We start from the raw sequence: 242,768 nt of genomic DNA, 5'->3' as shown, positions 1-242,768 counted from the left end.
ATTTATTGTAAACACATTGCACCAAACACTTGTTTGATGGATTTAATAGAGGAAATAAAGAATGTTTGTCTGTCTATACGATATATTTGGCGGATATTGGTTTTTCAACATTTAAAAGTTGATTTGAATAGTACATTTAGTAAGACGCTAATTCATTATATCATTATAAATATATGCATGGCAAAAAGCAATGTCCTTGGTTTAGTAAAATAAATGCTTTACGTTAAAAAAGAAATTGAATTCACAAACAAACATGGTACGTTTACAGTATACAATTCTCTTTATCTAGTCTCATGAATTGAACTCTATTACAAATTTTTAATCCAGAGTCCATTGATAGTTAATTATTAAACATATATTGCCAGAAAATTGCAATTTTAAAAAACTAGAATTACAAATTTGTAAATGTTTTTAATGTATACATCTTATATGAATATATCTATACTACTATATTAAAATAATAGTTCCGTATTTTGGGTCTTTAATACCGATAAATCGGAGGAGGAGTGTCTTTTGTTTTATATATATTTAACATCATTGGTACTTGAATATTGCCAATTTGTTTTTAGTTTTTCTCAATCAAGCATAGCTTATTATTAATCAACGAAAATTCCTCAAAAAATTCCGGAAATCATTTGCGTTATTTGGATTTTACAATCGTGCGCATGCACATTACATTCATGCTAAATCACGGCAGGCTCTTTAATTTATGTTTCCACAATATCACATTTGCATGAATAATCTTAGAAACGATTATACAAATTTTCATGGGAAATTTGCTGTATATTCTGATCATCCTAGAAAATACAGGAGATAACTCTAACACAGTGCATTTACTATGAAAAATCCAGAGAGTTCCGAAGTCGATATAGTGTGTTAATTCTAAGCGAAAAAAAAGTGGGTGAAAAAGTGTTGGATTCTTCAATAATATGAATTCAAGTTTTAGATGAAATGAATTTCCAGCCTCTAAACGGTTTGTTATGAACAATTTGACTGTTATTTACAATGCAACTTCATTCATTTTCTCCAAAATGGGGTGGGTTCAGAACACGAAATGTTACTCGAAAAGAAGGTGATTGACCCCCCCCCCCCCCCATTAATTGGTGATTATTTGCATAGGTATACATTAAGCAACACATTCTATGGTAGTTTATGGCAGATGCTCGGGACTGGAGCGTGATGCTGGACCCGTGAAAATGTGAAGAAAGGGAAATTTTTCAGAAAATTTTGAGACCGTCCCTAGCTATTCTATATAGTGCTATATGTAAGTTGTACTTGTTTTATTCTGAAATGTTTAAAAATTCTCAAGAGTCGGGACCATGTGTCTCGTGCATGCAAACCAATTTTAGCAAATTTAAAAATCGACTGAATAATTAGATCAAATATATGAGCAGTATCTGCCTCACATTTCCTCGATCAAGAAAACTATCCCCTGCCACCTTCAAGGTGGCAGGGGATAGTTTCGAACGAAAGACCCGGTCAAAATTTTGAAATAAAGGGAGAACCTGAGGTTTTGCTGGTTATTTGAGGGGTATAAATTGCTAGAATATTTACTGCATTCATTTTGTGGATAGAGGAGCTAATGTCAATTTTATTGATGTATGACACTTTAATACTGGTAGCACTTTTCATCAGATATGGAATGAACATGCGAAACTGTGGCCAAAATGTTCACTTTCGGTTTTGTGCTTGAAAAGTGGGGTGGGTTCAGAACACGAAATGTTACTCGAAAAGAAGGTGATTGACCCCCCATTAATTGGTGATTATTTGCATAGGTATACATTAAGCAACACATTCTATGGTAGTTTATGGCAGTTGCTCGGGACTGAAGCGTGGTGCTCGACCCGTGAAAATGTGAAAAAAGGGAAATTTTTCAGAAAATTTTGAGACCGTCCCTAGCTATTCTATATAGTGCTATATGTAAGTTGTACTTGTTTTATTCTGTATTGCTTAAAAATTCTCTCAAGAGTCGGGACCATGTGTCCCGTGCATGCAAACCAATTTTAGCAAATTTAAAAATCGACTGAATAATTTAAATATATGAGCAGTATCTGCCTCACATTTCCTCGACCAAAAAACTATCCCCTGCCACCAATACATTATCTTTTCTTATTATCAATAAAACGTCATTTAATCAGCGATTCATATTTTTCAAATTTTAACTTTTTTTACCTGAGGATAGATAGCTTCATATAAATGACTCAATATTAATTGACAACTAAATTAAGGTATGTCTTTTTTTTTATTCGTTGAACAAAGGTTCTAGACAAAGATGAAGACTGTCTCTGAGTCTTTTAAGGTGAAACAAAATTTCCTGCAAATCCATAGCCATCATTAATCCTATGACCGTACACAATGAGTCCAAACGGTACCTGATCTGTGGTCCTTAGGGTATAGACACCTTCTTTGACTGGAATTGTTTGAACGTCAAATGATTTCCCCGAAGAAATAACCGACCGTTGATATACTGCATTAAATTGACCAACAGGAATTTGGTTGATAAGAAGATTGTTTGACGATCCAGTTGGAATAATGACACAAAGGTAATTGTCTCTGTATTGGTCGGGTACTACAATTTTGTAGTAGTCAAGATACTGATGAACCCCTGGGATAACTGTCATGTAGGGATCATTGGAGGAGGAACCCATAGCATATCCTGTCACCATAACAGTACGATTTGATTTCACGATTGTAACCTCATTCGTTGTAACTTTAATATTCTTGTATTCCTTCTCAGTCAGGTGCAACATGGATATTGTGTTGGTTCCAATAGTAGTGTTTACCTTACTATCAAACGGACTCAACACTTGTATAAGGGTTCCCGAATTATTGTAAAATGGTGGGATAATGTATTCGTTATCAAACTGGTCAATCGGTGGTAACTGTGATACTGCGTGACTACACATTGAATAAGAAGAGTCCAGACATTCATTTCCAGAAAAAACTGCAACAGGTTTATTAGATTTAATGTAAGTTCCAGTTAGGTCACTCCCGTGACGTACTTGGCAGGTTTCTAATTCTCCAAAACTCTTGTTATAAACGCCTCCTGACCAAAACACTACTCCATCTATAGTTATAGGTTTGTTGTCCTTGATTCTAAATGTAATACTCAATTGAGTATTGTTGTGTAAAATCCCAATGGCAAATTGACTTGCATGATATGGTCCTACATTAATTCCATCAACTGCTGAAACAAGATATTCAGTCGATAATTTGTGTGTAGGAATAACCAAGGTTCCGTCATTTGAAAATGGGTCATATGAGTCAAACGATGTTACACCGGATACATCTGTAGTCCTTATTATGACCGTTTTGTATTCAGTAAGTGACTCGTGGCAGGCCATATCGAATGGAAAGGTAATGCTTGCAGATGAATTAAATAAAAGGTTCCTGTCTATTATAACCTTCATAGTTTGGTTTAGTTTAGGAGAACTCGTTACGTGCAGATATGAAATGTCGGCTGTAGTAATGTCTACTAACAAAGACCCATTTGCGCTCTCGTGGTTTTGCATAAACAAAACAAGAAACTCCTTTCCAAGACAACCTAGGAAAATGTAACAGTAAATTTATATTTAAAGTTATATTGTTTAATAACAAACTGCACATTTCGTTGGCCTATGAGTAATGAAAGGAGAACAGACTAATATTTGATTCACAAAATGTGCATTTATATAATTATTATCTACCTCTGGGTAGTGGAGCTGCAGTTGTCGTTTTCACAGTGGTAGAAGGGGTTGTTGATAAATGTGGCACGGCATCACCTTCTCGATATCAAATGTTTGGAATAAATATAAATTTTTAAAATATTTAAAAGTAAAAACCGATGAATTTAAAACCGAAAGCGCTCAAAATATACACTTAACGTATCGCCAACAAACATACATGTACAAAAAATCTACAGGGATTAATCCAAATGCCCTCTTGGGACAAGGTAAAAAACAAACATAATGAAAGGAAGAAAAAAATACATAAAGCTTTACACAACATAAAAAAAACTAATGATACTAACAGTTGGCATTGCATAAATCCGACGAACAGCACTGGAAACAATGTTCAGCATTTCTCTTTCCAAAAATGTCAGTATGTGCTCTACAAGACTTTGGAAAAACCAAACATTTTGTTTGGAGTTAAAAGAATCGAAATGTTTTAGCAAGAACGACTAATATGATCCAACTGGTTTTTTTCTTCAATACACAGCAAGCCTTGTATGATCAAAATTATGTAATAAAAAAGAAAATATTTTCTTATTGGAAAGTCTTATATTCATTTTAAATAAATAATGTTTTTTTATTAAGTCTGTTTTTAGACATAAAGACGTTATCTGTCTATATAACAATTTGACTTGTAACAGGTTATAAAGAATTTATTAATTAGCAAATTATTAAAGTCATCAGATATGAATTTAAATTTATGTTGACCGAGTCGTCATTCCCAATTTATAGAACCCATTAACATACAGTGTTATACAAATGCAAATGCGATATATGAAAGTTTTCCTTTCCAAACTTTTCTTACATGTTTCCTTATACAGCCTGATGAGTAGATAATATCACCAAACTCCTCTTCTTTCTGGATGTAACATTCCTAATAATAACAACATAGAGTGAATTCGGGTTATTATAAAACTAGTTTTAAATAGTTGACCATTAAATCATAATTTATGATTCTGATAGCAAAATCATTACCTGTGATTTGTCGCAAACCTCGATCTTATCACAAAGTGTTGGATTAGAAACTTGTGGACAGTTAAAACAAACCGGTCCACGGGGGGATGGATAACCTTTGTAAAATGAAAAAAAAAACAACAACAACAAATCATTACTTGTGGATTTTGTTCTGTTTTTTGCCAATACTTATCTTAATGTTTAAGCAAGCGGATACAATGACCTGGAAGGAACACCAGAGCATCATATTTGAACTCCAAGCATTTCTTGTTATAGTTTCATTTAGAAATAAAGTGCATTATTTTGTTAAAAGCATCACGTGTGGTCTTTGTTCTGTTATACTTACATTGTCTTTGCCAGTGAAAGTGTATTGATTTTTTACTATATAACCCATAACTTCAAATTGGGGCGCCAGCGGGGTGTTCTTATTTATATTTAAATATTATTTGTACAATGGCTTAAAACTATGTAAATGTAGGTAAAAAGGAATCATTCTTTGAGTATTATGTGGTGATAATTTCGATTGGGGCGAAATCAAATCTATCATAAAGCCCTTCGGGCTTTATTGGATTTGATCACGCCCCGACCAAAATTCGATTGGGGCGAAATCAAATCTATCATAAAGCCCTTCGGGCTTTATTGGATTTGATCACGGCCCGACCAAAATTATTCCATCATAATGCTCATAGAATGATTCGATATTCCTAATGTAGTCTATCTTATTGTTGGAGTGTACTTTTAAAATAAAAGCTGATTGGAAAGATACTTTGACTCTCTTATACATAATACTTACATGGCGATTGAAAACAGACATAGGTCGGGGTCGGGACTTAGAATAAAGCTTCGCATATAAAATTACCTTGAAATAATTATCATATTTCATAAAAGGAATGTTAATTATTTCAATCACTGGGGGGTAGGGTAGGGATAGATAAAACTAACAAGAATTTGTTCATGTTAAAAAACAAGTTGTGTGAAAAGCAGGGTTTTGGTCTGCTTTAGTCCATGTTATTGTTGGAGTAAATTTTGAAAATAAAATTAATTGAAGCTAATTGGATAGAAACTTTGACTTTCCTATAGATAATGCATACATGGCAATTGAAAACAGGTAAATGTCGGGACTTTAAAAAAAGAGCTTTGCATATAAAACTACATCGATAAAATTATGATCTTCAAAGGAATGGTAATTATTTCAATCATTGGGGGAGGGGGATATAAAATAATTAGAATTTGTTCAGCTGTATGTAAAAAAATGATATCTCTTATGCAATCAGTTTGCTTACCTATCTGCCCGCAGCCTTTCTGGTTACAGAGATCAGAAGAGCAGCACTCCAAACATATAGTTCGTTGATCAACGGCCTGTTGTAGTTGGTGACTATCACTAACATTAATTTGTCTCGGATGGCATTTCTAAATAAATAAAACCTTGATCGTGAATTAAGTGTTATGACTTTTTTTTATAAATTCAAACTATAATACAAGCAGAAGAAACGAATACAGATTGCGTTGTTAAAACTGCAAAAAAAAAGATTAATTAAAAGATTTAATGAATAAAAACGTTAAGAAACATTGAAGAGTTATAGAACATATTACAAATATAGTCAATAACCACCTCAATGCTTAGACATCCAGTGTCAAACACAACAAGTCCGTTCTTTGACAAATGGCTCTTCGTGATGCATACCTAAATAGAAGACAAAAAAACTAACTTTTTCTCTCGGAATTGGTATATAATTAAGATAAATAAATCAGAATGTGAATATAATGTCAAAGTACATTTCTATTGTCTTCCAAAAAGATCATTTTCTCAAAGTGTTTAATGGAATAAACATTTTCAGGGCAATTATTTTCTAAAATTGCAAGTTTTCCATTGTCTTTGCCAGTATCATAAAGATACTTTAATTAACAAAATCAAACACCGCAATTATTTTAGATGCTGAAGGTACAACAGAAGCATTTATCGCATAAGATAATATTAAGCTATACATGCAAGTTTATTAAAGATTTTTTTTTATATAAAGAAGAAGAGGTACAAATCTAGAAGTTTTTTTAAAACAAATATAGAATGATCAAAATGATTGAAATCACAATAAAATAATTTTTTAAATAATTTCTTCATTTGTTTTCTCATTTCTGTATAATCCTGAGGTATGAGGAAAAATATATGTCAAATCAATTATGACATTATAATGGATATAAAACAAACCATCTCAATCCCCGCCGACACAAACTTTTCTTTTGTCCGAGTTTTTATATCAAATTTATGCAATTTTCTTACAACGATTGGAGTTGAGGGCTGAGGTGATGTAATAGTTTTTTTTAGAGTTCCAAGCTAGATTTTTAGCTTATTTATGAACTACAAAATATCAAAGATATTCATTCCTGTACAAAAAAGGTCAATAGGTTCTATTTATGAAGTCATAGTGACCATTGAACGAGTCCATGGTTAGGCTGTTGGATGACCGTGCACATTAACCTCACTCGAACGTAAATATAAGTAATTAAAAACAATATTTAAAGGATAACTTGTAGATAAACTAAGTTAATACGTCATCAAACTATTTTGAGACTTTTATTCTAGTATATCCCAGGTTTTTGTTTTCATGGATAAGAATTTGCGCGTAACCTGTTAATTCAAAGTGCTGAGGTTTTATTTTACAACCAGTAGAATTGAACATTGGTTTTATAAAATAAGATAACAATTAACTCGCAAGAATGAATCTTTAATGAAAAGATATCAAACAATAGACCCATGCGCGGATCCAAAAAATTTTTCCAGGGGGGTCCGAAGGATAATTGTGTTTGCCAGGGGGGGTCCGAGGCATATTTTCGCGATAATTTTACTATGTAAATTTAATAAATTTTCATTTTCCAGGGGGGGTCGGGACCCCCCCCCCCCGACCCCCCCTCTAGATCCGCGCATGAGACCTATGTGCCAGATCGCTTACCTGAGCAACAATAGGCATGATAAAGCTTAATGGAGTCATGATACAAAATATCATGACAAAGTAGTATAATATATGTCGATCCCGTATAAATGAAAATTCATTTCACGTTTGATATCCTTATGTTTATTATCAAGTACCTTTCCTAACAGGATGATTTTATAGTTATATCACATGTTGAGCATTGCACTTATCGACAAGACCATAAACAAGTTTTTAGATATATGATATAAACCTATATCAAACTCTGGACCTCTTATGAGACCCAAGAAGTGACAAGGGGCCAAGGTCACAATTGAAAATAAATGAATAATCAACTATTTGTCAAAATGTTTGCATATAAGTTTAATCATGAATCATAACATTTCAAGCTTTTTGGTTAATAAAAATGTTTCCTTTGTAAAATTGGATCCCAATTCTACCGCTTTTCTACGCAAAGGTTTAAAGATTTTTCTTTTTTTATTATCCTATGTAAAATGTTGTCATTCCATTCGCTGTTACCCGATCATACCCTCGGGGATCATGGTTAAAATCGACTTTAATATACTTTACCTGAGAATGCTTCCATACAAGTTTCAGCTTTTCAGGATGATAAGTTTCTGAGAAGAAGAGTTTGAAAGGTTCACTCTATATTTCTATGTAAAACATCGATCCCCCCATTTTGGCCCATCCTACCCCCAGAATTAATGCTTTTCACAAATTTGAATTTACCTTACCTGTAAATGCTTCCATATAAGTTTGATCTTTCCTGGATGATTAGTTTCTGAGAAGAAGAGTACCAAAGATAAAGTCTATTTGTGCCTATGTAAAAATATGACCCCCATTGTGTCCCTACCCTACCCTTGGGGGTAATGATTTTTATAGCTTTAAATTGACACTACCTGAGGATGCTTCCACATAAGTTAAATTTTTTACGACACAATGGTTCTTGGAAAAAAGATTATTGACGATTCTCAAAAATGTTGAATAGTTTCCAAGTGTCTCTTTTGGAAAAAAAGCGTAGTTCTTCAGAAATTTCCTTAGAAATTTCAAAGCTTTGAATCCCCTAAGCACCCAAGGGTGCTTTGTGCCAAGATTGGTTGAAATTGGTCGAGTGGTTCAGGAGAAGATGTTGAAAATGTGAAAAGTTTATGGACAGACGGACAGAAGGACAAAACACAAAATGTGATAATAAAAGCTTTCTTGAGCTTTTAGCTAAGATGGACCAATGAAAATGTTATACTTATTTTTAATTATGCATATCATTATAAAAAGTTCTATGTTGCATTTGTTTAGAGAAAAATCATCAAATTCAATACGGAACGATGGAGTTGCCTATGCCCTTTCTATATTAGGCAGTCACAACACCTGTCATTATATATATATATATATATATATATATATATATATATATATATATATATATATATATATGATTGCATGGTATCATTACTTATTATCTTAGTATAATGTTCTTGACTTACCTCTCCTTCGCTGCATTTCATTACGTAGTGGCAATGTCTAGGGGAAACTCCGTCAGTGCATGACAAACAATAGAGCCCATCTTGAATAGGAATGAATTTAAGGATGGTTATCATATATCATGATAGAAATCATATCAGTTTGCTTATCCTTTAAAAAACGATCGTTAACTGGCCGAAATCAAGAGGAATTTGATGTCATGATACATACCTATTATCACACGTGGATCAACTCATAACAATTCTTTTTATGAAAATTGATTGTCAACGATTATTGACAAAATCATCGTGTATCATTTAATTTTTTTTGTTTTCCATTTTTACAATCACATATGATTTCATAACCAAGGTATAATATATATATACAAGAATTTTTTGGCATTCCCACTTTCACACTCTTTCTCTCCCTTTCATACTAAATTTTCTCTAGAGCAAACATAAAGGATATATATATTGCTTGGAGTACAGAATTATAAAATGAACTACTATGTTGTAACCATTGAATAATAGTTCACATAATAGTACATTATTAACATTAAAGCCAACTCTATTTGAAGTTTTTCTATAAATATACATTCTTAGATTATTCCATATAGGTAGTATTTCTGAACATGTCATAAATATGTGCTGAATTTTTTCCACATTTTCCTTACAAAAAGCACATACATCAGATGAAATAACGTTAATATCATAAATGTTGCCGGAAAACACATCCATCATTAGTTTGTTTATATGACAATACAAACCAAAAATTCAAGGAACGACTTGAAAAAAAAGTTCGCCATCACGTAAGCAGCTCAACATAGAATTCAATTGTGTCGAAGTCGATTTCCTTAATATCATTGACAGGTCCCTAGTGATATCCCACCACCTTTAGGAATTATGCTACAGATTTTCTTGCTGTTCTTACTTCTCAAAAAATTCGCATATATTTTTATCCGTTATAATAGCAAACTTTCGCATTGTATGTCCGTTGTTAACTTGTCTTGACTGATTACGTATTATGACGTCACTTTGTTTTGGAGTCGCAAAACTTATCCATATCGCCGTTTACTAATCAATGGATCACAAACGATTCAATCAAACAGGGGTAATATTATGTAGATATTAAAAAAAATATATTGACCTGTCAACATTTTTCTGCCGAACTAATTTCACAATTTTTGCTTATTAATAATATAAACTAGCTAGCTTTCACACTATTTATATGGTGGTATCAGTCACGAAGAGTATAAAAAAATTGACTCGGACTTGAACAATACCTTTGTTTTCTGGTCCAACAATTTATTGGTTACACTGTATAATATCTAAATCAACTGTCAACCAATGTCAGCCCTCTCGCATTCGGCCCTCGGGCTGATATTGCAATATCGGATTGATATGAATTGTACTGTTGCATTAAATATTCAATTAACCCAGGTGAAGAGCAGATGCAGTTTGCGTCTATCAATGCAAGCACACTTTTTAAATTTTTTTTTACGAAAATAAGAATGTCTGTAGCGTAATCCTAAGGACATATATATTTACATGCCCGAGAAATAACCAAAACCAAACTTAGAGGTAATTTAAAATTACTTGTGACATCATGAAAAAAAACTTACATGATCGAATGGTAAGGGTGAAAAGTATACACAACCCTATGGCAAAGAATTGAAAAATAAAGATTTTGAATGTATTACGCAATATTTTTTATCAGATGACCTTTAGATTATTCATCAATTTTATTTTTTGCACATCGAATTTGTTCAAATTTCTTCCTTACCAGAACAAATTGCCAAGCTGTACATGATTAGATCTAAGATGTATCTGTAGTGCATTCTTTTAAGTTCTTCTCTATCTATATATATAGTATGTAATAACGCCTACATGACAATTGAATGACGCATTTATTTTTCTTGGAAAATTGATAATCAGAGGACAATCCTTAGGTACATGGAACAAACTGATTGACATTTCGAATTGCAGTCTTTTTATACACAAAAAATATCATCTAAATCACATTTAAAAGGTACCTTGAAGAAGCTATTCATTTTCGAATTTAAACAATTGTCAAAATGCTGTTTTCTGTATTTTAGTAAATTTTTGAACTTTTTTGGTTATTTTAATAGATGTAATATGTTGTGACCAACTTATCAAACACAGTGATATATACATTATTTTAGTTGACAAAGTTTTATCTACATTTGCAAATATGCTTCTTTATATAAACTTATAGAATAGCAAAAACGTTCAATTCTGTGCACACATTTTTATGACGGTCACATTGATTATTGCACGCGTTTATCGCTTGACTGTTGCAATATTGTAGACATTAAAAACATTAAAAAGATGGTTATCAAATAAATCTGAAAATTGTCTTTTCAAACGTAAATCAAATCTTCTGATCAAATCTTCTGAAAAGCCCCCCGGGCTCTACAGGATTTGATCACCTGACGAACCAAGTTCATATTCCGGTGAACTTTTTAAATTGCTGTTTATTTCTTTATTGACTAATAAAATTACTATTTCGTGTTGAATAAAAAATATCTCTAATAATGTAACGCAGAGAAACAATATGCCAAAGCTCACAAAGAAGAGGCATCGCCTTTATGAGACCACCTTGATCATAAGACATGTTTATGAAAATCATAGTTTATGATCTATTATATCAAGATATAAGATATTATGGCGTGATTTGACACAATATCATAAAATATAATAGAATACAAATTATACAATATCAAAACCTACAACATATTTATGATACAACTCCATATTACATAAAACAAAACTGTATCATATCATGATGCATTCTTGTTTCATATAAAATATCATATTAATAGATAAAATAACATAATATGATATTATTTTATATGAAACAATAAGATATAATATAATATATGATACAATATGATATAATATCATATAATACAACATTATATCATAGAATATCATATCATACAATACGATTCGATATTATACAATTTTGTATCATAAAACATTGTATGATATGGTATTGTAATATACAATATCTTATAGTTTTTATTTCATTTACGATTTTGTCTATAGAAATGTGATTGTATTTTATGATATGGATTCATATGGTATGATATTGTATTATATGACATTATCATGTATCATATGATAAAAATAATTTATTGAGATTTAACATATATGTTGTATCACATTATATTGGATCAAATCATACAACACAATATCATATCACATGGTACAATATTATAAAAGAAATTATTATATGATATACTACCATATCACATCAAACAAGGTCATGTGATACAAATTATTTAATATGATACAATTTCATTAGAAACAACAATATCATATACTACAATATAAAATAATACAATTTCGTATGCTATTTAAGAAAATATGATTCAATATCCTATCATAAATTATTTAACAATGTCATATTACATGATACAATATCATATCATATGAAACAATACCATATCATATAAGTAAATACAATAGGAATAGGAATCACGATAATATATATCGTAAATCAACAATTACATTTATCAAGTGAGTGAGGAAGGACAAAGTTTTCTTAGCATCCTTATTGATGGAGCGCAGTCCTTGAATATGAGTGCCAGCCTTTTGTTTCAAAATCAATGTTGAATATACCATGAACGTCAGAACATTTTTTTCTGATATCATACATGTACTTAACTACTAAAATAATTTGCACCTGCTCCAGCATCAAAATTGAGATCAAGGTCTGTATCGAAAGTTATCTCTTTTAACACACCCATAGCTATATTAACTGCTTAAGTCTGACAATGTATGATCAAAATTAACTTCATTTCGTAACCAGCTCCAAGACCCTAACATAATTTGAGTTATTCTAAAATTCTAAACCTGCTTAAGCATCCAGAAAATCAAGATCACTTTCAGTATCTAAAGCTTTATCTCTGGTTCATTTACATAGTTAAATCAACTATGCAAGTTTGAATAAGTGCTAATTTTTAAATAAACATGTAACCAGCTCCAAAAGCCTTAACCTCTTCCGAAAATCCCAGATTCAGCATCTAAGCCTGAGAAATGTATCATTGTCACAAGACGCATCATGTATATATTTATTTTTTTAAAAATTGAACCAATAATAACTAAAATTTGTATATCAAAGGGCACCTGTTCGAAAAACTTTAACCTTTTCCAAAAGCCTTACCCTCATCCAGCATCCGAAACCTATGGTCCAGATTCAGCATCCAAGGTTGTGAAGTTCATCAGTATCAAAGGATGCACCAGCATGATGAACTTAGAATCAGTAATAACTTATAGTCATCAAAGGGCACCTGCTCCGAAAACTCGATCCATCATCCAAAACCTTTGACACAAGAACAGCATTTTATTCTGTCAAGTACATAAGTATCATATACACACCATCCAAGTATAGTAAAGATAGGACCATTAGTAACATCAAAGAACTCTAAAAACTTTAACCAACTCCAAAAAACTAAACCTTGTCCAGCATCCGAAAACTATGGCACACATTTAGCATCCAAAGTTGTTGTGTGCATCAGCATCACAAGATGAAGCATTGAGTTGGGTATAAATAGGGCCAGTAGTAGTAGCTTATAAATAGCCGTCAAAGGGCACCTACCCTAAAAACTTTAACTTACTCCGAAACATCTTAACTTCCTCAAGCATCTGAAATTCATGGTCCATATTACGCATCCAAGTCTTTCCTGTCCATAAGTAGGTTCAGATGCATCATCCATACAAGTGTGGTCGAGATGAGACAAGACGTAACTTAGATACAGAACCTGCAACAAAAACTTTAACCAGGTCCGGACGCCGACGCCGAGGGTATGTAGCATAAGCTCCACCGATTTTGTCTTGGTAAACTAGAAATGTGGTTGTATAATGTACAACATGTTTCAAATATATAATGTTTATTACAAATACTGTAAACGTCTAAAGGGGCATTAATTGCCATGTTTTTCGGCAAAATTCATTTTTCACCTTTTAAATTCAATAAGTCATGCATTTCTCATTCTCAACCAAAATTCCAGCGTCAGTCGTCGAATTATAAGTGATATACAGAGATCACAGCTCTTTGTTTAGTAAATACAGATTAAGTTATCTTTTTGTTTAGATTTTGAATTTCCCAGGGTTAGTCCTAAATCCATGTAACAAATGCAATGAACTATTTATTAATGTTCAAAACTAATCAGCAGATAGAAATTATCTTGAAAACGATTTTTTACGGTATCTTGTATCAATGTAAAAAAAATTACTCAGCACGAGCCTTGTTCACATACCAAAAAATATGGAGCAATGTATCTTAACACTACAAATGACCCTAAAATATTGGTTCATCTTTATAACTTCCTTATTTAAGTCTTGTAATCAATTATGACCATGCCCCCTTTATCAGAGAAAAAAATATTTCATTAAAAAAAAAACAATTTAAAATGCCTCATTTCATTTCTTAATTATCTTTTAAACAGTGCTGAATCTTCTATAATCTTGAACGTAAAATTGCGAATTCCAAATATATGAAAATGATAACACATTTTTAAATATTTTTTGCGGTAAACAAATCCACACTGACCCTTTCCCCGTAATCAGTTTTCCTGGAACGACTATTGTGTCATGTTCATTGTTTCAAGATAAGAAGGAGTTTATATGTAGGAATCAGAACTGTAATGTGACTTATTTTTGACATAGTCAGGTATTATGTAAAACAAACTAATTTAAATCAGCAGATAGTTGTAGTGTTGACCCCCAAAAACTTAAAAATATCATAATTTATCCCAACAAATAAAAACTCGTGGCTCAGATTTCAATACAGTCTTAACTTTCACGACCATCGAGTCCCAATAAAGGGATATATCACAGGATGAAATTCTGCCTACCAGCCATATTAACGCTATCTAGAGGCAAAAAGGTGACTGAATATCAAAAGACACTATTCTAGACCTTTTAAGTAAGCATTCATTTGAGCAGATATTCATTCTGTAGTATGAAGTACTATTATTCATTTCATACAGAACAACACGTTTGATCGTTTCTTTAATTGTTGCAAATTTATTAAAAAATAACTACTCTTGTAAGATGTAAATATATAGAGATTTATTGCAAATAACTTGAACATTCTGAATTTTGTTATAATCTTTAAATAACAAAGTGGTCTGTATTGCTGACAAAACCTGCAAAAACAAATACATGGAAATCTGGGCATTTTTATGTTAAGGAGGCTGGGGGATCAAAATATCATATAATACAATGCCATTAGATTTATTTGAAAATTCATATGTGATTTCTGAAGCTATGAACTACTATTTGATAAAAAAAAAATTCATATTTTTTATCATAAAATGTTATCATTTTCCATTATCTTTATATGGAGCTCTTCTTTTAAAGAGAATCAAATGAATATTGTCTAAAATGGCAGTCACCCCCAGCACCCTTAAGTTATCAATAATGTAAAGCGACGGAAAAAGAACACGTGTACAATCAATGGTAGATATCCGTGTCACATTATGTAGAAATTACTTTATAACTGCATTAATTTAATTCCATATCATATCTATATGCATCATGCATATATAAACACAGAAATAATTTTTTTAAAGACACAAAAACAGGATTTTAAGATTAAATAAAAGAATCAAATTTTAAAATTTGGCGGGAAAAGATGAATTCGAAAGGGTTTTTGAAGCTAAACAATGATTTTTTATCGCATATCATGGGTTAATTTTCACAAGTATTGTTATTAAATATGTAGTCTACATAGATATTTAATGATATATTTTATTTAATAAATATATATATACCAACAATAATAGTCATGCTTAGATCTATAAATAATGAAAAAAGATATAGATCTGACAAAAAAATATATATATGAAGAATACCGATTATATCAAATGTAAACAAAATATGTAAATGTAACGAACTGTTTAAAAAAAATCATTTTAAGGTGTAGAAATTCGAACACAAAATATTCAAACATATGTACTCTTGTCTGTCATGTTAAATAAAACAGGCAAAAAAACATAAGCATCAAAAAACAATGGATTTCATATTTCAGTTTACAATTCTCTTAAAAAAATTCAGAGTAATTCTTTATTTTGTCAACCGACCTTTAAAAAATATGCACTCAAATCATACAGAAAATTATCAATACTTACAAAGACTAAACTAGCTAAACAAACACATACGGATTTCGAACAAATTAAACATATTAAAGGAATGTACATGTATTAGAATCAAAGTGTAGCCGTACTAATAAAGACAATGTTTCTGCAAATGTTCAAATGTATTCTGCAAATGCTCAAATGTTTTCTACAAATGGTCAATTATTTTCTGCAAATGTTTAGATCTCACCCTGTATTACAATACTATGAATACAAAACATTTGAACGATTTATATTGCATTCACATTTTATTGTACCTACAGGATTATCGACATGCTCGTAAAAAATTGTTTAAATAAAAAATTAAAATTGGAATGAGAAACGTTATACACTGGAGTACATGTGCGAGGTGAATACCTGATACCATTAATTTTGAAATTCGCATGAATTAAAGAATATTCGGCCAACATTTTTATACACTCACATAAAAAGTAAAATCGTTCATTGTTTCCACCAAATTGTTTGGGGGAAAAGCATGCTTTTCTTATATATATGAATTTATATATATATATATATATATATATATATATATATATATATATATATATATATATATATATATATATATATATATATATATATATAAATTTACAGCGTATTTGTTCATTTTAATTGAATTTTCTTCAAATTAAATCGGAAAAGATATTTCCTTTAAAATCTATAAATCATCAAAAGAAGGTTCAAAATTAAAAAAAAAAATCGATCAATATTTATTCAAAAAGTAAATAGTATCAGATATTCTGGGACACCCTGTACTCTGTAAACAAGGAATATATTATTTATTGTGCTATCTAAATAAGTGAGAACCAAGCAACCTAAGGTCTTTTGTGATGCACAATATAATAATGGTATTATCAAAATGATGAATCATGGACATTTTAAATAAATGAACGGTAAATCAAAGTCTAAAAAAAATTAAATCGATTTTTGTTTAGATGAGGTAAGTAACAATTTTCTTAGAGGAAAATCTCATGTAGTGGATTATTTTTTTTATATAAAACATGTATTTGTTAGAGCTACTCATTATATAGCATATTTTTCTTTTGTGGATAATTTAAGATACAAAAAATATATTGTTTTGAACTAGTCCCAATACCTTATTCTTTTTCTCAATAACAAAAAATTCAAAATTATTATTCAATAACAATTGCATTAAAAGAAAGACAAAAAATGTTCAACAATAAATTACCAGACCAATCACAACCCATTATATATATAAACAACCACGACAGAATGTCATACATGTGTATTATGATTGTATATTCACTAGTATACACTAAAAGCCTGTATCAATCCGCAAAAATAATACAACCTGTTTACACATATATCATAATGCATTATTCCTAAGTCCATCATCGCTGTTACAGAACGTTAAAAAATCATTTCCATTGTTTAACCTTAATTATAATGAATCAATTTGAAAAATCATTTTAATAAATCAAAACGTAGTCTAAATTCAATGAGATATAAATAAACAAGTCACTAATTCAATTCGACGGACCATATCGATCAAAATGACTACGGACTATACTATATGCTATATGTATAATATACGCAGCTCATAAGCCTGCCCTTGTCTTTATATAACAATAGTATGTGTACATTTGAAGGAAGACATATCATAAAAGAGAAAGGAAAATAAAATAAAATAACCGGATATAGGAAAAAACAGTCAGCAATCAATACATTTAAAGTGCAGTAAGCGTGAACGAGATCTATTTGGACCTAAGCTGATGCTGCTGGACTAACAGTTACAAAAGTACTTTCAAAATAGTATCTTAAATGTGTCACAACTCTGAGATGAGCGATAAAGAAAAAAACAAACGAAGATCTGGACGAAAACATTACTCAATAAATCGTATAACCTGCCGACAATAACAAATAACATAGAAAGTGTCGCAGTTAGGGTTCGCAATGGGAGACAACTCATAAACAAAATGCGTATGAAATATATTCCTTCCAAACCTTAAAGTCTGCAGTCATACACGTGTTTAACAGAGACATTTGGAGTCTCGGTTATATTCGTCAATCTCTCCTTTCTGCAGTCGGCGGCCATTTTGTGCGAATGGTCGCTGCGTTTTGTCCATGCACTGCTCCATCCTTAACATCACCATGTCCAACAAACACTCCACGACCTTAGCAACGTTTTGACCAGTCGCGGCGCTCGTCTCAAAATATGGAAGCCTGCCAACAGAATTGTATGTACGAAAGATTATTCATTAATGTATCCTAAATTGACCTCTAACGAATTGTACAGACCAAAGATTATTCAATTCTGTTATTCTGTGTTATGTATCTTAAATAATTACATATTAATTAATAACTAATTTATTGCTATGTAAATAGATATTTTGTCCAGTACATGCGTTCATCTCAAAATACGGAAGTCTTGCAACAGCTTTGTACATTATAAAGAATATCCTTTTTGTTGTAACGTTTTAATGTTTAGGCTCTTATTACTTGTCAACGAATGCGACCGTATTTTATAAAAATTGGAGCCTGACAACTGAGGCATTTATCATCATCATTTATACCTGTGTTCTGTGTTTGGGTTGACCTGAAACTAATAATTTGACTCTACTAGTCAAAATATCAATATTCAGTGCTTGTATAAAATTACCTATATTCTGTTAGATAACAGCACTTGCCTTATATTACGGAAAACCGATAATACACATACATTCCAGTAATTATATATGTTTATGTATTGTAGCTAGATAAACCGGTAATTGATTAATTATAAACATATACATATTCTGTTTCGAAGTTGCGCTTGCAATACAATATAAAAGCATGCTACCAAAATCATTATTTCAACAAATCAATTTCTGTTTATACATGTATCAAGCTTTTTCATGCTTGCATTAACATTTTTACCTTTGTCACAATTACTTCAGCCTAAAACAGATCAATGAGCTTCATTGTTGTGTATATCTGTGATTTAGAACCAGAGTTTGATACATTTTCTGTACTTATTGCAAACAGAGAAAAATTTGCCAGATTTATTTGATAAAGAAAACAAAAATTATTTGAGCTTTTGGAATGATGAAGGATAATTGATGAATATTGGATGCATCGTATGAATTATTTGGACGACCCAGCCTACTTAAATAACTCAAGAAAAGTGTTTATTTCCTACCAATGTTTTGAAAATTCTCCAGAAATGTGTCAATTTCAAACCAGTATTTCTGACCGACATTAAAATAACTCAATGAAAACTGTCTGTTTCTGACCCATGTTTCATAACTCTCTATAAATGTCTAATTTTAGACTCATGTTGAATAACTGTGTCAATGTCTGACTGATTTTTCAAATTGACTCTTTCGAGATACATGTATTATGTCATTTGAATTTCCTGACCCATATTTGTAATAACTCTCTAGATCTTACTGACCCATGCTTTTAATAACCGTCTAGAACTTACTGTCCCGTGTTTTTAATAATCATCTAACATTTACTGACCCGTTCTTTTGATCCATGCTTTAAATAACTGTCTAGAACTTACTGTCCTATGCTTTTCATAACCGTCTAGAACTTACTGACCCGTGCTTTTTATAACCGTCTAGAACTTACTGACCCATGCTTTAGATCCATGCTTTTAATAACTCTAGGAAATACTGTCCTATGCTTTTCATAACTGTCTAGAACTTACTGTCCTATGCTTTTCATAACTGTCTAGAACTTACTGACCCATGTTTTTAATAACCGTCTTGAACTTACTGACCCATGCTTTTAATAACCGTCTAGAACTTACTGACCCATGCTTTTGATCCATGCTTTTAATAACTGTCTAGGATATACTGTCTTATGCTTTTAATAACCGTCTAGTACTTACTGACCCATGCTTTTAATAACCATCTAAAATCTACTGACCAATGCTTTTAATAACTACATGTATCTAAAATCTACTGACCCATGCTTTTAATAACCATCTAAAATCTACTGACCCATGCTTTTAATAACCATCTAAAATCTACTGACCCATGCTTTTAATAACTATCTAGAACGTCCTGACCAATGTTTATAATAACCGTCTAGAGCGTACTGACCCATGCTTTTCAGCCACATCCCTGGCCCGTTCTTCAGACACTTTTCTCTGGTCCTCTAGGTCTGCCTTGTTTCCACACAGAATGATGTCGGGATTTTCGCAGTACGCATGCGTCTGTAACTGGGTCAGCCAGTTTCTGATGTTGACAAAGGATTGCTCATTGGTCAGATCGAACAGTAGGATAAAGCCCATGGCATCACGGAAGAACGCTGTTGTGAGACTTCGAAATCTAAACATAATACAGTCACCATTATTTTGAATCTATGACGTGGAGCATCATGATGGATTTTTTTTAAATATATGCAGTATGTTTACATGTTTACGTATAGCAGAGTTATTTATGTACCCAAATGTGAAACATGAGTTATGTTTGATTTGCAGACAAATAAATGATTTTGTGGAATCCCCTCACCAACACATTACATCCTTTCTTAACAAATGATTTAAAAATGGCCATTTCATTAAATAATGTTCTCAAAAATTGGTTAAAAGGAGGCTCTCTATGATAAACTGTCGTCGCCATTAAAAAGATTTTAACATTTCGATATTCGTCGTCCTGATATTAATACAATTCTCATCATTAATGAATCATTTTATGGGCATCAGTATTGGTGGATTATAAAAAACATGGTACTTCAACGAACAATTGATTATGAGGATCAACTCAGTAACAAATTCCTCGAACATTGACACTCAATAAGTATTGATGAAGCCACAGTAGTAGTCCAGAGATGAATTTATTTTTTTAAAACTCGTCCTGAGTTACCTCTCTTGGCCCGCGGTGTCCCACAGCTGTAGGTGGATCCTGTGACTCCTCCCAACAACACCGTCTGCTCCAGGGACACGGTGAACCTACGGGTGTCAATCAAACCACGTCACTAAGTCAGAGAGAGAGAGAGAGAGAGAGGAGTGAGAGAAAGATAGAGAGAAGGAGAAAGAAAGTAAAGAGAGGTGGAAGTGAGAGAAAAAGAGAGAAAGAGAGAGAGGGAGAGAGAGAACATGATCAATATTTAACTTTCTAAAAACTTGGGTCAATAAATAAAGATCAAAGAGAGGAAGGAGTGAAATTCAGCTTATGAGAGAGTTTCGGATAGATATATTGTCCACATACAAATGTTTTAATAAAGCAACAGTACATTTATTTGTGTGCTTGCTATTAAAAGAATAAATTATGTTAATAACTGAAAAAATTGAGAATAAATACAACATAAATTATACACTACACACTACCCATGCAATGATAGCTATATTTTACATGCAAAATTAATCTTCTACAAGATACTCGGCATATATAGGTACCCAGAACGAGTGTATTAGCATATACAATTCTATTTAGATTTATAAAGTTTTGAACAGGGTCATCGCAGGGCTTATCTCGTGGTGAGCTAACCGAAGAAACGATTCATGAAAATAATTAAGGACTAAAGAATCATTCTTTGAGTATTATGAGGTGATAATTTCGGCCAGGGCGTGGTCAAATCCAATAAAGCCCGAAGGGATTTATGATATATTTGACAACGCTCCGACCGAAATTATCACCCAATACTATTCAAAGAATGATTCCTTATTACTTATATTTATATTATTTCCAATTTTTACACTCTAAAACACCTTTATTTCGAAATCACTATTATTTTTGTTGCACATGCTATGTATTATTACGCGGCGCAGCCAAAACTGTTTTTCGATTATGCTATAAGACACGCCCATTTTGTGTCACTCATGTTTTATGAAGTTATTGGAGTTTAAGGTTGGAAATTGATTCGTAATGTTTTCACAGACAAAGATAGTTGAAATGTAAATATTCCTACATATATGTTGTATTTTTAAATAAATATGAGATGAGAAAACATACGCCATTCTTTAATGACAGTGATATCATTAAGTATATAAACATTGTGTTAGTAACGCATGGTTTAGGAAAACATTGGGATACTTGCATGGACTGATTGGTCCGATTAGCGAGTGTTTTGCTGCTAGTATATAAATAGCCTCTACCAGATACTGCTAGAACGTGGAATTGCTATGCAAGATTATATATGTCACTGAAAAAGTACCAGTCTTTTTTCTCTGAAATCCACCCCCACCGTCGAAGCAAAACTAGCTTTGAATTCCTTGTCTATATACTGATGTAGGAAGCAGGTTTTGCCCACGGCTGAGTCACCTGTGTGAGAAAAAAGAGGTAAGGCAACATTCAGCATTAGCTAGTGACTTACTACCAAATTCATCTCCAGAAAATATTGATACTGAGTTTGCATAAGGATACCTTAAGATATATTTCTCTATTGTTCTGAAGAGAATATGGGTAATTTATAACAATATACACACAATAAAAAAAATTCGGCGAGATGGAAAGACCACTTTATTTGGAAATTAATAATAAAATATAATAAATAAAATATCGTCTTTGTTTTCATGTTAGTCATCTGATTTTATTTTTAATACTGTAAGTTGACAACTTGGCATGCCCATTTACCTTTAACTTATTTGTTTTTACAATGACTGCCTTTCTTTGTTACAAAATTATCTGAAAACTTACAAATCCGTAATTTACATTCATCAATACATGATGATTTAGAAAGTTGAATTTAACTGACATTGTTAAATAACGAAGTGCCTTCCAAGGTTATGGTTTCAGGAACAGCAAGTGTTTCGTGATATTTTCAAAGACTTGTCAGCAGTATTGGTAATATGTACATCACAATATACGCCGTTTTTGTAACCCAACTAAACACAAAGCCGTTATTCCTATTAGCCCCTTGGGGCCCCTGGCTGAACCTAATCAGAAAACAAATAACAAGTCTGTTTTTTTTAATAACAATCTTTGTCACGGACGCCTCGAAAACCTGTTACTCTCGCAATTTTATTTTCTAAATTGATTTATTGATTATTCATTGCATTTATATGAAGAAGTTGGCAGAGCTAGAGAGGAGATAAAAATTCCGATAGCTATGCTCTGCACTGGGAGGCATTGAATGGCGAGGTTTATCAAGCTCTGCACTGGGAGGCACTGAATGGCGAGGTTTATCTATGCTCTGCACTGGGAGGCACTGAATGGCGAGGTTTATCTATGCTCTGCACTGGGAGGCATTGAATGGCGAGGTTTATCTATGCTCTGCACTGGGAGGCATTGAATGGCGAGGTTTATCTATGCTCTGCACTGGGAGGCACTGAATGGCGAGGTTTATCTATGCTCTGCACTGGGAGGCACTGAATGGCGAGGTTTATCTATGCTCTGCACTGGGAGGCATTGAATGGCGAGGTTTATCTATGCTCTGCACTGGGAGGCATTGAATGGCGAGGTTTATCTATGCTCTGCACTGGGAGGCACTGAATGGCGAGGTTTATCTATGCTCTGCACTGGGAGGCACTGAATGGCGAGGTTTATCTATGCTCTGCACTGGGAGGCATTGAATGGCGAAGTTTATCTATGCTCTGCACTGGGAGGCATTGAATGGCGAGGTTTATCTATGCTCTGATCTGGGAGGCACTGAATGGCGAGGTTTATCTATGCTCAGCACTGGGAGGCACTGAATGGCGAGGTTTATCTATGCTTTGCACTGGGAGGCATTGAATGGCGAGGTTTATCTATGCTCTGCACTGGGAGGCATTGCATGGCGAGGTTTATCTATGCTCTGCACTGGGAGGCATTGAATGGCGAGGTTTATCTATCGAGATATCGTGCCTGTTACTAGAGACCATCAAACGTGTCATCTGCATCAACCAATTTCTAATGCCAATGCCCTTAACAACGGCAAATCCTAGGTTTCAAGTCGAAACAGTTGTTGCCATTCTAATGGTTACCTAGCTAGAGTCTGCACCATCTGGACTCCAACTACCGTACATGTATATAGTAACCCTGTCCTACAGATTATACGTTATCTTAAGAGAGATGAATGGTCGTGGCCATTTTTTATACTATGTAAACCTCCTTAAAAGAAGAGTTATGTATAAAAATATATGAAAACATGGATTTGTTTTCTTTTATATTTAACAGTTAATAGCTAAACATATCATTTTAAAGCAATATGAGCCGTATTTTAAAGGTTTTTTTTGGGGGGGGGGAGGGGTGCAAAAACCTGCTAGTATGATAACTCTGCATGTAAGTTTAACTTTTATGATAATTAAGAGTTTAACAAATCATTAATTTTTGCCAAAAGAAGGACTTCTAAGGAATATATAGCAAATAAATATTTGTACAGGACAACAATAATTCAATTGTGTTCCAATTAAGGCACGTTTCAATTACACATGTTTTGCCAAGAAATCAATTCCAGTTTTTAATGTATCTATGTGCTGATTATAGACTTGACAGTTGTATCATTTAGAGTATTTTAAAAGTGTTTTAATCTTTATTGGATTCGCAGTTTTGAGCGGCAAACTCTGTTAGATTATGAACGTTAACCATCAACGACAAAATTATGACCAAAGACTTAAATAAGGTAAACATGGTAAACGATCAATCCAATTTAATGGATAAAAAACATCATATAAGACTATGTATTGTTTTTCGGGTAACGCAAAAAGATACATTTCAAAATGTTATATAACTACGTATAAGATGCATAAAAAGACTTGAATGAAATAAAATGCATTCGATTTTGAGAATGCGATTGTAAAATTTACAACACTGGTTTTAGTACAACACATAACATGCTTGATACACTTAACTTGAGTATAAAGAGTTTTAAAATGAAGAGAATCCTCGCTCAAAAAATCGATCAATAAACAAAAACTTTGTAAAAATCGTTATATTTTATATACTCTTATTTTTTATTCAGATACTTCATTTAAAAAAAATCAACACAAAGACTTCATGTTTGGTCAGTGACTAACCAAAGTATGCTCAGTGCTAGGATAGGCAATGATTTTGGAAATCGGTGAAAATATTATTGAGATTTAGGAAATTTGCTTTAATCAGTTTCTATTAAAAACAAAGACAAAAATAAGACCTTTTATGATTCCGAACGGAATATCCAAGTATATGCCATCAATACATGTCAAAATTAGAACTATATGGAATGTAATAGACAGACAAAGCAAGGTGTTTTTTCTGATATTAAATTAAGCATCATTAACTTAAGTGCTTCAGCGACAGTTTGACCGATGAAATTCTTTGGATAAATATTCATGAAGTTCATTTTCCATTAGACTGTCAGTTTTTATGGACTGATGTGGAGCTGTAAGCGCGGACATAACTTCAGTTGGTCTTCACATTAAAAACTAGACATCCCACAATTTGAGTATTGCTAAAACATGATTTATGAATACAACTGAAAGTGTGACCCCAAAACCTTAGGCCTTTTTTCTACATTGTTTTATTTCTGTATATGTGTGTATGTATGTGTAATATATTTCAGATTCTGTTGGCAGTTTTCTTTTTTGTTTCAATTTTTATTTCTATTTAATTTTTTTTTAATTGAAATCAATAAATAAATAAAACCACCATAAAAATTAATATTGATACATTTCATTTTTTTCGTTCTGTTTTTTTTAATGACAGTTTGTTCGACCATATGTGTACACAAGTCTCGTATATGTCCACAAGCCTCCTACATGTACACAAGCCTATGATGCATTCAAAACCATGCAGCGACATGCACAATACATTGACGTCACAATAGAAACTGAGAGACAGGCCAAACAGATAATGACTGAAGCAGTTGAACATGTACAATAAAGTGGAACAACAGTACGAAAGTACTACAATAGTACTACATGTACCACAATAGTACCACAATAGTACTATAAAAGAAAGTATGAGTATTACCACCCGCTTCTCTCTGAAATCAATCCCTACAGTTGAGATAAACTTGGCGTGAAATTGTCTGTCTGTATATTGGTACAAAAAACTGGTCTTTCCCACGCCAGAATCACCTGAAAATTGCATATTCTATTCATAAAAAAAATATTCATTTCCACGCTAAGGTGTTGCGTCATATCAAATTTTTTTAGACTGATGAAAAAGTACCATTCCAAGCTTACTTTTACCAAATCAAAGCAAACAAGTAGAGGAATACATATATTAAATAATCAGAATTCAGGACACAGGCTCCAGATTTTGTGAAAGAGTTAAAAATAAATATAATCAACAATTCAATCTTTAAATAACATCAATAACGAATACATGTAATTTCATTTTACATGTATTGATAATACATGTAAAATGAAATTTAATACTCCAACAGAATAAGGATACAAAAAAGAACTTTAATTATAGTGGTTGAGTTTTCTATAGTAGAATTTTTATTAATTTTTCATTTAACTGGACTTTGTTTGTGCCCGACGAAAACCCTTCAAACATGCATCTCATTATTTATTTTATGATAAAAGTTCTAGATCTTTTTTTCTGCATCTATACAGCTTTGTTCCAAACTTCCATCCACATCTCCCATGATAAATTAGCATTATAAATGCATAATGCAATAAATATTGTACTAAGGGTTATATTCGCCCCAATTTTATTTTCAGCCCTTTCCCTCTCCTTGCAGCGGGCGAATTAAAGACTGGGCGAATTTCAATCTCTCAAATAATTCCTTTAGACAAAACTGCACATGGGCGAATTCAAGTAAGGATGAAGCTGTTTGCGAGTGTTGAAAGGCGAAAATTACACAATGGGGAAATAACCCAGTGTTAAATATTAGTCATCAAATGTTTCGGTTATATTAATTTCCGGATGACCTGGATCTTGATCACTAAAATCAGTTGTAGAGAACCAGTAAACCATGAAACAAAGTTAGTTTACAGTAATTGTTTACAACCCAGCAACAACAACAACAACTACAAAAATCAGGCATGTCTTCTAGACTGCTTGTAATATCAATGGTAAAGGAGCCATGATCATGGATTTAGATTTGTATGCTAGCAATGATGCTTCATTTTCTGGCCTTAGCTGGCAATTAACTGATAAAAGTGTGTCCTTGATTCTCTGTCCCTTCTCGTCACCATCACAAAGTCCTTTTGTTATTGATTCTTCATACACTGCTTTTCATTTCAGATTTAATGACATAAGGGAAACTCTGGGAGACTTCTTTTTCCTTCTTAAAAAAAAAGGCTTCACATCGAAGCCTTAGAGATTGGAAACACGGGAAATTGCTATAACCATGATCTTTAAATTTAAGAATTTATTACAAATGAGATTTTCTTTAGAAACTTATCAAAAATGCAAAAAAGAAAGCAATCTTAACAATTAAATTGTGTTGGAATTTTGAAGGAAATACTTCAAACCGTTTTAGAAAGCTACTTCTGATAATTATAAATGTAATTTTGTTATATATAAAACAATTTTTTAACAAATCTTACTTCTTGGGACTGAAAAGGGTATAGAAATAATTAACATGATTGACCTGAATATGCCCTGTATTCAAAAACAAATTGATAAGGTTTTTTTTAACTTCACATAGAATTCAATCTAAAGTTATTGTAGGAATATGATGAAATAACACCACAAGAGTTTATGTAATGCTAGGATTTTTATGAAGTTTCATTATATGAATTTATCTAATGCCAGAAATTCAATGAAATAACATTACACAAAATGAATTTAATGCTAAGAATCTGTTGAAATGTAACATTACAAAAATTAACCTAATGCTAAAATCTGATAAAAAAAATCACACAGAATTTATTGGCACTTGATGAACACATGAAATAACATCACACAGATTTTACCTAATACCAGAAACTTGATGAAATAAAACCACACAGATTTTACCTAATGCCAGGAACTTGAAGAAATAACATCACACAGATTTTACCTAATGTCAGAAGTTTGACAAAATAACATCACACAGAATTTACTTGATAAAATAACATCACAGAGATTTTACATAGTGCCATAGAAACTTGATGAAATAACATCATACAGAATTCAATCATTTCTAAGAATCTGATAAAGTCTTACACAAATTTCACCCTATGCTAAGAATTTCATGAAATAACATCACACAGAATCTACCTAATTCTATAAAACTTGATGAAATAACATCACACAGAATCTTAACCTAATCCTATAAAACTTGATGAAATAACATCACACAGAATCTACCTGATTCTATAAAACTTGATGAAATAACATCACACAGAATCTACCTGATTCTATAAAACTTGATGAAATAACATTACACAGAATCTTAACCTAATCCTATAAAACTTGATGAAATAACATCACACAATATTTACCTAGAGCCAGGAACTTGATGAGGTAGTCATAATCAGCAGATGCAGCAAGGTTGCCGTGGGAACCAAAGTGGGTCGGGGATCCATTGGGGGGCCCCACATCCTCCATGGTCAAATCGGAGTCTGAATAAAAACAAGAATGGGAAGTTTAATGACTGGAATCAGGACAACAATCCCTGAAACGTTCTACTTTCCCGTTTTTCTGTGCGTTCACTGTGTGCTCATAGCACATACACCATGCGTTCACATCTGCAATCTCGGCTCTGCTCCGTTTGCGCTCACCCTTCACTTTGCGCTCACTGTCCGTTCAGTGTTCATTTATCGTTCAATCAAATAATATGATATTAAGGCTGATAGCAATACAAACATGTAGTTTAGTTTTTCCTCTTAAGCAACCAAACGCAATGCAAGGATAACTACCGAGGCACTCCAAATAATTTTTTTTATCTTGCATTCACATATTGTTCACCATGCATTCACCGTTCACTATGCACTCTGCATTTGCTCATTGTTCACTGTTCATAAGTGCTCACACGATTTTGTTCAGAGTGTGCTCACTGTTCTCTCAGTCTGAGTGCGCTCAACATTCACTCACTGTTTAAGTGGGAAAGTAGAACGTTTCAGGGAGTGTATAATAGCTTTTAACTTTAACATGAATCTGAATATAATAATATTGATATAGGTTAACATGGTCACAGAATAATAGCATGGAGTTAATGGTTTAATATGAACCAACTGATTTCAGAAATCAATCATCTCTTGTATATGAAAGCAGGTTCAAAGGTCATGAAAAATGTAAGATGTTTGTCTATAGTCATGCAATATTTAATCAATTGTATTCTATCTCAGTAGTTTATATTGTTATACAATCCAACAAATTACCCCTCTAAAGGTGTAGGAATAATAATAAGTAAGCAAAAAAAGAAAAAGTGTCTTATTCTATTTTCAAAGCAAACTGTAATACATTTATGATTACTGTTAAAAGGTCCATTTAAAATTGTAAAAATTCTAAATCAATTTAAGTCCATGTGCTAAAAATCATGCTTGGAAATCAAGACCCAGGACTAAGTATTTTTACTGTAATAAGTCAAAAATAAGACTTTGTAACACGTTTGATTTATTGAGATCTCTAATTCTGAATTACCATCATGAACTATAAAATTTTAATATCACAAAATATAATTACTATGTAATAGCCTTAACACTGGATTTTATAAAGTACATCTGTCATCATTCTGAACCATTCATACTAAACAAAACAGAAACCTTCTATGAACTGTTAACTTAGTCAATTCAGCATACTGTAAAGCAGCTCTTATTTGCTACGTCTTAATATTTCGCAATTTACTGAAGATAAACTGGTTCACCACAACTAATTTTTACGATCAAGCATTGTCTACACCTGTGTCGTTATTTCAGCTATACAGCAGGGACTAGAATTGTGGTGAGAAATATTAGCGAAAATGAGTCTCTCACAAACCTCGCGAAAATTTCTCTCATGTGAATTGATGTTGGTTATACATTGCATTTTAGCCCATTATCCAGTTCTAACAGTGTGCATGCAAAAAGAGCTATATCCAAAACTTGAAAAGAATGGAAGGTGTCTACCTGACATACTGAGTCAGCCCAATGGACGCAAGTTCTGAATGAGAAATAATCAAAAGAAACTTGGTAGAATTTCATGGCATTCCCTAAGATCAATGAAATACCTATAACATTATATACCACAAACATTGAATAAAATGATGGCATTTGGCATTGATGATGATCAGTATACATTTCATTATTAGGGTGGAATAACACACCTCGAAATAGTCACTCAAATTAACTGTAAATTATTTGATTATGAAAGATATAATGATAATTAACTATACGTATGTCAAATAAGCAAAACATTTGCAAATTGGGGATAAAAAAAATGAATATTAAAAAAAATCAATTCAGTAAGTAACAAAAGCCCCTGCCAGATTCGAACTCAGTATGTATGGATCACCAGCCCGACACTTCATCCACTCGGCTATGAGGTAAGTTATATGTTACCATCGATAAAATCCTTTTAATAAAACAAAATGTCGTTTCGATCAGAGGTCAGCCATTTTATGACAATGTGTAATTCCATCTTAAGAAGTAACTTGATCGAAAGAGCAGGATCACTTTTCGTTGCCAGGCGCGTATCATAGGATCAGACAAGACATGAAGCGTTTGATCTGATGATCCGCGCCTGGCAACGAAACGTGATCCTGCTTTTTGGATCAAGTTACCAATATAATGATATTATAATATCTATTATATACCCTTGCATATTTAAAAGTTTTGATTGTAAAACTATCCTTTTAAAGTCAGCTGTGTAGGATATAATTATATAGCAAAACGAACTCTTTCAAATGTGCTAAAATAGGAACATTATTTTATGCATACTTCGTCATCAATGTCAGAGAGTGGTGACATGTAGTGGGAAACGCACGGTGTGGTGATCCAGAAAATTAGACCACACTTTGTTAAATTGACGATATCAAGAAGGGAAAATTGATGAGTGTACTGTGGAATCATTTAATTTCATGGGGGCCAATTTTCGTGGATTGTGGGTTTTTTGCTGATTCGAGGGGATGTAATTTCATGATTGCGTCACTTTTCAATTTCGATATGTTATAAACTAAATCTTTAATTAATAGTTTTCATTGAGGATGTGAATTCGTGGGCGAGGGCTACCCGACACGAATACCACAAAAATTGAGCCACCACGAATTCCAATGATTCCACAGTATTAAATAGGCTCATATATAATGACCCCACAATGTGGCCACACTACCATTATTAAGAACTACATTGTTCCAAAAGAATGACTGTATACATCATGTACATGGAACTACATTATATGTATTCGCCCCAATTCTATTTTTGCCCCTTTCGCCCTCATTGTAAGCGAATTGAACACTGGAAATTTTTTTAAAAAATTGGGAATTAAACTGGGTTATTTTAAGTAACAGTTTCCAATACAAACTGTGACTGGTTTTTATCATTCAAGAGGGGGGTGAAACCACTTGCAAGTGTTGAAGGACAAAACAAAAGCATGGGGAAAAAATAAAAGTCTACCCTTACCAAAATAAGTTGTTTGCGGCAAATTTGCAGCAAACTTGCCGCAAATTTTTGGCAAACTGATTAGTTTACCAGAAAACTTTAGAACTTGTTTGCCGATCTTTGCCAGTAGTAGCGAACTTCTGGTAAACCTCTTATATTTTGCCAGAAGTTTACCAGACACCCAAGTATGTTTGCAGCTTCTTCACCAGAAGTGGCAAACTTTTGGCAAACACCTAAAAATTTGCCAGAAGTTTATCACAAACATTTCTTTTTTCTCTGTTTTTTTTTTTTACTTCATGAGCTTGCCAAAGCTTTACCAGAAATAAGACTTATACAATTTCATACACATTCAGCACAAATTGAAGACTGTCAATTATAATGAATTGCTTTTATAATTTGTGTATATTTGTATAGAGAAAAAATAAATCTAATTAATATTTTCGGATTTAAGTTTTATTCTAAGATAGTATCGATAAAAATGTTTATTATTACGAAAATAAGATCAACTTTAATCGCATGATGCTTCATAATGAACCCCCCCCCCCCCCCCCCCCCCCGACCCCATGTATTACGTGAACACCAACCTGTCTGTTCTTTTGTTATGCTATATTCTTTTTTCCTACGTTCAAATATCAGTCAACTTGGATTTGAGTATCTAAACCGCTTGATGTTGAATCAGGTAGATTGAAGAGTTTTCCGTAACGTTATGCTGTTCAGTGTTTGTTTCTACTTTTACTTTTGTTTCAATGTTAAGCTACGCGCGCGCTGATTGGTCGATCAATAGCTAGCCGCCAATTTTCACATTCGATGCTGCCATGTTGTCTGTCATCACCGAGATGGTAAAATGAATGAAAATAAGGGAATAAGGCTGTGCACAAGGTAAAAGAAACATTGTCAATGGAGTGTTTACTTTTGGAAAATCTACGGCTAAACAGAGGACGAATATAAGTGAATGAATCAAGTCTCAACACCAAGGCCACTGCATGCACCATCTGCATGATCATGAGCACGTTTTTGAAAAAGTAAGTGAAGTAATGAAAACATATTCGTTGAATGGCAGTTTAAACAGTTATTGGAATATAAAACGAAAGACTGTGATCTATTATAAAGAGTTTAACAGTATAAGGTCGTCCCTATGACAATGCGGGGTGTCGATTCAAGCAAAACGCTCGTTATTGACATCGTTGTGATGCATGTCTTGCATGAACAAATAATTTAAATTTGAAATTTATTTAAACAACGCCAAATTTAGGATATTATCATTACATAGTGTATAAGTACATTTTATATGATTTACATTTTATTACTTAAATAAAAGAATTCATGTTCTACTCGCATAGTCAGAGTTAGAGTAGGCCTAGTGCAAATTTGTAGCTTTATATAATAGATTGAGTAAGTATAGGATAGGCTACCTTGTTTTTCTTAGAAACTGCTTAAAATCTGAAAACAATTGTGCTTATATGAAATCCATTTATCTTCCCAATAGGTGTCTGCCCTGGTGACTGGGTTACACAGACCTAAAGAAAACCATGCATGAACAACTAACTCACTGATTTTATGATCAAATGATGCAACCAAAAAAGAGTGAAGACAGAATTTGTGTAAGACTTAGTAGAAAAGCATATAAACAACAGTGCTGAAGTTTGACCATTCCATTGTGGGCATTATTGTGATATTCGGCTATTTGTGTGATATTGTTTATGTGTAAAAATTAAATCGGAGAGCACGTACAGGAGACTGTCATAAAAAAGACATCGAGAATGCCTTAAAGAATCCGTGATTAATTGTAACATGACCAGTGACCGTGCAGGGCTTAATTGTGAACTACCGGTAAAAAGTATCGACCTAATTTCCGAAAAATATACGGTACATGTAATTGAACTTCGCTCATTGTGAACTTTTGTACAAGTCCATCTGTGCATGCATGTTGTGATCAAACTGCATTCAAGTTTATCGATCTGCAGCAACAAATCATCACCTATAGGTTGAGTACTATTTGTCAAATTTCATTATGGTTTGTTCATCATTTTTGTGTTTATTTTTGAAATTTATAAAATGTGTAAAATTTACAGTTAATTACTTGTGTCCTTTATCTCTAATTTTGCTGCAACTGTTTAAGTTCAACAACATCTTTGTTAATTACCAGTAGAAGTTATTTATTAATTGATTGAAAAGCATAGTACATGTATTAGTAACTCATTATTAAATGATTATTAGTGTTTATAAATTGTTTTTCTTATGTTGTAATATCTTAAAGTTGCTATGTTTATCTGTAAGCTTGCGGCAAATTTACCGCAAACAGTTTGCCGGAAGCTAATTTGCATACGAATTCTGAACTTGCTGCAAATTTGCCGCAAATAGTTTGCCAGAAGCTAATTTGCATACGAATTCTGTACTTCCCGCAACTTTGCCGCAAACAGTTTCCCAGAAGCTAATTTGCATACGAATTCTGAACTTCCCGCAACTTTACCGCAAACAGTTTGCCAGAAGCTAATTTGCATACGAATTCTGAACTTCCCGCAAATTTGCGGCAACTGTTTGTCACAAATTTGCAGCAAACTCTCTGCAAATTTGCGGCAACTGTTTGCCAGAGGCCTTATATTTTGGTAAGGGTATGCATAATATAAATAGTGCCTGCTTGGGAGGGTAACAGTTGAATTGACACCCTTGAGAAAACCATAAATTGACCTCAAGAAAACTATTGTCAACCATTGCAAAGTGGAAGTTGACAATGGTTTTATACTATTTATTCTATTATTATACTGAATGTCTTAATTTTCAAGAAAACTTAACTGACTTCTTTAGAAATGATGGGAATTCTACGTTCAACTGTACCCGCATAATTTATGCACATGTAACAATTCGTTGTGTTATCCAATGCCAAGTGTGTTGCTTACTCTGATGGTAATAGTATATAGATAGTGTCTATTTGTGAGGATAACAGTTGAAATTGACACCCCTCAAAAACCATTGTCAATCGACGCGTAGCGGAGGTTGACAATGGTTTTTGAGGGGTGTCAATTTCAACTGTTATCCTCCAAAACAGGTACTATTTATTTTATTATACTGAATGTCTTAATTTTACAGATTTTTTTTACTGCTCTTATATAGAAATGACGTGAATTCCACGGCAAACTGTACGCGCATAATTAACGCGCATGTAACAATTCGTTGTGTTACCCGTTGCCAAGTGCGTTGTTAACGCTGAGGGTAATAAAACGGATTATCAACTGCGTCTAAACCAATCAGATTTCAGTATTTAACATGAAAGTATAATAAAACAGATTATCAAATGTGTCTAAACCAATCAGATTTCAGTATTTACAATGTAACATGAAAGTATGATTATTATAATAATATTAATTGACTTAATTCTTGAAATTGAAGACTAAGGAAATTAAAAACAATTTGACTGGGTTAAGTAAGAGTATCCAATTCAAACTGTGACTGGGTTAAATATTATATTATTCAAGAGTGGGTGAAACCACTTGCAAGTACTGGTTAGGACAAAAAAAAGCATGGGGCGAAAATTAGCCTGTAAACAGTAAGTCTAGGCATTAGTCATTGTCAATCAACAAACATTACAGGATGCCATTAAACTGTTCACAACCCCCCCCCCCCCCCCCCAATCATCCTCCCACTGACTCCAGCTCTTACAATCTGACATCCATCTTTTGATCTCCTCCTAATTCCCACATTGTACAATAACAATTGAATGCTTTGCCTAATGAAAGCCTGCCATTGCATCATTGATCGAAGTCTCAATGCATGCATTCAGGTAATAGATAATGGCCCCCAATGCATGGTAAATGGAAATTCCGCTAGTTTTCCATGCATAAATGTTGGGGTCCTCGCCCCAGTACTTACGTGGTTTCCTGGAGATTAATTTTCTAGCAGTTTCTGTATAGCTTGTTTGACCTGGGTAATTATTAGATAGTGACCAGGGGGTGAAATGGTATTGGTCACACACATTGTGGGGTTTAAGTTCTGCATTGCCATCAGGGGATCAGGCTTAAAACTGCTCTCTGGTGAAGAGTATCAATTGATGAATTTGTAGGGAAGGAATTATGACCTAATAGTTCTTTTTGATCCTACGTGCCACAACCATACAAAACAAAGATGTATTATCAGCAAGCAGAATTTTACAACGCTCACATATGGAAGACAGGAAACCGTAATTCTAACCATGAATAAATCAAAGAAACATATTTCTCAGATCTGATCGTTAATTTGACAATAATAAAGGATTATGACATTGATACCAAGATTCAGGGAAGGGAGATGTCAAGATGAAATTACTAATATATGTGAATGCAACTTTCCGTAGTTCAGATCGAGTAAGCTAATTATTTTCCAATTACAAATTTAGAATTTCCAAAATGAAAAGACTGAAGCATAATATAGTACAGATGTTACAAATTATAATAAATAATTTTTGTCATTTATAAACCCTATTACACATAGACATGACAATAGCATATATATATTAGTTCCCTTTTAAGGAGGCTTAGGGTGGTCAACATATTACCATCAAATCTACTTTATGTTTTAAGATATTATGTTTTAAGCTATAAACTTTCATTTTGTAAAGAAAAAAAATTCTTTTTATATATTTATCAAGCTTTAAAATGAGTATTTTCCTGTAACAGTTCTTCTTATTATGGAGATCAAATTAGTCTTAAGTTGGCCCCAACCATCAAGCCTTCTTAAGGTCAGATGCGACCTATCCTCCATTTTTTGTATTTTTCCTATCTCTACAATGTGAAGATTTCCACTAAGTATTTCTATAACTACATTTTCATGTTATATGACACTTTTTTGGGAATAAACATTTTTATATGTTAAATAAAAAAGGAATAATATATCAAGGAAAATTATATAAAATTGAGGAACATCTCATGTGTCCTTAAAGTTTCTTTTTTCTTGTTAGTCCAATACATATGTACTATCTATATGCACACTTTCTTGATGCAACATCTTCAATTACAAGTCACTAATATGAATAGTATGAAATAGAAGATGGAATGCAAACAATGTCATCCTGTTCATTTAACATCAATAATGGGGGGATGTGGGGGTGGGGTGGGGTGTGCCCCCTCAACTTCTAGTATTGAGCAATAATTGTTACAATAGATTTCTAATTAAATGAATTTAAGAAATTGATTTCCGTGAAAAATTGTACACAGTTTTGTATTCTCACAATTTAATATAAAAAAAAACATCATGCATTACCTATGCAGCCATGTGCAGTATTCAAACCAAGAGTTGAAGTATTAACTCACATAAAATTAACAGTCTACAGATATAATGAGGTTCAAGATTGTGTTTTGTAATTAAAGTCTGTCCCAAGTTATTGCTTCAATCACTTTTAGATGATTTTTAATAAAAATACACATACCTGTGAAAGAAGTATACAGTTGAATACGGCGAAATGGAAAATATCAAAGATATCTTCATTATAACAAATTATCCCTTTTCACTCATAAAAGTTTACAGAAACGAAAACAAATGTCTTATAGAGAATTATGAAGGGAAATGTTTACATCTTTTTTCCATTCAGAAGTACTCTGGATACCTCGTGCAATTTTTCAAAGCAATCATCCGGGCTTAATTATGGCTAATGCAACGCAAAATCCCCGTAGACTTTCTATTTAGGGATGTGTATTGAAACCTGCAGCGGTAAAGTGGGCGTTTCAAAACAGATAATCTGGACATTTTTCATATAAGTGGATGAACGTAGTTTAAGCACAAAGGCATTTATTATAAAATAATTATCAAAATATCAAGCAAAAAGTGGTGGAAGCAAAAACTCGGAGCTGAGAATAAAAAGAAGAAGCTAGGACTGGACTGAAAAGAGATAATTCTGTTTTCATTCATGATTAAGAAAAATCAAACATGTTTATCAATAACAGAAAAAATCTCATTTTTAAATGGCTGTTTATCTATCAAACAAACACTTGAACGATTGTCCATCTCTGGGGGACAAATAAGCATATAAAATAATAAATAAAACACAGGCATTTTATTGACATGGCCAGAAAACCTAATAATTTAAATCGGTTCATACCCTTCTCTGTTCTTTCCTTCATTTATTGGAACACTGCTGGTCGGGCGCAGCAATACAATCGCGGCCATAAATAAGGTCACATTTAGATATTAATAATGTAAGTAATCCTATAAATTAAAAGTAACAGAAGTCAAAATTCATTAAAATTTTATAATTGAAACTTAACCGATATTTTGTCATTGTGAAGCTATGCAGGATGTTTGAAATTGATTCGGCAAACCATTACAAAACATGGGGAAATCATTTAGGTTGGGAAAGAATCACTAGGGTGACAGAGCGCAATAAAGATTTTATCCTGCTCCTCATTTCTCTGATATGGGACTAATAATTTTATTAGTGCAGTCATAATTTGAGGTACCAATATAAATCTAAAACTTAATAGGAATTTAAAATGTATTTTTTTTAATTAATTTGAGGCAAAATATTTTTAAACAGGAGAATTCCTGCAATGAAATAAATGCAAACCATACATTTCATTAGACTAAGTGTAGAAAATGGGGGTTTTGAAAAAAAGGGATGCCATTATAATAAAACCTTTAAACTTACTTTCTCACTTTTGAATTTAGTAAATTTAAAATAAAAGAAAAGCAAGTCTCTAAAATAATGTAGACTATCTTTAATAAATCTAATGGTGATCCAGTGAATTGAGATGCTTCATGAATTTGGATGATTCAGGTATTTAGAAGGGTTCACTGTAAACAAGAGTAGTGGCTTATATTAGACTAATTCTTAGAACAAAACCCACTTCTTAATCCAGCTAACAGTCGCTAAATATTAAGTGATGTTTTTATTAAATTAATGGTTAGGAATTTCTCTACATTCACAGTGATGTCACATTAAGATTGACTGTGAGCTTAGAGAGCTGTAAATAGAGAGAGATTATGTTTGATTGGTGCAGAACGTTTGATCAGCCAATGAAAAAGTGGGAAATTAAAAAGGAGCTTGATTGCTTTGCTCCCCCAGTTCTCTTCTTAATCGCAAAAATCTGATTTAAATATGATCTAGCAATAACATAAAACACATATTGGTGTAAGCTGAATAGAGAAGTCTTGCTACAATTTGCTGCGCAGAAAATAAATGATTGTACAGCCTTATTACCATGCAAATGTAAAAAACAAAATGTTGTATGCAAATGTGCCCTAAATTGGTTCATTATTTTGATTAATTGATGCAGTTTCATGAGCAATTAATCCCAGTATGAGCATTTAATTGATTTTTCAATGGAGTTATATCAATAATGCCAATCTAGTGAGTTAGAACTAGGGATTAATAAATGATGAGTACTTATTCAACAGGCGAAGTGTCAGGTCATCACCATTTTTTCACTTAAATTAAGAGATTTCAATAAAAAGGTAGTCTCAAAACACTGATGTTATGTCATTTCTTTGTTCCGGTAGTCTTAAATTTTACCTGTGACAGTCCAAAATTAGTGAACTTCTAAATATCAGACCGTTACCAGTGGTTACAGTGCTGATATCCTTCAAAATTGGACTGTCTAGGTAATTCAACGATGAAATTCAATGGCGGTGTTTTAAGTTTTATATATGCCTTCTGACTGTATAAAAGAATATTAGACAGATCTTGGCCTTAACTGCTCTCAAAATTTTCTCTCTGATATTTTAAATACAGAACTATATTTTCAGCATATATCCATTACATTATATTTTATCTCAAATATATCTGATTAAGAAGCACTATACATGAGGGCTATGTTTCTCCCAAATACATTCAAACTTCATTATTTTGAACTAGATAAGACTTCTAGATATCCAAGTTTTTATGATATTCGAGGATAAAATGCTTAAAAAATAAGTGGTTGAGACTTTTGGGACTTACAAATCACTTTGACTTAACTATTGTATTCGAGATATCAGTGCTTGAGATATCAAAGTTCAACTGTATATAAGTATTTATGTTTGATTATTTTACTGCATATATAAAGTATATAAAATGAAGTCACAATGAATTTGGATCAATATTGTAAGTGAAGATTAACCTCAATGTATCTCTGAACCCTGACAATAAATAATGAATAGAAATCAAACTGCATTTTAGATTATAGGACACATTATTTTGTACTCAAGAAGCAAATGCTCTCTACATTAAGTTAAATACACAGATAAGTCACTGTTACCCCCCCCCCCCCCCCTTCCTAAAAAGGAAGGTCACCACTTTGTTGGAGTATTCTTGAACTTTGACCCATAACAATGACCATGACCTCAACCTCTGAAATGTAAATTGCATGGTTCAGAGGTCATGACTAAAGGTGCAGACAGACACATAAAGACAAAAGAATGGAAAGAAAGATACAGAGACAGACTAAAAACATCATAATTTCATATAGAAGAGTCATAAATATGAATGAAATTAATTTAACTACCCATGATATGAAAATCATAGTTTGCAGATTTAAACAAAAATGGAGAAAATAGTGAATTTACAAGTATATATGCCATCATAAATGAATCGTTCGACAAAAAATACCCTCAAAAATAGCCAAATTCTTAGAATATAATAAATGAAAAAAGTTGGCAGTAGGGAAGCAGAATGAACTCTATGGGATTTCAAACTGACATTTAACTGACAAAATGACACATTGACATGATGACATACTAACAGCGACAATAAGCCCTTTGATATGAGGACATATTGACAATTTCTGTGGTTTCGTCAATATTCATATAACACTAATTTTTTTTATGGGTTATGTTCAGTTCAGATCTTCAAACTTTAATTTTCATTGAAGTGCAGTTTCTACTACCATATTTAATTGATAGGATTACTGTCAAAAGATTTACATATCGGATCCTTGAAATTGTTATTCTAGATATTGATGCCCAGAAATATTGAGGAAACCAGTGTGACAGTTTTCTGATTTAATAACATACAGTACCTTAAGTCAGCTGTTTACTGTTTAATACATTCCAGTCATCACACAAAATAAAAGGAGAGATTTCTCAACAGCCTTTTTTTTTAGTCAATGTTTACCATTCATCACATATTGGTCCTTTAATGAACACTCACAGATTTGGAGTAAAATCACAGAAAACAACTAAGAGAGATGAGCAGCTTCTCCAGTCGAATGCAACCAAACTGCCCACTAGCTGCCCTTTATGAACACTCACAGATTTGGGGTAAAATTGCAAAGAAAGATAAAAGGAACAGGACAGCTTTTCGAGTCAAATGTTACCCAATCACACCATACCCCTTACGATCACTCACAGATTCAATGCCAGAAGCTGACACTCGGCTCACGGACATTAACACACAGTGTGCTGTTTTCCTGTGCTACAACCTATCAAGTCTCCTGTCACTTCTCTGCAGTGTAAAAATCAATTAAGCTCCTGTCTCATTTGTCGCCCGATCGCTTCACGGTGACAATACTGGGGGACTTACCCGTACAGAAATTGCTAACATCTTCTCATGTGATTCACACTTGAATCACATTTGAGATGTGTTAGATTTCTATGCAAATTTTTATTTTCACATGTGGTTATGTTAGCTCACACTTGAAAGAAATTTCAAACCTAAAATTCTCACGTGAGAATTTACTTCAAATGTGAGAATTAAAGCAATGTATAATTGTTACTCTGAATTCACTTTTTCACATGTGATCCTAACATTGAAATTTTGTCTTAGTTAATTGTTCAAGATTTGCTCCTTGCATGAAAAGGAGAAGTATAAAATTCACATGTGATTGTTTGTTTGATATTGGACTTAGAAAATGTTATTAAGCTGGAAATTTCTGGGATGTACGTGTAAGTCCAAAATTCACATGTGAGACTCAGCTGGTTAGAATATAAAAGAAAAACCCAAGAGAAGGAAGGTGGGGTGGTTATTTTTTTTCAAATATTGAAATATTTGTACTAAATTATCCTTTAAAAAAAGGTTTCATACTACCCAGTTCATTTTAAGTACATGTACCATATTTGGTCATTTTAGTATACAGCAAAGAGCCACATATATATAGCAATGAAAATCAGTATTTGATCTGCACAGTAAAAAAAATAAAATAATGAATTATGGCATTATGAATTTAATTACACAGCTCTACACTTGTTTTAAAACAGTTTTATATTGAACTATGATCATTATTTTAGTTTAACTTTTATATTGTTAATTTTTCATTTCTACATGCCACCTTATCATTTAATTAAGATAATCTTAAAATTGTACAATAGTTTTTTAAAACAAAAAACAAAACAAAAACAACAACTTTTCAAATCTGTTCATCACACACTGGTAGACACCAATTGGTAGCATCGCATTGATAAGGGGGGATTGTCCAGTCTCTAAAATCTGAGAGTCACAGCGGGAAGCCCAGCAGGAGCTACCTGTAGTGCGGGGCAGTCAGAGATCACTTTAGCCAGGCCATGCGGCCATGAAGTGAGGATCGCGCCATGTACAACATAACTAAAACAGGTCTTTTGTGGAAACAACTGTGAAAAAAACTCTGTCAAAATTTGGATATGGCATTTTCTCAAAAACTGGACTTTCTGCAACATTTTCATTCTGGATGCATGATGTGCAGGCCTGAGACATATGATCAAAAACCCTTAAGCTGATTGTACTGAAGGATTAATTGTTCATGAATAATTAAATAAAGGTAAGAAAATGTTTTGATAGTTAAATTCATATCATTTTGTTCATAACAGTATATAATAAATCTGTACTGTGTGCAGCCTCATGTTTCTGTACATGCAGCATGTATCTGTATCTATAAGAAAAGTCAGCAATAATAATGGCGCCCAATTTTTCATTCAAACATGGGGCATGCGCACACAACTTGACCTAATTCAGAGATTGAGATAAGATCAGTACTGGTAGGTGGTAGGACATGCAATTAGGGAATCATACAAACCATAGTGGAACAGAAATTATTATGAAGAAACAGATGAAACCAACGCTTGTATTTTATGAAGTTAGAAATAAGTAATATTAATTTATGGTAATAATCAAATTGCTATAAAATAATCATAATTATTATAGTGTTAATATACTGATATCGATATTTTGTCCAGTGATATTAATTGTGATTTGAGAATCTTTATCATGTTTATACTCAAGACTTCTTGACTTGAGAACACAGGTTATATATAAATCAATAAATTAGAACAATCAAGTACATGTACATGTATAATCATTTACTTCAGTCAATCTTTTGCAATATAATTTTAAATTTTGGGATATTTAATATATACCCCTGCATTATTTATGAGCTAAATATACCCCTCACTAATGAAGAGAACTAATATGAATTAATTGGTCTGCAAAGGAGAGGTCTGCATTTTATAAGTGTATAGATTTTTATATCATATATCCGTTAAAGTAATGATTTAGCATTTTTTTTCTGCCTGGCTAATTCAATACACTATAAGCATGCTAAGTAGTTTTATTTATATTGTTTGTATTTATTTTTAAAAGAATACTGGTAATGAAATTCCTTTTTTATTTTTTTAGCTCGGTCAAAAAAAGGATGTTGCAGACTGCCAGGGTCCAGAAGACGAAGAAGAAAGAGGAAAAACCGGACTAATTCCGACTACATCGCTTACTGCATTATTTACAGTTACTGTGTTATTAATTATATATTAATAAAAACAATTTTATTAAGTAAGAAAAGGATTTTGTTTTTAAATTTAGAGCATTAGCTTGCTTTTTTCACATGTGAGAAAAATCACATTTGAAAAAATTCATCACATTTGAATTTTTCACATGTGAATTTTATCACATGTGAAAATGTGCATTTCTAATTCAAACCTTGATTCTCACATGTGATTTTTTCAAACCTGGTTTCAGGTGTGAATCTAACCTAATTTGCATGTTAAATTACTCATGTGAAACTCACGTGAGACTCTAATGTTAGGATCACATTTGAAAAAGGTGAGGGAAATTTGGTAAGGGTTAGTTCCATCGCCCCAGTGGCATTTACACTGCAGTGTTGGATAATCTATACATTTATTAGCTAACCTAAACATAAATGTATAATTGAGTAGTCTGACAAATATATGATTTATTACATAGAATCTAGTACTGTTCTTTATATGCAAACAGTGTAGGGCAGGTGCGTGGGGGGTTGCGACTGCATGTAATAAAAGAAGATGGGGATAGACCCAGTGAGCCTGGTAGCTCAGTTAGAGGGTGGGAGAGGGTGAGGTTAGATTTTGTGAATGAAACAAAGGGTTGGTAGGGTGGGGGTCAGTTATTGACTTGTCCAGTAAGAGCGCTCTTTGTGTGGGGCGGGTAAACGAGGTAAGGTCGGATGTTGGGTCAGGGGTTATAGGTCAAGTTGAGGGCAGTTGTCATGACAACCCATGCAGAGTCAGTGGTAGGGCCGGTAGCCTGGGTTTTACTCACTAATTATGATAAAAAATTGTACTTCAGAAATACTTTGTGCACGAAATATGGATACCAAAATACACAAATACATGCATATAATTATGTCCATATAGATGACAAGCTTCTGCGCATTATCTGATAGTTATTAGTGATCAGTTGATGGTTAGTGAGTGTTTCAGGTTGGGCTGAATGGCTCTTTGTTTACATTAAGATAATTTTTAATAGTGTGATTTTTTTGGGGGAGGGGAGGGGGAGGAGTAGAGTATAATATTGAGTAGTATACAATATGTAATCTATATCATATTTAGTTCTCTTTTTTTCCCTTTTCTACTATTTAACTTCAAGATAACAATTAACTGATTGTAACAGATGCTGTCAAAGAATCAGCCATGGTATAGAAAATATGTATACATGTTGTTTCGTCTAAACATTTACAAGAGTTGTTTCCCTTACATTACTATTACAATTCTGAATTCTTTTCTATGATCAGAAATCTATCAAAAAAATTTAAGTAAACAAATGTGATACAAATAGAAGTTTTATTTGGTTAATAAATGCATAAATTGAGAGAGAGAGAGAGAGAGAGAGAGAGAGAGAGAGAGAGAGAGAGACTGACAGAAAGAGCAAGTTATTTAAAAAAAAAAAAGTTTTGTTTGGATGAAACTTGCATCAAACTGTATTAAACTTTGAACTGATATGTACTGTACATATAAAATTATTGGGTAATAAATGCATAAACTGAGAGAGAGAGAGAGAGAGAGAGAGAGAGAGAGAGAGAGAGATGATAATGAACATTTTTAGACAGTACTTCATATAGCTCAGATATTTCACAACAGGGGATTTTTAACAAATTAAAGTTGCAAATCCAACCAGACACCTGTTAATGTGCTGTTAAGTCAATAATCATTATGATGGACAACCGGTAGTGAGGAAAGTATGGGACACATGCAAACAGAAAAGTTTTCTTGATGAATGCTTGGCTTTTTAGTTTGATCTATTTGATGCACATTTATATTAGTCATTTGAGCTCGTTTTACTCAATATTATAACAGTTTAAAAAGATAGAATCAAAGTGTTTCAGTAGTACTGAATCAGTACTTGCATTTCAGCCAAACAAATATCTTCAGATACATGTAATTATCTAAGACTTTTAGAGGCATGGCCACGATTTTGGTCAAATTTTATTTTACTGTTTAATATAATGTTTACAATGCTTTGTTAGTGTATATCTAATGATCAACCAAAATATTACTGTCAATTGAAGAGTTAAAAGCAAGATACAGAGCTCACAAATATTTGTTATGTATAAACAAGGCTTGTGTCATGTTTTTGTTTACATTGGTTAAATATCATGAATAAACATGATATACAGATAAAAAAAAAAAATCAAGCTGATTTTATTTATCTGTTCAAATTCATTTTGAAAGAAGATAAACAGTTCCAAGTGTTTTTTCACATTCATTGAGGTCTAAACCTGGAATTTTCAAAATGTAAACAAAAACATGACAAACTTCAATGTGAAATGTGAACCACAGAAGCAAACCCTGAGTTCATTAAAACCCGAAGTAAACCTCAAGTGAACCCAAAGTAAACCCTGAGTGGATGAAAATTTACAAAAATAAAACTCCAGGTAAACCCCGAAAGTAAACCCCGGGTTATAAGTTGGACTCTGCTCTTGTGTTAGGTTGGGTCTGATCAGTACTGTAAGCTTAGATTAAAACTAAGGCCAAACAAAACTAGAGGTACTTTGAGCAAGCTCACAATTGATACCCCTCGCTAAGAAAAAAATCATAACGCGTGTATTTTTGCTATTATAGAAAATATTGGATGAATCTATTTCACTGTCCATTTTCTATAAATAACAACTGCTTTATTTTTGAAAACTGTTAATTTTTAGCTTCTAATATTTCAATTAATACAAGACATGACACAGACAGAATTTAGCTTTTTTTAACCAATGACCTTGAACTTTCTCAATTGACCTTGGGTCAAGGTCATGACACACCCTTTTATCATAAGCAATCTTTGTGTGAAGTGAGAACTTCCAATGTGTCCCCATAAGAAAGATATGGACCAGACACGAATTTTATGTTTTTTCTGCCAGTTACCTTGATCTTGCCCAAATGACCTTGGGTCAAGGTCATGACACACCCTTAGGTCATAAGCAATCTTTGTGTGAAGTAAGAACTTCCAATGTTTCCCAATAAGAAATATATGGACCGACACAAATTTTGCACTTTTTCTGCCAGTGACCTTGACCTTGCCAAAATGACCTTGGGTCAAGGTCATGACACAACCTTAGGTCATAAGCAATCTTTGTGTGAAGTAAGAACTTCCAATGTTTCTCAGTAAGAAAGATATGGACCGGACACGAATTTTGCACTTTATCTGCCAGTGACCTTGACCTTGCCCGAATGACCTTGGGTCAAGGTCATGACACACCCTTAGGTCATAAGCAATCTTTGTGTGAAGTAAGAACTTCCAATGTTTCCCAATAAGAAAGATATGGACCGACACAAATTTTGCACTTTTTCTGCCAGTGACCTTGACCTTGCCAAAATGACCTTGGGTCAAGGTCATGACACACCCTTAGGTCATAAGCAATCTTTGTGTGAAGTAAGAACTTCCAATGTTTCTCAGTAAGAAAGATATGGACCGGACACGAATTTTGCACTTTATCTGCCAGTGACCTTGACCTTGCCCGAATGACCTTGGGTCAAGGTCATGACACACCCTTAGGTCATAAGCAATCTTTGTGTGAAGTAAGAACTTCCAATGTTTCTCCATAAGAAAGATATGGACCGGACACGAATTTTGCACTTTTTCTGCCAGTGAGCTTGACCTTGCCCGAATGACCTTGGGTCAAGGTCATGACACACCCTTAGGTCATAAGCAATCTTTGTGTGAAGTAAGAACTTCCAATGTTTCTCCATAAGAAAGATATGGACCGGACACGATTGCACAGACAGACGGACAGACAGACAGACAGACGGACGGATGGACAAGGTGATTCCTATATACCCCCCCAAACTTTGTTTGCGGGGGGTATAAAAATAGGTTTGTTTCCGCTTGAAAATATTAGGGTCGGTAGGTCGGCTTTTTTTTTTTTTTAATCTTTTTTTTTCCTCTCCATCTGTTCAATTGTGCATATTAAACCATTTATCTTTAAAACTGGGTAATATAAAAAAAAAACAAGTATTTGTTGTCATTGTTTAAATGATCTGATGAACTTTTCCCCCGGCTGGTGGGAACATTTCTCGAGCTCAACTGGCACGACATGCGCTGCCATTTGTAAATAACCAACATCTACAAAACACTGATGACATCTAAATAAGTTCTATAAGCATTTTTACGACTTAAATTTAGAGGACACAATAAATTTTTAAATCGGATAAAAACGAAATTTTAACAAAAAACGAATAAAAACGGAAATTTACGAAAAAGCTCGAAACAATTTTTTGGGTCGGCGGGTTTAAGTTAGGGTCGGTCGGGAAAGCGGAAACAAACCTATTTTTTTATTAAGCCTAATAGAGCTCTTTTATGCTTCCTTTCCTTTGTGTTTTTTTCGAGAGAATTAATAAGCAGGTTAATTTTTAGTGTATGTCGCTGCTTTAGTCTAAAGGGTAAAACAGCAATTCCTTGGCTGATACATACATGATTGTAATGGTTCAGTAAGAGCTGGATCTTGGCGGCCATTTTTACATTATATTTAACTCCTTCAAATGAAGAGCTATGTATGAAGATATACAAAAATGAAAGGTCAATTCTTATATCCAAAATATTTGTATTTTGTACTTACTAAATAATTGTTTATGGCCAAAAATATCATATTTAAAATTTGAAAGCAGATCTGATTAGCAATTTGTTAACCATTCTGCCTCCTTTATTAAGGGAAGATGGACATGTTCCATGTTTTACTGTCCTATCAGTCGAAGCGTAGAGTGTAGGTGTCTTATTAAGCGACGGATTACAACCTTTCTACAAAGCGTGTCTCCGGCCAATACTCAGAATATTCTGGCCCAAGAAGATTACCTGAAGACCTACTGTGCATACGTTGATGGAGATGAATAGGGCACATGCTCTGAAAAGACCACAAAGTCAACAACTAATTTACTAGAACAGCACTACATTGGTCCCAAGAGGGCATAAGAAAGAAAGGGAGGCCAATAATATCATGTGGAATGGTTGAAAATGAGATGCACCAGACCTAAGGATCGTTGATTATAAGGCTGGAAAAAATGAAGGAAAGTTGTTGCTGCCTTACCCACCATGGGGTGTAAATGATGATGATGATGATGATGATGATGATGATAAATTTAACACTTTTATTACTAGATTGCATACTTGCCAACCTCCAACATGTGAAAATCTGGTCATGACCAGATTTGGAAAGTAAAAAATCTGGTCATAGCGCGTAACGACATTCACGACATATTTACTATGCATTTCATAGGTATATACAATAGAAACATGTGTTAAAACTTATGTGTAATACTTTATTGCAAAGAAGCATTTTAACTAACAGTTGCTGATTTTGAATTTTGTAAAGTGATCTGACACGGAAAATGGTAGGTTGTGTTCAGCTAAAAAAAAATGCAAAAAGAGTTTCTGCTACATCAACCTTTTGAACTCTGTAAATGATGGCATGAAAGTTGTTAGTGACTTGGAAGAGTTTTGTGTATTAAAAAGCATTCTATACATGACTTAGCGATTTTGAATGTTTAGTCAGATCATTTTGGGCACAAAATCCAATATTCAAATGTGCGTTATATAGAACACAAAAGCCTCGTTTTGTACTCGATTACTTTGTTTTGCCTATGGGAATTCATTTTCCCAGATATGTTGATAGGTACAAAAATATCGTTTTCTTTTTGTTGGTTTTGATCACGGGCCCTGGAAGTTATTGTAAATATATTGCATGTGCATGGGTAGGACACTCTTTTTGGGGCGAAATCGGGTTTGACGAAGTCTGGGCGTTCCTCAAACGAAATTTCGCGATAAATCGTTCAAGTATACTTTACTTACGACATATGTATACATTCGTTCCGCTCCAATGCTGTTACGTCGAAGAAAAAGGTGTTTTTATACATCCAAGTGCCTAAGAATTTCGCTAGACTGGTTTACATCCGGTTTAATCGCAGTGAATCGAAAGATAAGTTCTGATTGGTTAATAATAAAATAAATCTGCTCGTCAATAAGGTGGCGAAACTGATAACAATTAATGGTGAGTATGTATCAAATGTTTGAAAGGAGTTATGCATATAGATACTGGGTAGTTTGGCCTTTCAACAATGAAATGCGAGAATAATGAAGAAGATTGACAAATATCGATAAGAAATTAAAGAATTTATTTCATTATTGACCAATCAGAACTTACCTTTCAATTTACCTTTCGATTCACTGCGATTAAACCGGATGTAAACCAGTCTAGCGAAATTCTTAGGCACTTGGATGTATAAAAACACCTTTTTCTTCGACGTAACAGCATTGGAGCGGAACGAATGTATACATATGTCGTAAGTAAAGTATACTTGAACGATTTATCGCGAAATTTCGTTTGAGGAACGCCCAGACTTCGTCAAACCCGATTTCGCCCCAAAAAGAGTGTCCTACCCTTACTTTTTTATACATGCACATGCAATATATTTACAATAACTTCCAGGGCCCGTGGTTTTGATTCCGCTGGCCCCGATGAAGACCTTTTCTTATTGGAAGCCATCACACTTAATGATTTAAATCTTTGCTTAGTCAAAACAACTCACGATAATAATTACACTTAATGTGTCTGTTATAACCATCGGCATTGTTTACGCGTTACGTAAATCAAAGCTCAGCTTGGGTTCATAACTGGAAGTCAAACGCGCAACGTAATTTACGAACCAAATCCGGAAATCGGGAGATTTTCGGGTTGTTCGACAAAAATCGGGTGAAAAGCATGACCCGCCGGGTTATAAAAAATAATCGGGTGAAGGGTTGAAAAATCGGGTGTGACCCGATCAAATCGGGTCAGTTGGCAAGTATGCTAGATTGGCTCCCACATGATTTCAAAATGAATGAATAGAAAAAAATAAAACAGTTAAATAGTCTATGTTACTTTCATTGAATTATCAAACAGTAAGTTGGGTCGGGTGTCACATACTAGTACCTGAATATAAGGGGGTATGCCTTAAACTTACGTTCCAATTATTTGTAACATTGGAGTAAAGTCATTCATTGGTATCTCCAAAGTAGGGGTATAGTATTTGTGAAGAGCTGCTAATATTTTATTTTTTTTTTTTTTTTTTTTTTTTTTTTTGGGGGGGGGGGGGGGGGGGTTGACATGTCTGTTGAATTTAAAGTATATATTTTTTTTTTCTGGGGGTGGGAATGGTGAGGGGGGGGGGGGGGGGTTTGTCTGTTGAATTGGATGTAGTAGGTGTGAGATATGTATAAGGCCTTCAGTGTTCGTTCAAATGGTTGGACCATAAAACATATTATTCTACTTTTTCTTATTCATTGTATTTTCATAAACAGTTTTTAAGATAGAGACAGGTTTTACAATGATTTTTTCCCTTTCACAGCCCAGTTATACATGTACACACATTCACATCAGTAAAGTTATATGCTTTTCGATTTACACAGGTAAATTATTCTACTTTGTCAAGTGTTACACATTGACCCAGCTTTAGATACAACATTACATAAATTTCTAACCCAATCCAATTCTTTAAATTAGAACACCACGCCCCTCCCCCCTCATACTATCCACCACCCTCGTCCCCCTTAAAATGCATGTTTTATGCATCAGGAACCATAAACTAAAAGTTCATATATCTCACTTTTAGTAATTATCACTTGTTCTCCTATTTATTAATTCAGGCATAGCACATTATTTATTATTTACTGACCAAGAATTGTCGCTTGATAAAAAAGAATAATATGATTCATAAGATAACATCTATAGGGATTAGCACTTTTGGCAAGTTGGGCATCTTCTTTTAGAGGAATGGTGCCCAATAGACCAATCCACACTTTACAAAAGTTATGTCCCTTGGCCGCCATCTTTGGGGAAAAACCCATATATTTCTCACAGTAGCCTTTGTAGTTTAGAGGGTTGTAACTTCGTCATTTGACATTAGAAATCAGTTTCCGCTGTGAATTTGGATTGCCCCAAGTTGGGGCAACCCACACATCGAAGGAATAAATTAAATTCAGAGAGATTTCTTCACAGGGCGCCCAAATATTTGGTTGCATAAAGAAGGGAAACGTTGTGTTTTTCCCTTTTGATCTTTGGGTTGACCCCGCAAAGGGGAACAACTTTTGCAAAGTGTGGATTGGACTATCTGTTTGATACATGGTGTTTTCGTTGACATCAAATATTTTAAAAACCGAAAGTTTTTGGCAAATGCATCACTCATCACCGGATCTATAAAGTGACCATGTAATGTAAAGCCAATGCACATTTATTATAAGAAATCGTAGTAAGTGTATCAAAAAAATATATATACCTGTAATTTTTCTACGAGTCGACACGTCAAACCGGAAGTTCAGGACATGCGACGAAAAAGGTAAAATGACAGCGGTCATCATAATTTATTCCGAGAAAATGAGATGAACCGTAAACTGGTTATTCATTGCGGATCTAGATTTTTTTCCAGAAAGGGGGTGGTCTGAGGAATACATTTGTTAGCCAGGGTGAAAGGTGATTCTTTAAGATATTCCGCGCATGTTAATTACATTCTAAGGACGAGGCTACTGAATTTATTTGAGAAATAACGAAAGGTCACAGGACCCCAGCCTGACCAGGGTTTGGAGACCGCACAGCTCTTTCCCACAGGTATTCCGAACTATCTGAGGTCAGAACTGAGAGAGAGAGAGAGAGAGAGAGAGAGAGAGAGAGAGAGAGAGAGAGAGAGAGAGAGAGAGAGAGAGAGAGAGAGAGCACCCCTTTCCCACTGGAAAATAAAAAAAAATTATGAAAAATGTATCCTTTCGACCCCCCACCCCCACCCCCACCCCCCCCCCCCCCCCCACCGCGGAAAATTTTTCTGAATCCGCGCAATTAGAGAGAGAGAGAGAGAGAGAGAGAGAGAGAGAGAGAGGGGGGGGGAGGGTGAAAATAAAAGAAAAATAGATGTAGTATAAATAAAAATGGGCGCAGAAAAACCCTCGAACTTTTTGTGGTTTTTTTTTCTCTCTACATGCATAGAAATTAGAATGAAGTAGAAAATAAGAAGAAAATATGTGATATAATTTCCAATAAAACAGGAACTTACTCCCTAACATAGGTCTGTTTGTAAAGAGATAACAGTACTTGGAGTGGTATTTTACATCGTTTATATGAGGCTGTCCAATTCTTAACATCGTAACAATGCGGCCTTGTTTTTCTTACATATACTCGCATCAAATGCATCCCGTGAGCAATGAATTCTGCGTAATATGCAAGGGTGGAGGGTGTCAAATGGGATACGTATTTAGGTTTATAATTCATTTATTATAGTCATCTATGTACAATAAATCATATACCTGATGTGTTATATAGACAATAATTCCGCAAAGGTAAAAATGAAGTACATCCAACTCATCGGACCTATGTATGTCACTTATGAATAACTTATAAAATAAATAAATAGATATTCTTTATTCTGTACATGTTGTGTAATTACTAAATTTTTTTTTTTTTTTTTTTTTTTTGGGGGGGGGGGGGGGGGGCTTTATTTCTAGTATAATAAAAAAAGGAAATCACGTGGTATAGTTTCCAAGTAAATTTAACTTGCACTTTCTCACATACGACTGTTAGTAGAGTAATAACAGTACTTGAATTGGTTTACTAGTATCACATACAATGCAGGCATCGGATAAACCAGAAGCGGGGGGGGGGGGGGGGGGGGGTCTTGGAAAAGGGGGCTAACCCCCCCCCCCCCCCCCGCCCCCACACACTTTTTTTGCAAAGTTAGACACAACATAACCATGTATAATTTTTTTTGCTTGTTCAAGATTTCTAAGAAGTCTACCCCCCCCCCCCTCCCCAATCCACTCATATTGAATTTGCTTCCGATGCCACTGTATTACATCGTGTATTTGAGAACAGTGCATTCATAAGTTTATGGTGAACAATGCGGCCTTTCAGCGTGTTTGTCTTACATACTCACATTGACTTTACTCTAGTGATAATGGTGGGTTATGTGCCCCTGAATGTTGCGTAACTTGGTTGGGGGGGGGGGGGGGGCTGAGAGAAAGTTTGGATATTTGATTTTCATGAAGTAGAGGCTAAAATGTATAATATAGCCCCCCCCCCCCCCAAAAAAAAAAAACAAAAAAAAATTACCCAAAAAATGAGAGAGACAAAGAGAGAATGAGAGAGAGAGAGAGATAGTAGACGTATTCATAATTACATGTAGACTTAATTTGAAATTATTTCTAATCTCCATACATGTACAGCGTACAACCGTAGTTATATATGCAGCCCTGACTAATAGTTATGTATATATATATATATATATATATAAATACATGTATGTTTATATCAGTGGGGCTATCTTTATCATTCCTGGGAATAGTGAGGTTATTGATCAGAGCAGAGAACCTAAAAGAATTCGGAACTGAATGAAAAGTCGTTGACATATACACAGACCAATGTCACATTACATCCACGTGGAGATCAAGTGTAGAAGTCCTTGAAATATATACATCTCTCTCTCTCTCTCTCTCTCTCTTTCTCTCTCTCTCTCTCTCTTTCTCTCTCTCTCTCTCTCTCTCTCTCTCTCTGACACGTACCATGCAGCACCCCTGTCTGTCAACATCATGCATATTACATTTAATTATTCACAATGAATAACACATCACACGTAGCAAACATTTTTTCGTAAAACATAAAAAAGCGAATAAACATGAAGTTGCCCCCCTCCCTCACTTTTTAAGGAGCACGTACAAAATTGAAGTGAAAGAAAAGAAATTAACAGTTAAAGTAAAGGAAATTGATATTGAAGTAAGAGTATGTTACCACCCCCCACCCCCGACCCCACCCCCACCCCCACACACTTAATGTAACTTTCACAGTATAATTAAAAAAAGATGAGCGGACGTACAATTTTTTTTTACTCTTAAAATTTACTATATTTTTATAATCACAATGTTTAGGCGGGGGGGGGGGGGGGTGGGGGAGGGGGGTTAAAGTCCAGCGAACGGCCAGTGTGAAACAAAAATATTACAAGTTACATGGTAACTGAAGCCCTCATAACATTTGATTAAGAACTCTGATATTCGTAAATCTGGGGTTTCCACACCCACCCCCCAAAAAACCACAAATTCATGAATGAAAAATGTTCAAGAAAGTTTTTAAAATAGATCTAACAATCTGTCTCTCTGTTTGTGGAACTTTGTTCAGGCTAAACCCCCGATTAAGGTAATCTTTGGAAGAACTGATAGATCGCTCAAAATCATTTAAAAAGTGTAACAGGGGTTATTTGAATAAACAAAGGACACCTGGTTTCCACCCCCCCCCAACCTCCATCCTTAAAACACGCACATACAAACATACTTTCATCATCGATGCAAAGTGCCTGCATAACCTGAATGTATATCTATATAACTATATGTAAGTATATGTCAGTAAGTATTTGTAAAATCTGTTTACCAGAAACGATCCTTCGCAACCTTGGGAAGCATGTTTATACAAACTTATAAATAAGTGCCAGTGTCAGTGATCTCTGCCTGATAAGGGACGCTATATACTATATATATTTAATTCAAATCTGGATATGATTGCATGCCGTCCATTTCTGAGTTGGAAGTTTTGGTTTTCTCTTTTTCTTTTTGGCCAAAAGGACCAAACGCAATGGGTTATTATAAGGTCTTACTATGTTTCACCTTTCTAAGTGAGTATATATATGCACTTAATGATTTATCTATTTTACGGGTTTTTTTTCCTCAAGTCAAAAAATATAAAATAATTATAATAATGGCATTTTCACTCTCTAACGAATATCGTGGACTGCTACCTACTTTATATATCTCAGGATCATAATTTACAAGCAAACTTTTCTAGAATCTAACTTTTATTAGTTTAGTATAGACGTTTCCGATGAATCGTTATGTTGAAGTTCATGGAGAGATCAATTTCTGATGAAATGTTGCTTTATTTCTGTAATTAACCTTGCATATTAATCATATTTCCCAAAATAAACTGAAAATTAACAGTTTACAGCGAATTACAGAATACAGGTAGAATTTCAATAGCTTGTTGGATTGCTCAATAGGGTATTCAGTTTGGTCTATTCAAAATTCTCCGGTTTTCTGAAATTCGCTGTAAGAAAAACAAGTTGTAAGAATTAAAAAAAATTGATAATGTACCAGTTTACCATGCTAGCGTTAAAGAAAAGTTCAAATCAGTAAGTTTTACTTTGCATACATGTATGTGGCAAATTGTTTATTTCCTAAACAAAAGACGCGAAACTACTCCCCACCAGAAAAAAAAACCAAAAAACAAAAAACAAAACAAAACAAATCAAAAACCAAAAGAACAAAAGATAAAGGAAAAAATATTAGAAGTAAAACTTTAAAAAAAAATTCTGATAATGTACCGGTTAACCATGCTAGCGTAAAAGATAAGTACAAGTCATAAGTTTTACTTTGCATAGGTAGCAAAATGTTTACTTCCTACACAAAACACTGAAAACTAATCCCCACAAAAACAACGAAGAACAAAGAATAAAAGAAAAAAAAAACAAAATAAAAGAAAACTGATCTACAGACACATATTAATGCTCTTTTTTAGTTCATAGCTGTCATGGTGACGCATGTGTAGACGTTCTTCCGGACTGTCATGAGTACACGCTGGCTGCTTGTGAGGCCCCCTACCGGCAATGGGCGTATCTAAACTGTGCAGCATATTGTGGATTCTGTAGTAAATGTGTAGTTTATCTTTGTATGAGAGAGAGAGAGAGAGAGAGAGAGAGAGAGAGAGAGAGTTTCATCATGGGTCACATTATGATAATAGCATGCAAATGTTGATGTAACATTTTGATATACTAGTTGGCTCGTTAGTTGTACAGTCTTTCTATATCTTAAGAAAAAATAAACCAAACTGATTTCTTGTCAGAAAAACCTTGTGATGACGTCATTATGGACTGTGAGGAGTATGGCACCGGGGCATGCAAAGCCCCATATGTGTCATGGGCGACCAAGAACTGCGCAAAAACATGTGGATTCTGTGATTTGAACAAACAAAGTACGTTGTTTTTTCTCTACCAACAATTCTTTGAGAAGAAAAAAATAAACTAGGATTTAGATATCAGCATGTTGTAAACAGCGAGTTTAACTACCCCTTAAATAACACATGACTTCTGTTTGCTTGTTGATACACACAAATTATTAAGCTTTATATAAAAGGGTAAACTTGTATAAACCACTTTATTGATATTCATAAGTCCCGGGATAAAAAAAAAAACTCACCAAAAAAATCTCACCAAACTGTCAAGGCTTACAGTATTAGTGACAATCTACCCCCTCTCTTTGTTCTACATAGTATATTGAATCATTCAATGAGAAATGAATTCGATTAAAAGCTACAAAAATATCATAACTCAAACTTAACTCTATACACGTATACTTTTTACGAACCGCACACTGGGTTATAAGGCTTAAAATTTCTGGTTTATAAAGCTTAAACTTTAGTGTTAAAAATGCTTAAACTGTCCAACTATGTTTATATTCATAAACAACATTTATCTTTGAATACATGACTGTATTGGTAACTATAGAATAATAACACGGTGCATAACAATAAAGTTTTCTGTAATATCTTTATTTTTAGAAGCCCAATGTGTATACAGTGACTGGATGACAGTGTCGGAATGTTCCGTGACGTGTGGGCGTGGTTATAAAACGGAAGTGAGGTCGTTTACAAAGGTCAAGGACAAAACACCGGGGTCAAAAGACTGCAAAGAAAACTTAGAACGTTACACAGCATGTGACCTTCAGCCGTGTTAGTACACACAAGTGGCATACAGATGCTATTTATAGAGTTTTGACGATGTCTCTGTTTGCATGATAGAACCATTTTAACAAGAGCTTGGACTTTGGGTAGTTGAGTCAAACGGCAATGTGACGTAGACATGTCTATTTCATTGCAGGCCACTCAGCCACGGATCTTTGAAATCAACAGGATTTGTCTGGCTCTTTGAGCGAAGACTACGCAATTGATGTATATTTGGCTTGAAACCAGCGTCATTTTAACTTGTTTTGACGTAAAAAAAAAAAAGATCCTTACATCGTACTGAACGTCTAAGGTATTGTTAAAATGGTTCTAAATGTCCTATAACAATAAGTGTGTCTTTATAGTATGTCCAAAATAAAGAAAACAAATTACACAGCACAAACATTAAACCGATATATCATTTTCTGTGTATATGTGTACAGATATACATGTATATATTTATATGTTACAAATCGTAGATTTCTTGTTGTACATTCATTGTTTAATGATATAAAATATATTGTATAATAAGAATAATAGCATACATTAGATGGTACAATAAAATCCATTGTAAATTACTTGTTGATTTCAATGATTTTCAAAAATATTAAAGAAAAATGAAATGAAAGAGGGGATCATTTGAGTGAGAGAAACAAAACAATGTTGGAGAGAGAGAGAGAGAGAGAGAGAGAGAGAGAGAGAGAGAGAGAGAGAGAGTCGAACTACAATTTTTTAATACTAATCGGGAACCCCTATAACTGTCCCAAGATATACATTTACTGGATTCACATTTGGCTTAATTGCTTGATATTCATAAATACCTCAGGGTTCAAACGATGTACATTCAAAAGTATGAAAATTTTTCAAGATTTCTCAGTCAAAACGTCCCTGTTAGCTTATCAGGTTTAATACAATGCTTAAACATATTATGTCTACGGAGATTTTGTATTGCAGCACGCCCGGATGATAACGTTGAAAAATTGCGCGATGTATTCCGAGTGTATTCCGAATGGAGAAAAGATGTTAACATTCCCCATTATAAATCTCCGTAAGGAATCTGTTTTCGTTCGTGTGAATTTTTCCGAGGAAAGATGATAATATGTCAAAGAACTTATCTTGGAAATTGTCCTTTTCATCTATTTCAATTGCACTTCTTTCACATGAATGTGTATTTTCATTAAAAATCGTCCAAATGTGCAACATAAATATCTTGGGACAGACTTTAGCATACTAGTACGTTATTGTAAGAGATAAACAATCGCTCATAAGAGATTGGTCTTGTGTTTCAAATATACAATTATGGTGCACTATACCGCCTTTGTTAACGTTATAGATCATGACCATTAAAAATAAGGGTATTTATGATGCAGTTTGGGATTTTGGAAACCAAACAAAATGGCGATATTCTAACATATGTGTACGAGGGTTGTCCCAAAATAGCGTAGACAAGTGGCGTTATTCAGTTAATCGAAGACAAAGGAAGATGAAATTTGTGCCACAAAGGGTACAAGAAATTTGCATTCAAATAATGTTTTAAAATCGAATATTGTTTGAGATTAAATTAGTGAAATGAAAGCATGTTAGATCAGAAATTCGACATGCGGCGCAATGTCAAAAACAAAAAGTTAAAATCAACGTAATGAATTGAAAATTGGGCGGAAAAGTACTTTTCGAATAAAAAAAAATCAAAACATACACTGATATTTGATAATAGTTCTATTATTTACTCAGAAAATGTTTTGGCTATAACAAAACTTTTTAATATTGTAAAGCGCGTTTTGTGACAAGTTGAAAAGTTAACTAGTAATAAAATGACGTTGTCAGCGTTTAAGGCGGCGCAGCATTAACTGATACAATTTTGTAAAGACCATGAAAATGAAATAAATCCTAAGCGGCTTTGGAAGTGAATGAAATTAACAAAATCGATGAGAAATGCGTTTTATGAATAAGTTGTTAAACAACATTCACAATATTTGAACAAGTATGATGACAATAAGTGGAAAAAACAAACCCCGAACGATATCAATGGACGTCAAAATGTTGAACGACACATTTCGGTAAGACGGACGTTAGACAACAAGTAATACAGGACAAGTTTGGAGCCGACAGATCGTTTGTACTTAAAAGATATTAAAAACAAAAAACAAAACTAGAAATATATATTGAATGTACATGTTGGGTACATGTTTAAAAATATTATTTTTTCCAATACATTTTCGGAAATAAAACGTAAATGTTATCATAAACGATGTGGAGGGTTTAGGAACAACGTAAAACTGGAAATTTTCGACGTCGTTCATTGCGCCGCCTGACAAAACTTGTTACTAATTATTCATTTTCTCGAGAAATAAATAAAGTACAGATTTGAACTTATCGTCATTGTTTGCCAAAGGGTTATTGAAGAAAACATAGAAGTCTAATGAAATTGCAGTGAACAGATTATAAATTATGTGTCCTGTCTACATTATTTTGGGACAACCCTCGTATATATGTGCATTAAATCGAATTTAAATATAAAATGAACCAAAACTGTATGCCGTAGTATTTTCAGAAAAATATATAAAGTTAAACTACTTCCGACATGCTAGTCAATGAATATTATAATAAGCTCTATATACTTCGCTTTACTTCCTTGTCACGTGATGTTGGAGTCTGCGCTGTCTCTAAGCCTTAAACTTATAACCCCTCCCTATTTCAACCATTTCAGCTACTAAAAATATATAGCCTGTTTATATTGTGATAGTGGATGGCTTGATGTTTTCTATTGATTATTTCTGTTGGACAATCTAGCAATCTAATTGGACCAGATCGACAAGACACTACCATGGTGTCCCTCTCCGGACACTCTGTGTATCACCTCGGTGTCCTCACTGTGTGGTTCTGTCTGCTGGCAGTCTCCCAGGCGGCGTACGGTGAGTAAACTTAACGTACAAGTTTATATTAACAACAATCACGTAAACATGCATGTTAGAGTACGTGATTAGATTCAGAATGTTTCACGTGTGAAATAATCGGATAGACTTCCACTGTAATCTTGTAAAGACAAATGATTTATTGTGACGGTGTGACCGGTGTTGTAGAGCAGTCTTCCTCCATAGTAGCCCCCCCCCCCCCCCCCGAAAAACCTGCTACATGTATATAGTAGCCTACCCCCTCCGGGGCTACTATATAGTAGTTTTTCCCCCAAAGTAAGATTTATCCCTTCTGTTTTTGTTTTAGATTTTATAAAAGTTATTAATGGAAACCCAATAAGGATTAAAATCAATGTTTGCACACCCCCATGTTGCATATATATTTGCATTCCTCTGTACAGGTTGAGTTTTGTTTTTCCTTTTTTGTAATTTTTCTAGACAATGTTTAAAATTAAACATGCGTATCATGTAATACATAGCACTTCATTTAGGTAAATATTTGATAAATTACCTGGTTTGACAAGATATACACTCATACACACAACTATGTGTTCTGAATTTGTAAATGAAAAATGTTCGAGAATGTTTTTAAAATAGATCTAACAATCGGTCTGTCTGTGTGTGCAACTTTGTGCAGGCTAGATCCCTGATTAAAAGAAATCTTTGGAAGAACTGATATATTGCTCAAAATTTCTTCAAAAATGTAACAGGGGTTATTTGAAGTAAACAATGGACACCTGCTGGTTCGTTGTTGTATGATTTATTTATAATTCAACAATAAATCACCCTGTATATATACATAAATATAATTCATATTTCTTATGATTAATGCACAAAATATTTATTATTGATTTCAGAAGTCATGCATAAATGCTATAAATATGAGAGGGTTATTTCCTTTGTCACAGCATTTTACAATTTATGTTAACTACATGATGACAAAAATCTACACATGTTCAGATTTATCATCATGATCATTATTGAACATTTATATATCAGATATATATTCTTCTAAAAAGTATAAAATTAATTAAGCATGTTTTTATGACAAATATTTAATACATGTACCTGTTTATGGAAGAGAGCCTAGCATTCAGAGCACCTAGTATTAATTAACTGAATCTATGACTGTAATAAAACACATTCACTCTAATATCTTTCACACTATATACATTGAATTTAGTTTGATAACTCAAAATTAATAATGAGATGATTAATTTACAACTTGTTAATTAGAAGAGAAAAGTTAGTACTTATATATACTTTCTGTTCAGCTTGTCTATCAGAAATATTTATATGTTGAAAGCAAGATCAAAAAAGTTCATGTCGACCTAGAATGACTGTAGCTGAATAAGAGTACTTGTTTTAGGTTATAGTTTTGGAGGTATAAGTTTTAACCAATGAAATTTAAGGAATTTAATAAAACTTAAACACTACTCAGTTATTAATGAATTATTTATTGAATTTTATTTTATTATTTGAATAATCATTATCTTTATTCCATGCATACATCATGTTGATCAAATGATACATACATTATTGTTGGTCAATATGAATAGCTTTGTATATTATTATATAATTAAAATAGAGTTACATATTCATATATGTACAATCATGTTATTGTACATTTGAAGTATTTAAAATATACCAACTATTACAAAAGTATGTATCACCTACAAGTAGAAAAACAAATTGGACATTGATGAAATCGTTTTAATCAGAGTGGGCAAGAAATATTCTTTCTTCATATTAAACTAAGATTTGATAATATTTATTCATTTGATATTTTGGACTTACAAATTTAAATATGCGCATATGTGCAGAATTCGAAATCAAACGAATCTTCATTTCATTAAAATTCTTGTTTCGTATGAATTCACATTAAATTGAACGAACACTCACGTAGCATCTTGTTCATCAGAAAATGGAGGGGGGGGGGGCAGATTCATTTATATAAAAACTTTACAAAATCGTGAAAATTCTAATTCTTGGTCGGTGGAAAGGGGGGGGGGGTCGTAGTATACTTGTTCACTGTTTGTTTCCCAATTTTCAGTTCATTTTTTTTATATGTAAATTTAAGAAAGTGGGGTAGGGTGTGAAGAGGCCCCTTCTCCCCTGAAGCTACGTGCCTGACGAAGTTGTAAACACTCGAACACATATAATCAAAATATCGGTGCTTATGGGTTTTTTCCAGAGTTATATAATATTACTGTTATCTTTACGGACGGGTTTTATACATCAAAGCGATCGTCGTCACATCATAGTGTCACTTGAAACGAGTATTTTCATTTAACTGTAATATTTGTAAGGTTTATTTAGGTTTGATATTGAATGCAGAATGTATATTTTGCATTAAAATTAATTAATGCATATATGATAAATAGTTGGCCTTTACTTTTCCCAGCGACGTTTCCGATGACTTAATTAATGTTTCCTCATTAGGCGACCCGCGTCCAATCCTCGTAATAACTGAAGCCGTTTTTTCTTCTAAATTGTCTTAATATTGACGAATTGCATTTCTTTTACGTTTCAATGGTTGAATAGAATTTAAAGACATTTTCTTTAATACATTTTTAAACTGTATCTCTAAAAAAAAGAAGTGATTTAAAACCACATTTTTTTTTCATTTTCCTTGCCGTGCAACAGAACTTTTATGTTTTGCACGGTATTTAAAACTTGCAATTTTAAGCATAAACAATTTTTGGGAATAGTTGTTTTGTCGTACGTCACTTCCGAAGTAAGACAACATTTGACTTTTTCAAGCTTTAATTTCAAATGTTTAAAACTTGTTTTCAATATTAGATATTGTACAATTTCATATCATATCATAATTTTGATATCAGATATTTCAAGTTATTGCCACGAATTGTCCGCCATAAACATGACCGAAATGTAAAACAAGAGGGGGGGGGTGGGTGATTTACAATATAGCAGGTTTTCCTTGGAGGTAAAGGGGAAATCCCACTATATGGTCAGATTTTCGTGGGGCGAGGGGGGAACTGCCATATAGCCATTTTTCGGGAGGGGGGGGGGGGGGTTGTTATATAGCCATTTTCCGGGGGAAAGGTGGCTAGAAGGAAAAGGCAATATAAAACATCGGTGCGAATACCGGCGTCAGATAACTGATTTGGTAGATCACCTGACTAGAGATTCAGGGGGTGGGGGGTTATGCCCCCTCCATGAAATAGCCAGGTCCGTCATTATTTCTCCCATCCCGTTACACTATCATAATTAAAGGTGTGGAGGTCACATGTTTTATCCGTGAATTGTGTCAGTAAAATCTGTATAGATATATCAAGGGATAACTTTGGCTAATGGGGAATTTCGAAAGGGATGGGGGAGTTTTTTAAAGGCCTATTTAGAATAATTTTAATGTGTAGATTTGATTATTTTGAATTTTTCAGGGGGGATCCAGATTAAATTTTAGAATTCAAACGAAGGACAAATTTATTTCTTTAGTCCGATTTTTTTTTTGGGGGGGGGGGGGGTAATGGTTGTTTATTACGTTACAATTTTTGTTTGCTCCATTGTTTGTATGGGTTTTTTTGTTTTTTTTTATTTTTTGTTTTTTTTTTTGTTTTGGTTTTGGTTTTTTTGTTTTTTTTTATACTTAACAACCGCACAGAAAGCAAACGGTCAGACCAACTACATAGAGAAGTAAATCGACCAACAAAAAACTTTTGAGCATATTTTAAGGGTCAACATTTTGAATATGTAAACAGATCAATCTAAATATATAAATAAACACATGACGGCATAATTAATTATCTAACCGAGTAAACTGATCATCGCACCGTGCACGTGGGTTATTACAAAGCAAAAATTAAATTCTAAGTACATATCCGTTCCTTTACTTTCTAATATCAAAATATTCAAACAGATTAATCAATCTAAATATTGAGTTTTCAAAACCGCATGACAGTCCATTCAAGATATTCATGCATGGCAGCATACTTATTGTAAATAATAATGTATCTCATACATATGTGGCGTATACCACCTTTGTAATAAACCTTTGCTTTATCAAACGGGTTAAGCTTTACCACATACTTCCGGTCCGAACTATGTTTGACACAGCCCCTCGCTTCAACGCTTCATGCAGTCGCTTTAGTGACCTATTTTCGAAGATTTGCTAGTTTTTTCAACATATCTATATCTATAACCAAAAATTGATATTAAATGGATTTTGTCAAAGATTTAAAATACAAATATATGAAGGAAACCAAATAAATGTATAGCATAGGCGACGAAACCAGTTGGGGAGGGGGGGGGGGCTTAGTTTACGCCCCCCCTCCCCACTTTCAATTTGCTTACGATACCACTGTGTAGTTTATAAAGCTGCAAATTACGTTAGCTATCCAGGAATTCATCCTGACGACGCGATAAAACTAGAACGCTTTGATTGTATTTATATACAAGAACTTACCGAAATAATGTTTCTTATAAAACATTTTTTCCACCACCAGTAAGCATCCTTCTTCAATATTCTCAGTTTAGAATCATTAGGCTTGTGTTTTATAAAACATCAACAACTATTCCTTGTTTGAGTCAATAGACCCCTTCACGACAACTGCGGTACTGCTCTCTTGCAGGGCAAACTGATGTACTTTGCCGAAATTTTAGTTAATTACATGTAAATGACCTATATGGAACAATTGACGTTTCGTCATATTTCACCAAATTATGTCATATTTCCCTGCAAAAAAGCAGAACCGCAGTTACCGAGAAGGGGTTACGTCAAACTAACTTTGTGTTTGTCGACAAACTTGATTATTCAAGTCTTCTTATCAGTATTTCTATTTAATCAAGTGATTAAGCTCTAAAAAATTATTTAGAGCTAAAAATATATTTAAAGGGTTATTTCAGTGAAACTTTACATGAAAACAGTTATATCTTTATCCGAAATGACGTACTTAATTGATTGTATTGCGCAAGGACTGTCTCAAAAGCTTCATAATATAAATCAAATTTTATGTGATAAATAAAACATCTATAATTTTGTGATTTTATATTTGCTTTATCAAACTCCTTGAAATAGTTATATTCGCTCGGCAAGCCTCGCAAATAAATACACCAATTCAACTGGTTGGATATAGCAAATATAAAATCATACAATATAGATATCCTGTATGTACTTTTAGCTCCCTATCGCTATTTATTTTTTAGAATTATCTATATAGTTACCATCGCACCATGAGTTGATTTATAAATCCCGAGAATTACACTCTGATTACACTGTGTGTTTATCTTCACAGTTAATGTCGCCCTCAACAAACCAGCGTACCTACAGTACCCATACGTTTATTTTGGAGATTACGACACATATGACGCCAGTAAAGCTGTAGACGGACGTAAATCAGACCTGAGTACTAGTGGAGGTCAATGTGCTATATCATGGGGTGGACAAACCGCCACCTGGTGGGTGAACCTGACCACCATCCATAGCATCTACAACATCACCATATACTTCAGGACGGTCAATGATCTACAGGGTATAGTCTCATTTTATTCTTTTATATTTACCCTCATATAACAGTTAAAAACTCAAATTATATTTATTTCCATGACTATTAAATTTAAGAATTATCATATTGTGTTTGATGTAAAAGTTCGTGCCACGATTTGATTATACTAGTTACACTAGTTAGTTTGCTTGTTCATTTGTTGGTTTCTTTCCACTGCCGTGCATTGCTAAACAATGTAGGTCGTTAAATAAGGAATAAGGAATCATTCTTTGAGTATTATGAGGTGATAATTTCGGTGTGTGAAGGGCTTTATGATAGATTTGATCACACCCCGACCGAAATTATCATCTCATAATATTCAAAGAATGATTTCTTATTACTTATATTTATATAATTTTAAACCATCGTACGATTATATATATTTAAATATAAATAAGCAAATCCCACTGGCGCCTCGATTTGGCATCATTTGGATTATGGGTTATATAGTACAAAATCGATACGTAGTGTTATCACAGGCAAAGACACTGGAAAATGTAAATATACAATCTTAACGTTTGTTTAAATACCAATAATTTGTCATATTTTCATTGCTTTTATTAACATATATATATTTGATTATGATTTGTATGCCCCCTCCATGAAATAGCCGGGGCATATATTGTTACCCTGTTCCGTCCTTCCATCAGCATTCACTTTACGATCATTTTCTCAACAACTGTTGCACACATTCAATTTAAATTTGATCTATGGACAGGCACGTAACACCGTGTTTGAAAGGGGGGGGGGGGGGGCAAACTCATCCAAAACATCTTGACAACCCCCCTCCCCCCAAAATAAAGAGGAAAACCTTACTTTCCAAAATCTTCGGAATCCTAATCCCTGTGTGATGAGGGGGGGGGGGGGGGCGCTCTTTATTTAAATATATTTTTTTATTACATTTAAATAATTCAAATAATTATTTATGTAAATATAAGAAAAATCTTTGCTGCTAAAAAAGAGGGGGGGGGGGGGCTGATGCTACGTGCCTGATGGATGTACATGTATCTTATGAATATATACATGTAGGTTGCATTCGAACTGGCCCCGGTCCTATGATTTTAAACAGAGTTATGCCTCTTAGACTTAGAACAAAAATGGAAAATTCACTTTACGATCATAATTTTAACAACTATTGCACACATTTAAGTCAAGTTTGATATATAGATGTATCATAGGGATGTACAACTTGGGATCGAATTTGTTTCTGGTCCAATTATTTTTGAGAGTTGTGTCTCTTGAACTTTGAAGAAAAAAATGAGACATTCTCATGCAGTTTCAGCTATCTAACATTTGAAGGGCTGCATATATAAAGCTGATATTTCATATGTGGGTTATTTACCAAAAAATACAAAACAAGTTTAAATTTAGTTCCGGTCCGATGAATTTTAGACATAGTAAAGGCCCTGTCACACCAAGTAGCGTTCCCACAGCGTGTTAATTCACGGCGTTGTAAAATTCATAAAATCACCATAGGATCGTACAATGTACAAATTTAAAATGTAAAATTTTATTCGAAAATTTTACAAGTGAAGATGTCATGGCGTCCTGACGGCGACCGAGGCGTTTTCACGGAGCTCCCGCGGCGTGGAACTGCGTTTTCACAAAGTTCTACTAGGCGATTAACTGCGTTCTCGCTGCCCTCATGACGTGCTAGGAGTTTTTACCGCGCGCCCACGGCGTGCTCTGCGCTCTGACTGCGTGCACAGGACGTTCTTTATTACTTCTTGGTAGGTTAATGTTAATGTGTGCAATTGTATGGGAAACAAACAACAAGTGACAACTGATAAATAAATGATAAAAAATTGTTTTGTTTTGATGAGTAAGGTACATTGTAATTGAAACGTAAATAATTTCTGAATTATTTGTAAATGACAAAAATCTTAGTAGACAGGTTTACAAAAGAACCGTTATTAGTTGTTAGAAAACATAGAAAACATGTGAAAACATCAGAACAAAATTGCATGAATTCTATCTACGTCCTTTAACAGGTCGTGGAATATTCACAAGTGCTAGTTTTTACAGTCATCTACATCAAATTTGATATATACTACATCGCTTACTATTTTACAAAAGCCATTGTTCAAGTTCGGGTTCTGGTTGACAACGCACTAGTAACGCTGTGGGAGCGTGATACAAATCCTAATACAGTCAGTTCAAAATAAAGATTTTCCAAGGATATTTTTAAACATAATAACGTCTAACACCATGCCGTGGTACGATTCCAGCGTAGACTTGACAACTCGTGCATCAACAACAACTCGGTACTAGTGAGGATTTTAGTGAACGGCTTCGGCCGATCACAGCTGTGTCTATATGAGGCATTTGGCAAATTTAATCACTGAGTATTGCGCTACTTTATTCACTATGCACTGAGAGCTTCATTTAAATATTAATTACATGTAAATTATTACAAAGAAAAAACACAGTTTTCTAATGTATTTGCCTACACACTTACCGGAATATAAAAATCATGGGTTTTTTTTCATCCATAAGAATACTTAGTATTAACCGGGAAAACAATTTTCCAACCAGGAGTAAAGTTTATTCAAGCTTTTGCATTACATTAAGAGAGCTGGTCAAAGATATATTGCATGCCGATCATTCCTCTTAAAGGAATACTGTCACAGTCATTTAATTGAGTGGTGTCTTTTAAAGAAGCAGCCATATCGCGGGAATGCTAGGGACGATTTTGTGGCACATCCCTGGTTATCCCCTGTTAGTTGTGCTATATTATGGGAGGAAGGTTAATTTAAGACTCGAGCCAGAACTCAATATCCTTCTACGTCCGTGGCACTTATTCTTCACAGGGGTACATGTATCACAAGATGTATATTCCCACCACAATAGGGGGGGGGGGCATGCCAAGCAGTTTTTCCTGGGTTACACAGGGGTATTTAACTATGTGAATAATTACCTTATTTGTAGATTGTGACATTCACTCGCCAATAAATGTAATTAATATTTCACACATTACTACAGTCAGGGTAGGGGCGGGGGAGCAGCATTTCCTTTTTAAAGTTATTTTCTACTTATATTTGAGGTGTAGGCAAAATCGGGAAGGTATATGATACTTATGTTGTGAAGGTGTATATTTATACCATGCACAGTGCCCAGTTAGTAAATAACTCACCAGGCTGAGTTGTATTAATCAGAGGATCGGTGAGAACGTCCGTCTGTAATCGCGGTATGTATTCAACTGTCGATTTCGCGCACCTGATCAGCTGACTGTTATTGAACCCCGAACCCGATGTAAATAATTATGCTTTATGATCATCACTACATTTATTTGAAACACAACTTTTAATCTTATCAATTAAGTCATTTCAATTATTTGAATTGTATTAACAAGAAACAAACATGTCTTTGGTTATACGGGATATTTCATATGTAGAACACTCCATAGAACACTCTATCTACAGTAAATGTTAAACATAATATATTATATGTATTGAAAAAAATATATGCTAAGGCTATGGTAAGACATGAAAGTGTTGACCATGCACATATAATTAATGATATAATACATACAAACATTTTGTTTATTCCACTGCTTATCGTTTTGTTTACTATCTACACACAACTCCAAAAGAATTCCATTAATATATTATTTTTAGGAATATTACAGAGCGTGTTGCATCCATTATTGTTAGAATAAATACTCCTCAGAGCAATAATGATATTGTTTAGTTATCTAGCTTCTTTTATCAGTTCATCGTTGATCGTGATTCCTTTTGTAGACTTTTATACTGGTTTGTCAAATAAGTTCCTTGGATTTTCGGTGTACGTCTCCAACACAACAGACAGACTACAGGGAACACTGTGTTACAAGGACGATGACTTTACAACACTCACCATACCTGCTGTCTTCACCACCATCTGTCCTGTACATGGACAGTACGTCATCTACTACAACGAGAGACTACCAGGAGTTACTTACCCTAGAGGGTACTCTACTTACGTTCACAGTAACCTCTGTGAAGTGGAGGTGTATGGTGAGTGTTCCTTTTTTCTTGAACTCAACTTTGAATAATAATGCTATGGACGTTGATTTGTTTTTATAATTTGTTTACTCTGTTTTATTTATATTACATGTATATTAGATTTAACCTGTGCAATGGTTAGGTAATTGACTAAGATGAACATAATTTGAAAAAAGGGTACGATTAATGTGTTACAGCAACCATGCCTATTCTACTATCCTTTGTACCAAAAATATTTACCACTACACTATGTGGGCCAAGAATTTGAAATAGAGTCCCCCTTCCTTAGGTTTGATGATCTTTATCCCCACCCCCTGATATTAGTTTCATGTGGTGTTTAAATTCTTGTTTAAAATTATAGTAAGAGATATGTGGTATATATACATTTATATGATGTATCACAAATTTCAATTTTATTAAAATCTTTTATCCGTTCCCCCGTTTTTGATACTTTGCGTGAAACGTATCATCATTGAAAACTGGGAAGCGGAGGTAGTATTAATTTTGATTAGTCTGTTTGACTTTATTCCGATATATTTAAATATTTATATTTATATATTTGTTAATTCAGCGATCTGCCGATAATTCTAAGAAGTATCTTTCTATTTCTTTTTATGCACTTGTATTGAAATCATTAAATATTTTTAAGGTAAATAAAATACCTTTGAAATATTAAAGAATTGATCTAGTAACAATAAACAGCGAGGAATCGGGACTCTGATCTGCAGAACATGACATAAATCATTTTGTTATACTTTCATGTTAAATACTGAAATCTGATTGGTTAAGACGCAGTTAATAATATTTACTATCACCCTCAGCGTTAGCAACGCACTTGGCAACGGGTAACATTAAAAAATGTTACATGCGCGAAAATTATGCGCGTACGGTTCGCTGTAGAATTCACGTTATTCCTATATAAAAGCAGTAAAATTTTCTTAAATTTTTTAAAAAAGACATTCAGTATAACAAAATAAATAGTGCCTGTTTGGGAGGATAACAGTTGAAATTGACACCCCTCGAAAACCATTGTCAACCTCCGCTTCGCGTCGGTTGACAATGGTTTTCTCGGGGTGTCAATTTCAACTGTTACCCTCCCAAACAGGCACTATTTATATAAAGTCATCAGGTAATAATTGTTGAATAATTTCAAATAGGAACTCTCTTTTAAATATCGGTTTACAAACGTAAAATAAAATATTTAATTCGATGATTTTCTTCCAGCTATGTAGGGCAAGCCAAGTAGCACGCGGCGCATGGCGTGATCTGTACTGTACTTAAAACTTATTGACAAGCACTTGGAGTCCTAAAATAAAATCCCGCTCAAATGACCGACTATAATAACCTAAAGCGAAATAATTTAGTTTAGAGAAAAAACTTTTATTTAAGTATTATAAACAGCACACACGCTCTCTCTCTCTCTCTCTCTCTCTCTCTCTCTCTCTCTCTCTCTCTCTCTCTCTCTCTCTCTCTCTCTGTTGTAACAGTTTAAGAGGTGTAGTAGCACGTTTTAGGGTGTGTATATTTAAACAATAAAATGCCCTCTTTGGTGGTTCATTCGGGATATGAAAGTAGCGACATTGCAGAAAAAATACATACATAACCCGCGTTTGCGGGTTATGTAATTTTTTTCTGCATTGATCGTTTATATTAACATCTGTCTTTAACAAATCAATAATTTGATCATAAAAAGTAAGTAAAATTCGCTAAATTACTGTCAATGTACGTAAGTAGGTTAGCTAAAAGGAACAGCCTGATCGTCTCCTGTGAGACTTTGAGTCTGACGTCATCATGATTATTTCATGCAGTCCGTGACATTTTGTAGGTCACTGTAGGTTTAGACCAATCGATAAACAGGGCGTGTCAATTTCAGACCTGTCAATTTCTACTCAAGTTTCAACCGCTGTAGATTTCGACCAATCGATGAACGGGGCATGTAGATATCAGTCTGGCTGTTTCTATAGAGCTATGAATTAAATATAAGTTTTCGTAAGAAATAGAGGGAATAATACTTTGTAGATGTAGATAGATAGATAGATAGATAGATAGATAGATAGATAGATAGATAGATAGATAGATAGATAGATAGATAGATAGATATTTTTTCGATTGCTTTTCGTAACAGTTCAAGAAACTATTTTTCAAACTAAAATGTACATGTGTTATTATGGTTATGACTAAACATGCGTTACTACGTGTTATTTTTAGAAAACATGAATGCGGTGAGCGTAGATAAATTCATATTTTGAATGCCTATTCCTTTTTCTTTTAATTGTTTCTCTAAAAATATACCCGTATCTCACTCACTTCTATGCAATAAATACGTATTGTAAGGACGCTTATATGAACAAAGCACATTCCTCTATCATTCCCTCTTCAGCATCACCCTTGATTACACTTGATTAGAGGTACACATTTGTACCATTTCAATATGATATGAAATTACAGTATTACGAAACTTTGAAACACAAAGAACAAACACCAAAATGAAAACAAATTACTTATTCCATGGCCAGTATGAGTGAAAGCAAAATTGCATCATCAGCCTTTTATGATTTTCGATTCCTGTGATTGACTCTTAAGATCTCTTTTTCTTAAAAATTTCATTTAATTATAATGTATTTCCACAAAGTTATATGTTTTTATAGTTAAAAAAATATGACTTTCAAACCAGTTCAAATAAATGCATGTATTAATTAGAAAAAACCCTTAGATTTTCAGATCAGTTCAACAAAAATAGTTTTTAATGGGTTTTTTTTTATTTGTGTCCAAAATATCATGAAAGCCGAGAGAAACATATGGTACATATATAAACTATTTACCCATGATAACAAATTCACCTAGGGTACTATTGAATTTACAAGAGTGCTACAAGATTACTGCATCACTTAACCAACACTTAACCATATTACATTATGCCCTTATTCCATTATTACACTATGCCCTACCCTTAAACTACTACATTACGCCTTAACCATCACTTATTACACTACGCCTGACCATTAACCTAATTACAACACGCCCTTCTCACATTATTATTACACTAACCCCGACCATCAAACTAATTACACCACGCCCTACCAATTACACTATTACACTACAGTCGATCCCTAGCCTTATTACACCACGCCCTACCCATTACACTATTACACTACGGCCGATCTCTAGCCTTATTACAACACGCCCTAGCCATAACGCTATTACAATAGGCCGACCCTTAACCTAATAACACCACGCCCAACCAATAACGCTATTATACTAAGCCCGACCCTCAACTTTATTACACTATTCCAGACATTTAACCGCATTGCACGACAATATCCTTAACTTTTAAGTATAATAAACTAAATAGTTCTCCTGTTGTTGAAGAAAATATATTCACAAGAACCTTATTATCATTGTATCATTTTAAGCCCACTTTTCAGTACTAGTTGTAAATCAGAGGTATGTGCATATGTGTTTGTGTGCGGGTGTGCGCGCTTGCACACAAGCGCACAAGACCATAATAGCTGAAACCGCCTTTCCAGCAGGAATCGCAAAAATGATTTTTTAAGAAAAACTTTGTTGAATTTTTTTTCTTGGGGATATCCCGATTATCATGTAGCGATCTTTTGTACATTGTCAAAACATATTATCTTTAAAGATGTGTAGATACATGTTTCAATTTGCATGATATAAATTTATTGTAAGATATACTATGTTGGGGTATTTGAATAACTCCATGTTTGAATGTTTTAACAATGCATTAGCCAAGACTTAAATATGTTTGAAATGCTGGTTACCTTTTAGCAGGGCTCATTGCATAAGCAATGGCGAGGCTACATTTACGATACACGATGCCGGATATCTACTGAACAACCACTGAAATCGTTCACCGCACAAAAATGTAGTTCTAACTTAAAAGAAAACGCATGTAACCCAAGTCTTTTGCCCATTTTAAGTTTTCATTTCATATGATTAAACATAATTTTTTTTTACATACTTGAAGTTTGCAGTGTTAATTTGCTGAGCGGCGGAATACATTGTTTACAATGTAGAGGATGCTCACTCCTACTAGGCACCTAATCCTACCCCTATCTTTTTAGAGGTCCGTGTTGCTTTGCTTTGAATTTGTGTTTCGTTTTATTTTTTTTAGCTCACCTGAGCTGAAAGCTCAAGTGAGTTATTCTGATCACATTTTGTCTGTCGTCCGTCTGTCCGTCCGTCCGTCGTCCGTCCGTCTGTTTGTCCGTCTGTAAATTTTTCACATTTTGAACTTCTTCTCTTAAACCACTAGGCCAATTTCAACCAAATTTGACACAAAGCATCCCTATAGAAAGGTAGTTATAAATGTTAGAAATGAAAGACTTATCTTTATTTAAAATGAAAAAAACATCGAAACTGTAGAAAAAGGGGGGGGTGCATCTTAAAAAATCTTCTTCTCAAGAACTACTGAGTCAAATTCAACGTTATTTTGCATAACTAATCCTTATGGAAAGGAAAATATATATTGCAAAAATTATTGGCGAATTCTGTTTTAAATTTGATTAATTTGCAAAAATGAAAATAGAGATAATCGCGGTCAATCAATTTATAACTTCGGGTTCGGTATTCCATATCGAAAACGAAAGTTCTTTGTATAAAGCAGTCATGTTTGAATGTTGACGCATGACAAACGGGTCAAACTGACAAAGATGAATTTGCATGTTGTGCAACAGTTTACGTGCGAAGGGATACCTGAAACATGCTAAACATATTTGTGCCGATTTTGTGAAGTGAATTGAGGTTAAATCTTTCAATGCGTTGACATTTTCACTCGTGACCGTGTTGTTTTGAATTTCGTTTATGCTTTTTAACTTGATGGGAAATATCGCCTGTATTTTGGAATTTTTACGTATCGAATCAAATAAAGCCAGCAGTAAATTAGACAGTTAATTGTTTACCTGCGCAAAATAAGCAAAATTAAATGCACTAACAACATATCATAATATAAATACTATGCATTCTATTGGTAATTCGGTACGATCTCTACCTGATGGTTGATTATAATGCAACGTGTTTTGTTCAGATGCTGTGCATTTTCAGTCTAAACGGAGATTGTTTTTGCTGCTAGAAATACATAGGTATATATATACAGTACCGATCAGACCCAACCTAACAGAAAGTTAACCCCAACTAAACCCTGGGTTTACTTTCTGGGTTTACTAGAGTGGACCCAGAGTAAACCCCAAGTAAACCCAGAGTGGACACAGAGAGTAAACCACGATCAGACGTATACCCTGAAAGCAGACGCTACATGTGTTTTCGGAATATACAAGGGGCATGAATTACAGACAGTAGGATTGTAAAATAGAAGTCTGCTTCACACTTCAGTGCGTATAGTTGACTCTTAAAGCAATTCTCGAGTAAACCTAAAGTAAACCCAAAGTGAACCCGGGGTTAAGCTGGGGTTTACTCTTGTGTTAGGTTGGGTCTGATCAGTACTCTATATTATGAAAAATAAATTGTGCTCTTTATTTGTTTTAGTGCATGTTTCTTCTGTTTTAATTGTTTACAATTTTCTCTCTACAAACCATATTCAGCTGTGTCAAGTTTCGAATTACAAGCAATATACAGAGCTTTACTCACAGAACTGAGGCCATGCTTTTGTTCCTTTCGAATAGGAAATACCAAGTTTAAAAATCTTAAGTTGAATGTAATTAACTCTTGTGAACAAAAAAATTACTCAAACCAAGCAGAATTGTGAGTTTTGTATATTGCTTATAATTCTACGATTGACGCTGAAATTTTGATTTATCACTAAAGATGTGTCACTAAACGTTAAATACCTGTACAGAAAAATAAAAAGGATGATACTGTGGTTTCATCAATATTCGTTGAACACCAATTTTCGTGGATTTCGTTTTTAAGTTGATCCACGAAATTATATGTTCATTGAAGTTCAATTTCAACTAGCATTTAGTATTGATAGGATCATTGGCCACTAAATTACGTATCTTTGAAACTGTGGTTTTCAGAAAATCCACGAAAATTGATACCCACGAAAATTAATGTAACCACAGTATGGTGTAACAACCTTTTGGGACCCCCTCCTTATACGACGAATCTACACCAACTTTGTTGGTTTTTCAGACACAATTAAATGAAAACGACCTCTTTTAAACAGCTTAAAACATTACTGTTACGGGGATAAATGTATTATCGCTTTCTGAAGAAAAAAATTACAGCGAAAAATCATCTTTATTTGTAGCCATTTGTTAATGTTGATTTTGAATAAAGATGAAAATATAGGGTGGGCCTTAGTAAAATAGAACGATATGTCTTTCAATACATTGCAGACTGAGGCTCATTGAGAGGGGTTTTGGGGGGGGGGGGGGCTAGACCTTAAAACCTTATCAGAAATCTTGACAAGCAAAAAAGAAAAAGATTTTGAGTACGGCTAAGTCCGACGCCTATGCATTGATTATACATGTAATAGCTCTTTAACATAACACATGATAACATTTTTCATTCGAATGTATTCATCGATCAAGTAAGTAAGGTTATAAAACGTAGCACGAGTTCATGTCTGGTAAACAACAATCGTTTATAATGCGGAAGACCAATCAAATTTTAGAATGTTCTTAATTTGAGCGTCTTGAGGTACAATTTTCTTCTTTCACATGTACGAATTTTTTTAATGAAATAAATAACTAGCTAGTACAATGTAGTTGAAGATGAATATGTACCTATATATATGTCCATATTCTCATATATAATTTGATCGTTTTATAAAGTGAGATGGCAGAACTAAAATAAAGGTAAGAGGAGTTAACAGTGTACCCCTACCAAAAATTTAGTTTTATATCTTGCATAGGATCTCATGTTTTGGTAAAAATGGTATTTCATAAAGGTACAATGTCAAAGATTAAGTGTAGGAAAATAAGTGTAAAATTTGGATACATAAGATGGGTGAATAAGGCGTGTAAACTGCCTATACGAGGATATATAAGATACTATAAAAATAAAATATTAACAAATCTCATAATTTCTTTTCACATTATTGAAAACAATGTATATTTAACATAACATTGATTTATAACCATAAGATAGGTTAAATGTTTTGAATAGGTTGATTTAAACTGGTGCATGCGTGCCAAAACCTCCAAATAGTGTCATTTTTAGAACTTCAATGCCTTTTCTTTTATAAAGTGGGTCTGAGCTCCATATTTTTGTCATAGTCTATATAAGATTTAAAGAAAATCAAACCGATTTCAATCAACGAAAAAGTGGAGAGATGACCCACTATACTTTAAACATGTCATTTTGTATCGCAACAATTGAACGTTTTAGAATAATAATACAAGTCCGTAAATTCGTGGTTGAAGTCGCATATTGCATTTAACAACGGTATTTGTTGTAACTGAAATGGCTCAGTGGTTAGAGCACCAGACGTAAGGTAGTATGATAGAGCTAGGATTTTTAGGTTGTGGGTTCGATATTTGAAATTGTATTTCACGACTAAACCAAGTGGGCATTTGCGCTATCTTGTTCCCCCATTTTCTTTATTTTCTAGTATTTAGGGCTTTTTGACATTCGGCCGGAAAGACCTATTGTTTTTGTCTTTTTTTATAATTTGGGCTTTTCGACTATCGGTCGAAAAGACTTATTTTTTTTTTTTTTTTTTTATTATGTCTATGGGAGTTTCAATGTTAAACTAAAATCACGCCTGATTCGTTTTCTCTAAAAGTTTATGAGTAATTATAACAATATTTTTATGGGTAATGACACAACCAATGCGCAGACCGGAAAAGTTTTTGGGTACACAATTCGAAAGAATAAGGGATCTGCAGGGGCCAACGTTCAAAACAGCCCTTTAGCTGTAGCTTTTTTTACCCTTCATTCAATATCCAAAATCTTTTCAGTTTATTGTTCAGAATAAAAAGTTCAATCTTAAAATTATGGTCCGAGGGCAACTTTTTGACTCCTTATACATGTAGGGGTTTGGAAAGCCCAAAGATCATCACTTGTTTAAATTTCAAAAATTTTTTATGTAAGAGTTATCTCGCTTTGCTGTAAGAATGTCGAGCATAAATACTATAGGCATACCAAATTTTGTGTCCCAGGAAGGAATACTTATTTCTATATGATTTTTTTGAAAATATTCCTCTGGGAATTAGTAGTGTAGCTACCTGTAAAGTTCTGGAGTTATCTTTCTTTTCACATTGCACTACTCATAGGTTCCTATCTAAGCAACTGGGGATACCAAGGCGTTTAGAACACTTGGAAATAAATCAGAGAATAATTTTTTTTAAACATTTAATTAAAAAGGGATAATGGGGCTGTCGAAAAGCCCTTAATTTTGTTGAAGACAAAAACAGTCCTAGTTATCATTCTTATACTCGACAGAATTTCCGTCAGCGATTTTTTGAAAACGGAAAGGAATATTTAAACAATTATGCAATAGTCTTATAGCAATTATAAATGACACGCGTGTGTAAGGTGTTGGACTTCCGGTTCTAGTCTTTTTTTGTTTTTCTACCGAGGGGCAATACGGCACAATATTCTTTGTACACCCATATAAAGACATTGTTGCTCAGGTGAGCGATGTGGCCCCATGGGCCTCTTGTTTTGTGATGGATAACGGTTTGTTATTGTCATTTTTTAATTACACTTGTAGCCTAGGTTATCCATCATCAAGCTGAGATTACATAGTCAAATTACTGTGGGAGTTGCTTTAAGTGCGTGTATAACATTCAATTTTACTTAGGGTATTAAATATCTGATTCTCCAACGATTTATCACCTTTACGATCTCAATATGAATATGTATTAACATGCTTATAAACTCAATTAACTTATTAATAATAACTTAATATTTCGATAAAGACTGAAATAGTGACATATCTACACACGTTTTCAATACACATCAAATGAGTCCGGGTAATTGATTATTTTTTTTCCCATAGGATGTCCTGGAGGTTTTTACAGTGCTAACTGTTCTATTGCCTGTCCAGATACCAATTGTTACTGTCACTTAGAGACGGGTACCTGTCAGGGCTGCAAACCTGGGTATCAAGGTTACCTGTGTAAATCAGGTAATCAATATACTTTTGCAAATATCTAATCATTCCTCCTTCTTATTTATTTGCAGTACGCATAGAAACAAAATTACAATTCATTCAAAATGATAAGGTATTTTTTTGTTTTGTTACTGTGAGTATTTCACTGCAAATAAAAACTTGTTTGCTTCTTTAATATATAATGTTAGATATTGACACACCCTGAAAGAAAAATATAATATATATTTTGTGATAATTCATATACAGTGCTGCTATTGTGAATGTTGACAAAACTATCCTATCCTATATCCCGTATCCTGTATCCTGCATCCTATCCTGCAAATGAGCTCTATCCTATCCTTTCTTATCCCATACCTTTAAAATATAGGAATGCAAGTTTAATGAAATGAAATTTCATAATTAAATGATTTTATCAATTAATGTAGTACTCTAAATGAATAATTAAATCTTAAAACCGAATATTCTTCGAGTGAGATAACTTACTTACCTGTGCTACGGTAAAATTAAATCGTACGCGGGATGGACACAATAACGTAAACAAACAGGTAAGCGATTCGATTTTAGATTTTATTATATTTATGCATACAAAAAACCAGATAAATAACTTCGATGCACTTATTGAGGAACTTTTTGGTCACATATCTTTATCAAATAATTTTTTATTACATATAACTGAGCGTAATTACCATTTTTGGAGCGATTCGTTTGGCGATAAATGTAAACACGATCGGGAAATGAATAATTCCTTTAGGAAGTTTATATCCTTTATAGTTAAACCACTCAGAGTTTTTTTTAAAGTATAAATTCTTAAGCATTTATAGCTACCTAACATTTATTAATTCGATATGTTCAGGTTAATATCGGACAGAAATATGCATCCAAGTTATTGGGCATCGAAGAAATTGTATGAAACGTGAAGCAATGTCTGTTTTTGTATACATGTTTATCTTTTAAAATGCTGAATTGGACGTTTATAAATTCAAGCTTTTATTACTTTGCAGACTTTAAATGAAGTAAATACAGAAATCTATTTCTGACGTTGTCAAATGTTGCATCGAATTCTCGCAGTAACTCCGTACTTGCGTACGAATTGACAAAGATGTAGCGCCGACATTTTAGCGCGCGTCAATGTTATGCACCGCGTTCTTGATATAATAAATATTCTTAAATGGTTTAACTTGTAAAACGTATTAAATTGACATCGAAAATACATTGTTAAGCCAATTTTCGTTTCGCAAAATAAAATTTATACTCGAATCTGATTGGCTACAGGATGCAGGATAGGATAGGATAGGATAGAACTTAACTTTTATATTTCTATCATGTATCGTTCATCCTGCATCCTATCCTATCCTATCCTTGCCAACGTTCAGGATAGCAGCACTGTATTTATACCCCCGGCAAACAATGTTCAGGGGTATATAGGAATCACATTGTCCGTCTATCTGTCCGCTCGTCTGTCCGTTTGTTTGTCGGTCCGTCTGTCTGTGCAAGATTGCCCGGTCCGAATCTTTCTCAGTGAGGAACATTGAACATTTTTACACCTTACAATGATTGGTTATCACCAATGGGTGTGTCATGATTGTAAACAAATATCGTTTAGGCAAGTTCAAGGTCCCTGGAATGACAATTGCAAAATTCGTGTCCAGATTATATTTTTCTAATGAAGAAACATATAAAGTTTAATGTAAAGTGCAAGTGAAAACTTAAGTAAAGAAGAGAACTTGTTTTCTCCTCAATTTCATGGATAACAACATGACCAGCCATTACTTACAAGTTAGTAGTAGGTGAAGAAGACGTAACATCATGTTAATTATTGCTTTTACCTTGCATATCGTAAGCCTTGTGCAGTTGTATCGAACATAATTGTGCTTAGTTTTCTTCAATAACAAACATGGTTACCGTTTGCATGGAAATAATTATCCTAGTATTTTTGATTCATCAGACACATACTAAAATAATTTCAAAATTGTATATATATACTAGGAAAGGGGGGGGGGGGGTGTTAGAACAGTAATAATACAAAGAGCAAAAAATGTACCAAGAGTAAAATTAACTTGATGTTTTTTCTTTATAACATTTTATTTCTTTCACCAGCTTGCGATAAAGGATCATTTGGTGAAAATTGCAATGAAACATGCGGACACTGTCGTGACATTAAAAAGTGCTCCAATATCAATGGAACATGTTTAACTGGATGTGATGCTGGTTATCAGGGAGATTTATGTAAAACACGTAAGTGATAACCTTTGATTTAATATGATCTAATGTTTATTTTCCACTTTTCATAATTAGAAACTCTCTGATACCTACAACACTCAGCGTTTTTATTAATTCTTACGTCAATATCAAAAAACAAATTATTCCAGGCGCGGGGGTGTTAAGGAAGCATATGGAATCTGAGTTACTTGTAATTCTGTGAAACCACTTATCTTAGTTATAATGTACATATTCAAATATCTAAGCAACGAAACGTAGACCAAATACAAATAAAAAATACTGAAGACAATTTTTTCCAGAAATTAGTTTGTATTACGTAGATTTACACATTGACGACGTCATGACTAAAAGTTGAATGTCGTGTGAATTTGATCTGAAAGCATTGTAAACATATTCAAAATATAACTAATCTAAGAACTCTAATAAAGTATTGTGGCGTGATTTACTGAGAACTGAACATAAGAATACTGGAGAAGATGTTAGTTTTATCAAACATTCGCCAAAAGGTATGTAAATTTGCTTTTATTTCTCGGCAAGGCTTTCCCCTGTCGTTGTTTACGATATAAAAATCCGACTAGAACAACACTACCCCGTATATATTGAACTTGAAATTTTATACGCATCGTTAGTTTGATCAATGCTTAGGTTGAAAAGTGCTGCTAGAATCCAATGTTGTGTGTTGTTTTGATGCAATTTGCCGTTTTCTGTGCAAACTTTATAAAAGTTGGGAAGGTTTTACGAGAACCGGATAAATAACTTTTTAATAAGGAAAAACATAGGATTCTAGCAGCAGTTTTGATGAAACTGGGATGTTTTGCTTTCATTTGATATGTTTATTTTATTTTGTAAGCCGCGGGGTAGTGTTGTTCTATCTCATTTTATGTTAAGGAATATACGTAAGCTATTTATAGTTGTCACGTGATAATGCACCAATGTGGCAATGATGTACTACCCGATTTTATTGCACTGACATCTATTCTAAAGGATAATACTACGTTTTTGATCTTATTCAAAACATTTTTTTAATTTCACGATTTTGAATACAACAGTCAAAATAAGACGCTAAATTGCCCATATGCTTCCTTAATACCCCCGCCGGTGTCTTTTCTGTTTGAGATCCTATAAAACGTCAAGATAGATATGATATATCTATTTTCCTTACTTTATGAATTTAGGTAAATTATGTAGAGAATAACACATTTTCTAGATATTTCATTTGAAATCCTATCAAAAGTACTCCTGATAAATAAGTTTAATATCATATCGTTCTAAAATTAGGCCAATAACATTCAATAGTCTTTTATTAGAAAAATTGCAGGCATTCCGTTAATATTCATTTATAAAAAAGGGAAAAAGGTATGTAGCTTGTTTGCATTATGTTTTTTTTAAAAGACAGTTTAAAACATGACTTTTCTCCTATTTTATCTAAGAATGAAGCCCGGTACATATGATAGATTTGACCACGCTCTGACCAAAAGTATAACCTTATAATATTTAAAGAATGATTCCATACTACTTATATTTAATTTGTTTTGTACACTTGAAAACATCACTATTTTTTTTAATGTAGCACATGTTATGTTTTACTACGCGGCGCAGCCAATACCGTTTTTTGGTTATACCATAAGACACGACCATTTTGTGTCACTCATGTTTTATGAAGTTATTGGGTTTAAGGGTTAAACATTGATTCGTAATATTATCACAGACAAAGACAGTTGAAAATGTAAATATTATATAATATGTACGTAATAAGTCAAACTTACTTTTACTTTCATTTTAGTGGAAAATTTGACAAGCATCATTTTTTCATGTATCTAGCTTTTAATTTATTATACATATTATGTTGTATATTACATTCAGCTTGTCTATTCGGATTCTTTGGACAAGATTGTGCTGACAGATGTAACGACACCTGTGATGGTTGTAACAGATTCAATGGTTCATGTGATTCTGGCTGTTACCCAGGATGGCACGGATATGAGTGTCAAAATGGTATTGAATAGTTTGTAAAACAACCATAACATATATCTTTACCTTGTCTGTTGTGAGGCTAAGTATACTGTACCAAGAGTAAAATCAATTTAATGTGTTTTCTTTATAACATTTTCATTTCTTTCACCAGCTTGCGATAAAGGATCATTTGGTGAAAATTGCAATGAAACATGCGGACACTGTCGTGACATTAAAACGTGTTCCAATACCAACGGAACATGTTTAACTGGATGTGATGCTGGTTATCAGGGAGATTTATGTAAAACACGTAAGTGATAATTTTAGATTTATTATGGTCTAATGTTTATTTTCCACTTTTCATAATAAGTTCAATATCTTATTGTTCTACAAATAGGTCAATAACATTCTAAACGGTCTTTTATAAGAAAAATCGCAGGCGTTCCGTATACATTTCTTTTATAAAAAAGGGAAGAAAGGGTATTTAGCTTGTTTTCTTTATGTTTCTTTGAAAGGACAGTTTAAAACACGACTTTTCTCTTAGTTTATCGAAGAATGAAGCCCGGTACATCCTTATAAAAATAGGCTAGTGCTATTAAGCATCATTTAAAAAATCATATCACAAAGGACTCTATGCAGTATAATGCAATTCTCGCCCCTAAAAAATATAATAAAAAGCTTTAAAAATAATGTGGAATCTATGAAATCATATTTAAAACAAGTGCTATTGTACAAAAAATTCCTGGGTTAAAAAATAAAGCTAATGCTAAATACATGGTTAAAGTGGTTTGTATTTAGCTGTCTATTATATACTAGTAATCAAACTTTTTGCAAAATAAGGAAGTTAGAGTGACTAAGGGTGAGTCAGATTATCTGTCGGCCAGTAATCCCTGTTTCTAACAGCGGTCCTTAGAGTTTTAGTCATTTGCCAGGAAAGAGATTCTTCACACTTAAATTGAGATCAAATTCAAGTTCAAGTTGTTTTCTCGTCTGGTTAAGTTAAATGTGGTCTTGTTGAAAATCCAAAGCATCGAAGAGAGTTTTGTCATATTTAAAACAAGTGTGGGAAAGGTGGTGTCATAATGTAGAAATGACGTCAAAAAATTGTTAAAACAGTGGCAGATATTTAAATATATCAAATATAGTCCTTTCCAAATTTTGTAGATTCCTTTCATTTACTTAAACAATAAAATGCTATCTTTGGTGATTCATTCGGGATATGAATGTAGCGACATTGCAGAAAAAAATAAATAACTCACTAACGCGGGTTATGTGTTGTTGGTTTTTTTTATTGTGGCAATGTTCGCTACCTTCATAAACCATTGATGAATCATCAAAGGGCGCATCTTTCTTCTAACAAATAAATAAATTAATTATAAAAAGTAAGTTTAAATAACTATACTACTTTTAATGTACATCATGACGTTAGCTAAAATATAACAGCCAAAATCGTCTCCTATGAGAATTAGAGTCCGAAAACATGATGATTATTTCTCGTGCATTCGGTGGTTTTCCTTAGCTTTCTGTAGGTTTCGACCAATTGATAATCAGGGCGTGTTGATATCAGTCATGTATGTTCTATAGAGCGATGAAATAATTATAAGTTTCCGTAAGTAATAGAGGAAATTATATTTGGTAGATGTAAATATTAGATTTTGACCTTAACAAATCAGGTCAAGCTTGTTGGATATGATTTAACACGTATTACATTAGTGACAATTTAATACAGGTGGTCTTATTTCTATCCGAAAACTATTATAGATAGAAAAAATCTTTCAAATGCTTTGTTTTCTAGATAAGATTCTTTAGTTTTATTTAGAATATTTTATTTATTTATACATGTACATGTTGATGGATAAGATTTAAACCAAAAAAAAAAAATGTTTAAAGAAGGCGTTGATTAAAGACTTATTAAAAACATGCCCTTTAGAACTACCACAATTTCTTTCAAAAATACTTATTGGTAGAAATCATAGATCAGAATACCCCTTCCCCTGGTTTATATCACTTTTATCCTCCCAGATGACCTTTTCAGAGAGTTTTAAGTGGTGATTCTTGTGGGTTTATAGAATATGTTTCTTTTTTGAAAAGCTTACAAGTCTAACAAGTCTTGAAACATCATTAAATGAACAACAACACATATTAACTATAATACGGCCAAATTTATAATTATCGACACAATTACACTTACTTATAGCAGAAACATGAAATGCACCAAAGATTCATTGATTGTGAATTAAGCACTTTATTTTTTTAAATTATTTTACACAAGTTATGTTTACTTGATACAAATGCTAATCGATGAGTATAAAACTGAATCATAGAATGTGACAGAGGATCCTTTGGATTTGACTGCAATGATACATGCGGACACTGCCGTGAAATAAACCAATGTTTCTATACTAATGGAACATGCCTAACCGGATGTATTGCTGGCTTTCAGGGGGATTTGTGTAAAACACGTGAGTATTAAGGAGATGTTTCTATTTTATTAACGTATGAATAAATCTGTATTATAAAGAAGTATTTACAAAGAGTGCTGAGTATTCTTTTTTCGTTAGCGTGCCAGCGCGGGTTCTTCGGAGAAAATTGCCTTCGAAAATGTCTCGAAAACTGTGCAGGTTGTAATAATAAAACTGGTCTGTGTGAATACGGATGCCTCGAAGGATATAGAGGATACTTCTGCGAAAACGGTGATTTTAACTTTAGCGATTCATTAGAAACACATGTTTTCACAATTAATTGTTTGCTATTAAATGATATCGGTTATTACATGTTACTAACTGTTGATGGAAAATAAGAGGAAGTAGTATAAAGGTGATTTTTGTCTTGCGTGATAAAAAAACTATTGCAATTTATCTATTTATATCTATTTATGTTATACAGCCTGTCCGTATGGATTGTTCGGACAAGATTGTACTGGTGTATGTAACGACAACTGTACGGGCTGCAACAATGTGAATGGTGTGTGTGACAGAGGATGTCATCCAGGCTGGATGGGAGACTATTGTGATATAGGTAGGTTAGCTTCCATGGAATCTGTCTATGTTGTTGATATGAATCAACATTATGCATATTACATCCATAGTATCTATAGTTTGTTGGCGATATACCTGTTTTCTATTTTTAGTGATTTCAAAATCATAGCTGCAGGGTAAAACTCAAGAAGATTTGTTAAAAACCGAAACGGGTTAAATTATTTTTAATGTCATTAACATGTTTAAATCGTTACTAATCATGATTTATATCTTTACAGTTTGATATATGGTAGGTAATAGTAACGTTCAAAATACTAAATATGTTGATACACTCCTAAATGCATACACCTTAACATGAACACTGTAATTATATTCACAAACTATTTACACACAATGAAATGAACCACTTTACTCAGCATTCATATAACCACGTTAATGGCGCATCAGGAAAGTCTTCTTACTTAATAAAGCTGACAAATATTAAATTTCCCTTCAACAAAATCGTGAATCTTTAAAAGTGTATCAGTTTTTATCCAATTGATGTTGGACGTATGTCAGTGAGTGTGCTGTTGGTCAGTATTACACCAGTAAAAAACAACAAGTGTCCACAATACAAAACAAACAAACAATAAGAAACATACAGAGAGACAGAGAAACAGAGAGAGAGAGAGAGAGAGAGAGAGAGAGAGAGAGAGAGAGAGAGAGACCCAAATACACATTGTTGGTTCTATCGTAAAGGTGAACATCCAATTTGTCTTTAGAATATTAAATGTTTACGCGAACGCTTTTCTGAGTAGCTTACTAGATTCGGAAATGCACTGCACGCGTTTTTTAATGTATCCTTGAGGTGTACCTGATAAGTATTAACCAGACGAAATAGCAAGAACTGCTCAATTGGTAAGAATGCAACTTTGATTAATAAAACAAAATCCTAATTTAGCTGTGCTGATTGCAACCTAAAAAGGTTTGTACATATTGTATTATTTAAAGTGCGCAATTGTGATACAACATAATTTTGCTTTAATTTCAAGAATTTGCTACAACTTCATTTTAATCTGTTCTTGATAACTTTACATTATCTTTTCCCTATTAAATTTGTTTTCTGTCATGATGCATCAATTTTAAAATATTCCTATATTTTTGTAAGATAATATGTTTAATTATGGATTATTTTACATAACAATATTATATATATATATGTTTCATTCAACAAATTAGCGTGGTGTATATATATTGACATTGTTAATTATGTAATTAACAACTCCAAAACAGTAAAACAGCGTGTATTATAGTAAAGAAATGTATTTCAGCTGCTCTGTGTTCAACAAATATCAACAGATTATTGTTAATTATATATTTTTTTAAAATCATGTTTTCAAAGAGGTATCTCACTGAGGGAAATCACCAACCTTTGAAGAGATAGGAACATACTTGTAACTTGAATATCCATCACACCAGCAAACCCGCTGGTAATTACAGTAAAACTCGTTTAGAACGAATACAGATATATAGCGAATTCTCGGATATAGCAAAGTTTTTTTGGGTCCCAATTAAACTTCTTAACAAAACTGCAACGTTTTACAGTTGTAACAAATTCGGATATAACGAATTTACGGATATAGCGAATTGTGTTTGATTCCCGTAGAGGTGAATAATTACGATATTTAACATTTTTATAACATTTCTTTACAGTTTAAGGTAGCTCGCGGGTTTACCTGCTTGTGAGAAAACCTACCTTGAAAATTTGTCCACGTGATCCATATGTTTTAGAGTTTTATCTTTAAAATTTATTTAAGATTCGTCTGCGCGGTAATAATGTTATCGTGTTTCAAATACAGTGCCATTAATAAAATCAAGCAACGCCATTTCAATGAAATATATAGTAAAATGCACATTTTAACCGAAAAACGCATTACAAAACTATGCTCCAAACTTTTAAACGATTCAGACGAAATTAATCATACTCAACACAAAAACAGAGGAGATAATTATGAATCAATTCATAAAAAATAATCAGTATGTGTTCTCGGCCAATTTTTGGCAAAAAAACTTTAAAGATTTAAAAGATTTCTCAAAACTTTATATTTTCATTACAGCGTTAGCCCGACGTCATCATTTCCTTACGTCTGAAAACCAAAAAATTGAAATGCATTTATTGACAAGACTAGCTGTTTAACACATTTTAGAACATGTAAATGCTAATTAGACATTATTTTTAATGTTATCAAATGCAATTATTGTAAGGCTGTAAAGATACAGAAAATTGCTATTTTTGTTTTTATGAAACTCTGCGTCAATCAATGCAAAAATAAAATGCCAGGCAACTACTCACATTATAACTTAATAATCAAATAAAACAGTTATCTAAAGCCAAAAGAATTTTAAAAAATATAATCAGTATTACAGATTACGGAAGTTATTATTGTAAAAAAAAAGCGAAGTTAATGCATACATTCTATTTTAAAACATGCTTTTAAATGGAAGAGTTCCAACGCACACTCATTTTTTATCTTTATAGAACAAAACGTGACAATGTATGTGACATGTTTAAATTTTCAGCACTTGATATTATTAATGTTTGTATAAACAGTCATAAACCGCATTTAAGCTTTTAAAAAAAATCCTTTATACTTCTAAATATCTCATTTGTCATTAAAAAAAAAAATGTATGAGTTTACTATGACGGTCAACTCTTTACGTCGAATCCTATTGTGACGTCAGCAAACCCGCGAGCTACGTTAAAACGTTTGCACTACTATTTAATATAATAGTTTAAAAGAAATTATTTCCATATCATTTTTCAATTCACAATCTAATTATTTAAAGTAACACAAGAATGAATTTTTATTTTAGGCCTCTGTAAGCAAAATTAGAATTAATAGTCTGGTGAAAGAAACCATTTATAAAGTGAATTTGCTATAGTTATTATTACGTATTCATAATGTATGGAATTTTTATTAATTAACAATTCTTTTCAGTAAAATAGAGTTTGCCCTTCCGCCAAATCTTTTTATCTGCTGTCATTTTCTTTGGCAGGTTTTAGAGATAACGTCATACTCTGACGTCAAAGTGATTATTCGCGCTTATATGAATCATCTTATCAGTGCATAAGAGTAAATCAATAGAATACATCAGTAGTAATACAACATCTTATTTTGTATTCTAAATAGCTCATATGCATGCATTCCAGTGTGCAGCTTTACTCACGTTCACTGCAGCAGTACTTTCTTGGACATTCATCGCAAAAGCAATTCCTTGGACATTTATTGCAACCGCAATTTCTTGGACTTTCATCGCTGCAACCTTTCTTTGGACATTCACCGTAGCAGCATTTACAGAAGCATCGATTCTATGGGCATTCACTGCAGCAGCGATTCGTTGGGCATTTGTAACAGTCATTCGAAATTAATTCGTACGATGCCACGAGTAATCCGTTAAAATAATTTTATTACATCACACTTAAATGTGCATTGGCGTTTTGACTGTTTAATTATAATGTCAAAAAAATTCTTCCAGACCTCCTGAAAATCATGATGTACAGACTGATCCCCATCAAAACAAATGGATCTCTTGGCATACTTTTCAACTTCCTTCAATCTATGGAAACAGTCCGCAATATTCCGAATAAATCATGACAATTATCAGGTAGAAACAAACTAAGGAGTCTGAGAACCAGTTTAAGTTAGTAAACGATAAAAGGAATGACAAGCTCCCGTCATAATTTAATTTTTATTTTTTTCTGAATTATTGTTTGTATCGGTATAATAGTTAAACCATATACCACTAAAAGAGTCAACTAGGCTCCTTTAACAGTGTACTATAACTGTATACTAACGTAAAATGTTTTTAATAATAATATTTTTTGGTCTTGCATAGACAGCATCATCACACGAAGGTTTCGGGCAAAAAAACCCACAAGTCATTGTACAGCAAAAAAACAACGCCTTTTTAAATGTGTACGTATTGTGATAAACGACAGGTTAGGAAATATTTCTTGTTTTGAGACATACTGTAAGAAACGTGTGCTAAAAAGGAATGCTAACATTTACATTATACAATTCATAATAATATTTGAGAAACTGAAGTACGATTGTACAGTGGCTTATATATATGTAATTTGTAGAATCATTTGTTATGACGGACAATAATCTGTTGGGGGGTGCTTTGACGATACCTGTTTTCTAGTAAAACGTGATCCTAAATCATCCTGCAATTTATAGTGTATATGTAGGTATTACTTTGTTTTAACTTTCTATCATTTATATAGAATAAATTTATTTAAAGTTTTTAATACTCATTCTGACAAATCAAGAACGTGTTGTATTAGGTGCATACACGCATGGTTTTAATGTTTACGTATGTCATGTAATAAAACATACAGAAACATCGACAGCTGTTTATTAAAAAAATCGATATTGTATAAGAATAGGTGCCATTTATATTTATTTTGATGAATTTTAACGGACTTTTAATTTTTCCTTTAATTTTATTAAGGAAATATGTGTTTTTAGCTGTTTTCGGATTACATTAAAAACAAATTTAGCCATTTTTTTTAAATATATGGTGTGTTATCTCCATAGATTTTTCATAAATTCAAATTGTTATTTTAAATATTTACTAATTCGTAATTTTACCATTGTGTTACAGGCCTTTCAGCCTTATGGAGTCAGTTAACAGTCAACACACTTTGGTACTCTTTAAAAAAAACTAGTCGTACATGTGTGGTAAGTTAGTTCACTGGATTAAACATAATTCTGATAAAAGTGAATATTAAAAATAAAATATGTAAATAGAAAATCATCATTATTTGCAATATACAATTAACATTTTTTTTCTTTTCAGGCGATGGAAATGTGAATAGTACTTTGTTTTCTACATTACCATATTAAAGACATTATAAATCTTAAAGAAATCCATAAATATATAAAAGGTAATATTTATGTCTTTTTGTTTATGATTTAAACTCTAATGTACAATGTAATCAACTAATGTAATAAATAATTTACAAATAACGTTTCCTTTTTTCAGGCAATGAAGGTATGAAAACTTCTCTTTTGTCTATATAGACATACTTAAGACTACAAATTACAAGAATCCAAGAAATATATAGAGGCATTATGTTTTTGTGTTTATGAATTAAACTCTGTTTTTTTTATTTTATTTCAATTTTTTATCACGTGATTACAGTGTGCATGTATATCCGTTAACTTGACTCTATATGATTTTTGTTAGGTGAAGAAGTTGTGACAGTCAGAAACAAGACAACATCTAATACGTTTATGAACTTTGATACCTACCGTTGAATATATATTGTCGTGAATAACAAATACCACTGACAATTAGAATCAAGCTGGTATGCGATACTAGTATGGACTTTGATTAATTCATAGACCGACTAATATATCGTTGTGGATATCAAATAAAAATGACAGTCAGAAGAAACCTGATATGCGATATTTCTATGCACTTTGATTCCTTCATCAACCGAATATTTTATCGTTGTGAATATCATATCAAAGTGACAGTCAAAAAAAGCTTATATGCAATACGTAAATATACTTTTACAATTCATTTACCAATGAAGCGCCTCTCAATTACTTCGTTATGAATCAAATCTCGTTGGATGTTTTCCTTTTTTTCCAAACAATGCAATACTACATTAACTAGAATGTTTATTTATTTAAAATATGGTTTTTTCCATTACATTTTAACATTTTTGTTTTGTATTTATCAGTAAATGTTATACAGCAAATTTTATTTTTGTAACCATATTATTACAAATGAATCAAAACGTTAAATAATTTTAGAACAAACATTGTTTTTTATTATTGTGTACATAAAATTGTTTAGTATTTATAAATCTATTTCACTTTCGTACTGGTATACAGTGATGCTTAACATTCGGATTTCAAAGTGTGCCGTTAATCTCAATATTGTTTCCAAAAAAAGACGAAAATCAGTTTGAAAAAGTGTCTCTTTTTTCAAATGGTAATTAAGTAGTATTTTTTTTACTCTGTTTGATGTTTGAATATGACCTACACATAGGGTATGAACTCCAAAAAGAAGGGTAACAATTTAGTGATTGCTTTAAGTTCATTTTTTTTGCTCTGAAGATGAGGAGAAATAATAATTGACAAAAGATAAACTTATTTTTGGTTTCATTTTCTAAAATGTTTGGAAAACACAACGTTTCTCCTATTCTGTATGCACACGTAATAATATCATTTTTTAAAACCTATATACACAATATCAAAGGTTTTATAATAGTCTGAACTTAAATTACGACTTTTATTTTTGTTTTTACTGTCTTAAGAAAATAAATTTCCTTCGAAAATGAAATGTACAACAACATTCTTTTCTTCTTTGTTTATTTTTGGTGTGGATCATATGGAAAATTGAAATAAGAAATTAACCTAATAGAAAAAGGAACTTATAAAAATAATATCCAGGATACTAAGCCACTATCGGTACAGTAAAAATAATGAGTGAATGAATACGAAATATCTTCATTGGTGGACTTGAAACGGTTAAATGTGTTCTTTTCATTCGTATGAGGAACATGGCCCTAGGGCGGTAACAACTTATATGTTTGGTGTTTGTCTGATTAACATGTAAGGGTATGTGAGACAAAAAGAAGAAATATTTTGTCATCGTGTTAAATAAGGAAGTCCACAGTAAATTAAATCCGTTCTACTATTACCTGTACATGATGTCAATGCAATGTTAGTTATACAACTAAAAATATATTTAGTTAAGTCTCACCGAATCCAGAATTGCTTACAGAGATTTGTTTCTTATAGCAAAATAAAAAAAAAAATGGTGTGGAGATACATCAATACATGTGATCTATTGTTAAATTTAGTTATGTTTTATACTGTAAACGTCTTTAATTCTACCTGTCTAAAATTTCACGATTTCCTGTGTAAGTACCTTTCACGGTGTTTTTAATTTCACGGATAATCGAGTTCTTATCATAGAAAAGTATGTCCTGATTGTAAAATAATCTGATGAATGATGAACCTGCATCATGTAATTTACATTATTTTCTTTTGAATAAAGTAAAATCAAAGCCTTATTTAGGTTAAGTGCTATGAAAATTATGAAAAATGTTTGTGTCCAATGTAATAAGCACTGGTGTAAAATGCGCATTTGATATTTTGGGCATGAAAATTAAGAGGAAGACGTACAGGTAATCTGTTAGAAAGAAGTACACCTTTATAATTAATCAATCTTAAAACGAATTGCTCAAGATTAATGCCGATCGCAGACAACGTCATGGAGTCTTTGCCCTAAGAAGATGTCTGATATGATAAGTGACAATTAGCACCCGTGTTCACAATGGCTTCGATAGGGCCGCAGAGATAAAGGTGAAACGAATATTCCGTTATAAACATTTGATTAATTACGATATTAATTGTATTAAATTAACGTTATTCTCATACTTGCTATTTTTATCGAATTTTGAATATACTATGATTACGATAAACAAGTTGTAACTTATGCCCCGCTCAAGCACACATGCATATGTAATGGCGGCCTACACGGAGATGGTGAATGCACAGCTCAATATTCACGGTGGTTTAATGTTCACGGAAAATTGTCTGACCGTGAACATAGTGCAATTAAAACACCGTAATGTTGTCCACGTCTACAGTATTTAAATAAAGCTATTAATGTTTTTGACAAAGTTTACATAACCTTAATCTGACGTAGTGAGTGCCAAACAATATGAAATGCAATAAATCAGAAAATACGGCAGGTGACACACATCATAAGTCGCTGAATATGAGTGAAGTCGTTTAAACTCGCACCGAATTACACATGCTAACACACTGGAATGTTTTTTGACACCGAGAGAAAAGTGACACTTGATTGCGTTTGCTGTATGAAAATAGTGTAAGAGGGTTTGTTGCACTGAAAATAAAATCGAATTTTGAAGTTATTGATGTATGTAGTGTAACTTAATACATATACAGATGATATTAGTTCCTAGTTGTTTGATTTTTGTTTTCAGAAATATGAATTCATAGAGAGTGAAACTTAATAAATGCACAAATACTATTAGTTCTTATTGAAAACGAGTTTTGCCGAGAGGCCGCTTGCTGGTACTATATGTCAGTGTAAGTCACGACGCAGTAGTTACATTCCCCTGCGCGTGCGTGACTGTAACGCGGAAGAAAAACTTAATATGTATGTGTAATAAATAAGCTATTGAACTTCCCCCCTTTTTTGTGCAATGATTTAAAAATCAATCGTTTCATTTGAAATATAAAACATTGAAAATGTGTAAAAATCGATATTTGGTAAACAGTTAGTTTGTGCATTACTCTGTCTTTTTGTTTTTTGTATATATTATTTTAAAACAAAATTGATTATTTTATTCAAAACAATAACTAAATAGGAATTGAAGGAAATTAAAACTTCAAACTTTAATATGATATGATGCTTAATTTTTAAACTATACTTTTTAGTTCATCTGTGTATAAACTATGTCCGTTTTTTTTCCTTTATTGCCTAATTATTAAAACATTCTGTACAATTTAAATATAAAGAACAACTTCATGGCTAAATATTTTAAGGAGGGGGTAAGGATGAACAATCTAAACTAAAATGGATGATATCTAAATGTACGTGGTCTTATGAAGGCTCGAATTAGATATATCTTGAACATAAATCAAACATACCTACAACTAGATCTCGTTACGAGTAACGAGTAGGTCTTCCGTCCGATTTTGTTTTATGTGACACAATGAAATAGCGATATTCTCTGCCAAATCTGAGATCCTGGTGAAACTAAGTTTTTGTCTCAAGACCGGAAACGGAAAAACGGAAGTGATTAATGAAAATAAAAGCTAGGTTTTTTTTTATACATTTGCCTAGTGAACATCACTGTTTATTATCTTTGATGAAACACCAAAGACAATCAGTTAAACTGAATTTTCCTGTGCTACAACCTATCAAGTCTTCTGTCACATATCTGCAGTGTAAAAATCAATTAATCTCCTGTCTCATTTGTCGCCCAATTTTTTCACGGTGACAATACTGGGGGAACTAGTTCCATCGCCCCCCTTTGAATTTACACTGCACTGTTGGATAATCTATACATTTATTAGCTAACCTAAACATAAATGTATAATTGAGTAGTCTGACAAACACATGATTTATTACATAGAATCTAGTAGTGTTAACGTTTTTTTTATGCAGACAGTGTAGAGCGGGTAGGGGGGTTTGAGACTATGGACCCAGTGAGCCTGGTAGCTCAGTTAGAGGGTGGGAGAGGGTGAGGTTAGATTTTGTGAATGAATCAAAGGGTTGGTGGGGTGGGGGTCAGTTATTGACTTGTCCAGTAAGAGGGCTCTTTGTGTGAGGCGTGTAGCCGAGGTAAGGACGGATGTTGGGTCAGGGGTCATAGGTGAAGTTGAGGGCGGTTGTCATGACAACTCATGCAGAGTCTGTGGTAGGGCCGGTAGCCTGGGTTTACCTTTTCACATTCAGGAATATTTACTCACTAATTATGATAAAAATTGTACTTCAGAAATACATGTACTTTGTGCACAAAATATGGAGACAAAAAATACACAAATATTATACATGCATATATGTCCATATAGATGACAAGCTTCTGTGCATTATCTGATAGTTAATAGTGATCAGTTGATGGTTAGCGAGTGTTTCAGGTTGGGCTGAATGACTCTTTGTTAACATTAAGATAATAGTGTGATTTTTTTTTTGGGAGGGGAGGGGGAGGGGGGAGGAGTAGAGTATAATATTGAGTAGAATACAATATGTAATCTATATCATATTTAGTTCTCTTTTTTTTCCCTTTTCTACTATTCAACTTCAAGATAACAATTAACTGATTGTAACAGATGCTGTCATAGAATCACCCATGGTATAGAAAATATGTATACATGTTGTTTCGTCTAAACATTTACAAGAGTTGTTTCCCTTACATTACTATTACAATTCTGAATTCTTTTCTATGATCAGAAATCTATCCAAAAAAAATAAAGTAAACAAACGTGATACATATAGAAGTATTATTTGGTTAATAAATGCATAAATCAAGAGAGAGAGAGAGAGAGAGATTGACAGACAGAGAGACAGACAGACAGACAGACAGACAGACAGACACAGCAAGTTCTTTAAAAAAACAGATTTGTTTGGGCGAAACTTGCATAAAACTGTATTAAACTTTGAACTGATATGTCAGGCAATAATAAACCTTTTTAACAAATACTGTACATATAAAATTATTGGGTAATAAATGCATAAACTGAGAGAGAGAGAGAGAGAGAGAGAGAGAGAGAGAGAGAGAGAGAGAGAGAGAGATGATAATGAACCCTTTTAGACAGTACTTCATATAGCTCAGATATTTTACAACAGGGGATTTTTAACAAATTAAAGTTTCATTCATTTTGCAAATCCAACCAGACAACTGTTAATGTGCTGTTAAGTCAATAAACATTAAAATTGACAACTGGAAGTGAGGGAAATATGGGACACATGCAAACAGAAAAGTTTTCTTGATGAATGCTTGGCTTTTTAGTTTAACCTATTTCATGCACATTTATAGTCATTTGAGCTCGTTTCAATACTATAACTTACAGTTTAAAAAGACAGAATCAAAGTGTTTCATTTTAGCCAAACAAAAATCTTCAGAATCTTAAACATTTAAAGGCATGGACTTGATTTTGGTCAAATTTTATTTACTGTTTTTATTGTTTACAATGCTCATTTCTAATGATCAACCAAAATATTACTGTCAATTGAAGAGTCATAAGCAAGATACAGAGCTCACAAATATTTGTTATGTATAAACAAGGCTTGTGTCATGTATTTGTTTACATTGGTTAAATATCATGAATAAACATGATATACAGATAAATAAAAAAAATCAAGCTGATTTTATTTATCTGCTCAAATTCATTTTGAAAGAAGATAAACAGTTCCAAGTGTTTTCCAAATTCGTTGATGTCTAAATCTGGAATTTTCAAAATGTAAACAAAAACATGACAAGCTTTGTTTATATAACAACGAACGGCGATCTTTTTTAATAGTCAAATTTTGGTTGACCCTTATCCTGAAGCAATGTAAACATTAAAAACGGAAAATAAATGTTGACCATAATCATGCCCCTTAAGCACATTATTCAATTTTTTGCTTCATTAATTTTCCCCTCCACGTTTCATGGTGGCTCACTAATTATCTAGAAACAACATATAGGTATTATTAATTTACATGGCTACATTTTGCATGCCTACATGCATGGCTACAACTGTATGGCTACATAATATATGGCTATATTTTGCATGGCTACATTTTGCATGTATACATGTACATGTATACATGGCTACATTTTGAATGGATACATTTTGCATAGCTACATTTTATATGGCTACATGAATGGCTACATTTTGTATGGCTACATGAATGGCTACATTTTGTATGGCTACATGTATGGCAACATTTTGTATGGCTACATGAATGGCTACATTTGGTAAGGCTACATGAATGGCTACATTTTGTATGGCTACATGAATGGCTACATTTTGTATGGCTACATTTATGGCTACATTTTGTATGGCTATACGTATGGCTACATTTTGTATGGCTACATGTATGGCTATATTTTGTATGGCTACATGTATGGCTATATTTTGTATGGCTACATGTATGGCTACATTTTGTATGGCTACATGTATGGCTATATTTTGTATGGCTACATGTATGGCTACATTTTGCATGGCTACATGTATGGCTATATTTTGTATGGCTACATGTATGGCTATATTTTGTATGGCTACATGAATGGCTATATTTTGTATGGCTGCATGTATCTAAACAATATAGTAATGTATTCTGTGATGTTTTATTTAGGTGTATATAACAGTCAGATGGGGCAATCTGACTGTGACTTATACAGTACCGACCAGACCCAACCTAACAGAAAGTAAATTCAGAATAAACCCTGGGTTCTTTTTTAGGGTTTATTATGGGTTTGCTAGACTAACCATGGTTAAACCCGAAGTAAACTCAGAGTGGACACAGAGAGTTAACCCCGATCAGAAGTATACCCCTGAAAGCAGACGCTACATGTGTTATACAAAGGGCAGGAATTACAGGTAGTAAGATGGTAAGATATAGCAAGGGCACTGCAAACGGAGCATCCCCTCGCAACATGACTTCTTGTAGGGAAAAATGCATTATTCAGGAATATACATGTACATTTTCAGATCAAAATTTATCAGATCAAAATAAATATGATACAATTATTTCTAAAAACCACTTTGAATTCATAATATCTATTTTATCCTAATCCCCAAGCTTTGTGGTGTATACATTGAGGGAAGGGGTGGGGTGGGGGGGGGGGGGGGTTACATGTACGTGGTTGCACAGTTTTCCTATTCCTAGCAGAAACTAAACACATATACACATTTGCTTTAAAGTTAAATAATTTTGATTCATTAAGTGACATTCATTTTTATAGAAGCATACATAAAATGTCCGTATATATTATGAAACGTAGCTGAAGATCTAGCGATCTGTAGTCTGCTCTGATGGACAATTCTAGTTGCTTGTGGTATGACATCCCATAGTAGATATGCAGCTATTATTAATATGAAACAATCTTCGTTAGATAAATATGCGATATCTGTCAAAGCCTCCTCTAAATTTTGGACTAGTTCTATTGTAAGTAATATGGGAAAATTTGTACGAAAGTCGATGTTAATCGGATGACTTTAATTTCTTGCCCACTTCAATTTTTACCTACGGGCAATATTCTAACCGTCCAATACTACAAAACGTTTGGTCTTTTTTTACTTTTACTAGAATAAAATCCTAAAAATATCAAGTTGTTGATTTGAACTGCATACTGTAGCGATGAACTTAAAGTCGAACACAAAATTACCGGAAATGTCTATCGTCAAGTCGTACATAAAATTCATGTTTTAACGTCACTGTTTTACGATATTTAAAAAAGTACATGTATTGAATCAATTGACTTGAAAATCTCTAGGGGTTGTCCTTTTACAATGCCAAAGAAGTGTACAAAGTTTGATTATAATTCATTGGAGGGTTTTCTTGGAATTTTGCTAAAGAGCTGACAATGGACACATACATACACACACACACGCACACATACATACACACACACACACACACACAGCAGCGATGCTATATCCCCCTCGCAACAAGTTGCAAGAGGGGATAAAAACGATGGGTCTTCATCACACTTCAATGCGTAAAGTGAACCACAGAAGCAAACCCCGAGTTAATTAAAACCCGAAGTAAACCTCAAGTGGACCCAAAGTAAACCCTGAGTGGATGCAAATTTACACAAAAAAACTCAGAGTTAACCCCAAGTAAACCCCGAAAGTAAACCCCGGGTTATAAGTTGGACTCTGCTCTTGTGTTAAGTTGTATGATCAGTACTGTAATCTTAGATTAAAACTAAGGCGAAACAAAAAAATAGGTTTGTTTCCGCTTGAAAAAATCAGGGTCGGTTGGTCGGCTTTTTTAGGTCTTTCCACCATTCAGAAAGAAAGAAAGAAAGGGAGGCCAATAATATGTGGAATGGTTGAAAATGAGATGCACCAGACCTAAGGATCGTTGATTGTAAGGCTGGAAAAAATGAAAGAAATTTGTTGCTGTCTTACACACCATGGGGTGTAAAAGATGATGATGATGATGATGATGATGATGATGATGATGATGATGATGATGATGATGATGATGAAGGTGATGACAAATTTAACACTTTTATTAGATTGGCTCCAACATGATTTCATAATGAATGAATAGAAAAAAAATAAACAGTTAATAAATCTATGTTACTTTCATTGAATGATCAAACCGTAAGTTTGGTAGGATGTCACATACTAGTACCTAAATATAAGGGGGTATGCCTTAAACTTACGTTCCAATTTTTTGGTAACATTGGAGTAAAGTCATTCATTGGTATCTCCAAGGTAGGGGTGCATTTTTTTAGGGGGGGGGAGGGGGGTGACATGTCTGTTGAATTTAATGTATATATTTTTTTTCTGGTGGTAGGAATGGTGAGGGGGGGGGGGGGTTGTCTGTTGATTTGGATGTAGTAGGTGTGAGATATGTATAAGGCCTCCAGTGTTCGTTTGATTGGTTGGACCATAAAACATATTATTTTACTTTGTCTTTTCTTTCTTTTTATCAACATTTATTCATTGTATTTTCATAAACAGTTTTTAAGATAGATACAGGTTTTTCAATGATGTTTTCCCTTTCACTGCCCATTCATACATGTACACACATCCACATCAGTAAAGTTATATGCTTTTCGATTTACACAGGTAAATTATTCTACTTTGTACATTGACCCAGCTTTAGATACAACATTACATAAATTTCCAACCCAATCCAACTCTTTAAATTAGAACACCACGCCCCTCCCCCCTCATATTATCCCCCACCCTCGTTCCCCTTAAAATGCATATTTTATGCATCAGGAACCATAAACTCAAAGTTCATATATCTCACTTTAAGTCATTATCACTTTTTCTCCTATTTATTAATTCAGGCATAGCACATTATTTATTATTTACTGACCAAGAGAGAGAGAGAGAGAGAGAGAGAGAGAGAGAGAGAGAGAGAGAGAGAGAGAGAGAGAGAGAGCACCCCTTTCCCACTGGAAAATAAAAAAAATTATGAAAAATGTATCCTTTCGATCCCCCACCCCCCCCCCCCCACCGCGGAAATTTTTTCTGAATCCGCGCAATTAGAGAGAGAGAGAGAGAGAGAGAGAGAGAGAGAGAGAGAGAGGGGGAGGATGAAAATAAAAGAAAAATAGATGTAGTATAAATAAAAATGGGCGCAGAAAAACCCTCGAACTTTTTGTGGGTTTTTTTTCTCTCTACATGCATAGAAATTAGAATGAAGTAGAAAATAAGAAGAAAATATGTGATATAATTTCCAATAAAACAGGAACTTACTCCCTAACATAGGTCTGTTTGTAAAGAGATAACAGTACTTGGAGTAGTATTTTACATCGTTTATATGAGGCTGTCCAATTCTTAACATCGTAACAATGCGGCCTTTTTTTTCTTACATATACTCGCATCAAATGCATCCCGTGAGCAATGAATTCTGCGTAATATGCAAGGGTGGACGGTGTCAAATGGGATACGTATTAATGTTTATAATTCATTTATTATAGTCATCTATGTACAATAAATCATATACCTGATGTGTTATATAGACAATAATTCCGCAAAGGTAAAAATGAAGTACATCCAACTTATCGGACCTATGTATGTCACTTATGAATAACTTATAAAAATAAATGAATAGATATTCTTTATTACATGTTGTGTAATTACTAAAAATTTTTTTTTTTTGGGGGGGGGAGCTTTATTTCTAGTATAATAAAAAAAGGAAATCACGTGGTATAGTTTCCAAGTAAATTTAACTTGCACTTTCTCACATACGACTGTTAGTAGAGTAATAACAGTACATGAATTGGTTTACTAGTATTACATACAATGTAGGCATCGGATAAACCAGAAGCGGGGGGGGGGGGGGGGGGTCTTGGAAAAGGGGGGCGAACCCCCCCCCCCCGCCCCACACACTTTTTTTGCAAAGTTAGACACAACATAACCATGTATAATTTTTTTTTGCTTGTTCAAGATTTCTAAGAAGTCTACCCCCCCCCCTCCCCAATCCACTCATATTGAATTTGCTTCCGATGCCACTGTATTACATCGTGTATTTGAGAACAGTGCATTCATAAGTTTATGGTGAACAATGCGGCCTTTCAGCGTGTTTGTCTTACATACTCACATTGACTTTACTCTAGTGATAATGGTGGGTTATGTGCCCCTGAATGTTGCGTAACTTGGTTGGGGGGGGGGGGGGGAGGGGGCTGAGAGAAAGTTTGGATATTTGATTTTCATGAAGTAGAGGCTAAAATGTATAATATAGCCCCCCCCCCCAAAAAAAAAAAATTACCCAAAAAATGAGAGAGAGAAAGAGTGAATGAGAGAGAGAGATAGTAGACGTATTCATAATTACATGTCGACTTAATTTGAAATTATTTCTAATTTCCATACATGTACAGCGTACAACCGTAGTTATATATGCAGCCCTGACTAATAGTTATAAATAAATATATATATATATATATATATATATATATATATATATATATATATATATATATATATATATATATATATATATATATATATATATATATATATATATAAATACATATGTTTATATCAGTGGGGTTATCTTTATCATTCCTGAGAATAGTGAGGTTATTGATCAGAGCAGAGAACCTAAAAGAATTCGGAACTGAATGAAAAGTCGTTGACATATACAAAGATCAATATCACATTACATCCACGTGGAGATCAAGTGTAGTAGTCCTTGAAATATATACATCTCTCTCTCTCTCTCTCTCTCTCTCTCTCTCTCTCTCTCTCTCTGACATGTACCATGCAGCACCCCTGTCTGTCAACATCATGCATATTACATTTAATTATTCACAATGATTAACACATCACACGTAGCAAACATTTTTTTCGTAAAACATAAAAAAGCGAATGAACATGAAGTTGCCCCCCTCCCTCACCTTTAAGGAGAACGTACAGAAAAGAAATTAACAGTTAAAGTAAAGGAAATTGATATTGAAGTAAGACTATGTTACCACCTCCCACCCCCGACCCCACCCCCACCCCCACACACTTAATGTAACTTTCACAGTATAATTTTAAAAAAATGAGCGGACGTACAATTTTTTTTTTACTCTTAAAATGTACTATATTTTTATAATCACAATGTTTAGGCGGGGTGGGGGGGGGGGGGGGGGTGGGGAGGGGGTTAAAGTCCAGCGAACGGCCAGTGTGAAACAAAAATATTACAAGTTACATGGTAACTGAAGCCCTCATAACATTTGATTAAGAATTATGATATTCGTAAATGTGGGGTTTCCACACCCACCCCCCACCCCCCCCCCCCACCCCCCAAAAAAAACCCACGAATTTGTAAATGAAAAATGTTTAAAAATGTTTTTAAAATAGATCTAACAATTTGTCTATCTGTTTTGTGCAATTTTGTTCAGGCTAAACCCCCGATTAAGAGAGTCTTTGGAAGAACTGATAGATCGCTCAAAATCGTTTAAAAAGTGTAACAGGGGTTATTTGAAGTAAACAAATGACACCTGGTTTCCACCCCCCCCCCAACCTCCATCCTTAAAACACGCACATACAAACATACTTTCATCATCGATGCAAAGTGCCTGCATAACCTGAATGTATATCTATATAACTATATGTAAGTATATGTCAGTTAAGTATTTGTAAAATCTGTTTACCAGAAACGATCCTTCGCAACCTTGGGAAGCATGTTTATACAAACTTATAAATAAGTGCCAGTGTCAGTGATCTCTGTCTGATAAGGGACGCTATATACTATATATATTTAAATCAAATTTGGATATGATTGCATGCCGTCTATTTCTGAGTTGGAAGTTTTGGTTTTCTCTTTTTCTTTTTGGCCAAAAGGACCAAACGCAATGGGTGATTATAAGGTCTTACTATGTTTCACCTTTCTAAGTGAGTATATATATGCACTTAATGATTTATCTATTTTACGTTTTTTTTCTCAAGTCCAAAAAAATAAAATAATAATAATAATGGCATTTTCACTCTCTAACGAATATCGTGGACTGATACCTACTTTATATATCTCAGGATCATAATTTACAAGCAAACTTTTCTAGAATCTAACTTTTATTAGTTTAGTATAGACGTTTCCGATGAATCGTTATGTTGAAGTTCATGGAGAGATCAATTTCTGATGAAATGTTGCTTTATTTCTGTAATTAACCTTGCATATTAATCATATTTCCAAAAATAAACTGAAAATTAACAGTTTACAGCGAATTACAGAATACAGGTAGAATTTCAATAGCTTGTTGAATTGCTCAATAGGGTATTCAGTTTGGTCTATTTAAAATTCTCCGGTTTTCTGAAATTCGCTGTAAGAAAAACAAGTTGTAAGAATTAAAAACAATTGATAATGTACCAGTTTACCATGCTAGCGTTAAAGAAAAGTTCAAATCAGTAAGTTTTACTTTGCATACATGTATGTGGCAAATTGTTTATTTCCTAAACAAAAGACGCGAAACTACTCCCCACCAGAAAAAAAAACCAAAAAACAAAAAACAAAACAAAACAAAACAAAAACCAAAAAAACAGAGATAAAGGAAAAAATATTACAAGTAAAACTTAAAAAAAAAATTCTGATAATGTACCGGTTAACCATGCTAGCGTTAAAGATAAATACAAGTCATAAGTTTTACTTTGCATAGGTAGCAAAATGTTTACTTCCTACACAAAACACTGAAAACTAATCCCCATCAAAAACAATGAAGAACAAAGAATAAAAGAAAAAAAAACAAAATAAAAGAAAACTGATCTACAGACACATATTATGCTCTTTTTTAGTTCATAGCTGTCATGGTGACGCATGCTTAGACGTTCTTCCGGACTGTCATGAATACACGCTGGCCGCTTGTGAGGCCCCCTACCGGCAATGGGCGTATCTAAACTGTGCAGCATATTGTGGATTCTGTAGTAAATGTGTAGTTTATCTTTGTATGAGAGAGAAAGAAAGAGAGAGAGAGAGAGAGAGAGAGAGAGAGAGAGAGAGTTTCATCATGGGTCACATTATGATAATAGCATGCAAATGTTGATGTAACATTTTGATATACTAGTTGGCTCGTTAGTTGTACAGTCTTTCTATATCTTAAGAAAAAATAAACCAAACTGATTTCTTGTCAGAAAAACCTTGTGATGACGTCATTATGGACTGTGAGGAGTATGGCACCGGGGCATGCAAAGCCCCGTATGTGTCATGGGCGACCAAGAACTGCGCAAAAACATGTGGATTCTGTGATTTGAACAAACAAAGTACGTTGTATTTCTCTACCAACAATTCTTTGAGAAGAAAAAAAGAAACTAGGATTTAGATGTTAGCATTTTGTAAACAAAGATCCCTTAAATAACACACGACTTCTGTTTGCTTGGTGATACACACAAATTATTAAGCTTCATATAAAAGTGTAAACTTGTATAAACCTGTTTATTAATATTCACAAGTCCCGTGATAAAACAAAAAACTCACCAACAAAATCTCCCCAAAATGTCAAGGCTTATTGGTGACAATCTACCCCCTCTCTTTGTTCTACATAGTATATTGAATCATTCAATGAGAAATGTATTCGATTAAAAGCTACAAAAATATCATAACTCAATCTTAACTCTATACACGTATACTTTTTACTAACTGCACTCTGGGTTATAAGGCTTAAAATTTCTGGTTTATAAAGCTTAAACTTTAGTGTTAAAAATGTTTAAACTGTCCAACTATGTTTATACTCATAAACAACATTTATCTTTGAATACATGGCTGTATTGGTAACTATAGAATAATAACACGGCGCATAAGAATAAAGTTTTCTGTAATATCTTTATTTTTAGAAGCCCAATGTGTATACAGTGACTGGATGACAGTGTCGGAATGTTCCGTGACGTGTGGGCGTGGTTATAAAACGGAAGTGAGGTCGTTTACAAAGGTCAAAGACAAAACACCGGGGTCAAAAGACTGCAAAGAAAACTTAGAACGTTACACAGCATGTGACCTTCAGCCGTGTTAGTACACACAAGTGGCATACAGATGCTATTTATAGAGTTTTGACGATGTCTCTGTTTGCATGATAGAAACCATTTTAGCAAGAGCTTGGACTTTGGGTAGTTGAGTCAAACGGCAATGTGACGTAGACATGTCTATTTCATTGCAGGCCACTCAGCCATGGCTTTTTGAAATCAACAGGATTTGTCTGGCTTTTGAGCGAAGATAACGCAATCGGTGTATATTTGGCTTGAAACCAGCGTCATTTTAACTTGTTTTGACATAAAAAAAAAATAGATCGTTCCATCGTACTGAAAGTCCAAGGTCTTGTTAAAATGGGTCTAAATGTCCTATAAAAATAAGTGTGTCTTTATTGTAGGTCAAAATAAAGAAAACAAATTACACAGCAAAAACATTAAACCGATATCAATTTTCTGTGCATATGTGTACAGATATACATGTATATATTTACATGTTACAAATCGTAGATTTCTTGTTGTACATTCATTGTTTAATGATATAAAATATGTTGTATAATAAGCTAGAATAATAGCATACAGTAGATGGTACAATAAAAATCATTGTAATTTACTTGTTGATTTCAATGATTCTCAAAATATAAAAGCAAAATGAAATGAAAGAGGGGATCATTTGAGTGAGAGAAACAAAACAATGTAGGAGAGAGAGAGAGAGAGAGACAGACAGACAGAGACAGACAGAGAAAGAGAGAGAGTCGAGCAACAATTTTTTAATACTAATCGGTAACCCCTATAACTGTCCCAAGATTTACTGGATTCACATTTGGCTTAATTTCTTGATATGAGTATTTATAAAAACCTCAGGGTTCAAACGGTGTTCATTCAAAAGTATGAAAATTTTTCAAGATTCCTCAGTCAAATCGTCCCTGTTAGCTTATCAGGTTTCAATACAAAGCTTAAAATTGTGATGTCTACGGAGATTTTTTATTGCAGCAAGCCAGGATGATAACGTTGAAAAAATGCGCGATGTATTCCGAGTGTATTCCGAATGGAGAAAAGATGTAAACATTCCCCATTATAAATCTCCGTAAGGAATCTGTTTTCGTTTGAGTGAATTTTTCCGACTGAAAGATGATAATGTGTCAATGAAATTATCTTGGAAATTGTTCTTTCCATCGATTTCAATTGCACTTCTTTCACATGAATGTGTGTTTTCATTAAAAATCGTCCAAATGTGCAGCATAAATATCTTGGGACAGACTTTAGTATACTGGTATTTTATTGTAAGAGATAAACAATCGCTCATAGGAGATTGCTCTTGTGTTTCAAATATACAATTATGGTGCACTATACCACCTTTGTTAACGTTATAGATCATGACCATTAAAAATAAGGGTCTTTATGATGCAGTTTGGGATTTTGGAAACCAAACAAAATGGCGATATTTTAACATATGTGTATATCTGTGCATTAAATCGAATTTAAATATAAAAAGAACCAACACTGTATGCCGTAGTATTTTCAGAAAAATATATAAAGTTAAACTACTTCCGACATGCTAGTCAATGAATATTATAATGAGCTCTATATACTTTGCTTTACTTCCTTGTCACGTGATCTTGGAGTCTGCGCTGTCTGTAAACTTATAACCCATCCCTATTTCAACCATTCCAGCTACTAAAAATATATAGCCTATTTATATTGTGATAGTGGATGGCTTGATGTTTTCTATTGATTATTTCTGTTGGACAATCTAGCATTCTAATTTGACCAGATCGACAAGACCCTGCCATGGTGTCCCTATTCGGACACTCTGTGTATCACCTCGGTGTCCTCACTGTGTGGTTCTGTCTGCTGGCAGTCTCCCAGGCGGCGTATGGTGAGTAGACTTAACGTACAAGTTCATATTAACAATAATCACGTAAACATGCATGCTAGAGTACGTGATAAGACTTAGAATGTTTCACGTGTGAAATAATCGGATAGACTTCCACTGTAAACTTGTAAAGACCAATGATTTATTGTGACGGTGTGACCGGTGTTGTAGAGCAGTCTTCCTCCATAGTAGCCCCCCCCCCCCCCGAAAACCTGCTACATGTATATAGTAGCCTACCCCCTCCGGGGCTACTATATAGTAGTTTTTCCCCTATAGTAAGGTTTATCCCTTATGTTTTTGGTTCAGATTTTTTAGAAATTATTAAAAGAAACCCAATAAGGATTAAAATCAATGTCTGTACACCTCCAGGTTGCATACATATATATCTTTGCATTCCTCTGTACAGTTTGGGTTTCGTTTTGCCGTTTTGTTATCTTTCTAGACAATGTTGAAAATTAAACATACGTATCATGTAATACATAACACTTCATTTAGGTAAATATTTGATAAATTACCTGGTTTGACAAGATATACACTCATACACACAACTAAGTGTTCTGAATTTGTAAATGAAAAATGTTCGAGAATGTTTTTAAAATAGATCTAACAATATGTCTGTCTGTGTGTGCAACTTTGTGCAGGCTAGATCCCTGATTAAAAGAAATCTTTGGAAGAACTGATATATTGCTCAAAACTGCTTCAAAAATGTAACAGGGGTTATTTGAAGTAAACAATGGACACCTGCTGGTTCGTTGTTGTATGATTTATTTATAATTCAACAATAAATCACCCTGTATATATACATAAATATAATTCATATTTCTTATGATTAATGCACAAAATATTTATTATTGATTTCAGAAGTCATGCATAAATGCTATAAATATGAGAGGGTTATTTCCTTTGTCACAGCATTTTACAATTTATGTTAACTACATGATAACAGAAATCTACACATGTTCAGATTTATCATCATGATCATTATTGAACATTTACATGTATATATCAGCTATATATTCTTCTAAAAAGTATAAAATTGATTAAGCATATATTTATGACAAATAATTAATACCTGTTTATGGAAGAGAGCCTACATGTAGCTTTCAGAGCACCTAGTATTAATTAACTGAATCTATGACTGTAATAAAAAACACATTCCATCCTATATCTTTCACACTCTATACACTGAATTTAGTTTGATAACTCGGAATTAATAATGAGATGATTAATTTACAACTTGTTAATTAGAAGAAAAAAGTTAGTACTTACATATGCTTTCTGCATGTTCAGCTTGTTTATCAGAAATATTTGTACGCTGAGAGCTATATCAAAATAGTTCATGTCGACCTAGAATGGCTGTAGCTGAATAAGTGTACTTGTTTTAGGTTATAGTTTTGGAGGTATAAGTTTTAATCAATGAAATTTAAGTAATTTAATAAAACTTAAACACTACTCAGTTATTAATGAATTATTTATTGAATTTTATTTTATTATTTGAATAATCATTATCTTTATTCCATGCATACATCATGTTGATCAAATGATACATACATTATTGTTGGTCAATATGAATAGCTTTGTATATTATTATATAATTAAAATAGAGTTACATATTCATATATGTACAATCATGTTATTGTACATTTGAAGTATTTAAAATATACCAACTATTACAAAAGTATGTATCACCTACAAGTAGAAAAACAAATTGGACATTGATGAAATCGTTTTAATCAGAGTGGGCAAGAACTACCGTATAACGGGTATTTTCTGCGGTTGTTTATTTTCTGCGGTATTTTGCGGATAAGAAAAATCCGCAAAAATTCAAAACGCAAAATATTCTTTTCAAAAAATCACTAATTTGGACACTATTTAAAATACAAGCTATAATTTTCAAACGTGATCAGTCCGTTATAAGGGGGCTCTGTGTCGTATTTCACACCTAATTATCTTATGATAACTGTGTGATATCAATTATAGCTGAACAGATATAGGGACTGTGTGTTTAGTCGAGAATGAAATAAAAATGATCCGAGAAAAGTTCACAAGCAGTATTTTGTAGACTTGTAAAAAATTTGAGAGTTAGTTCTCGTTCACCGTGAACACGGTAAGAATGTCGATTTTAAGATATGTAAAGCGCGGAAGTATTCATTCAAATCCTAACGGACAGTTATCGGCAAGTTTATCCCCTAGATTGATCCAAGGGTGTAACACAAGGGTGTCTGAAGTTATGGATAAATCTACAACACCATATTCGAGCAAAAAACGTGGTTCATATTCGACCTATTCACCCAGGGACCGAGCCATAATCGGAAACTACGCCGCTGAACATGGACCTGCCGGAGCTATGAGAAAATTCAAAGCCGATTGTCCAGAATTAAAAGAGTCCACGACAAGATAATTTAGAGATTCTTATAAACGCGAATTAAAAGAACGCTTTCAAAAATGGTACGCCAATCAAATATCAAAACTGCTAGAGAACGGTAACACTGACCAAACTTTGACACCCGTTGATCTTTCATTTCTAAAGCCATTGTCGGCAGAGTGGCTTGTCCAAGTTCATGCTGATATCAAATCTGCAAAAAACTTATCTACAAAGGGTTTGAGAAAAGCGGGATCGCTGAGGCCGTCGGCTACAAGTTTCTATCATGTGATCAGTGATCTACATGTATAGTGTCAGTTGATTATAGTTTCATTGTGCATAAAACTGATCTCCTTTTAAATGGAGTTATCTACTGAAGTATTTGTATCTTGTCATTTTAATAGTTATAAAAGAAATTTGCATGCTTGTATGAATACTAATATTTTACATTAGTATTTTGTATTAATACGGAAATAAAAACGCTACAATAGGGTTAGTTTGGTTCTCTAGTTTGCGTTCCCTAAGGCAATTCTGGGAAACATATGTATTTTTTTTGCGGTCTAATGTAACCGCAGAAATTCAAAACGCAGAATATAATTTGATACTTTTAGGGGTTAAACCGCAAAAATTTCAAGCCGCAGAAAATACCCGTTATACGGTATTCTTTCTTCATATTAAACTAAGATTTGATAATATTTATTCATTTGATATTTTGGACTTACAAATTTAAATATGCGCATATGTGCAGAATTCGAAATCAAACGAATCTTCATTTCATTAAAATTCTTGTTTCGTATGAATTTACATTAAATTGAACGAACAAGCACGTAGCATCTTGTTCATCAGAAAATGGAGGGGGGGGGGCAGATTCATTTATATAAAAACTTTACAAAATCGTGAACATTCTAATTCGTGGTCGGGGGGGGGGGGGGGTCGTAGTATACTTGTTCACTGTTTATTTCCTCATTTTCAATTCATTTTTTTTATATGTAAATTTAAGAAAGTGGGGTAATGGGTGAAGAGGCCCCTTCTCCCCTGAAGCTACGTGCCTGACGAAGTTGTAAACATTCTAAAACATATAATCAAAATATCTTAGATTTATCTCCGGTGCTTATGGGTTTTTTCCAGAGTTATATAATATTACTGTTATCTTTACGGACGGGTTTTATACATCAAAGCGATCGTCGTCACATCATAGTGTCACTTGAAACGAGTATTTTCATTTAACTGTAATATTTGCAAGGTTTATTTAGGTTTGATATTGAATGCAGTATGTGTATTTTGTATTAAAATTAATTAATGCATACATGATAAATAGTTGTCCTTAACTTTTCCCAGCGACGTTTCCGATGACTCAATTAATGTTTTCTCATTAGGTGACCCGCGTCCAATCCTCGTAATAACTGAAGCCGTTTTTTTCTTCTAATTTGTCTTAATATTGACGAATTGCATTTTTTTTTACGTTTCAATGGTTGAATAGAATTTAAATATATTTTCTTTAATATATTTTTAAACTGTATCTCGGAAAAAAAGAAGTGATTTAAAACTACATTTTTTTAGCATTCTCCTTGCCGTGCAACATAATTTTTGTGTGTTCCACGGTTTTTAAAACTTACAATTTAACGTATCATTTTTTTTTGTAATAGATGTTCTGTCCTATGTCACTTCCGAAGTAAGACAACATTTGACTTTTTTAAGCTTTAGTTTCAAATATTTAAAACTTTTTTTCAATAATAGATATTGTATCATTTCATATCATATCATAATTTTGATATCAGCTATTGCAAGTTATTGCCACGAATGGTCCGCCATAAACATGACCGACATGTAAAACAAGAGAGGGGGGGGGGGTGATTTACAATATAGTAGGTTTTCCTTGGAGGTAAAGGGAAAATCTCACTATATGGTCAGATTTTCGTGGGGGGGGGGGGGGAACTGCCATATAGCCATATTTCAGGAGAGGGGGGGGGGTGTTATATAGCCATTTTCCGGGGGAAAGTGGCTAGAAGGAAAAGGCAATATAAAACATCGGTGCAAATACCGGCGTCAGATAACTGATTTGGTAGATCACCTGACTAGAGATTCAGGGGGGGGGGGGGTTAGGGGGGTTATGCCCCCTCCATGAAATAGCCAGGTTCGAATCCTGGTCTGGTCCGTCATTATTTCTCCCATCCCGTTACACTATCATAATTAAAGGTGTGGAGGTCACATGTTGTATCCGTGAATTGTGTCAGCAATATCTGTATAGATATATCAAGGGATAACTTTGGCTAATGGGGAATTTCGAAAGGGATGGGGGAGTTTTTTAAAGGCCTATTTAGAATAATTTTACTGTGTATATTTGATTATTTTGAATTTTTTAGGGGGGATCCAGATTTAATTTTAGAATTCAAAAGAAGGACAAATTTATTTTCTTTAGTCCGATTTTTTTTTGGGGGGGGGGGGGTGGGGGTAATGGTTGTTTATTACGTCACAGTTTTTGTTTCCTCCATTGTTTTTTTTTTTTTTTCGTTTTTTGTTTTTGTTTTTTTTTTTAACTTAACAACCGCACAGAAAGCAAACGGTCAGACCAACTACACAGAGAAGTACATGTCAATCGACCAACAAAAAACGTTTGAGCATATTTTAAGGGTCAATATTTTGAATATGTAAACAGATAGATCAATCTAAATATATAAATAAACACATGACGGCATAATTAATTATCTAACTGAGTGAACTGATCGTCGCACCGTGCACGTGGATTAATACAAAGCAAATATTAAATTCTAAGTACATTAGAATTACATCCTTTACTTTCTAATATCAAAATATTCAAACATACTTAAATTGTAATGTAAATAATATTGTATCTCATACATGTGGCGTATACCACCCTTTTAATAAACCTTTGCTTTATCAAACGGGTTAATTTTACCAAATACTTCCGGTCCGAACTATTTTTGACACAGCCCCTCGCTTCAACGCTTCATGCAGTCGCTTCAGTGACCTATTTTTGAAGATTTGCTAGTTTTTTCAACATAACTATCCCTATTACCAAAAATTGATATTAAATGGATTTTGTCAAAGATTTAAAATACAAATATGAAGGAAACCAAATAAATGTATAGCATAGGCGTCGAAACCAGTTAGGGGGGGGGGGGGGTAATCTCACCCTGCCCCCCCCCCCCCCCCTTTCAATTTGCTTCCGATGCCACTGTGTAGTTTATGAAATTGCAAATCACGTTAGCTATCCAGGAATTCATCCTGATGATGCAATGAAACTAGAACGCTTTGGTTGTGTTTATATACAAGAACTTACCGAAATAATGTTTTTAATGACTTTTTTCCACCACCAGTAAGCATCCTTATTCAATATTCTCAGTTTAGAATCATTAGGCTTGTGTTTTATAAAACATCAACAACTATTCCTTGTTCGAGTCAATAGACCCCTTTACGACAACAGCAGTACTGCACACTTGCATGGCAGATAAAATTTTAGTATGTAGATAATTAAATGACGTAAATGAAACAATTGACTTATGTCATATTTCACAAAATTATGTCATTTTTTCTTGCAAACGAGAGGAACCGCAGTTACCATGAAGGGGTTACTTCAAACTAACGAGCATTCGCAACTTTGTGTATGTCAACAAACTTGATTATTCAAGTCTTCTTATCAGTATTTCTATTTAATCAAGTGATTAAGCTCTAAAAAAATATTTAGAGCTAAAAATATATTTAAAGGGTTATTTCAGTGAAACTTGACATGAAAACAGTTATATCTTTATCCGAAATGACGTACTTAATAGTATTGCGCAAGGACTGTCTCAAAAGTTTCATAATATAAATCAAATTTTATGTGATAAATAAAACATCTATAATTTTGTGATTTTATATTTGCTTTATCAAACTCCTTGAAATGGTTATATTCGCTCGGCAAGCCTCGCAAATAAATACACCATTTTGAACTGGTTGGATATAGCAAATATAAAATCACACAATATAGACATCCTCTGTGCACTTGTACTTGTACCCTATTGCAAAATTAATTTTTTTTTAGAGTTATGTATATAATTACCATTGCACCATGATTTGACATAAATCCCGAGAATGACACTACACTGTGTGTTTATCTTCACAGTTAATGTCGCCCTCAACAAACCAGCGTACCTACAGTACCCTGACCCAGATGACGACGACTGGGACGCCAGTAACGCTGTAGACGGACGTAAATCAGACCTGAGTGGTAGAGGAGGTCAATGTGCTTTATCATGGGAGAAACAAACCGCCACCTGGTGGGTGAACCTGACCACCATCCACAGCATCCACCACATCACCATATACTTCAGGACGGATAATCTACAGTGTATAGTCACATTTTATTCTTTTATATTTACCCTCATATAACGTTTCTGTTAAAACTCAAATTATATTTATTTCCATGACAATTAAATTTAAGAATTATCATATTGTGTTTGATGTAAAAGTTCGTGCCACGATTTGATTATACTAGTTACAATAGTTAGTTTGCTTGTTCATTTGTTGGTTTCTTTCCACTGCCGTGTATTGTTTAAACAGTGTAGGTCGTTAAATAAGGAATAAGGAATCATTCTTTGAGTATTATGAGGTGATAATTTCGGTCGGGATGTGAAGGGCTTTATGATAGATTTGATCACACCCCGACCGAAATTATCAACTCATAATATTCAAAGAATGATTCCTTTTTACTTATATTTATATAATTTTAAACCATCGTACGATTATATATATTTAAATATAAATAAGCAAATCCCACTGGCGCCTCGATTTGGCATCAGTTGTATTATGGGTTATATAGTACAAAATCGATACGTAGTGTTATCACAGGCAAAGGCACTGGAAAATGTAAATATACAATCTTAACGTTTGTTTAAATACCAATAATTTGTCATATTTTCATTGCATTATTAACATATATATTTGATTATGATTTGTATGCCCCCTCCATGAAATAGCCGGGCATATATAGTTACCCTGTTCCGTCCTTCCATCAGCATTCACTTTACGATCATTTTCTCAACAACTGTTTCACACATTCAATTTAAATTTGATCTATGGACAGGCACGTAACATCGTGTTTGAAAGGGGGGGGGGGCAAACTCATCCAAAACATCTTGACAACCCGGCCCCCTCCCCCCAAAATAAAGAGGAAAACCTTACTTTCCAAAATCTTCGGAATCCTAATCCCTGTGTGATGGGGGGGGGGGCGCTCTTTATTTAAATATATTTTTTTTATTACATTTAAATAATTTAAATAATTATTTATGTAAATATAAGAAAAATCTTTGCTGCCAAAAAAAGGGGGGGGGGGCTGATGCTACATGCCTGATGGATGTACATGTATCTTATGAATATATACATGTAGGTTGCATTCGAACTGGCCCCGGTCCTATGATTTTAAACAGAGTTATGCCTCTTAGACTTAGAACAAAAATGGAAAATTCACTTTACGATCATAATTTCAACAACTATTGCACACATTTAAGTCAAGTTTGATATTTGGATATATCATAGGGATGTACAACTTGGGATCGAATTTGTTTCTGGTCCAATTATTTTTGAGAGTTGTGTCTCTTGAACTTTGAAGAAAAAAATGAGAAATTCTCAGTTTCCATTCTCTAACTTTTGAAGGGATGCATATACAGCTGATATTTCATATGTAGGTTATTTACCAAAAAATACAAAACAAGTTTAAATTAGTTCCGGTCCGATGAATTTTAGACAGAGTAAAGGCCCTGTCACACCAAGTAGCGTTCCCACAGCGTGTTAAATCACGGCGTTGTAAAATTCATAAAATCACCGTAGGATCGTACAATGTACAAATTTAAAATGTAAAATTTTATTTGAAAATTTTACAAGTGAAGATGTCATGGCGTCCTGACGGCGACCGAGGCGTTTTCACAGAGCTCCCGCGGCGTGGAACTGCGTTTTTTCAAAGTTCTACTAGGCGATTGACTGCGCTCTCGCTACCCTCATGACGTGCTAGGAGTTTTTACCGCGCGTCCACGGCGTGCTCTGCGCTCTGACTGCGTGCACAGGACGTTCTTTATTACTTCTTGGTAGGTTATTGTCAATTTGTGCAATTGTGTGGGAAACAAACAAGAATTTACAACTGGTAATTAAATGATAAAAATTGTTTTGTTTTGATAAATAAGGTACATTGTAATTGAAACGTAAATAATTTCTAAATTATTTGTAAATGACAAAATTCTTAGTAGACAGGTTTACAAAAGAACCGTTATTAGTAGTTAGAAAACATAGAAAACATGTGAAAATATCAGAACAAAATTGCGTGAATTTCATCAACGTCCATTAACAGGTCCTGGAATATTCACAAATACTCCTTTTTACATAGTCATCTACATCAAATGTAATAATACTACATCGCTTGCGATTTTAAAAAAGCCTTTGTTCAAGTTTTCGGGTTCTGGCTGACAACGCACTAGTAACGCTGTGGGAGCGTGATACAAACCCTAATACAGTCAGTTCAAAATAATGATTTTCCAAGGATATTTTAGAACATAATAACACGTCTAACACAATGCTGTAGTAAATGCTTTCGATTCCAGCGTAGACTTGACAACTCGTGCATCAACAACAACTCGGTACTAGTGAGGTTTTTGTGAACGGCTTCGGCCGATCACGGTTGTGTCTATATGAGGCATTCGGCAAATTTAATCACTGAGCATTGCACTACTTTATTCACTATGCACTGAGAGCTTCATGTAAATATTAATTACATGTAAATTAATACAAAGAAAAACACAGTTTTCTAATGTATTTGCCTTGATACTGTAGTGCATGTATTGTAATTTGTGTCGGGCTCGAACATCGGGTTCGGCGTACTGTTTATCTGTCGGTTCTGAATAAAGATTTGAAAGTCTCGGACGTGCTTTTTGTCCCCGCGGCTTTGTGGTGCAATTGGACCCACACCACACCCTGTACACAGCACCACACTGGTGTCAGAAGTGCGTTTTAATCATACTGTAAGTTTTGTCGGAATTTGTGCGAGATTAGGTCACTTCAATTGTAGGAATTGATCTGCGTTGGTTCTGACCACGTGCATGCATCCAGGGGTAGTGTGAATCCGCTCCTCTGTTCTTTGCGTGCTTTCTTGTATATTAAACTTGTTATCAGATTGTGAGAATCCGCATCTGTATTTTTTAATTTTTTGGTGCTTTTCTTTTTATTTCTTGGGATCATTATTTTTGATCTTGCACCCCCCCCCTCCAACAGCAACTTTACATTATTGTTAGGGGTCATTTCTCGATTTTGTGATTTTAGGATAAGATAGATCAAGTGGGAATATTTTCATTAATGAGCTTGTCAAGTATCACAAAATATCTGGACAAAAACCCACTCCAAGTTCCTCCCAGTCCCATTACCAAGTTGCCTGTACTGGTGTCTGATAGCTTAGGAAATTGTTTAAGAGTACATCACAACAGTAGAATTCCCCTTCAATTCTTCACATATTCAGGGGCTACATCTGCAGTGGCTATCGATAGAGCAATACCTGAACTTGAAAAGCTGTCAAGGGGTAGCAAGCCTTTAGTAGTGTATGTTTGGTTAGGTGTTTGTGATATTACAAAGAAAATACACAGGGGCCCTGGTCACAGACAGAGGCAAATTGAATTGAGGTATAATTCTTTAGGTGCAGCAACGACCAACATTTTAGAACAGTTTGATAGGATAAAAAATTTTGTCATTTCAAAACAAGGTTTTCTAAAATTCATTACTATTCCAGTGTACTCTGCAAAACTGTACAATACCTATTTAGGGCACCCTAATCCTGAAAACTTTGAGACTACAGACAAGTTTTTGATTGAGGAAATAAATGGTCTTAACCAGCGAATTTATGATCTTAATCAGTCATTAGGTCGTAATACTCTTCAGTTTCACCTTGATATTGTAAAAGTCAGAGGTCGTGGAAGACAGTCTTTTAATTATAACCTCTTGAAAGACGGAATTCATCCTGATAGCCAATTATCTGAAAAGTGGTTAAGGCGATTAGAATTAGACATAGTGAATGAGTGCTGGTCTGATGCAACACCAGATGTGCTAACATTGAATGTTGACCCACAGGAACTACTGACTTTATAAAATTAATATCAACAATTATGTCAGAAAGCGACAACATACTTGACAACACTATTACTGCTACAACAGATACTGATGACTTCAATAATCCTTGTTTAGTCATTCCTTCAGTTGAACAAAGTACTGTCATGGTTTTAGAAAAAGTTGACAGGAGCTTAGGTAGCCTCACCCTGAACTTGGAGGAAGCAACAAAATTGATGTTAAGTAAGCAGGATTCAGCTTTAGATAGACAAATGCAATTGGTGATGAACAATGAGAGGCTGTTATCTGCTACGATAGACAAACAATTAAACATTATAAAGAATCAAGAGCGACTTCTGTCTGAATCGATAGAGAGTCAAAAAGAGATGGTTAGGAGACAAGAAAAACTTTTCTCGGACATGACTGAAGGGCTCACAGAGGTCCTGGAGCGTTCACTTAGTCGAGGGGACAGCCCCAGACAGGTACACGCATACCAGGACCACAAAACAGAAATGTTGAACAGTCAAGGGGACAGCCCCAGACTGTACCAACATGACGAGGAAGGAAAGCGACAACACAATGCTGCAGAATGGCTTGGGTTTTCAACACCCCATAGAAATACAAACACCAATTGTCATAGCTCATCATATTCAGGTCAAGCTTTGCAGAGAAACCACCAGACAAGTAATGGCTTCAGACAACCTACCTCGACTCCCATACCTGGACCAAGCAACAAACCATTCCAGCCATTGCTAGATACAATAAACCAGTTCGAGTCTGGCCGAAGCCTAGGATCTATGAGCACAAAAAATGATTATATGCCAAGGCAAAAGTTACCAGTATTTGATGGGAGTGGAGACTGGGAAGGATTCCTTCTTCCTTTCAATAGAGCAGCACAGAGATATGAATGGGGAGATGAAGAACGCCTTGACCGATTCATAGAATGCTTGAGAGGCCAAGCATCAAAATACCTATGCAGCCTACCAAAATATGTTCAGAATGACTACCCAAAGTTATTAAAACTTATGTCAGATAGATTCAACCGAAAGGATCCACCTGCTACTGCAAGAAAACGACTAGAGGAAGTAAGACAGAAGGGAGAATCTGATGATGAGTTTGCCGAGACTGTGCGGCGTTTGGTTTCGCAAGCTTTTCCCTCTGTAAGCATTGAACTCCAAGAGGAAATAGCTGCAGAATCCTTCTTAAAGGGTTATAAAAATGCTAAGATTGGATATGAAGCGTTAAACAAAATGCCGAAAACTATATCTGAAGCCTTAGATGTTGTTATACAGTTACAACACAACTTCAGAGCTACAATAGGTCGTGAAAATGTTCAATTCCAGCGCCATTCTAGAAGAGTATCCTGGCAAGAGGACCTCTGTAACATTGACAGTGAGGAAGGTAGTTCTTATGAGAATGTGCGATCAGTGGCATCCCCTGAAGCAAAGGAGAAAACACTAAAGGAGGCAATTCAGGAATTAAAGGCCTTGATAGAGCACAGAACAGCAGAAATGAGATCATCTCAAAGGTCTTCATCCCCCAGAAGAGGTTGTTTTAAGTGTGGAGAATATAACCATTTTCAAAGAGATTGTCCAACATCTCCATTACAATCTCCTAGAAAAAGCGAATTAAATGAGAAGGACACCTCAAAGAAACTTTTTAAGATTGGAAGTGAAAATGGGAAAACAATTAGAGTACCAGTGCAAATAAATGGGGAGCAGACTCTAGCAGTGATTGATACTGGAGCTGAAGTAACTGTCTTATCAGAAGACTTTGTGAGAAACAGAAGCTTAGAGTATTCTGGTGGTAACAAAACAACAACACTGTTAAATGCAGAAGGTGGCAATAAGATGTCTGCAGTTACTGATGTCGGAGTAAGAGTTGATCTGGGAAGGTCATCCATTGATTGGAAGGTCTGCATTGCACCCATACGTGATGAGGTGTTGATCGGGATAGATTTGTTGATGGCCCTTGATGCTGTTGTTTTGACAAGACAAGGTGATTTGTTGGTTAGGGGTGAACTCGTAATTGGAAATGTGGATTCACCAAACAAAATGCATGTAGCAAGAGTTAGCATTGAAAAAGATACCACTCTGCCCCCAATGAGTGAGACAATACTAAGTGGATGTGTTGATAAACCCGATCAACAACTAGTGGGAGTACTTGATCCAGCATCTTTGAAAAATGGTGCTCACACTGGATCCGTACTAGTAAAAATGAATGATCGAATACCTGTTCGAATCCTTAACCCAACCCCCCAAGAACTAAAGTTGCCTGCAGGTACACATTTAGGTAAATTAGTGGAGGCTGAGACAGAGCAAAACAACTCTTACGAGCCACCTAGTGATGTGGAAGGTAGTCAACAGGGTCAAGGAAGTGTCGAACATGTACCATTACATTTGGAGAAATTAATGGAAAATACAACAAAGGGATGTTCAGAGGCAGAGACCAAGGAACTAAAAACATTGTTACTGAACTATCAGGATGTTTTCGCTAAAAATGCCAATGATGTCGGGTGCTTCTCCAAGATTTCCCATCAGATTGTTACAGGAGATGCGTCACCAGTGCGCCAACCAGTGCGGCGAACACCCTTAGGATTTCAAGAAGAGGAAGAACAACACTTGCAGAGTCTTCTTGACAGTGGAGTTGTAGTACCTTCAACTTCAGACTGGGCATCACCTGTGGTTCTGGTCAGAAAGAAAGATGGCGGAGTCAGATGGTGCATCGATTATAGAAAATTGAATGATGTCACCAGGAAAGACTCATATCCACTCCCTAATATTGAAGAATGTTTAGACACCCTTGCTGGCTCTACCATTTTTTCAACTATAGACCTCCAGCAAGGATATCATCAAATTGAAGTGGATCAAGCAGATAGGAGAAAAACAGCTTTTATAACCCGCTACGGGCTCTTCGAGTACACTCGCATGCCTTTTGGGCTGTGTGGAGCCCCGGGGACATTTCAGAGAGCAATGGAGTGTGTTCTTAAAGGTCTGCAATGGAATATGGTATTGATTTATTTAGATGATGTTATAGTTGCCAGCCGCAACATGCAGGAGCACATCATGCACCTCAAGGAAGTGCTTCAAAGATTTAGAGAGAGCAACTTAAAGCTAAAGCCATCTAAATGCCATTTTTTTCAGCGAAGTGTATTGTTTTTGGGGCACCGGATCAGCGCAGATGGAATAGAGGCCAACCCTGAACTGACTCGGGTAGTACAAAATTGGCCTCAGCCTCAGAGTGTTAAGGATGTACAATCCTTTCTAGGACTCACCAACTATTATCGCAGGTTTATTGATAAGTACTCTGAGATTGCCGAACCACTGTACCAATTGACAAAGAAGGGTGTGACATTTAAATGGAGAGCTGAGCAACAGAAAACATTTGATGTTCTAAAAGAGAAGCTTGTTTCTCCACCTGTTTTGGCTTACCCACTGTCTAAGAATACATTCATTCTAGATACAGACGCCTCCAACTACTCAATTGGAGCAGTACTTTCACAGTTGCAGGGTGACTCAGAGAAGGTAATTATCTATGCTAGTAAGCGTCTTGGCCCAGCACAATCAAAGTACTGTGTTACACGCAAGGAACTTCTTGCTATTGTCACTTTCACTCAGAAGTTCAAACACTATCTCTTGGGCAGACAGTTCATCGTTCGTACTGACCATGGCTCCCTTACATGGCTGTATCGTTTTAAGACTCCTCAAGGGCAGCTTGCGCGATGGTTAGAACACCTGAGCCAATTCAACATTGTTTTTCAACACAGAAAAGGCATAAACCATGGCAACGCAGATGCCTTGTCTAGATACCCTTCAGAGCAATCAAAGTGTGACTGTTACACTGTTGGATCAAGCGTATCTGACTTGCCTTGTGGTGGTTGTAAACACTGCATGAAAATTCACCAGGAGTGGTCTCGCTTTCATTCTGATGTAGATGATGTCATACCCCTCGCTGTCAAGAGTGATAGCAGTTTAGTACTTTTGGAAAACCAAACAAATCATGGGAACCCATCTTGTGATGTCTCTGACCCAGATACTTGCTCTGGAGGACACAGTGTCCCCAAGCAGGATGAAGAGACAGAAACTGTTTGCCAAATAACAAGGATGGATGAGTCTGATGATGGTGATGATGATGAGGAGGTCAGTCCCCAGATATCCCTCAACGCTTACACCAATGAAGAATTGGGACAGAAACAAAGAGATGATCCAGAGCTATGTAAGATTTTTAAGTGGATAGAGCAAGACTTTCCAAAACATCGAGAGGAAATGTTTGCAGAGTCACCAGGTCTGAGGCACTTTTGGCTGATGAGAGAAAACTTGTTGTTGAGCAATAATTGCCTATTCTACAGATGGGAATTTCCTGAAGAAACCCGAAAACTCTTTATAGTGCCAGATGCAATGAAGGGCGAAGTAATGGAAATTGCTCACTGCTCACCATTATCAGGGCACCCTGGAATAAAAAGAACCATACAGCGCCTTCGACAATCCTTCTACTGGTATAACATGACAGATTATGTGACAACTTTTGTAGGTGCATGTGAAAAGTGTGCACTAAGCAAAAAGGCTAACAAAGTAAACAAGTCTTTGATGCAACAGTATTGTGCAGGATCACCAATGGACAGAATACAGCTGGATATATTAGGACCATTCCCCATATCCAAACAAGGAAATAAATACATTCTTGTACTAGTTGATCAGTTCTCTAAATGGACAGAGTGTTATCCACTACCTGACCAAACTGCAGAGTCCATAGCCAGTGTTCTAGTGAAGGACTTTATCGCTCATTTTGGAGTACCCCTAGAACTCCACACAGACCAAGGGCGGAATTTTGATGGTGAATTGATGAAACGACTAGCAGAGTTAATGGGCTGGGCAAAGACAAGAACAACTCCATACCATCCCTCCTCAAATGGGTTGGTAGAGAGATTTAATAGGACTCTTCTCCAAATAATGCGATGCTTTGTCAGCCAGAATCAAGATGATTGGGACGAACATATCCCTCTGCTTGCTGGAGCATACAGAAGTACTCCTCACACCAGCACTGGCCTTACACCTAACAGACTAATGTTGGGTCGTGAGGTTCATCTTCCACAAGAGGTAATGTTTGGTTTAAACCCAGTAGAGGAAGATGAAATTCCCTTCATAGATAAACTGCGATCGTCTATGAAAAAGTGTGAGAATATAGCTCGGGAAAACTTGAAAAGTGCATCAAGAGGTCAAAAACGCTTACATGACTTGCGTACACATGAGAAGTCGTACAATCCTAGTGATCTAGTATACATTAAAGATGATGCTAAGAAGGTTGGAAAGAGCCCAAAGTTACAGCCATTGTGGAAGGGTCCAGCAGTTGTTGCCAGAAAACTTGGCCAAGTATTATATGAAGTCATTACAAAGAAGGGCTCTACAATACTACATCATGATCGTCTCAAGCCCTGCCTTCTAGAAACGGTGCCTAGGTGGATTTCGAAAGCTCGAAGACAGCTTCAGTACTGTATGGAGTTTGATGAGAGGAGGGAGCAGGTAATCCAACTAAAGGACCTTGAAAATCACGGTGAGGAAAACACCCAAAGTAAAAACACTGAGGTCAAGGTCATACCAAAACTACCTGATGTTGGCGAGGACATGAATTTAAAAGACGATTCTGCAGAGGAGTGTCGAGACACTAACTTGGAGGATGACTGTACGACCACGAATACGACAACTAGGCGTGGAAGGAAGATTAAACCTCCATCCAGATATGCGTCTTAAAATGACATTATTATTTGAACATTTAAATTGTGTTTATTTTAGCTGATGAATGATTATCCTCGAACAAATGATTAATTTTCATTCCAGAACACTGTTGTTGTGTGACATTTTCCTTAGAAAAAGGGGAGTAGTGTAGTGCATGTATTGTAATTTGTGTCGGGCTCGAACATCGGGTTCGGCGTACTGTTTATCTGTCGGTTCTGAATAAAGATTTGAAAGTCTCGGACGTGCTTTTTGTCCCCGCGGCTTTGTGGTGCAATTGGACCCACACCACACCCTGTACACAGCACCACAATACTTAAACATCTACACAATTACCGGAATATAAAAATCATGTTTTTCTTTTCATCCATAAGAATACTTAGTATTAATCGGGAAAACAATTTCCCAACCAGGAGTAAAGTTTATTCAAGCTTTTGCATCACATTAAGAGAGCTGGTCAAAGATATATTACATGCCGATCATTCCTCTTAAAGGAATACTGTAACAGTTACTCAGTATTTAATTGAGTGGTGTCTTTTAAAGAACCAGCTACATGTAGATCCATTGGAATCCTAGGGGAGGTTTTGTGGTCTATCCCTGGTTATCCGCTGTTAGTTGTGCTATACTATGGGAGGCAGGTTAATTTAAGACCCGAGCCAGAACTCGATTTCCTTCTGCATACTTAGACGTGGCAATCACAAGATGTATATTCCCACCACAACGAAGAGGGGGGGGGGGGGGGGGGCAGGCATCCCAATCAGTTTTTCCTGGGTTACACAGGGGTAATTAACTTTGTGAATTTGTGAATAATTACGTTATTTGTAGATTGCATCGCCAATAAATGTAATTAATATTTCACACATTACTACAGTCAGGGTAGGGGCAGGGGGAGCAATATTTCCTTTTTAAAGTTATTTTCTACTTATATTTGAGGTGTAGGCAAAATTGGGAAGGTATATGACAGGCACGTAGCATCGTTTTTGAAAGTGGGGGGGGGGGGTGGACTCATACAAAAAAATCTTCACAGCAAAAAAAAGAAGGGAAATTTAAAGTTTTCCAAAATCTTTAAAATCCTATTCCGGGGGGGGGGGGGGGGGCTGGCGTAGTATACAACTTCAATTTCACTCCTCATTTCCTTATTTTCATATCAATTTTTACATACACCCAAAAAAGTGGGGGGGGGGGGGCAACTCCATGATAATTCATTTTTTTATATGTACATTTAAAAAAATTGGTTGCTGCGAGAAAAAGTGGGGGGCCAGGCCCCCCCCCCCCTGATGTTACGTGCCTGTATGATACTTATGTTGTGAAGGTGTATATCTATAACATGCACAGTGCCCAGTTAGTGAATAACTCACCAGGCTGAGTTGTATTTAATCACAGGATCGCGAAAACGTTCGTCTGTAATCACGGACCAAAGTCAAGCTAGCCAGCACTAACTCCAACGCTCTAACAAAAATTTCATAAAGATTATCGGCTATTTTCAAGCGTTTTCCGATCCCGATGTAAAACAACTGAAATTAACAGATCGCCCTGCTCCCAAACTAGGACTTGTGCTCACTAGGTGAGCCCGGATTCCTCGGGGGACGGGTGTACCATCGAAGATTCCGGCGCCAAATAGCGCACTAGTGACACCGATTCCTGGCGCCAGTGCGCTGAGTTGACCTTAAGTGAACAAATTATTTCTGTTATGTAGGGATCTAAACTGGGCGCCCTGCGCCCAAACTAGGAATTGTGCTCATTAGGTGAGCCCGGATTCCTTGGGGGAGGGGTGTTCCCTCGAGGATTCCGGACCCAAACCAGGCACTAGTGACACCGTTTCTTGGCGCCAATGCGCTGAGTTGACCTTAAGTTAACAAATTATTTCTGTTATGTAGGGATCTAAACAAGGCACTCTGCGCCCAAACTAGGAATTGTGCTCATTAGGTGAGCCCGGATTCCTTGGGAGAGAGGTGTTACTTCGAGGATTCTGGTGTCAAATCAGGCACTAGTGACACCGATTCCTGGCGCCAGTGCGCTGAGTTGACCTTAAGTGAACAAATTTTTCCTGTCATGCAGGGATCTAAACTAGGCGCTCTGCGCCCAAACTAGGAATTGTGCTCATTAGGTGAGCCCGGATTCCTTGGGGGAGAGGTGTTACTTCGAGGATTCTGGTGTCCAATCAGGCACTTGTGACACCGATTCTTGGCGCCAGTGCGCTGAGTTGACCTTAACTGAACAAATTTTTCTTGTTATGCAGGGATCTAAACTAGGCGCTCTGCGCCCAAACTAGGAATTGTGCTCATTAGGTGAGCGCGGATTCCTTGGGAAAGAGGTGTTACTTCGAGGATTCTGGTGTCAAATCAGGCACAAGTGACACCGATTCCTGGCGCCAGTGCGCTGAGTTGACCTTAAGTGAACAAATTTGTTCTGTTATGAAAGGATCTTAACTGGGCGCCCTGCGCCCAAACTAGGAATTGTGCTCATTAGGTGAGCCGAATTCCTTGGGGGAGGGGTGTTCCCTCGAGGATTCCCGACCCAAACCAAGCACTAGTGACACCGTTTCTTGGCGCCAGTGCGCTGAGTTGACCTTAAGTGAACAAATTATTCCTATTATGTAGGGATTTAAACTGGGCGCCCTGTGCCCAAACTAGGACTTGTGCTCATTAGGTGGGCCCGGATTCCTTGGGGGAGAGGTGTTACTTCGAGGATTCCGGACCCAAATCAGGCACTAGTGACACCGATTCCTTGCGCCAGTGCGCTGAGTTGACCATAAGTTAACATATTTTTCCTGTTATGTAGGGATATAAAAAAGGCGCTCTGCGCCCAAACTAGGAATTGTGCTCATTAGGTGAGCCCGGATTCCTTGGGGGAGGGGTGTTCCCTCGAGGATTCCCGACCCAAACCAGGCACTAGTGACACCGTTTCTTGGCGCCAGTGCGCTGAGTTGACCTTAAGTGAACAAATTATTCCTATTATGTAGGGATTTAAACTGGGCACCCTGTGCCCAAACTAGGACTTGTGCTCGTTAGGTGGGCCCGGATTCCTTGGGGGAGAGGTGTTACTTCGAGGATTCCGGACCCAAATCAGGCACTAGTGACACCGATTCCTGGCGCCAGTGCGCTGAGTTGACCATAAGTTAACATATTTTTCCTGTTATGTAGGGATGGAAACAAGGCGCTCTGCGCCCAAACTAGGAATTGTGCTCATTAGGTGAGCCCGGATTCCTTGGGGGAGGGGTGTTCCCTCGAGGATTCCCGACCCAAACCAGGCACTAGTGACACCGTTTCTTGGCGCCAGTGCGTTGAGTAGACCTTAAGTGAACAAATTATTCCTGTAATGTAGGGATCTAAACAAGGCGCCCTGCGCCCAAAATAGGACTTGTGCTCATTAGTTGAGCCGGATTCCTTGGGGGAGGGGTGTTCCCTCGAGGATTTCCGACCCAAACCAGGAACTAGTGACACCGTTTCTTGGCGCCAGTGCGCTGAGTAGACCTTAAGTGAACAAGTTATTCCTGTTATGTAGGGATCTTAACAGGGCGCCCTGCGCCCAAACTAGGACTTGTGCTGATTAGGTGAGCCCGTATTCCTTGGGGGAGGGGTGTTTCATCGAGGATTCCGGACCCAAATCAGACACTAGTGCCACCGTTTCTTGGCGCCAGTGCGCTGAGTAGACCTTAAGTGAACAAATTATTTCCGTTATATAGGGATTTAAGCAAGGCGCCCTGCGCCCAAACTAGGACTTATGCTGATTAGGTGAGCCTGGATTCCTTGGGGGAGAGGTGTTACGTCGAGGATTCTGGACCCAAATCAGGCACCAGTGACACTGACTCCTGGCGCCAGTGCGCTGAGTAGACCTTAAGTGAACAAATTATTAATTCCGTTATGTAGGGATCTAAACAAGGCGCCCTGAGCCCAAACTAGGACTTGTGCTCATAAGGTGAGCCCGGATTCCTTTGGGGTCGGGTGTTCCCTCGAGGATTCCGGCATCTGATCAGGCACTTGTGACACCGATTCCTGGTGCCAGTGCGCTTAGTAGACCTTAAATGAATAAATTATTAATTCCGTTATGTAGGGATCTAAACTGAGCGTTCTGCACCCAAACTAGGACTTGTGCTCATTAGGTGAGCCCGGATTCATGGGGTAAGGGGTGTTCCTTCGAGGATTCTGGAGCCAGATCAGGCATTAGTGACACCGATTCTTGGCGCCAGAGCGTTGAGCATTCCTTAAGTGACCCAATTATTTCTATTATGTAGGGATCCAAACTGGGCGCCCTGGGGGTACGGGTGTTCACTCAAGAATTCCGGCGCCTGATCAGGCACTAGTGACACCGATTCCTGGCGCCAGTGCACTGATTAGACCTTAAGTGAACACATTTTTTCTGTTATGTAGGGATCTAAACTGGGCGCCCTGCGCCCAAACTAGGACTTGTGCTCATTAGGTGAGCCCGGATTCCTTGGGGGAGGGGTCTAAGCAAGGTCACTTAAGGTCAACTGAGCGCACTGGCGCCAGGAATCGGTGTTACAAGTGCCTGGTTTGGGTCCGGAATCCTCGAGGGAACACTCCTCCCCCAAGGAATCCGGGCTCACCTAATGGGCACAAGTCCTAGATTTGGCACAGGGCGCCCAGTTTAGATCCGTATATAACAGAAATAATTTATTCACTTAAGGTCAACTCAGCGCACTGGCGCCAGGAATCGGTGTCACTAGTGCCTGATTTGACACCGGAATCCTCAAAGTAACACCTCTCCCCAATGGAATCCGGGCTCACCTAATGAGCACAATTCCTAGTTTGGACGCAGGGCGCCCAGTTTAGATCCCTACATAACAGAAATAATTTGTTCACTTTAGGTCAACTCAGTGCACTGGCGCCAGGAATCGGTTTCACAAGTGCCTTATTTGGGTCCGGAATCCTCGAAGTAACACCTCTCCCCCAAGGAATCCGGGCTCAGCTAATGAGCACAATTCCTAGTTTGGGCGCAGAGCGCCTTGTTTACATCCCTACATAACAGGAAAAATATGTTAACTTATGGTCAACTCAGCGAACTGGCGCCAGGAATCGGTGTCACTAGTGCCTGATTTGGGTCCGGAATCCTCGAAGTAGCACCTCTCCCAAAAGGAATCCGGGCTCACCTAATGAGCACAAGTCCTAGTTTGGGCGCAGAGCGCCTTGTTTAGATCCCTACATAACAGGAAAAATTTGTTCACTTAAGGTCAACTCAGCGCACTGGCGCCAAGAATCGGTGTCACTAGTGTCTGATTTGAGTTTAGAATCCTCGAGGGAACACCCCTCCCCCAAGGAATCCGGGCTCACCTAATGAGCACAAGTCCTAGTTTGGGCACAGGGCGCCTTGTTTAGATCCCTACATAATAGGAAAAATTTGTTCACTTAAGGTCAACTCAGCGCACTGGCGCCAGGAATCGGTGTCACTAGTGCCTGATTTGGGTCCGGAATCCTCGAAGTAATACCTCTCCTCCAAGGAATCCGGGCTCACCTAATGAGCACAATTCCTAGTTTGGGCGCAGAGCGCCTTGTTTAGATCCCTACATAACATAAATAATTTGTTCACTTAAGGTCAACTCAGCGCACTGGCGCCAGGAATCGGTGTCACTAGTGCCTGATTTTGGTTGGGAATCCTTGAAGTAACACCTCTCCCCCAAGGAATCCGGGCTCAGCTAATGAGCACAAATCCTAGTTTGGGCGCAGAGCGCCTTGCTTAGATCCCTACATAACAGGAAAAATTTGTTCATTTAAGGTCAACTCAGCGCACTGGCGCCAGGAATCGGTGTCACTTGTGCCTGATTTGGGTCCAGAATCCTCGAAGTAACACCCCTCCCTCAAGGAATCCGGGCTCACCTAATGAGCACAAGTCCTAGTTTGGGCACAGGGCGCCCAGTTTAAATCCCCACATAACAGGAATAATTTGTTCACTTAAGGTCAACTCAGCGCACTGGCGCCAGGAATCGGTGTCACTAGTGCCTGATTTGACACCGGAATCCTCGAAGTATCACCTCTACCCCAATGAATCCGGGCTCACCTAATGAGCACAATTCCTAGTTTGGGCGCAGAGCGCCTTGTTTAGATCCCTACATAACAGGAAAAATTTGATCACTTAAGGTCAACTCAGCGCACTGGCGCCAGGAATCGGTGTTACCAGTGCCTGATTTGACACCGGAATCCTCGAAGTAACACCCCTCCTCCAAGGAATCCGGGCTCACCTAATGAGCACAAGTCCTAGTTTGGGCGCAGAGTGCCTTGTTTAGATCCCTACATAACAGGAAAAATGTGTTCACTTAAGGTCAACTTAGCGCACTGGCGCCAGGAATCGGTGTCACTAGTGCCTGATTTGGGTCCGGAATCCTCGAGGGAACACCCCTTCCCCAAGGAATCCGGGCTCACCTAATGAGCACAATTCCTAGTTTTGGCGCAGAGCGCCTTGTTTAGATCCCTTCATAACAGAAATAATTTGTTGACTTAAGGTCAACTCAGCGCACTGGCGCCAAGACACGGTGTCACTAGTGCCTGGTTTGGGTTTAGAATCCTCGAGGGAACACCCCTCCCCCAAGGAATCCGGGCTCACCTAATGAGCACAAGTCCTAGTTTGGGCGCAGGGCGCTCAGTTTAGATCCCTATATAACAGAATTAATTTGTTCACTTAAGGTCAACTCAGCGCACTGGCGCCAGGAATCGGTGTCACTAGTGCCTGATTTGACACCGGAATCCTCGAAGTTACACCCCTCCTCCAAGGAATCCGGGCTCACCTAATGAGCACAATTCCTAGTTTAGGCGCAGAGCGCCTTGTTTAGATCCCTACATAACAGGAATAATTTGTTCACTTAAGGTCAACTCAGCGCACTGGCGCCAGGAATCGGTGTCATTAGTGGCTGATTTGGGTCCGGAATCCTCGAGGGAACACCCCTTCCCCAAGGAATTTGGGCTCACCTAATGAGCACAATTCCTAGTTTTGGCGCAGAGCGCCTTGTTTAGATCCCTACATAACAGGAAAAATTTGTTCACTTAAGGTCAACTCAGCGCACTGGCGCCAAGAAACGGTGTCACAAGTGCCTGGTTTGGGTCCGGAATCCTCAAGGGAACACCCCTCCCCCAAGGAATCCGGGCTCACCTAATGAGCACAAGTCCTAGTTTGGGCGCAGAGTGCCTTGTTTAGATCCCTACATAACAGAAATAATTTGTTCACGTTAGGTCAACTCAGCGCACTGGCGCCAAGAAACGGTGTCACAAATGCCTGGTTTGGGTTTAGAATCCCCGAGGGAACACCCCTCCCCCAAGGAATCCGGGCTCACCTAATGAGCACAAGTCCTAGTTTGGGCGCAGGGCGCCCAGTTTAGATCCCTATATAACAGAATTAATTTGTTAACTTAAGGTCAACTCAGCGCACTGGCGCCAGGAATCGGTGTCACTAGTGCCTGATATGACTTCGAAATCCTCGAAGTAACACCTCTCCTCCAAGGAATCCGGGCTCACCTAATGAGCACAAGTCCTAGTTTGGGCACAGGGCGCCTTTTTAGATCCCTACATAATAGGAAAAATTTGTTCACTTAAGGTCAAATCAGCGCACTGGCGCCAGGAATCGGTGTCACTAGTGCCTGATTTGGGTCCGGAATCCTCGAAGTAACACCTCTCCTCCAAGGAATCCGGGCTCACCTAATGAGCACAATTCCTAGTTTGGGCGCAGAGCGCCTTGTTTAGATCCCTACATAACATAAATAATTTGTTCACTTAAGGTCAACTCAGCGCACTGGCGCCAGGAATCGGTGTCACTAGTGCCTGATTTTGGTTGGGAATCCTCGAAGTAACACCTCTCCCCTAAGGAATCCGGGCTCAGCTAATGAGCACAATTCCTAGTTTGGGCGCAGAGCGCCTTGTTTAGATCCCTACATAACAGGAAAAATTTGTTCATTTAAGGTCAACTCAGCGCACTGGCGCCAGGAATCGGTGTCACAAGTGCCTGATTTGGGTCCGGAATCTTCGAAGTAACACCCCTCCCCCAAGGAATCCGGGCTCACCTAATGAGCACAAGTCCTAGTTTGGGCACAGGGCGCCCAGTTTAAATCCCCGCATAACAAGAATAATTTGTTCACTTAAGGTCAACTCAGCGCACTGGCGCCAGTAATCGGTGTCACTAGTGCCTGATTTGACACCGGAATCCTCGAAGTAACACCTCTCCCCCAATGAATCCGGGCTCACCTAATGAGCACAATCCCTAGTTTAGGCGCAGAGCGCCTTGTTTAGATCCCTACATAACAGGAAAAATTTGTTCACTTAAGGTCAACTCAGCGCACTGGCGCCAGGAATCGGTGTTACTAGTGCCTGATTTGACACCGGAATCCTCGAAGTAACACCCCTCCCCCAAGGAATCCGGGCTCACCTAATGAGCACAAGTCCTAGTTTGGGCGCAGGTGCCTTGTTTAGATCCCTACATAACAGGAAAAATTTGTTCACTTTAGGTCAACTCAGCGCACTGGCGCCAGGAATCGGTGTCACTAGTGCCTGATTTGGGTCCGGAATCCTCGAGGGAACACCCCTTCCCCAAGGAATCCGGGCTCACCTAATGAGCACAATTCCTAGTTTGGACGCAGGGCGCCCAGTTTAGATCCCTACATAACAGAAATAATTTGTTCAATTAAGGTCAACTCAGTGCACTGGCGTCAGGAATCGGTGTCACAAGTGCCTAATTTGGGTCCGGAATCCTCGAAGTAACACCTCTCCCCCAAGGAATCCGGGCTCAGCTAATGAGCACAATTCCTAGTTTGGCGCAGAGCGCCTTGTTTAGATCCCTACATAACAGAAATAATTTGTTCACTTAAGGTCAACTCAGCGCACTGACGCCGCCAAGAAACGGTGTCACAAGTGCCTGGTTTGGGTTTGGAATCCTGGAGGGAACACCTCTCCCCCAAGGAATCCGGGCTCACCTAATGAGCACAAGTCCTAGTTTGGGCGCAGAGCGCCTTGTTTAGATCCCTACATAACAGGAAAAATTTGTTCACTTAAGGTCAACTCAGCGAACTGGCGCCAGGAATCGGTGTCACTAGTGCCTGATTTGGGTCCGGAATCCTCGAAGTAGCACCTCTCCCAAAAGGAATCCGGGCTCACCTAATGAGCACAAGTCCTAGTTTGGGCGCAGAGCGCCTTGTTTAGATCCCTACATAACAGGAAAAATTTGTTCACTTAAGGTCAACTCAGCGCACTGGCGCCAAGAATCGGTGTCACTAGTGTCTGATTTGAGTTTAGAATCCTCGAGGGAACACCCCTCCCCCAAGGAATCCGGGCTCACCTAATGAGCACAAGTCCTAGTTTGGGCACAGGGCGCCTTGTTTAGATCCCTACATAATAGGAAAAATTTGTTCACTTAAGGTCAACTCAGCGCACTGGCGCCAGGAATCGGTGTCACTAGTGCCTGATTTGGGTCCGGAATCCTCGAAGTAATACCTCTCCTCCAAGGAATCCGGGCTCACCTAATGAGCACAATTCCTAGTTTGGGCGCAGAGCGCCTTGTTTAGATCCCTACATAACATAAATAATTTGTTCACTTAAGGTCAACTCAGCGCACTGGCGCCAGGAATCGGTGTCACTAGTGCCTGATTTTGGTTGGGAATCCTTGAAGTAACACCTCTCCCCCAAGGAATCCGGGCTCAGCTAATGAGCACAAATCCTAGTTTGGGCGCAGAGCGCCTTGCTTAGATCCCTACATAACAGGAAAAATTTGTTCATTTAAGGTCAACTCAGCGCACTGGCGCCAGGAATCGGTGTCACTTGTGCCTGATTTGGGTCCAGAATCCTCGAAGTAACACCCCTCCCTCAAGGAATCCGGGCTCACCTAATGAGCACAAGTCCTAGTTTGGGCACAGGGCGCCCAGTTTAAATCCCCACATAACAGGAATAATTTGTTCACTTAAGGTCAACTCAGCGCACTGGCGCCAGGAATCGGTGTCACTAGTGCCTGATTTGACACCGGAATCCTCGAAGTATCACCTCTACCCCAATGAATCCGGGCTCACCTAATGAGCACAATTCCTAGTTTGGGCGCAGAGCGCCTTGTTTAGATCCCTACATAACAGGAAAAATTTGATCACTTAAGGTCAACTCAGCGCACTGGCGCCAGGAATCGGTGTTACCAGTGCCTGATTTGACACCGGAATCCTCGAAGTAACACCCCTCCTCCAAGGAATCCGGGCTCACCTAATGAGCACAAGTCCTAGTTTGGGCGCAGAGTGCCTTGTTTAGATCCCTACATAACAGGAAAAATGTGTTCACTTAAGGTCAACTTAGCGCACTGGCGCCAGGAATCGGTGTCACTAGTGCCTGATTTGGGTCCGGAATCCTCGAGGGAACACCCCTTCCCCAAGGAATCCGGGCTCACCTAATGAGCACAATTCCTAGTTTTGGCGCAGAGCGCCTTGTTTAGATCCCTTCATAACAGAAATAATTTGTTGACTTAAGGTCAACTCAGCGCACTGGCGCCAAGACACGGTGTCACTAGTGCCTGGTTTGGGTTTAGAATCCTCGAGGGAACACCCCTCCCCCAAGGAATCCGGGCTCACCTAATGAGCACAAGTCCTAGTTTGGGCGCAGGGCGCTCAGTTTAGATCCCTATATAACAGAATTAATTTGTTCACTTAAGGTCAACTCAGCGCACTGGCGCCAGGAATCGGTGTCACTAGTGCCTGATTTGACACCGGAATCCTCGAAGTTACACCCCTCCTCCAAGGAATCCGGGCTCACCTAATGAGCACAATTCCTAGTTTAGGCGCAGAGCGCCTTGTTTAGATCCCTACATAACAGGAATAATTTGTTCACTTAAGGTCAACTCAGCGCACTGGCGCCAGGAATCGGTGTCATTAGTGGCTGATTTGGGTCCGGAATCCTCGAGGGAACACCCCTTCCCCAAGGAATTTGGGCTCACCTAATGAGCACAATTCCTAGTTTTGGCGCAGAGCGCCTTGTTTAGATCCCTACATAACAGGAAAAATTTGTTCACTTAAGGTCAACTCAGCGCACTGGCGCCAAGAAACGGTGTCACAAGTGCCTGGTTTGGGTCCGGAATCCTCAAGGGAACACCCCTCCCCCAAGGAATCCGGGCTCACCTAATGAGCACAAGTCCTAGTTTGGGCGCAGAGTGCCTTGTTTAGATCCCTACATAACAGAAATAATTTGTTCACGTTAGGTCAACTCAGCGCACTGGCGCCAAGAAACGGTGTCACAAATGCCTGGTTTGGGTTTAGAATCCCCGAGGGAACACCCCTCCCCCAAGGAATCCGGGCTCACCTAATGAGCACAAGTCCTAGTTTGGGCGCAGGGCGCCCAGTTTAGATCCCTATATAACAGAATTAATTTGTTAACTTAAGGTCAACTCAGCGCACTGGCGCCAGGAATCGGTGTCACTAGTGCCTGATATGACTTCGAAATCCTCGAAGTAACACCTCTCCTCCAAGGAATCCGGGCTCACCTAATGAGCACAAGTCCTAGTTTGGGCACAGGGCGCCTTTTTAGATCCCTACATAATAGGAAAAATTTGTTCACTTAAGGTCAAATCAGCGCACTGGCGCCAGGAATCGGTGTCACTAGTGCCTGATTTGGGTCCGGAATCCTCGAAGTAACACCTCTCCTCCAAGGAATCCGGGCTCACCTAATGAGCACAATTCCTAGTTTGGGCGCAGAGCGCCTTGTTTAGATCCCTACATAACATAAATAATTTGTTCACTTAAGGTCAACTCAGCGCACTGGCGCCAGGAATCGGTGTCACTAGTGCCTGATTTTGGTTGGGAATCCTCGAAGTAACACCTCTCCCCTAAGGAATCCGGGCTCAGCTAATGAGCACAATTCCTAGTTTGGGCGCAGAGCGCCTTGTTTAGATCCCTACATAACAGGAAAAATTTGTTCATTTAAGGTCAACTCAGCGCACTGGCGCCAGGAATCGGTGTCACAAGTGCCTGATTTGGGTCCGGAATCTTCGAAGTAACACCCCTCCCCCAAGGAATCCGGGCTCACCTAATGAGCACAAGTCCTAGTTTGGGCACAGGGCGCCCAGTTTAAATCCCCGCATAACAAGAATAATTTGTTCACTTAAGGTCAACTCAGCGCACTGGCGCCAGTAATCGGTGTCACTAGTGCCTGATTTGACACCGGAATCCTCGAAGTAACACCTCTCCCCCAATGAATCCGGGCTCACCTAATGAGCACAATCCCTAGTTTAGGCGCAGAGCGCCTTGTTTAGATCCCTACATAACAGGAAAAATTTGTTCACTTAAGGTCAACTCAGCGCACTGGCGCCAGGAATCGGTGTTACTAGTGCCTGATTTGACACCGGAATCCTCGAAGTAACACCCCTCCCCCAAGGAATCCGGGCTCACCTAATGAGCACAAGTCCTAGTTTGGGCGCAGGTGCCTTGTTTAGATCCCTACATAACAGGAAAAATTTGTTCACTTTAGGTCAACTCAGCGCACTGGCGCCAGGAATCGGTGTCACTAGTGCCTGATTTGGGTCCGGAATCCTCGAGGGAACACCCCTTCCCCAAGGAATCCGGGCTCACCTAATGAGCACAATTCCTAGTTTGGACGCAGGGCGCCCAGTTTAGATCCCTACATAACAGAAATAATTTGTTCAATTAAGGTCAACTCAGTGCACTGGCGTCAGGAATCGGTGTCACAAGTGCCTAATTTGGGTCCGGAATCCTCGAAGTAACACCTCTCCCCCAAGGAATCCGGGCTCAGCTAATGAGCACAATTCCTAGTTTGGCGCAGAGCGCCTTGTTTAGATCCCTACATAACAGAAATAATTTGTTCACTTAAGGTCAACTCAGCGCACTGACGCCGCCAAGAAACGGTGTCACAAGTGCCTGGTTTGGGTTTGGAATCCTGGAGGGAACACCTCTCCCCCAAGGAATCCGGGCTCACCTAATGAGCACAAGTCCTAGTTTGGGCGCAGAGCGCCTTGTTTAGATCCCTACATAACAGGAAAAATTTGTTCACTTAAGGTCAACTCAGCGAACTGGCGCCAGGAATCGGTGTCACTAGTGCCTGATTTGGGTCCGGAATCCTCGAAGTAGCACCTCTCCCAAAAGGAATCCGGGCTCACCTAATGAGCACAAGTCCTAGTTTGGGCGCAGAGCGCCTTGTTTAGATCCCTACATAACAGGAAAAATTTGTTCACTTAAGGTCAACTCAGCGCACTGGCGCCAAGAATCGGTGTCACTAGTGTCTGATTTGAGTTTAGAATCCTCGAGGGAACACCCCTCCCCCAAGGAATCCGGGCTCACCTAATGAGCACAAGTCCTAGTTTGGGCACAGGGCGCCTTGTTTAGATCCCTACATAATAGGAAAAATTTGTTCACTTAAGGTCAACTCAGCGCACTGGCGCCAGGAATCGGTGTCACTAGTGCCTGATTTGGGTCCGGAATCCTCGAAGTAATACCTCTCCTCCAAGGAATCCGGGCTCACCTAATGAGCACAATTCCTAGTTTGGGCGCAGAGCGCCTTGTTTAGATCCCTACATAACATAAATAATTTGTTCACTTAAGGTCAACTCAGCGCACTGGCGCCAGGAATCGGTGTCACTAGTGCCTGATTTTGGTTGGGAATCCTTGAAGTAACACCTCTCCCCCAAGGAATCCGGGCTCAGCTAATGAGCACAAATCCTAGTTTGGGCGCAGAGCGCCTTGTTTAGATCCCTACATAACAGGAAAAATTTGTTCATTTAAGGTCAACTCAGCGCACTGGCGCCAGGAATCGGTGTCACTTGTGCCTGATTTGGGTCCAGAATCCTCGAAGTAACACCCCTCCCTCAAGGAATCCGGGCTCACCTAATGAGCACAAGTCCTAGTTTGGGCACAGGGCGCCCAGTTTAAATCCCCACATAACAGGAATAATTTGTTCACTTAAGGTCAACTCAGCGCACTGGCGCCAGGAATCGGTGTCACTAGTGCCTGATTTGACACCGGAATCCTCGAAGTATCACCTCTACCCCAATGAATCCGGGCTCACCTAATGAGCACAATTCCTAGTTTGGGCGCAGAGCGCCTTGTTTAGATCCCTACATAACAGGAAAAATTTGATCACTTAAGGTCAACTCAGCGCACTGGCGCCAGGAATCGGTGTTACCAGTGCCTGATTTGACACCGGAATCCTCGAAGTAACACCCCTCCTCCAAGGAATCCGGGCTCACCTAATGAGCACAAGTCCTAGTTTGGGCGCAGAGTGCCTTGTTTAGATCCCTACATAACAGGAAAAATGTGTTCACTTAAGGTCAACTTAGCGCACTGGCGCCAGGAATCGGTGTCACTAGTGCCTGATTTGGGTCCGGAATCCTCGAGGGAACACCCCTTCCCCAAGGAATCCGGGCTCACCTAATGAGCACAATTCCTAGTTTTGGCGCAGAGCGCCTTGTTTAGATCCCTTCATAACAGAAATAATTTGTTGACTTAAGGTCAACTCAGCGCACTGGCGCCAAGACACGGTGTTACTAGTGCCTGGTTTGGGTTTAGAATCCTCGAGGGAACACCCCTCCCCCAAGGAATCCGGGCTCACCTAATGAGCACAAGTCCTAGTTTGGGCGCAGGGCGCTCAGTTTAGATCCCTATATAACAGAATTAATTTGTTCACTTAAGGTCAACTCAGCGCACTGGCGCCAGGAATCGGTGTCACTAGTGCCTGATTTGACACCGGAATCCTCGAAGTTACACCCCTCCTCCAAGGAATCCGGGCTCACCTAATGAGCACAATTCCTAGTTTAGGCGCAGAGCGCCTTGTTTAGATCCCTACATAACAGGAATAATTTGTTCACTTAAGGTCAACTCAGCGCACTGGCGCCAGGAATCGGTGTCATTAGTGGCTGATTTGGGTCCGGAATCCTCGAGGGAACACCCCTTCCCCAAGGAATTTGGGCTCACCTAATGAGCACAATTCCTAGTTTTGGCGCAGAGCGCCTTGTTTAGATCCCTACATAACAGGAAAAATTTGTTCACTTAAGGTCAACTCAGCGCACTGGCGCCAAGAAACGGTGTCACAAGTGCCTGGTTTGGGTCCGGAATCCTCAAGGGAACACCCCTCCCCCAAGGAATCCGGGCTCACCTAATGAGCACAAGTCCTAGTTTGGGCGCAGAGTGCCTTGTTTAGATCCCTACATAACAGAAATAATTTGTTCACGTTAGGTCAACTCAGCGCACTGGCGCCAAGAAACGGTGTCACAAATGCCTGGTTTGGGTTTAGAATCCCCGAGGGAACACCCCTCCCCCAAGGAATCCGGGCTCACCTAATGAGCACAAGTCCTAGTTTGGGCGCAGGGCGCCCAGTTTAGATCCCTATATAACAGAATTAATTTGTTAACTTAAGGTCAACTCAGCGCACTGGCGCCAGGAATCGGTGTCACTAGTGCCTGATATGACTTCGAAATCCTCGAAGTAACACCTCTCCTCCAAGGAATCCGGGCTCACCTAATGAGCACAAGTCCTAGTTTGGGCACAGGGCGCCTTTTTAGATCCCTACATAATAGGAAAAATTTGTTCACTTAAGGTCAAATCAGCGCACTGGCGCCAGGAATCGGTGTCACTAGTGCCTGATTTGGGTCCGGAATCCTCGAAGTAACACCTCTCCTCCAAGGAATCCGGGCTCACCTAATGAGCACAATTCCTAGTTTGGGCGCAGAGCGCCTTGTTTAGATCCCTACATAACATAAATAATTTGTTCACTTAAGGTCAACTCAGCGCACTGGCGCCAGGAATCGGTGTCACTAGTGCCTGATTTTGGTTGGGAATCCTCGAAGTAACATCTCTCCCCTAAGGAATCCGGGCTCAGCTAATGAGCACAATTCCTAGTTTGGGCGCAGAGCGCCTTGTTTAGATCCCTACATAACAGGAAAAATTTGTTCATTTAAGGTCAACTCAGCGCACTGGCGCCAGGAATCGGTGTCACAAGTGCCTGATTTGGGTCCGGAATCTTCGAAGTAACACCCCTCCCCCAAGGAATCCGGGCTCACCTAATGAGCACAAGTCCTAGTTTGGGCACAGGGCGCCCAGTTTAAATCCCCACATAACAGGAATAATTTGTTCACTTAAGGTCAACTCAGCGCACTGGCGCCAGTAATCGGTGTCACTAGTGCCTGATTTGACACCGGAATCCTCGAAGTAACACCTCTCCCCCAATGAATCCGGGCTCACCTAATGAGCACAATCCCTAGTTTAGGCGCAGAGCGCCTTGTTTAGATCCCTACATAACAGGAAAAATTTGTTCACTTAAGGTCAACTCAGCGCACTGGCGCCAGGAATCGGTGTTACTAGTGCCTGATTTGACACCGGAATCCTCGAAGTAACACCCCTCCCCCAAGGAATCCGGGCTCACCTAATGAGCACAAGTCCTAGTTTGGGCGCAGGTGCCTTGTTTAGATCCCTACATAACAGGAAAAATTTGTTCACTTTAGGTCAGCTCAGCGCACTGGCGCCAGGAATCGGTGTCACTAGTGCCTGATTTGGGTCCGGAATCCTCGAGGGAACACCCCTTCCCCAAGGAATCCGGGCTCACCTAATGAGCACAATTCCTAGTTTGGACGCAGGGCGCCCAGTTTAGATCCCTACATAACAGAAATAATTTGTTCAATTAAGGTCAACTCAGTGCACTGGCGTCAGGAATCGGTGTCACAAGTGCCTAATTTGGGTCCGGAATCCTCGAAGTAACACCTCTCCCCCAAGGAATCCGGGCTCAGCTAATGAGCACAATTCCTAGTTTGGCGCAGAGCGCCTTGTTTAGATCCCTACATAACAGAAATAATTTGTTCACTTAAGGTCAACTCAGCGCACTGACGCCGCCAAGAAACGGTGTCACAAGTGCCTGGTTTGGGTTTGGAATCCTGGAGGGAACACCTCTCCCCCAAGGAATCCGGGCTCACCTAATGAGCACAAGTCCTAGTTTGGGCGCAGAGCGCCTTGTTTAGATCCCTACATAACAGGAAAAATTTGTTCACTTAAGGTCAACTCAGCGCACTGGCGCCAAGAAACGGTGTCACTAGTGCCTGATTTGGGTCCGGAATCCTCGAAGTAACACCTCTCCCCCAAGGAATCCGGGCCCACCTAATGAGCACAAGTCCTAGTTTGGGCACAGGGCGCCCAGTTTAAATCCCTACATAATAGGAATAATTTGTTCACTTAAGGTCAACTCAGCGCACTGGCACCAGGAATCGGTGTCACAAGTGCCTGATTTGACACCGGAATCCTCAAAGTAATACCTCTCCTCCAAGGAATCCGGGCTCAGCTTATTAGCACAAGTCCTAGTTTGGGCGCAGAGCGCCTTGTTTAGATCCCTACATAACAGGAAAAATTTGTTCACTTAAGGTCAACTCAGCGCACTGGCGCCAGGAATCGGTGTCACTAGTGCCTGATTTGGGTCCGGAATCCTCGAAGTAACACATGTCCCCCAAGGAATCCGGGCTCACCTAATGAGCACAAGTCCTAGTTTGGGCACAGCGCGCCCAGTTTAAATCCCTACTTAATAGGAATAATTTGTTCACTTAAGGTCAACTCAGCGCACTGGCGCCAGGAATCGGTGTCACAAGTGCCTGATTTGACACCGGAATCCTCGAAGTAACACCTCTCCTCCAAGGAATCCGGGCTCACCTAATGAGCACAATTCCTAGTTTGGGCGCAGAGCGCCTTGTTTAGATCCCTACATAACAGAAATAATTTGTTCACTTAAGGTCAACTCAGCGCACTGGCGCCAAGAAACGGTGTCACAAGTGCCTGGTTTGGGTCCGGAATCCTCGAGGGAACACCCCTCCCTCAAGTAATCCGGTCTCACCTAATGAGCACAAGTCCTAGTTTGGACGCACTTCGCCCAGTTTAGATCCCTACGTAACAGAAATAATTTGTTCACTTAAGGTCAACTCAGCGCACTGGCGCCAGGAATCGGTGTCACTAGTGCCTGATTTGACACCGGAATCCTCGAAGTAACACCTCTCCCCCAAGGAATCCGGGCTCACCTAATGAGCACAATTCCTAGTTTGGGCGCAGAGCGCCTTGTTTAGATCCCTACATAACAGTAATAATTTGTTCACGTTAGGTCAACTCAGCGCACTGGCGCCAAGAAACGGTGTCACAAGTGCCTGGTTTGGGTTTGGAATCCTCGAGGGAACACCCCTCCCTCAAGTTATCCGGTCTCACCTAATGAGCACAAGTCCTAGTTTGGACGCACGGCGCCCAGTTTAGATCCCTACGTAACAGAAATAATTTGTTCACTTAAGGTCAACTCAGCGCACTGGCGCCAAGAATCGGTGTCACTAGTGCCTGATTTGACACCGGAATCCTCGAAGTAACACCTCTCCCCCAAGGAATCCGGGCTCACCTAATGAGCACAATTCCTAGTTTGGGCGCAGAGCGCCTTGTTTAGATCCCTACATAACAGAAATAATTTGTTCACGTTAGGTCAACTCAGCGCACTGGCGCCAAGAAACGGTGTCACAAGTGCCTGGTTTGGGTTTGTAATCCTCGAGGGAACACCCCTTCCCCAAGGAATCCGGGCTCACCTAATGAGCACAAGTCCTAGTTTTGGCGCAGGGCGCCCAGTTTAAATCCCTATATAACAGAATTAATTTGTTCACTTAAGGTCAACTCAGCGCACTGGCGCCAGGAATCGGTGTCACTAGTGCCTGATTTGACACCGGAATCCTCGAAGTTACACCCCTCTTCCAAGGAATCCGGGCTCACCTAATGAGCACAAGTCCTAGTTTGGGCGCAGAGCGCCTTGTTTAGATCCCTACATAACAGGAAAAATTTGTTCACTTAAGGTGAAGTCAGCGCACTGGCGCCAGGAATCGGTGTCACAAGTGCCTGATTTGGGTCCGGAATCCTCGAGGGAACACTCCTTCCCCAAGGAATTCGGGCTCACCTAATGAGCTCAATTCCTAGTTTTGGCGCAGAGCGCCTTGTTTAGATCCCTTCATAACAGAAATAATTTGTTCACGTTATGTCAACTCAGCGCACTGGCGCCAAGAAACGGTGTCACAAATGCCTGGTTTGGGTTTAGAATCCTCGAAGTTACACCCCTCCTCCAAGGAATCCGGGCTCACCTAATGAGCACAAGTCCTAGTTTGGGCGCAGAGCGCCTTGTTTAGATCCCTACATAACAGGAAAAATTTGTTCACTTAAGGTGAAGTCAGCGCACTGGCGCCAGGAATCGGTGTCACAAGTGCCTGATTTGGGTCCGGAATCCTCGAGGAAACACCCCTTCCCCAAGGAATTCGGGCTCATCTAATGAGCACAATTCCTAGTTTTGGCGCAGAGCGCCTTGTTTAGATCCCTTCATAACAGAAATAATTTGTTCACGTTATGTAAACTCAGCGCACTGGCGCCAAGAAACGGTGTCACAAATGCCTGGTTTGGGTTTAGAATCCTCGAAGGAACACCCCTCCCCCAAGGAATCCGGGCTCACCTAATGAGCACAAGTCCTAGTTTGGGCGCAGGGCGCCCAGTTTAGATCCCTATATAACAGAATTAATTTGTTAACTTAAGGTCAACTCAGCGCACTGGCGCCAGGAATCGGTGTCACTAGTGCCTGATATGACTTCGAAATCCTCGAAGTAACACCTCTCCTCCAAGGAATCCGGGCTCACCTAATGAGCACAAGTCCTAGTTTGGGCACAGGGCGCCTTGTTTAGATCCCTACATAATAGGAAAAATTTGTTCACTTAAGGTCAAATCAGCGCACTGGCGCCAGGAATCGGTGTCACTAGTGCCTGATTTGGGTCCGGAATCCTCGAAGTAACACCTCTCCTCCAAGGAATCCGGGCTCACCTAATGAGCACAATTCCTAGTTTGGGCGCAGAGCGCCTTGTTTAGATCCCTACATAACATAAATAATTTGTTCACTTAAGGTCAACTCAGCGCACTGGCGCCAGGAATCGGTGTCACTAGTGCCTGATTTTGGTTGGGAATCCTTGAAGTAACACCTCTCCCCCAAGGAATCCGGGCTCAGCTAATGAGCACAAATCCTAGTTTGGGCGCAGAGCGCCTTGTTTAGATCCCTACATAACAGGAAAAATTTGTTCATTTAAGGTCAACTCAGCGCACTGGCGCCAGGAATCGGTGTCACTAGTGCCTGATTTGGGTCCAGAATCCTCGAAGTAACACCCCTCCCTCAAGGAATCCGGGCTCACCTAATGAGCACAAGTCCTAGTTTGGGCACAGGGCGCCCAGTTTAAATCCCCACATAACAGGAATAATTTGTTCACTTAAGGTCAACTCAGCGCACTGGCGCCAGGAATCGGTGTCACTAGTGCCTGATTTGACACCGGAATCCTCGAGGGAACACCCCTTCCCCAAGGAATCCGGGCTCACCTAATGAGCACAATTCCTAGTTTTGGCGCAGAGCGCCTTGTTTAGATCCCTTCATAACAGAAATAATTTGTTGACTTAAGGTCAACTCAGCGCACTGGCGCCAAGACACGGTGTCACTAGTGCCTGGTTTGGGTTTAGAATCCTCGAGGGAACACCCCTCCCCCAAGGAATCCGGGCTCACCTAATGAGCAGAAGTCCTAGTTTGGGCGCAGGGCGCTCAGTTTAGATCCCTATATAACAGAATTAATTTGTTCACTTAAGGTCAACTCAGCGCACTGGCGCCAGGAATCGGTGTCACTAGTGCCTGATTTGACACCGGAATCCTCGAAGTTACACCCCTCCTCCAAGGAATCCGGGCTCACCTAATGAGCACAATTCCTAGTTTAGGCGCAGAGCGCCTTGTTTAGATCCCTACATAACAGGAATAATTTGTTCACTTAAGGTCAACTCAGCGCACTCGCGCCAGGAATCGGTGTCATTAGTGGCTGATTTGGGTCCGGAATCCTCGAGGGAACACCCCTTCCCCAAGGAATTTGGGCTCACCTAATGAGCACAATTCCTAGTTTTGGCGCAGAGCGCCTTGTTTAGATCCCTTCATAACAGAAATAATTTGTTCATTTAAGGTCAACTCAGCGCACTGGCGCCAAGAAACGGTGTCACTAGTGCCTGGTTTGGGTCCGGAATCCTCAAGGGAACACCCCTCCCCCAAGGAATCCGGGCTCACCTAATGAGCACAAGTCCTAGTTTGGGCGCAGAGCGCCTTGTTTAGATCCCTACATAACAGAAATAATTTGTTCACGTTAGGTCAACTCAGCGCACTGGCGCCAAGAAACGGTGTCACAAATGCCTGGTTTGGGTTTAGAATCCCCGAGGGAACACCCCTCCCCCAAGGAATCCGGGCTCACCTAATGAGCACAAGTCCTAGTTTGGGCGCAGGGCGCCCAGTTTAGATCCCTATATAACAGAATTAATTTGTTAACTTAAGGTCAACTCAGCGCACTGGCGCCAGGAATCGGTGTCACTAGTGCCTGATATGACTTCGAAATCCTCGAAGTAACACCTCTCCTCCAAGGAATCCGGGCTCACCTAATGAGCACAAGTCCTAGTTTGGGCACAGGGCGCCTTGTTTAGATCCCTACATAATAGGAAAAATTTGTTCACTTAAGGTCAAATCAGCGCACTGGCGCCAGGAATCGGTGTCACTAGTGCCTGATTTGGGTCCGGAATCCTCGAAGTAACACCTCTCCTCCAAGGAATCCGGGCTCACCTAATGAGCACAATTCCTAGTTTGGGCGCAGAGCGCCTTGTTTAGATCCCTACATAACATAAATAATTTGTTCACTTAAGGTCAACTCAGCGCACTGGCGCCAGGAATCGGTGTCACTAGTGCCTGATTTTGGTTGGGAATCCTCGAAGTAACACCTCTCCCCCAAGGAATCCGGGCTCAGCTAATGAGCACAATTCCTAGTTTGGGCGCAGAGCGCCTTGTTTAGATCCCTACATAAGAGGAAAAATTTGTTCATTTAAGGTCAACTCAGCGCACTGGCGCCAGGAATCGGTGTCACTAGTGCCTGATTTGGGTCCGGAATCTTCGAAGTATCACCCCTCCCCCAAGGAATCCGGGCTCACCTAATGAGCACAAGTCCTAGTTTGGGCACAGGGCGCCCAGTTTAAATCCCCACATAACAGGAATAATTTGTTCACTTAAGGTCAACTCAGCGCACTGGCGCCAGGAATCGGTGTCACTAGTGCCTGATTTGACACCGGAATCCTCGAAGTAACACCTCTCCCCCAAGGAATCCGGGCTCACCTAATGAGCACAATCCCTAGTTTAGGCGCAGAGCGCCTTGTTTAGATCCCTACATAACAGGAAAAATTTGTTCACTTAAGGTGAAGTCAGCGCACTGGCGCCAGGAATCGGTGTTACTAGTGCCTGATTTGACACCGGAATCCTCGAAGTAACACCCCTCCCCCAAGGAATCCGGGCTCACCTAATGAGCACAATTCCTAGTTTGGGCGCAGAGTGCCTTGTTTAGATCCCTACATAACAGGAAAAATTTGTTCACTTTAGGTCAACTTTGCGCACTGGCGCCAGGAATCGGTGTCACTAGTGCCTGATTTGGGTCCGGAATCCTCGAGGGAACACCCCTTCCCCAAGGAATCCGGGCTCACCTAATGAGCACAATTCCTAGTTTGGACGCAGGGCGCCCAGTTTAGATCCCTACATAACAGAAATAATTTGTTCACTTAAGGTCAACTCAGTGCACTGGCGCCAGGAATCGGTGTCACAAGTGCCTAATTTGGGTCCGGAATCCTCGAAGTAACACCTCTCCCCCAACGAATCCGGGCTCAGCTAATGAGCACAATTCCTAGTTTGGCGCAGAGCGCCTTGTTTAGATCCCTACATAACAGAAATAATTTGTTCACTTAAGGTCAACTCAGCGCACTGACGCCGCCAAGAAACGGTGTCACAAGTGCCTGGTTTGGGTTTGGAATCCTGGAGGGAACACTTCTCCCCCAAGGAATCCGGGCTCACCTAATGAGCACAAGTCCTAGTTTGGGCGCAGAGCGCCTTGTTTAGATCCCTACATAACAGGAAAAATTTGTTCACTTAAGGTCAACTCAGCGCACTGGCGCAAAGAAACGGTGTCACTAGTGCCTGATTTGGGTCCGGAATCCTCGAAGTAACACCTCTCCCCCAAGGAATCCGGGCCCACCTAATGAGCACAAGTCCTAGTTTGGGCACAGGGCGCCCAGTTTAAATCCCTACTTAATAGGAATAATTTGTTCACTTAAGGTCAACTCAGCGCACTGGCGCCAGGAATCGGTGTCACAAGTGCCTGATTTGACACCGGAATCCTCGAAGTAACACCTCTCCTCCAAGGAATCCGGGCTCACCTAATGAGCACAATTCCTAGTTTGGGCGCAGAGCGCCTTGTTTAGATCCATACATAACAGAAATAATTTGTTCACTTAAGGTCAACTCAGCGCACTGGCGCCAAGAAACGGTGTCACAAGTGCCTGGTTTGGGTCCGGAATCCTCGAGGGAACACCCCTCCCTCAAGTAATCCGGTCTCACCTAATGAGCACAAGTCCTAGTTTGGACGCACGGCGCCCAGTTTAGATCCCTACGTAACAGAAATAATTTGTTCACTTAAGGTCAACTCAGCGCACTGGCGCCAAGAATCGGTGTCACTAGTGCCTGATTTGACACCGGAATCCTCGAAGTAACACCTCTCCCCCAAGGAATCCGGGCTCACCTAATGAGCACAATTCCTAGTTTGGGCGCAGAGCGCCTTGTTTAGATCCCTACATAACAGTAATAATTTGTTCACGTTAGGTCAACTCAGCGCACTGGCGCCAAGAAACGGTGTCACAAGTGCCTTGTTTGGGTTTGGAATCCTCGAGGGAACACCCCTCCCTCAAGTAATCCGGTCTCACCTAATGAGCACAAGTCCTAGTTTGGACGCACGGCGCCCAGTTTAGATCCCTACGCAACAGAAATAATTTGTTCACTTAAGGTCAACTCAGCGCACTGGCGCCAAGAATCGGTGTCACTAGTGCCTGATTTGACACCGGAATACTCGAAGTAACACCTCTCCCCCAAGGAATCCGGGCTCACCTAATGAGCACAATTCCTAGTTTGGGCGCAGAGCGCCTTGTTTAGATCCCTACATAACAGAAATAATTTGTTCACGTTAGGTCAACTCAGCGCACTGGCGCCAAGAAACGGTGTCACAAGTGCCTGGTTTGGGTTTGGAATCCTCGAGGGAACACCCCTTCCCCAAGGAATCCGGGCTCACCTAATGAGCACAAGTCCTAGTTTTGGTGCAGGGCGCCCAGTTTAAATCCCTATATAACAGAATTAATTTGTTCACTTAAGGTCAACTCAGCGCACTGGCGCCAGGAATCGGTGTCACTAGTGCCTGATTTGACACCGGAATCCTCGAAGTTACACCCCTCTTCCAAGGAATCCGGGCTCACCTAATGAGCACAAGTCCTAGTTTGGGCGCAGAGCGCCTTGTTTAGATCCCTACATAACAGGAAAAATTTGTTCACTTAAGGTGAAGTCAGCGCACTGGCGCCAGGAATCGGTGTCACAAGTGCCTGATTTGGGTCCGGAATCCTCGAGGGAACACCCCTTCCCCAAGGAATTCGGGCTCACCTAATGAGCACAATTCCTAGTTTTGGCGCAGAGCGCCTTGTTTAGATCCCTTCATAACAGAAATAATTTGTTCACGTTATGTCAACTCAGCGCACTGGCGCCAAGAAACGGTGTCACAAATGCCTGGTTTGGGTTTAGAATCCTCGAAGTTACACCTCTCCTCCAAGGAATCCGGGCTCACCTAATGAGCACAAGTCCTAGTTTGGGCGCAGAGCGCCTTGTTTAGATCCCTACATAACAGGAAAAATTTGTTCACTTAAGGTGAAGTCAGCGCACTGGCGCCAGGAATCAGTGTCACAAGTGCCTGATTTGGGTCCGGAATCCTCGAGGGAACACCCCTTCCCCAAGGAATTCGGGCTCACCTAATGAGCACAATTCCTAGCTTTGGCGCAGAGCGCCTTGTTTAGATCCCTTCATAACAGAAATAATTTGTTCACGTTATGTCAACTCAGCGCACTGGCGCCAAGAAACGGTGTCACAAATGCCTGGTTTGGGTTTAGAATCCTCGAGGGAACACCCCTCCCCCAAGGAATCCGGGCTCACCTAATGAGCACAAGTCCTAGTTTGGGCGCAGGGCGCCCAGTTTAGATCCCTATATAACAGAATTAATTTGTTAACTTAAGGTCAACTCAGCGCACTGGCGCCAGGAATCGGTGTCACTAGTGCCTGATATGACTTCGAAATCCTCGAAGTAACACCTCTCCTCCAAGGAATCCGGGCTCACCTAATGAGCACAAGTCCTAGTTTGGGCACAGGGCGCCTTGTTTAGATCCCTACATAATAGGAAAAATTTGTTCACTTAAGGTCAAATCAGCGCACTGGCGCCAGGAATCGGTGTCACTAGTGCCTGATTTGGGTCCGGAATCCTCGAAGTAACACCTCTCCTCCAAGGAATCCGGGCTCACCTAATGAGCACAATTCCTAGTTTGGGCGCAGAGCGCCTTGTTTAGATCCCTACATAACATAAATAATTTGTTCACTTAAGGTCAACTCAGCGCACTGGCGCCAGGAATCGGTGTCACTAGTGCCTGATTTTGGTTGGGAATCCTTGAAGTAACACCTCTCCCCCAAGGAATCCGGGCTCAGCTAATGAGCACAAATCCTAGTTTGGGCGCAGAGCGCCTTGTTTAGATCCCTACATAACAGGAAAAATTTGTTCATTTAAGGTCAACTCAGCGCACTGGCGCCAGGAATCGGTGTCACAAGTGCCTGATTTGGGTCCGGAATCCTCGAGGGAACACCCCTTCCCCAAGGAATTCGGGCTCACCTAATGAGCACAATTCCTAGTTTTGGCGCAGAGCGCCTTGTTTAGATCCCTTCATAACAGAAATAATTTGTTCACGTTATGTCAACTCAGCGCACTGGCGCCAAGAAACGGTGTCACAAATGCCTGGTTTGGGTTTAGAATCCTCGAAGTTACACCTCTCCTCCAAGGAATCCGGGCTCACCTAATGAGCACAAGTCCTAGTTTGGGCGCAGAGCGCCTTGTTTAGATCCCTACATAACAGGAAAAATTTGTTCACTTAAGGTGAAGTCAGCGCACTGGCGCCAGGAATCGGTGTCACAAGTGCCTGATTTGGGTCCGGAATCCTCGAGGGAACACCCCTTCCCCAAGGAATTCGGGCTCACCTAATGAGCACAATTCCTAGTTTTGGCGCAGAGCGCCTTGTTTAGATCCCTTCATAACAGAAATAATTTGTTCACGTTATGTCAACTCAGCGCACTGGCGCCAAGAAACGGTGTCACAAATGCCTGGTTTGGGTTTAGAATCCTCGAGGGAACACCCCTCCCCCAAGGAATCCGGGCTCACCTAATGAGCACAAGTCCTAGTTTGGGCGCAGGGCGCCCAGTTTAGATCCCTATATAACAGAATTAATTTGTTAACTTAAGGTCAACTCAGCGCACTGGCGCCAGGAATCGGTGTCACTAGTGCCTGATATGACTTCGAAATCCTCGAAGTAACACCTCTCCTCCAAGGAATCCGGGCTCACCTAATGAGCACAAGTCCTAGTTTGGGCACAGGGCGCCTTGTTTAGATCCCTACATAATAGGAAAAATTTGTTCACTTAAGGTCAAATCAGCGCACTGGCGCCAGGAATCGGTGTCACTAGTGCCTGATTTGGGTCCAGAATCCTCGAAGTAACACCCCTCCCTCAAGGAATCCGGGCTCAGCTAATGAGCACAAATCCTAGTTTGGGCACAGGGCGCCCAGTTTAAATCCCCACATAACAGGAATAATTTGTTCACTTAAGGTCAACTCAGCGCACTGGCGCCAGGAATCGGTGTCACTAGTGCCTGATTTGACACCGGAATCCTCGAAGTATCACCTCTCCCCCAATGAATCCGGGCTCACCTAATGAGCACAATTCCTAGTTTGGGCGCAGAGCGCCTTGTTTAGATCCCTTCATAACAGAAATAATTTGTTGACTTAAGGTCAACTCAGCGCACTGGCGCCAAGACACGGTGTCACTAGTGCCTGGTTTGGGTTTAGAATCCTCGAGGGAACACCCCTCCCCCAAGGAATCCGGGCTCACCTAATGAGCAGAAGTCCTAGTTTGGGCGCAGGGCGCTCAGTTTAGATCCCTATATAACAGAATTAATTTGTTCACTTAAGGTCAACTCAGCGCACTGGCGCCAGGAATCGGTGTCACTAGTGCCTGATTTGACACCGGAATCCTCGAAGTTACACCCCTCCTCCAAGGAATCCGGGCTCACCTAATGAGCACAATTCCTAGTTTAGGCGCAGAGCGCCTTGTTTAGATCCCTACATAACAGGAATAATTTGTTCACTTAAGGTCAACTCAGCGCACTGGCGCCAGGAATCGGTGTCATTAGTGGCTGATTTGGGTCCGGAATCCTCGAGGGAACACCCCTTCCCCAAGGAATTTGGGCTCACCTAATGAGCACAATTCCTAGTTTTGGCGCAGAGCGCCTTGTTTAGATCCCTACATAACAGAAATAATTTGTTCACTTAAGGTCAACTCAGCGCACTGGCGCCAGGAATCGGTGTCACTAGTGCCTGATTTTGGTTGGGAATCCTTGAAGTAACACCTCTCCCCCAAGGAATCCGGGCTCAGCTAATGAGCACAAATCCTAGTTTGGGCGCAGAGCGCCTTGTTTAGATCCCTACATAACAGGAAAAATTTGTTCATTTAAGGTCAACTCAGCGCACTGGCGCCAGGAATCGGTGTCACTAGTGCCTGATTTGGGTCCAGAATCCTCGAAGTAACACCCCTCCCTCAAGGAATCCGGGCTCACCTAATGAGCACAATTCCTAGTTTGGACGCAGGGCGCCCAGTTTAGATCCCTACATAACAGAAATAATTTGTTCACTTAAGGTCAACTCAGTGCACTGGCGCCAGGAATCGGTGTCACAAGTGCCTAATTTGGGTCCGGAATCCTCGAAGTAACACCTCTCCCCCAACGAATCCGGGCTCAGCTAATGAGCACAATTCCTAGTTTGGCGCAGAGCGCCTTGTTTAGATCCCTACATAACAGAAATAATTTGTTCACTTAAGGTCAACTCAGCGCACTGACGCCGCCAAGAAACGGTGTCACAAGTGCCTGGTTTGGGTTTGGAATCCTGGAGGGAACACTTCTCCCCCAAGGAATCCGGGCTCACCTAATGAGCACAAGTCCTAGTTTGGGCGCAGAGCGCCTTGTTTAGATCCCTACATAACAGGAAAAATTTGTTCACTTAAGGTCAACTCAGCGCACTGGCGCAAAGAAACGGTGTCACTAGTGCCTGATTTGGGTCCGGAATCCTCGAAGTAACACCTCTCCCCCAAGGAATCCGGGCCCACCTAATGAGCACAAGTCCTAGTTTGGGCACAGGGCGCCCAGTTTAAATCCCTACTTAATAGGAATAATTTGTTCACTTAAGGTCAACTCAGCGCACTGGCGCCAGGAATCGGTGTCACAAGTGCCTGATTTGACACCGGAATCCTCGAAGTAACACCTCTCCTCCAAGGAATCCGGGCTCACCTAATGAGCACAATTCCTAGTTTGGGCGCAGAGCGCCTTGTTTAGATCCATACATAACAGAAATAATTTGTTCACTTAAGGTCAACTCAGCGCACTGGCGCCAAGAAACGGTGTCACAAGTGCCTGGTTTGGGTCCGGAATCCTCGAGGGAACACCCCTCCCTCAAGTAATCCGGTCTCACCTAATGAGCACAAGTCCTAGTTTGGACGCACGGCGCCCAGTTTAGATCCCTACGTAACAGAAATAATTTGTTCACTTAAGGTCAACTCAGCGCACTGGCGCCAAGAATCGGTGTCACTAGTGCCTGATTTGACACCGGAATCCTCGAAGTAACACCTCTCCCCCAAGGAATCCGGGCTCACCTAATGAGCACAATTCCTAGTTTGGGCGCAGAGCGCCTTGTTTAGATCCCTACATAACAGTAATAATTTGTTCACGTTAGGTCAACTCAGCGCACTGGCGCCAAGAAACGGTGTCACAAGTGCCTTGTTTGGGTTTGGAATCCTCGAGGGAACACCCCTCCCTCAAGTAATCCGGTCTCACCTAATGAGCACAAGTCCTAGTTTGGACGCACGGCGCCCAGTTTAGATCCCTACGCAACAGAAATAATTTGTTCACTTAAGGTCAACTCAGCGCACTGGCGCCAAGAATCGGTGTCACTAGTGCCTGATTTGACACCGGAATACTCGAAGTAACACCTCTCCCCCAAGGAATCCGGGCTCACCTAATGAGCACAATTCCTAGTTTGGGCGCAGAGCGCCTTGTTTAGATCCCTACATAACAGAAATAATTTGTTCACGTTAGGTCAACTCAGCGCACTGGCGCCAAGAAACGGTGTCACAAGTGCCTGGTTTGGGTTTGGAATCCTCGAGGGAACACCCCTTCCCCAAGGAATCCGGGCTCACCTAATGAGCACAAGTCCTAGTTTTGGTGCAGGGCGCCCAGTTTAAATCCCTATATAACAGAATTAATTTGTTCACTTAAGGTCAACTCAGCGCACTGGCGCCAGGAATCGGTGTCACTAGTGCCTGATTTGACACCGGAATCCTCGAAGTTACACCCCTCTTCCAAGGAATCCGGGCTCACCTAATGAGCACAAGTCCTAGTTTGGGCGCAGAGCGCCTTGTTTAGATCCCTACATAACAGGAAAAATTTGTTCACTTAAGGTGAAGTCAGCGCACTGGCGCCAGGAATCGGTGTCACAAGTGCCTGATTTGGGTCCGGAATCCTCGAGGGAACACCCCTTCCCCAAGGAATTCGGGCTCACCTAATGAGCACAATTCCTAGTTTTGGCGCAGAGCGCCTTGTTTAGATCCCTTCATAACAGAAATAATTTGTTCACGTTATGTCAACTCAGCGCACTGGCGCCAAGAAACGGTGTCACAAATGCCTGGTTTGGGTTTAGAATCCTCGAAGTTACACCTCTCCTCCAAGGAATCCGGGCTCACCTAATGAGCACAAGTCCTAGTTTGGGCGCAGAGCGCCTTGTTTAGATCCCTACATAACAGGAAAAATTTGTTCACTTAAGGTGAAGTCAGCGCACTGGCGCCAGGAATCAGTGTCACAAGTGCCTGATTTGGGTCCGGAATCCTCGAGGGAACACCCCTTCCCCAAGGAATTCGGGCTCACCTAATGAGCACAATTCCTAGCTTTGGCGCAGAGCGCCTTGTTTAGATCCCTTCATAACAGAAATAATTTGTTCACGTTATGTCAACTCAGCGCACTGGCGCCAAGAAACGGTGTCACAAATGCCTGGTTTGGGTTTAGAATCCTCGAGGGAACACCCCTCCCCCAAGGAATCCGGGCTCACCTAATGAGCACAAGTCCTAGTTTGGGCGCAGGGCGCCCAGTTTAGATCCCTATATAACAGAATTAATTTGTTAACTTAAGGTCAACTCAGCGCACTGGCGCCAGGAATCGGTGTCACTAGTGCCTGATATGACTTCGAAATCCTCGAAGTAACACCTCTCCTCCAAGGAATCCGGGCTCACCTAATGAGCACAAGTCCTAGTTTGGGCACAGGGCGCCTTGTTTAGATCCCTACATAATAGGAAAAATTTGTTCACTTAAGGTCAAATCAGCGCACTGGCGCCAGGAATCGGTGTCACTAGTGCCTGATTTGGGTCCGGAATCCTCGAAGTAACACCTCTCCTCCAAGGAATCCGGGCTCACCTAATGAGCACAATTCCTAGTTTGGGCGCAGAGCGCCTTGTTTAGATCCCTACATAACATAAATAATTTGTTCACTTAAGGTCAACTCAGCGCACTGGCGCCAGGAATCGGTGTCACTAGTGCCTGATTTTGGTTGGGAATCCTTGAAGTAACACCTCTCCCCCAAGGAATCCGGGCTCAGCTAATGAGCACAAATCCTAGTTTGGGCGCAGAGCGCCTTGTTTAGATCCCTACATAACAGGAAAAATTTGTTCATTTAAGGTCAACTCAGCGCACTGGCGCCAGGAATCGGTGTCACAAGTGCCTGATTTGGGTCCGGAATCCTCGAGGGAACACCCCTTCCCCAAGGAATTCGGGCTCACCTAATGAGCACAATTCCTAGTTTTGGCGCAGAGCGCCTTGTTTAGATCCCTTCATAACAGAAATAATTTGTTCACGTTATGTCAACTCAGCGCACTGGCGCCAAGAAACGGTGTCACAAATGCCTGGTTTGGGTTTAGAATCCTCGAAGTTACACCTCTCCTCCAAGGAATCCGGGCTCACCTAATGAGCACAAGTCCTAGTTTGGGCGCAGAGCGCCTTGTTTAGATCCCTACATAACAGGAAAAATTTGTTCACTTAAGGTGAAGTCAGCGCACTGGCGCCAGGAATCGGTGTCACAAGTGCCTGATTTGGGTCCGGAATCCTCGAGGGAACACCCCTTCCCCAAGGAATTCGGGCTCACCTAATGAGCACAATTCCTAGTTTTGGCGCAGAGCGCCTTGTTTAGATCCCTTCATAACAGAAATAATTTGTTCACGTTATGTCAACTCAGCGCACTGGCGCCAAGAAACGGTGTCACAAATGCCTGGTTTGGGTTTAGAATCCTCGAGGGAACACCCCTCCCCCAAGGAATCCGGGCTCACCTAATGAGCACAAGTCCTAGTTTGGGCGCAGGGCGCCCAGTTTAGATCCCTATATAACAGAATTAATTTGTTAACTTAAGGTCAACTCAGCGCACTGGCGCCAGGAATCGGTGTCACTAGTGCCTGATATGACTTCGAAATCCTCGAAGTAACACCTCTCCTCCAAGGAATCCGGGCTCACCTAATGAGCACAAGTCCTAGTTTGGGCACAGGGCGCCTTGTTTAGATCCCTACATAATAGGAAAAATTTGTTCACTTAAGGTCAAATCAGCGCACTGGCGCCAGGAATCGGTGTCACTAGTGCCTGATTTGGGTCCAGAATCCTCGAAGTAACACCCCTCCCTCAAGGAATCCGGGCTCAGCTAATGAGCACAAATCCTAGTTTGGGCACAGGGCGCCCAGTTTAAATCCCCACATAACAGGAATAATTTGTTCACTTAAGGTCAACTCAGCGCACTGGCGCCAGGAATCGGTGTCACTAGTGCCTGATTTGACACCGGAATCCTCGAAGTATCACCTCTCCCCCAATGAATCCGGGCTCACCTAATGAGCACAATTCCTAGTTTGGGCGCAGAGCGCCTTGTTTAGATCCCTTCATAACAGAAATAATTTGTTGACTTAAGGTCAACTCAGCGCACTGGCGCCAAGACACGGTGTCACTAGTGCCTGGTTTGGGTTTAGAATCCTCGAGGGAACACCCCTCCCCCAAGGAATCCGGGCTCACCTAATGAGCAGAAGTCCTAGTTTGGGCGCAGGGCGCTCAGTTTAGATCCCTATATAACAGAATTAATTTGTTCACTTAAGGTCAACTCAGCGCACTGGCGCCAGGAATCGGTGTCACTAGTGCCTGATTTGACACCGGAATCCTCGAAGTTACACCCCTCCTCCAAGGAATCCGGGCTCACCTAATGAGCACAATTCCTAGTTTAGGCGCAGAGCGCCTTGTTTAGATCCCTACATAACAGGAATAATTTGTTCACTTAAGGTCAACTCAGCGCACTGGCGCCAGGAATCGGTGTCATTAGTGGCTGATTTGGGTCCGGAATCCTCGAGGGAACACCCCTTCCCCAAGGAATTTGGGCTCACCTAATGAGCACAATTCCTAGTTTTGGCGCAGAGCGCCTTGTTTAGATCCCTACATAACAGAAATAATTTGTTCACTTAAGGTCAACTCAGCGCACTGGCGCCAGGAATCGGTGTCACTAGTGCCTGATTTTGGTTGGGAATCCTTGAAGTAACACCTCTCCCCCAAGGAATCCGGGCTCAGCTAATGAGCACAAATCCTAGTTTGGGCGCAGAGCGCCTTGTTTAGATCCCTACATAACAGGAAAAATTTGTTCATTTAAGGTCAACTCAGCGCACTGGCGCCAGGAATCGGTGTCACTAGTGCCTGATTTGGGTCCAGAATCCTCGAAGTAACACCCCTCCCTCAAGGAATCCGGGCTCACCTAATGAGCACAAGTCCTAGTTTGGGCACAGGGCGCCCAGTTTAAATCCCCACATAACAGGAATAATTTGTTCACTTAAGGTCAACTCAGCGCACTGGCGCCAGGAATCGGTGTCACTAGTGCCTGATTTGACACCGGAATCCTCGAAGTATCACCTCTCCCCCAATGAATCCGGGCTCACCTAATGAGCACAATTCCTAGTTTGGGCGCAGAGCGCCTTGTTTAGATCCCTACATAACAGGAAAAATTTGTTCACTTAAGGTCAACTCAGCGCACTGGCGCCAGGAATCGGTGTTACCAGTGCCTGATTTGACACCGGAATCCTCGAAGTAACACCCCTCCTCCAAGGAATCCGGGCTCACCTAATGAGCACAAGTCCTAGTTTGGGCGCAGATTGCCTTGTTTAGATCCCTACATAACAGGAAAAATGTGTTCACTTAAGGTCAACTTAGCGCACTGGCGCCAGGAATCGGTGTCACTAGTGCCTGATTTGGGTCCGGAATCCTCGAGGGAACACCCCTTCCCCAAGGAATCCGGGCTCACCTAATGAGCACAATTCCTAGTTTTGGCGCAGAGCGCCTTGTTTAGATCCCTACATAACAGAAATAATTTGTTCACGTTAGGTCAACTCAGCGCACTGGCGCCAAGAAACGGTGTCACAAGTGCCTGGTTTGGGTTTGGAATCCTCGAGGGAACACCCCTTCCCCAAGGAATCCGGGCTCATCTAATGAGCACAAGTCCTAGTTTGGGCGCAGGGCGCCCAGTTTAGATCCCTACATAACAGAAATAATTTGTTCACTTAAGGTCAACTCAGCGCACTGGCGCCAGGAATCGGTGTCACTAGTGCCTGATTTGACACCGGAATGCTCGAAGTTACACCCCTCCTCCAAGGAATCCGGGCTCACCTAATGAGCACAATTCCTAGTTTAGGCGCAGAGCGCCTTGTTTAGATCCCTACATAACAGGAATAATTTGTTCACTTAAGGTCAACTCAGCGCACTGGCGCCAGGAATCGGTGTCATTAGTGGCTGATTTGGGTCCGGAATCCTCGAGGGAACACCCCTTCCCCAAGGAATTTGGGCTCACCTAATGAGCACAATTCCTAGTTTTGGCGCAGAGCGCCTTGTTTAGATCCCTTCATAACAGAAATAATTTGTTCACTTAAGGTGAAGTCAGCGCACTGGCGCTAGGAATCGGTGTCATTAGTGCGCTATTTAGCGCCGGAATCTTCGAGAGTACACCTGTGTCCCGAGGAATCTGGGCTCACCTAGTGAGCACAAGTCCTAGTTTGGGCGCAGGGCGATCTGTTAATTTTAGTTGTTTTACATCGGGATCGGAAAACGCTTGAAAATAGCCGATAATCTTTATGAAATTTTTGTTAGTGCGTTGGGGTTAGTGCTGGCTAGCTTGACTTTGGTTAATCACGGTATGTGTATACAACTGTCTATTTCGCGCACCTGATCAGCTGACTATTATTGAACCCCGAACCCGATGTAAATAATTATGCTTTATGATCATCACTACATTTATATGAAACACAACTTTTAATCTTATGAATTAAGTCATTTCAATTATTTGAATTGTTTTAACAAGAAGCAAACATGTCTTTGGTTATATGGGATATTTCATATGTAGAACACTCTATAGAACACTCTATCTACAGTAAATGTTAAACATAATATATTATATGTCTTATATAAATATATGCTAAGGCTATGGTAAGACATGAAAGTGTTGACCATGCACATATAATTAATGACATAATACATGCAAACATTTTGTTTATTCCACTGCTTATCGTTTTATTTACTATCTACACACAACTCCAAAAGAATTCCATTAATATAATATCATTTTTAGGAATTTTACAGAGCGTGTTGCATCCATTATTGTTAGAATAGATACTCCTCAGAGTAATAATGATATTGTTTAGTTATATAGCTTCTTTTATCAGTTCATCTTTGATCGTGATTCCTTTTGTAGATTTTTATTCTTGGATATCAAAGTACTTCCTTGGATTTTCGGTGTACGTCTCTAATACAACAGACAGACTACAGGGAACACTGTGTTACAAGGATGACAACTTTACACTAGACACCATACCTGCTGTCTTCACCACCGTCTGTCCTGTACATGGACAGTACGTCATATACTACAACGAGAGACTAACAGGAGTTACCTACCCTGACTATTACTCTGACACTGTTAACAGTGACCTCTGTGAAGTGGAGGTGTATGGTGAGTGTTCCTTATTTCTTGAATTCAACTTTGATTAATAATGCTATGCAAGTTGATTTGTTATTATATTTTTTACTATGTTTTATTCATATTACATGTATACTAAATTTAACCTGTGCAATGGCTGGGTAATTGACTAAGATGAACATCATTTGAAAAAAAAAGATACGATTAATGTGTTACAGCAACCATGCCCATTCTACTATCCTTTGTCCCAAAAATATTTACCACTACACTATATGGGCAAAGAATTTTAAATAGAGTCCCCCTTCCTTAGGTTTGATATTAGTTTCATGTGGTGTTTAAATTCTTGTTTAAAATTATAGTAATATGTGGTATATATATACATTTATATGATATATTACAAAGTTATTTCAATTATATTAAAATCTTATATCCGTTCCCTCGTTTTTGATACTTTGCGTAAAACGTATAATCATTGAAAACCGGGAAGCGGACAGAGTACTAATTTTGATTAGTCTGTTTGACTTCATTCCGATATATTTAAATATTTATATTTATATATTTGTTAATTCAACGATCTGCCGATAATTCTAAGAAGTATCTTTCTATTTCTTTTTATGCACTTATATTTAAATCATTAAATATTTTAAGTTAAATAAAATACCTATAAAATATTAAAGAATTGATCTAGCAACAATAAACAGCGAGGAACCGGGACTCTGATCGGCAGAACATGACTTAAAATCATTAACACATCAGGTAATAATTGTTGAATAATTTCAAATAGGAACTCTCTTTTAAATATCGGTTTACAACCATAAAATAAAATATTTAATTCGATGATTTTCTTCTAACTATGTAGGGCAAGCCAAGTAGCACGCGGCGCATGGCGTGATCTGTACTGTACTTAAAACTTATTGACAAGCACTTGGAGTCCTAAAATAAAATCCCTCTCAAATGACCGACTATAATAACCTAAGGCGAAATAATTTAGTTCAGAGAAAAAACTTTTATTTAAGTATTATAAATAGCACACAAGTTAAATATGTAAACAGATATATCAAACTCTCTCTCTTTCTCTCTTTATCTCTGAGGTCTTTTCTCTCTCTCTCTCTCTCTCTCTCTCTCTCTCTCTCTCTCTCTCTCTCTCTCTCTCTCTTGTAACAGTTTTAATGAAAATAACAGCGTAAAATTTAAGTATGTATTTTATTATCCCGTATAAAAAATCTAGCAAAATATTGATCTTATCTGGTCAGCGTTAATTTCCGTCTGTACTCAAAGAAATACACTAGTCAATAAGCCGTATATGGAAGTTGCACGCTTCTTGCACGGTACAGTATGCTTCTTTGGTCGTTTTGGGGCGAGTCTTGCATAAATTATCTTGCACGCTTTTTGCTTGGTACGGTTCGCTTTGTGAACGGTACGGTTCGTTTTGTAAACGGTAAGGTTCGGTTTGTGAACGATACGTTTCGTTTTAGAGGTGTAGTAGCACGTTTTAGGGTGTGTATATTAAAACAATAAAATGCTTTCTTTGGTGATTCATTCGGGATATGAAGGTAGCGACATTGCAGAAAAAATACATAAAGTTAGCGGGTTATGTAATTTTTTTCTGCATTGATCGTTTATATTAACATCTCTCTTTAACAAATCAATAATTTGATTATGATAAGTAAGTAAAATTCGCTAAATTATTGTTAATGTTCGTAAGTAGGTTAGCGAAAAGGAACAGCCTAATCGTCTCCTGTGAGACTGAGAGTCTGGCATCGTCATGATTATTTCGTGCAGTCCGTGACATTTTGTAGGTCGCTGTAGGTTCAGACCAATCGATAGACAGGGCGTGTCAATTTCTACTCAAGTTTCAGCCGCTGTAGATTTCGACCAATCGATGAACGGGGCATGTAGATATCAGTCTGGCTGTTTCTATAGAGCTATGAATTAAATATAAGTTTTTCTTAGAAATAGAGGGAATAATACTTTGTAGATGTAACTATATAGATACATGCAGATAGGTAGATAGATAGATAGATAGATGGATGGATAGATAGCTAAATAGATAGATAGATCGATAGATAGATAGATACATTGTAGATAGATAGATAGATAGATAGATAGATAGATAGATAGATAGATAGATAGATAGATAGATAGATAGATAGATATTTTTTCGATTGCTTTTCGTAACAGCTCAAGAAACTATTTTTCAAACTAAGATGTACATGTATTATTATGATTATGACTAAACATGCATTACTACGTGTTATTTTTAGAAAACATGAATGCGGTGAGCGTAGATACATTCATATTTTGAATGCCTATTCCTTTTTCTTCTAATTGTTTCTATAAAAATATATCCGTATCTCACTCACTTCTATGCAATAAATGCATATTGTAAGGACCCTGATATGAACAAAGCACATTCCTCTATCATTCCCTCTTCAGCATCACCCTTGATTACTCTTGTTTAGACGTACACATTTGTACCATTTCAATATGATATGAACTTACAGTATAACGAAACTTCGAAACACACAGAACAAACACCAAAATGAAAACAAATTACTTATTCTATGGCCAATATGAGTGAAAGCCAAATTGCATAATCGGCCTTTTATGATTTACGTTTCCTGTGATTGAATCTGAATATCTCTTTTTCTTCAAAATTCTATTTATTTTAAAGTATTTCCACAAAGTTATACATTTTTATAGTTAAAAAAATATGACTTTCAAAATAGTTGAAATAAATGCCTGTAAAAATTTAAAAAAGAATTAGATTTTCAGATCAGTTCAACAAAAATACAGTTTTTAATGGGTTTGGTTTTTTTTATTTGTGTCCAACATATCATGATAGCCAAGAAACATATGTTACATACAGTCATAAACTATTTACCCATGACAACAAATTCACCTGGGGTACTATTGAATTTACAAGAGTGCTACAATATTACACTTAACCATATTACATTATGCCCTCATGCCATTATTACACTATGCCCTTCCCTTAAACTATTCCATTATGCCCTAGCCATGACCTATTACACTGCGCCTGAACATCAACCTAATTACACCACGCTCTACTCACATTATTATCACACTAAGCCCGACCATCAAACTAATTACACCACGCCCTACCCATTACACTATTACACTACGGTCGACCCCTAGCCTTATTACACCACGCCCTACCCATTACACTATTACACTACGGTTTAACGCTATTATTTTTAAAGTACGCTATCATACTAAGCCCGACCCTCAATTTTTTAAAAACTATTCCGGACATTTAACCGCATTGCACGACAATATCCTTAACTTTTCAGTATAATAAACTAAATAGTTCTCCTCTTGTTGAAAAGAATGTATTCACAAGAACTTTATTATCATTGAATCATTTTAAGCCCACTCTTCAGTACGACTTGAACATCAGAGGTATTTGCATATGTGTGTGTAGGGTGGGGGGGGGGGGGGGTGCGCGCGTGCACACAAGCGCACAAGGCCATAATATCTGAAACCGCTTCACCAGCAGGAATTGAAAGAAGAATTTTCTGAGAAAAACTTTGCTGAACTTGGGTAATCATGTAGCGATCTTTTGTACATTGTCAAAACATATTATTATACCCTCCGCAAACAAAGTTTTTTGGGGGGTATATAGGAATCACCTTGCCCGTCCCTCCGTCTGGCTGTCTGTCAGTCTGTCTGTCTGTCAGTCTGTCTGTCTGTCCGTCCGTCTGTCTGTGCAATCGTGTCCGGTCCATATCTTTCTTATGGAGAAACATTAGACGTTCTTACTTCACACAAAGATTGCTTATGACCTAAGGGTGTGTCATGACCTTGACTCAAGGTCATTTGGGCAAGGTCAAGGTAATTGGTAGAAAAAGTGCAAAATTCGTTTCCGGTCCATATCTTCCTTATTGAGAAGGATTGAATGTTCTTACTTCACATAAATATTGCTTTAGACCACAGGGTGTATCATGACCTTGACCTAAGGTCAATTGAAGAAGTTCAAGTTCATTATTTCAAAAATGCTAAATTCTGTCTGTGTCATGTCTTGTATTAATGGAAATATTAGAAACTAAAATTTGACACAAAGCTTGCTTGTCTCAGGCCACATAAAATTATTTTTAGATTCTCATCCCCGTCTTTCTAAAAATGGCCTGCCCCGATGAAATTTTTTTTGAGGAAAAATTTGTGGGAAAAAAAATTCGGAAAAGATCGGGCTCAGTATTCCAATATAATATGTCAATATGTTTGAATATTTAATGGCTGCTTGGCATGTGGATTTTGTTTGATCCGAGTCATGGTTGTTAACGGAAGGATCCAAATATCTTCATGCATTAACAGTTAACTTAAAATAAAATGGAATTTAAGGATAGAAATTGGTTTGTTTAGTCCTATTAGCATTAACAGTTTTAAGGAATAGAGAAGTTGTTATATATAGAAAATGGACAGTGAAATAGATTCATCCAATATTTTCTATAATAGCAAACATACACGCGTTATGAATTTTTTCTTAGCGGGGGGTATCAATTGTGAGCTTGCTTACAGTACCTCTAGTTTTTAAAGATGTGTTGATACATGATTCAATTTACATAAGATAAAATTTATAGTAAGATATACTATGTTGGGGTATTTGAATAACTCCATGTTTAAATGTGTTAACAATGCATTAGCCAAGACTTAAACATGTTTGAAATGCTGGTTACTTTTTGCAGGGCTCATTGCATACATGTAAGCAATGGCAAGGCTACAGTTACGATGTACGATGGCGGATATCTACTATACAACCACTGAAATCATTCACCGCACAAAAATGTAGTTCTAACTAAAATTTAATTTTATATCTGATATATTTAAACATCAATTTTTGTAAATACTTGAAGTTTGCAGTGTAAAGTTGCTGAGTGGCGGAATACATTGTTCACAATGCCTACTCATCCTACTCCTCCTACCGCTATCGTTTTGGAGGTCTGTGTTGCTCTGCTTCGAATTTGCTTTTCGTTTTATGGATATTTGAGATGGATGACGGTTTGTTATTGTCATTTTTTCATTACACTTGTAGCCTAGGCCATTCAATTAACTGCGGGAGTTGCTTTTAGCGCGTGCATTACATTCAATCTTATTTTGGGTATTAAAAATCTGATTCTCCCACGATTTATCACCTTTACGATATCAATGTGAATATGTATTAACATGCTTACATCCTCAATTAACTCATTAATAATAACTTAATATTGAAGCAGGCAGCTATTTTTTATTTGTATCTATTTGTATTACTGTATTTTGGCTTAGAGTTATTGCCGTTGATTTAATGAATCTTGATTATTTAGTTAATGTATTCAGTATTAACAAATTAACGTGATGATAAATTTTTTACAATAATAAATAGTATATGTAAATAAGGTGTTTTGCATAAGAAGTTATAGACTAGATAATTATTTTAGGCTGGCACATATATAGAGACAGTGCCTCTTGCGGTTAGGAGAACGACTGAATGGGGTAAAACTTAGACAGGTACGGCCAGATTGATAGAGTGGACATCCCTGCTCTATCTAATCTTGATCTAACCTATGATACAGAGTGTGCGGTCATCCCTGCGCTGTATCGCTTTAGTGCAAGTGTACGATCATCTCTGTTTGCATTGGTGGTGGTTGCGGTGGAGAACTATCGTGTGGTCATCCCTGCTGGTGTTCTGCCCTTTCCAGCGCAAGTGTGCGGCACTCCCTGCTTGCGTTCGGTTGCGTTGTTAGCGTTAGTTTGCGGTCATCCCTGCTTGTGTTAACGTTGGTACTTTTTGAGTTGCGTAGGTGTGCGGTTGTCCATGCCTGCGTGACGTTTATTCCCTATATATGTGCAGGCGTGGTGATTGAAGTCTGCACTTATAAATATTGGCAGCAATCATTCTATCTCGGGTACGGACCCGCGGGGGAACACAAGCAGTGACACCCTTGCACGTTACAATGTGTCGATATAGTCTGTAATAGTGGCATAACTACGCACGTTTTTACATACACATCAAATGAGTCGGGGTATCTGTACTTTGATTGTTTTTCTTTCCATAGGATGTCCAGGAGGGTTTTACGGGGCTTACTGTACTAACGCCTGTCCAGATACAAATTGTTACTGTCACTTAGAGACGGGCACCTGTCAGGGCTGCAAACCTGGGTATCAAGGTTACCTGTGTAAATTAGGTAATCCATATGCAATTTTTAAATATACAATTATTCCTCTCTCTTATTTACTTTTTTCGCATTACGCATAGAAACAAAATCAAAAATGATTCAAAATGATTAGATTTTTTTTCGTTAGTGTGATTATTTCACTGCAAATGAAAACTTGTCTGCTTCTTTAACATATATGCTAAATATTGACACATCTTTGAAGGATATATAATATATATTCTGTGAATATTCATATAGTTATAATACTAGAAAACAATATTCAGGGGTATATAGGAATCACATTGTCCGTCTATCTGTCAGCCCGTCTGTCCGTTTGTTTGTCAGTCTGTCTGTCTGTGCAATATTGTCCGGTCCGTATCTTTGCCCTGGAGAAACATTGAATGATTTTACATCTTACAATGATTGGTTATCACCAATGGGTGTGTCATGATTGTAAACCAAGGTCATTTGGGCCAGTCCAAGGTCCCTGGAATCAAAAGTGCAAAATTCGTGTCCGGATTATATTTTTCTAATGAAGAAACATTTTAAGTTCGAACTTTACACAAATATTACTTTTCACATGAGTGTGTATCATGAGTTTGACCGAAGGTCATTTTGTCAATATTAATGGCATTGGAGAAAAAAGACCGCAAAAATGTGCCCGGTCCATGTCGTTCATATGGAGAAAGATTGAAAGTTCTTACTTGACTCAAAGATTGCTTATAACATGCAGGTATCTCATGATTTTGACTTGAGTCATTTTTAAAGGTTCAAGGTCACTACGAGGAAAAGTGCAAAAATAGTGTCTGGGTAATATTTTTCTTACAGAGAAACATTGGAAGTTCTAAATTTACACAAATTTTGATTATTACCTGAAGGCATGCCATGATTCTGACAAAGGTCTTTTGGATAAGTTCAAGGCCACTGAAAGGAAACATGCAAAGTTTGTATCTGGTCTGTAACTTTAATAAAAAATTCAAGACTAATATAAGAAAGATAGTGCGTCCGTTATTTCCCCAAAGAGAAATACTTCGTTATTATATTTTTTAGCAAGAGAGGGGGGGGGGGTTATTATTACATTTTATCAGTTTATAAACATCAAGTTAAATTTTCTACCAAAAAGTCTCTTTCTGTATTTACAGAAATAGTCTTTTCTGATATTCAATGTTTTGAGATATGCTTATTCAAAGTGTATAGTATAAAGTGTTTATTATAAGAGCGCCTTTAGTGATCAGTCTGTTTGTCCGTCCATTCGTTTTACGGTTCGTCTGTCCGTCCGAGGGCATTAGGTTTCTAGATTTAAAGTGATGGTCATTCAGCATGTAACAGAATTGTCAGAACAACTCATGTCCGGATCATGTATTCTCTCCCACTGGTTCAATGTGGTTTAATATTCGCTCACAGAGTGCCTTTTGTCAAAAGATGTGAAATGACCTTGAATGATGTTTCTTCTTTTAAGGTCAAAAGTAAAGGATAAAGATATTATTTCCCATTAACTAAATCTTGCTCATATTCAACTACAAAAGCCTGTTGGTAAGGGGTAATGGAACTTGATTTAAAGTTAGTTGCCAACCTGATTTTATTTTTTGTCAAAGGTCAACAGGTTTTTTTGGGTTTATGTAATATATTTTAAAACATCCACCTAAACAAATTTTAAAATTTTAACATTTGGTATTTCCAATAGCGTGTGGTCGAGGATATTATGGTGCCGAGTGTCAACAAGAATGTGGACACTGCCTTGACCTATCTCAGTGCTTCCACACTAACGGGTCATGTTTAACTGGATGCGACGCTGGTTATAATGGAGAAATGTGTACTTCACGTGAGTAAGAAAAATCTATGCATGTGTTGACATCAAAAGTGAAAGACAGTTAAATAGATGGAAAGATTGATGATTTGATAGAGAGAGAGAGATAGAGAGATACACATGCATTATTTAGTCAATTTATTGTCATCTTGAATGTAATGAAGGGCGTGCAAATACCTTTTATTAGTTAGCCATGTTTCAGTTAATTGATTGGGCTTCATTCCATGTTCCTTACATATCCTTAATGTATTTTATTTAGCTTGCCCATACGGATTTTTTGGACAAGATTGTGTTGAAAGATGTAATGACACCTGTGATGGTTGTAACAGATTCAATGGTTCTTGTGATTCTGGCTGTAACCCAGGATGGCAAGGACATGACTGCCAAGATGGTATTGAATAGTTTGTAAAACAACCTTAACATATATCTTTACCTTGTCTGTTGTGAGGCTAAGTATACTGTACCAAGAGTAAAATCAACTTTGTGTTTTTTTTCTTTATAACATTTTCATTTCTTTAACCAGCTTGCGATAAAGGATCATTTGGTGAAAATTGCAAAATAACATGTGGACACTGTCGTGACATTAAAAAGTGTTCCAATATCAAAGGAACATGTTTAACTGGTTGTGATGCTGGTTATCAGGGAGATTTATGTAAAACACGTAAGTGATTATTTTAGATTATTTTAGATTTATTATGATCTAATGTTTATTTTCCACTTTTCATAATTAGAAACTCTGTGATACCTAAAAACACTCGGCGTTTCTAATAACTCTTAAGTCAATATCAAACAAATTATTTCAGGGTGTCTTTTCTGTTTGAGATCCTATAAAACGTCAAGATAGATATGATATATCTATTTTCCTTACTTTATGAATTTAGGTAAATTATATAGAAATAAAACATTTTCTAGAAATTCCATTTGAAATCCTATTAAAAGTATTCCTGATAAATAAGTTTAATATCTTAATGTTCTACAAATAGGTCAATAACATTCTTAACGGTCTTTTATAAGAAAAATCGCAGGCGTTCCGTATACATTTCTTTTATAAAAAAGGAAAGAAAAGGTATGTAGCTTGTTTTCTTTATGTTTCTTTGATAGCACAGTTTAAAACACGATTTTCTCTTAGTTTATATAAGAATGAAGCCCAGTACATCCTTATAAAAATAGGCTAGTGCTATTAAGCATCATTTAAAAAATCATATCACAAAGGACTCTATGCAGTATAATGCATTTCTCGCCCCTAAAAAAATGTAATAAAAAGCTTAAAAAATAATGTGGAATCTATGAAATCATATTTAAAACAAGTGTGGGAAAGGTGGTGTCATAATGTAGAAATGACGTCTAAAAATTGTTAAAACAGTGGCAGATATTTAAATATATTAAATATAGTCCTTTCCAAATTTTATAGATTCCTTGCATTTACTTAAACAATAAAATGCTATCTTTGGTGATTCATTCGGGATATGAAGGTAGCGACATTGCAGAAAAAAATAAATAACCCACTAACGCGGGTTATGTGTTGTTGGTTCTTTTTTATTGTTACAATGTTCGCTACCTTCATAAACCATTGATGAATCATCAAAGGGCGCATGTTTCTTCTAACAAATAAATAAATTTATTATAAAAAGTAAGTTTAATTAACTAGACTACTTTTAATGTACATCATTACGTTAGCTAAAATATAACAGCCAAATCGTCTCCTATGAGAATTGGAGTCCAAAACATGATGATTATTTCTCGTGCATTCGGTGGTTTTCCTTAGCTTTCTGTAGCACCCCTGCGAATGTTATTGTCATTCAAATTTTAGATCACGTGGTTTTATTTGACCCTTTCAGTTCCGCAGTAAAAATATGCCTCGTGTTTATAGTCTATTTTAAAGAATCTAGGTACTTGTAGTCAAATATAAATTCTAGAGGTTTATTTATTTTAAACTTTATCTTCATTAATTGGTGGATAAAATGTGTTCTAGAAATAAATGTAACAATACAAAAAAAGGGTTTTTTCTGCTGTTGCGACAATTAACATGCGTAGTAGAGATCCCCCCTAAGAATTAATTTTCGATCCGCGCCTGACCTAGTAATAACATCAATAGTGAAACAGACTGTACTATTTTATGCAGAATGTTCCTTGAAAATGGCTCGATATACTAAGTTTTTATGCAAAACATTCACCCATTATTTTAAAAAAAACATGGTATTGCACACCACAAGCATCAAACATGGCTATGATTTTATTAAGCAACCCAATGTTTATATTATCAACAACTCTTCACGTGGTTTTAACTAACGATAACTCTGTTCTGAATATCATCGTTTAATTTAAAAAACCGCTAGATGGTGAAATAAGACATACATCTTAAAAGATGTTGATGTTTTAGCATAAATCCAAGTAGGATATGATAAGAAAATCGACGAGTACTTACGTATTTTGAGAATATTATCCGAACACTTATACTTCCGCTCGAAATTTCACAGGAACTGAACAAATCTCGGTGAAGTCTTGTGAACTTTCATTCGAGCACCTCTAGATTTATTACATACTTAACAACGATAAAGAAAACATTCCGAACACATTCGCAGGGGTGTGTAGGTTTCGACCAATTGATAATCAGGGCGTGTTGATATCAGTCATGTATGTTCTATAGAGCGATGAATTAATTATAAGTTTCCGTAAGTAATAGAGGAAATTATATTTGGTAGATGTAAATATTAGATTTTGACCTTAACAAATCAGGTCAAGCTTGTTGGATATGATTTAACACTTATTACATTTGTGACAATTTATTACAGGTGGTCTTATTTCTATCCGAAAACTATTATAGATAGAAAAAATCTTTTAAATGCTTTGTTTTCTAGATAAGTTTCTTTAGTTTTATTTAGAATATTTTATTTATTTATACATGTACATATTGATGGATAAGATTTAAAACAAAAAAAAAATACTTAAAGAAGGCGTTGATTAAAGATTTATTAAAAACATGCCCTTTAGAACTACCACAATTTCTTTCAAAAATACTTATTGATAGAAATCAGAGAACAGAATACCCCATCCCCTTGTTTATATCACTTTTATCCTCCCAGATGACCTTTTCAGAGAGTTTTAAGTGGTGATTCTTGTGCGTTTATGGAATATTTTTCTTTTTTGAAAAGCTTACAAGTCTACACAGCAAAATGTGCCACATACGTTTCACATACGTTAAACATGTGTGATACGTATGTGACCTCACGTACGTTTAACGTGATTTAAGTACCACGCGTGTTTAACGTACGTTAATGAACATATGTGAAACGTATGTTACACGTGTGTTAGACATACGTGATACATTCCATACGTTTTACGTATGTGGATCCAACGTACGTTTTTTACATGAATTACATACGTATCACATGTAAATTGCTTAAAATTGAATTACTTGAATATTTTTAATTTTTCAGTTCATTCTTGATATACTTCATCTGGCTGCTTGAATCACTTCAATTGATTACTCAGTTACTTCAATGGATCTTTGGAAACATTCATTTTGCATTTCCAGCTTCTTGTTAATCTAAAACTAGAGTTACAGAAAAAAAAACAGTTTTGAGATTAAAAATGAATTTAATTCCTTGAATGATTACATTTAGATTTATATTGTTGTCATTCTTCTGTGCTTTAATAGTTTCTGGAAAAAAAAAACAAAGAATTTTACATTAAATTTCATTTTATGATTAAGTAAAAATTGCAAATGCCTCGGTTGGTTTTTTATTCAACAATATTGTTAAAGAATAACAGGTTCCATTTAGATTTTATTGCAAATACAACATGAAGAAAGTTTACAATTGTTAATAATTTTTTCTTTTATTTGCAAGCTTTGAGAGAGAGAGAGAGAGAGAGAGAGAGAGAGAGAGAGAGAGAGAGAGAGAGAGAGAGAGGGGGCAAAATAGAAGGTCAATCACAGGTATTAATATGACAAAATAATTTTTACCTCTAGTATATTCATCCTGATTTTTGTGCACCTTCAACTTCTTCCTTTTTCATGTTTTCCCATGACAATGCTTGTTTGAACTTCTTTCTAAAATATTAATACAAACTTAAGTACATATAACCATTAGAGTTTTTAAATACACGATAAAAAATATAATTTATACATGTAAGCGGAAAACAACGTATACAGGTAAATATTTTTTTATGCAAATAAGCTTGAATCATTTGGGTGAAATGATATTCTAAAGTACACTTACACATAGTTTCACATAGTCCCCAGAAAAGTGTGTGTGTTTGTGCATGCATTGGGGGGGGGCAACTACTTGATAATTCACTTTTTATATGAAAATTTAAGAAAAATCTTTGCTGCAACAAAAAAAAAGGGGGGGGGGGTAACTGGATACATGCCTGTATTAGTCCTTATCTAAATTGAATTACCTTAATCTGTCACTAAATTAGCAACCACATTGCAACTGTCTTTGAACTCCGTGAAGAACTTTTGGATCCTGGATCATTCATTACAAAATCTTCAGGCTACATCAAAACAGATCTTTGAAACTTCTGTATTATATCCATTTGCTACAAAATATAATACATGCATTAGATAATTAGATATATCAAAATTTTACACTTACTTACTAGGAAATACAAATGTACATGTAGGTGTCATGCAACAGATTATCATTATAGTCTGTCCCAAGTTATTTTTGCTGCATATTTGAACGATTTTTGATAAAAATACACATACCTGTGACTGAAGTGCAATTAAAATCGATGGAAGGGAAAATTCCCAAGATAACTTCATTCACACATTATCATTTTTCCCTCGTAAAAATTCACAGGAACGAAAACAGATTTCCTACGGAGATTTATAATGGGGAATGTTGACATCTTTTCTCCATTCTGAAATACTCGGGACCCCTCGCGCAATTTTTCAACGTTATCATCCGGGCGTCTTCATCTCCTTGGCAATGGAAAAACCTCGTAGACTTTTTATTTTTAGCCGTGTACTGATACCCAACAAGCTAGAGGGGGCGTTTCAAAGGGGAAATCTTGGGATTTTTTCATACTATTGAATGAACATCGTCTGAACCAAGAGGTATTTATAAATATTGAATAATTTAAGAAAATATGCGGCAAAAATATCTTGGGACAGACTATAATGATCCTGAACACCCAGTGACTTCTACTATTAATGAACTATGTCATAGAAATCCATACCTTTGAGTTATTTATTAGGTTGGATTTGTATGAAAAAAAATTTCCCAGCGGTGTTGATGACCCTTAAAAAATGTTTAAATTGTGAAATGCAATGGTATGTGTACTTACATTATGATTTTATCAATTCAAAGAGACATCTGTCATTGACTGTGTTAGCTAGTTGGTGTCCTCTTCCAGGGATATGTCAAGCAGCCAATGCATGCCTATAAAAAAATTTCAATTACCATGCAATAAGAATACAACTTAATAGAGGCAATTCAATAATCATTTCACTTAGTTGCAATGGAAGACCTACTCGTTACTTTGCATAGGCTTTGCTCTAGTTTTTCTCTACTTTCAAATATTTCAGTTTTCAAATGCGTCTTATCCAAGATCGACATATATTTAAAGGGTTTTAATAAGTATTGGTTCTTCTATATTAACTAAACCAAATAGCTGCTTAGATGTAGCTCTCTGGGGAAACATCATTTTTATCGTCATTAATTCAACCCGAATTTTCCCGGAGAACACAGTTACAGCTCCGTGCTACATGTTTACTCTTTTGACATCGGTAATTGTACGATATAATTTTGAAATGCAAGTAAATAAAAACGAATGCTTGACAATCATTACCTCTGCTAAATCCATCCTGTAGTTCGATCTTCTGCCTCCGTGACGTAAAAATGTGCATATATTTTGTCATCGACAAAACTAAAACCGATTTCGTTTTAATTCCGGATTCGTTATCGAATTAATTTTAAGAAGACACGTGGCTTCTGTTAATGAAACAACTTTATTTATGCATAGTTTAAACCAATAAACACGCACAGTAGCAAGACTTTCCTCACACATGTTCACATGCATTCATTTCAGAGACAACATCAGACATGTACATGTAGATCATGCGCGGATCCAGAATTTTTTTTCCGGGGGGGGGGGTAGGGGGTCCGAAGGATAATTGTGTTTGCCCGGGGAGGGGGGGGATTCGTGGCATATTTGCGATAATTTTACTGTGTAAATTTCATTAACTTTCATTTTCGGGGGGGGGGGGGTCCCTCCGACCCCCCCCCCCCCCCCGCTCATTAGATCCGTGCATGCAGATAATTTTAATGTAAAGTTATTCAAATGCATGCCCTCAGTTCACACATATGTAAAACATATATATTATTAACGCACGTGTAACATGGTTTTTAGAACTCATGTTAACCATGTGTTTATTAACATATGTGTAACATGTGGTTGAGATCTACATATGTAAAACATGTGATTCACATATGTTTAACATATGTAAAATCTAACGTATGTTAAACATATGTGATGTTGAACGTATGTTATCACACGTATGTTAACCATGCGTTTCTCAACATATGTTTAACGTACGGTTTAACTTCACATGTGTGTAACGTATGTTTAACGTATGTTGTACGTGTGTTAAGTTCAAACATATGTGAAACGTATGTGGCACAATTAGCTGTGTAACAAGTCTTGAAACATCATTAAATGAACAACAACACATATTAACTATAATACGGCCAAATTTATAATTATCGACACAATTACACTTACTTTTAGCAGAAACATAAAATGCACCAAAGATTCATTGATTGTGAATTAAGCACTTTATTTTGTTTAATTATTTTACACAAGTTATGTTTACTTGATACAAATACTAATCGACGAGTATAAAACTGATTCATAGAATGTGACAGAGGATCCTTTGGATTTGACTGCAATGAAACATGCGGACACTGCCGTGATATAAATCAATGCTTCTATACTAATGGAACATGCCTAACCGGATGTATTGCTGGCTTTCAAGGGGATTTGTGTAAAACACGTGAGTATTAAGGAGATGTTTTTCATTTTATTAGCGAATGAATAAATCTGTTTAATAAAGAAGTATTTACAAAGAGTGCTGAGTATTCTTTTTTCGTTAGCGTGCCAGCGCGGGTTCTTCGGAGAAAATTGCCTTCAAAAATGTCTCGAAAACTGTGCAGGTTGTAATAATAAAACTGGTCTGTGTGAATACGGATGCCTCGAAGGATATACAGGATACTTCTGCGAAAACGGTGATTTTAACTTTAGCGATTCATTAGAAACACATGTTTTCACAATTTATTGTTTGCTATTAAATGATATCGGTTATTACATGTTACTTAACTGTTGATGGAAAATAAGAGGAAGTAGTAAAAAGGTGATTTTTGTGTTGCGTGATGAAAAACCTATTGCAATTTATTTATTCATATCTATTTATGTTATACAGCCTGTCCGTATGGATTGTTCGGACAAGATTGTACTGGTGTATGTAACGACAACTGTACGGGGTGCAACAATGTGAATGGTGTGTGTGACAGAGGATGTCATCCGGGCTGGATGGGAGACTATTGTGATATAGGTAGGTTAGCTTGCATGGAATCTGTCTATGTTGTTGATATGAATCAACAATTCAACATTATGCATATTACATCCATAGTATCTATAGTTTGTTGGCGATATACCTGTTTTCTATTTTTAGTGATTTCAAAATCATAGCTGCAGGGTAAAACTCAAGAAGATTTGTTAAAAACCGAAACGGGTTAAATTAATTTTAATGTCATTAACATGTTTAAATCGTTACTAATCATGATTTATATCTTTACAGTTTGATATATGGTAGGTAATAACAACGTTCAAAATACTAAATATGTTGATACACTCCTAAATGCATACACCTTAACATGAACACTGTAAGTATATTCACAAACTATTTACACACAATGAAATGAACCGCTTTATTCAGCATTTATATAACCACATAAATGGCGCATCAGGAAAGTCCTCTTACTTAATAAAGTTGACAAATATTAGATTTCCCTTCAACAAAATCGTGAATCTTTAAAAGTGTATCAGTTTTTATCCAATTGATGTTGGACGTATGTCAGTGAGTGCTGTTGGTCAGTATTACACCAGCAACAAACAACAAATGTCCACAAAACAAAACAAAACAAACAAACAATAAGAAACATACAGAGAGAGAGAGAGAGAGAGAGAGAGAGAGAGAGAGAGACCCAAATACACATTGATGGTTTTATCGTAAAGGTGAAAATCCAATTTGTATTTAGATTATTAAATGTTTACGCGAACGCTTTGCTGAGTAGCTTAATAGATTCGGAAATGCACTGCACGCGTTTTTTTAATGTATCCTTGAGGTGTACCTTATAAGTATTAACCAGACGAAATAGCAAGAACTGCTCAATTGGTAAGAATTGCAACTTTGATTATTAAAACAAAACCCTAATTTAGTTGTGCTGATTGCAACCTAAAAAGGTATGTACATATTATATTATTTAAAGTGCGCAATTGTGATAAAACATAATTTTGCTTTAATTTTAAGAATTTGCTACAACTTCATTTTAATCTGATTTGTTCTTGATATTCTTACATTATCTTTTCCCTATTACATTTGTTTTCTGTCATGATGCATCAATTTAAATATATTCCTATATTTTTGTAAGTAAATATGTTTAATTATGGATTATTTTACATAACAATATTAGATATGTTTCATTCAACAAATTAGCGTGGTGTATATATATTGATATTGTTAATTATGTAATTAACAACTCCAAAAAAGTAAACCAACGTATATTATAGTAAAGAAATGTATTTCAGCTGCTCTATGTTCAACAAATATCAACAGATTATTGTTAACTATATATTTTTTTAAATCATGTTTTCAAAGAGGTAACTCACTGAGAGAAATCACCAGCCTTTGAAGAGATAAAAACATACTTGTAACTTGAATATCCATCACACCAGCAAACCCGCTGGTAATTACAGTAAAACTCGTTTAGAACGAACGCGGATATATAGCGAATTCTCGGATATAGCGAAATTTTTTGAGTCCCCAGTAAAATTCTTAACAAATCTTTGCAACGTTTTACAGTGGTAACAAATTCGGATATAACGAATTTACGGATATAGCGAACTATGTTTGATTCCCGTAGAGGTGAATAATTACGATATTTAACATTTTTATAACATTTCTTTACAGTTTAAAATGTGTGCACTACTATTTAACATAATAGTTTAAAAGAAATTATTTCCATTTAAATTTTTCAATTCACAATCTAATTATTTAAAGTAACACAAGAATGAATTTTTATTTTAGGCCTCTATAAGCAAAATTAAAATTAATAGTCTGGTGAAAGAAACCATTTATAAAGTGAATTTGCTATAGTTATTATTACGTATTCGTGATGTTTGGAATTTTTATTAATTTACAATTCTTTTCAGTAAAATAGAGTTTGCCCTTCCGCCAAAGCTGTTTATCTGCTGTCATTTTCTTTGGCAGGTTGTAGAGATAACGTCATACTCTGACGTCAAAGTGATTATTCGCACTTATATGAATCATCTTATCAGTGCATAAGAGTAAATCAATAGAATACATTAGTAGTAATAAAACATCTTATTTTGTATTCTAAATAGCTCATATGCATGCATTCCAGTGTGCAGCTTTACTCACGTTCACTGCAGCAGTACTTTCTTGGACATTCATCGCAAAAGCAATTCCTTGGACATTTATTGCAACCGCAATTTCTTGGACTTTCATCGCTGCAACCTTTCTTTGGACATTCACCGTAGCAGCATTTACAGAAGCATCGATTCTATGGGCATTCACTGCAGCAGCGATTCGTTGGGCATTTGTAACAGTCATTCGAAATTAATTCGTACGACGCCACGAGTAATCCGTTAAAATAATTTTATTACATCACACTTAAATGTGCATTGGCGTTTTGTCTACAAAATTACTACTGTTTAATTATAATGTCAAAAAAATTCTTCCAGACCTCCTGAAAATCATGATGTACAGACTGATCCCCATCAAAACAAATGGATCTCTTGGCATACTTTTCAACTTCCTTCAATCTATGGAAACAGTCCGCAATATTCCGAATAAATCATGACCATTATTATCAGGTAGAAACAAACTAAGGAGTCTGAGAACCAGTTTAAGTTAGTAAACGATAAAAGGAATGACAAGCTCCCGTCATAATTTAATTTTTATTTTTTTCTGAATGTTTGTTTGTATCGGTATAATAGTTAAACCATATACCACTAAAAGAGTCAACTAGGCTCCTTTAACAGTGTACTATAACTGTATACTAACGTAAAATGTTTTTAATAATAAAATTTTTTGGTCTTGCATAGACAGCATCATCACACGAAGGTTTCGGGCAAAAAAACCCACAAGTCATTGGACAGCAGCAAAAAAAAACCGAACTTTTTAACTGTAGTACGTATTGTGATAAACGACAGGTTAGTAAATATTTCTTGTTTTGAGACAAACTGTAAGAAACGTGTGCTAAAAAGGAAGCTAACATAAACATTATATAATTCATAAAAATATTTGAGAAACTGAAGTACGATTGTACAGTGGCTTATATATATGTAATTTGTAGAATCATTTGTTATGACGGACGATACCTGTTTTCTAGTCAAACGTGATCCTAAATCATCCTGCAATTTATAGTGTATGTGTAGGTATTACTTTGTTTTAACTTTGTATCATTTATATAGAATAAATTTATTTAAAGTTTTTAATACTCATTCTGACAAATCAAGAACGTGTTGTATTAGGTGCATACACGCATGGTTTTAATGTTTACGTATGTCATGTAATAAAACATACAGAAACATCGACAGCTGTTTATTGAAAGAATCGATATTGTATAAGAATAGGTGCCAATTTATATTTATTTTGATGAATTTTAACGGACTTTGAATTTTTCCTCTATTTTTCTTAAAGAAAGATGTGTTCTTAGCTGTTTTCGGGTTACATTGAAAACAAATTTTAGCCAATTTTTATAAAATATTTGGAGTATTTTCTCCATATATTTTTAATAAATTCAAATTGTTATTTTAAAATATTTACTAATTCGTAATTTTACCATTGTGTTACAGTCCATTCATCCTAATGGAGTCAGTTAACAGTGGACAAACTTGGGTACTCTTTTTAAAAAACTAGTCGTACATGTGTAGCAAGTTAGTTCACTGGGTTAAACATCATTTTGATAAAAGTAAATATTAAAAATAAAATATGTAAATAGAAAATCTTAATTATTTGCAATATACAATTATTTTTTCTTTTCTTTTCAGGCGATGGAAGTGTGAATATTACTTTGTTTTCTACATTACCATGTTTAAGACATTATAAATCATAAAGAAATCCATAGATATATGAAAGGTAATATTAATGTCTATTTGTTTTTGATTTAAACTCTAATGTACAATATAATCAACTAATGTAATAAATCATTTACAAATAATTTTTCAGGCAATGAACCTATGAACACTTCTCTTTTGTCTATATAGACATACTTAATACTACAAATTACAAGAAACCAAGAAATATTTAGAGGCATTATGTTTTTGTGTTTATAAATCAAACTCTGTTTTTTATTTCATTTCAATTTTTTATCACCTGATTACAGTGTATATCCGTTTACTTGACCCTATATGATTTTTTTAGGTGAAGATATTGTGACAGTCAGAAACAAGCCAATATCCAATACGTTTATGAACTTTGATACCTACCGCTGACTATATATTGTCGTGAGTACCAAATACCACTGACAATTAGAATCAAGCTGGTATGCGATACTAGTATGGACTTTGATTCATTCATAGACCGACTAATATATCGTTGTGGATATCAAATAAAAATGACAGTCAGAAGAAAGCTGATATGCGATATTTCTATGCACTTTGATTCCTTCATCAACCGAACATTTTATCGTTGTGAATATCATATCAAAGTGACAGTCAAAAAAAGCTTATATGCAATACGTAAATATACTTTTACAATTCATTTACCAATGAAGCGCCTCTCAATTACGTCGTTATGAATCAAATCTCGTTGGATATTTTCCTTTTTTCCCAAACAATGCAATACTACATTAACTAGAATGTTAATTTATTTAAAATATGTTGTTTTTTTTCAATTACATTTAACATTTTTGTTTTGTATTTATCAATAAATGTTATACAGCAAATTTTATTTTTGTAACCATATTATTACAAGTGAATCAAAACGTTAAATAATTTTAGAACAAACAATTTTTTTATTAATGTGTACATAAAACTGTTTAGTATATATAAATCTATTTCACGTTCGTACTGGTATACAGTGATGCTTAACATTCGGATTTCAAAGTGTGTCGTTAATCTCAATTGTTTCCAAAAAAAAGACGAAAATCAGTTTGAAAAAGTGTCTCTTTTTTCAAATGGTAATTAAGTAGTATTTTCTTTTACTCTTTTTGATGTTTGAATATGACCTACACATATGGAATGAAATCCAAAAAGAAGGGTAACAATTTAGTGATTGCTTTGAGTTAATTTTTTTGCTCTGAAGATGAGGAGAAAGAATAAATGACAAAAGATAAACTGATTTTTGGTTTCATTTTCTAAGATGTTTGGAAAACACAACGTTTCTCCTATTCTGTATACACACGTTATAATATCATTTTTTAAAAACATGAATACACAATATCAAAGGTTTTGTAATAGTCTGAACTTACATTATGCTTTTATTTTTTGTTTTATTGTCTTAAGAAAATAAATTTCCTTCGAAAATGTAATGTACAACAACATTCTTTTTTTCTTTGTTTATTTTTGGTGTGGATCATATGGAAAAGTGAAATAAAAAATGAAATTCATGAAATAATTCCAGTACTGTTTTATTAAAGTCGGCTTGGGGTTATATGGAGTGTTATGATATTTAATTTATATGGATCCTCGAGATCTATGTTCCGCATTATTGGCCGCAAGCGTTATATTTTATCTTACCTGTATTAAAAGAGGAGGCAGAAAGACAGCTTCCAGATGACTACTGGAGAGCCGTGTTTCCCGCACCCCCATTTTATACGCACGGACACTGCAGTACAACATTCTCCTCCTTATAAGTAAATGCGATTAAGTGCATACTAATGATCTGACGACGCACCGTGGTCAGTAGTAGCGTTTTATTTAGATTTTTGACCCGGCGTCGACAGGCTCATCACTGGACTTAATAACACATGTCTCCATGATCATAAAAAAACATACGTTATCTATTTAACGCATGTACTTTAGCCAATTGCTATAGAATTTCTGTTATGATAATACTTAGCCACCATCGGTACAGTAAAAATAATGAGTGAATGAATACGAAATATATTTATTGGTGGACTTGAAACGGTTTAATATGTTCCTTTCATTCGTATGAGGAACATGGCCCTAGGGCGGTAACAACTTATATGTTTGGTGTTTGTCTGATAAACATGTGAGGGTTTGGCGACAAAAACAAGAAGAAATATTTTGTTATCGTGTTAAATAAGGAAGTCCACCGTAAATTAAATATGTTCTATAATTACCTGTCCAGGTTGTCAATGCAATGTTAGTTATACAACTAAAAATATATCTAGTTAAGTCTCACCGAATCCGGAATTGCTTACAGAGATTTGTTTCTTATAACAAAATACAAAAAAGGTGTGGATATACATCAAGACCTGTGATCTATTGTTAAATTTAGTTATTTTTCATATATGAACAGAGCTTTTAACGTTTTTGGCACAGTTACCATACCCTTAATCTGAAGTAGTGAGTGCCGAAAAATTATGAAATGCAATAAATCTGATTATACGGTAGGTGACACACATGATAAGTCGCTGAATATCAGCGAAGTCGTTAAAACTCGCACCGAATTACATATGCTAACACACCGGAATGTTCTTGACACCGAGAAAAAAGTGACACGATTGCGTTTGCTGTCTGAAACTAGTGTAAAAGGGTTTGTTGCAATGAGAATAAAATCGAATTTTGAAGTTATTCGATTATGTAGTGTAACTTATTACATATACAGATGATATTAGTTCCTAAGCTAGTTGTTTAATTTATGTTTTCAGAAATATGAATTCATAGAGAGTAAAACTTAATAAATACACACATACTATTAGTTCTTATTGAAAACGAGTTTTGCCGAGAGGCCGCTTGCTGGTATTATATGTCAGTGTAAGTCACGACGCAGTAGTTACCTTCCCCTGCGCGTGCGTGACTGAAAGGTGGAAGAAAAACTTAATATGTTTGTGTAATAGATAAGCTATTGAACACCCTCCCCCTTTTGTGCATTGTAATGATTCGAAAGTCAACCGTTTCATTTGAAATATAAAATATATTGAAAATGTGTAAAAAATGAACCTAATAGAAACAGGAAATTATAAAATAATACAGATGATATTAGTTCCTAGTTGTTTAATTTATGTTTCAGAAATATGAATTCCGGGAGCGTGAAACTTAATAAATACACACATACTATTAGTTCTTATTGAAAACGAGTTTTGCCGATAGGCCACTTGCTGGTACTATATGTCAGTGTAAGTCACGCTGCAGTAGTTACATTCCCCTGCGCGTGCGTGACTCTAAGGCGGAAGAAAAACTTATGTGTAATAAATAAGCTATTGAACTCCCCCCTTTTTTGTGCAATGATTCAAATGTCAATCGTTTTATTTGAAATATGAAATATATTGAAAACGTGTAAAAATCGATATTTGGTAAACAGTTTTTGCATTACTCTGTCTTTTTTTGTTTTGTATACATTATTATAAAACAAAATTGATTATTTGATTCAAAACAATAACTAAATACATTGCTGTATGAAAAATTTGGTAATTTTGCTATGTCAAATTGACAGCAAAGTAATTAAGTTGTATAACTCTAAAGTTGCCTATATCCCAGTTTAACAATGTATCGATTTTTATTACAACTAGATGATAGCCCGCGCAAGCGCAGGAATTAAAACTTAAAACTCTAATATGATATGTTGTTTAGTCATTGAACTATACTTTTTAGTTCATATGCGTATATATTATGTCCTTTTTTTATTGTCTGATTTTTAAAACATTATGTATTTTTTAAAAAAATTAAATATAAAAAACAACTGCATGGCTAACTATTTTTAGGAGGGGGTAGGGATGAACAATCTAAATTAATTTGGATGATATTTAAATGTACATGATCTTAAAACGGCTCGAATTAAATATATCATGAACATAAATCAAACATACCTACAATAACCTTCTTAAATTAGTATCTACTATATGAGAAAAAAAGTAAAATTAATTGCGTGTCAGAAAAAAAAAACTGCTTAAAAGTTCAAAAGAAATGTTTGTCATACATTCCTGCTACTCGTTTGATTGATTATTCACTGTTTTGAATTCGTGGTAAAGTAAAATATGGAAAGTGAAATAAGAAACCAAGTCGCAGTAAAACAATGAAATCATTTATATGCTACACAGCTATAATCGTTTCATGTAAAAATATCTCAGTGTGTTCATTGATCTGTCGCAATGTTGCACGTAGGCAGAACAGATTTCCAAGTTGGACATTTGTCAGCTCAATGTGTGTTGGTGTGTCTGTTAAGAGACAAGTTGTTTGATGTTTTATTTTAGACTTAGTTCTTGCGCAAACCAGGAAAGTCCCCTGTGATTTTAATTTGATCTATTAAATCACGTTTCTACAAACGTGACCAATACAATGTATTGTAGTAATAACCAAGAGAAAGTTTTTTACCCGTAACCTTTATTTTCCTTTGTAATTGAAATCAAAGGGTTTCATAATGGGACAATATAGCACAGTATCACTGTTCTAATAGTACAGATCTTATATGTTGTTTTTTCTTATTTTTTTTTCTTTAACACAGTAACGAAATTTCCTAGTTCTAATTCATAATTTAATGTATGATCATGTTGATGTATTTGTAACTACCCCTGTATATTGACCCATTAAATGAGGACTTCGAGTAGTAACCGGAAAGAAACGACCATTTAATTAACACTATTGATATAATAGGGCTATATTATATACTGGTCAAACAATCTGAATGTTACGTAAAAAAATGATGTTCATACCAGTATCAAAGCCCGCCTCCGGAAACGACACTATAAACAGGTTATTTCTAAAAGAAAAATGGGTATAAGGTTGTATTGAGTATTAACTTAGTAATCAATATTGTAATCAATGTTTATGCAATACTCAACCAAACTAATAACACGATCATGACACCAAGTGATATTTATTCTCTAACGTTAAAAAAATAGGTCAAATACTGTTTATATGTGACTTCATAAACAATATGTATTGTTAACACATTAACAAAATTTCTTAATTATATTTCATTGTTCTATGTATGGTCATGCTGATGTATTTGCAACTACCTCTGTATATTGATCCATTAAACCAAAAAAATACAATATGAACAAGTTATATTTTTAGCTCACCTGAGCTGGAAGCTTAAGTGAGCTATTCTGATCACATTTTGTCCTTTGTCCGTCTGTCCGTCCGTCTGTCCGTCTGTAAACTTTTCACATTTTGAACTTCTTCTCTATAACCACTTAACCAAATTCAACCAAATTTGGCTCAAAGCATTCTTATAGAAAGATGAATATAAATTGCAGAAATGAAAGAAAAATTTTCATTGAAAGCGGTGAAAACCTGAAAACTGTAATAAAGGGGGGTGCATTTTAAAAAATCTTCTTCTCAAGAACTACTGAGGCAAATTCTACGTAATTTAGCCTGAATAATCCTTATGGGAAAAAAATATAAATTGCAAAAATTATGGGCTAATTCTGTTTCAAATCTGAGTTATTACGAAAATAATAAGAAAGAAAAGGCGTGTTTCAAGCAATTTATAGCATCCATGAGTCTTGGTAAAAAGGGTAGGCATGACCGGGCCAGGGCAAAAAAAAAAGATTGACAGTTATTAATCTGCCAATCTCATTAAAATTTCAAGATATTTACTGACCAGTATATTTGTATTCGCTGTAAATATTGCTGCAAAATAATGCGTAATTGGAATTGACGAATGCCGATCTACCCCGGCTTTTATTTTGCCCCGGCCCGGGTTTGCTTGCCCATTTTACCAAGACTCGTATTCCATAATTCTAAAACGAGGTTCTTTGTTTAAAGCAGCCAGGACACTATATGATAAACGGGTCGATCTGACAATGATGAGTTTGTTTGTTGTGCAACAGTTCGTGTACGAAGGGAATCTTTAAAACATGCAAAATACATTGGTGCCGATTTTTTAAAGTAAATTGAGACTAAATATTTCACATATGACAATGGTGTTAGCTTGTTGTGATTTTCGTTTCGTTTTCATTTATGCTTTGCGTTAACCTGGGAACTGTCGCTTGTATTTCCTGATTTTTACGTATCAAATCAAACAGAGACTTCGGTAAATCAAACAGTTTACTCTTTACCTGCGCAAATTAAGCAAAATCTGATGTATTAAGAAAGAACTAAAATGCAATTCATTCAGGCTATCGGTAATTCGGTATCATCTTTTGCGTAATGGTAGAATAATGCAATATGTTTTGTTGAGATGCTCGGCATTTTCTCGAGTTTATTCAGTTTAAATAGAGTTTAATATCGCTGACGGAAATATGTAGGTATACAAATGTATATGATTCATTTTGAAAAATAAATTGTGTTCTTTTTTTGTAATAGTGCATGTTTTTTGTGTTTAATTGTTTACAATTTCTATTCACCTATTTGAGTGTTAAGCTTCGAATTATAAGCAAGATACAGAGATTTGCTCACAATTCTATGTTTGTACACAGATCTGAGGCCATTCATTTTTTTTCAATTTTAAATGCCGAATAGGAAATACCAAGTTCCAAATCTTAAGCTAAATGTAATAAACTCATGTGAACAAAATATGACTCAAACCTAGCAACATTTGGAGCTCATCTTGCTTATAATTCTACGATTGACGCTGAAATTTTGGTTGATCATTAAACATTCTATATGAATTAGAGTTTGTTAAATACTTGTACGCTAAAAAATTGAAGAATGATATGCTGTATATAACTACTTTCTGGGGCCCCCTCTTTATACAATGAATAATGTGAAATGTAAGTAAATAAAAACGACATCGTTTAAACAGTTTCCATAGTTTTGACACATTTCTGTTGCTGGGATAAAAGAATTATCGCTATTCCTAAGCAAATATTACAGCGGAATATTATCCTGGTTTGTAGCCATTTGTTATTTTTGAATAAAAATGAAAATAATGGGTGCATAGGCCATAGTAAATTAGAGTGATGTGCCTGTCAATACGGTAACATTGATTTTTATAGCTCTTTAACATGTCACGTGACAACATTTTTCATTCCAGTGTATTCATAAATTAAGTGTCAGTAAAGTTATAAAAGTCACGAGTTTACGCGAGGTACACAACAGTCATTTAATTATAATGGAGAAGACAAATTAAATTGTTGAATATTTTTGATTTGAGAAATTGAGCGCATTGAGGTGCAATTTTCTTCTTCATATATATACATGTAGGATTTTTTTGATAAAATACAATAACCATTATATTTTTAAAAAAAATACAATAACAAGTAAGTAGTTGAGAAAGAAAATGTACCTATATGCTCTCATATATTTTGATCGTTTTATTAAGTGGGGAGGGGGGCAGAACGAAAATACAGAGAATTAGAAGTTATATAACAGTGTACCCCTACCAAATATTTAGTTCTATATCTTGTGTAGGATTTTCTTATTCTGTGTAAAAACAGTATTTCATGAAGGTACAATGTCAAAGATTACATGTATGCAAAAATAAGTGTACAATTCGAATATTTTACAATATTTATTTTTTTTGTTATTCTACCGAGGGCCATATGGCACACTATCATTTGAACGCCCATTGTTGCTTAGGTGAGCGATGTGGCTCCATGGGCCGCTTGTTTTTTAAATGGTATTAAGTTGTATATGTTATTAATCTAATAATCAATATAGTAACCAATGTTCAAACAATACTTAATCTAAAGAATAATACGATCATGACACCAAGTGATATTTATTTTCTAACGATAAAAAATAAGTCAAACACTGTTTATATGTGACTTAATAGACAATGTGTATTGTGTGTGTTTCGTATTGTCATTTGTTTCTGACAAGGATTTCTTTTAACCAACAGATTATTAACCCAATATCTCAATGCAATTTATGTCCTAATTAAAAACTCACAAATTCAGATTAACAGATTTACTTGTCTACTCCATTTTATTGTTTTAATTTAAATTTCACAATATCAACAAAAACTAAATATTACTTTAAATGTGCTTCAATTACATATAACCTAAGTATCAGTAAATTGTAACAAAACTAAATTTCAATTGAACAAATTATATTAAGACTAAAGCGTATGTTACACGAGAAAGATAACTCTTGATCCGTAAAATCAACACTAACTGTATTTTGATTAAAAAAACGGTTTGGTTTTGAACTAAAATGTAACAAAATTAGTAAAATGGGCACCATTTACGTGTTCTGTTATTTGAAATTAGTTTTTAAAAAGTACTAGTGTTTCGTGTTTGAAGATTCAGTTTCCACTTCATTTCTTTTAACGTATCTTTTTAGTATCATTTGAAGAGAAAAAAACGTACAGAATACTTTTCAGAAAATTAAAACTGCTAAACAAATGTTAAAATGAATTGCTTGTCAGATATTCCCGTCTGTAATCGTAGTGTTAATTATTCATTGGTTAGAATAGGTGTTAAAGGAAAACATGGGAAGTGAGATAAGAACCTGAACCATAGTAACACAAAGAAATCATTTATATGTTAGACAGCTATAACCGTTTTACATAAAACATTTGGGTTACAACAAACTCTTTCTATGTTGGACGTAGACATTACAAACTTTTCAGTTAGACGTTTGTCAGTTCAATGTGTATTGGTGTTTCTGTAAAGAGACAGATTGTTTGATGTTTAATTTTAGTCTTTGTTCTCGTGCAAAACAGGAGAAGTTCACCAGTATTATTTTTATTTTCCTTTGTAATTGATATCAAAGGGTTTCAAAATGAGACAATATAGCACGCACATTAGCCATTGTTCTAATATTACACATAATATATGTTGGGTTGTTTAAGGATTTTTTTTAATTTCAAACATTAAACAAAATTCGTATTTTTTTATTGTTCTATGTATGGTCATGCTGATGTATTTGCAACTACCTCTGTATATTGATCCATTAAATGAGGACTTCGAGTAGTAACAGGGAAGATACTACCATTTAATTAACACTATTAATATTATAGGGCTATATTATATACTGGTCGAAAAACCTGAATATTACGTAAAATCAATGATGTTCATACTAATATTAAAGCCCGCCTTCGGAAACGAAAGTATAAATAGGTTATCTTTTTTTAAAAAATGGGCATAATGTTTATTTAATGTTTAATTAGTAATCAATATTGTAATCAATGTTTAAATAATATTCAACCAAAAGATAAACACGATTTTGACACCAAGTGATATTTATTCTCTAACGTTAAAAAATAGGTCAAACACTGTTTATATATGACTTCATAGACAATATGTATTGTGTGTTTATTTTTGTGTTTCTTATTGTCATTTTGTTCCTGACAAGGATTTCTTTTAACCAACAGATTATTAACCCACTATCTTAAAGCAGTGTTATGTCCTAATTAAAATCACAAACAGCGCATATGTATTATCGCTTGAAAAATAGAGTAAAAATTACGATTTACTCCATTTTATTGTTTAATTTCAAATTTCAAATTATCCACAAAAGCTAAATTTTACTTTAAATCTGCACCAATTAGATTTAAGCTAAATATCAAGTAATTGTAACAAAACTAAATTTCAATTGATCTTTAAACAAATCATATTGAGACTAAAGCGTATGTAACACAAGAATGATAACTTTTGATCCATATAATATATACTTACTGTATTTTGAATAAAAGGTTTGTTTTTCAACTAAAATGTAACAAAATTAGTAAAATGGGCACCAATTACGTGTTATGTTATTTGAAATTAGTTTTTAAAAAGTACTAGTGTTTCGTGTTTGAAGAGTCAGTTTCCATTTCATTTCTTTCAACGTATCATTTTAGTATCATTTGAAGAGAGAAAATAAAGTTAAAAAAACCTTTCAGAAAATTAAAACTGCTACAAAAATGTTAAAATAAAATGCTTGTCAGATATTCCCGCCAGTAACCGTCGGGTAATTATTCATTGTTCAGAATAGGCGGTAAGGAAAACATGGGAAGTGAGATAAGAACCTGAGCCATAGTAACACAATGAAATCATTTATATGTTAGCCAGCTATAATCGTTTTTCATAAAACACTTGAGTTGGTTACAATGAACTCTTTCTATGTTGCACGTAGACACTACAAATTTTTAAGTTGGAAGTTTCTCAGTTCAATGTGTGACGGTGATTCTGTTAAGAGACAGATTGTTTGATGTTTTATTTTAGTCTTGGTTCTCGTGCAAAACAGGAAAGTCCCCAATAACCTTACTTTGATCTATTATATCTCGTCTTTACAGACGTAACCAGTACAATATGTAATACTTATAACCAAGAGAAGTTCACCGGTAATTTTTATTTTCCTTCGTAATTGATATCAAAGGGTTTCATAATGAGACAATATAGTAGCACATTAGCCACTGTTCTGATATTATACGTGATACATGTTGTTTGTTTTTTAAGGAACTTTTTAATTTCAAACATTAACAAAATTTCGTAATTATATTTCATCCTTCTATGTATGGTTATGTTGGTGTATTTGTAATACCCTTGTATATTGACCCATTCAATGAGGACTCCGAGTAGTAACAGGGAAGATACTACCATTTTTTTTAAACCTATTAATATTATAGGGCTATATTATATACTTGTTGTACAACCTAAATATTACGTAAAATTAATGATGTTCATACCAATATCAAAGCCCGCCTCCGGAAACGACACTATAAACAGGTTATTTCTAAAAGAAAAATGGGTATAAGGTTGTATTGAGTATTAACTTAGTAATCAATATTGTAATCAATGTTTATGCAATACTCAACCAAACTAATAACACGATCATGACACCAAGTGATATTTATTCTCTAACGTTAAAAAAATAGGTCAAATACTGTTTATATGTGACTTCATAAACAATATGTATTTTGTGTTTCTTATTGTGGTTCATATTGTCATTTTTTCCCTGACAAGGATTTCTTTTAACTAATAGCTTAATAATGCACTATCTCAATGCAATGTTATGTCCCAATTAAAATCACAAACAAGTCATATATATTATCGCTTGAAAAAAGGAGTAAAAATTATGATCAACTCCATTTTACTGTTTTAATTTAAATTTCACAATATCCAGAGAAGCGAAATATTACTTTAAATGTGCTTCAATTAGATTAAACCTAAATATCAGTTAATTGTAACAAGACTAATTTTCATTTGATCTTTAAACATATCATATTAGGACTAAAGCGTATGTAACACAAGAAATTAAGGCATAATTGTGTTCTCAATTGTGATCTTTATCGATGTAACATAATAGCCAACCCAATGTGTTCATGTGGAAGTTTAGAAGATGCACATCACTTGTTCTTCGTTTGTAAAAAATATTCATCATTAAGACAATCATTTATGTATAATCTTTTATCACTGAACTTTTTGAATATAATTGATGTACATTTGTTACTTTGGGGTGACAACACTTCATCTTATGATGAAAACATAAAAATATTTAAAGAAGTTCATACATTTATACAAAAGTGTGGTAGATTTATCTAAGTTTTTAAATTATTTGCATAACTTTCTTATCCATCCTAATTCTAATTCTAGATTTAAAACTATTGATTTATTTGTATTTCATTACATGTTCTATAACTGTTATCAATGTTAACTGGCATTGTATGGCACTGTAATATATTATGTACAAGGAGAGGACATTCTAAGTTTTTGGAACTTGTGTCCAATCCTTTTGGCATTAGTCAATAAAATATGTTCAACACAACACAACACAAGAATGATAACTCTTGATCCACCATAAAATCGATAGTAACTGCATTGTGAATGAGAATAAGGTTTGGTTTTTAAATAAAATGTAGCAAAATTAGTAAAAAGGGTGTTAATTACATGTGTAATGTTATTTGAAATTAGTTTTTAAAAAGAACTAGTGTTTGGTGTTGGAAGATTTAGTTTCCATTTTATTTCTTTCAACGTATATTCTAAGTATCATTTGAAACAAAGGTAAAAATACTTTTCAGAAAATACAACTGCTAAAAAAAAATTAAAATGAAATGCTTCTCGGATATTCCCGCCATTAAACGTCGGGTTGATTATTCATTGTTCAGAATAGGCGTGAAAGGAAAACATGGAAAGTGAGATAAGAACCTGAGCCACAGTAACACAATGAAATAATTTATATGTTAGACAGCTATAATCGTTTTAAAACATTTGAGTGGGTTACAATGAACTCTTTCTATGTTGCACGTAGACATTACAAACTTTAAAGTTGGACGTTTCTCAGTTCAATGTGTGATGGTGTTTCTGTTAAGAGACAGATTGTTTGATGTTTTATTTTAGTCTTGGTTCTCGTGCAAAACAGGAAAGTCCCCAATAACCTTACTTTGATCTATTATATCTCGTCTTTACAGACGTAACCAGTACAATATGTAATACATATAACCAAGAGAAGTTCACCGGTAATTTTTATTTTCCTTTGTAATTGATATCAAAGGGTTTCATAATGAGACAATATAGCACGCACATTAGCCACTGTTCTGATATTACACGTGATATATGTTGTTTGTTTTGTAAGGAACTTTTTAATTTCAAACATTAACAAAATTTCGTAATTATATTTCAATGTTGTAGGTATGGTTATGTTGATGTATTTGTAACTACCCCCGTATATTAACCCATTCAATGAGGACTTCGAGTGGTTACAGGGAAGATTCAGACAGCATAATTAACACTATAAATATTATAGGTCAATATTATATACTGGTCGAACAATCTGAATGTTACGTAAAAATAATGATGTCCATACCAATATCAAAGCCCGCCTCCGGAAACGACACTATAAACAGGTTATTTTTAAAAGAAAAATGGGTATAAGGTTGTATTTAGTATTAACTTAGTAATCAATAGTGTAATCAATGTTTAAGCAATACTCAACTTAAAGAGTAGTACGATCATGACACCAATTGATATTTACTCTCTTACGATAAAAAAAATAGGTCAAACACTGTTTATATGTGACTTCATAGACAATATTTATTGTGTGTGTTTCTTATTGTGTTTCTTATTGTCATTTTGTTCCTGACAAGGATTTCTTTTAACCAACAGATTATTAACGCACTATCTCAATGCAATGTTATGTCCTAATTAAAATCACAAATAGCTCATATGTATTATCGCTCGAAAAAGTGAGTAAAAAGTAAGATTTACTCCATTTTATTGTTTTAATTCAAATTTCACAATATCCACACAAGCGAAATGTTACTTTAAATGTGTTCTATTAGTTGTAACCTAAATATCAGTTAACTGTAACAAAATTAAATTTCATTTGATCTTTAAACAAGTCATATTTATTTCAGACTAAAGCGTATGTTGCACAAGAATGATAACTCTTGATCCTATTGATCCATACAATCAATACTAACTGTATTGTGAATAAAGGATAAGGTTTTGGTTTTCAACTAAAACGTAACAACTTTAGGAAAAAAGAACCAATTATATGTGTTCTGTTATGCGAAAATAGTTTTAAGAAGTACTAGTGTTTGAAGATTCAGTTAACATTGTTTTTCTTACGAGGTATCTTAGTATCATTTGAAGAGAAAAAGAGATTTTAAAAAATCCTTCTCTAAAAAAGTAATCTGGTGAAATAAAAAAAATTAAAGTGAATGGCTTGTCAGATATTCCTTCCGGTAATCGTCTGGTAAATTAATCATTGTTTAGAATAGGTGGTAAAGGAAAACATGGAATGATAAGAACCTGAAACACAGTCAAACAATGCAATCATTGATTTGGTAGACAGCTATTATTATTTTATATAAAACATTAGAGTGGGTTACAATGAACTATTTCTATGTTGCACGTAGGCAGTACAAACTTGCAAGTTGGGCGTTTGTCAGTTCAATGTGTGTTGGTGTGTCTGTTAAACGACAGATTGTTTTATGTTTTATTTTAGACTTGGTTTTCGTAAAAAAAAGGAAAGTCCCCAGTAATCTTACTTTGATCTATCATATCTCGTTTTTACAAATGTGAACCAATTCAATATATAATAGCTATAACCAATGGAAAGTTTTTCACCCATAACTTTTATTTTCCTTTGTTATTGAAATCAAAGGGTTTAATAATCGGACAATATCGCACAGTAGTCGCTGTTCGTATAGTACACATGTTATATGTTGTTTTATTTTATGGGTTTTTTTTTTAAATCAAAAGATTAACGAAATTTCATAATTCTATTTCATAATTCTTTTTATAATCATGTTAATGTATTTATAACTACCCCTGCATATTGATCCATTAAATGGAGATTTCGAGTAGTTACAGGGAAAATATGACCTGCATAGTTAGCCCTATTAATATTATAGGTCATATATTATATACTGGTCGTACAACCTGAATATTATGTAAAAAATAATGATCGTACAACCTGAATATTATGTAGAAATAATGATGTTCATACTAATATTGAAATCTGCCTTCGGAAACGACACTAGAAACAGGTTATTTTTAATTTTATTTTTTTCTTATTTTTATTAATTAATATTGCAATCAATGTTTAAGCAATACTCAACCTAAAGATTAATACGATCATGACACCAAGTGATATTTACTCTCTCACGATAAAAAGATAGGTCAAACACTGTTTATATATGACTTCATAGACAATATTTATTGTGTGTGTTTCTTATTGTGTTTCTTATTGTCATTTTGTTCCTGACAAGGATTTCTTTTAACCAACAGATTATTATCGCAGTATCTCAATGCAATGTTACGTCCTAATTAAAATCACAAACAGCTCATATGTATTATCGCTTGAAAAATTGAGTAAAAATTAAGATTTACTCCATTTTTTTGTTTTAATCTTACAATATCCACAAAAGCAAAATATAACTTTAAATGTGCTTCAATTAGATTTAACCTAAATATCAATTTATTGTAACAAAACTAAATTTCATTTGATCTTTAAACAAACAAATCAAAAGACTAAAACGTATGTTACAAAAGAATGACAACTCTTGATCCATAAAATCGATAAAACTATATTGTGAATGAAAATAAAGGTTTGTTTTTCAACTAAAATGTAACAAATTAGTAAAATGTGCACCAATTGCATGTGTTCTGTTATTTGAAATTAGTTTTTAAAACGTACTAGTGATTGGTGTTTGAAGATTCAGTTTGCATATATTTTTCTTAGTATCATTTGAAGAGAAAAAAAAGTTATAAAATACTTTTCTCCAACGATAAAAAATAGGTCAAACACTGTTAATATATGATTTAAGAGACTAAATGTATTGTGTGTTTCTTATTGTCATATTTTTTTTTGCAAAAGTATATGTTTTAGCCAGTAGAATGCTAACCCACTATGTAATGTCCCAATTAAATCTCCAAAACAGCTCATGTGTATTATTGATTGAAAAATTTAGTAAATATTAAAATTTGCTAAATTTTCTTTGTTTCATTGAAATTTCACTATATCCACAAAGGCAAAATATTTCTTTAAACGTGCATTTAAGCTAAATATCAGTAAATTGTAACAAAACTATATTTTCATTGATCTTTAAACAAAGTATATTATGACCAAGGCGTATGTAAAACAAGGATGATAACTCTTGATCCAAAAAATCAATTCTTCCTGTATTGTTAATAAAGAATAACGTTTGGTTTTTATCTAAAACGTAATAACATGAATGAAAAAGGCACCAACAACATACGTTAAAAATAGTTAAAAATTGTCAGTGTTTGGTGCTTGCAGATTCAGTTTCATTTCTTCTCTTACGACATATATTCTTACAATCATTTAAAGAAAAAAAAACGTTAAAAATACTAGTCATAAAATAAAACTGCTAAAAGATAAAAGAATGTGAAAATGAAATGCTTGTCAGATATTCTCGCAAGCTACCGTATGGTTGATTATTAATGTTGGAAATAGGTGGTAAAGGAAAACATGGAAAGTGAGAACATGAGCCATAGTCAATCAATGCAATCATTGATATGTTAGACAACTATTATCGTTTTACATAAAACACTTGAGTGGGTTACAATGAACTCTTTCTATGTTGCACATAGGAGGTACATACGTTTAAGTTGCGTGTTTGTTCAATGTGTGTGCGTCTGTCTGTAAAGAGACAGAGTGTGTGTTCAATGTATGTGTGTCTGTCTGTAAAGAGACAGAGTGTTTGTTCAATGTGTGTGTGTGTGTCTGTAAAGAGACAGAGTGTTTGTTCAATGTGTGTGCGTGTGTCTGTAGAGAGACATAGTGTGTGTTCAATGTGTGCGCGTGTGTCTGTAGAATGACAGAGTGTTTGTTCAATGTGTGTGCGTGTGTCTGTAAAGAGACAGAGTGTTTGTTCAATGTGCCTGTGTCTGTAAAGACACAGAGTGTTTGTTCAATGTGTGTGTGCGTGTGTCTGTAAATAGACAGAGTGTGTGTAAAGATACAGAGTGTTTGTTCAATGTGTGTGCGTGTGTCTGTAAAGAGACAGAGTGTTTGTTCAATGTGCCTGTGTCTGTAAAGACACAGAGTGTTTGTTCAATGTGTGTGTGCGTGTGTCTGTAAATAGACAGAGTGTGTGTAAAGATACAGAGTGTTTGTTCAATGTGTGTGTGCGTGTGTCTGTAAATAGACAGAGTGTTTGTTCAATGTGTGTGTGCGTGTGTCTGTAAAGAGACAGAGTGTTTGTTCAATGTGCCTGTGTCTGTAAAGATACAGAGTGTTTGTTCAATCTGTGTGTGTGTGTGTCTGTAGAGAGACAGGGTGTTTGTTCAATGTGTGTGTGCGTCTGTCTGTAGAGAGACAGAGTGTTTGTTCAATGTGTGTGCGTGTGTCTGTAAAGAGACAGTGTTTGTTCAATGTTTGTGAGTGTGTCTGTAAAGAGACAGAGTGTTTGTTCAATGTGTGTGTGCCTGTAAAGAGACAAAGTGTTTGTTCAATGTGTGTGTGTCTGTAAAGAGACACAGTGTTTGTTCAATGTGTGTGCGTGTGTCTGTAAAGAGATAGTGTGTTTTATGTATACTTTAAATATGGTTTTTACTTAAAACAGGAAAGTGCCGAGTAATCCTTCTAGTTGCTACCATTTCCTCTATACTGTATCTATACATTTATAATCAAGAACGTGTTCTATGAGTAACTCTTTACCTTTTATAATTAACTTTTGCAAGAAATCGTATCATTAAATGATTGCCTAATCTTGCCAGTCGAAACACGAGTTGTTTAAACACAATATGCATTAGTATATGTACAATATCAGTAGTACTTAGACAATACAATAATTTCATAAACAACTATGTGAGAATAATGATGTATTTATAATGCTAAAAACAGCAAAACAGCTGATTCGTTAATTTGGAAATATGTTGTGTCAATTGTTTTAAGGTATAATTATTTTGAAATACAGCTGACTTTTTCAAATCTTAAATGTTGTAGAGTTTGCGAAACAGAATGGTTTCCTTTGCAGTACTTCTAATTGGAGAGCTTACATATTAACAATCTTTAAAGATAGAGTGAGCAAGCGTTATATTGGCATATATACACAACTTGTTCGAAATAGACCAAATGGACATGTACACATATTGGCCATTAGCAAAACCGCCAATCAATATAATACTAAATCGGCTAGCAAAAAAATTTAAAGTGATCAGTATTCACATCTACTTTTATAAAATGTATGTGTTGTGAGTGGGCTTTTGTTATTTTTTTCCGGAAATAATATTTTTTCTTCCGTATTTTTTTCTCTGTAACTCAATGCAAGGTAATGTCTAAATTAAAGTCACAAATATTTCAGACTTTTGACAAAGGTTTCTGCATATTAATACAGTTGAATATGTTGCGTATGTCTACCTATGGTTTACGTGTTAAGCATAAGTCAAATAGTTAAAATAACAGCATATTTACATGAATAATATTTTAATTCATGCATGCGCAACAAATACTAATATTATATGTTCCTTAACTTCTTTGAGGAAGGAATTTCTTATGGGATTTTAGATAAATGCCTACAAAATTAAAATAAACTGATATTTATTCTGGTTTTTTATTATAACATAACAGCATAACTTACCAAACAGTATATAAGGCTAAGGCAGATGTAATCCAAGAGCGACAAATCGTATTAATATAAAACGTTTTGTTTTACAATAAAAATAGTTATAGCATAACTGAAAAAAGCACCATTGATCATGTTATGAAATAATATAAATCGTTTTTGCTATTGAATTTTCAGTTCTAGGTGCTTTTTATGGACCTGTATATTTTTTTTTAAATAATACAATTCTTGGCATTAAAAGATTAATGGGAATCGTGATTGAAACTATTGATGATTAGTTAAGTCTACAATATTGTTATTGTCGTCAAAAATGGCGTCAAACCCGCATACAATAAACATAAAAATTTAACGTAAATTTATGTAAACTTTGCGATTTGGTTTAAAAACTGAAGCAAAATTAAAAGTTATCAATAGTCTTAATTAGTATACACTACATTAAGTGTGCCTGTTTGGGAGGGTAACAGTTGAGATTGACATCCCGATAAAACCATTGTCAACCGACGTGAACCGACGTGAACCGTCGGTTGACAATGATTTTCTCGATGTGTCAATTACATCTGTTACCTGTACCCTCTCAAACATGCACTATTTATTTTATTATACTAAATTTTAAATTTATACTATTATACTAAATTTTACTGCTTTTATATAGCAATTACGTGAATTCTACGGCGATTCGTACGCGCATACTTTACTGGCATGTAAAAATCCGCTGTGTTACCCGTTGCCCAGTGTGTTGCTAGTGCTATGGGTAATAGAAAGGATTATCAACTGCGTCTAAACCAATCAGTTTCATTTTTTTATTATTTAACATGAAAGTATAATAATATACATTACGTTACTTTGGGACTTTCTTACAGAAATACACACAAACAAATGAATGCTTTATACAAGCACTGGTCCGATTGTGTTCAATTTGGTTTTTTTTTAAAGTCTTCATATAAATGAAATATACTGTTTGTCTTTCTGAAACCACAAAATAAACTTTATTTTATCTGATCATGAATACCCTATGATTAGAATCTATCGAAAATCCTATTTCATAACTGCCGTTTTAATTATCTCTATTTGAACAGTCACTTTTCAAAAATAATGTTGTGGTTATATATTATATTTATCACATTTTTATCTCAATATACGGTGAATATCACTCATAAAATAAATTGTTGATATTCAACTGTATGATCTTACGCCAGTTACGTCATAATTGAACATTACGTAGATTCAGGCGGATGATTGACGTAGAATGAGAAATTAACGAAACCAATTAGTTGAAAACTTAAACATTAGAATTTTAAATGTGAAGCAATTAATGCTGTTTTATATTTTTTTGCATGAGTTGGTAAAAGCATGCTCGAAAAGAAATGTTTGTTTGTAAAACTTTAAGGAACTTCTTTTTCGTGCGTAACGTTGTTGACGTCTTGTAGTAAATGTGTAAATGTGCAGCTTACAATTACATGTATAATTTTATAGAAAACATGAGGTGTAACAAAAAAAGTGGTAAAATATGTGATAAAAAGAATCTCTCATGATTTGCAATGGTACATGCTTTTTATCCAACTCATTGTGTGTTTTTATCCACTCGCTAAGGCTTGGAGATAAAAAACACACAACGAGTTGGATAAAAATCATATACCATCGCAAATCATGAGAGATCCTTTATTAAAACCATGTACGCGGTTGCTAAAAAAAATAAAACAAATAAAGTGAGTTGCAAACAATTCAATGTTTTGATCTTTTATAGGCATATAAAAAATGCTTTCAATTTAGTTCATTTTTTTTATTTTTCTGATCCTAGTTCCCTTACGTATGAATAGTGTTTTCTATGAATAACGTGTAATCAATTTGCCTGCCTTCGAGTGACAAATATAAAATTATATAGTTATAGTACCCTTTTTAAATAGGTAAAATGGTTGTTGGCATTTTTTGACAAAGAAAATCTGTTTGAATGTAAAAACTTGGGGTATATAAATATTGCCCTGGCTGATAATCTGTTATATGTAAAAGCTTGGGGTATATAAATATTGCCCTGGCTGATAATCTGTTAAATGTAAAAGCTTGGGGTATATAAATATTGCCCTGGCTGATAATCTGTTAAATGTAAAAGCTTGCGGTATATAAATATTGCCCTGGCTGATAATCTGTTAAATGTAAAAGCTTGGGGTATATAAATATTGCCCTGGCTGATAATCTGTTAAATGTAAAAGCTTGGGGTATATAAATATTGCCCTGGCTGATAATCTGTTAAATGTAAAAGCTTGGGGTATATAAATATTGCCCTGGCTGATAACCTGTTAAATGTAAAAGCTTGGGGTATATAAATATTGCCCTGGCTGATAACCTGTTATATGTAAAAGCTTGGGGTATATAAATATTGCCCTGGCTGATTATCTGTTAAATGTAAAAGCTTGGGGTATATAAATATTGCCCTGGCTGATTATCTGTTAAATGTTAAAGCTTGGGGTATATAAATATTGCCCTGGCTGATTATCTGTTAAATGTAAAAGCTTGGGGTATATAAATATTGCCCTGGCTGATAATCTGTTAAATGTAAAAGCTTGCGGTATATAAATGTTGCCCTGGCTGATTATCTGTTAAATGTAAAAGCTTGGGGTATATAAATATTGCCCTGGCTGATAATCTGTTAAATGTAAAAGCTTGCGGTATATAAATATTGCCCTGGCTGATAATCTGTTAAATGTAAAAGCTTGGGGTATATAAATATTGCCCTGGCTGATAATCTGTTAAATGTAAAAGCTTGGGGTATATAAATATTGCCCTGGCTGATAATCTGTTAAATGTAAAAGCTTGGGGTATATAAATATTGCCCTGGCTGATAATCTGTTAAATGTAAAAGCTTGGGGTATATAAATATTGCCCTGGCTGATAATCTGTTACATGTAAAAGCTTGGGGTATATAAATATTGCCCTGGCTGATAACCTGTTAAATGTAAAAGCTTGGGGTATATAAATGTTGCCTGGCTGATAATCTGTGACGACATCACTGCGATGCTTACAGAAAAAACTCCTCGCTGTAGATCATTTTCATAAATTATTTCTAACTTCATAATTTAACATTTAATTCGACGCTTGAAAACTGGACGCAGGTGTTAGTTGCAAGACATATAGAATAACGTTGAATTCTCTGTGTAAACACACACACACATAACAGTCACACAATAAATCCCCTTTTATAACAATTAATCGGACCAATCCCGTGTAGTGGAATCAGGTACGGAATGACAAACTGACCTTAATATTGTTATCTCTTTATAACCGATGACCTATATTGACGTTTGGACACAGAACCCCATAACTCTGTCACAAGAAAATAAGGTATGGCTATTTTTATGGTATATGCAATTAACGTTATTGAGCGTTCGTTCATTCAAAAAGTACTTGTTTTTCAAACACCATTAGGTCAAATTTTTAGTTCAGTTTTTGCGATTGCATCTTTGTTTATCGATGCATAAGTTTTCTTTGTAGATTTTTAGCATCGCCCCAAATGTTCAATATTTTGACATTTAATCCAATACAATACTTGTTGCAGCCTTATTGTTTCAACTGGTAAATACCTATAAAAATGGGTTTTTTTTTCATTTCCAAAATGTTTTTCGTTCACAGCAGCAAGAAATTTGGTAAAATGTTATTTTATCGTTTGACCCAAGGAACAATCTATTTTTTAATCTAATTGTACTCAGTTAATATGAATAAGTCACTATCAATTGTTCTGATCATTTAATTTCAAAAGAACAATTCAAATTCTCTACAATCAACACACAAAACTTAATACTAGAGGAAATCCAAAATATTTTGTTTTTACATTATGAACAAACTATATTGGAAAACGAAAAATGAATATGAGGCATTTAAATACCATTTTGTATATTTAAAGTGATACAATTTTTTAAAACACATTTTGAAGCTCTTATGCTGTTTCAACACAAAAAGATAAAAAAAATGGTTTTATTTATTCGTCGACTATCCAGTTGTTGTCATAATCGCATGGAACAATCCCACCTTAACCAACGTGACCAGATGAATTTCTTAACCTAATTCGTATCAATCTGACACAAATATGCAAATGGATCTAAGCAAAAGTTTTTCGTTTTTGTTTTTTTATTAATTGAATAACAAGTTATTGTATTTATTTATGGAAGTTTTTATTTTTTTTTTTTGGGGGGGGGGAGTGGTAAACAAAAGAAATGTTAGCTACATTCATTTGGAACAGCGGACACAAATAAATATACATGTACTATGTCACCTGCTACAATAATTTGCCTATATAGATAACAAACTCAATGTATATTAGAACTAAATGAGTATTATAAACACAATGCCAAACAAATAAGGTCAAGATCTAGTAAATGAAGGGTGTCGATAGGTTTATAAAATTTAAGATATGGATTCTTTCAATTATGCTTCATAGCAGTAGCTTTGTTTTATAGGGTGTACCGGGGCTAAAATTCTTGGTAAACACAACAAGAAATCAAGTTTTAAACTGTCATTTTCGATGAAATATGAAGAAAATAAGGAACAAAGTTTAGTCCATTTCCGACTTATAAAATATATCTAGAATGCCTACAGTCTCTCCAAAAACGGAACTAAACAAGCTCTTGACCTCCTGTTTAACATGATGTCAAATTTAATATCTGTATTGGAGTTACTTTCCCAGTGATTCAATATAAAATGTCAAGAAATTGTTTGATTTTCTACATAATGCATTTAAAACCGTAAAGAACAGAAAAAAGATTCTTAAAATCAATTATGACGTCATTATGGTTCTAGCATCAAAAAGACACTTTGGAATCTTTTACTAGATCTTGACCATAAGCAGCTAGTAGGTGTAAGCCACTTTTTTTACTCTGACCCAAGTCTATGCTTCCATTACATTTTGCGTAATACCGCAAAAATAATAAATATCTTTCGATACCTAAACCTCAACCATTCACTAGAATGAAAAAATGTCAAGATTATCCGTCTTGAAACGCCTTTTTCTATTCAATACACATCAAAAATAGAAGGATTTTGCATTGCAAAAGATATGAAAGTATCCTAGATGATAACGTTAAAAAATTGTTTGAGGTGTCCTGAACATTTTGAAACGGAGGGAAGATGTGAACGTTTCACACTTTGAATCTCCGTACGATATCGATGTTTGTTTCGATCCTGTGAAAACTCCGGGTAAAATTAGATGTTGTATCGATAAAAAAAATCTTGGATTGGTTCCTCTCTCTTTTCATATGAAATACCTTTCATTGACAAGTATGCTTTTTTTTTTTACTTAGAATCATTAAAAGGGAAAGAAGCAATAACTTGGGACATACTATAGATAACGGCTTACTATTCATCAGTGCTTTATCAAATCATGACATTTTGATCGACATTTATCTTGTTGAAAAATAAAATCCAAAACGTATAGTCGGGTCTTATTTATATCAAAGTACATGCAAAGAGCATTCACAGTAAACATAGTGATTATACTGAAATTGTATCATGGCTGTGGTGTTTCTCCTTTGTAAATAACGTGTACAATAACTGGAGATACACCGATGGGCGGAGCCAACAAAAACTGTGCGTGTAAATACGATATTGAGCACCAAGGTAATTTCAACATTTAATTTCTGACTTGCACAATCGTTTTTTAATAAGGACAATCTTTTGTTACTTCAAATAAAACATAACATAACATTTCTCATAAACTGATACTTGCAAAGTCAACAAGTTCGGCTACTGATATGAAATGAACGTGCAGTTGTTATATGAGCAAGTACTGCTACCACCAGCTTCCAATTTCTCAGGGACGCGTACGTTCATTTTGTTAGATATATCCACGAGATGTCCACAAGCTTCCTCCGGTTCTTTCTTTGGACATATAGGTTCTGGGGGATCTAATGCTTTCGAGACCGTGCACGCAATATCTGTATTTCCGCGTTTGTAGGCCCGCACTCCAATTTCTGACCGATGTCCCGTTCGACCCATTATCTCCTGTTCATCAACTCCTTTTTGATAGAGGGCCGTTGCGCACGTTCTTTTTCCGAAATGGTTGGTAAAGTTTCCTTTAAGACCGGATTTTTCACAGATTACCTTCATCATAGATTTTAGTTTATTAACACCGACTAGTTGTGAGCCGTAACGAAGGGGCGAACCTGCCAGTGAACGGCGGTAAAACGGTCCTTCGTTTCCCAAAGCATCCAAGTATATCTTGAAGAAGTTGGCCATGCAGCGGTCCCCTTATAAAGAAAACAAAAAACTTAAATCAATTATAGCTGTACATAACATTCTTTAAAATAATTATCAGAGCCGAATAAAGCACGGAATTTTCATAAAACGGAATAAAACCGGGGGTGTGTGTGTGTGTGGGGGGGGGGGGTAATGATCGACTTACCAGGCTGACAGTAGTGTCGTATCTGTTTGTTATGTAGTTCCTTGTGAGCTAGTCCTCCCTTGAATGTCTTTGTTGACCTGCCCGTGAATTCAATGAATTTACCCCGGTTATCCTCACCAAGATGAAACTGATTACATTCTAAAGAATGATGTTCGTCATGCCCCTTCAACCCAAACAACATGCAACAGTAAAAAAAACCACGGTGTTTTGAAGGGGTTCTGCGTTGTTCATACCAAATATTCCTTTTTCCCAGATAACTGCTTCATCTTCCGGAAGTATGGGGTCAGCTTGTTTTCTTTTCCCTCCAATTCCTCTGCTTAACGCGTCCTTCATTTTACTGTCCAGTATTTTTCGGAACCCTGCAAATCTTGGATCCGCCCCATCGAGAAAGTTTTTGTCATGTATTTCACGATCACGTAAATATCTTAAAATACCACAGCTAATGTAATAAAGAGTTTTTGCAGGATATTCTTTGCCGTCTTTTCTGCGTACTCTCATAATAAAGCGTCCTAATTAAAAGTTGAGCTGCACCGCGTCCATGGTTACGATTTCTGGTATTAAGAGTGCCGGTGTAATGAAGAATAATAACCCCCGTAGAATAATGACCGGGGGTCATTTTTCTACGTAGAATAGTGACCCCCCTAAGTGAATAATAATTGGATTTTTCTGAAGAAAAAAGACCCAGGGGTTAATTTTCTTCATGTTAAACATGAAGAAAAATGACCCGCATAAAAAATGCCCCCCCCCCCCCCTCCCGTAAACATGGATAGAAATTGGTTACCCCGTATCCAAAAAATGACTGAAATTATTTATTTTTCACTCTGTTCAACTGATTGTGAAGTTATAAACACCGAACTTGTAAATAAATCGCTGTATATAGTTTTTCATATCCGTAACGAGCACACGCAAAACACGCTGACATTGCCACAAATTGATTGATAACAGTTACGTTACTTCTCACGTTGACATGCGGCGGGAAATGACGCAAATAAAGAAAATTCATACACAATGAGGATATTGTGTGGTAATTAACGAACAATAACCATGAAAGAATAATTGTCGTAATAATATAAGCAATATTCATTGGTGAATGAATCATATCATATATCATATATATCTTTATGGAAAAAGACTAAGGGGCAGGTAACGTAGGATAATGAATACTTCTTATTTACATTTCTTGGGGAAAGTGATTTTTAAAAAAATCATTCTGCGTTAGTTTTGTTTTCTTTTACGTAATACATGAACATCAATATTCTAAACATTTGTTGTAATGTTGTTTTGTGATCATGAATAAACTTTATTCCTCTGGAGAAAATTTGTGAAGAGTACCTGACTATAGTAAATCAAAATAGATAATAAACACTGATCTATTATAATAAGAAAAGATTGTTTCTAAAAGCGTTGATAAGAGATTAGGGCCCATGTTAGGGGTTTATATCCCGCTTGATTTTGATCACACGATCTTAATTGTATCCAAAGTTACCAATGTTCATACAAACTATTGAAGCATTAATCATCTCGATATTAACGAAACTAAAGTATGCCGAGGATAAAGTAAAATATATTTTCTGTTCGAGTACTCTCAGTACTTTGACGATTTTCCTTATTGGCCGGTAACTTCTACTGGCGTAATGGCTGCTGTCAGTGCCTACTAACTTCAGCTTGGTAATTCTGCTAACAGTAGAGTAAACTTTTCATAATTTTGGTTTCATCATTAATTCTGGGTGATGAACTTGTATACCCAGCAGTTTGTATTGTGGAAATCTTCAATGCAAGTATAATTCATGAACACTATGAAAAATATAGAAGATGCGACGGCGAAGCGTGAAGATGCGAGGACGAAAGTGCTAAGTTGCGAAGGCGAAGAAGTGATACTACTATTGCTTCTTCGCCTTTGCAACTTTGCACTCTCGCCTTCGAAACTTCGCGCTTTCGCCTTTTTAGCTCACAGAGACGAAGTCAATGGGAGCATATGCTATACCCCCGGCGTCGGCGTCCGGATCTGGTTAAAGTTTTAGTTGCAGCTCCTGTATCTAAGCTATTACTTGTCCTCTCTTCACCAAAATTACATGAATGATGCATCTGGATCTACTAAATCTGGTTCCTAACATTCAGATGCTGGAGAAGATTTAGGTTTTAGGAGCAGGTTAAAGTTTTTTGTTGCAGGTGCCCTTTAATAGCAATATCTAAGTTACTGCTGGTCCGTACTTCACCAAACTTGCATGGATGGTGTGTCTTATGATACTGATGCACCAGACATTGAATGTGAGCTATAGGTTTCGAATCATGGAGGAGGTTAAGGTTTTTGGAGCAGGTTAAAGTTTTTGTTGCAGGTGCCCTCTAATGATTATATCTTAGTTACTACTGGTCTTAACTTCATTAAACGTGTATGGATGGTGTGTCTTATGATAACTGATGCACCTGACAGGCTTGAATGCTGAATCAGAACCATAGGTTTATGATTCTTGATGAGGTTTACTTTTTTGGAACAGGTCACATATTTTATAGATGATAGCTTGCATAGTTGATTTAACTTTATTATAAATAAAACGTAGAGGTTGCTTTAGATGCAGAGCCTGATCTCCATTATTAAGGATGCTAGAGGAATCTCCCCCTTACTCAAACCTGCTTGAAAGATAGATGTGGTTGTTGTTAAATGATGTAACATGATTCCTATGATATCGTATTGTATGATTTGAAACTCTATTGTTTAATAGGATGCAATATAATTCCATTTGCTATATTGTAAAACGTTATATGATACGATAGAATATTGTATCAATTTTTTTTTTATATTTTATGATATGATATTGTGTCGTGATATTGTTATGTATAGTATTGATTTTTATGATGCAATATTATAAAATATCGTATCATACGATATTGTATAATAAAATATTGGTTTAAATGATATATTATCATATCACATGAAATTGTATTTTATGATATTTTAATATATATTATTGTATCATATGATACAATGTGTATAATATGATTGTATTATATAATATTTTACTTTATCCTATGATATTGTTTCATTTGATATGATACAATGTTGCATCAAATTATATTGTATTATATAATACAATATCATATTATGTATCAAATATGATACAGTATCATACAATACAATATCATACCATAATATTTACATTCACTTTCTTCCCCTCTATTTAATTGCATTGGTTGATTTGAGTGATATTTACGCACAATGCAGAAGACCCAATCACCAAATCCAATAAGTATTCCTTAGTATTTCTTGAAGAACAGGAACTGACTCTTCTCGCGACTTCAAACCGGATAACGACCTGTTATTATACTTACACTGATAAATATTTCATTGATGTAAATATATTTTGATTAATTTCTTAGGTTACCAAGAGCAATTCATTAAATTACAGAAAGAGAAATGAAATTGTATTATAAGAATTTAAAACGCTGTGCACTATTTTGGTCAGCCTATTTCGGCTGTTCCAGTGGCCATTCCGTTAATTTCGCATAACTCGTTGAATAAGACAGAGCTTTTTAAAAACAAGTCATATTTGCGGGAAGGAAATACGTGTTTAGAAAACGTAAATATAAGCATTGATTCATTATTTTTTGAAAGATGAGGTCTTATAACTGCTAGCGCGCGTTATACAATTTGTATGCACACACCGTTGCAGTTATGAGACCACATCTTTCAAAAAATAATGATTCAATGCTTAATTATACAATATAATATTAAATGTTTCAATGTTATGATGCATTATTGCAATATGATATTGTTTCATATAATACTATATTGTATTATGTTTTATGATATTCTTTTATTTGATCAAATACAATTATAATGTATAACACAATACAATGTCATATCATACGTTACAATATCATATCTCACAATTTTTTACGGTATTTTATGGTTTTATTTGATATATATTGTAAGTATGATAGGATGCAATTTTAATTTTATATTATTGTATTGATTAACATATGAACATATGATTATAATACAATTTTTTAACAGATGATATACGACATTGTGTCAAAACAGAATCCATGAATATCCATGATCATAAAGGATGGTTTTCATATAATATGGTAAAGGTGGTCTCATAAAGGTGATGCCTCATAAAGGTGATGCCTCGTCTCGGTGAGCTTTGTAATCTGTGATAACCTATAGTTTATAATTGCGAAGCTCTCCATCGTTTAAAGGGTTCCGAGGCATATTTTGGAATATTTAAAAAAAAAAAATTAATAAAATTAAATTATCCAGGGGGATAGGGTCCGGACTCCCTCTCCCGTTTTACTGCGTAAAATTATTAATATTGAATTTTCGGAGTGTGGACCCCCTCTTCCCCTCTGGATCCATGCATGAGCAAGGAGTGTCGCATAATGAAATTAGAATGTTACTGTGTTTGGTCCACGGTTAACAGACGGCTGGTAAGTGACAGGAGTATAGAAGTGCATATGTACACATTATGGTGGACATTAAATTTTGTGTGGAGTAGATAATGATAAGGCATAGCCAGCACTGGTTAACATACGTGTATTTGTCACATATACACATTAAAACTTTAAACTGCAGCAGTAAAAATTAGAATAGTGTAAAGACTATTTCACAAATAATAGCGAGCGCAGCTCGCTGCAAGCAAAGCGAGCTCTAAGAACCAGTGTGCGCGGGAAAAAGAACGAGCTAAACCTACAGTTCATCAAACAAATTTGTTTGTCTACGTCCCATAATGCTCTCTAATGTTTTCACCAGTGGTGCTATGCCAAAAATCGCCGACTTTTAACTCATTATTTACGGTGTCTTAAAATTTGAAGAAACGTTTTGAGTACCTCATATGGTTTTGTGAGACTCAAAAAATTTGTTACATGCTTCCATACGTTCGTACTGAGTCGAGAAACGTAAACAAAGACGAACAAATTCATGGATGACGTCACAGTGCTCTCGCGCTACATTTCCCGCGATACATTTAGAGGCGGATCAAACATCTGTAATGAGTGTACTAGCTATTTCAGTATAGACTGCGATACCTGCCTCATTGACACATGATTTTAATTTTTTTATATAGAGATTTTATAAATATATACTAACAAGAGCCATACTTTACTGTCATATCGATCCATTTTTAAGCTAATTGTGCATGCATGTACAGTATAGCCAGGCAAGTATATTTATATGAGTAGGGAGAAAATAAACAATAGGACATTTTGAACAAAATAAAAAGGAATAAAATGAAAAAATAAATAGTTAAAAAAATTATGTAGATATTGCATTAAATTTATTAACTTTAAAAGTGGGAAATTACACATTTTCAAACAGGGACCGGTCTCTCTCTCTCTCTCTCTCTCTCTCTCTCTCTCTCTCTCTCTGTGTATCATAACCATTAAAAAAAGTACCTTTGGCATACTTATTGTACTAGCAATATACTCTCTCAAAAAATCTTTGAAGTTCGTTGATACCTAAATATTTAATAAAACTAGGTTGACAATAATGCAAGGTATGTGTAATAAATTCTTGCTGCGCTCGCCAGAACGGTAGCACCGTAAAATATTTTTTAAAAATATACTGAAAAACTTTAATCTACAAGGGGGTCATTATTCTACAGGGGTCACTTTTCTTCATGTGGAGTGTGCTCATTTTTATGAAAACGACACTTATTTTTCAGGCAAAGGGGTCATTTTTCTACGGAAAATGATGACCGGGTCATTATTCTACGTAGAAAAATGACCCCCTGGTCATTATTCTACGGGGGTCATTATTCTTCATTAGACCGGCCCTTGACACTGCGCGTTTCGTTCACGCCGCCAACTTTCAAATATGTAATATGACCAACGGGTTTTTTTTCGTGTTACGATTTTCTTGACTCTCTTTCAGAGCTTGAATTTCCTCTTTGTCAACTTCACAACCAATTCGTGGCTCCTCGGGGATTTGAAATGTTCATGCCAGAAACCCCGCCATTCTCTGCGTCGAAACTCATGTCAAAATTCTCAAGATTCTCCTTGTCTGCATCAAAGTCCATGAAATAATCTTCAAGTTTAATTTCTCCAAAACAATAGTTCATTTCTATTTCTTCGCAGGCCTGAAATAAGATTAAGTCTTCGTCATTTGACAAAAAACCAGGGCCCAAATCTCGTAAATCATCCGTGTTCACTGTAGGAAAGCTGCAGCAAGACATCTTCTCTCTTGAACAGCAGGTCAAACAATGCATCGAAGAATATATTGTCGGGAAAGGGAGAATATGCACGTGGTCACTTGATGAAATCTTTTTTTTTTATTGGTCAAAATTAATATCACGCATCAGACACTCATAATAAGACACTTACTATTGGTCAAGTTGAATATCAGGCATCAAACACTTGTCACAAGACACTCACAGGTGTTTTAATTGGCCCATGATACAAGAAAGTTATTGAATATTTATTATGGTGTATCCTGAATTATTTGGACGAAGGCCGGAGACTCGTGCTTCGCACTCGTCATCGCCCTTCGTCCAAATAATTCAGGATACACCATAATAAATATACAATAACTAATATTATATAAATAGAGTCTGTTTGGAAGGGTAACTGTTTGACACCCCGACAAAATCGTTATAAACCGACGCGAAGCGGAGGTTGACAATGGTTTTCGGGGGATGTGAATTTCAGGCACTATTTATTTTATTATACTGAATGTATTAAGTTCAAAAAAAAAAATACTGCTTTTATGCAGAAAGTGAATTCTACGGCGAACCGTACGCGCATAATTTACGCGCATGTAACAATTCGTTGTGTTACCCCTTGCCAAGTGGGTTGTTCACGCTGAAGGTAATAGAACGGATTACCAACTGCGTCTAAACCAATCAGATTTCAGTATTTAACATGAAAGTATAATGATATAATATCCTTTGACTTGTTATGACATATAATTCTCTTTCGAAACAGATGTTGTTACTGGTGTTATCCATGGTATGGCTCAAAGGTGAGTTAAACCATCATATATGAAATATGATGGTGATGTAGAGAGGGAGAAAAAACCAGAAGAGAGAGAGAGAGAGAGAGAGACACACAGAGAGAGAGAGACAGAAAGAGAGAACACAGAGAGAGAGAGAGAAAGAGAGAAGAAAGATATATATAAATAGTAGGTATACATGTACATGTATGCCATAACAAAATATAAGCTTATAGAGTTAAAGGATTTTTCATCATTTGAAATCTATATTAAAAAGAGAAAAAATTCTTGTTGATATAATATTTGTTGTTTAAAACTTTATGTAATTGAATTTTAAGTTTTGAACTTTGAATAATTTAATTTTCTTAATCAATAAATATCATTTATTATATGAACTTTTAAAGACGTTATACAGTATAATGCCATACAATAACACACATGTATAACAATCTGTTGTTTCTGTTGCTACAGCTATTGGTTCTCTGTCACAGACGGTCTGCCAGGACGGATGTTGTGAGACCGATTCCAGATGTACGGACTTTGATTTTATTATGACAGCATGTGTCGACCCTGTCCAAGCAACAACGTGTCCCGTAACCTGTAAAACGTGTCCCCCTCAGACAACAGCAACAACTACTGTAACAACTTCCGGTCCATGTCACGATACCAATCCTCAGTGTTTTGAGTTTAGTTTCATCATATCCGGTTGTTCTGATCCCGACCAGGCAAAACTTTGTCCACAGATGTGTGGCTTATGCTCCCCAACATCCAGCAGTGAGGTCACAACTGCGTTACCCATGACAACTGCAGCAGCAACTACGATGGCAACAACTCAAGCAGCTTTTGTTTGCGAAGACAAGGATGATCGGTGCGTTGATTTTGAATTTCTTCTTACCGCCTGTCTGGACAGTGAACTAGCTAAAACATGCCCGAAAATGTGCAATGTATGTCCAGCATCAACACAACAGCCACAAGAAACAACAGCAACAGAAATAACAACAGTTTTAACAACAACATCAGCCACCACAACAACAATTGCAAAACCCTGTCACGACACGGATCCTCAGTGCTTTGATTTCAATTTCATTATGACAGGATGTGCTGACAGCGAGAAAGCTAAACTCTGTCCTCAGATGTGTGGACTGTGTACAGAAACAACAACAAAAACAACACCAACATCGACAACAACGATTCCTTTGACAACCACAACAGCAGTAGCATGCGTAGATACGGACCCTCGTTGCTTTGAGTTTGACTTTATCATTGCAGCATGCGCCGACCCAAACCAATCGAGGATATGTCCGCGCATGTGCCAACTTTGTGATGCTTCTTCAAAATAAAACTAAGAATTCTGGTTATAGCTACGTATATTTGTGATCGGCTTATATTTAGCATTATTCACTAAACCTCTTGGTTACAAATTTCGTGACGTCGAAATGTTCATAGCACGCGATTATCGCTTGTCGCTTGGATTATTGTAAACAAATGAAGTTGTTGGTACGTGATCAAATCTACTAAGAAGCCCTTTGGGCTTCAAAATATTTGATCACGTGACCAACCAACTTCATATCCCGGTGAACTTTTTAAATTGCCGTTTATTTCTTAAATCAAAACGCTCACTCATTCAGATCACAAGTAAAACTTTTACTTTTGGATGTGGTTGGTAGCATACACTACGCTACGTAAAACGATTGGAATTTAACGCCTGCTACATCAGAAACCCAGCGTAACCACAACAAAGGACTACAATTATTTGTTGTGGCCAAATACCTGCCACTCAGTTTTAACCATTTTTTAAAAAAATGAAATCGCCATAAATCATTTTACATAGGATGCCTATAATTTTAATCCTGATTTTTTTTTAATAATTATTACTTTTCGCTGTTCATCTATGACGTGACCTTAATGACCCACTTTCCCCATTTTGCGAACGAATGAAAATATTGTCTTTTTTTCTATATTTCACATTCAGAAATTGTGAACACATGTCTTTTCAAATACGATTTTAACAGGTAACAACCTGTTGAACACTTGTTATCGATATGATATCAACTATCTTCCACTTAATTTTATAAGCTCATTAAGAAACTATGATTTTGGGGGCGAAAAATGCATAAATTTGGTGGTGGTTTAATTTTCGTGGAATTCGCTTGCACCTCTCATCCACGAAATAATATCCTCCACAAATTGATGAATTAGAGTTACAAAGTCGTATTTCCTTTTATGAGTGTAAGAATACACGATATTACGTCTCCACGGACATGCACAATTTAAACAATCCATGAAATTTGACCTCCACGATTTTTAATGATTCAACATTATTACAGTCATTTCATGCATATCTTTTACAATTTAATGTTATGCTATGGTATGCAATTTTAATGATATGCTATGAGATTGTGATGCTATACTATGAGATTTGGTAGCTTTGCTTTGAGAAATTGAAATGAAGGGCTTAATGATATGATATGCTTTGCTATGCTATGGTACGCCATGAGCTTTGAACAAAAACGCCTCCATACACAGCTGAATTCCACACAATTCTAAGTAAAATACTAAGAAGCCAAAGTTTACCACAAATATATCATGTGTACATTTATTTTTTTCAAATAAAAACATTTAAAACCGAGTTAAAATAATGTTGTATGCTATGCTTTGGTATGATATGACGAATGCGATTTAATGAGATTGTATGCTATGGTATGAGATTCCAATACTATGTTTTGAGATTTCAATGCTATGCTATGATATTTCAATGCTATACTATGCTATAGTGTATGTTGTAAAAGATATGCTTGAACCCCGACTGTACCCTAAAGTTCATTTTTTTTATATGATACAATAATTCGATCGGAAATTCGGTCATGTTTAAAGGTATACTGCTTGAATCCTATTGTTAATTGCATGAAATAAATAATACCATTATTTAACGTAATCCCCCCCCCCATTCCATCAACTTCTTCAATTAAATTGAAAATACTACATGTACGTCTACGACTCTAGCAACACTAGTCTTGTTAAGAATTTAAGGTCATATGCTTTTGATAATAGCCTAACTCATCTTTTATAATAATGTTATATGTTTGGCTTTTTGTACACACAGACAATGAAAAAAGCAGTCAAAGATATATCACAAACCGACAAGCAAAGGTAAAAACAGCCTTCTACATATCGAAAATTATATTGAAATCTAAACATTATAGTAAGATAACAAAGACCAAATCAAAAACAAAAATGTAAAGTGAATCTTATTTTATGGAAACGAATGTTGCCAGGTCACGATATCACTGTCCAGTTCTCATCACAGCTGCCTCCATTAAATCTGCAACATAATTTGGCCAAATATAATGAAAATCGACTTAAAACGAACAACTCAAACTGCAAAATGAATGAGATAAAAAAAAATGATGTTAAGATGGCTAGGGCATGTCTTCAGGATGGAATGATCACAAATTACAGAAATCGTCTTAAGGTGGACAGAACCAGGGAAAAGAACAAGGGAAACAATGTGGTGCGGGACGGTGGAATGTGAACTTAATAAACTTAAATGACTTGGGAAGTAGCCAATTCCACTTCGGAAGTAGCCAAGTCCACTTGGGAAGTAGCCAAGTCCACTTGGGAAGTAGCCAATTCCACTTGGGAAGTAGCCAATCCCTGACTAAGAAAAGAGCGTAGTAGCAATGTCCTGTGTAAACTTTATGCTCCTCTCTGATCAAAGAAGATAATTAGGAAAGTTCTAAACATTTGTATCGATGTTTGCTTAACATCAAACAAAAACTCTGGTATGTTTTTAATATGTTAAACATTGCATGTGAGAGATGTTTCTTTAAGAAGAATAAAAATCACATTTTGGTGTTCTTGTATTTGGAATAGTTTTTCTTTAAATGTGTAGTTTGATAATTTTTCTAGAAAAACCATCCGCTGTTCACTGTACAAATTATTATTTTTTTTTTTCTGTTTACATTTTTAATTTAATATAAAACTCATTTAAAAGAAATAATGACCTAGATAAAGTCGTCTTATTTATTGATCTCACAGACCCAGATTAATTATAACCTATTTTTGAAGCTTAAAAATATTGAAAGCTCAAATTTCAAAATTGGCCTTTCATTCTATGTACCAAATAACAACGAGTTTAATGTTTCAAAGAACAGAAGAAGTTAGTTACTAAATTAACTTAAACAAAAATGCATTTGGATTTCAATATGATACATTGAGCTTGCCAGAGATGAAAGCTCAAATGAGTGTTTCTTATCACTTTTTGTCCAGCATTCGTCTATATGTCCGCCTGTATATCGCCACAGTTAGAAATTAAAATTTTATATTGGGATACATAAACAAAAAATTCTTATCACAGCGATCTGCAGGTTGTATTAATTAAGGCTTGTTAAAATCAATATTTTAGGGGGATAGGGTTGAGCAGGAATGGAGGAAAGCTGGAATTTAATAAAGGGAAAATGTACAGACATTTTTTTGTTGAAAAAGCCAGTACATGTGTGAGAGCTTCCTTAAGAAGTATAGATTTGTTTGTTTAATTTCTGATTTTCGGAAACAGGGATGGGTGGGTGGTAAGGTGGGGTCTTTCTTTTTTGCATAGGAATAAAAGGAGAGTAATATTTAGAAATATTCTTCTTACAAATCAATGAAAGGTCAACAAAACTGCTTATTACCAACACAAATAGGGTTTTTGCATGTAATTGGACACACGTCTATTCCTGATGGGTTGCTTGGACTGCAGAAGAAGTCGGCATACTGCTGACAGTTCATTGCGTCAGTGCACTTAGGGTTTGCAACTAAGATGAAAAAAAACTAAAATAATATTTATTGATAATGTAAACGAATTCCAATGTTCACATATGAGCGGTGGAGTTATCAAGCGACAAACACAAACATTTTTACTCTGAGCACTTAAGCTTAGTTAAGATTCTATGCTAAAATGTTTTGCACAACATATCATTTAATAACCAAGATGCATAACTTTCAAATTAAAACGAACACATTTGCTTACTTAATAAAGTTGTGGCAGCTACATGTCCTAAAAATTAAATTAGAACAAAACTGTATTTCATATTAATTTTAAACAAAGTCTGTCCAAAGTACAAAAGCACTGAAAAGGCATTTGATATAAGACTGTAAACAGAAATTTGTACATTAATAAAGCTAGCATTGTTTTAAACTTTGTCTGTAAACGTTTATATGATATTTGAATGGGTGAGCTTCCATTGGCTAATAAGAGAGAATACTTTACAATATTTTGTTAATTTCAAATTGTTTTACGAATGTTCCACTTAAAGGAAATCAGCCCAACATGAAAATTAATTTCATAGTGTGGTTCAGATAACAAACACACAGTTTACATTGATAATCCTTGATAATATATTGACACAAACAATACAAACGAACAGCTTAGATTAAACATTTTGACTGAGCACTTGTACTTAATTTTAGTAAATGTTCAATTATAAGAATACGCAAACTACATAATTATGATAAAACACTTTGAACTAAGATATATAAATATTCAATTTCAAAAAAGGCTCACTTGTTGTAGTTGAAGCAGGTACATGTCCTAGAAATTCAATAAAAAAAAAATCAATAAACTCTAAAATAAGTGTAAGCAATACATTACTACAGTGTGATGCAATATATATTCGTACAAAATGGCAACGTGTTTACATTTGCGACAGAATTACGTCAAACTTCAAACTCTAGTTTTCATTTTTTAAAATTATTCTTAGTAATTAAAACTTACATAATACTTTGTAAAATGACCTTTCAGCCGAATTACACTTTGTAATCATCGGGGGAATGTGTTATAGAGGCTCTGTCCGTACTGAGGCGTGATAGATGTCCATATCCGCTGTATCTTTCGGAACAGGTCGTCCCTGTTTTCAATACGACCAACACGAGCTTGTAGCTTTCTTTTCAGTAACAACCATACATTTTCAATGATGTTAAAGTCGGGACTTTGTGCATGCCAGCTCATGTTTCTTATTCCATTTCTATGGATAAAATCTTGTGTTGAACGGGCACGGTGTACATATGTACCGGCGCATTGTCATCCTGAAAGATGTACTGTTCATTGGGAAAATGTCGGACTATAACCGGCCACAAATTGTCATTTAGTGCTTGCTGGTATTTCTCTGCATTGATGTTGCCATTAACAGCTGTAATAGTACCTACATATGTACTCCGTGCCACGAAATGCATCCCCAGATCATAACTTCGTATGATGGCTTCGCCCGACGGGCCTCAACCAAGTCCGGTCTCCAGCCCTCGCCCCGTTTTCTCTAAATATAGACACGAGAATTCTGTCCCGCAACGATTTTTGACTCATCTGAGAAAATAACTTTTCCCAACAGTCAATTTTCTTTTTTCTCTACACCAAGACAAACGCTTTTTTCTATTCACTTCTTTGATCACTAGTTTCTTCTTTGCCACCCGTTTCACGAATCCATTTTTGTGCAGATGAATTGCAAAGTTCGTTTAGATACTGGCCGTTCTCTGTTTTCATTAAATTGGTCAGTAATATCCTTCAATCTCTCGCTTCTGTGGGTTTTCACAAGCCTTTCAAGTTTCCGATAATCTCCGGATGTCACGGTAGATATCCTGCCTCGTCTGGGGATGTTTTCTATGTAACCTCGTTGTTCTACACGCTTCTTAAAACTTGAAATTGTACATCTGGGTATTCCGAAGGTTTCTGACACGCTGGTAATAGTTTTACCATCTTGTAACATTTTCCAAACCATTTCTTTTACCTCATTACTCAATTCTTTTGCTTTGCATTCCATCTTGTTTCCGTCGATTCAGATTTGTTTACAAAGCAGACGACAGTAAAATCCCGTGACATATGAAATGTCACGTGACCATATATTGTTATAAATAGCTAACAAAATTCCGATGCTATATATAAACCCTTTTATTCGACGTTAAATTTGTGAGGTGAAGTGCGAATGTAAACACGCCGCCATATTGTACGAATATATATTACATCATACTGTACATGTAAGTTATAAACAAATTACAGTGGAGAAATCCGTAAACAGAAATGCGTAGAGAAATAAATTAAGTCTTGTTTAACTTACTCGGTAAACGTTCATGTGATATGTAAAAGGATCATCTTAGATTGGCTTATAAGGGAAAGTTACTTAAATTAACTTTAGGTCAACAGTTACAGGGAGATAACTTCATTGTCATGTAACAGAAACTACCTGGGTTTTTTCAGAAATGACCTCAATGTTTTAAAAACGTAAATTTAGATTTTTTGTTTTTTTTTCAAATTTATTTCGCTGGCTGTTTCACTTTACAGTGAGAAAAGAACAGGGTGCAAGCATTTTATTAATTTCTACACCAAACTTAGTCCGCAACACATGGTTTTAAACAGTGGTCCAGAAACACATATACTGAAAACGGTAGACTTGGAAAGGTTTCAAATAAGATAATTTCGTTTAGATTATTGTAGTCAAAAATGTTTACTTTTGCATTTTACTCTATTTTCAAAAACAAAAAGTTCAAAAGAAGTAAATAGAGATAAATCAGGATGTAAATGGTGACATTATTATCGAGTTTTTTTAAGTATTAACACTCCCATGATACGTAGCAATGTCAAGGCGTCCCGGGGCTAAAATACATTAATTCCTTATTTAATGCGAGTATATATTTCCGCGATTCAAGCGCGAGAACATAGAATTGCGAATGCTGAGATTTTATCACATTTTCATGTGGAATACATATGTCCGAAAATTAAAAGCGAGATTTTGAACTTCGCAAGACAGGCTTCTTGTGATTTTACGCGGATAATAATTCCTCGCGGTTTATTGGGAGATTACAGTATTTTAAGTTTTAATAACTCCCATAATATATTTGATTAAGAATTTACAAATATTCACGCATTTTTTTCTTTTTCGGTAGGTTGAAATTTTAGTTCGACCTTTTTTAGTTATAAAACAGGTCTGGAAATATAATTTGAGTTTTATGAGAAAAAAAAGACTTTAGAATAGTTAACAAAATGGTACCTGTATTTATCTTTGGTACAATTCCAAAAAAAAATGTTAGCCGGAAACCCTACTTTCATTCAATCAGAATTAATTTCAAAATATTAAAGAACCGATCGCTATAAAAAATATATCAGTCCGACATAAAAACTTCCTCAGAACATAGAGTATGCGGTTAAGCGTCTAATTCCCACAGTTTTACAAATAATCACTGAATTAAAGTATTGATTTGATTTAGGCAAAAACATGGTAAAGAATTAACCACTGTATATATGAAAACCAAATGAAAATCATATGATAGAACCAAAAGTACCCTAATTATTTAGATGTAAATCTTACTGTTCACTACAGGAATTTCGATGCATGATCACAAAATATATTTAAGCTTATGGAACTTCTCTTTAAAAAAAGAATGTAAAATACTGTTTATGGGTTTCACAAAACAATTACTTATTTTATGCAATTTGTGCTGGAAATAGTATGTTGAGTCGAAACAGTGCTATAACACCTCCGTAGAGGATTACGTCACAGCAAAGTCATGAGTGATCGTAAAGTGTTTGAATGATTTAATTAAGACCTAGACAAGGAAAGCCACTACAAAAAAGATTCGGGGATTTTAAAGTTGCTAACTAATGGTTTGTAATTAGCCTAAAATTAACCTAACATCGGAACTGTAACAACTTCCAAGAGACAGGGATTTTATACGTTTTGCGAAGACAACTGAAAGAGGTAACACCCATGTCGGTTGGCGGTCAGAGAGTCTCGAGGTACGCTTTGAATGTGCGGGAGAATGTGTGGTCCAAAGACTGACTCCCCCAATATGACGTTTTTTGGGTCGTAGAGAAGGTCAGCAGTATAGTGGTAGACCAGGATTAAAACTTTGTGGTTATGCTTTCCTCAGGTAGCTTTCGGTTCTTCAGGTTCGTGGGCGTCTAGGACTCGTAATACTAATGGATTTGTACTTAGTAATTGAGACCCAAAGGCTGAAGAAATTTTACTTCCCATTTTATAATGTTAGTCATAGTAAATATTTATAAAATAAAATTTATTTAAAAAATTGATGATATAATTCAATACTTCCCCTCAGTATTTAACAATGATAGTGCTTCGTTATTTCTTTGACTATCTCTTTATGAATAATATTTGATGGACATAATACATATGTACGTCATAAAATCCATGGTCAAGTTACTCTGGCATTTTACAAAAAAATATAATTATATACATGTACTTATAAAATATACAGAAATATGCACATTTTAAGTTTATAAAGTACAAATCGTATACGTCTTATAAAAATTATGTTTATTCGTTGACCAAATACCGAATACATAAAGCTATTTTGTTACAGCGCATTAACTCTAAAAACAGTTTTTTTCAATAAAGCAAAGTTTTATCTACGGTACGTTTTAATATAAAAACCAAATTATACATGGCAGTATTGCTCTTGTCGGATTATCAACAACTACAAGGCATAGCCTGAACAAGAAAAGATATTCATTCGTTGAAGATTAAACAAACAACACACAAATACTTGTTTTAGAATTGTAAAATATTCGATATTTTGACTTTGTTTACAATCCTCTCCAAGCAAATGTACACGACAATTAACGTTCAGTAATGACGTCATGAAAGTATTTGTCTTATTAATTCAACTTTAGTTTTTCGGAAGAAAAAAATGTTGCATTGTTTTGAGGAGATCATGGTCGAGGTTTGGGTTTATGTAGAAAACTACATTGTGTTATTTTGCGCAATTAAATGTAACTTGGTTTTTATTTGTTTTTTAACAACCTTGCGCAATTTAATAATGATATCCTATACCCCATTTTATTTTGACAAGCCCAGAAACATCAATATAGGCCTTACTAGTTTTTTGGTGTAGCTATCCTTCTTTAGCATTCGAAAAATAGGTGAAGGTCAATTATTTCCATTTTAAATTTCGGTCGTGTTTGAAGACACCCTTAATGAATGTCTGTTTTCCTCTGTCTTTGATAGTTCACGCTAAGCGCATTATAAGTACCGGAAAACAAACAGATTTCTGATTACCAACACAGCTGGGTTTTTTGCAGGTAATTGGGCAAATGTCTATTCCGGAAGGATTGCTTGGGCTGCAGAAGAAGTCGGCATACTGTTGACAATTTTCTCCATCAATACAGTTAGACTGTGCGACTAGGATAAAAATAAATGAACTTAAATTAATTTACAAATGAAAAATATTCATTAAAGTTTTTTTATTGTTTGGATATTAGAGTTGATAAAAAAAACTGTTTTCAAAACGATGAAAAACGCAACAAATCTGCTATTACAATAACAATCTCATATATACATACTGAGTCCTAGATACAAACATACATGTAAGAATGTGTATTCATTTTTAGGACTCGCATTTATTTTTCGTAAATGTAGATAGTGAAAAACTACAAACCAAGATATAAAGATCTAAATTTTCATAGAAAACTAAGCTTACTTGATGTAGATGAAGCAGCTACATGTCCTGAAAGTTACATAAATGGAACAACTAAAATCATACTAATTGTATGCAAAGCCTTACCAAAGTTATGAATAAAAACAGAAAACCAAACAGCAGAAATTGTTACAGAAATAATCATAACTTGTTTTAAGTAAATAGGTAAAAATTCAAATGATAAGTAAAGGGGATTAATACTCTATGGTTAAAGAGAGAAAATTACATTTCTTGATTTTTTTAAGAATTAAATCAAAATGTTTTAGAACGTACCAAATTGAAAACAAAAGTAAAGTAGCCTGAATAGAAAGTTCTAACACTACCTTAATTTGTTCTGTATACGCATTCGGAGTATAAATAGCACACCAAAACAAAATAAAGGTCATAAATGGAAAACAATACACGACTTTACCCAAACCTGTCGGGCATTTATGATCATTACATGGTCTGTTTGCTCCTGTATCAGTTGAACAACACGTGAAACAGTTAGACGGTGTGTCCCTTTTTCTCCCGATTAGATTCCCCATTGGTGCAGTCGTAGTTACGACAGCTTGTCCCGAAACCAGTCTACAAGCCTTTAAAACAATTCTAGCTGGAAAGTTTTTTTTTTCAAACATAATTCTTGCAATATTGAACTTTTGAAAGGGGAATTGTTTTTTTTTATGCAATCTTACGGAGTAAAATGATCAATTTATTGATTTATCTATTAGTATTTGACAGGATAAGTGTTAAACTAAATTAACATAACACTTAAAAATTTGATTTAAATGATATGTTATAGTTATATATTATTTTATTTGACAAGTATTTAGAAGCAGTATACATAATGATTTTTTTGTATTTGAACTCATTTTTGTGTTCATTTTTAATCCAGGAGCGCGATGTGATTTTTCACCAAAAATTCTACCTACTTATAGTTTAATTTCATAATACGGTACCTAACAAAATCATTTCAAAGACTATCACGTTCATAAGTTAATAGGCAATAATTATGAAGCTATCAAAAAAAGGAAAGGATGAAGCACACTCAAAAATTCAAATAATAGAATTTTACAAAAAAATTGTATTGTTTTTCCACATTTACTGACACACTGTGAGAGAGCTAATATAAGAAAGTCTTGAGATTATATGTGCAATGGTTATGAAATACGCATTGGTCGATAAAATATTGGGTATAGATAATACTTTCATAACATAAGCATACCTGTTCAGAGAGACATCCGCCATTATACCGTACAATCCCGTTTTCATCGACATTTTCCGATGTAAAACACACCTGAAAATGGAAAAATGATCACATTTTTACACTGATTACATGATTACATTTTAAATGTAAATGCTTTGTTTATACTCGAATAGAAATGAACTATGATTACTTTATAGAAAAGTAAGCATCTATAGTTATTATCTATGACTCGATGCTTATTCTGTCTTTAGTCAATTTTAATCCAGAAAAAAATCAAAATAGTCAATTTTAGCAAAGATTACAACATGCCACATATAATAGCACAAATTATTTTATATTGTTTTCCCTTGGACTGAAATGCCACACTTTCATTTGTTTAAACATAGCACGTGATTGCCTCATATATCTCTATATTTGTTCGGTAAGAAATTATATTAGGCAATATGGCCGTCATTGGCCGACGCTTTGCTTACTCATTTCGACATTTCATAGTATTTAACAAATAAACCGCATGCCGTAAGTTCTAGAATATTTGGAGTAGTTGCCCTGTAAAATTCTTTTAGATGTGCTATTATTACTTATTAGGTTAGTTACTGACTCACTATGGAAATATATTGGGTTGATCAATCTCATAGATGGCGAGGCGAAGTCGAGCCGTCTTTGAGATTGATCAACCCTATATATTCCGCATTTATTAAAACGGCTTATTTAAAATTGTAAAGCTAAATAAACTTCAAAGTGATTAAGTATATTATTATTAAATTGAATGTCACAGCCTAGATTAAAACTTCAATAATAAACGTAAAATTACTTTAAATCTTATTTTTTAGTAATTGACAGAATTTAGATTTTTCAAGCACATGTTTCGCAATATATTACCATAAAACATTGCAGAAAAATATATTTAAAATGTCAGAAAATTGTCGATTTATGGATTTTATTTAATATGGTTATATTTGTTGTTCATAATTTTTGTAATATTTCACGTTATTTAATTTACACGGATATTTAACCGTGATTTAACTAAAAAGAAATTAAGGCCACCAACGGTCAAACAAAAGTCGGAACGTTTACATCATAACTACAATACTAATGCATGTAATTATTTGCAAATAAGCAATAATAATATACCTAATCATTTTGAAGTATATATTCAGCTTTACAATTTTAAATAAGCCGTTTTAATAAATGCCTTAATCAATTAACACAGAAGTAGAAATAGCATGCGATATCAAATGATCAATAGGACTCCACTTTATCTGGGGTTTACTTTGTTTTGATTTATGAAATATTCAAAAGTTTGTCGCTTCTATAAAACTTTTTCGAAATTGAAAAATTATTTATGAATTTTTTATACAATTCATTTTATTTTTTTATCTGGATTTTTTCTATCACATTGATAAAAAAACATTATGTGCAAATGAAATAGACAATATAACAGCATATCATAATTGAATGTTTATTCACACGACTTCTATTCTACTTAAAGAGACAGTACAGCTGAAAACACATTTGTGAATAACTTCAGATTTACCTATTGTAAAGTTAGGAAATAAGAAATAACTTTTATTGTAATACTAGTAGTTGAAATACACGAAAATCCATTTCACACTTAATTAACGTAATTATGAGATTCCGGAAATTCAAGGGTCGTACAAACCTGAATAATCTTATATCGTTTATTTGTACCACGTGGACTTTGAATGACAGTAATTGACACGTGCTGAAAACTATAAGATCTTCGTCCGACTACGGTCACCATGGAAAACGAGGTTAAAGCGATTCTCTAAATGAAACATATCCTTACTTACTCGATAATTTACAAATGGTTTACTAATTTAGGTTCATTTTAAAGTGAATAGACATAAATATGTCAAATAGCCCCTCAAGGGGCCTCATTTATAAAAATAGATATAGGTTGTAGCAACTCCTATGATAAACACGAAAAATACATGCTTACAAAATATTAATTGTGGTTATTTTAAAAACTTTGAACAGTTATTACCTATGAGAAGTAGAAAAGACATATTTTTATCAACAAACCTGTCCAGGAGATTCTTTGCGAGCCCTGCATGTGTTTTGTTTACATTAAATACGCATGCGTAATAGTATAGAAGGCTGAACCCCGAACACGTTGCGATGTATTTATGTGATAGGTTATACATAATTATTAATTTTAATGAAATAATTAGATTTATTGCATGGAGAACTTTGTAATTTTCTGAAAGTTTATACATTCATGAGTAGTACAAAAATACCGAACCCGATCGGAAAGTTTTTTCAAGTCCGTTTTTTTATAAGATGCGCTGTACTGTCTCTTTAACGTTAAAGAGTATCCCCCGATAAGTTTTTTTTCTATATGTTGTTTTCAGAGGAGCTCTATAGGATTCTATATATTTAGTTTGTCAAAATCAAAGAAACAGCTTTACTGTTTTATATTTAAAATCATATCCCTGTATATTGTACATAGCTGGATGAATTCATATATTAAATTTTAAGATATGTATGCTCCTATCATTTAATTTACCTTGACCTTAAAGTTTTATATTACACTGCTTCTTGTGACGTCATATTTCTCATATGTATCTTTACTCAAATCACTGAAAGCTCTATTTATATACCAGTTTAGAAATTCTTAAAGAACAAGGGGCAGTAAGCATATATTATTTGCCCAATATTTTTTAAATTTTCAAACAAGCTCAATCATTGACATGATTTGATTTTTTTGTTGATGGGATGTTTATTTTTCAATATATAGTAGCAAATATAGTCACCGAAGTTTCTTTTTAGTAGAGTTATCCCTCTTTTGATCTGATTAATTTTCCGGATATCGCGTATTTCCTATGAAATGGTCACATTCCCAACATGAATTAGATATGGCCGCATGCAAACAACACGGTAAAATTTTAACAGATTAATCAAAATAACGAAAGAATTTTATTCTCAAAATATTTTGTTGTTGTTTGCATGCGGCCACTGTTAAAAAAATAAATTATGTTGTTTTACGATGGGCGAATTTTTCGGTTCCGGTTTCGGTTTTTATACACAGCAGACGTAAACAAAAGTGAAAGTCGGACGACAGCAATGGAAATGGAGGCAAAATCATTTCATTAACTGGTAAGAATGTGTGAAAATAGTATAAGACTTAAAGATACAGCTATGCATTATGAATTTAAAAGGGGTATTGCAATTGATCTTCATTCTTAACCACGTTTACGAGATCGACAGCTGACCGAGCGATCGATAACTTGCATGATTGACAGTAATCGCTACAACATGTGGAATACATTAGGCTATAGTCTTATTTCTAGTAAGTAGTTTGAAAATGTAATAAAATTTAAAAGGAAAGAGATATCGATATCGTTCATGAAACCGCTTTCGTTTACAATGAAAACTAAGATTAGTAAGAACACGGCTACTTTTAAATTGCTTTTGATCAACTCTTGATTGAATGTCAGTTGTAGCTGATTGAGTATAGCATTACGATAATAGGTTTTTTTTTGTTTTTTTTTTTAAACCTTTTATTGTCCCATCACTTAATATAAAGCAATATATTTGGTGCCAGGGTTGGGGCCCTGGGATCACCAAGTTCTAAGTTACATACAGTTATATATAAATATATAAACTTGTACACTTTCGTGAGAGGTTTTTCTCTTTAACATTTATACATCATTCATCCAAACACATGCATATGAAAATATGTAGACAACTATAATTTTACGTTAATCTTGCTTTTGCAATAGATAATTGTATTACATCATCTGTAACTGCATAAAAAATAATGATCCTTTTTCTTAAAACATTATCAGGTTCCATCGCTTGTTAAAACTTTCCATGTCACCATTTTTTTTATAAATATGTTTCTCACAGTGAAAGTAATAAACAATTTCCTCTTTAACCCTTTCAAATGAGGGTTTACAAATCTTGCTCCTACTTCTATAAATATGTTTTTTAATTATGCATATTATTAAATTGAATATATTGTAATACTTATAGTATTTTCCTAACAAAACATCAACTTTGTTTAGAGATATATCTATTCCAAACTGTTCTTTGAACCAAATCAATGCATTTTCCCAAATATGTTCAACAAATTCACATTCCCAGAAAAGATGACACAGTGTTTCTGGATATATCTTACAAAAACTACATAAATTTGTATTGGTAATGCCAATTTTACATAAGAATGTATTCGTTGCTAAGATTCTATGTATAATTCTATAATTGAACCATCTTAATTGTATATCATTGGTTATCTTAAAAAACAAAATATTTTGTTTTTTCCACCAAGAGTTGTAAACATTTAAGTTTAAAATATTTTCCCATTTGATTTCACTTTTTGGCTTTCTGTACTTCTGATTAATAAAAACATCATAGAAATCTCTACCACCTTGTTTGCTTTTTGTAATCAATTGTAAGAATTTTGGGAAAAAAGGTTGACTTCTTTGAATATTATCATAGTCATAATTCAAATGTAATTTTCTAATACAATCAATTACTCCAAAAAATAATGTAAATGGTGTTTTTAAATCAAATTTTGTACAAAATTCATGATATCCTAGCAAGGTTCCGTCCGTATTGTAAAAATCAAAAACAAACTGAATACCCTTTTTTAACCATGATCTATAACAGACACTTTTGCTGTTTATACATATATCTTGATTATACCATACTGGACTTAAAACAGATGTCAGATTATCAATGCATAGCCTTAAGTCTGATAAAGTTGAGAAAACATCAATCCAAAAAGCATTCTTGACATCTTTCTTAAACTTTCTATAAAAATCTACACCATATATAGCTAGATAACTTATATCTGGAATTAAATCCTTTATTAAATGCTTCCATTGTGAACTACAGGAATTATCAAAATATCTGCGAATCCATGTGATTTTTAAACTTTTACAAAAAGAGTCAAGACATGTCATTCTCATGCCGCTGTATTCATAACTTTGGCATATAATGTTTTTAGCTATCCTTGCTGTTTTGTTATTCCATATATAATTAAACAATAAGTTCTCAATTTCTTTGAGTTTTTCTTTAGATGGGCTTGGTAGCGTCATCAATAAATGACTGAATTTGGGTATAAGCAAAGTCTTTACTACTGTTATGCGGCCTGCAGTAGTTAAAATCCTTCTTGACCATGATGATATTAATTTCTTAACTAATTCAATTTTTGGGAAAAAATTTAAATCAAACATAGTATTTGTATCTAAGTCTATGCAATATGTAACACCTAAGACTGTAAATGGTTCCTGTGACCACATTAGGTTTTTGTATTTTTCATATAAATTATTGCCAGTATAAGCAGTAGATCCAATCTTTATACATTGTGTTTTATCATAGTTTGGTTTCAATCCAGAAAATTTGGAATACTGGTTGACTAAAGATAAAGTTGACCTGATGGAGTCCTCTGACCCATCCATGAATAAGACAGTATCATCAGCATATTGTAATAATTTGTATTCCTTATCTTCAATAACAATTCCCTTAATTAGATTATTATTTCTAATCATTATACCCATTATTTCTGCGCAAAGTAAGAACAAGTATGGTGAAATTGAGTCCCCTTGTCTACAACCTCGTCCCATATGAAAAAAATCAGAAAAAATACCATTTTGAATAACACATAATTTAGGCTCTTTAAACAAAATCTTTATCCACTTTATAAAATTTTCACCAAAATTAAAAAAATGCAATACTTTGTAAATAAATTTCCAAGAGATAGAATCAAATGCTTTTTCAAAATCGACCAGAAGAATAAGACCAGGATTATTATATTCCTTACAATAGTGCATAATGTCATACAATAATCTAGAGTTTTCTCCTATGTATCTACCAGCAAGAAAGCCCTTTTGATTTTCGTGAATTATTTTCGTTAAAGTTGGTTTCATTCGATTCGCCAAGACACTAGAAAGCAGTTTATATGTAATATTCAGTAAGGTGATTGGTCCCCAGTTTTTTAGAGATTCCCTTGGCTTATTGCCTTTTGGGAGAATAGATATAATTCCTAGCTTTTGATTATAAGATAACTGTCCCATTTCATAACTATAATTAAAAGATTTGAGAATATAAGAATCAATATCCCTCCAAAAGAATTTAAAAAATTCTGCAGTAAAGCCATCTGTTCCAGGTGTTTTGTCATTCTTAAAATTTTTGAGGGCTTGAAGCACCTCTTGTTTTGTAATTTCTGCATCTAAAATTTCTTTTATTTTATTATTTATTTTAGGGACCTCTACTTTTTGTAGTAAATCTTTTAGGTTTACATCATCAAGATCTTGATCTTTATTTGCATACAGTTGTTTATAAAACTTTTTTACTTCTTGTAATATTTCTTCTTGTTTATTTATATGTTTACCCTCGATATCCAATTTCCTAATATTTTTGTTAACATAATTTCGTTTTTCTAAAGCACAAAAATATTTTGTAGGTTTTTCTCCATCTTCTATCCACGTTCAATGACTTCTTAGCAAAAGCCCCTTTAGTTCATATTTTCTTATTTCATCCAGATCTCTCTCAAGGTCGTTTATCATATCTAAATATAGTGGCAAATGGTTATCAGAATACATATCATGTAAAATTTTTAAATTATTACTAATATTTACTTTATGTTCTCTCCTTTCTCGTGTTAATTTTGACGACATTTGTATTGCCATATCCCTTATTATCATCAATAAAACATCTAAAAATAAGTTGTCTGGAATTTCCAGTGTTGATTCATTAATACGGTATTCATTATCAGTTTCTTTAATAATTTTTTTAACATTTGTTACAAAGTCTTTATTCTTGAGTAGTGAATTATTAAAACGCCAGAATCCCTTTCCCTTTTTAAAGTCATTTATAGTGATGTCTAATTCAATAATAGAATGGTCAGTCCTATAACCGGGTAGTATGTGTACATTATCAATAATTGATAGGAGTTCCTCTGACACAAGGAAAAAGTCAAGTCGAGCTTGCTTTACAGGATTTTTTCTACTCCATGTATATTTTCTAACATTTGGGTTTTTGATTCTCCAGGGATCTACTAGATTGAACTTTGATTTTAGTTTTTCTATTTCAATTTTATTTTTTGGATTATTTTCTCTTAGATAATTAAAACAATCTAATTGGTAATCTTGCACAACATTCCAATCCCCACACATAATTATAAAGTCAGTATCAAAAAAGTCATTTATTTTATCACTCAACTCAGAATAAAAATTAGGATTATCCCTATTGGGCCCGTATAAATTAACTAGCGTAATTGAGTACTTGTTATCTATCATTATATTTGATATAATGAAATTTCCTTCATTATTGCTAAAAACTTTTAAAATATTTATTTCATTTGTGTTATTAAATAAGGTTAATGTTCCTCTTGCATCCGATTTACCCGGGCTTATAAGCGTCTCATTACCCCATTGAGCATAAACTGAGTTTTTATCTAATTCCGTACAGTGAGTGTCTTGTAAACATTAGATGGATGATTTATGACTTCTTAAATAGTTAAGAACATCTTTTCTTTTCATGGGATCATGTAACCCTCTGCAGTTTACAGAAGCTATTTTACACTTAGTCATTGATAAATTGTAAACTGTATTGCAAGTAAGCACCTATGCATGATACATTCACTCAACCCTTTCACACATGCGTCAAAAAAGACAAATACTTCCTCTATGGTAATGTAACAAAACATGTCATGAAAAACTATATAATGTACAGATTTGGGTCTCGCTAGTTTAAAGTATGTTATGAAATTCTAATTAAGATAGTAAACCTTATCTTAAATACATTGAAATGAGAAAACCATGTAATTACTTATATAAACTCATACACAGGGGGACAGAAAAAAAAAAAAAAAAAAAAAAAAAAAAAACAAATGTAAGTCCCCATGCGTCGTTACTACATATCAAAGGGTATGTCACCTTTATTTTAAACATACTTCAGGGCACAGAAAAAAATAATAACAAGTGTAAGTCCCTATGTTTAGTTACATTATACTACATATCAAAGAGAATACCTGTAAATCTTAGTTTAATAACCAATACCTTGGGACTTGTAAACTGTGTAATTGCTTATATAAACTCATACACCGGGGACAGAAAAAAAACACAAGTGTAAGTCCCTATGCGTCATTACTACATATCAAAATGTATACCTGTAACCATTATTTTAAACAATCATACTTCGGGGCACAGGAAAAAAACAAATGTAAGTCCCTATGTCTTGTTTCATACTACATATCACATCCATGAACACCGGAATATTACATCTGTAAATTCATACTTTGAGGCACAGGACAAAGAGTATACATCGTTATAATGAATAACGCACTTGCAAAAGATTTCTTCTCTTAAATTATTTGGTATTCTCTACTCACATCCATGAACACCGGAATATTACATCACAAAATTATCACGTTTTGCGTAACTAAACAGAAGCCTTGTATGTGAGCCATTCTTTTCCATCTCTTGGACGATATTCCAGAATAACATCATCTTTTGTTTCACGGATCCTGGTCTTCCTTCCCGATTTCCTGAGTTCATATGCCTTTCGAGCCAATTCCCCCCTCTTCTTCTTCAAATGCACCGGTAGATCTGTTCGAACAGCGTAGCCCTTTGGTAAGGTTTTGAATCTTGCTAGGTTTAAGATCATATTTCGGTCCTCCATGCGGACAAATTTCACTATAACAACCTCTGGTGCATCTGGTTTGTAGGTGCTTTTAGGATTCTTTTGTACTCTGTGCGAGTTTTCAATCAGGATCGACTCTGCTGATTCTAATGAAATGTTTAGTTTCTCAAGAAGAAATTTTACAATAATATCATGGGTTACTTCACCTGTTTGTTTTGGAAAGCCGTAAAATAATAAGTTGTATTTACGTGATCTTGCCTCTTGTATTATTCGATCCTGGAGTTCTTTCAATGCATCCTCCAGCGTGTCCATCTTGTCAACCTGTGGATTAATAACTTCATTCTGTTGTTTTTCCAGCTCAGCCAGCCTGTCCTCATGAATTTGAAGGGACTCGTTTGCTTGTGTCAATTCGCCGGTCAACGCATCGTCCACCTTGCCTTCTAAAGCAGTTAACCGCGCAGATAGCGATTCGTCTAGTTTTTTAATTAAACGTGAGAAAAGGTCTTTTAAGTCTTTGTTTGATACCTCATCATCCTGTAGACCTTCTTTCTCTTTCTGAGTTTCCTTCTGGGTTTCCTTCTGCTGGCATTCTTTCTCTTTCTGTGTGTCTTTTCGCGGCATCTTTCTCGTGCGTCCCGAATTTCCTCGCTGGTAGTGTAAATTATTCCACTAAGGCTTTACAAAGACGCAAAACCACGTAATACTCTATGTAGGACTCGAGAATCTTGGTTCACATATTATTCTTGACCTATTGATGTTCTAACGCCTACTATCTTTTTAAATAGTCAAATAACGGCCCTCTGCACTTTTTCACCTCACGCCATGTGCGTAGCCACACCGGAAGTCCTTACGATAATAGGTTGACATTTCACAACACATGGAATATTCATTTAACAATCAAAAAATCATGTTTTAAGTCTATTTATCAAATTGCCCTCTAATACCAAGGCTATGTTAATTTGTGTTTTGAGTAAATGATACCCAACTGCTATTTGTGTATTTTATAAGAAATCTGTTATTTTTATGTTTTAAAATATATCTACATTTTATATTTTATTGTATTTAAATTATTTAGATAATCGCGTTAATAAAAATTGGGTAATGTACATGTATGTAATGGTTATGTGTATAGAATACATGTATGTTCTAAAAACCAATGGTATTATTATTTATATACAAGTAATATCCTGTAACATGTCTATTGAAATTCTTTCTTTCATTCTTACTGTAATTGGTAAACATTTTCTTTACATACATGTAAATGTAACAAAATCAATATCCAATTACCTATTTAGTATTTACCTTCTCTACTATTGCCCTAGCTTTTCGGCCTCTAGAGGAATCCGAAACACACACACACACACACAAATGATTAAAATAAATAAACGTACATGTATATATTGTTAACCCTATCGTATCGTATATAGTGATTGTCATTTCACATCATTAAGTAACACATTTATAAATGTATAAGAATATAACATGAAAATGATATTTTTAAAAATTGATTTTTTTTTCAATTCAGTATTTAGCATCTTTGACAAATGGTGAGCTTCAAGAGAGCTATGGGAATTCTGAAAACATGCATACAAGGGTTACATAGATCTCATGAAGTAACGCTGCCGAACGAAATCTCAGTGATCTGATTGCTGCTGTTTTTCTTACTAAAGCTTGCAAAGGAATAAACAGTGCCAAGCACACGAATTATGAAAGTGATTGATATCATCTGACATGGTAAATTATGACAATTTTGATGATCTGCCGATATGGATAGTCACTACATTTCAGGAACACAATATCTTATATGGATTGAACATTTTTTCTGGAGCCATTACTTAATTAATGCATGTGTGGTACAGCCAATGTCGCACTGGTGTGAAAGTTGATGGGGTCAGTTCTTTGATACCTTGATTACTAAAGACACACACTCTCTATGGAAGAGCTACTCAGGACTGTGTTTTCAGCAATTATGTGTACTTCAAAAAGTAAACAAAGTGAAACATAAAAGTGACAGCGATTTTAAGACAATGAAATTCATTGTTCTTTTTTTTAGCTCACCTGTTTACTCAGGGTTTGAGTTCTTAAATTCGGATTGTTATAAAGTTCAATGTAATGAGTAAAATTTGTTCTAATCACTTAAAGTATTTATGAAATGAATTATTATTGACAAACCATTTTATATTTTTACTATATTATGGAATTAGGCTCAAACAAATTTGGACTTTTTCAAAACAGAGGAAATTCGGACTAAAATTTTCGGATTTTGTTTTTCACTTAAATATTTTTGGTAGTACTGTAATATTCAAAGTTACGATTTTATGTGTTAGTCAACATAATTTTGCATATTTTCTGTTGATTTAATCTCACTTTTTTGTTTAGATATTTGAATGGCACACACTACAAAAATATTGAAAAATGCTTAAAAATGATAAAAGACACCTTATCTCAAAATTTTGATCATTGACCTCATATAACTTTTATGCCTGCAGAGTAAGGTTAATATACCTAGTTTAATGCTATAAATGTTTTGGTATAATCATCATTCAGTTTTTTGTAAAATTGAGTTTAAAAAGTGTAGGAATTTGGAAACTGATAGAAGAAATTCGGCCTGCAATATTCATAAAAATTGTGAATGAAAAATTAATGCTTTGTATTTGTTTAATGTCACTGCCATTCATCAGCTGAATTTCATTTTTAAAAGAATTTAGCAATTTGAATTATTTTCACAATTAATAAAATCTCAATCATAGTGTTAAATTTTCGGGGATTCTTCTTAATTTTTCAAAAAATATTCAATGGCTATTATCTCAAAAAGTAGGTCATTGACCTACTTTTTTGAAAGTGAAAAATAGCACTACCATGAAAGGTCTTTAACACACAATAGATGGTTTTTCATTATCATCAGTGGATTTATTTTTTCATTCTGAGTAAACGTATACCTTAAGTGAGCTCAGCTATTCTGATCACTTTTTGTTGGCGTCCGTCTGTTTGTCTGCTTTTACATTTTTGACTTCTTTTCCCGAACCACTGGGCCAATATCAACCTAACTTTGCACAAATAATCCTTATTTAGGTGAAGGGATTTAAGTTTATTAAAATGTAGACCACACCTTCCCTCAAAGGGAGATAATTAAAAAAAATTAAAATTTGTTGGTACATGTTTCTTTAAAAAATCTTCTTCTCAAAAACCATTTGGCCAGAAAGGTGATACTTGTGTGAAAGCATCCTCAGGTAGTGTAGAGTCAAGTTTGTTCAAATCATGGTCCCCGGGGGTAGGGTGGGGCCACAACTCTTTGTACAAGATCTACTGTACTTATTTGTCAACATATTTTGAATTTGATATTGTACTTTAAGTGCTTATTTGATAAGCGTTTGTCGCTCAGGTGAGGGATGTGGCCTCTTGTTTAATGATTTAGAAATCTGTGATATTTTCATTAGAACTATTATACTATTTCACCCGACTGTAAAAACTTTATGGATAAAAAGTTGTTTTAGATTATGAAACATTTAATCAATTATCTGATGTGTAATTTACTAATGCATGCACTATAAAATTATAACAAGGAGAAAAATATGCAAAAATTTAAGATTTTTTGTGATGAACATTAGACAGTAGTGGTTATGTTTGTTAATTATGTAATGTGTGAATGATGGAATTCACCTTTATTGAAATGAAGTATCAATTGTTTTATTAATAAAAAAAACCATTTTATTATGAAATTGAGTTTTAGTCATGTTAAGGAAAGAGGTCAACGTTGTGATTAATATGTGGTAATGAATGATAAACTATGTCATGATAAAATATTAAACAAATATGGTCCCATTAAATCCCCCAAATTCTTAATCTACATTGGCTCACTCCACCCAGCTGAACTTGGGTACTGGCATATGCTGGGGTGGACTGGTGTTCCATTCAGGGGAAGTTTATGACTCCCATCCATTCAGCACCATGCACAGATACTGGGGATAAGCACCGGCTCTTTAGCCTTCATGACTCGGACAAGGATTTAACTAATAACCCATCCACCTCTACCCCACCCCATCCAACCCCCAAAACTGCTTGTTAATTTTGTTAATTAAGTTTTTTTTTAATTTTCATGTATATTATATGGTCGATTTTTTAAAAAATATCACAGGATTTCTTTTCTTTACGGAGCATTAAGTGTTAAAAACAAAAAATCACTGAAATTCATGAGTTTTTTTTGCATAAATTGATATATAAATTTAATTTTTTACTGCAAATTTAGATTTTTGTCATTTAATTTCTATCAGCAGTTTTTTCTTTGACTTCATTGTGTTGTATTCTACACTCATTTTAATACCATATAAAAGAAGCATACATTTGCATACAGTACATGAATATTCTTTTCAAAAGGTACTGGTATAAAACATTTCCTTAAATCTTTTTTTTTTATATAAAAACATTTTTTTTTATCTCAAAATTGAAGTTTTAGTCATTTTTGGGGGGAAAGATTATGTTTTCCTGTGACTTGTTTTGTTTTATTGTAGTAGGAATCACCAGATATTATCTGATATAATTTTGAAAAGACAAGATATTTAAAAATTCTAGAAATTAGTGATTCTTTGGCTTTTTTCCTATTTTTGCCCCCAAAATGGCAAAAATGTAATTTTTCATTAAAAAATATGGTTGAAATAGGGTTAACAGATCATAATTTACTAAAAAAAATAACCATGAAATGTTTTCAAGGCATTGGGCAAATTTTAGGTCTTAATGCCCCTTGTTCTTTAATCACGATATGGATTGCTATTTGATGAATTTAACTTGATTTAATACACTTTATTAAGTATTAAAAAAAATCACCATACCTCATTTTGTTGACAAGTTGTTGTATTTCGTAGACAGTTTGAAAACGTCGGTTCTTGGACACACACAAAACACGTTCCGGGTCCAACGTTCGCTAATAAAAGCAACAACAGCAGCGTGTTCAAATTAATTTGCAAAGTATTTTGAATTTTAACCCTCGTATCATGAATAAAACAATGTTGAAAGTTCTATTATCAGAATTTGATTATACTTTGAGAAAAATATGGTATTTTTAATAAAAATTAAGATAAAAAAATATACATATACTTTATTTTTACAGTTTATTATTCTGTCGATTGATGCATATATTCTTTTTTAAAAAAGGTTAATAATTATAATTCTGTCTAAATTAAACAGGTTTAAAACACACAAATGTAACACTTCACCGATTCCCATAACATGTTTGAGGTGTGATAGACGTTAATAAATAAGTAAAAACTATACGTTATTTAATTGTTGGTACATGTATGTGGTCATTGAAGGTGGCAGGGGATAGTTTCGAAGGAAAGATCCGGTCAAAATTTTGAAATAAAGGGAGAACCTGGGGTTTGGCTGGTTATTTGAGGGGTATTAATTGCTAGAATATTTATTGCATTCATTTTGTGGATAGAGGAGTTCATGTCAATGTCATTGATATATGACACTTTAATACTGGTAGCACATTTCATCAGATACTTTCGGTTTTGTGCTTGAAAAGTAGGGTGGGTTCAGAACACGAAATGTCACTCGAAAAGAAGGTGATTGACCCCCCCCCCCATCAATTGGTGATTATTTGCATGGGTATACATTAAGCAACCAATCCTATGGTAGTTTACGGCAGTTGCTCGGGACTGGAGCGTGGTTCTGGACCCGTGAAAATGTGAAAAAAGGGCGATTTTTCAGAAAATTTTGAGACCATCCCTGGCTATTCTTTATAAAGCTATAAGTAAGTTGTACTTGTTTCATTCTAAAATGTTTAAGATTCTCAAGAGTCGTAACCATGTGTCCCCTGCATGCAAACCAATTTTAGCAAATTTAAAAATCAACTGAGAAATTAAATCTCATACATAAACACTATCTGCCTCACATTTCCTCGACCAAAAAACTATCCCCTGCCACCTGAACAATTGTAACTGAAAGTAAACTTTTACATTGTTAGTTTATTTGAAGGATGGAAAAATTAATCATATTAAAATTACATTGTTTTTTTTATTATTTCTGGCCAAACTAGTGATTTGTGAGTAGGTTTTTATTTTATATATGTGATCAAAGAGTAAGATAAGTGCATAATTAGTTAATTAATAATTACTTTAACGTTGCATTATGTTTACAAAAGATACTTTGTTTGCAATCCATGTGTGGTATAGAATATTGAATCTAAGTTATAAGTTTTCATACCTCATGTTTTGACAATCAATGCCTTATATGCCACATGATATGTTTTGATTTTGTATTATCGATAGAGTAAAAGATTCAACTGCTGACTCTTTAGAATTGTGAAATCGAAAATGTAATGAGATAAAATTGTGAAGCAAGTAAATAACAGAAGATAAATTACCTGCTCTCTTATCAATAGCCATTGTGAAAGTCATAGCAATGTATAAAATACCTAGAATAAAACAGTGTATAAGATAAACGGAAGATTGAAACAATTCATGCTTTATGTTGATTAGCTGAAGTGCTCAATATAATTGAAAATATATCAATACAAAATATTAAAGACGCGACCAAACCATAGATTATAATTTTATGAAATGGCCATTTTTATCACAATATCAAATCATCATGAATTCACTCACCTTGTAAGACTATTTTGAACATTTTTTTTATTCTGCGAATTAACATGTATATACAGTAATGGTAAAAGCGATGATTATTCACACATTTCTACAGAATTCGGCTGATAAGAAATAATTTGACCTCTTTCTACAAACTCGATTAAGAGTAGAGGCAATACAGATAGGTTGTAAATAATAATCACCGTTATTGGTTATGGTGTCCCATTTCGCATTACACTCCATGTACGATATATATTTTTAGAACAAAAGTAAAGACTTTGATTCGGTAATTTAAAAAAAAAATCTGAATTTAAATAAAGTATAAATTAAATGCCACCCACTTTTGTTAGCAAATTTTCTTATAATCCTTTAATTTTTGTAGATTCCTAAGAAATATTGATCAATCTTTCTAACAGTTTGATTACAGACAAATATTTTTACCAACAGTTGTTTGTTTTTCCTTTTAACCGAATTTACTTAATCTTTACATTTATTTTGTTTTTGCACTGCCAATTATCCCATATGAGATATTGTTTCCTAAATGGATTATTTAATCTTATTTTGGCAGTTGGTGCCGTCCTGAGGAAGATTGGTTTGTACCCACCAGATCGTGCCAAGCAAGTCAAAAATAAACCAGTCGTAAAAAGAATGTTATAAAATCATCTATTTTATTATTATTCATTAATAATCGAGTCAAAGTTAAAAACATTGGTGGCGACGTCGTTTAGATATTGTAATAACAACCATACGACAAAGACTAGTTCGGACATTGTTATAACAACCATACGGCAGACACTGATTTCGACATTGGTATAACAACCATACGACAAAGACTGGTTCGGACATTGTTATAAGAACCATACGGCAGAAACTGGTTTGGACATTGTTATAACAACCATACGACAGAAACTGGTTTAGAAATGGTCATAACATCCATATGACAAAGACTGGTTCGCGACGAGAAATTTAGCGACGACGAGCCTATGCACACGTGAATGAATTTTGTTTACAGTAAGTTATAATTGGTTATTACAAATATTTTGAGAAAGTTTAACTTTGTGATTCCCTTTCTTTCTGACCTCAGTCTTCTGATTCTTGTTTTATCTCAACAAGCAAACGAAGCGGAAGATGGGATATGCCATTAAAAAACCGTATCATTCAATATATAAATAGACTACTTACTATTATATATTGACTTATGAAAACAATAACGAAGTTTGTATATTGCAAAATATGTGCACAGATCCTTATAAATTTTGAGAACTATTTTTAAAGTTTAATAGGATTTCCCGCTGAAAATCTTCTCAAACATATGATAAATGGGTTCCCATATTTATTTACAATGTGTAAAGGATATATTTGCTCCACAGGACGAAAAACCATCTTTAAGCAAGTCCTTAAAGGTGGCTTAAAGGTGACTTAAAGGAGCTTAAAGGCTATACAACCTTTAAGCCGCCTTTAAGTCACCTTTAAGCAAGTGTTTATAGGTCCTTAATGTCCAAACTTCTTTAAGCCACCTTTAAGCCACCCTTAAGCTACTTTTAAGCATCTTTAAGTGGCATTTACGCTCTCTTTACACTGCCTTTACACTGTCTTTAAGTGGCCTTTAAGTCAATATTGATCAAGCTGAACAATAAAAACATATATTAAATGCAAAAGCTCTTTTATAGAGATGGGAGGGGGTCATCCGAGTGATAATATAATTTCCAAGGAAGGGGGGGGGGTGTTCCAGGCGGTTTTAATCGTCGCTCCATTAAACACAGATCGCTATCATCAGCACCGCTCCGATGGACACAGATTGCCGTTCTAAAATTCTTTATAATTTTTGGGTGGTTTCAAAATTATTGTAGGGGTGAGCGCAGTGTCTGTATCTTAATATGTGCATAAAACTAATTACAGTATGTTTGTTTCCTATTATAAATTAATCGGTGAAAAAAAATCTTTCTCTCTCTCTCTCTCTCTCTCTCTCTCTCTCTCTCTCTCTCTCTCTCTCTCTCTCTCTCTCTCAGTTCATCCGGTTATTAAACAAAATAAAGATAATGAACTAAAAATGCATGATTTAATTTGTTAATCGGTTTAAGGTTTGTATTTTTTTTTCAATTTTCATTATTTCTAACTCTAGATCTGCTAGATACATAAAAGATGAAAAGACTCTCAACTGCCTTTGTTATATCGGGCAGGATATTACTGCTTTGTTTGTCTAGACATAGTTTTGTTCGTTTGTGTATATCTAATTAGAGTCTATTGTTTGTCCAACTTAAGAAAACCCATGGAACTAACACAGAATATACAAGATATACACAACAGTTGTGTCGTGTGCCCAGGTGCATGTTTGTGTATATCTAAGTTAAAGTCTATTGTTTGTCAAACTTAAGAAAACCCCTGGAACTAACACAGAATATACAAGATGTGTATTACACAACAGGTGTGTCGTGTGCCCAGGTGCACGTCAGGGTTTCTAAAGGGGTTGAATCTTAGTATATACGAGTATACGATAAGTCTAATGAATAAAAGTTAATTTACATTTGTAATTTATTTTCAAAGTATTATTTCCTAGCTCTGGGTTTCAAAGATGTTACGTCTACAAATTAACGATACATGTATGTAAGAGTAAAATCTTGAGGCTAATTAATTAATGTACCGGTGATCATAAATAGGGGTTGATTATTTAAATATATGTATAAGGGTAAATATGTCAAATATACCCGGCCTGGCACATCATACAATTGTATGTACAAGTCATTTGCAATTGCCACATGCAGTAAATACGTCACCGGTAATTGGTAATTTTGTTTGTTATAGAATTAATAGTTTATAAATCATGTACATACAATTACATGTAAATATTTAAACATATTGGAACGGCGCCGCGATCATGAAAACCGGGAAATTGCGAGAAATTGAACAAATACCCTAATAGTATCAATGCATTTAATAAAAGAAATGATTTCATTTTCTTTCTTACATTTTTATACCTATAAATAAGATGAACGTATATCTACTCGGTTTAAATTTATTAACTACATGTAAGAAAGCCTACTATAGTGAACCTAACGGTTTCCATTTAGGTATAATATTTTTTTGTTCACTGAAGACCAAGTTCCGTATTTCATTCTAAATACATGCATGCATGTAATTTATAAATTAGATGTAATTGATTGTTACAAACTTACATTTTTATACCTATAAATAAGATGAACGTATATCTACTCGGTTTAAATTTATTAACTACATGTAAGAAAGCCTACTATAGTGAACCTAACGGTTTCCATTTAGGTATAATATTTTTTTGTTCACTGAAGACCAAGTTCCGTATTTCATTCTAAATACATGCATGCATGTAATTTATAAATTAGATGTAATTGATTGTTACAAACTGAATGGTTTGTCAAAATCTTTTCAAGTAAACACATTCAATACAGTGATTCAATATCCACTGATATATAGGATATAAAAACGCTTATATATATATGTAAGTTGCCGTGGAGCAGAGGATGTGTGGTGATGCTAGTAAACTAAGGGTCCCGGGTTCAATTATCGCCGTGGCCGGTTTTTTTTTTATTTTTTTTTTTCATTTTTCTTTCTAGAACAAAAACCGTTTTAATACCTTTTCTTTCATAAAGTTAATACATTTTGCTGGAAATTAAGCACAATATTGAATTATTTTTTTTAATGGCTTAAAGGTGGCTTAAAGGTAGCTTAAAGGTGGCTTAAAGGTGGCTTAAAGAAGTTTGGACATTAAGGACCTATAAGTTGTCCTTAAAGGTGGCTTAAAGATAGTCTTTAAGCTGCCTTTAAGCCATCTTTACGCTTTCTTTAAGCCACCTTTAAGCAATACATATAGCTTAAAGGTAGCTTAAAGGTGGCTTAAAGATCGTCGTTAAGCTACCTTTACACACCTTTAAGCTATTTTTAAGGAGGACTTAAAGATGGTCATTCATACTGTGCTCGGAATAGTCCAATTTGGGCTAGTTGTTTTCACTGCTTTGTTTTTATAAGACTCTAGCAATGTCATGTATTACATGTAAATCAAGTGAAAAAAAGTAAATTTATTTTGGGTTTTGTTCAGCGATATTGCATTCAAACGATCACAAACACGGATGTTCTGAACGTTTACAACTGTGCTACTGAGTTAAAAGCTTTGCTACGGATGATAACTGTTGCGCAACTGGCATTTCCAGCTGCTTTAGTCATGTTTACAAACGTGTTATTGACGTTATCAAATCTATTAGTAAAATTCACATGTACGTCATTGAAGTTTAAAAGAAGGCTATTTAAGCTCACATATATGCTATTGAAGTGTGAAGGTGAGTTGCATAATAAAGGATGCAGGTACTTTAATGAAGTTAACATGCATACTCTTAAGATTATAGCGTGTTATTTAATAAAACATATGTGCTTTTTAAGTTTATATATATGCTTTTTAAGATTATATCAGTCCTTCAAGTTATGCGGTACATTATGTCAGACTACATGTACTCCATTTTAAATATGATTTTTCCTGCCCCATAGGTTTTCATTTCTTTATTTTGGATTATTTTTACATGTTAGTTATAATTTGCTCTTGATTTTGTTTCATATATTCGTTTTGCAGCGAATTAAGTGATTTTTTTTTAAATATTACACTTGCTGCAAACAATATGTATTAACAATTGGTTTTGTAACATTTATTCTAAATTTATGAACAAAGACCACACATCTTGGACAAGATTTTGCTTGTTTGTTATCTAAGCATGCAGAAAATGCATCACTAAAGTCGTAACATCTGGGATCAGTGTCAGGTTTACAGATAGCGTGAGTTGTCGTTGTCGTCTGGGAACAGAGACCACAGATAAATGGACATTGCAACGCTGTCCCATGATGGAGACATGCTGTACTAATAAAGTTAAAATAACCACATTTCGGATCAGTGTCATAACATCCATTGGTACACGGGTCTGTAGTAAAAGAATGTGTTGTAGTTGTAGTAGGCGTGATCGTTGTTGTTGTGGGCGTGGTCGTTGTTGTAGTGGGCGTGGTCGTTGTTGTTGTGGGCTTGGTCGTTGTTGTAGTGGGCATGGTCGTTGTTGTAGTGGGCGTGGTCGTTGTTGTTGTTGGCTTGGTCGTTGTTGTTGTTGGCGTGGTCGTTGTTGTTGTTGGCGTGGTCGTTGTTGTAGTGGGTGTGGTCGTTGTTGTTGTGGGCGTGGTCGTTGTTGTTGTGGGCGTGGTCGTTAAGGTTGGCGAGGTCCTTGTTATAGTAAACGACATGATTGATTTTGTGGAAGGCGTTGATGCTGTAATCAAAAAAGGAATTGTACTGTGTTAAATTCTGTCGAACATTGTTAAACCTTGTAAAACATGATTATGACAATGAAAGTTCGATTAAAACATCGACACTGATCTAGAAAACATGCAGTGTTTGTTTATTTGTCAATACTTTCTTATACTATGCAAGGGGTCTGTAAATCCTATGTTCATTGTAATATGGAGAAGCAAATGTATTATTAGTCAATAGTTTTGTCAGTTCCTAGATATATTATGATTTGTCTGTATACAGTTTAATTATGATTAGTTTTCTAAGTTAGTTGGAAAATTGATAACAAAAAGAAAATTACTTTAATTCAACATCTTTAGCTTTGATGTTAGGGAACAACAGTTAAAAAATATGTCATGTAATAAAAAAAATAGATATATTACTTTCGGAAAGCCAAAAAAAAAGCTTTGGTTTTTTTTTTTTTTTACATACGGTCATTATTTAATGGTCTTGTTTTATTCACATTATTTTTGTTACTTTGCATTTATTTTGGTTAACCATTTTGTCAAAAACTAAAGGTATTTTTTTTAAAGGTACCACATTGCCAATCACGCTGTGTGTGACGTTTCAGTGGCTTTACGTCAAACGCTATGACAATATGTATGAGGATATCTTTGTCCCCACAAAGCCGTTGCGATAACATAAAGAAAGTGTGATTTTTAACAGTAAAGGTTTGGATATATATCTATGTATTCCATTGTAATACGTGAAAGACATGTGTGGCAATATGCGTGAATGAATTCTCCTTGCTATTTTTTGCAGTCTGTTTTAACTACACTGTGTAAAGCCTTTCACGTATCACTCATTTCAGATCGTTTTATATGTATATTTATTTACAGAATGATATGGATTTTTCAATGCATGAAAACTAATGAACCTCGTTAAACCAGCACCCCCTTTAAGCCGGTCTTTTTGTCTGGTTTGTCACCCTGTCGGTTTAGAGAAGTTTCACTGTAGTTTGCACTGTAGTATGCAATTAATGTATCGAATTAGTGTAGTTGTCAAAAATACGAAACATGGGAGAGTGTCAAACTCAATGCTAGGTATCAATATAGGAAATGCGATACCTCTCTAGTATGTTTACGCATAGATGAATTAAAGAGAACTCTAAACAATGGAGTGAATTGAAGGTTGTTGCGAAGATTGAGACCAGAGGAAATTCCAGATAGAGTATTAAAGAACACATTGCTTTACTATGGACATAGGTTTTTATTATGTTTTTTGAAAAATTATTTTATATAATATTTTAAACCTTGAAGTAAAAGAAAATTTGTTCAACAAATCAATTCCAAATAGAAAACTTTTAAATGAGCTCATTTTAAGCTCTGTCTCGATTTTTTTTTCTCAGTTTATTAGTTGATGCCACGAGGTCTCCTGACATCATAGGGTTCAATTCCTAAGATCAACACTATTATGATGACTATCGCTCCACGAACAAAGGCAGCGATGCAGAAAAGTTGGTTTCTTTGGAAATCAATAATTTTCTAATATATCTTAACAGCTACCTAATAAAATGTATATGGAAATCTGCTAGCCATATGTATCCATGCCTTACATATGGAAATGATAAAATTCCGAATAAATTTAAAATCGAAAGGTTCACGACGATGTTCAATCAAAATAAAGTTATTTTTTTTTACTGAAATTTTCTGTCCGATATTCGATGCACGTTAATGAGTGTTTAGAATTTTTCATGTACGAAACACAAAATGAAACGAGCACATCCATAT

General features: G+C 35.5%; 6 protein-coding genes, 2 long non-coding RNA genes and 1 pseudogene across 44 annotated transcripts; 5 read left to right on the top strand and 4 right to left on the bottom strand.

The window, feature by feature from the left end:
- Nucleotides 1-17,341: 17,341 nt before the first annotated feature.
- LOC105342646 (ras-related protein Rab-27B) lies at nt 17,342-51,511 on the bottom strand. 7 transcript variants are annotated; one of them, XM_034462345.2, is made up of 6 exons: nt 51,409-51,511; nt 28,444-28,563; nt 26,033-26,139; nt 21,029-21,114; nt 20,264-20,491; nt 17,342-18,398 (listed from the first exon to the last, which is right to left on the bottom strand). In XM_034462345.2, exons 1-6 carry the CDS (start codon nt 51,488-51,490, stop codon nt 18,206-18,208), a joined length of 816 nt encoding a protein of 271 aa, XP_034318236.2. In that variant the 5' UTR covers nt 51,491-51,511; the 3' UTR covers nt 17,342-18,205. The 7 variants fall into 7 exon arrangements, with proteins under 7 accessions (XP_034318236.2, XP_034318235.2, XP_034318241.1 ...); XM_034462344.2 differs by lacking the exon at nt 26,033-26,139 and adding an exon at nt 22,320-22,426 and having other exon boundaries at nt 51,409-51,510; XM_034462350.2 differs by lacking the exon at nt 51,409-51,511 and adding an exon at nt 40,808-40,954.
- Nucleotides 51,512-54,614: 3,103 nt separating this feature from the next.
- LOC136269701 (spondin-1-like) lies at nt 54,615-57,422 on the top strand. Its single transcript, XM_066080365.1, has 5 exons — nt 54,615-54,777; nt 55,677-55,805; nt 56,001-56,129; nt 56,715-56,885; nt 57,034-57,422. Exons 1-5 carry the CDS (start codon nt 54,669-54,671, stop codon nt 57,054-57,056), a joined length of 561 nt encoding a protein of 186 aa, XP_065936437.1. The 5' UTR covers nt 54,615-54,668; the 3' UTR covers nt 57,057-57,422.
- A 2,106-nt stretch (nt 57,423-59,528) lies between these two features.
- Nucleotides 59,529-179,110, top strand: LOC105330549 (multiple epidermal growth factor-like domains protein 10). 30 transcript variants are annotated; one of them, XM_066070154.1, is made up of 18 exons: nt 59,530-59,788; nt 65,044-65,280; nt 69,033-69,287; nt 78,202-78,330; nt 80,413-80,550; nt 82,399-82,530; nt 82,661-82,798; nt 84,813-84,950; nt 85,050-85,181; nt 85,375-85,506; nt 88,657-88,878; nt 88,983-89,111; nt 89,343-89,422; nt 89,590-89,693; nt 90,114-90,156; nt 90,309-90,396; nt 90,495-90,578; nt 90,699-90,922. In XM_066070154.1, exons 1-12 carry the CDS (start codon nt 59,701-59,703, stop codon nt 89,099-89,101), a joined length of 1,860 nt encoding a protein of 619 aa, XP_065926226.1. In that variant the 5' UTR covers nt 59,530-59,700; the 3' UTR covers nt 89,102-89,111; nt 89,343-89,422; nt 89,590-89,693; nt 90,114-90,156; nt 90,309-90,396; nt 90,495-90,578; nt 90,699-90,922. The 30 variants fall into 30 exon arrangements, with proteins under 30 accessions (XP_065926632.1, XP_065926226.1, XP_065926099.1 ...); XM_066070027.1 differs by having other exon boundaries at nt 90,114-90,190; XM_066069916.1 differs by lacking the exons at nt 89,343-89,422; nt 89,590-89,693; nt 90,114-90,156; ... (1 more) ...; nt 90,495-90,578; nt 90,699-90,922 and adding exons at nt 176,670-176,777; nt 176,921-176,998; nt 177,423-177,465; nt 177,618-177,705; nt 177,991-179,110.
- LOC117688721 (uncharacterized) lies at nt 102,831-105,687 on the top strand. The gene is made up of 4 exons (XR_010712405.1): nt 102,831-103,060; nt 103,955-104,083; nt 104,291-104,419; nt 104,990-105,687. It is a non-coding gene; the product is annotated as an uncharacterized lncRNA (long non-coding RNA).
- On the top strand, nt 106,744-113,850 carry LOC109619739 (uncharacterized). Its single transcript, XM_066070857.1, has 2 exons — nt 106,744-106,997; nt 113,480-113,850. Exons 1-2 carry the CDS (start codon nt 106,910-106,912, stop codon nt 113,743-113,745), a joined length of 354 nt encoding a protein of 117 aa, XP_065926929.1. The 5' UTR covers nt 106,744-106,909; the 3' UTR covers nt 113,746-113,850.
- On the bottom strand, nt 169,894-172,167 carry LOC117681175 (uncharacterized). The gene is made up of 5 exons (XR_010708692.1): nt 172,113-172,167; nt 171,609-171,703; nt 170,718-170,858; nt 170,281-170,367; nt 169,894-169,977 (listed from the first exon to the last, which is right to left on the bottom strand). It is a non-coding gene; the product is annotated as an uncharacterized lncRNA (long non-coding RNA).
- Nucleotides 179,111-198,866: 19,756 nt separating the features above from the next.
- Nucleotides 198,867-210,276, top strand: LOC105330551 (salivary glue protein Sgs-3). Its single transcript, XM_011432306.3, has 3 exons — nt 198,867-198,933; nt 208,904-208,940; nt 209,382-210,276. The coding sequence occupies exons 1-3, from the start codon at nt 198,877-198,879 to the stop codon at nt 210,248-210,250; spliced, it is 963 nt and encodes a 320-aa protein (XP_011430608.3). The 5' UTR covers nt 198,867-198,876; the 3' UTR covers nt 210,251-210,276.
- On the bottom strand, nt 201,194-202,576 carry LOC136274106 (uncharacterized; annotated as a pseudogene).
- A 1,619-nt stretch (nt 210,277-211,895) lies between the features above and the next one.
- Nucleotides 211,896-235,876, bottom strand: LOC105330552 (uncharacterized). 2 transcript variants are annotated; one of them, XM_034466206.2, is made up of 11 exons: nt 235,767-235,875; nt 235,526-235,576; nt 233,991-234,082; nt 220,573-220,644; nt 219,781-219,943; nt 219,372-219,398; nt 218,951-219,073; nt 214,453-214,479; nt 213,919-213,945; nt 213,581-213,703; nt 211,899-212,232 (listed from the first exon to the last, which is right to left on the bottom strand). In XM_034466206.2, exons 1-11 carry the CDS (start codon nt 235,810-235,812, stop codon nt 212,195-212,197), a joined length of 789 nt encoding a protein of 262 aa, XP_034322097.2. In that variant the 5' UTR covers nt 235,813-235,875; the 3' UTR covers nt 211,899-212,194. The 2 variants fall into 2 exon arrangements, with proteins under 2 accessions (XP_034322099.2, XP_034322097.2); XM_034466208.2 differs by lacking the exon at nt 213,919-213,945 and having other exon boundaries at nt 211,896-212,232; nt 235,767-235,876.
- Between the last annotated feature and the right edge of the window lie 6,892 nt (nt 235,877-242,768).

This window comes from Magallana gigas, chromosome 1, assembly GCF_963853765.1.
Source record: "Magallana gigas chromosome 1, xbMagGiga1.1, whole genome shotgun sequence".
Classification (NCBI taxonomy): Eukaryota; Metazoa; Mollusca; class Bivalvia; order Ostreida; family Ostreidae; genus Magallana; species Magallana gigas.
Note: the sequence above shows the minus strand (reverse complement) of the source record. Positions and strands in the feature narration are given on the sequence as shown.

Excerpts from the sequence above, each read along its gene's own strand:
- LOC105342646 (XM_034462345.2), bottom strand. The coding sequence starts at position 51,490 with ATGATGACCGCTGTCATTTTACCTTTTTCGTCGCATGTCCTGAACTTC. Across the intron at positions 28,564-51,408 it reads GACTCGTAGAAAAATTACAG|ACTCCGATTTGACCATGGAG; the intron begins GTATATATATTT and ends GTTTTTATTCAG. Across the intron at positions 18,399-20,263 it reads GATGTGGCTGAAAAGCATGG|GCTTCCATATTTTGAGACGA; the intron begins GTCAGTACGCTC and ends TTCTGTTGGCAG.
- LOC136269701 (XM_066080365.1), top strand. The coding sequence starts at position 54,669 with ATGCCGTCCATTTCTGAGTTGGAAGTTTTGGTTTTCTCTTTTTCTTTT. Across the intron at positions 55,806-56,000 it reads AGCATATTGTGGATTCTGTA|AAAAACCTTGTGATGACGTC; the intron begins GTAAATGTGTAG and ends ATTTCTTGTCAG. Across the intron at positions 56,130-56,714 it reads CTGTGATTTGAACAAACAAA|AAGCCCAATGTGTATACAGT; the intron begins GTACGTTGTTTT and ends CTTTATTTTTAG.
- LOC105330549 (XM_066069991.1), top strand. The coding sequence starts at position 59,701 with ATGGTGTCCCTCTCCGGACACTCTGTGTATCACCTCGGTGTCCTCACT. Across the intron at positions 69,288-78,201 it reads CTGTGAAGTGGAGGTGTATG|GATGTCCTGGAGGTTTTTAC; the intron begins GTGAGTGTTCCT and ends TTTTTCCCATAG. Across the intron at positions 88,879-88,982 it reads CAGTCATTCGAAATTAATTC|ACCTCCTGAAAATCATGATG; the intron begins GTACGATGCCAC and ends AAATTCTTCCAG.
- LOC109619739 (XM_066070857.1), top strand. The coding sequence starts at position 106,910 with ATGGTGTCCCTATTCGGACACTCTGTGTATCACCTCGGTGTCCTCACT. Across the intron at positions 106,998-113,479 it reads AGTCTCCCAGGCGGCGTATG|TTAATGTCGCCCTCAACAAA; the intron begins GTGAGTAGACTT and ends TTATCTTCACAG.
- LOC105330551 (XM_011432306.3), top strand. The coding sequence starts at position 198,877 with ATGACCTATATTGACGTTTGGACACAGAACCCCATAACTCTGTCACAA. Across the intron at positions 198,934-208,903 it reads CTCTGTCACAAGAAAATAAG|ATGTTGTTACTGGTGTTATC; the intron begins GTATGGCTATTT and ends CTTTCGAAACAG. Across the intron at positions 208,941-209,381 it reads ATCCATGGTATGGCTCAAAG|CTATTGGTTCTCTGTCACAG; the intron begins GTGAGTTAAACC and ends CTGTTGCTACAG.
- LOC105330552 (XM_034466206.2), bottom strand. The coding sequence starts at position 235,812 with ATGTTAATTCGCAGAATAAAAAAAATGTTCAAAATAGTCTTACAAG. Across the intron at positions 219,074-219,371 it reads AGCTGCTTCATCTACATCAA|TCGCACAGTCTAACTGTATT; the intron begins GTAAGCTTAGTT and ends TTTTTATCCTAG. Across the intron at positions 213,946-214,452 it reads ACCTGCTTCAACTACAACAA|GACATGTAGCTGCCACAACT; the intron begins GTGAGCCTTTTT and ends TTTAATTTTTAG.